This window comes from Corapipo altera, unplaced genomic scaffold, assembly GCF_003945725.1.
Source record: "Corapipo altera isolate COAL_440 unplaced genomic scaffold, ASM394572v1 95, whole genome shotgun sequence".
NCBI lineage: Eukaryota > Metazoa > Chordata > Aves > Passeriformes > Pipridae > Corapipo > Corapipo altera.
Window position 1 is genome coordinate 198,021 of NW_020884947.1, and position 288,358 is coordinate 486,378.

Sequence of the window (288,358 nt, forward strand, 5' to 3'; positions counted from 1 at the left end):
AAGTTCACAGACAATGAGAACCACTTGGTGTCTGATGTCCAGCCAAGGTATCTCCCAACAGGATCATTGCCTATGTTTGTAAATTAAATGTGCAAGACATAGAAGGGTTAGTGCCCTGCTCTCCATCTGACCTCTCATGGGCATCGTGTCAGTGCTAATTGCAAATAGCTTTTGTCCCACGAGCAGAGTTTACATTTTGTTTGGTCTTACAGTAATATTATTTTAAGAAAAATCTCAGCTTTCTTGCACTTTCTCTTGTTGTTCACACAGATGAGATCCAGGTTGGCTTTAGGAAGCTGAATTTTTTTAAGATAAGGAGGTTTATTTTGGCTTAATCTCTGTCCCCACTTATCACTTAGTCTGAGCGCAGCATGTTGTTTCTGAAGTGAGACGAACATTTCAGGAATGACATGATGATTGTGCCTTTGGTTGCCTTTTCTTTTCACACTTGGGTGTTTTTGTTTCTCCACCAAGGCAAAGTAACTATTTCTCACATAAATCAACAGATGTAATGCACCCAGGGGAGCTGAAAAAAGCCAGGGCTGTGTCTTCTAGCCCTGGATCAGCTGAAATTCTGTCTGGTGTCAGTGGGAATTGGATGACATGAAAGGATCAGGCATCTAGTGAGAAAAAAAAATACCAGAAAAAATTAAGTCAATGAACCTCCAGGTCAGAGACATCTGAAGACTGGCAGCAAACAAGTATGGTACCTGTCTTTAGGAAGATCCTGAAATCAGGTCTTGGCATCTCCTGTGTTACAAGCTTGTTGTCTGTTTTAGGGTCCAGACTTCACAGTCTGCTGAAGGAGTTTGTGCAAGAACATTTGGCAGCAAATTATCCAATGGCCAGCAGACAACATGGGCACTTTAGAAACAGGTCATGCCAAAAAATATACAATTGCCTTCCTGATTTAGTAGATGCAGTGAATCTAGTGCAGTCATGACGTATTTGGGATTCAGCAGGGCATTTGATATCGCACTGTGCTAGAAACTGGATAAAAATACTAAGTGTTAAAAATACTCTTGCTCAGACTATTTATTATCCAGAGCAGAGAGCTGTTGCAGTTGGTGAGCTCCCCAGGGCACAACAGGGTGCCAAGGAGGTCAGTAGTGGAGGTGACTCTTATTTCATATCTTCAAGACCAGGCCAGTTCCTGGTCGTCTGGGGACTCGCTCCTTCTCTTGGTCCCAGAGAGTATCAGAAGATTCAAGGGCTGTGGGCACCATCTGCGATGCTTCCAGCAGGAGCCAGCTGCCAGGTCCTCCAGACAAGGGAATGTTGAGAGCAGGGGATGGTGAAGGGGGACTCACTAGGGATGTGAGGTGGTGGCACGAACTCCCCTGTGGTGAAAAGCTGGAGTGCTGCAGGTAATAAGCAGCAAAAGGGCAAGGGGAGAGATGGGTCAAAAACTCCAGTTGCAATTAGATTAGAGAATTGAGATGGGATGAAATGGGATAGTCCTCTAGGAAGGGAGAGCGAGGCCATGGGCCACGGGATCCTGTAAAATGCACCGAGGGTGGGTGTGTTCATCAAGCACTGAGGACCTGGTAGAAAACCTTAATTTAACTTTCAGCTTGTGATGCCAAAAGTGGAGGAAGACAGAACCAAACTGCAGTGGAGAGGAGGAAAACTGTGGCAGCAGTGAATGGACAGCAACCCATAAGCAGATCCAGAGAAAAAAAATGAGTTCAAAGGAAGTTTGAAAGTTGTAGTAGATAACAAAATAAATACAAGTTCAGATTGCTGCTTGCAGAAGCCACAGCCCTTAAAGACCCTGTAATGAATATTTGAATCAGTTTTAGCCTGTAAAATCTAAATCTAGGCACAGAGAGGAGCAAAAGAAAAATGCTGCAAGGTTTAAAAGCTGATACATAAGGGGGACTGATATTTGGTGTGCTTGCAGGAAGCAAAAGCTCTTCATATTTTATTACCAATGAGTTCAAGCAATGATGCAACTGTAGGGAGGGACTTATTCTTGGGAGATGACTAGATAACAGCAGTGGTCAGATGCTAGCAAAGCTCATGCCTTGCTGGGAGATGGTTATGTGCTTCAGTTCTCATTTCTACCCACCAAGTATCCCACTTCAGGTCCAAAATCCTCCTTCTGCTGTTGGTGATCCTGATGTAAGTGTGAGCTTAGCCTCGGAAAGCATTTTCCTGCTGTACCTGTAAGGCACAGAGACCTCATGCATGACTGGGCTGCAGGATGCTGGAAGCCAAGCTCCCAACTGCTCATGTGCCAAATCATTGAGGGCACAGACCTGAATTACTTCACAATCTGGACATGTTCTCATATCTCTCCTGATGACAGACTTGTGCAAGGAAATAGCCAGCATATTAGGAATTGTAGGCAGATTATAAACGGGCAGACTAGACTGAAGTCATGTAAATCTTGTAAAATTCTTTGTCTCTGCTTCTGCTTTAGTTAAACTAAGAATGAAATGGTACCTTGGCACTGGCTGATACCAGTGTGTAACATCACCAGACTACTTTCAGAACCATCCTGATCCACTTGAAATTTCAGAACACTATAAAAAGACATTTTGAGGCTAAACTCATTTTCAGAGCTCATTGCAGCCAAATAATTAAATATTGCTACACTTGCAGCCACAGGTCTGTCAGGTCCCATGCTCTGTGGTGTCTGAAATGTAGTGGCTATTTCCCTTTCTTGGAGGAGGAGATGATTTCATCCTTTCATACTGTTTCCTATAGCAACATCATTATATGCCAGCTTTTTGGTGGGGTCTGCTGTGCACCTAATTCATGCAGCTCACACTAGTACTGCTGATGACAATCCCCGACATATATCTTCCCTGAAGCTGTGCTTGCTTAACCAGTATTTAGTGAAGTCGTTGTTTCTAATTTGTCTCTCTAATATGTTCATAATTAGCTCCTTTTGAACTCATCATCCTGCACACCTACTTCTGCAAAATAATCCTGGTAGGTGGAGAAATGCTACTGTTGAAATCAAGCAAGCTGTGTTGGTGCAAGTGAGGTCAGAGTCGGGCATGATGCAGCAGTGCTGGAAATTGCTTTACTTTCAGGAGCTATGTTTTAAAACTTACATTATAAACTGTGCTGCTGAAAATCAAGAGGATTTGTCAGTTAATTCTTTTGCATCAAGTCTAGGCTTGCACATTCAGAGCAGTTATTTCTCCACGGAGAGCTCTTTCCAAAATCACATATATCTATGGAGTTTTGTGTCTTCATTTTTCTGCAGCAAAGGGTGGGTTGGGAACATCCAGTTCCCCATATTCATGATCCAGATGAGTAATTGGCAGTGTCTCTAAACATGTGTCCTCATGCATTTATGGATATTTATGATCTTCCTTGTTAGAGAGATGAACATGTTTTGTCTCTGAGGTCCCCACTGAGTCTACTTTCTTTTTCGCTTTCCTGCGGGTTTGCTCGTCACCTACAGGTGGTTCATAGCTGCACAGCTGGCCAAATGGGTTATAAGGGTATCTCAATGTCTCATTGAAAAGATATGCTGAAGTGTTATTTCTCCTGGAGGCAAGAACAGCAGGCTTGGCAGACCAGAGCTGTGTTTGGCAGCTCCTCTACCGTGATCCTCACAAACCCTGCCCTGGGCTTGGGGCTCCTTTCTGCAGGTACTGCTGTTACACCACAACAACCGGGTTGCCCCAGTATCTCCAGATCTCACTCCTTGAAGGCATAATAAAAAAGCTTTTCTTACGTGCTGGAGGGAAGCAGGACTCCCGGAGAGGGAGTCCACAGCCTTTAACCAGAAGATGGCACAATGTAACTGCTGTATGAACCTGGACAAGCAGGAGCTCTCTCTAAATAAGAGAGTGGAGAGTTGCTAAGAGGAGAGCTAAACAGCCAGACAATTTCAAAGGGGCATATGGTGGCTCTCAGGTGATGGTTTCTGCATTACTGGTCACTCATCTCTCTTCTGGGGTCTTCGTGTGCTTCAGCAAATGTATCCAAGCCAGCACATGCACTCCCCTCTTCCCTCTCCCCATGTGTTTGTGTGCCTGTATGGGTGAGGATATTGGCTGCATGATTTCCATGGGGTTACATCCCCTTCCAGCTTGCCTGGAGTCTGGCAGCCGTTCTGGACAGCCAGCAGCCCACCTGCTTAAAGATCCTCTGGGCCCCCGGCGTATCTCAAACTCTCCAGCAGATGCATGAGAGACCCCAAGAGCTGATGTACCAGGGACCCTGGGCTGTCATCACTGGCTCAAGCCATGGTCCCCCCACTGGTGTGGAGCACACCTGGGCTTGCTGGCAGCATCCAGAGGTCCCAGGTGCTCCAGGGCTGCATTCCTCTCCTCTCCTTCCTCTGAGCTTTGGGGAATTTCTGCCCACATTCCCATGACTCCTGTGGACTCTCAGCCTTGCTGTGGCCTCTACACCTTGTAACAGAACTGCCTGCCTTATTTTTGTACTGAAAGGGTGGGCAATGAGCTTCAGGAGTCAGGGAATGGCTCGGAAAGGGCAACCTTGCTGAAAGGTGGTGAAGGAGAACCAGGTGTCTCCATGGCCACAGATAACTCACTTACTCTTGAGAGGTCCCATGACTGATGTCACCTTGCTCTTGGAAAGGCTGAAAGCCTAAAGCTCCTTTTACAAATGGGAAACTGAGGCTCACAACAAAACATGGGACTGGGCATGTAAATAGTAATGCAGCTGGGACCTGCAGTTCTCCCCTGCTCCTTGAACAGCCTTGTCTGTGGCTGTAGGAAAGCGTGTGGCAAACACAGCTACCCCCTGTTGTGCCTCTGACCAAATTCTTGGGCACATTGTATTGCTTGAGCAGTTGGGACATGTAAAGCCCTCTGAGAGTCTTGAATGAACAGGCCTGTAGGAGTGCGAACTGTTGTGGTGCTGAGGATGGATTATTTTAAAGGCAGGGCCCAATTAATGAAGTTGATGATGATGGTATGACAGGCAGTAGCTTAACAACAGATCCTGGAGACAGAGCTACACCGGCATGAATGAGTGAGCAAAAACCAGGTACATCTATAACATCCTTGTCCTTTTAGCTCAGTACTGATATCAAGATCATACACTGGATATCACATAAAGAGATGTGTCTCAGAGGTTTTGTGTCTGTCTCCAAGGACAGAGCTGATTCTCAAGGTTTCTTTGATTGCCATTGACATTTTTCATTTCACTTTTGCACCCTAGTCAAACACAAACCCTTTGCCTGTCTGGGGAGATACAAGGAAACTGTGGTGGCACGGAAAGCTTAAAGAGAAAAATTAAAAAATTACTTGCTTGCATTTTTTCTTGTGTTGGGGAAATTTGCTCTTTGGTGCACTTGATAATATTTGCATTAAATTATCCTCCTCTAAACAGAAATTGTTGGGACTAATTTAGGTTTCAGGGCATAAATCCAACCTTAGAAGACTATAATAACATGACAGCTCTTTGCCATTGAATTACATGTTAAGTATCTTACAGTGGAACTGTAATTACATGCTCACTCCAAGCATTGACAAGTAAACAGGATTATAACAGTCTCTGGAACCAATGTTTGCATGAATACTTCAAGAGAAAAGAGATACTTGAGGATACATATGGGGTTTATTTTCTGGCTGAAAGCATATCATTGTTATTTATTATTCACACACTACTGCTGTACATGGCAGAACAGAGGCTGTGCAGTACTTACCAGCTAAGAGGGAGACATGGATAAAAAAAGAATAAACAAAAATAAGTGCTGGCATTTTCAATGTTTGCTTTAGCTGGAAGGGAAGGGAGGGATAATCAGACATTGACAGAAATTGAGGTAGCTCTGGAATGCACTGGGAACACAATGGAGACGTGCCTGCACAGAGCCATGCAGGCCTTCCAATGATCATCAATACCCATCTTAGCAGGTCTGGAAGACTGTGTGGAGCATCTTACGTGTTTTTTCCTTTTGCTCCCTAACACTCCTGGGTCTCAGAGGGTTTAATCACATGTAAGATCTTGCCAATAACTTTTGATATGGCCCTGGAAATCACGTAATTCAGTTCACGTGGTATCAGAGGTAGGGAGCAAAGTGGTGACGTTCTAGTTCTGATGGAGTTCAGATGGATGTCTCTGCACCACCAGAAGGGTTTAGCAGCAGGGGAATAAACCTCCCCTCTGGTACTCACCCAGAACTGAGGCTTGACAACATTTATTTCTCCCTTTCTCTTTTATCTCAATGCTGGGGTGAGGAAGTGGAATGATTAGCTAAGGATGGTTCCTATAGCCCAGACAAACCTGGTCTAGGCTATCTTCAGGACAAACTGGGACTAGGAGATAAATTCCTGGCAAAGCTGAGAAGTGCTTCCAAAGCTTCCCTAAATATGATACTAACTGAAGTGAGTTGACGAGAACATGTCAGGACAATGGGAGGGGAAGAGGAAGATGCTGTGAGTGCCACGGGCTCATGTAGGTATTTGGATCAGGCTCCAGAAACACAAGCAGCACATGTCTCACGGTGTGTCTATGAGACTGTCTCTGACAGGCTGAACAACAGCTCCAGGCCCAAATCCTCCTGAGCTTTGGAAAAGACTTGGACTCGGAGATGAAATCCGTGTCTGTGGCTCATCTCTGATGAGTATTTTGTTAACCTTGGCCAAAGTGCTCATGTTTGCTCTTTGTGCAAACTCCCCTTGTTAGGGGACTATGGTGTCAGCCGCTTGCCCTACACCTACCCCTACTTCTTCATTAAGAGACACTTTCACACCATGTGTCCTGCACTCTGTGGTGGCATCTGGGGCTTCATGCAGGCATTCTCACTTCCAGCTCACGAGAGTGATGGCATGACTTGCTGTAAATCAGGAGCCTGCATGCAATTGACATTTGAACTGGTAGTGAGAGGAAAAGGGCTGGTATCTGGCTTATCCATGCTCTTTGCTGCAGCTTGGGTATGTCCTTGGTGGCAAACCCTCCTCCAGTGAAAGCCCTTCAGCCACCTTGCTTTGGGACCACGAGGTCCCTCTTGCAGTATGTGTGCTGCAGGCAAATCTGTTCTCACATCTTACATTGCTCTTGTTTGAAATGGGATTTGTCCATAATGAAAAACTAATGTTTATTAGGTGACTGGGAGTCTGGGTTTCAGAGCTGCAGCTAAGTGGGAGAGCTCAGCCAACTGACTTGAATTTGGCTGATGCATCTTGCATCTCCTGTCAGTATAGGTGTTCCCAGATCAGTGGAGGGGAGGCTTCACTGACATTTACTTTATGAATGCTAGTAAAATGCTTAGAGAAGCATGAGTGACCAGATCAGTGTCTATCAGTAGAGCAACCAAATAGCTTCTTACACAAACCTAAGAACTGACTGGGCTATTGGCTATACTGGTGTCCTTATGCATCCAAAGATAACCCCAGGTCTATGGAGAGAACACACATGTAAGGCTGAAGACATTCCAACATTATACACGTGGTATTTCAGTTGGCAGCTCCAAGCATCTTAACTTCCTTTTGTCTTTACCAGTTTTCCCAGAATAAGGAGTTGTTGATTTGGCTGCCTTTTCACACCTCAGATTGTTTTAAGAAAATCTTGGTTGGGAAAACAGAGCTAAACTTCTAAAGGATGTGGTTTATTCCTAGAAAAATTTGAGCTATGCCAGCATTCAAGTTTGTGTTTAACTCTGAAGCAATTTGGCATCTAGTTTTGTCAGGGCTATAATACTGTGTTGTCCAACCTGCCCAAGCCAAAGGTTCACTGTTCTGATGCGTAGGACTCCAGTGACTCCTCTTAGAAAACCAGTCTGAGACTCAGCTGCGCCCTGGATGGATTTCTGCTGAATCACACCTGCAAACTGTTCTCCAGCACAGCCACGATGTGCCTTCCTGCACAGTGCAATGGGGTCTTTCCTTCCAATTAAATCCAGAAGATTGATGTGAAGAGTGGTACCAAAGGGTCCTCAAAGTGATGGAAGCAACACAGCACCTCCTTCAAGAACCTGCACTCTCTTCCTTACAGGATTGTGCCCGTGTAAAATATGAGTTACATTGTTATCTCCTAATCCTTATTCCCTTGTTAGTAGAGGAGAGGCAATACATCCATAAAGCTGAAGCAACATATAACAATATTGTGTATTGTCAAAACTCTTTGTTAAAGCTCTGTCACTGAAGTCACTGTAGAAATGATGAAGAGAACTTCATTTTTGGCTCCGAGATTCACCGTCCTATATTCCCAGGGGAAGAACTCTCACACCTCTAAAGCGCAGAGAATTTCCTCTGCAGCTGATGGGAAACAAATGTCTCCGAGTAACTCACAATGTCCTTTTTCTGATGCCACTGCATGAAAATGAGAATGTCAGCTCAGAAATGCAACTCCACGTATAAGCAGTATGACAAAATTTTAAAAAGGATTTTTAAATCTTTTCCCCTGCTCTCTGCAGGCCAGCCCAGGAATGGGGACAGACCAGGGTACACCATGGATTATACAGGAATGAACATAACCAGAATCAGCCCCTGGTTTACAAACAAATATTTTTTCTTGTTTTGGTCCCAGAAGGGTGAGTGCCCTGTTTCTCTTGCAGGTACAAATCCTGAGGTACAAATCCCGAGGTACAAATCCCTGGTGAGCAAGGGGAGGAAACACAGTGAGCTTTGTATCATCAGCTTCTCAAATTTTTGCTGGGGGTAAAACAGCCTTTGAAGGGAGACAAATCAATTGACTTTACAGCTGGGCTGATTGATGACGGCAGTTCACCATTCCCAAAGTTGGAATCTGCATGCTGAGGCTGCCAGAGAGTGTTGAATCCTCCCAGCCCTCTCCTGTCTTAGGACATCATGCTGCTGGCTCAGACAGAAGCTACTGACTACTCATATAGGATCCCCTGTGCTAGGGGATTACTGCCTTCAAACATCAAACATGCTCCTGGCTTTGCTGGAGCAGGATAAAAGGAAGAGAGGAGGTGAAGCTGAGGACGCAACCCGCCAGTCCAGGTTGAACTGCAGGGCTGGCAGTGAGGAAAAAAATAATATTTCTGCTGCTAAACAAATTTGGTCTGGAATCAGTGAAGAACTAACTGGAGCCAACCTGGCTTTCTCTACACTCTTCTTAGAAAACCTGTGCAGATAATTCAGAAATTTGATTTCTTCCCCAGCACTTGCCTGGCTGTTACAGAGATCTTGCCTCTTTATTATTATTATTATTTTTTTGGGTACTGTTTCTAGTGTGGATTTGCAGAGACCCCCAGAGCATCCTCTGCTCCCTTCTGGGTTTTGTTGGTTCTTGTTCTGGCAGAGACAAACATCCATGTTCAGATTTCAGTGAGGGCATTATTTTCTCTTTGATTTAGCACGACCAGGAGTTATTCCATTATACCCAGACTTGTCTATTTACTCTTTAAAGCATGTTCCTTTTATTTACTCCTCCAGAGCTGCCTGTTTAATCCAATCTCTTTTCCACTGAATTACACTAGCACAATAACACAGGCCAAACAGGTTCAGCCTGGGTCACGGGTGGCAGAGTAAGAGGCTATATTCTTGCCAGATAATAACTTTAGTATTAAAAAAAAATTAGTATTTACTGAGACTGGTGAGATTTATAGCTAGAAAGGGAGTTTCTAGTCCCAGTATTTGTAACGGTTTTGAAGCACCTATCCCTGTAAAAAAGGAGCAAATGACCTGAAAATGAGAGTGGAGTCCAGCTCGTTTTTGCAGGAAGCCTGAGGTTTGACAAAAGCTTTGGCAAACGAGCAATGCCTGGTCAGACAGATGTGGGGCCTTGTGGAGAAGGCAGGCTCCACATTCCCACCAAAGCTCCACACTCAAACCCTGGGATGACATTACTCTGTTTGAACTCACAGTGGTGTATAACATGGATAAAAGCACCTGGGTGAGCAGACCCTGGAGTTCAGAGCCAGCACTGCTGCGGAGGCTGCGCCTTTTGTATCCCAGCATCTCTCTTCCCTCTGGCTTTGGGTTACAAACCGTGTGACAGCTGAGGATACCCTCTTATGTATTTATGGTACCTTTCTGCTCTTTTACTATTGCATTACATCTGCCTTGCCACGCAAGATTTTTATGTTCTTCATTATTCTTTTTGAGTAGCAGATTTTTTTGTTCCTCATTATTAATGCTGTACCTTAATAGCTCTCTTAAGAAAACAGACACCTGCACTTTACAGAAACATGAGAAGATAAGTTCTCTGGCCCGTGGAGGTTAAGTTCTTATTTATTTCTATCATATATGATTTACTATCCAGCCATTTCTCTCGTGAGATACGGTGTCACCTTCTAGCTGCCCTGTATATATCTGCTGCTCACCAGGACAGCAGCCAGTCTACTCTGCTCCTGTTATTTTGGAAACCTGGAGCTGTGAGTTTCATGAAGGCTGTGTTAAGTAAGCAACAGATTTATCTTTGTCGAAAGATAAAAGTGTTTGGCAGCAAATGTTGGCGGGTCCTTGCATATTTCCAGGGCTCCTTAGCCTGCTCTCTGCTGTTCCCTTCAGTGGGGATGGCTAAAGGGGTAGCTACCCAACCCAAGGGGCTGTCTTGCATCCCCCTAGCCTGAGCAGACCTGGTGTGGTTAATACTGAACACTCCCCGTGCCTGGGGTGGGTGGGACAGGTGTTCCACCATGTAGTCTCTGGTGGGTCATATCATGGTGGATTTTGTATCCATCTTCCTTGAGGTGTGGGCACGCTGGCAGCACTCCTCAGGTCCACCAAGATTTTTCCCCGTGGTGTGAGTGTCCTCCCCCCCAGACTTGCCCTGCACCTGCAGGATAAGCCCATTAGCACAGCACCAGGACAAGGAGAGTCTGATGAGCATCTGAGCAGCTGAAGGGCTGAGAAGTCCCCACTGAGCTCAGGGGATGCCTCTCTGAAGATGCCTCCCTCATTGCAGCCCTCATGCCCTGTACCATGGTTTCCCCCACAGGCAGCTCATGCCCTGCGAGGAATAATGCCAAGGCTGAGCCGTTGTGGTGTTGCAGTTGCATGGCTGAGAGCCATCCACAAGCCAGCACCCTGCCCTCAGCATTTGCTTCAGGAATAATGCATCTCTAAGAGGAATGTCCTACAGTGAAAGCATTGAGGAGATGGTGCATATTCCCTGAAAACCCTATTGCTGTACCAGAGCTGCCTGACCTGGCTGGATCCGCACTTCAGGGAATCAAGGAGATTTTCTCAGGCAAACCCTGGGCAAAATCAAGCTCCTGCCAGTCCAGACAGGATGGAGCAAGGTACTCACTGGGGAGAGGGCATCACAGCTCTCCCACCCCATTTCTCAGCAAGCATCCCATTCCAGCCTCTCCTATTGTTTCTATTTGCATACAGATAGAGATTTCCTATGAGGATCGTTTCCGTATGGTTTTTACGCATGAGAGTAAACAAGACATAGCTGTCGACTATATAGTTACCATATTTTTGGTGTTGTTCCCATCCAGAAAATGCAGCTGCATTATATTCCTGATAAAGTGGAACTAAAGTTTGGCTTCAGCAAGAAATGTTAATAAGTGAAAGACATTTCAAACAACACTGATTGAGGCAAAGTGTCAGTCCCTCTTTCCCCCCCTCCCCTTCCCTCCAAGGGCTTTATCTTTATTTTTTCGCAGAGTTGCAAAAACTCTGACGCCTGACCTGGAAATCAGCAAATTTCTGCTCCTGGTTACACTTGTATGAATCTGAAATGGCTTTATTGGTTTCAGGGGGTTTGTCTGGGCCAGCACCCTGGTCACTGAGAGCAGGGGCTGTGCTACTGCTTTATTACAGGTTCGTCCTTCAGATAATTTGGTTTCTCTTTGTTATCAAGGTCCAGCCAGAAAGGGGAAGGTTGTGCTCATACCACCTAAACTTAGTCAGTGCCCCTGACATGATGCATGTGGCTCTTGCCTAATCTCCTATTGCTGACAATTAAAACACAAACATATAGTCATATTTTTGGATGAAACTGTACAAACATTTCAAAACAGTTTATGCATGCAGATTTGTATGTTATCAGAGAGCACCACACACGCACATGGAATTTATGGAAAATGATGAGAGATTTGAAAGGAAATAGTTGGGGAAGTTGTCTTATTTTTTTGAACATAAATCCCGAAACAGTTTCCTTTAACATTCCTCACGTCTGTCCAGCAATTAATACCTGACATTTCTGTTTTTCACTCTGTCTGTTGATCTTGGGCATTTATTTTTTTTTTGTTATTTATTGCAACTCTCCTTTCACGTTTGCTACATCTACTTGCTAAACACAGCATCAATGTGTTCAGACGAACTTCCTTGCACAGTATGATGATGTGAAGGAGCAGTGAGAGGAGATTTAGGTCTCCGAAACTGTGGTCTCCTCCCGAGATGAGATATTTAGATTCAGAGTCTTCAGCTCAGCCTACCTGTACTGAATAGTGGCTGCATGTAAGAGTCTGTTGATCAGGTTTTTTTTCTCACTTACAATGATTCCAATGGCTCCAGTGGGATTATTCTTGTACTAGCCAGATGTAAAAGGAAAGCAAAATCAAATCCTTCATACATCAGTGTCAGACTGACTCCAAGAAACCAGTGTTGAGTGATATAAAGGATAAGGGGCCTGAGGAAGGATGTGTTTATGGAGAACATTTGGAAACTTTAACTACTTGTAGTTTGAGTAACTGCTGAGTTAGGGAACTGCCTGCAAATATTAAAGAGTGGAAAAAAGTAGGGAGTGATGCAAAGGGATACGAAAAAGAGGAATGAGATACAATTAAAGAATGCAAGAATACAGCTCTTTTAACCAAATGGCAACCTATTCTTCCATAATCTTTTTGTACCATATTACATATTCCTAATCCAAACAGCTGAGCACATTCCAGGAGTGTAGAAATGGTGCCCTGAGAGTCAGATTAGGTTTATTCCTGTGATAGCAGTCACAGTGGTGTAGTTATTGGGTGGAAGGGAAGCAGATTTTGCTGGGAAATGTAGTATCTTAGGTCTACTGAGAGAAGTCAGGCAAAAAGCAGGTGAGATCTGGGCCTTGTGGGTCCAAAACCTTTTCTGTGTTCTTCTGTCTGGATTGCTTGATCTAAACCCCTTCCTTGTTCCTACCTTTCCTGCAAGGAAGGAGAATTTTGTGTGGATTGTAGTGTTTTATTATACTACAACCTTCTTATACACACTTTTGGAGCAGAGAAGGCTGTTTGAAGCTGTCACCCAGGGACTGCTGGTCTGTACTTCCCGGTGCTGATTTGGGATGCCCGGTTTCTCCTGTGTAAGCAAACTTCCCCTTTGAGAGGAGCGTTCAGCTTAGCCTGGAGTGAGGAGTTTTCTTCTGCTGTCATCCATCTTGGAAACACGAACTAAGCTGCTGAGTAGTGTGTCCTAGTCACGGAGACCTTGAAATTCATTTGGCAGCCCCTGGGAAGGCAGCGTGAGTGACTCGTGCTGCCAACAGGATGCATCCTCCTGGGCTGGGATGGGCTGGGCTTGGCTGGCTGGCATTCCCTGAGCACTGCCTGGGCCCTGATCAGGGCTGTTACGTTTCCCCAGTGCCAGGGAGCGCTGACACAGCGTGCCTAACCTGGCCAAGACAGATAGGGTCTCCCTGCCAACTGGGGATGGTGGAAATGATTTCCTGCAGATGCCATCATGTGCAAATTTAGCAACAGTGAGAAATCCAAGCACATTCTCCAGGCACAGTGTGCTGGGCAGCATGTGTGACCAGTCCTTGGTGAAAGGGCTGGGAACTCTCTCCTGGTGGTACTTCAGACCAAGACAGAGACCACAAGGTACCAGAGGGATCACTTGTGCCTCTAAAAACCTTGAAAGCCCTGATGCAAGGGCCATTGGGAATTGGGACCTCACAGCATTCTGCACAGGACCCAAGGTTTGGATTATAGGACATTTAAACCTGTTACCATCCTTTCTTCTCTGTTGGACAATGGCATTTGTGTTTCATATATAAGAGTGAACTGTATGCGTATGAGGAATCATTTGTTTCTTTGCAACACTGCTTAGGGCAAAGCACACTCTGAGGTAATAAATGTATATGTGGGGAGAAGAGATGGTATCTTTTTATTAAGAAGAAAATACAGATTTCAGGACTGTATCACCCTGTTTGATCTTTCCATCTTCCTGTAGATCCCCTCCGAATATTACCTCAGGTTATAACTGAGTCTGAGTTACCACATATAGGGAATATAGTGATTCCACTCTCACAAAACACTGCTTTCTCTGAAAAACACCCTTTCAGTTTCAACTGTAGACCCAAACAGAGCACAGTGACTCTGCTGTTGTGCAAATGGAAAAGTGTCTGTTGTGCTCCTTGTCTGCCCAGCTGTGACATTTTCTATGCCGTCTTGTCACATGCCAAATACTTTATCAGAACTGATCTACCCGGGGAAACCTGCCCTCTGCCACATCAATCACGTTACTTACCTTTCCCTGCATCTGGAGCAATCCCCTTTTCCAGGCATCCCTAGAGGAATGCTCAGGTTGACACCACGTGGTTGCTCTGCCCTGGGTAACCAGAGGAGGGCTGCAAAAACAGGGTGGCAGGTGGAAGGAATGTGCTAATCCTGGCCATGCCCTTCCATCACCTTCACGTGCTCCGTCAGCTGCACGGAGCCACCCAGTCCCGCACACCCTCCGCCCCGGTGGCATGTCCTTGTGGATCTGTGCCATGGGACCTCGTGCTCCTGCAAGGCACTGTTGCCAACCCAGGTCGCTTGGATGACCAGAGCTCCCCTGGGGTGCTGGGTGTGATGGGAAATTCAACCGCATGGCTGCCACCAACAGTTTGAAAAAAATCACTGAAAGAGGTTAGGAATTACAGTCTGGAGGTGTTGTGTCTCCCAGGTCATCTGTAGGGGGGGGAAAAAAAAAGCAAAACAATCAAGATAGAAGGGAGAAAACGGGGGGAAATGGAGTTCTGTGATGATGGAGGTGAGCAGTTCCTGGGAGAAAAGAGGTAAGAAAGCTGGAAAAAGTCCAATTTGTGGTTTTGGAGACATGAGAAAAGTCGTTCTGGGGATGGATGTTCACTAGACCATCACAACTATGTGAAATCTGAAAAGCCACGCTCTGGAAACGGGGCTTTGGGGACAACTGGGATACAAATGGACTGTTAGGCTGCTTCTCAGGCCATGTGGAGACATGTATTTCGTTGCTTAGCATTCGTTTTTGTTTGTCAGCTCCAGAAAGCTGTTTTCCCACAGCCTTGTCTCAGGATCGTGGGGTGCATGAGCAAACTGGGGCTGTTGACTTTCAGACTACTCAATCATCCTGCAAATTACAGCCAGCCCAGAAAAAACACAGCTCTGCATGTTTCCTTATTTAGGTAGAACTGTTGGGAAAACAGCATGAGATTTTGTTTCTGATAAAGTAGGAGCTGTTTCAGGAATATTAATTATTTTTCTTGTATCAGTGTTTTACATTTATTCATCCACTACAGCATTGGGAATGAGATGGATGAAGTCTACAGAATAGTTTCAGACTTTCTGTCAGGCACTCGAGCCTATGAAAAAAAAATTAAAAGAAATTGTGCTGACATTTTGGAGTCAGTAGGGTTTATTTTCTGGTTATTTTAGCCTGGGGTATGGAAGCTGTGGGCTCTATTCCCTGCCCCATGTAATCTTTTTGCAACATCACTTGGAGTCAGGTTCTTAAAAAGTTTCTGAATGCCTGAAGACAGAGGTTTAGGGACATCTGAAGGTGTTCAGTCACCTGAGTAATTTTGATCATTTTGTGTACCACTTCTGTAATCCTCCATCTCCCAGAACTTCACACTGGTGAAAGGCTGCAGAAAAGATTTTGCTGCTTTATAGTTGTATTGGGAGGAGAAAGAGTCTGGGAGATGTTGGAGTCTACAAAGGCACATGTGATTTTCAGTAAGGAAGTGAGGATGTAAGGAGTGGGTCCATCAGAAGGTTTTTATCTGCTGTGTCCAACCTGAGCTGGATGCTCGGTGCTGGGCTTGGGCACAGCCTGGGTTGGAAGAAGGTCTCTTCTTCTTGACTGGAGCTGATTCAGGCTCAGAGGGAGTTCACCCAAGTCTCTAGACAGTCTGAAACAAGACAGTGATGGTGTACCTGGGAATTAAACCTCGATCTTGGTGCATGACTCAGAAAAACAAGATGAGGAGTAGGAGCTCAGTCAGGTCCCTCTAACCTGGTGGGAAACCTGCCTGCGAGCTGGTGTCCCACATCTGAGCCATAGCTGAGGCTGCTTTAGACCTTGATCTGCAGGGGAACAGAGGTCGTGGAAATAATTTTAGGACTGGGTCACCTGTGTGGTGATGTCCTTGGGACAAAGACCTTGAATCCTTTGTGGTGAAATAGCAGGGAAATGTTACAAAGAGGTGTTTCACACATCATCCCCCAAGATTTAGGCTGGAGTTGGGCTCTCATCCTGGTGCAAGTTGGGGTGATTTTATCAGAAGGCATGGCATGAACATGACCACATAGGCTAAGCCCTGAAGGTTTCCCTCAGTCAGCACTGTCTTTGAAGTCAATGAGGCTGAAGTTATTGCCTGATAGAAGGAGTAGTCCGTCTGGGATTTCTCAGTTGAATTAACTTTAATGATAAAAATGTTGATATAAATATGCAAAATATAAAAACAGTATTGTCAGCCACTTTGTTTCTGGCTTGGGGGGTTTATATGTTTAGTCTTGGATGTTTTTTCATATTGATTTTGTGTATCAAGATTTAATGCTATCAGGAACCACTGAGTAAAAATATTTAGTAATAACAATAATAATTGAGGGTGTGATTTGATAATCCTAACAAAATAGATAAGATGGATGTTCAAATTACTTCTTGGCTTGGGTTTAGGGGTTGTCCTGGTGCCTATCACATTCAATTAGTATTGAGACAGCTCCATTTTCAAGGAGGTCTTCATTCTGGAGCATATCAAGTAAGAGATCTAAGAAACAATAACATCAACAGTAACGATGCTTCTCTCAATATACAAAAAGTTTAGCTATTGAGACCACTTTTTCTCTTGTCGTTTGTTTAGTCTGTTTAGTGAATTCTGCCAGGTTGGTTTTGATCCTGCGCGAGAGTGATTTGCTGTAAGAGCGGATGCATCAGCCAAGCCCTGTTTGAAAGTAAATAATAAATAATTGTAACAGTTAATATAAGAAACTGACATCGCCACAGTTTATTTTCCTGTTGGCTTAGTTTAGTTTAGGCCAGTTTCTTTCTGGCATCATTTGCATCCAAGCCGAGAGATCAAAACGGCGCAGCCGCCCCCCCAACTCTCCCTCGCTGCCTTCGCGGTGGGTTCCCACGGCCGGGGCTCTCTCCTGGCCGTGGGGAGAGGGGTGCTTTGTCAGGGGCGGGTTCTGGGGTGCGGAGAGGGGGGTGCTGTGGGGCTGGAGGTCTCCACCGCCGCTGGGCTCACGGGAGCTCCAGGGTGTGCGGGGAGGGGGATGCTCTGGGGCGCAGAGAGGCAGCGGGGTGGCACAGCATCGCGGGGGCTCCCAGAGGCCGGAGGGGCGGCGGTGGTGGGGTGCGGAGCGTTGCGGGGCTCCGCTGCAGAGGGGGCTGCGAGGCGCTCCCACTCACTCCCGGCGCTCAAGCAGCCGCCGGTGCCGCCCCGGCCGCTCCCGCAAAGGGTTAAGGGGAGCGGGGCCAGCGGAGGGCGGGGGCTGCCGGGGGCTCCCGGGGATTGGTGCGAAGTTTGGAGCGGGGCGGCCCCGCGCCGCCCTCCGCGGCGGCTCGGCCCCCACCGCCACAAAGCCCTGCAGGGAAAGTTGCTTTATCGCCGGTTTCTCTCGCCCCGGTTTTACCCCCCCTCCCCTCCCGTCCCTTCCCCTCCCCTTCCCCAGCCCCTTACCCCTCCTCCCCTCGCTCCTTAAACGGGATTCCGGCTGGGCGAGCCGCAGGACGGCATCACCGGGCATCCCGCGGCGCGGAGCCACGGCGGCTCTGGCAGGTCCCCGCTGTCCCTCCCCGCACACACACACACACTCAGCCCAGCCCGGAAAGCAGGGAAAAAAAAAAAAATTACAAGGTTTCCCCCCTTTCCCCGAGCTCCTCGCTCCGTGACTCTCGAGTGGAAAAAAACGCCCCCGGGGCGAAGGGCGGCGGGGGGGGGGTGGTGTCGGTAGAAAGCCGGTGAAGGGGCAGAGCCGCTCCGTGGGGAGGGCAGCCCCAGGCAGCCCCCGCCCGCCCGGGGAGGGGGGGATGAGGTAGAGGCCGGCGGCGGAGCGCCCGCCGGGCGCCGTGGCCGCGGAGGGCATGAGGCGGCGAGCGGCGGGGATGGGCTCCAGCACCAGAGCGCGGTGTTAGAGCCCCGGCAGCACCCGAGGTAAGTGCCCCCCGCGCCGACACCCCCGCCCGGGACACCCCGCGGGGTCCCGGGAGACACAAACGCACAGCTGGGAGCCGCCGAGGGCTGGGGGGGCAGCACCAGGTGGCATCGCGCCGGGTGTCCCCCCCCACTCCGTGCGTCCCTCCCTCCCTCCCGACCCCAGTTCCCGGCTGCGAATATCCCGTTAGCGGCCGCCGCGGGGCTGAACCGCGCTGCGCCCCCGGGGCTGCCTCGGGGGAGCCCCCCATGCCCCCTCCCCGTGTCCCGGTCCCCGCCGCAAAAACGGGGAAGCGAAGGGCGAAGCGGCCGCGTTTGCTTTGCTGGATGCTGTACGCGGGTTGTTGTGTGTCCTGGGGGCACGGGGTGTTTAAACCGGGGAGTTTTACAAGGGTGAGGAATCCAGACAGTGTTTAGAGAGTGAGAGTTTTAGGAGGAGAACAGGGTGTAATTAATGTAAACCTGATCTACACCGGGTGTGCGTATCACAGGGAAGGCATCTTCAAGAATCTGAGTAATTAAGAGTGGTTTTGCTTTGGGAAGCACCTCTGGAGCCCACGGAAACAAGTGGGTCTGGGGGGGGGGGGGGGGGGGGGGGGGGGAAGAAGAGGAAAGGAGGAATCAGTGCTGTGCAGAGAAGTCTCGGAGTGGAGGAAGGCGCGTACCCAGAGCGGAGCCTGGCTGAGGGGCACTGGAGCAGCAACACAAAGTTTTCTGGGCTGCTGATGGGAGAGGTAACATTCCTCCTCTCCCTTCCCCAAGTTCCTTCACAAATTGTTAACCTGAAATCTTGTTTTATGGCCACTTGCTAGTGTTTTGTTTGCCTTCCAGACTGGTTCTGTACACGATACGAAAGAATTATGCATTAACTGTAAACTTAGAGGAGCTTACTGACCTCAGTGGGTTCTTGATTTATATCAGGCTAGAGCAGAGAGGAGGGCAAAGTTGTACTTGCTGAGCACCAAGGAATGAATTACAAGTACGTTGCACTTTCATTTGCTGTTTCTGCTCACAAGTCTTCGCAACAGGATTTAAAACTCTGCAAAGTTGAGAGTTGTTTGGGGTTTCCCCCACAGTAATTATTTTGCTCTCCTTTTCCCTGCCTCCAGGTCTGAGAGGACAGTAGCCTGTACGATACGGTGGGATCTGGTTTTCAAGATGGAATTGCAGCTCGCGCTCCTTTTCGCAGGGATAATTGCATTTTCGGACTCGGCGAGAGGTAAGGAGACCGCGCTGGGTGCAAACACTTTGTGACTCACACCCTTCCCTCTGCTCAGCTGGGCTCCTGCTCCGCAAACGGTGCCCTCGGAGGGACCCTGTAGGGCAGTTGCTGTTGGCACAGGCTTGTTACTTATCTGCTCAGGGGTTCAGGCTCGTGCCCACGTGTGGTGCCTCCTCACCTGCGTGGTTTCAGGGCCATCCTTTTGGATGGAGCGCGGTCACTCCGGCTTTTGCTCAGGTCTCTGAGGCGCAGGTGAACTTTCAGGGGCTTTTGTTGTGCCTCTGTAAAAGTACACAGACAATTTTGAAGAAAAGCATCTGCATTCCTCTGTGGATCAGAAATACCTCTCCCCTCCTGTAATCCCTCCAGACCCTGCCCTATGTATTCCTACTTACAAACTAAACAAACACATCCATTAACTTGCTCGGTGACAGACAAATGACAGTTCCCAACAGCGAGAGCGTATTTTAACGCTGAGGCTCCAGCAGTTGATCAGATTTCAATAAACAGGTTTCCTTACCAGAGGCAAATTGAAATACATTGACCTGGGAGTGATGGGGGTAGGAAAAAAGAAGTGTCAGTATGGGAAGGTGCTTTGAGCAAAGCTCTGGGGTCAGAGTGCAAGGAACAGTGGCTTTTCCTCCACTCTCACCTGTGTTGTACCTTGGTGGGTGCTGTCCTTGGAAAGCCTGAATGGGAATTCATGCTTTCAGCTTCCCCACCTCTGGTCACAATGTAAGGGGCTGCACTGTTCCAGAAAAATGGGAGTATGACTTTAGGATGCAGATTGCTTCAGCTGCAATTCCCAACAGTATCAGAGTTTCATGAACTGTTGTAAGACCTTTAAATCACCCAACGTGATGAAGTTGTGAATTAAAAGGTTTAAACTTGTCCTTCACTTGGGCCGTAACTCACCAAAAATAAACCTTGAGGGTAGGGTGGGAAAGAAGAGGGGGAACATTATTCTGAAAACCCAAGGTTTGGTTAGTGCACTGTGCTTTTTTTTTTTTCTTCTTGGCATTGGCTCCCAGGCAAATATTTTATGGAGGCAAAAGCACTATAAAATGATTTGGCTGGAAGCTGGATGAAAAAGAAAACAGTATATAGGCTGTAAGTTCTACAAGTCTGAGTTCCCGGCAAGGTTTACAATGGAGACTCAGTTTAAGTTGTAGGCGATGGGCAGCAGCGTATGAATTGGGATGACCTCATGGATGTATGTTTTTGCAATGGACCTGAGAAGTTGGTGGAGTTCCGGAAAAGATCTGAAGTGGGCAGGAGAAGACAAAAAGATTTTTGTCTCTGTTGTGAACTGAGTGTCGGCTGCTTTACTGGGTGACCCTGTTTAAATTTGGTTTGCACTTGTCTTGCTCGTACTTTTGTTGCCCCTGGAAAGTGAAGTGCTGTGGGCTGTTGTCGTGTGAAAAAGTGACAGAAAATTAACCATGGTAATTTCAGACCATCGTAATTTTTCCTATGGAAAGGTCTTTTTAATAAAACTTTGATAGGATCATATTGGTACTTAGGTTATTTGAACCCTTTTCAGAGCTGGAAAAACCCATCCTGTAAGTGTATGGAGAGATGGTTCTGGTTGTTTAAAATTATCTAGAAACAGAGTTTAAAAAACAGGGCCAAACCCATGAAAAATGTCATTCATTCATGTGCTGATTTCAAGATTTACTGCTGTAAAAATATAGACAGTGTCCTGACATTTAAATCCTACTTTGGACGTCCTTAAGGTTGAGAACATTTTTGGTATTGGAGGACGTAGATGGAAGATGAAATTTGTATATGAGCAGAGATGAGGCACTCTCCAGAACTTTGAAACATTATTCTGTCCTGACAAATATCTCCAATTATTAGGCATTTACATTGGGATAATTTCAGATTCTCTGAAAAATGTGCCAGACTGTTAACGTGCCTAGAGATTTTTTCTGAACATCTCATACAACGGGTTTGGCCACTGGAGATGTGTAAGTGTTACCTGTTTCAGTCACTCAGGTTTTATAGACAGTTCCTCAGCCAAATCTCAGCCTGAGGTCATGAGGCTCTTCTCTGGAGGAAGAAGGGCTCTTTGTTTTGGCCAAACGGCATTTAATATCTGTATCCTGATTGCAAATTAGTCGTGTGTGGCCCAAAGTGTGCCAACACCTCCTGATCCGAGGCATTGGAAGTTAAATAGGTGCTCGCTGGCTTGTGATCAAGTGAGGGAAGCGGCTGAGGAGGCTCTCTGGGAAAGTGGTGGTCCTTCTTTTCTACTCATATTAGGCAAAAGTAGGTTATGCTAGAGTTAGGATGTTAATTTGGAGCCGACTGATGTCGTGCCCGTGCTCGGGGAAGGGCTGTGCCATAGTGCATCTGCACAAGGGGGCAGAGTTAAGTTGCCCACGCACTCCGGCTTTGATATTTCCTGACAGTTGAATACTCAGCTGCAATCTTGCATTAAATGTTACGTTGTATTATTTTTAAATCTTTATTTAGGTGATGCCTTTTAAGGCAAAGGGCCCCACAGGGATGATTGATTGGGCTAATGTAGCAATTATTTTTTTCCACCTCCACTAGCAAAAGGAGGTGTTTTTCCAGGTTGGGATCTTTGCCTACTGGCTCTGTCCCTTCTTGTGACCCAATGTGTCTCATTGGTGAGGTAGAAGATGCTGCAAAAAAGGGGGATATCTTAGCAAACCAAGATAAGAAAGCTCTTAAGAAAACAGCAATACCTTTGAAGTATCCAGGCAAAGCAGAGGACAGGTCTGATTTTAGAGGTCCAAGTGCAGAACTGGCTGTGTTTGGAGGGATGAAGGATGGGCTAACTCTGTATAAGTTTGAACCAATGCTTTTGGGGTCAAAACTTAAAGAGTCTGGTTACGGGCTTGTCTACACCTGCAAATGCATTGGAATAACTCTTTCAAAAAAGTTAATGTGGAATAACTTCCTTAGTGACCAATCTTATTCCAGGCTAAGGATCTCCTAGAGGCAGCCTGTACCAAAAAGTCTTTCTCAGGAGCTATTTTGGTAGCTTGCTTTCCCTTGTGGATGAAGACTAGAACGTCTGTGTGCACAAAACCCACTCTTTGAGAACAAAATCCGTGCTGTGGTTTTTTAGAGGGTTTGTGCCTCCCGGCTGACAGCCAAGGTGTGAGGCAGCAGCTTCAGCCTGGTTTCCAGCCACACAGGATAATGTCAGCCCTGAACCTGGGATAACAGCGCAGGTCCAGTGGCTCGTCCCTCATCTCACTCCATTCCTGTTCTCTCCAAGCAGCCCCATACTGGGCATAAAAGTCCTCAGTGTCCAGCCCCAGCCCTCCTCTGCAGGGACGAATTCCATCTTGGGTCACTAACCTTTAGAGACTATGTCCTGCAGCAGTGGAGCTCCTGCCACTCCACACCTCCTGTTGGACACAGGTAATATAATCTGATATTTTCCTGCTTATGTTATCTTAGTGACAGACAACGCAGTATTTGTTCTGAATCTGTCAAGTTGCCATCATATTCACGTTGGTGACCGTATATGGTAACATTGGGATGTGTTTGGCTTGGTCCCGTGGCTTAAACAAGATTTTGTATGGTATGTTTAGAAGGTTTTGGTAAGAGCAGTAACCACCCTCCTGTTAGCGAGTAAACTGATATTCTGCTGGAAACTAATTAGTTTGGATGTTGATTTCATTTTCGGTGCATTGCGTAGGGAGGGGAAGAACGGGACCTTAATTGCTTTCTGTTCTGGCACTTCTCTGTGCGACCTTGGCTTGCAAACCTGCTTGGTGCCTGCTTTACGGGGAATTTGCTGATGGGATCGCCTCAAAATCTGATGGCTTCACGCAGAAATAATGTTATGTGCCATTTTTGTTTCTCTTAATATTGAAGAAAAGGGAGTAGGATGTTGGAAGTGTTTTTTATTTCTTGGGAGTTGAATTCTTCATTGTGATGAACAGAATTCCCATTCTGTAACTTTGAGGTTTATAAGAGTGAATAGTAGTAAAATTAGGAAAGATAAATAACGATAATATGAGAGAGATGGTTGTTGGCTTCTGTTTTACTCCTTTACTTGTTGAGTGGTTGCTACCAGATAATGATTAGGTAATTTCTCACTTCTGAAGGAGAAGCATGTTCAGATCTAACAGCCCAATTCAGATTTTATGTAAGACACAGCACATCTTCTGGTGAAGTTTGGGGTATTTTTTGGATCATTCTTTTGGGGAACTTCCTCATGAATAATCTGCCAGCATGACTTGTACCTAGAGTCAACACAACGATCTAAGAAAATCCTGGTTATTTTTTTAAATGCTGGTTCCTCCCTTCTTCTGAGGCTGTTGACCGCTTTAAAATGTGGCTGAGTTTAAACTTAAAATGTAGTGTGCGTCATACTGGAAAATTAGGGTTGATTTTATTTGTTTTTAATTAGGAATATTAAAAAACTCAGCAAATTGCTCAGATACATTTAGATTTTCCTTAAGGTTTTTATAACTCTGTTTTCCAGAGTCCATATGTTTCTTTGACCTTCACTAAAAGACGCAAGCAGCAAATTAAAACATGTCTTTTTTGGGTTGAACTTGTACACAGCAGAGGCTGGACTCCAAGCCTGACTCTTAGCCACAGAAGAAACTTTCATATGCTATGATATGGTTCTTGAGATATTATACAACCATGGTTCTTCCAGGAAAAAAAAAGTCATTCAAAATAAAAAAAAAGTAGAAGTGACACTTGCTAGCAAATAAGAACCCCTTTTTCAAGATTTGGGACCATTGGTGCTAATTTATTAACTGAAGATGAAGTTTGTCTTTAGACATGAATTAGCTGATAGAGCTGATCCTTTCCAATGGCCTGTCTGATAATTCCTTTTTGAGCGTCTGTCTCACCGTGAGCAACGCTGGTACATCTGGGTGCAGAACAATCCTTATGGAATAGTGTGAATACAGTGGAGTCTGGATGTGCCTTTTTGGATTAATTACTGGAAGAGATAAAAACTTCCACTGAAAGGGGAAAATAATAATACAAAAGTCCTCTTGTGCCTAGTTTAAATAACAAAAAACTCCAACAACCTTTAGGCATAGCTTTATTTGTTCAGTGGGAGTAGAACCAGAGCAGCTGATTTTCGTAAGACGTGAAGCTCCTACTTGTGTCTGCAGTGACTTGTAAAATCATGCTGAGCTAAAGATCTGTGCAAATGTAACCCAGCATTACAGGGGTTGGTGGAAATGTTCTTTTCTCCCCTTTCTTTCATTAACCTGCTCATTTTGTCTTGTTTCAAGGAATTTGTCTTACATCTGAACTCTTCCTATGTTTTCTGATGGGCTGCTCGAGCTGAAATGCATTTGATCTTGTTTTGAACATTTAATTTGGATTTCTGTTCCTTATCTTGTTCTCTGTAATCAGCCTTGACTTGGAGTTTTCTGTAATAATAACAACCCCGTACATGTTTAGCTGCGTTGACCTGTTCTAATCTTTTGCACCAAGGTGGAACATTTTTAGTCATATAAGGGACTTTTTCGAGAGTGGAACCAGTGTGGTTGCAGACGTTGCAGAGACCACAGTCTAATGCAAGCCTACTGAATTTGCCGCTCATTCATAGCAACTGTGGTACTATGGTAAAACAAAAATATTTCCAAAAGCAAGCTTGAATAATCTGATCCTGCTGTCCCGATGTCGTATGAGATAGGCAGATGCAGCCCATGCCAGTTTTAACACGTTAGGACCTGATTCAGAGCCAGTGAGTGTTGGTGCTGTGACTCCTACTCACTCTCATGGGCTTTGGATCCATCTCTGAAGGATAGCTTACCCAGAGTATCCGTGATATCTACCTCCATATGGATCCCTCATGTATGACAGCAGAGGAGATGTGGGCTAAGTGTGGCAGTTTAGATCCTACCATCCGCCTGCTTGACTGGAGAGCTTGGAACTCACTTTTTTTAATTCTAGAAGCATGTTGCTGCTGCCACTGTGAGCTCTGGCTGGTGGGTGGAGCGTGCACTGCTGGGGCTGAGAACAATTTGGAAATTCATTGCTTACACTTTGGGCTGCCGCAGAGAGATTTATCCCCAAAGGAAGGGTGCTGTTCTGTGGGCAGTGTTCTGGGTGTGGAGGGGTTGAAGACTGGCCTGTGTGTTATTAAATAAGTTAATGTGTGCCACCGAATCCATTCACAGCTCTGATTTTTATTTCTTTTTCCCCCCACTTCCCAGTCAAATAAACACAGGCTGCATGAAGTTTGGTTGGTTGCCCTGATTGCACAGTCTCCCCATTGTATCGCAGTAGAAACACAGCATCCTGCAGTGCTGTGAACAACCTAACATTTTATTTCATCCCAACCACTCCAATTTTCATGAAGAATTTCAGCCAATAACTCCAGGCTACTTCTTCTATTAAGTGTTCAAACTTAATTTTGAGTTTCACTAAGGGAAGGAGAAAAATGTAAATTGGGAACAGAGACTTCTTGGAGCAGGTTAATGTTTCTCAGGGTGGCTACACCTCTATTCTCAGCCTCTCTCCAAGTGGCTTCTAGCTTGATGTGACCCAAGAAATTTCTTCTGATGTCTGGTAGATTTATTTCATAAAAGATTTACACAATTTTGTGCATCCAGTCAAGAGAGTAATTCAAGAGATGTCATACCTTAGATGCCACTTAAGTGGTATTGACTTTGGTGGGAGTTTTAGGAACCATCAGTATTTGTGCGTGTTAGATAAAAACAGCAGACAAATATGGAAATGCAGACTTAAATTATGCAATAGGCTTTGTTTTTTTTAAATTCGTATTCTCCTTGCTGAGTTTGCTCCACATGCCCCATGAATTGATGAGAGTAAGAGTTAGGTACTAGTTTTGTGCAGTGGCACAACATCTTTGTGGTACCTGTGGGCTTGCTAGTTCTGCCCAGAACAGGGGCAGAAAGAAAAAGCTGGAGGAGGACATGGAGGGAAATGTAAACATTAGCCAACCTTCAAGAGTAAATTTAGGCCAGATTAGTTAATGTACTGCTGCTTTTGAGGCCTGGTGATCCTTGAGAGAGGATCTTGAGTGGGCAGTGTGTGGCTCTAAAGAGGAGGTTGGGATTCAGCTTTCTGAAATCTGTGTTATAGTTATGTTTTTTTCCTGTGTCCTCCCAGGTGCCCCCACATACAGGTGTGAGACTTGATTGGCTTTTGACCAACGTGTGATTCTGAGTAAAAACGTTCTAATGTAAAAGGGTTGCTTTCATTGTGCTAACTACTATTTTATTATTGCTTTGTATGGATTTAAATATTCCTTTTTCTAGGCAGAGGTGGATGGGGTGAGGCTAAATCGACCACAAAGGAGAGAGAAGGGAAAGCTATTCAGCCCCACCAGCCTCTCAAAGCTGCACAAACCAAGGTACTGGAGTTAGGCTGCTGCAGATGCTGGAGCACTGTAACCTGGTTTCTTTCCCTCCTTCTCCTTCTTTAATAGGTTTGTGGGAGTTGGAGTAATAGAGGAAGCTGTTTTTCTAGGTGGCTGTTCTCAGATCTGTTAACACAGATCTGTAACAGATCTGTAACTGCTGGTTAAGCAATGACAAATGTCAGACGAGTTACAGGTGTACGAACGGCATGTCAAGGATGGAAGAGTTAATGAATAACAGGATGAACCTCTGAACATTGTGGAATATCTCCCCAGGGATACTGCAGACTCTCTGTGTAAGGAAGAATAGTTGGTTGTCATTGACCAGTCGATGTAAAACTGGTGGCTATAACTCCTTCAGAGTGTGGATGTGCTTCTGAGAGAGGGTACTCTGAGCCACCTTGCTCACCCTCTGGGTGAATCCAAATCTTTCCTGTTCTTCTGCAGACTAACACTGTATTTTGGTGGAAATAACACTGTCTCTTTATCCAGACAAGTAATATTAGGAAGTGTTTAATGTATATTTTTGGGCAGTTTAAAATGGGAAACTGGAGAAGAGTTGCCAGCTCCTCCAGCATACGGAGATCAGGCTCCGTGCTCTGATAAGTCATTTCATATTTTAATGTTCAGGGTTGCATTACAAAGGTGATAGTCCCCTTAGGTTCAGTGGGTTGTGGCTGAGTAGGTGTGAGTAGGATTTAAATATGTAATCCTACCAGAGAGCAGAAACTAGAGCCTCGTAAGACCAGGCTGAGTTTCAGTTCTGCACAGTGTGGCACCACGCCATGGGAGGGTTCATCGTGATCTGCAATAGTTAATATAAAACTAGAATAACAGATCGGAGCTGATGAGTATCTTTCCTCCTCCTGGTATTCCCAACCAATCAGAAATGCAGTATTGCCGGGGTTCATTTTGTTAAGGGCTAATGAGAGTGAAACTTTCAACTTAATCATGTCCAGGACAGGTGTTTACTTTTCCTTGTTTGATTGACAAGGATTGTAAACCTGTTAGGGAGATATTTGCATATGCAGGGAAACTGGCTTTGGACACTCAATTTCTAATTGCTGGATTTGCTATCTGAAGGTGTTTGCCACTGTTCTCAGCACACAGCTATCGCTTCTGGGATACAAAGAGACAGAAAGAAGTACTAGAGGCTAGTCAGAGCATTTTGCTCAGGAGCTGCAGAAACCATAAGGTAGAGGTGGGTCAATGTTTCCTCTAGACCAGAGCAAGGTCCTGCTTGTATCCCTAAGGCACAATGCTTTTCCTGATTCCCTGCTTGCTCAAACAGGGATAGACCAGAGGATTTGAATGACTTAAAACAGTACTTTGTGATGGTGATGTGTCCTTAGAAATTCATTGGAAACACCAGACTAGTCCTTGTATGCAATTGGTAAAGTAGACTCTGGATATTTCATTTGCAGTTAATTTCAGGACTCTTCTCCTGTTGAGAGGAGAATTGCAGATTCACAGGGATGGGAATCTGACTCTTGCTTTACCAGTAATACCAAAGAAGAAAACAGCAAGGTGCTACTCAAAAGTAATCATAGCAATAGACCTGCATATTTTTAATCACTGTGACTATTTATTGAGAGTTTCCAGTAAAGAAAAGAAAATATATGTAAAAAAGAAGCACAAAAAGTGCTGCTTAGCATAGGCCAGTGTTCTTCTACTGTCAGGAGAAAAAGCTTGTCTACTTGAAGGCCACAGTCTAAGTAAGTGGAGTTTCAGGCTTATTTTTCTTTTATCCTAGAAAATCCAATAAATCCAGTAAATTCTTTCAGTGTGGTCTTCCAAGAGTTTTTCAACTTCGTCTGACTCACAGATTATTTGAGTGCCATTATAGACTAGGGGTCAAGCAAGTTAATTCCCAGAACAGTATGCTGCCCTGTTTTCAAACTGTGCTAATCAGGGTTTTGAGTCAAAGCATGGCAGTTTGCTCAGTGAAATTATTTTCCTGTTAGAAAATTACAAATAGGGTCTGACTATTCGTGTTGGCTTCAGTCACCGGAGCACTCACATCACATGCAGAGCAAAGCCCCCTGGGATGTACTCGCCATGGATCAGGGCACTGGTGGGGGCTCATTTTCCAGTTCACTCGGGCAAACAGGACGAAACCTTATAAAAGAAATGAAAGAAATTGTTACAGTTACATTTCTACCTCCAGCAGGTCAGAGGGAGGGCAGTGTGGAGCCCATCTGAGCTGTAACGTGAATGTCCTTCCCCAAAGGAGACATTTAGTGGAGTTATTTGGTTACCTCTCCCCCTCACCTTTTTGTAATTGACTCTTGTTTACTTTTTCCTCCTCCCTTCCCGAAGCTTATTACCACTGTTTAGGCAGAGGAAATGAATTAACATAATTTACTGTTTTTTAGAACGAGACACATTCCCTGCATGTATGTATACACACGCTGGCATTCACCCTCCCAGTGCTGTGCAGAGGAGTGTGTTTACAGAGTCTGGGTCCATTTAGGGAGAACAATACCCTGATTATGGAGGGCAGCCTTTTCTTCCCAGAAACCACAAGGAACCATTCGCTTCAAGCAGCTACTGCCCCCTTGAAGGTACAGTCATCGTGAGCTGCTGGAAGGGGGGGAATAAATCTCTTGTGGACACAAACCAGCAGCATTGTTCTCCAGGGAAGTTGGTTTAGGGTTGGGGGTGAGAAATGGTGTCGGGATAAACCAAATGCCAAGTGCAGGATCTACCAGCGTGCAGAAAGGTGTTGCGACTTGCAGTTTAATTTTCAAATAACAGCTGTGAGACTTTACGGGGAATTATTTGATGCTGCCTGAGCTGGCAAGGGAACTGGGGAGGTTGGGTGGGAAGAAGATGGTAACTGAGTCTCCGTGTGGTTTTGGATGGGCTGAGTTGGGTTGAAAGGTGCTGTTATGTATGAAATGCCGGTCATTTCTAATTGCAGTCATGCACCTGTGCCTGGTAGATAATGCTGGAGCTGTGTCATATGGAGTATTTGCTTCACATGATGTTGAGAAAGGTCAAGCACTTGATTTCTGTCCTTCTAAGTTGGCTCATTAGAGGCACAAATAGGAGCCCCTCCTTCTTTTGCCCAACTGCAGCCACTTGGATCCTGGCAGTAAATCCTTCTCAGGTGTGATTTCATGGCAGCTGAAGATGACTGAACTTGACCCCATCACTTTCCCATCCTTGTCCTGCGCTGCTCCCAGCCTGGAACTCCCTTGTGCCATCATGAGAGCTCTTCTGACCTTGCTGTGGGTGTTTTGGGGAGGAAACTGGGGCAGGAAGCCAACCTGGAAAAAAATGTGATGGTTTAAATTCTTAGGGGAGCATGGGCTGAGCTCGTGGAATATCACGGGGCCTCCATAGGCAGCAAGTCCTTTCCATTCCCACTTATGGTAGGAAGGCTTAGTACTTTGAAGGACTGTATTTATGGGAACATTTATAAAATTACTCATTAGGAGTCTAAAATACAGCTGGGTCCCCACTGCAAAATGTAGCATTGCCTCGGAGCAGTGAATGTGAAGACTGAAAAAATCAGATTTGGATCCTGAGTGCTCCCCTCTGTGGATCTTACTGGAAAAAGATGGTAGAAACATCTAACCCAGAAGATGGTTTAGGCTATTCTGAACAGGCAGTAGTTATTCCTTGTTGGCTTTGGGTCTTGGTTCAGCTCAGTCAGAGGGTAGAGCATCACTGACCTGTCTGCATTGGGAGATTCTGGCTTTCACACTCTATATCATGACAATTTTCTGTTTGTCTCAGTATTCCCTTGAATTTGGGAATGCTCTATAGGGGGAATGGGTATCTTCCTTCCTCTGTCTCTGTTTTTGGCTTCTGAGGGAGAATGATCATTTTGGGGAGCCAGAAAATGGCAAGTTAATGCTGTCAGCATTTGCTGGCCCTCCTAGGGCTGCTGTAAGGAAGGGGCTGCTCCATCAGGAGCACAGCTGGCAGCAAAGGTGGGCTGCAACCAGTGCTACTGGTGACCTGGTGTTCCCTCTGGTCCAGGCACAGTATTGCATTGACCCTGGTATCAAGGTGAATGTGGTATGTCACCGGGAAGTTCCCCCACAACCTTGGCTTTGTATCTACATGGACTTTTGACTACTGACACTGCTTCAGGCAGTTGCAAAAATAAGGCAGAGAAAACAACTTGTGAAAAATACTCCCTGTGGGTGAAAATATTTTTCCAGGGAAAAATATTTTTTCAGTAGGCTAATAGAGGTAATGCTGCAGGGCTGCATGAACAACGCTTTCAGGGGATTTCTGGAAGGGGGCATTTATGTTGGCCTGTGAGACGTGGTGCATGAATTCTGTCCAGGGATGATTGACACATGTCTAACATTTTGAAACATGACCCAGCACCCCAGAGAAACTGTGGCTTTTGCCTCTTGATCCAATTTTTTGTAAAGAGGGGAAGATCCCAGTATGCCTATCAGTATCTACATGGAGACTGCTGGGGTTACTCTGCCTTAGAAGACTAAACTCTGGTACAGGCATGAAAATCAGAACTTGGTACTAAGTAACTATATTTATTGCAAGGAAAAGACTTTTTTTTTTTTTTCTTAAATGTGCTTTAAAATCTGCCAAATCTTCCCATGCCAGTAGATGTCAGAGGGACAACTGCTGTTTCCCATGCTGGCTCATGGACCGCAGTAAGGACAACAGGAATAGGGCAATAAGAACCACTCCAGGGTCCATCCCTACATCTGTGATGGCTTTAAGCTGAGAGTGTGAGGGTGTGCAGTGATCTGGGGAAAATCTGAATCTTGGCAACAGTCTCTGATTCAAAATATCTGGGAAACGCTGAGCTGGGAGGTTGAAAATACAACTTTGGGGTTTCTTTCTCCAAAAGGAAAAACAGCATCAAACTTTCACTGAGACAAGCGTTTGAAAGAAGAAATGTGCAATGCAGAATTAAAAGGGAACTGCTTAGTTATCAGGCACTAATTGACATAACAGCAAAGAGGAATAAGCCTGAATGCATTTTAATGGCCTCTTGATTTGGATCTTTTTGTTTGCATACTTACAGGCACTTTCCCTTTTACCTCTGCAAGTAATGCACATACTCTAAAATGCAAAATAACCCCAACCAGATGAAAAATGCTCCGAAGTAATTGAATAAGTTTTCAGCTATAATTATCCCAGCCTTAAAACTAAGGCAGGACCTTCTGTCTGTGGCGTGTGTTGGAGGTTATTTTGCTACAAGGCAGATATTAAAGCAGAGCTCGAGGAGGACTGCAACATCTGAAATATTTAATATTGCTCTTGGAGAGTAGGTCAACATCTAAGCAGTCGGTTTGGTTGATATGATGAACACAGTGTAAGGCAAAGTTGGTATTATAGTTAGGTTGGGGTTAGTGCCTGGACGTCCTCGTTGTAGCAAAGCCCTGTTGTGTTAAGGGCTGTTAAACCCAGAACAAGCAACAGGCAGCTACAGACTTAAATTCAAGTTACTAACAGGTCTTTGTATAGTGACTTTGTTTTACTCTGACAAAGGCCCCCTCCAAACCAGACCCATTGGTCAGCTGAGTTTTATTTACCCACGTACCCCTGAGAAAGCTGAGATCTCGTATTTGCTGGCAGTGCCCCATGCAACGCAGATGTTGCCCTGATAAAGATTTCTTGCTGCTGCTACAGTACAGACCCACAAGGCCAGTAATCCTGTGCCCAGACCCTGTGTAAGTGCTCAAGGTGAAACAGATGCAAACATAGTGTTCATGCACAGACTGGAGTCTGGCACCGCTCATCCACCGCGGTTCATGTGCATGAATCACAAATCCAGTTGTCCCTTCTCTGACTTCAGGGAAGGGTGGGCATTACACAGTGCTTATTTTTTACATAAATAACCATCAAAAGTCCTGGAATGAAAAAAAAAATTACAGAGATTATTCAAGCATTATTACTATTATTGTCATCATCATCATCAAGGTGTCTTCATCTGTGCTACCAACAAGGTCTGACTGCTTCCAAGTGTTGCTCCGCATCCTACTGGAGCCCACCATAGGTTTCCAACTTCTAGAAAGGTGGAAAGAACAATCAATCTAAAATCTGAGTGAAGGAAAGAGAGTTGAGCAAGGCCAATTTTCACACAGTAACGAAAAAAGAGATTCTTCCAAAAGATTTTGTTTTTCTTTGAAAGGCTCGTGGTGGTTGTTGAAAGGGCATTTCAGTGGAAAAGGGCCAAGCAGCCCTAGGCAAAACCAACACCCTCAATTGAGAAAGATTTTTCAAACAGCAGTACTGTTAAGAAGTAATTAAAGTCAAATAAAACACGAAAAATAATGTATGACACATCCATTTGAATTCATCCCAGTTTGAATCCACTGAAACCCATGTAGCACGACACTGGAGGCACACAAGGGGAAGTATAAACCCAAGAATTTCAATGCACTTTTGCAACTACAGAAGTCTCTGTTCTCAGACACCATTTTTATGAAGTATTTAGGCACATACTTACTTCAAGCACCTGAGGATTGCTTGTATTTAAAGAAATGCTTGCTGAGGACCTTCCATACTTGCAGCTCTCTTTGCTTTGATCCTCTGCCTCCCCTGCTACATTGTCTCGGGCAAAACTTGAAAATAAACCAAAGAAAAGAGGACATTTTGGGGGACCAGCTGTGTCACTTCAGATTTTGTTAGCTGTTGAGGAAGATTTGTGAGGACTCTCTGGGGCAGGAAGGGTCAGGTCAGAGGTAGAAAGCCGGCTCACCCTCTACAAGAGGTAGTTATAATGCCAGGGCAGCTCCCCGGGGAGCATCTGTCTGTCCGTCCTTCCCTCTGGGGTTGACAAGAGGCAGACAGCCTCCCCCCAGCTGTTCCCTCTGTCACATTACAAATGAGACGCTGAAAAGGAGCCCTTGGCCTTGAGACAGCTCTTCTCTTGCTGACTTGTTCTACCCATCAATTAATGTCAAGCAAAGGTGTTTTATAACTCTTTTATAACTTTTTCCAAAGCAGGACCCTCACGCCTTTGCAAAGGGAAAGTCCAACTCCTGTGTGAGGTGGCTGCCAAAATCTATGTGTAGTTAGTTATGTGTGAGAGCAAACAGAACTTTTGCTTTTCGTGAAAGAAATGCTCCTTAACATCCAAATTCTTCCATGGAGAATTTATCAAAAGGAGCAGCTTTGTTAAAGTGAAGATGGGTAAAAAATGTCTTTATCCTTCCCCATCAGGACAGCAGCACTTAACACCAGCATTGGAGATGATCACATGATCCATTTCTGATGAGTTTTGAGACCTGGTAGTAAGGGCTGGTGGCTTTGCCTGGATTCCATCCTAGTTCCATTCCATTCTCATTCCTAATGAGAGCGAGCAGCGTTTTGAGCCATTGTTCACCCCTGTAGCTCTTGGCATGTGCAATGGGTGTGAAATGTGAGGAGTGAATTATGAACAAAGAATTAAAAATTGTACATGGCAGTGTATTTCCTGAGAGGGAACAGCAAGACGATGGTGGAGGCTTTCAGGCCGTCTCTAACCCGCTCACCCCTCTCCTCTTGTACCAACTTCCAGCAATTCGGCTGCGTGTTTTCTTAGGAAGCAACTTCCACCCAAAGTCTACTGAATTTTTCTTAAATGTTGGGTTCTGTCAGAGCTGATAAGGCAGCAGGCAGCCTGCAAAGATAACACAAGGTATCAAGGCTTCTCGGGTTTGTCTTTGGTTGGCTTTTTTAGCAAGTATTTGACAGACACTGAGAGCTGTCTGGAGACTTTGGGTTTAGTGAGTTCCCCCAGCTTTCTCTTTGTCTATGCTACCAAAATGCTTTTAGGGTGATTTGGAAGAGAAAAAAAAAAGAATTCTAATGTAGTTGGGGAATTAGTGTTGTTTACTGAAGGGAGTGGGGAAGGTGGGCAGTGGGGGCTGGACAGTGAGGTTAGCTCTTGTGCCTTGCTGTTTTGATATCTCCACCTGGAATATACTCCCCCCAAACAGAGTTTAAAGGGGATGAGGAGAAACACAGTCTCTGTAAATGCCTGATCACTGGCAAAAATGTGTTATGGTATATGAAAGCTTGTGATTAATTGTCTTTTCAACTCCCCCCTGACTCCCACTCCCCTTTTCTTGCAGTGTTATCCCTGTTTAGGCTGCTGGCTTTTGTTAACCTCTGAGGGAGTGTTTACGCTTGGCTTATGTTAACCAGAAGGGAAAACTTTCCAGTAAAAAATGGATCTATCTGCACATGCTAATGACTTCGTTATGGGGAGCTTGGTGAGCAAGGCAGATGTGGATAGAAAACATAGCCCATACCCTTAGACAAAGATGTTTTCTGTCACCCTGGGAGTGTGAGATTAGTATTCATTTTTATCCTCAGTGAGTCCTTAGTGAAGTAAGGTGTCCCTCTGTACTCACATCTTTGTAGTGACCCTGTGTGTCCCCAGTGTCATAGAATCATGGAGTTGTAGACTGGTTGGGTTGGAAGGTACCTCAAAGATCATCTTGTTCCAATCCCTTGCCCTGGGCAGGAACACCTTCCACTAGGCCAGGTTGCTCAAAGCCCCATCCAGCCTTATCTTGAACACTTCCAGGGATGGGGCATCCACAGCTTCTTTGGAAAACCTCTTCCAATGCCTCACTACCCTCACAGGAAAGAATTTCATCCTAATATCTTGCCCCCTGTCTGATCCGGTTCTGGGTGATTGTACCATGGGCCAGATTGGGTCATAGATCTGGCTGGAAATCCCACCAAAAAAAAAAAATTAGAGCAGAAAGTCATGACACAGCCTTATAGCACTGGATTTTATATACCTGGCAGTTGCTTGTGGCACTCCGGAGGTGTTTTGTACCAAACAGGCTGTTATTCACTGATATTTAATATTCATTGTTTTGTCAGTGATGTTTCATCATGGCTGGAATTACAACACCAAACACCAAGTCCCCTTTTCAAATTTCAATGCAATTTGTGGGCATGCTTTAATTAAGCACCACAGCACTGCTTGGAGGAAGATATTCTATGCCTAAAGTATCATGCAGGCAACCTTATATAGAGCGTCAGGAGTAGTATGGGAACACTGTTTTTGTTACATGCTTCTGCCTAGCAAATCCTTCTTGCTCTTTAATGTAACCTATTGCATATGAAATTAATTTCCAACATGCATTTGCTTACAAAATAGCGTTCTTCGCACCAGAAATCCATAACAGTAGAAGAAACCACTGCCAGATGTCTATATTTATAGAAAACTTGCATGTTCTTTCTAGTGATGACAGAATATTTCAGTGTATTTATGAAGTGCTCATGTTTTTAGAAATACAGAAATCCAGTCAATATCAGTAGAATCTTGCTGTTCTTATTTTAACCAGCAGAACATGTTCCTTTAGTTGATGCTGCACCCAAAAAAAACTAGAAAAAAGCTTTCGCTAGCCCTCTGTCTCACTGGTGGTTTTTGTTTTTTTTTTTTTTTCCCCAGCTTCACAGACCTCATTTTAGAGGGCCATCTCTGGCTTTAAACAAACTTTACTAGAATGTAATGCAACTTTGACTATATACTGCTGCATCAGGCGTTTTTACTTGAGAGATAACTGTTCATAAATCTGAAAGAATAATTTTTACTCTCAGAGTAGTTCATACAACTTTTTTCAGTTTTCAGAGTGAGGTGGTTTTATTTTTGCTTAGATGCCCCTCATTTGGGTTGTTACCACACAGAGGGTCTCACATTTGAATCTGAACTCACTGAGCATTAAATTTGGATCAAGCCAGAGGTGTTGGAGGGTGTAGAAGGCCTGGTATGGCTGGTGTGAAGTGTGAAGCCCATCAGAAATAGTGTCCTAAAGACAGTTTAGTTGTGTACCAAACTGTTTGTGTAAACAGCTAAATTGAGCCAGTAGATGCCAGGGTTTTTGCTTATATTCCTGATGTAGACATTGGAGAGTTTTCAGAACTAAAATTTGCAGAGATCTCCACAAATCTCGGTGGGAAGGTGCTGTTGGAAGCCAGGGCTGCATACCTATCAGTACATAAATTGCAGGAATTTAGATAGGTGCCCTCACATATTAGGGTAACAAATGAGGAGCTGTACAGAAACGTAAGCGAGAGGGGCTCCTTGTGGGATTTACCATTGGAACACAATTGCTAATCTGTGCCATCTACAAATCAAATTAATTGGGTTTGCTCAGGCTGTTGCTCACACGATTACTAAGCACAGTAGCTTGAAGGCAACGAGGGTTTGGCCTCCCAATCTCTAATGCGTATTTGTGTTTTTTTTTTACAGCAAATGCCTTTGATATATGTAAGTTATATTTCCGTGCATTACAAATGATAGATTCCTCCCCCATATCCTGTGACAGCCTTCCCTGGAGACAGACAGTCTGTGTTGTTTTAGCAAGATGAAGAAAGATTAACGGGAAAGGTTTTGCTGGTGTTTGCAAAGACTTTTAGCAAAAGGGGAAGGTTTGGATTGAGGATTTAGTGAGAATGAAAAAGCGTTTCTGAAAACTACTGCCTGCCTGCGGGGCTCCCCTCACTACCTCCCCTCTCACACTGCCTTCTGCCTGTAAGGAGCACCAGGACAGGCCAGAGGGACCCATGCATGTGCTCCTGCTCAGGTAGGACTAATCCCATTGCATCTGCAGGTCTGCACATTATTTTCCGATCCAGCTGTGCTGGTGCATTGAGTCTATGGGTGGACAAGGAGCCTCTGCCCCACTGAGGAATGTGAGAAGGTGGGTGCATGTGAGGAAGGTGCTCCAGGGGACCTCTTGGCCCTCTCCATGGGGCTCACCCCACCAGGCATGGGAATGCTGTCCTGTGTCATGAAGCTGAGGCACCGCGAGGGGTGTTCAGCTCGTAGATGAAGTGATTTATGTGTCAGTGTCTGAGCTGCCCTCAAGGCTGATGGAGATGTTAGTAAGTAGGGCATTGAGCCAGTATTGACCATCTCTCTGCAGACTGTAATGGGAGTTAGACATCTAAATTTAGGTGGGTCCTGGCCACACTTAACTTCCTGGGATAGCTAGTGGTGATGCTGCTGTGGTCACTTCTCATATGTATCTGCATGCAGTGCCAGTGGTTAAAGCCTCCAGATGAATCACAGGCAAGTCCCCACTGAGGTTTTTTTCCCCTGAGTTTGAGCCTAAATGAGCTGTAGCTCACTCCATAGCTACCTAATATCATGAGCCACTCTTACCCAGAGCCCCCAGCTCCTCCCTGCCGGGTGATGCTGCCTGAGGATACAACACAGTTAAACATCCAAGGACATTCCCATGGTATGTTTTGGTCATTGTCAGCAAAGTAGCTGCGTCTGGGAGCTTCACACACAGGCTCGTTGCTCCCGAGTGTGTAATATTATATGTATTTAAGGGGAGAGGTGGTTTTCCTCCCTCCTGGTGATCAGTTTATACCCCAGAGTGGGAAGGCTTAGTAGCCCTTAGGGCTTTCTCACTGCCATGCAGGAATTAGCATCTCAAGCAAAAGGGGCTCAGAGGTCTGACTTGCAACCTTGTGTGGTGTTTTCATTGTGAAGCACAGACAGGATGTACAGTAAATTAGGTTCAGGCAGTTCTGCTTGCTGAAAACAAAATCATTTCACAGTGACCCTGAAAACAACATTTGTTTTAGAGTCCTAGCAGAGAGATTGTAGCTGGATCCAGGAGGAGGAGTTGTGGGTGGTGGATCAGGAGCTGGAAGCAAAACTTTCTGAGTTACTGCTGCAGATCCTGCCCTTGCAGACAAGGCTGGTGACGCACGCAGAGGACTTGGTGGCCTTCGCCAGGGCAGGATACAGGGTTGATACAGCAGCTCCTGCTCCGTGTGAACCGGAAAAGATGGACATGGTGGCTCAGAGCCTCACAGGGAGCATCAAATCACAGTTGGAAAAAGCCACCAACAGAAAGTGTTCTGTGCAGAGCCCTGATAGTCCCTTTGGTAGTGGGAAGGAGGGAAGCGCATCCAGCCCCTGCTATGCCACGGGAGCAGGATTTATCCCAGTGTTTACCTGCATGGGATTGAGATGCGTCGTGCTTTAGAACACCTTTTCCTCCTGTAAAGAGAGATGTGCTGTGTGTGTCTGAACTTAAAGGTGAAGGAAGCCTAGTGGGATCTGTTTTTGAGCATGTCCTGGTGTAAATCGGGAACGGCTTCTTTGAAATGGAAAAGGAAAGGCTAATTTAAAGCCAATAAATGTGAATTCACCCTGAGGCTTCAGTGAGAGTTAGAAGGATTAATATGTGAGCCAGCCCATTTCCTTACACAGGCAAAGCTTTTCCTTATGGCATGAAGTTCAGCTCATTGCAGAAGGCTCAGGTACCACCAAACCCTTGTCTTAAGGGCCTGCATAGAAGGCCAAAGGTCTATAGACATTATGCTACCTGTCTGTCTGCACACAGAGAAGTGCCATGGTAAATTAATCCATTACCCAGGATTGTTGATATAACACCTTTCTTCTACCTCTGAAAGAAGCTTCCTTCTAGATCTTAAATCTTTGTTGTCTTCAGCTCCCTCGGTGTAATTGGGGATTTGGGGATTTAGAGGATAGAGCCAACATCACTGCTGCTTTCCTGCATTTTTGGAATGCAAGGAAAGAGACTGGGAGTGGAATGGTTCTTGTATGTGCAGTTTATTGGTGTGTCTTTGGTAGAATTTTATGGCTTTGTTAAAAGATGTTGAGCTATATGATTTATTAGCACTGCCATGGAGACTGTATTAATGATTATTTCACATTCCATGAGATCTTAGTGGGTCCTGCCCATGGTAAGGTCAGAACGAAGGGGCATTTGACATAGTACTGCTTTACTTACAATAACAACTGATAACGAGCCTAGAAAATAAGCAAGTCCCTTTGACTTCAGCGTGCGTTATCTCGCAGCAGATATCAACACAGCCTTCCAGAGAGAACTGTTGACCCTTTGCTGCATGTTGTCAGATCTGTAAGAACCGCCATGGCAGATCTGCATGCACATACGCACTTGGAAGTGCTTTTACTTGCTTAGGAGCAGCCACCCCAACATTAGAAATTATTCCTGGCAAATGCAGTACCATCTGCTAACCATGTGGGGTCGTTGGGTTTGGTTGGGAATGGGCAGGCCCAGCTGGCATGAAAGACAGCTTGTAAACTTTTGCTTTTCTTTTTCAGGGTATCCTCTAGTAAAAAGTCAACATGGCCCGCTTGATGCCTTCCCAAGTGGTGGGTCAAGTCCCCAGTCCGGGTCTGGTTAGTCTCAGATTCATACCTGAAGTAGTTTGTGATTCGTTGACTATCTTTGGTGCATGTTCAGAGTTCTTGAAAAAACATGGGCGATTTTTGACTGCAACTTTTGCATTGCTGCAAACCCGCAGCTGAAAAGCTGAAGCTTTAAGAAAATCAGTGATTGTTACAAGTCTCTTAATAAAAAACCCAGCATCTGTTGGGCAGAGAATTCCATTTTGGGTAATGGCCATCCAGCATTGTAGGCCAGTTCCCTTGTGGATTTGGTGAGGCTGTCTCGAAGCAACAGGCCATCCGTGGGTCAGCCTTGCCCTTGCAGCATCTGTACTGGTGGAGATAAGACAACAATCACACCCTCTGCAAGCCCTCCCTGCTTCCAAAGCGGATTTTACAATGTTTTTTTTAATTTTTCACAGGCTACTGCTGGCCAAGCGGAGACATTCCTTGTCTGTTATTCATGGGCAGAAATGCTTGATTAGGGCTCCTCTTCCTGGAAACATCAATGAAGTTGATGCCCTGGATCCTCTTCCGCAGATAAGATTAAGAGTGTGGAAGTCGGCACGCTTCTGGCAGTGGTTTTTACTGGCTCAGGGTGGTAATTGCAGAGAGGCTGTTTTGGGCGATGAGAAATTTTTCAAAAGTTTTCCTGTATTACTTCTTAAGCACCGTTTGCTGGTGGGTGCTGGGGGTCAGAGAACTCACCTAATTGAGATGGATTTTTCTTTCTCCACGTTGTTTCTTTGGCTGGCAGTGGCCACGAGGGTTGCTGCTGCGAAGGGAATGAGTCACTTGTTTGTTTGAGGCAGTGAAGAAAGGTTCTGCGTGTTGCCACTGATATTAAACACGAAACTGTGATGCCGGTGGTTTCCTTTTCTCTTGCTTTCAGGGTATTTGGTTTTCATATCAGGGAGGTCAGGAATTCATGTCTGCTGCCTTGGAGGAGGAAGGGTTTGGGTAGTCTTTAGCTCTTTCTGGCTGCCCATCCCAAACTGCTGTCATCGAAGCACTGTAGAGCCTGTCAGCTGGGGATATTTTCAGTTGCTGTTTTTGTGGGGAACCTGCCTGAGCTTTCAACCTCGTGGATCTATTTTACTTCACTTATTTTTATTAAAGTCAGTGACCAGTGCAACCTGGAAGGCAGCCAGGCTTTATATCATGGCATTACAATTTGAAGGATGCGAAGATCAGTGAGTAGCATTAGAGTGGCTGGTCTGTCCTGCCTGGCACAGAGCTGGGAGCTTCATCTACAGAGTCTCTTAATGGGGGCACAAACTTGTGTTTGATTAAATCCATTCTACCACTCTCTCTGTGATTATTTCCCTGCGGGCAAGTAAAGGATAGAGGTGAGACTCCAATATCTGGTAGTCTCCTTTCAACAAGCAGGAAACCTGATTTCCCATTTTTTTTCTTAGCAAATCCCACTGACTTTACCCCAGTGAGTTTTTTCTCTTTAGGGTCTCTTGCTTACCAAAATGCTGAAGTGATTTGCCTAGTCTGTAGTGATTCGCCTGTTCAGTAAGACTGGTCCATCAGAAAGCTGCTTTTCCTACCCCACAGTGATGTGACAGACTGAATTCTCCTCTCCTTCACTCCCCACAGGTAAATTTTCTTCAGAGTAGTCACCTGGGGACATATGTGTGCATATTTAAAATAAGATAAAAACCCCAACCAGTGTCTTGAAAGTGCTTCTGTTGGGTGCTGGTTCTACTAAAAGCTGGAACAGCAGATTTCACTCTCCAGGAAAGCTCGATGCCCCAAGGGGCACCTCTCCACCTGACATCAGCAGCACCCCAACGTTCCCCCCATTGTTTTTACTTTTGCTGGGTCTGTAATTAAAAAAGCAAAACCATCCCATCCTCACCCCCACAGAGACCATATGTAGAAGTGACATTTGTATGGTTGATGCAAATACAGAAAATGTGTCTGAAAATAGATTGCAAGTGATGTAAAAGCCATGCTTGTCAAAGAGAAACGCCAACCCAGTTTACCCTCATGGTTCTGGAAGGGATTTTGTCTTGTGCAGAATGTGTTTCCCCCTTGGCCCCCTCCTTTCCCCCCTGGGAGCTGTAAGTCCGCTTTTGTTAGGCCAGTGTCTCAGAGCTAAATCCTGGAAACGTAATTTATTCAAAGTGTTCCGCACACATGTAAATGGGCAAAACTTATTGACAGCTGGGTTAAAGTATCTCTTTCTTCTGTGTAACAAGGCACTTTCGCTGGATCTTTCAGCCGCTGGCTTTGTTCCTCAGACTGGTGAAAAGAGCTTAAGGGGGAGAAACAGGCAGGCAGGGAAAATGCCTCTGGTGTGTGCTGTGTGTCTGCACAGTCACGAATTTGCATGGGTACAGCACAGCAGCGCTTCTCCCCACGCCTGCATCCTCACCACATCGGAGGGTGTACAATGGCACACAAATCTGGGCATATACTTGATATGTAAGAAGAGCTGTGAGCATACATGGGCACACTGTCTGTGTCCATGGTCCTTTGAAAGGCTCCAAATGACCGTGTGTCTACCTTTAACTGTGGGAAATGACAGTCCCAAAAGGATCTTGGTATATTAAATTCCAAGCACACAGCAAATTTAGCTGAACTTTCTGCTGCTTAAGCAGTACTCTTTCCTCCTCCATACAAGGCCTTGAATTAGCTAATTAAAATCTAGTGGAGAGAGGGAACAGTCTGCAATGGAGTGAACTCACAAGATTTCTGAGGTCATTACTGGTACAGAGTTCCCTCACTCTGTCCCATGAAAAGATTTTTAAGTATTCATTGGAAATCTCCCATGGATTTAACTTCTTCCTTTGTTTTCCTTTGCAGTAAAAGCTTGATTGAAAGTGGCTGTGGCAGCAGTAATGCCTGGCTGAGTTTGGAGAAAACAAGCTCTAGGCCCATTTAGACATTTAATTTGAAAGCAGCTTCCATTATCTCCTGTTAGGGGCTGTGGTTAGTAAGGAGCAGGGTGAATGCACGTGTGTGTTCATCCATTATGACTTCTTTATCAATTTTATCTTTTTAATCACTAGTTTTTAGGAAGAGGCGGAATTATTTTTTTTTATATAGGTAATCAATATCTGATAAAGCTGAATCCAGTTTTCTTGGGATAAACTTTGATGGAGGTTCCTAACAGTATTAAGTTGATTCCAGAGTTAAGATACAATGTATTCTATTCTATCCATCCAACTTTTAGAATTTCTTTGGTATCCCATGAAAGAAAACTGAAGAAAATTTGGGATTTTTTCTTCTCTCTTAGATTTTTTTTTTTTTTTTGGAGACACATTTTTTTAAAATTAAAATTACATGCTGGAATATAAGGTATCGATTAGTGTAGCCTGATTGAAGCTACATCATGTTTTATCTAGTGTCTTGTTTTCTGAGCCTCAGTTAACACAGATGAGGCTTTGAGGAGAGGAGTGGTTCTACCCAGGCCCCAGCAGTGCAGCCCCACTGACTTCAGTGGGACTGGAGGAAGGTTTTGAGTTTAGTCTTAGCAAAAATGAAGGAGATCAGTACATGATGTGGATAACTTATTTATGTAAGGACATGGCTGGAAATGTTTTGCCTTAACCCCAGAGCAGGCAGGGCACATGGAGGCAGTACTGGCTTCTACAGTGTATCTTGAGCAGGGAATTGCATGATGGAAATTCTGCCTTAGCAAGTCATGCCTGAAGCATGCTCTTTGTGTTGGGACAAAGAACTACTTGTCTGCAGAGGCTGTTTTATATAAAAATGGTATTTTCGGGGGAGTTTCATTTTGGAGGCCCTCCTTTCCCCCTGTTGCTGGTTCCCTGCTGCCAGCTCACACTTCCCTGCCTGCACTGGACCTGTTGGACTCATAACATGACTAAAAACTAGTGCAACAAAACATCTTCCAATGATTTAGTGATCGGAGTCTTCCTTCTTACCCCATCAGTACCTAGGGAGTGACTGCACTCTGAGGAGAGGAAGGAGTCAGTTTGAATTTTGCTTTAGCGTTGCTTTGGACTTAGATCTCTCCAAGTTCATAGGGGAATCCAAATGCTTTCCCAGTGCTGGTAGGAGTTACTTGGTTTCATCTTTGCAATTTGAGCCTAAGTTTGGAAGAGCCCAGGTTTAGGTATTTGAATTCTTCATGGAAGTGAGAGGTCTGATGCTGTGGTGCCTTGCACTTTCTATTTTTGTTGGGCTAATGATAGGGAAATGCCACTTGCTCTTCAGATTGATTAGAACAAAACAGCTCCTAAAAATACCCTTTTTGTAAAGGTTTTCCCTGTCTGCTGGAGAGGTGTCGGGAAGGTTCTCTGCTGGAACAAGAGCTAAACTAGAAGCAAATTGAAGTGTGTGGAGAAATACAGTCAGTTTGCACTCCCACAGTCTATCTGTTCTGGATCCCTTTCCCCCATCCACGGCGTGGGGCTGGCCCAGTTCTAGTTCCTTTTCCATCTGAAGAACCATTGCGACACTTTGAGGGATGGGGAAAGGGAAACTCCAGGGTCTTCTCAGGGTTTTTTTCAGGCCCTGAGCCTGGAGGGGAGAGGTGCTCCCCCCTCCCCCCCGCACGTGGCCCCATGGCCGGCAGGGAGACAGGACACCGAGAGGAGGCAAGAGGGAGTTTATTGTGGGGGATGTTACATTTATAGGGTTTAGGAGGATTCACAGAGTAACCAATTAGAAGTCTCAAGGGGTTTACAGGAACACCCAATCACAGGAAGAGGTTAACAAAGGCTAATGGGAAAACACCTCAGGACACCTTCCCAGGACATTCCTGCATGGATAACACTGGGGGGTGCTGGGAAGAAGAAGCATGTGTTTGCAAAGACACCACCAAAAGCCATTTTAAAACCTGTTTAAACCACAGTTTTCCATATAATGCAGGTTTAATGCTACAATCTAAGGCTGTGGGAAAGAGTAAGATGAAACCCATGGCAATTTCAGTCCACAACTGTAGGTTTTCCTCTTGTGTTATCCTTGCCTTGACCAAATAAGGTGGAGTTTGGACCTTGTTCACCAGTCACAAAAAGTTTCCTCAAATTGGATCTTTGAATGAGTAAGGATTTCAGTGTACTGCGTGAAGCAGGGAGCATTAAGAAGGGACAGCAGGTGGGAAGGGCCTCTGAACACTCTGGGATGGATTTTATTCCTATGCCATGATGGGCAAGAAGGTGAATGACTATTGTCCTGTGAGTCTCTTTGGACTCTTCCAAGAGTAAGATTCCTGGGCTGACCAACCAATGTGCTCTCAGGATTAATTTTAAATTAGCCAAACCCAAATTACTTAGTGAACCCTCATTCTTTAGAGGATGTTGATGTTGTCAAGCTTGGACAGGGCCTCCCTGTGGCTGTCCTGACTTCCGACAACTTTATGACTGTGGCCGTGAAATTAACCATTTAACCATGTCATGACTTTTTATTTTATTTAATCTTCCAAAAATGCTATTTATACAAAAGCACTAGGAGTGCTGGGGTTTCTGATACAGCATTTCTCTGGCTCATTTTCTGCCCAGCTGTTGTCCACTCCAGCCCGTCTCCTGGCTGGGCAGTGATGTGGCCTTCAGCTGTACAGAGGTCACACCTGCACATCTGCAGTGACCACCTCAGCTCCTCAGAGAGCTGGGGCCAACCAGAGCTGTGACCGCCTGGTTTCTGGCTTCCTTCATACCCAGTGTTCGCCCAGCTGCTATCACAGGCATCAGCAGCTTTATCTCCGGACCTGGTGTCTGATGGGGCCGTCATGGGGCAGAAGCACCTACTGGAAAATTATTTATACTAATTAGGTGGCTTGAAGGTTTCTTATGGAACAGTAGGAGGCAAGACACAGAGGTCAGTTGTCTTTATTCTCCAAAAAGCCATCATCACCTGATAAAGATTCAACTGCCTTAGGTTTTGAAGAGGATGTTTCATGCTGCTTCAGCCAAAGCAGGGAGTGAAGACTTCAATCTAATGACCTTTGTTCTCTAAAGAGCGTGTCAAGTTTTGGCTGTGCTGCTGGCCTTGACTTTTAATTGTTGAAGAGGATGTGAGATCAGCCCTGAGCCTTTGTGCTGCAGCTTACCCGGTGAGAGAGGGGAAGTGCTGTGCTTCTCTGCGCACCGCTGCCACAATTTAATTTGAAAAAAACATAATCAGCCTCCCCTTCCCCCCAAATAATGAGCTACCTCTTATCAGCAAAAATTAAAACAAAAGAAGAAAAAGATGAATGTTAGGGATGGGAAACCTGATGATATCAGTAGCTGTGTTTTCATGCAGATTGTTACTGCATGATGCAAGTGGGTTCTGCCCTTACTTTAGCTTGTCTTTAGCATTAATTTCATCCCCATATGATGGACCAAACCCCTGTTCCCTTTCTGACATGTGCTTGTGAGGTATCTGAATTTGGCCTGAGAAGGTGGCCTAATCCCCCCTTATGTCTCGGAACCAGTTCTCACCACATTGTGATCCAGCTGAAGCTGATGGAGAGAAAGGACACAATGGGAAGGGTTTTTGAAGGGCCAGCACTATTTGGGGAAAAGGACCTTGTTCTGTTGGTAGATCAGTAGTTCTGAGATGTGTTTCTCTGCCTTGCTGCCTGCCCTTCATGTGTTGCTCTGGTGGGGGAGAGAAACCCGTGGTGGTTTGCAGTCTTCCTTAGGAGGATGTCTATAAATGAGGTGCCCTGTGGGCCATGTAAGGCCATCCACTATTCCTCTATGCCCCTTCAGTGTGCCATCCCCTGGTTACCAGGCATCCTCCTCTTGTCCCTGGTGCTTGCAAGGAGGTCCTTAAAAGGTGCTCCATGCTCTGCTGTCTTTTCTAGACAGCACAAATGATTTATGTGCTTTTGTGCCTCTTTGGCCCTATTGCTTGCTATAAAAGTGCTAGGACATGACTAAAAATTTCTGTGCTTCTCTGCATAAAAGAGCCAGGCCTAGGAGAAGCTTTCTCCTTTATCCCTCAGCATGGTAGCCTTTACTTCTGGTGGTGGGCTGACCTCGCCAAGGATAGTCCCCAAAGTGTTGACTAGTTACTATCTTGGTTTCAGGGTTGCTGAGATACGTCCTGCGGGGAACAGCACTCAGGAACTGTCTTTTTTCTTGACAAATGTCTCCTTACAACCTTGCTGCTCACATGGGTTATGTGATTTCCAAGCTGGCTGGGAGCCTAGAAGTGAACTCATAGGCCTCAAGGAGCAATAAGTGCTGTGGTGTTTTAACCAGCCCAGCCAAAGTCTGTGTGCACATGTTTGTGTATGTGCATGTGTGAAAGCACTTTCCAGCAGACCATCTATCTGGAATGATAACCTAGCTCCATTCAATAGTGATGTCTGCTGCAATTCTCTGGTCCCATGAAGAAACCCAAGCAAAAAAAAAGAAAATTCCTCTGGAAAATAGCCTGTTTTAAACTGCACATGTCACCTGTAGGTCTTTGTGAGTAGAACAAGTCTCTCTCAAAATGTAGTTTTATGTGACAAACAAAGGAACTGCTGGGAAAGCTGAGGTCTGAGCTGGTAGCTTTGCATCAGTGAGGTGTGTCCCAGGTAAAAAAATCTGCCTCTGAAATCAGCTGTTCTCATTACTCTTCCAGGAACTGCAAGGGTCTTGCAAGGGGGTTTGAGAGCAATGAATATGCTTGTGATGGGTTTGGAAGTTCTCTAAGCAAAGCCTCTAATGTGTGTGTTGGAAACAGAGTCACTTCCTTTATATTTGCATTGTGCTCTCCTGTAACTGGCTCTGCAGATGCTGGGCTGGCTCCTTTAAGAAAGCAAGGAACTTGCAAAGGTGTTGAATGGTTCTAGTAGGAGCTGAAAGGAACTGTGAGTGCTTCACAAGCCCATGAGGAGTGAAAAGTCTGTCTTATGGTACCAAAGCATTTTTGTAGCTGCCAAGAACAAGACAGGAGAGAAAAGCAAGTTTATGCCTTTGCATTCTCCAAAGCTGTCTTAGAGCTTCAAATCCTAGGACTGATGAAGTCTGATTTGGGGCCCTCCTTATTTTACAGCCTGTGCACTTGTTACTCTGTTGCGGCCTGAAGAGCCTGTCAAACAGAGTCTTTGCTGAGTGTGCTGGGCTGTGGGCTAGGAAGCCTGATGTGGGACTTGTTTTCAGTGCCTGCACTATGATGAAATAAAGAGTGTATCTCTATACTTGTGGTACATGGAGCTGAAGGGAACTAGCTTCAAAGTGTGGACAGCTGCATTGTGGAAATCTGGCCTGTTATTTGCTTTCCCAAACACAGATAACTGGTACATGGGCACTCTTACCTAAGGCTCTGTTACTCTGCAAGAACATAGGCATCCCATAGGTTCAGTGTCCTATATGCCAGCTCCACATGGATGGCCTGGTGTGTCTTGTGCTGCTCTGGATATCTTATGTCCAGAGTGACTCAAACCCTGAAGGCAAGGGAGCTGTCTCCCATCTGTACCTCTGTCTGCCACTGATTTATCCTGCTATGGTGGCAGTTCCCTTCATAACTATTGTGGGCCTTGGAATATTGCCTTCTTTTATGACCTTTTGAAAAATCAAATAAATTGGATTAGGTTAAAAATCTCCCATTTCATATTTTTAAGTATTTTTTAGTCCTAAAGCAAGATGTTTTTCCAGAAAACATTTGGATGCTCATTAGATTACATTCAACAACACCAAAGCCTGGAGGACAAGAAGGCAGTATTGAGAAAGCCAGTTCAGTTAAAACTGGACTAGTGAGTTGTGGACTGATGGAAAGTAATAGCACTCAGCTGTGACTTCAGTGCTGTGCATCCATAGCCATGATCTCTACCCACCTCCTCAATGCGATAGTTGAATAATCCTGTGAAAAGCGTGGAAAATGTTGTTGTGAAATAGACCTCCAGAACTACCCATTTACCAGGCCTGGCCTGCCCTGACAAGCCCTTGAGCTGTCGAAACTTTTCTCTCTCAGCTTCCTGACAGAGGGTGCACACCATTTCCCAAAGAGACTTCTGCCAGTGCCAGGAAAGGAGACAGTGTTGCTTTGCTCAGAGTTGTCCTTGTGCTTTTTCCTCCCTCTTGTTACTGAGATAAGGAGTCCGTGAAAGACTGTGCAAAGCACCATGTCGGTTTAATCAGTGTACGAGGGAGAAACTCGATATGCTCTGTTAGTGTAGTCACAGTCCAAGCATGAAATTAAGTGGAGGTGGGGGTGGATGCGATGGAGAGAAATACTGTCCATCTCCCAGGCATGTAGCTGAGAGTCCACAGGAAGGGGGAATTGAGTGAGTGCCCTTGCAGAAAGCCTCTTGGAGCCTGGCAGACCGGGACTGTGTTGTCTTGTAATTATTGCACATAATAACCCAAAGTGGGTCACGCAGCAGTTTTGTGTGACGGTATTAAATGGCACTTTGGGAGGGTGTGCGTGCTGATTACAGCTGGTGAGGAATGCCATCGCTTTAAGAGGGGTGAAAAAAGAAGTGAGAACGAAAAGATTTTCTTTGTGCCTTGAGGGATGAGAGGATAGTGTTTTCCCCATCACTCCAGAGATCAGTGGAGAGTTACAAGTGCTCAATCCAAACATCAGAGCTGGAGGCTGCATGTTGACATGGGATTTAATACAACCTCTCTGCTTAAATTCTTCTTGAAGCCATGGGGCTGTGTGTTGGTTTTTCCTAGCCTGAATTACTGAGAAGCAGTGCTGTGCACTACCAAATATTATCTATCCTTCACCCTGGAGCTGGCAGTGTTTAAAACTAGTACTTTCAGCCTTCACCAGCTGGTACCACTACTGAGGAGGGATCCCACCTGCTTGCTGCCCTGACCGCCTACCAGCCCTGCTCTACCCCTCCCATAGTGCTGCTGGAAGCAGTTGTAACAAACTGACCTGACTTAACAGTCGACTTCAGCCACAGCAGTGATTTAGGCCAGCATAAGTTGTGCAGCTACAGGCCTGATTTCCTCTCATGGCTGTCTCGCATGGATGCAGGATGAGGCTTGATGAGTTAACAGTCTGGGAGCTCAGCACTTTCCTACCAAGTGCTGATACACTAACACAGTCCTCTTTGCCTAGTTCGAGGGAATTCACCAAGAAGTTGGAACAGATTAATCCCTGCAGAGCCTCAGGATAGATGACTACAAGCTTTACACAGAAGAAAGAGAGCTCCAGGCTACTGTTGTGGTCTTCCTCTCTTGATGCCATGATGCACATGAGCCACAGGATTTTCAGTTGGTATTGTCTATTAAACTGAAGTGTCTTTAAGTCTGTGGAAGTAAAAGGAAAAATTATTTAGAGGAGAATTTGATTCAGGACCTCTCTTGCAATTGGAGGAGAAGGCTTTCTTGAGACACTAATTTTGCCATCAAGTCTTGACTTTTTGCATTTTCTGCAGTGATTTTAGTGTGCTCTTTATACCTAAAAATTGAAAATGTAGTAAATTGAATTGCTGCTGACAATACACAACTTTTACTAGATGTTACAGATATGACAGTTGTTTCTGATAGGACACTTATACGGGAACCTGCAAACAAGACTGTCACAACGGCCTGCCACACTGCCCTGATCTCTGCTGTTTAATTGTCCTCCCTGTGTTTGCATACTGAAGAAAGCACTTTCCATCTTGTTTAGAGTGAACAAATTAAGGAGAATAGAAAACGCCTCGCAGAGGTAGTTTGCACACTTGTCCCTGCTTTACAAATCCAAGGCAGAGGGAAGAGCTTTCACTAAACTAAGCAGCAAGGGAAAGAGAATATGACCTACCCGATAGTGGCAGCATTGTAGGTCGGTGTATATTTGCAGATATGGAGCCAATTCCCCAAAACTGGGCACCTAAATTTCAGAGATAAGTGAAGACAAGGATGCTCTGGTGAAAGAGGCTTCTCCTGGATGCTGGAGAATTTGATGTTCTCACAGCTGCTGCTGTAGCTGTGTAGCATCATTGAGGAAATCATGTCATGGCTCTTTTGTTTCTTAGTTATTCTTGTTAGTTGTCGGAGTGCTCCAGTCCAGCCTTGGTTGGACAGCTTACTCCTGCTGTGGGAAGGAGTTTCTGTAAGCTGCATGAAATCATGGGGCTGCTGCACTCATTCTGATTTGATCAAGTAGACCCTCTGCTTTGCCGTCTGCCTCTAGTTTGAAGCCAGGCAGGTTGGAAAGGTTCTTACAGGACCTTTGGATGCAGCCCTCACTGCTGCTTTTCCCATTCTACCGTGCTGTCTCCCAACTACCGTGCTGTCTCCCAACAGCCGTGCGGTGGGCCAGTCCCTATCACTGGGACATCAGCCCAGAGTGGCTGCAGGCGGGATCGGCCGAGATATTTTGCTCTGAAGCAACGATCCTTGTGTTCACCCAGGCTGGTGATCTCTGCCATTCTCTAGCCTGGTCCCCCGAATTCCCCACTGCCTCCCCTGCCCAGGCCCTTTGCATGCAGCGTGTTGTGAGCTCCAGGGCTGTGCAGAGTGGTCTCCCTGCCAGACGCGCGGGCGTCCTGCCAGCTGCCCCGCTCCCTTGGGCTGACAAAGGCTGGGGCTGCTGCGGGAGGAAGCGTGTGCAGATCCCAAGGGGAAAAGGAGAGCGAGCACTTTGTATCACTTGACAGGAAGGCCTCTGCTTGACAAAAGAGCACTGCTGACAGGCTCCAAAAAGCAGCCCAGGGCTTATATTTCCTGAGCCAGCAGGACATCCCCAGCCTTAGCACAGAGGAGTTAAATAGATGGGAGTGAGAGCGGGATCCTCGGGTGCTTGCGGGATCACGGCATGTGTGTTACTGACCTGTGCGTGGCTCTTGCTTCCCAAAAGGTGAATTTGCCACCCATCCCTTCCAGCCCCTGGTTTCCTTGCAGCAGCTGGGGCACCGAGGATGCCGGCACTTTGGGAACCTCTTCCCAGATTTTTCACATCCCCCTCTGCTCCCCCCACTCCAAGGCTCGCACAGCAGTGAAATAATCTGTGACATTCAGACAGCGGGAAGGGGAAGCTGATGCAAAATAAAATAACAGCATCAGGAAGCGGCACCGTGCTCTTTCCCGCTCCCAGCTGGGAAATGACAACACTTCATTCAGCTGCTCAAAGCCCGGCGCCGGTTCAGCCCTTGCCGAGCAAGGCTGGCTAATAACTTCCCCGGCTGCCCCGCTCAGCACTGCCTGCCCAGTGGGCTCAGGGGTACTGGGAAGATGAGACAGGCGAGATGCCAGCAAAGAGTCGCTTTAACAGCGGGCGCTGCACAATAACACCTGGCAAAACAGTTGCTTGCATTTATAGCTTCTGTGAAGACCCTGGAGGGTGTTTCTTTTACATTTTAATTCCTGCTAGTTACATTTTGCAGGATTCCCGGAGCTCCCCACCCCCTCCCCCTCCTTTTATGGTGGCTGTTAGTTTTACAGATGTATTGCAACCCAAGGTTTCACAACCCAAATCCAGTGTGTAATGTGTCAAAGCGAGACCACTGGAGGCAAGCTGACCGCTTGGACAGGTGGAGTGTGAGTTTAGAGAGAAGTTTCTCTCCTTCCCCTTCCCCTTACAAACCAACCCCTGAGTCCAAGGCACTGCCTCAGTAGATGGGTGTCTGAGCACAGGAGGTTGGTCCTGCATTTTATGTGCGGTTTCTCTTTATTGTGCAGGAAAGTTGATGGAGCCTTCTTTTGTACTCTGCCCCAACCAACAGCCAACAAACAGTTGAACCACAGCTCCCAAGCAGGGGCTGCATTTTGTTCCTGAGGTAATGCAATCATAGAAGGAGAGACACTTAGTTTTGTGGATGCTCAGGTTTGTTAGCACCAATCTGACAGTGTGAGACAGATGTGAAAGGGAGTGTGTGAGAAAGTGGGGGTATCATCTAACTGTAGGCATCTAATTTGAGTATCTAAGTGTGGTGTCTACTCTTTTAGCCACACAGGAGGGTAAAGATAGGCAGTGGAAATACCTCCAGATATTTGAACTTACAGGACAGCCTCTGGAGGGAAACAGTGCTGAAAATGCCATTGCTTTAATGGTTGGAACTGGGCTGGACAGTGCACCAGGGAAGAGCTCATGTGCTGATGAAACATAAGGTCTCCTCAGTCATTACCCAGCCCTGCTGATCTGAACCTAAAGTGTTTCTTTGCCTTCCCTAACAGCAACAAATCCTTCAAAAGCAACCTCAATTTTCCCTTCTCTTGTTCTTCCTCCCTTTTTAAAACATTAGGGCAGAAAAAAAAATCAACCTAACACATCAGACCCAATGATGGCACCAGCCAAGCACCTTAACATTGACAGTGAGATCCACAGACTTTAAATCCTCAAAAGCAGATTATATTCTTTGTTTATGCACAACTGGAATGTAAAAACAAGTAAGGCAAAGCCTTTTAGGGCTGGAGTCCTAAACCACAGATCTGCTGTGGATTTAATGCCTGTTCTCCTCATCTGAATCTGAGGGATACAAAAGAGTCGGCACCTGGTGATAGGCTTGAGGGTCATGGAGATTTTCTGTCCCTTGTTTGGGGTGCCCACAGTTTCAGCTGTGCTGAGACTGGCTCTGGCTTTCCATGAGCCCTTTGCAATCTTGTGGTTCCTTTCTTATGCTGGCCCCTAAAAACTGCTTTCAGAAATTGCAAGGCAGAAATGGTCACAGTAAATACACGAGCCACATGTGTGTCTGTGCTGTTTGGGGTGGGCAGCCTTGCTGCTGACCTCCAAACCAGCCATCTCCAAACCCTGTTCCAGCCTGGGTTGAAGCTGGCAGAGCTTCTCTATGGTCCTTGTGCTGCTGGGTGGGCACTGGTGGGAGATGGAGGAGGTCATGTGAGCGACTGTTCTCAATACTGCTCTTGGAGGATGGTGTGGATGAGGTTGCTGTTTGACGGGGTTATTTAAAGATGATGGGTACTGATTGGAAACAAAATACTGTCCACTAAGGACTCACCAAGATGGCTTTTTAGCCTAGAATGAGGCTTGTCTTCTAGGGATCCTGGATGAGATTTTCCATGAACTTTGACCATGCAACTCTCAGGGTTAGAATACAATTCCTGTTCTTTTTTATTCAGATGTCTTCCACAGCAGCCACTATTTTTTTAGCATGCACTGACAACTTTTCGGGGGTAACAAAGTTGGTGCAGCCTCACAAATTGTTTCTCCAGCTTCCAGCCCCTCTCTTTGTGTACTGTGACTTGATGGCATTTCTCAAGACCTTTGTCACCTCATTGCTGTGCTGCCATTGCTGTGTGGCTGCTGCTCCACATCAATCAGGATTTCAAAATCTCTGAAATTGTACATGAAACCAAATATCCACCTTCTGCCAAACTCTGGATGGAGGAGGCTTTCAGTACTGTGGGCTGGGCAGCTGTGGGCCTTTGAGGGGAGAGGCTTGCTAAAGGGACACAAATCAGGGAGCCAAGTGGTTTCTGTTGTCCTGTTCACCTTGGTATGGGCTCCACATTCAGCCCAGGTCAATGAGCTGTGTCTGCAGATAAAGAGCTATTCTGGTAAAGTGCACCAAGAGAGGATGTGTAAATGCAGTAATTTGCATGAAATATGCAATATATTCCCGTGACTGAGCCTTCTCTCCCCTGTGGTTGGAGCTTCTAAACTGTTTTAGGAAGTGATCCTCCTTAAATTAAAAAATAATACAAAGCCACCAGTAAATAAATGGACTGGTCTGACCTGGAGGAGGCAGGAGCTCTGCTGGGGGGGCACCTGGCACAGTGCAGGGGACAGGGACACCGCCTGCCTGCTGATGGCTCCAGCCTGTTAATCTGAAACCGCCGTGTGCCAATCTTGGGACAGTTTTTAAATAGCAAGTCAAGAGGGAAACCACGTTTGTCTGGGTCTGAGGAGGGAGCCAAGCTGAGATAGCGCCACTTGCCAGAGTGTCTGGGCAGCGTGGATGGAAAGGGCTCCCACTTCCCGGTATCCCAGCCCCCGCATGGGTTTTGGCTTCAAAGGTGACTTTTTTCAGATAAATGTCTGCTGATGTGGAGGTTGGGAGAGGAAAAACTGGCAGCTGAGGCAGAGAAGGGCTTGTGCTTTGTTCTGGTGGCTCAGGTCGTGGTGCAGACCTGCTGCAATGGGTGCCATGAGGAGCTGGGTGGGCTGGGGCAGTGGGTAGGGCGTCACACGGCAGATGGAACACACGTGGTGGATGTAACACTACATGGTGGGTAGGGCTGGTTTATTTATTGAAATGACATGCCCTGTGTTTGTGGGCAGGGCCAGTGCTGGTGAGTGAGGGGATTGCAGCAGTGGGTGATAGAAGGAAGAGCGAGGAAAGTCCTCGTGACAATGGGATCCAGCTCCAGGGCTGTGAGCAACAAGGGCACCAAGGTTTTTGGGGGACAAGGGATGAAAGTGTGGTCAAATAGGAGCAAGATTTCTGAACCACAGCAGTTACAGCCTTGTTTTCTGATGTTTCTGGCCAGGACCAGCTCTTATCAGGTGTCCTACGCTTTCATTTAGAGGTTGTTTATGGGATTTGTCCCATTTCTTCAGCAGAAGTTGCACTAATGAATGAGACCTCAGAGCTAAAGTGGCTCCCTGGGGCCAAGGGAGTGGGATCAGTCCCCGCTCCTGAAAAAAATGCAGGAGGGACCCTTGAAAGTTGTCTCCAAGGTGGGAGGAGACCATGATGAACCCATCATCCCAGCCTCCTGCAGTCCTCAAAATTGCTTTTGCTTAACCTACTTAGTGGCCATTTTCACCACGTGGATGTTCTCTTTGTTCTTCCAAGGACTAACTGGGACATGGAAGCAAGGCTAAGGTGGGAGCTGGAGACTGGTATCTGTCTCAAACTGAAGGGGTGCAGTGGTGGAGTTACTGTCCCTGGAGGTGTTTAGGGAAAGACTGGATGTGGCACTTAGGACTGTGGTGTTCAATCATAATTTGGACTTGATGATCTCAGAGGTCTTTTCCAACCTAATTGATTCTGTAGTGGGTCTGCTGTGTGGCTGGGGCATCTGCATGCCCTGCTGCTGGCTGCATCCTACCAGATGTGAGCTGTATCATGTGAAGTATTTCCACTTCCTTGTACCTGTTTGGACCAAGCAGATCAGAGGAACACCTTCGGCCAAGAGTGCTCTCCTCATTTATTAGAGCCTTGACAAGTTAAATAGAGGTAGAGATTAAATATGAATGGGACTTACGTTGGAAAGCTCAACCTTAGAGACTTTAAAGAAAAGGGAGTTAAAGTAACAGGAAAGTCTGACTAATAGGAGGAAAATCTGAGGTAGGTGCTCTTGTTGTCCCACTTCCCTTGTGGAGCAGAAATGCTGAGATAGGGCACCTGAAAGGTGCCTGGCAGATATGGCATCTCCCTGTTCAGGGTGGAGCTGCTGTCACAAATAAGCATCATCATTTTAAATTTTCTTATAAATTTGTCCTTCTGAAAAAGAAAACATTAAAAGCTGTACATTTTTGCAGCTTATATGCAATGCAGTTAGTGAAACCTTTCCATGTGCTGACAGATTTCATCTGTCTGTCTGTCTTTAGTTATTAATTGCTCAGGATTTAAACACGAGTTTCTCATTCATTATCTTTATTTTTCATCAATACTTGTCTGATGGTATGAATAGCTATCAAATTGAGCTAAGTATTACCAATTCATGGCAGATTTGTGTATTATTTGCATGAAAACAGCATTATTACTGCCTGTTTAAATTAGAGTGACTGTGCAGTGTTGTTAAGGACAAGATCAGAATGAGTCCAACTTTGTGTCAGTGTAACAGCAAAACTTGTACTACAGGCTATTTTTTGCCATCGCATAGGAAGGGACTGTTTTTTTGGTAATTGATGGTCTTTTTTGTTTCTTTTTCTAAAGCATTTACTGAAAATCTGAATGCCATTTTAAGGGTGTTTCTTTAGCAAGGAAGTGAGTGATAAATAGAAGGCAAAGTTCTTCATACCAAGGAAGCACTGCAAATCCACACCACGTCTGCTGACTTCAGCAGAGTCACGCCAGGTTTACACCACACTCACATTGCAGCTGGGCTCCTGTTGTGCATACTTAGAGAAAGTTAAGTCCCCAGTAGAGGTAATGGGGATATTTTTGGGAAATGAAGCTTTCCTGAAATTGTTTTTGTACTTTTGTTGAGACCAACATAGAAAGAAGAAGATGTAAATAGGAATCTCTCAAGAAAGGCCAAGACAAAGGAAGAGCAATGCAGCGTGGTGCTCCTCATCTTCAATTCAGGTTGTTGGCTCAGGATATGGAACTCCCTGATCAAATCTCTGATCTGAAATGAAATGTACTTTTAAAAGAGGGAGAGTGAGAGAAACTTGACCCTATGTCTCTGACAGGTGGTAAACTGTAACCTCATTCCTGAGTAAAAGCTGAAATAAGAGTAAAATCAGAAAAGCAAGAGAAGGAAGGGACTTCATATTTAGCCGTAGCTGGTGCAGTGTTTTTGTTCATTGCTTGCTATGCTTGTGGAGATACACAGCTTTCCCTCTGATGACCTTTGTGACAGCCTTCATCACTTGGACAGCTTTCATAGTCACCTTTTACTTGAAGGTACAATAGCTATTGGGCAGTCTCAGTAACTGAGTTTATTCATGTGTTGTAAAGCCAGAGTGTTTGCATACTCTCCATAGATTCTGTGAGAACTTTACAGAATCAGAGAATAGCTGAGGTGGGAAGGGACCTCAGGAGACCCTGTAGTCCAAATGCCCTGCTCACAAAACGGGCAACTGAAGAGGCCATGACCAGTCTGGTTTTTAATACCTCCAAGGTGGAGATATCTCCAGTCTGTCCTGGTGCATGGTTCCTCCCCAGCTGTTGGATCTTGCATATTCCATTGTTGGATTCTATGAGGCTTCAGTTTCCCCATTTCTCCAACCTGTTGAGGTCCCTCTGAATGGCAACATGACCATCTGGTACAACAGTCACTGCTCCCAGTTTTGTATCCTCTGCAAACTTGTTGAGGTTTCACTCGGTCCTATTCTACAGTTCATTGATGAAGATTTTAAACAGTACCAGCCCCACTATTGACCCCTGGGTAGTGACTGGCCTCCAGTTGGACTTCATGCTTCTGATCACAGCCTGTTATGTCTGGCAGTTCAGTTGATTTTCACCTTGCTGTCCATTTCTCTAGTCCATACTTAATCAATTTATCAATGAGGATGTTGGGGAGACAATACCACAGGGCTTGGTCTATTGATCATCCACTGTACTGATCAGGTTGTTCATGTGCTTGCTTGGCATTCACTGAAATGAACCATTAAAACAAAAAAAAAAAGCAATAAAAAAAAAAGGCAACATAAAGCTTCTTGAGAGCTGATAATGCTTCCTCTCCCCTGTTGGTTTTTCTGTGGAGATTTTAAGCATGGGGAGGCAGGGGCTGTATCTCTCTCTAGAGCACTGAGAGTCTGTTTGGAGAGATGGAACAGGCAGGAAAGAGGGAAGAGCCCAGGGCTCATTGACAGGTAGCATGTGGCTATTTTTGTGGGTGGGAAACCTTTCCAGACCTGATAGTTTGGAACCTGGATGTGCTTCTGAGAGATAGCCAGCCATTTCTAGAAGTAACCTTTTGCACCACTGCTGTTGAAGTCTCCATACTAACATCCTAACCCTGCTGGAGTGCAGCCTTTTCATTTCTTGGTTGTGACAGCAAGCTTTATTTTCCCTTTTTTTTTTTTCCTCCCCTAGTCAGTCCATTGAGTCCCTCTTAGAACAAGCTGTCCTGCTGGGGTGTTGCAGGGCAATTAGATATTAGGTGTCAGGAGCAGATAATGGGCAAACACATATCAGGGAGGATGGCACTTAGCTAATCACTGGCTCTCTTTTATCTTACAGGCTATTTTAGGGAAAAACAACAACAATGCAAGAAAGCTCCCACTGCAGTGTCTGTGGTTGAGGTTGGCTGCTGTTACTTGGGGGTTGTGTCGGCATTTCCATTCTGACTTTACGTGGTGCTTTCCCAGTGGCCTTGTTTTCACAGCTGCCCCATGACCAGGCAGGAGCCGAGTGGCAAAGGAACATAGCCACAACTCTGGCAAGACCTCATTGTCAGCACATCTGTCTTCTGCTGGATCACTTTTGTGTTGTCTTGTTGGTTTCCTTGGGAAAAGCAAGAACCTAAGTGTGGAGATGTATGATGAGAAAGGGAGATGAGCTTTTAGGATAATTAACATCATCCATGAAACTGCCACATTTTATATGCCTGTTACATCAGAAGCCTTTAGGGATGAAGTTGCATCCTTAGGCATTTTAGTGTGTTTAACACTTGATTCTCTGCATCTCCAAAATCTACCTAGTTTGGGTGTCTTACATCATCTTTCTGGGATCTCTTTCAGCAGCAGAGGAAAAAAAAAAAGTGTATTGAACAAAGTGTAGGATGGCAGACCTTACACACACAGATTATTTTTCAAACATTCTTTGCCTGAAACTAATTACCTCATACTAATGAGCCCTTTCTAAGTGGTGAATTGCTGGGGAGGCAGCTGTGTGGATGTTGTCAGTCAGGCTGCAAAGTCTAGCTCCTGGTGAAATGAGAGCTTAGTTGAGCCTCTCCAGTGAACATGAGGGTTGTTACTCCAAGGACTTGCCCTGGGTACCCCAGCTGGTTGAAACAGCGGAGGAAAAACAGGAGAAGCTGTATATGTGTGACAGTTTGGAGAAAAAACTTTAAAGAGAAATGGAAACTCCATCTTCCTGCTTGCTGCTGTCCCATGCAAAAGAAAGAAATCCTGCCATGTAACTCCTGAATTGCAGGAATTCCTGGAGTCCCAGCAAACCCTGTCTAATCTCTCCCAGTCCCTCACGTATCGCCTCTGAATGTTTTCAATGAGTTCCCAGACCTCGTGCTTTCTTGCTCCTGATAACTAGCCATTGCTGAGATGCCAGAACCACTGCATTGCATAGTTCAGCTATCAACAAAAATATAGTGAGATAAAGGGGATGGTTAAAACAAGGGTGGCTGTGGCAATGCAGATGTCAGAGATACTCAAATGGCTTTCCCAGAGAAGTTCTTCAAATGGGTCAAGTTACTTTGGGAAAATAGTATCTAGCCCTTTTGACAGTGTGAACATCCATAAGAACATCATGCAAACATTTCTTCCTGTTGAAGAGTCAGGCAGCCATCAAATATGCCCTTAGTGCTTCAGAGTCTTGGCAAGACAATGACACCTCCACTGTGACTTTCTGAAGATGGCCTCTTGAGTGCTGAGCATGTTTGGGAAGCTCAGAGTTGTAATTGAAGATGAAAAGCTGGCCTGAATGATGGGCAGTAACTTCTCTTGAGAATTAAGCCCATAAAAAAATGAAATTAGATAGAGGGGCTGAAGGATTTATTGAAATGACCGAGCGACTGTAGGATCACAGGTGCCAAAGAGGAAGAATAGAGCTATTGGGTCTTCCTGTCAGGTCAGGACTGTTCCCTGTAGTGTCTAGTCTAGCAACCTGTTCGGTTGTTTCGAGTGATTGTTTCCATTGCTTCCCTTCTGAGACCCTTGTGTTTCCTGATAGGAAAATTAAGTAACAATGAAACCTAACTGCCAGGCTAAATTTTTCTTCTGTCTAATTGCTGGCTATTATTCTTATTCATTTCACTGGAAATACACACTCAGAGAGAAGGGATCCCATGGGGTCCCTTAGGTGGCGTGCCATTGTCTGTGGTATTTTCACCAGCGCGTCACTGGAGAGTATATCTTGGCATTTCTGTGTTTGTGTCTGTCCATGTCCAGTGGGTGTGATAATTTGGTAGCCGAGACACTTTATACAGCTTGGTGTGAAGAATGATACTGAGTAGGTTTTGCATTGGGGTCTATGGCCTGTGAAGTTGAATAACGTAGGAGTGGAGGTCTTCATGTTGAAACCGATTTCTGGGAACCAGGATGAGCAGAATCTCTTCCTGACTTTGCTGCTAACTTGGGCAAATATCTTTAACTCCTGAGTGAAATAAGGGTTTGTTCCTCCTAATCCCCATCAAAGGGATACTCAGTCTTTTGGTAGCCTAAATGACAATGTGTAAGGCACTACAGTGTGCAAATGTGCTCTCGGCATGTGGAAAGTGCAGGGCAGAGTGTGTCCATTTAGTTTCTAATAAAAGACATTTGCGTTTGAGAATGTATGCAGAGCTCTGTTGACCACTAAGCAGTGGTGGCTTGATCATATTTGGGAGTTTGTAGCTGCTATGGGCAAGGTCCAGGGAATGATGGGAGCATCTTGTGCCAAAGAAACTCTGGAGAAGTGCAAAAGACAATAATTACACTAGTCCAGGATTTTAGCCACAGGTCTCTGGCTCAGAATGCGTCTTGTATGCTTTTGTGCTGAGTAGGGGAGGAAGAAGGAGGAAAGAAGAGACTGCAGCCACCTCCTCCAGCCGAGGGGATGCTGTGCTTCACCATTTATGGAGGGGGATTGGCTTCAGCTGTGAAGGCAGCTGCCAGTCTGCCCCTCCTGACCGTTATTTAATGCTTGTTAAATGAACACAACCTTTAGTTTTGGTTCAGCATTTCACTTGATAGCTCTCTGTGCAGCCACTGGGGCTGGGAAAAGGGAGGGAAGAGGAATCCCAAGAGCAGAAGCAAGACAGAAAAGAATAGTAAAGGAAGGGAAAAATATAAGGACATTGTTTCTAACAGCACTTAGTGGCCTAGATTTTCCTTTCACAGCTATTTCAAAAGTCTGCTTTATTGTAGATCCATTCAGCTTTTATTGGTATATAGTACACTGTGTGGTAGCAGCCACTGTTGTCTGCTCAGCTCTTAACATGATACTCTGCCAGATGGCAAGAATATAAACCTGTGTTTGTACTCTGGGATTGATCAAAGTTTTTTTGCTGTTGTCATCCCTGTAAGATTGTCACAGATGTAAGGCTACTGCACCCTGGCTCTCATCCCCGCAACCTTCCCGTGTATAAATTCGGTACAGTGCCCCTTTTCATAGCAGTATAATGCCTGCATTCCTTAAATCCCAAGAATAGCCCTGTGCAGGGGAGGATGCACTGCAAGGTATCACCAGTTTTTCAGACAAGGCTTGTGCAGGGGTGAGCATAGGGAGTGGAGTTGGCTGGGAGGAGGGTAGATCTCTAGTAGATGTAAATCAGCAACCCAGTTTGAGTAGCTAGGCTGATTTACTCCAGTGGAGAACCCAGCTTGGGATCTCAGCAGGAATCCCCCAAAGGGAAGGCATTTGGAAATGATTAAAATAATACAAAAGGCAAAGATTGTTCAGTGGTTTTGGATGAACAAAACCTTGGAGAGGAGAGAAGCTGTTTTGGAAAGGGATGTGGAGATGCAGGGAGGTGACACAAGGGTCCTGCTCTCTGCAGACAGTTTACTCACGGCAATTTAATTAATCTTTGATTCATATTTACTTTCTCATCTGCTTATTCCCACCCTTCTGTGGCTTGCACTCCCTCCTCTGACACCCTTTCTCTTGGTGAGGGCTTGCATGTGCCAACAAGCTTCTGCAAAGAGCCCTAGCAATTTTGGATGGCTGAACCATGGGCAGCTCCTTTCCCTGAAGTAGGAGAGGCATGGTGTCCTGATCAACCTCCCTGGTTGCTGTAGGGAGACCACTTATATTACAGCATAAAAATCCAGGGATATGGTCTTTGCTCAAAGATGGTCTTTGCTCCAAGAGAAGGAGAGTGTCCTGTGGCCAAAGCTTACATGTCCACACTGGACAGAGGGAAGCAGGTGAGAAAAGAGAGCATCATGAGCAATTTTCTTCCCTCTGTCCTCTAAGGAAAAGACTTGTAATTGGGAGTATCAGGGAGAGAAAAAATGATGTCCAGAGGTCTGCAGGGCTGCAGAGAGGGCAGTAGGCCCTAGGTTGGAAATTAAAGGGATCTGCAGAATTTAATCAGATGCCAGTACCCAGTCTGTGGTAGTAGAGGTCTGGAAACAGTGCTCCAGCCTGTTACTTTAGATGGTTTTTATAAGACTGCACTGTTGTAATCCCACCTCACACAGACGGACCAGAGCCTTTTTGTGTGGCAAGGGGAGATGAGCCCCTTCAACATGTTGCTGTGTATGAATTGCCTCTGGGAAGCTTGGGCTGATGGATGTTGGAAAAATGGCAAAAGCGGCTAGTTTTGTCCTTCTGTCATTTTCTTTCTTTTTTTTTTTTTTTTTTAAAGTTTGGGTTTCTCTCACGTTGATGGGGATGAGGGGAGAAGAGAAGAAGCCTGATTTGGGATGATTTATGGCTTCAGGAGTGGCTAATTTTTTGGCAAACCTTGCAGGAAGAGCCCCCAGAGCATGCCAGCTGTAATCGGCCAAGCTTTCGAGAGATACACTGAGAGAGATAATGTTTTATTTATCCTTGAACAAACAGGCTGATGGAAAATGTGCATGTCCCAGACAAGGGAATTCTCCCTCCTCCCTCTGCCCCCTCACCACAGTCCAGGCTCCCTGGGAGCAGCTGGGCTCTCTTACTCCTGCAGTCCCCAACAGCTTCAAATTCACTTCCCTCAGCGCCTTCAAAGGAGGTTTTGATAAATGCATTACAGTTTACAGCCAGCCAGGCTCTAATTGCCAGGAGGATTATGATAAGCTTTTTTCTTGTTGTTTCAAAACAATCTGGAGGACAGCATGCCCTCCCTGTGCAGACACCCCCCCGGCTCGACCACAGCTGGGCAGAGGGGAGGCAGCAAGGTGCCAAATTCACCCTGATTATTGCACTATGCTGGGGGTTATTTGGTTACAGTCCAGCCCGAGTGTTGTGGGCTGACACTTGCTGCAGACCTGCTGGTGACCTGCGCTCGATGGGAGACTTGTGCCAAGGCAGCTTCTCCGTCGGCCGCCAAGCGTCCTGGCACCTCCGGGGGCTCGGGAGTCCCGGCAACAGACCTGCCTCGTGGGCCAGTGAAGTGGAAACTCAAGAGGTCTGTCAGCCCCTGGGAGCGATTTTCTTTCTCCAGCCATGTGGTTATTTTGCATGTACAGTGGGTTGTTGGCTTTTTTTTTTTTTCATTTAAAGGACATTCCTGCTTCTTTGCTGCTAAGTTTAATAACCATGGTCTGGTTAAAAAATAATGCAGGGAAAAAAGCAGAGCTGCCTTAGTTTGTGATCTAAAAATAGGGAAACCTACACCAATAAATTGAGAGGATTTAGAAGCATAACCATAAAGCCAAGAAAAGTTTGCCAGGAGCTATTGAGTGACACAGATTCCAACTCCCTGCTTCTTCTAGTTTTCTTCTTTTAAAGGTGAACTGAGCAGGTTTAGATTACTATTTTGCTGCTTTTGACTACAAATGTAGTTCAGGGAATCCCACTGTGACAGTTATCAATACAACTTCCTTTGCCATTTTTATTGTTTCTATTTGTAACATATTTCAAATGCTTTACCATCAGCAGAGAAAATGCTTTGTAATCCCTATTTAACCCTTAAATATCCCAATGTAGGATTGTTGTACTTGAGATCTGTTCTAGTAGAGGAATTCAAGGACTTGTAACCTCAAAGAGAGAAAGACTGTTTTTGTTGTTACTGTTCTTGTTTGATGCTTAACAAACCATTGTTTAAATCTTTCTGAATCAGTCACCTTCCTGACTGATCTGAGAGAAATTCCTCTTGACTTTGCCATCACCACTGTGTGGATGAGTTTCCCAGGTGTGAAACAAGGATAATGATGCTTCACAGAAATATTTCAACTGGAAAATGCCAGGTTGCCTGTAATCAGCTTGCTCTGGAGAGATGTGGCATCCAGCTCTGCTCTTTGAGTGGTGAATGGATTGGAGACCCTGAGATGGAGTCTTCCAGCCTCTAAACACCATGTTATGCTCTTGTGCCAAAACTGTTAGTGATACCCTTTAGCAAGATTTACCCTGTGGACCCTTTTGGAAGAACTCTGCTAGGAAAGTTCCTGGAGGCTGAGCTTTTTAGCATGGTGCTGCATGGTTTCCTGGTCAGTGACTGACCAGCTCACTTTATTGGTTCCCATCTGTTCATGCTCACTGATAAATTTCCAGCATGGCTGAGAAATGTACTTTCAGACAAGATGAGTTCCACTTAATTTCTCTGAGTGGTTGGCATGAGCCAATGAAGCTTTGTTCAAACTCAGCATCAACTTTTCATCAGTTTTGTCAGTAGATTCATTCAGTTTTCTGAATCTACAGCAGATTCTCAGTTAGTTGACATCTTTGATTAAGAAATGTTGCATTTTACCCAGTTTTCTTGGCTACTCAGACGCCTTTGATTGCTCAGGGCTTCAAGATTTGCTGTAAAGCCCTGTATAGTGCTGAGATGGTATTCTTGGGCTTGAACTCACCTCAGATGACACTGTGCTGGTTTCACTAACGCTGTGTATCAGACAGCTTGCTGTCCAGGAGAGCCTAATTTGCCTTTTTTTTTCTAGACAGTGTCTTAGAGTCAGCTGGAATCTGTTTCTCGGATACCTTGACTATGAACAGAGCTGTCCAGAAAGCCAAAGGCAGCCTGACAGACAAACAAGGAAATATTCAGAGAACTTTGAAGGTGATGAAAAGCAAAGTTATTCTAGATAAGCTCTGGAACATACTGCCATGAGATAATACCAGGGGCACGTGCTGGTTGGGATTAAAAAATATGTCGATATGTTGATAATGGGAATGTCTGCTCTCGTATTACCCAGTTTTTCTTTTTTAAGGGATGTTAATCCTGATGCTTTAAAGGCACATACTGAATACTGAGGATTACAGTTATTTAAGGAGTGCTATGCAGTCAGTGACTTCCTAGTGCAAGTGGGCCATGCTTTAGCCCACAGCACCCTTCAGAATCAGTGCCTAGATGATAACCTAGCTGGCAAGACCTTCAAATTGGGAGGATGTGAGACAATACCTACATGTCTGATTTGTCAAGCATCCTCCCACTCCCCAAGAGTGAGTGAGCTTTCATTAGTGTGCCCCTGCCAAACACCTTAGGAAGCATGACCCCATGATAGGATCATTAAGGTTGTAAAAGACCTCTATCTGTTAATCCAGCACTGGATGACCACTAAACCATGTCCCCAAGTGCCACATCCATACACCTTTTGAATGCTTCCAGGGATGGTGATTCCACCACTTCCCTGGGAAGCCTATTTCAATAATGTTGTACAGGCCGCTGACCCGGGGACCAAACCTAAAGTCCTAAGTGTGAGAGTCAGGCACCTCCTGTATCAGGGAGGAACTGTGATGGCTTATGAAATGCTGTGGTTGGTGGTAGTGAGGGTCTAAGCCATGATGTGTTGGAATGAACACACCATCAGCTTTGAAAACACCTTTCTAGCCCCCATGTCTGTGGCTGGGTGCTTTTGGGATGCATAACTTGAATTTAGGCAGAAGAGAAAACAGATTCTGCTATCTTAGATATAAGCTACTGCCCTTCTTAACCACACTGTGTGGGCAAAACCACCACTGTCTGCATGGCTGAAGTACCTGGATATTTCCAGTGTGCTGAAAATGAAGATAAAACAGATGAAATAGAAGTATGGCTTGGCTGGATATTTAGATGAGTGTTTCAATCTGAATTGGAAACATGACCTCTGGATAGGTATGTACTACATACTTCAAAACTGGATCAGAGATGTCAGAAGAAGGTTTTCTATTGATTTAAAGGGATTTGCCTCTGTATTCTGACCCACAATAGTCTCCCTAGAGCTCATCTTGCTACTTTCTGTGACATTCGGAACAATCCCATTTGTTTTTAACTCCTCCTCCCTGTCCCAATCACCCCAACACTCAACAGTTTATTTAGCAGATGTTGGCCCAAACTTTCAAGCAAGGGTAAACAGAGCTAAGGTCAATCTGAGAAACACAGTACTCCAGGAGAGCTGCTGCTTTTCAGTGCTGCTGGCGAGCCTGCATCCTACTGGAATAGGAGGGAATCTGAAAAGACCTGGATAGGATTAATCCCTGTGAGGATAGCAGGGTGTATGTATTTAAAAAAAAATTAAAAAAAAAATCACACAGAACAAAAGTGTAGAACCTTAACATGAACTGGGTGAAACTATACCCTTCTTATATTTCCTCCCTTTGAAGACCTTGCATTGTGTATTCACAGCCATTACCATATGAATCAATGATTAAAAAAACCCAAACCAAATATCTTGATAAGAATCCAACTTTGCTTTACTGGGCCATCCTATAGGGTAACCAGAGCGAGCTCCTTTCACTCCAGCCATTGTTGGCAACACAGATTATGTTCTTCAAAGACTGTCTGTCTCGTTCAAACACAAGGTCCATATCTTGACTGAACATTAACGTTACTTGATAGGCCCTATGTCCACCTCTACCTTGCCCTTCCTGGTGAACCAGGCTTTATAGCAGAGTCACAACACGAGCAGAGGGAATAAAGAGCCTTTGTGCTCCTCCTGAGTCCATCCCCTGAAGCTGATCAGGCACTGGGATTGATTACCAGGCAGGTAAAGACCTGATAACCTACTAAATCTGTATGAAGACCCCTTTCTGACGACTTCTTCCACTGATTTGCATTTCAGGCCTCCATCTCATTTTAGAAATGATTTTATCTGACTTTCACTATAGTGCAAACTGGAGGAAGTTCACATGAGAAGAGGTAGCAGGGAGAACATAAGCTTGAAGGCCATTCCTGTAGTACCATACAAATAGAAATCAAGGACATAATCTGCTATTTAATGTGCTGCAATGATTAGTTCAACTCCTCTGCTCCACAAGTACTAGGAATTAGCATTCACTTACCATCACATTACCAAATTAAATAAATTTACAAATACATAAAACTAAATCAAACAAGTTATTAAGGTTGCAAAACAAAAAATTGAAGAAAATGTCCCTTTCTGCCTTAATTCAGCTCATGTGTGAATATGCCAAATCATAGAATTTCTAATTAGATATTCTCCTATTATTTTTCTCTCATAAGGATGTAGTTATATGTCCCATGCATTGAGAAGTCTTAGCCAAAACGACTCTGTGGCATAATTATGAGCAATTAAACTTTTGTCTTCATCAGTTTCAGCAACCTGTTCATTCTCACCACAACCACAGGGACTTGTGGTAGTTATTATGTATATGGGAGTTCCATATGTAACTCCTCAATTTCTTTTGTTTGGGATAGCAATAGCCCTTGAAGAAATTTTGTATAGGAAGGGTGGGGTTTTTTAAAAATACTTTTTAAAAATGCCAGTTCTTTTTTATGGACTTGTGGAAGTCCTAACAAATAGTGATGAAGTTTGTTCAGCGCCTCTTGTCTCTCTGCAAGGTTGGTACGTGGCGGCTCCTAGAAATGGGTATGGTTTGTGCAAAGGGCTGTGAAAGTGGGCCTGTCCTCTGTGCTGTTTGTGCCCGTGTCTGCTGGAGGATGCTTGCCAAAATACGTGAAATAGCTCTAGGAAATTTTCTCCTGCCTTCTGTATTTGGGAAGTGACCCAACAGGCCCTAAAGCTCTTACTGCTGCGTTACAGGAACTGTGAGGAGAGGTGGAGCCTTTCTCGCCTAAACCCAGCAATTATAAACAACCCACTTAGCCAAAACATAAAAGATGGTGTAAATGGAAGTATGCCTTCCCTTAGGGTTTTCCATCAGAGGGTCTGTTTCCCTGACATCCAGCCCTGGGGAACAGCCTGCTCTTTTGTGAGCGATTCCTACGGGAGGTCTGAGGAATTTTGAAGCTGTCAGGCTGTAATACCCTGGGTTTAGCTTTTTCGAGAAAGCACACTGTTTTCCAGAGAGTGAAGCCAGATTGCTGGTTTAAAGCTGCTACATTTCACCAAAAGAATGCTGATTATTTCACAGTCATGCGAGCGCCTGACCGGTAAAACGTGTGGGCAGTCTGTCCACTTTTTTTTTTTTCCTGTTTTTTCACCGATTTGGCTTCTTAATACAATGCCTGAAGATCTTTTGAAAGGGCCAGAAAAATCTGCTGACGGCTCACGCAGCTGATCTGACCCAGAGCGCCTGCTTGGCTGAGCAGAAAGATGACACTGCAGCAAAAATGTTACTTTAAGGGAAAAGAAAACAGGCACAATGCTCCTGCCATTGTTCCCAGTCTCTGTTCTGGTGCCAAGCTCTGCACTTAGGAAAACACAGAGGTACCAGGTTTTAACCTTTCGCCTGCTTCCCGCAGGTGTTATCTTTTGCTCTGAATAGGCAGGATGAGGTCCACAAATCTCATTCAAGCCTCTAGCAGCCCCACTGGCTATGAAAAGACAACTTTTAGTGGGTTTTGTAGGGAGGAGCTTAACAAGGTTTTCAGCAAAAAGAGCCATTTGCTCAATTTTATTCTTTCTAGGTTTCAGCGTAATATCGGGTGAAGCCATTGGTGCCTTCTCTCCCAGCACTGAAAATTAGTGGAGGTGATTTAGCATTGGGATATCCAGCCTATGATGAATAGGTGCCATGGAGCACGCAGGTCTCTCTGTGATTTAACTGTATTTTGTCACTGACAAAGGAGCAAAAAAAAAAAAAATCTGAAATGGCTTTGGTGAGACTCCCATTTAAATAGTTATTGTTTTGAGTGAAAATGGTTTGTGGAAGGAGAGCAAAGTGCTCTGACTTCAAAGCTTGTCATTGTAAAGAAATCTGATGGTGAGTGGTCACGCATACCTGAACGTCACTCCTACTGCAGCAAAGCCAAAAGTGCTGGCAAGCAGCCTGGTCCTGGTCCCATTACAGGCAGGCTGAGAGATCCTTAGCTGGTGTAAATCACAATAGCTGTGTATGATTTAGAGATTTCTTTTTTAAAAAGTTATTGACTGCGCTGGGGGCTGGATCGAGCCCCTTACAAGCCCATGGGAGCTTCTTAAAACCTTCTGATCCTTTTATTTGTTTAAATCTTAGAGAAATCCTTTGAGCCCAAGAAAATTTGCTACAAGTACGAACAGGACTCGCTGTGTTTTTTTCAGTTTTCCAGGCTGCCTTGCCATCCTGTTGCACTTAACAGGACACTGATAACTGCCCAGGTGGGGTGGTTTTGCCCCCTGTATCTGCTGCGAGAAACTGAAACTGCTGCTTTCCTGCATTCCTGTAGCTCAGCTGGGTGCTGTCCTGGGCTGCTGGGACAGAGTGATCAGAGTTCAGCAATGTGTCTCCCTGTAATATCTGAGCAGCTTGAAATATGCAGACCACAGATTGTTTTTTTCCTCCCCAGTAGATACACAAGATACACACGCAAGGTAACAGGCATGCACACTCCCACCCTGCGGATCAGGTAGCTCCATCCTGCAAGGATGATGCATTTTGCAAGGATAATGCAGCAGTGATGACAAATGGGTGCCTCTAAGTATTTAGTGGGTGCCTGGAAGGCAGATAGATTATCTCAGAAGCACCTCAAGCTAATCCTGCTCAAGAAAACCAGTTTTTCTTAGCCTCTAATCTACCTGCTGAAACATTTGGTGTGCCTTATTTTGGAAGAAGTGGGAAGTAAGATGACATGCAAACTGGCAGTTCAGGGCTGGAGATTGTTTGTTTGTCATTGGGTGTGGAAAAATTGGAAGACATTTAATATTCATTGCCCAGTAGTAATTTTTGGAGTGAATATCCTCCTGTGCACTTGGAAGAGATGGGTGTTGATGAAAATTCACTGCCACAAGCCCTGCTTGGTGCCTTTGTCAGCGAGGGCACTGTGTATTATTCTGCAGTGGTCTTGCTTTATAAGAAGTTTGAAATTATTCAAACTTTGCTTCTTGGCCTCTGTTTTGAGCATAGTGTCAAACAAGAGTGTTGGAAGTGATGTGCACACAACTGGGAAGATGCTACAGGAGGAACTGTTATTGTCGCTGCCCGAAGGATGGCAGATCTATCTTCTGTTGCTTTTCTGAGATGAAAAACCAAAACTACTGTTCTGCACTGGAACAAACCCAAAATGTTTCACTTTATTTTCTCCCTCAGGATGGAATGTCAACAAAATGTCCCTTTTGGATTGAAAATCTTGACCTTTTCTGTTCCTCCTGACCACTGCACAAGTTCACTGAAACACGCAGTTACTTATCCCTACTTCTTCAGGAACAATTACCCGAGGCCATCCTGGCAATAGGAGGTTCAGCTATGCCTGTGCTGTGTTGCTTGAATCCCAGTGACCTCTCTTCTGATGACAGCAATGCCTTCCCTCGTGAAGCTGTAGCTCAATTTTGCCAGGATTCTCCCTGTTTGCAGATCAACCCATTAAGTGTCACGTAACCCCCCCATCTGCAAATCACAGTTTAACTAAACATCAAGCTATTCCCCCCCTTCCACTAAAATAAATCTTCTAGGTACTGTAGCTGGCACGTTCAGGGTTGTTTTTGTCATTGCTGGTTTTGTTGTCAGGTCATGCTAACCTGACCATAGATGTATATTTTAGTTGAAGGAAACATGGGACCGATTCTTCAGCTGAGGTTCATGGCTGAGCTACAATTGCATAGCTGCACCAATTTACTTTAAACAAGCTTCTGTGAGTTTTTTAAAGTGCCCTGATCCCTGAGGAAACAGTTTCAAGAAAAAAAAAAAAAGCTTGGACCAACCTATTGAGGTGGGGGGAATGGAAATGAAGAGGGGAAAAAAGGCATAACCTGTGCTCTCATAGGACTCTCTGGTAATGATGTTACCTAGGACTGTTCTGGTGCTTTGCCCTGCTGAAAATTTAACCACCGTATTTAAAAAATTAAAAAAGAAAAAGAGAAAAAGAGATAAATTCCACCATCTCCATTATATAGATGGGGAAATGAGGCAGAGAAAGATGAAAGGACTTTGGCCTATTCAGCCCACCAGGAAAAAAAACCAACATCCAGGTCAGCCAAGTCTCCGTCTTTACACTTTGGTCCTTAGGCCTTGGCTTTCTAACTGCCTTGCACCTGTGTAAATAGGGAGGCAGGTGCAAAGTCCCGGTGTGCTGTGGTAGCCGTCCGTCAGGAAGGCAAGTACGCGCAGAGGTGTCGTCCGAGGGTGGTTGAACAATGTCAGTACGTCCTTCCCCACCTCTGCTGCCTGCCCCAGACAGTGTGGCTTGTGTCCTCCCCGAGCAGGAGGCATTGCCCTTGCAGTGTGAAAGCTTGTAGTCAGCACAAGAGATTTCATGCTCTGTCTCTTGAAATCCAATATGAAGCAGTTGCCTTCTCTCCATCCCACAGGCTCATTACACAGCTCTGTGTGTGGCCTCTCCCCATAATTAACCTGAGGGGGTTACTTTCCTTTTCTAATTTGTAGGAAGTGGCTCATGACATCTGTTGCAGCCCTGAGGCTCCTTCCTGCAAACCTTTAGCTGGTTCTCACTGAAAGAAAAGGCAAGACAAAGAGGTGTAACAATTAACCGACTTGAGTCCTGGCTTTGAAAATAGCATCTTTCAATTGCTCAATAAAAACCTACTGAGAGCAGAGGAGGCTGAATATTTCTTTTTAAAAGGAACCATGGACTTAAACCTTGTGACCACATATCTTCATTCCTCTTCTTGTTAACACTTCAGGGAAAAACAACCAACAAAACAACCAACTTAGGAAGAGTTTTGAAGTGTTTTGCTTTGTTTATTCTGTTTGTTTCATGGTACAAAGTTATAGTAGCCTTCTTCCTGTCTCACCCCTTCTCCTTTGGAGATTTGTATTTTGCAGTTGGGTGGTGTTATGGCAATGCAAAAACCAAGAGACAGGAAGGTGGGTCAACCTATTCTGTGGGAGGGAAATCATCGAGGTGGGTGGGAAGCTGGTTCTCACTGGACAAGCTAGTTTGAGGTGACACTCTCCCAGTCTCACTTCTTGGAGCTCTTTATCATTATTGTAAAGTCAGTATTCCTCAGGGCAAAAAGAGAGAAAAGCTGTACAGGTGCATCTGTGTGTGCACTAGAGCTGTGAGAGAATATGTAAGTGCTATTGTTACTGATTTATTACATGGCTTGAAATGAGACTTTTGTGATCTAGGCTGTGGCTGTTCTGGGAAACATAAATTTCCATCCTGAACCTAAGAAGTTTTTTATAGTATATCAATTTTTATATGCTTTCATCCCTAATTTGTACTGTTCTTTAAATTGGCATCTTCTGACTGAAATGCAGGCAGCTGGAAAATGGTTGTGCTGTAATCCCATCCAACCTCTTGCATAATGCACTTCACAAACTCTCACATGGTCCTTTCTGCAGCGTTTCTGTTGGGCACAGAACATTGGTTGTATGTAGATAAAAAAACCTTTTAGAAAGCTGTCTACTTTGTGTTTGCAGCAGGCAGTTGTAGCGTGAGTCAGGGAGCTCTGACCTCCGCCAAGGCTTGTGATACCTTAACAGCAGTTGTGTATGTGTGTACTGCCGTAACAGCAACTGAATGAAAAAGGCTTTGAAGTTCCTGGCTGGCTGAGGAGCAAAAGTCCCTTCGTCTTTCAGCACCAGTCGCACTTGCCAGGCCATCCGGCGCTACTGAAAATCCCCTTCCCTGCTCTTGATTGTGAACATAATGAAGATGACTGATAATCAAAGTGCTGTTTGCCTCCTGCTCTACGTGAACAATGGAAGGAACCTGGTTGGTCCTGCTGAGATTCCTACCCATGTAAGGGCTTTTTAGGCTGGTGATTATTACTGTGGACTTTTACAGGAAAGGAATCCCTTCCTACCTGCACTGAACTGCTGTCATGTGAGGGCTTGCAGGTGACTAATGCCTGAAGTTCTGAATTTTGTGAAGCACTGCATGCCAGCTTGGTCAAATTATGGCCCTTCCTTGGGAGCAGTTTCACATCCAAGAACAGAGACTCTGCAGAGCTGAGGGCAACGTCTCCTGCAAAATCCAAAATCTGGTGTGATGAATCCAGGCCTAAAAAACCCTGTTGTCTCTTCACTGTTAGCTGATAGGGGTGAACTGTGTCCTGCCACATACAAGCCATTGGTTACCTCTTGGGAATGGACCTGTGCCCCCACCCTGCTCCATGTGCGTTGGGGTAATAGCAGCAATGTCACCACGTGGCCCTTGGCTCCCCTGAATAAGGCCGTAACTGTACCTAGAGTACAACATAGATCAGGGAAGAAACATTTCTCTGCACAACACTGCACAACTACAAGGGCCCTTTTTAGTTTTAACACCGTGTATTTGAAAGGTCTGCTTGGCAAAGCGCTGAATGGCCCCATGATCTGTATGAAGGAGAAACATATTTGGCAGGAAATATATGGCTCTGTTAATAAATAACAAGGATTATGTGAATGCTCTGTAGGGGGCTACAGGAGAGCCAGGCAGTGTGGACACAGACTTGAGGGTTCTGTTCCAAGAGAAGGGGGGCTTTTGTGTGGCATGGTGATAAAGGAGTTTATCAAAATGTATAAGGTCTTGGTTAAAAGCTGATGGGTGTGAGGATTGCTGAGCTGACTCTGAAGGAGAATGGTACAAATACACACATCACTTGGAGCCATGGGAGCCTGGGCTCTGCAGATCCATGTGCAAAAGGGCTCATAGAGGGAGGTGGATTGCTGCCATATCCCTCAGCACATTGTACTTTATCAGAAAATTGTTCCATGAGTTCCTCCAGAAGTGCTACTTCCTTATGTTTTGAGAGGGGAGGAGAGGGTGGGGATGGGAGGGTCAGGAAGCAGTAAAATGTGACCTGTGACAGCTTTAACCACTAAAGCCATGACCTGCCCAAGTGCCCGTTTGTTGATCTTGGATTCACACTGCAGTGGCCATGTCAGTGTAGCTGGCCTCTTGCTAGAGGAGTTGCACTTGGGATTGCCTAGGAATTGTTCAGAGTTGCTCTTCTGACATTACCTTGTTGTGTCCCTACTGCAAAACCCTTCTTCCATTGCCCCTCTCATTCAATCTCAGGTTACTTTCCAGGCACTAGAATAATCTCATGATGCAGTGGTGAGATAGAGAGAAGGATTTAGATTTAGACTTAACTTAAATCTGTACAGACATTTCAGTGTGTTACCTTGTCCTGATCCATGAAGTCTGCTAAGTGGTTATAATTCTATTAATTGAATACCAGTTTAACAGGCAGGCATCCTCTGCTGCTTGCTGAGGACCATCCCCTCCACAGAAGGAACAGAGGCTCAAAATTATTACAGAAAACCTCTGATTTCATCCTAGCCAAGTCTTGCAGCAGACCATAAAGCTGTAAAGTTGCCCTTCCCAGAACCATGACTCAGTCTCCAGTACTCAAGAGGATATTAAGGTATTTTAAAATTCCCATTTAGGCACTTGTTGCTTGTTTTCTGGCTGAGGGTTCAAATTCTCAAGCTTTCCACAAGCTTGTCACCACAACAGCTAAAAAATTCCTTAAGGTTCATCCTTTTGTGTTATCCCATGACTCTAAAGCTTGGGTCTACATGAAAACATACTAATTATCATTAACTCAGGATGAAAACAGCACAGTTGGCATCTTGGACAGTTTTACATGAGCCTTAACATTACAAGCCTGGTTCTGCTCTTGTAAACTATGGGCTACAAGTGGTGCCTTCTTGTTCAGATGACTTTTTTCAGGAATTTTTTAAAGACAGCACAACTGAGAAAGGATGAGGTCGCTCCTCCTCCTCGTCAGCAATACAAGCATGTAAGCACTGATTGCAGATTTTTCTTTAATTGGGTGAGATGGTTTGGAGAGAGCCAGCTGTTCTTCTCCTCCCCAGAGAAGCTTTTGGGCTGACACAACCCAGCAGCAGGGAAAGTGGATAGACGTGGGAGGGAGGTGGTAAGGGAGAGCAGGCGTCGGGTCTCACGCCTTCCCCAAAGCAAATTACGTGTCTGTCACTGTCAGGTCCTGAAGGGATGGCTCAGAAGGCAGTTGACATAGGTTAAGCACTGCAAGAGCAGCAGAAGTACCAAATGTGACAGCCATTTGCATGAGTTCAACCCAGTGTCACTGTGGAGGCTGTTTCCTTGTCCCTCATTGCACCTGTACCACACCTCTCAAGGCCTGATGGTGGTAGTGAATGGACCTTTATCACCCTGCAGTCAGAGCTTGGCTGTGCAATAACCACAGGGCTTGGCCCTGGCTGATTCCTTGGTGGTTGGTAATGAAACTCAGGGAATTCCAGACGCTAGTGCTTCTTCATCTCCCTCTGCTTTTATCTGAGTGACTGAAGCAATCTGTGCAGAGGGATGGACGATCTTGAAGGCCATGCCGATAGCTCGCTGCGCAGGGCGGCCTCCCAGGTGCTTGCAGAGAGGAGGTCACTTTGCAATGGCTTCACTTTCCCTGGCAGGGAATTGAGGGATAAGGACGTACCAGAGGGAAGGGGTGTGTTACTGATGCGTTTGTCTGTCGCTGCATGTGAGTGAAATGATAAGGTGCATCTGGCACAAGGTCTCAGTGCATTTCTTCCTCGCCGGCTGACAGGGTGAGCTGGTGTGCTGCCCTGCGTTATGGCTCATTGGCTCCGTGCGTGAAAGAATTCAATTAATTTCATCTCTCACTGACATTGCCATGTAGGGGAGGGGATTACTTTTGTTTTTTAAAGTCTGATGTGCATGAAATCTTATGTATTCCGTGTTTAAGAAGAGTGACTAGTGACTGTGCCAATGCACAGCTGCGGACGTGCTGTGGAATAACATAACACCCGTGAACTGCTGCAAGACATGGAAGTTTAGGATGCTCCTATATCACCCTTGGGTCTAGCTGAGAATTTTTGGAGGTAACACTTCTGGGGTGCAAGATGCCAGCTCATAGTAACTCAGATTTTGAGGGAATGGTTAATTTTGGTCATTTATCAGGTTCATTTAAAAAATGCTAACACATTACTGTTATCATCTGTTTCACAACTGTGCCTGGGGGACTTTATCTTGGATCAGAAATAGGCTAATTGTTGTACAAATAAATAATGGTAGGAATAAAATTGTCTCCCAGGGAGGTTGTGATTGCCGTTTATTTTTTTCAAATGAAAAGCAACATATTCTGATTTGGCATAGTTTGGGTTTTATCTGTGATTTAGGTCACTTTTACCAAAAAGCTTGAAAAGATTAAAAATTAATAGCAACTGCCAGGATTGAAATGAAACACTCCCAAACTACTGATAGAACATTTGACCAGATAGGACAATGTTCATAGATTAATATTTTGAGAAAACACCAAGGTTCTTACTTTTTGTTGGTTTTTTTGTGACCCATCTTTGAAACAGGATTTTCCTTTAGACATTTCATAAAAATATCTGAGGGCTGGAAAACCATTTCCCACTCACTTTCTTCACGGCTGCTACAATTAGACTATGGCAGGGGGGTGTCAGGGTGTAGGAGTTTCTCCCTGTGGTTTTTCTAACCCTACTCTGAGCAGCCGAGATAGATGATCCAATACTAAAAACAGCTGAGTCCAGTATTGCATTAGAGCACTGCTCTTGCTGCTACTGACTGAACTGCACTTTTTTTTTTTTTTTGGAATTATGGGACCAGTTTTTACAGTGCAGACAAGGCCATAATTATTCTCTGAATGTGGGGTGGGTGATGTCATGCTGTTGCAGAAAGTAGGCTCTGCATGTGCTAAAATAGCCATGTATTTCAGGACAGAGAGAGAGAGCCCTCGTGGTTGTGGAGTAACATCATGCATTTCATTAATACAGTGCAATCCCAGTTCTACTTCCATGAAATATGTGGCAATATTCACCCATGGCGTTTTTTGTATGTGGGGTGATGTCATGTCCTGACCTGCAGAGCCTGTGATAAAATGCAGCATTTCTACATGTAGGTCATCTGTGGTGTTCATGTGTGCATGTACATACACACGCAGAGGAGCCAATTATAAGCTGCTAAGTTTCGCAATAATATTTTTTTTATTTATAAAAAAATAGATTTTAAATAATTTTGAGTATCTTCAGTCATTTGTTGCATTATTTAAATATCCCCTTTCACCTCTGCCCTTTCCACCTTGCCTCTGTTCCCAGCAACAGTCACCACTTTTTTCTACAGCATGGATGGCTCACTGGGCATTTTCAGAGTCAGAGAACTTTAGTGGGGGCATCAGCAGGAGCACTCGGGCTGTGCAGGCAGCAGTGGTGCTATTGCTGCATGGATGTATCAGCAAAGGTGTATCAGCACCAACAACAGCCAGAACGCAATGTACTGTCCTAAAGGCACTAGGGGAAGGTGAACTCTCTGCAAGGCTTGGTTTCTTACCTTGAACACCAGCCAGAGGTTCTCCAAGGCACGCATTTTGGCTGCTAATCTGTACAGAAGCCCTTACCACCACACCTCCGTGGGTGCCGTATCTTGCAGATGTGTGGTTTTTCTGCACAGCCCTGCACTGCAGTTCAAAGGCTGGCATTGCAAAGGTTCACCATCCACCAGGTTTTGGAGCTGGGCGTGTTTCTAACGTCCCAGGCTTGCAGGATGACACAGGCTTACTCACCACAAACAACATGTTCACACAAGAACGGAGGGACGGAGTCACTTGTGTATGAAATCCTGAGTCCCGTGGGTTATGTGGGCTGCTTTGCCTTAAGGTTGCCGCACAGAGTTTCTTATAGGTCAGACTTCTGCCCTTTAGTACAATCTGGCTCGTGCTCAGAAAAAATGAAAATAGAGGGTTTCTTGTTCCAAAACAGCAGCAGAACTGGTGGCCTCAGTCCAATGCACCTCCCAAACCACCCCACCAGAGTTGGCACCTACTTTCCTTACCTGTTTAGCCCTGACATATCCTGCAGCCGCCTCCTGCACTGCCATGTGGGTCTGGAGTTCTGCTGTCCTGTGTGTTGTGGAACCCTGAGCAGGACAGGGCTGACCTCTCTGCATTCTCCTCCTCTGTCATACCTGAGGACAGGTTCCCTGTCACTGCAGGGAAATGCACAATCTCTGTATAGATGTGCTTTTCCCTCTGCTGTCAGTGATGTGAGTTCTGTGAGTACTGAAACCACCCTAAAATACATATAAATAGGAGAATAGACTTAGCTCTTGGCAGTTCATAGAGCCACTGGAAGTTTTCTCCTTTACAGAACGTGCAACTTCTTCCTTCTTGTTTGCTCATCTCTTAAATCTGAGTATTTTCTTTTTGCTCATTCCATTCCCCTCCAGGGGGATAAATGCTGCCTGAAGGTTGTAGGGCCACAGAATTAGCCCCTTTCTCCTGATTATCTGCCTGAGGGGCTTCATTTAAACCACAGAAAATTAGGTGTGTGAACAACTGCTGACTAGAAAAAGAAAGATTCATAATCCAGTCCGGGGAGGGAGGGTGGAGAAGCAAATAAATAAATGAATAAATAAAAAGGCAGCTTCACATTACTCTAAAAGTCACTCCAAAGAAATCCCTTTCACTTGTACAATGATTTCTTCTCCTGGGACACCTCTTCCAAATAGCTGTCCTCTTCCTTTAAGTGGTTACATATTGAGAATGTGATATCCTGCCAGAAGAGCCTTGATTGCTCTACTTTGGGCTAAATGAACTGGAAAAAAAGAAAGAAGCTTTTTAAGATTGACGCTTTTTGCTAATTGTTCTGCAGAAATGCTTCTGCTAGTGCTAGTCTGTGTGCTAGGTAAACAGCTCTCATGGCACAGGTGTATTTCTTTCACCCTTCTGTACTGGGGGGCTGTTTGCAGTAATAATGTCAGGGCTGCTTCTCTTCACCATACCTGGACAGGTTTAAAGCATGTGTACATGTGGCATGTAGGGACATGGCTTAGTGGTGGACTTGGCAGCGCTAGTTTAATGGTTAGACTTGATGATCTCAAAAGGTCTTTTCCAACCTAAATGATTCTATGATTCTTCACAGATGTCTCATTATGAACACATCCAGAGGCTGAACTCTTCATGCTGAGCTGTTCCAGTCCTTGCTGTAACAACTAGAGTTGCAGCTGACACTTGGTGCATGCCTACATGACTTCATGCCATGTCTCCATGTCCCTAACTTCTTAAAATAATGAATTTTCCCTGTTTTACCATGATCTACCACGCTGCTGCTCCACAAATCAGTAGTTTAATTTTCTTTCTTTCACAAAAGCTTCTCACTGGAAATATTTTGGCCACGTATTAACGTAATACTCTGAGGCCTGCTGAGCTCTTCATGCATGGCCAAGGTTTCACAGGAGGGAGCATGTCCTGGAGTGAGGAAGCATCCCCTGGTTGCCACAGTAGAGCACTGGGGTTCAAAACTGGATTCCTGATGTTGCCACCACAGACTCACAGGGCAGCCTTGGGCAAGACTCTCACTCTCTCCATGCTGGGCTGCATTACTTTTGCAATGCAGCTGATGTGAAATGGGCAGAGATCCAGCAGGGATCAAGGTAGCAGTCGATCTGTGATGTAGATGGACTTGTTTTTTCCCTCCCTACAGTGTGTGTGAGACTGCCAGACAAAGCTTCTTGAAGCCTTTAATTCATAATGTATCCTATGTCATCCTTATGTGAACAGGCAGCTATGGAAAGTATTATTAGTCCTGGTTCTTATATTTCTGAAGGGAATAGTGAGCAAGAACATCTTCTGGACAATTCCCATTAAGGTTATTGCATTTCTGAAGGGAATACTGAGCAAGAGCATCTTCTAGAGAATTTCCCATGCACAACTGAAGGGGAAGGAATGAAACTGTTCATCATCAAGATGGCATTTCTCTTTCTGCCCTAAATTCTGGTTTTTTGGATAGTTTAAAAGAAATCCTTTATTGTTTTGCCTTAACTTCTATATTTAAAACACCAGATTCCTATACCTCCTCTGTGCTGAATGTGCTCCAGTCCAAACAATCTCCATTCTGCTTCCCTAAATTCCCTTCTATAGTTTCAGCTGAATGTGAAATTCTTTTCTGCTTCTCTGTCTAAATTACCATGTGCCATTCCTCGGGGCTGTGGGACAGCTCATGTGTTCCTCCCTGGAAGTGGCAGCATCTCGGTAGTGTGTGAAGCAGGGTCTGTGTAATCCTTTGGGATCTTTCAGGATAAAAAGCTACTCTATAAATACTATATCATTTTCATTGTCAGTCTGGATTCAGGAGTGAAATGATCCCACTTAGTTAAAGCAGGATGAAGTGTCTATTTTCATATTTGTTTAATTGAACCACTCAGCGTGTCTGATAGTAATGGCTTTATTTGAAGCATGTGGTTCTTATGAGCTGTTAAAATACCAATAGCATTTGGATTAGTCTTTTTGCCAAGAAAGCCAGGTCAATTCTTCAGGAAAATAAAAAAACTAAAGCAAACTTTATTTTAACAGTGTCTTGAATTTCACTTTAGGTTCCATAAATATTTGTCAGTGTTCCTTTTGTAAGACCCATGCGAGCCCTTGGCAAGACACTGGGTCTATCTCTACAACATGGAATATAAATAAATTCCCCAAACCATGCTGGAGAATTGGAGGTAACTTTAACCCATGCAAGAGACCTGAAGCCAAGTGAAGGGTTGATCGTGGTTCTTGAATTACTATTTGTATAGAGGAGAGGGAATAGGGGAAAAAAAAAGGAAAAACATCAAGAGAGGAAAATCTAAACATGAGTAGAAGGTATGTGGGAACCCACACCATCCTGTGCAGAAAGGTGGAGGTCATTTACCAAGGCAATGACAGAAATGTGACTTCTGCTTGGATTCCAGTTACTGTCTGCTCCTAATGCTTCCAGAAAAGTTAGCAATATTCTCTCATGCCCTGGAGGATAAGGGAGGAAATTTTACATTCTTGATGAGGAATGGTAATGCCATCTACTTCAGAGGATCAGGACAAGAAAGCATTGGGGAGCCACCCTATGTACCCCCTTCCACCAGTTTCCTGTGAATACCTTTGATATTCCCAAGAACTTGGTTTACTTCTGTGGTTTTCAAGATATATCTAAGCGAAGAAAATAAAAAAAAAAAAGCCTGTGATGATTTCAAAGGCTTGCCTATAGTTAAGTACTTAACCAGAGGTTTAGGGTGCAGGGCTTTTGATTTAAGAGCAAGCCCTGTTCTGTGCAGTGGAGGGGGGAAATAGCTGAAATTTTATCCTATCCCTGACCACAGATTGAGATTACCAAAGCTGTGCAAAAGCAGGGAGTCGGAATGAAGGAGGTATATTGAAGGAAGCGGGACCTTGGCTTCTAGCAATGCGCTCTGGTTGCTGGATCAACTCCAATAAAAATTTAAATTCAGACAAGCTGAATGCCTTATTTGTCTGGTTAAGGGGGAGGAAGGTGCGGATGGGTGAAAGTTTTTCCTCTACCTCTGAACGTTAAAATAATGGTAGTAGGATGTGAAAAGTACATATCCCTAAAGAATGTACTATTGTAATATCAGATAGTTAGCAACTGGGTTTTTCTTTCTTCTTTATGTGCATAAGCTGGAAAATTGCAAAGCATGGACAAACAGAGATATGAGATGGGTTTGCTGGAGGAGAACCCCTTTTATAGTGAGGTGGGAGCCTATCTGTCCATAGAGTTAGAATATCTGACAAAATGCTGGACAACTTTGATCTCCCTTTAAATAAATGGGATTTGAGTGTTGCTCACACTTCATAAGATCAGTGTCTCTTTGCATGGGGAATTTTCAGCAGTGATCAATGATCTCCATACCAGTCCTCAGTTGTCTGCAAGTCCTAAAAGAAAAGTATAAAAGAACCATTAACCCTATGTTTTCTGCTTTCACAGACAGCTGTCTGGGGCTGTGTAACAGTTGATATTTTAGAGCTTTCTATTCCTGCCACACTGTTCATACCTATGGTTTTGGAAACAATGACTGAGGTTCACAAGCAGTTCCTTAATCTGGCTACTATGGATGTTAAGGAAAAAAATCAGGTAACAAATTCCATCTGCAAAACTACTTCTGGTTTTGTGACTGGGCATTATACGCAGTCAGCATAGTCAGATCATTTTTTATTTAAAAATACCCTCCCTCCATCACCAAAACAGGAAGCATCTTTCCAGGAATGCTTGAGAAAGAGTTTGACTTTTATGTGACTCAGATAACTGGAGAAAGTATTAAAACTAGCAAAGGTTTAGCCAGACAGAAATACTTATCATACTCAATAGATGTACGAGCTTTCCCTTCTTTCTTTCTAATGTGAGACCGGTTTCTCCTCCATGTATGTGTTTGCATCTGTCAATGGGTACCTGACCAATTAGGAGACCATAAACTGTTTGAAATGTGGAGTGTGTCCCTTGGGAGCTGCTGCCCAAGGTCACATCCTGATCCAGTCCTGGATGCACCACAGTTTGCCCTGGTCTGTCCAAGGTTCTGTGTTTCACGCCTGTTATGGATGCCAGTGTGCACAAATTAGGTCAGTTCAAGGCATCCAGAGTGTTGCAAACTCATCACCTACCTTTGCACCTTTTGTCGTATTCTTAAGTTGCTAACATTTTCTTCCCAGGGTAAGTATCTTTTAAGAAATGATGGAGTTTCAGTTATCCTTTGGAGCTTCATAAAACTTGTTTAAAAAAACCTTTGCAGCCCATTTCTTAATCCTATTCCATTATATGGCTCATACCAACAGTATGGGTTGACAGCTGGCTCTTTACTTTTCTGCACAATGTCCAAAAAAAGTGCAGGAGGGCCAGAGCCACAGCTACTGTACCCCGGCAGGGTGCATACAGGCATTTCTCCACCTGCATCCAGAGTTGCATTACTTGCTGCATTGCTGTGTAGAATTTACAGGACCTGAGCACCAGCTCCCAGCTAATGAAGAAGGAGAGGAGGGATGCTCACTTCATTCCTGCACTGGGGGCTAGAGTTTGCACAGCTTCATTGTATTGCACAGGGTTTTCCTGCCCTGCAGCTTGACTTGCTCCGTGACAAATTATTCCTTAATTGCTGGATGGCAGAAGAAAAGCTTTACAGCCCTGAGGTTATTCCTAACAAATCAGGTTACAGAAGCCTTGAAAATTATATTGAGCAGAAAAAAGCACCATGAGGTTTCTTTGGGTGCTTGGGCTGTGTTAAGCTTTACCAAAGCAGTGTGCTAATGAAGCTTGTTAAAATGCAATTATATGTTAATGCTGTGGATGCAGAAATGAGGATAATCAGCAGAGAGGTGCTAGTGAGGCTGTTGTGATTAGCATGATCTGTGTGTGTCACTGCTGTGCTCAGGGCCTTCACCCCACTGTGCAAAGTGTTTGGACACAGCAAGAAGGCTGTACCCAAAGAGCTACCTGGGGGTGTGAGATGAAGGTTGATGGCAGGAAGAAAGAGAGATAGGTGGAGCAAAGCAGCATAGAATCACAGAATCAGAAAATTATTTGGGTTGGAAGGAACCTCAAAGGCCATTTAGTTCCAATGCCCCTGCCATGGACAGGGACACCTTCCACTAGACCAGGTTGCTCCAAGCCCTGTCCAACTTGGCCTTGAAGACAGGACGGGGCATCCACAGCTTCTCTGAGCAACCTGTTGCAGTGCATCCCTACCCTCTGAGCAAAGAATTTCTTCCTAACATCTAATCTAAATCTCTCCTCTTTTAGTTTAAAGCTTTTTGATGGTGCTGTCCATGAGGACCTGCAGAGGTACCAGGCTTAGCTGCTCACGGTGGGTACCCAGTGCAGGAAAGCTTTAAGGGGGCATGTGCAGGGAGAGAGCTGAGTGCCTCAGCCAATGCCAAGGGGAAGCTGCTCCCACACGAGGCAGGCAGCCTGGCAGAAAGCACTTACATTTTCTTTGAAAAATGTAAAAAGTGAGGAGAGAGCCTAGATTCTGGTACAGCTGGAAGAGGGTGGACCTCTGGTAGGGAAGAGGTGATAGAACAGTAAGTGGGAAGAGGCCAGGAGGAGCCTTGACAAGTGAAGAAGCAGCTGTTTGGTGTGGCAGGGAAAGGGAGAGGTAGATGCAAAGAGAAGTGTAGGTGGCCAGACCAGTGCCTGGAAAAAGATTAATATGGATGAGGCAAGAGTGTGTTTCGCCAAGGCTGGAGCAGAGGAGTCATGATGAAATATAATGGGAGTCTGGATGCAAACTGCAAGTGAGTGGATGGACAGTCAGGGCTGGGCTTATCAGTGAGCTGCAGAAAGACTCTGGCTCAAGGTCTGAGCCAGGATGGGAAGATCTAGAGGGAGAGCAGAGTAAAACATAACACTTGGGCTGTGGGCCTGAGCGAAAGGCGGGACAGTAGTGGTGTCCGCAACAATTAAGGAAGGAGGTGGGAAGGGGGAGGAAGATTAAGAGCTCTGAGCTTGAGCTGACAGCTCAACATCCAGGAGATGTCAGGGAGACAGACAAGGTTTTCGTCTGGACAGAGAGAGACAGGCCTGGATGATCGGATCAGACAACTGAGGGGACTGATTTATGTGAGAAGATTAAAAGAGCTGCTTGTTAAATACGTATGTAGCTCAGCTAAGTGACACCTGAGGGGGCAATAACTGTCTGCAAGTGTATGAAGGGATAGGATACTGGAGCCAGGAGGAGGGGGAGGGAACAGTTTAGGAGTGTAGATGAGGATTTTGACTAGAGGCAGTGGAATAAAGTGGAGCAAAGCCGGCTATATTGTCTTGTTAGGAAAGATATCTCCCCTGCAAAACAGTGAAGATTCTTTGGTGAGTCTTGGGACTTGCATATCCATCTAGGTCTTCATCTGCACCCCTGTGATTGCAGGGGGCCTGGCAATCTGATGTGTGTCTTCACAGCACCCCAAGAAGGAAGGTGTCCCCAACTTTGTGCAGTTGTGGCACTTTGGTACCTTGTGTGGCCCTTGCTGTCTGACTATCAAGGACCTAAGAGACTGTCTTAATCTTTCCTTTTATTTGTCTCTGTTTTCAAGATGGGAACAAGACTTAATGGGATTCCTCGAACCCACAGTTTGTGTGGTTTCTCCACGTGCTCTGTACATATTTTTACCTTATAAAGTTTTACTCCTCTTTGAAGCCAAGGGAAGAAGCACCAGCTATTAATTTGTCTCTCATTCCTACATGAGCTCCTCCCATCAGTGCAAGAGAGCAAGCCTGGGAGGGAACCACTGGAAATGGCATGCTCAGATGGGAAGTTAGGGCTGAAGCAATTTTACCCTAAGCCTGGACAGCAGTGGGAATAAGGTGCGTGTGTACACTGTGTTGCTGTGGGAATGATGTTACTGGTTCCTGTCTGGTCACAGCTGTAGTAACTGTTGGTTTGGTTGTGAGTTGTATGTTTTGTTTTCCTAAAGCAAATAACAGACTGGTCTAATTCAGACCAAATGGCTCCATTTCTGCCCCAGCAGTGCCACTCTGGGTTCCATCAGCTGAGAATCTCAAAGCACGTATGCAATGCTTTTCAAAAAATGTCTCATTTTCTCATCTGGTGAAATAAAGGTGATCTGAGGTCAAAGCATGTGGGAGATGGAGGAATAGTGTTATCATCTATTTTGAATCACAGTCCTCTACTGGGCTCATCTATGGGCTCCACAATCCAGTGCCTTGATGTTGTCCATAGTCTTTTTGGGTATTTCAGAGGGAGATGCAGGGCATCTGCAGGAGGCACCTCCAGAACCTGCTGGCTGTTGAGAGACTTGGTTTCCTAACACTGGTTACAGACTTCTGCATGTCCTGGGTTTCTATTTTTCTAAGCAACACTGACCAGAACATGAGAGGGTTTTTCTAGGAAACTTTTGCGGAAGTACCAAAAAAAAAATAAAAGAAATCAGCATAAAGTGGATCCCAACTTTTTTCATTTGATTGACTAATGGAGGTTCTGCTGTTCTGCTGTGATATCAGATGGGGGTTATATCTTCAGATAAATCTTTCAAAGAAAGAGCTCTATTTCCAAAGTTAAATACCACCTGTCTCCTGTTTGAGAGCTCTTTCCATACCTGTCTGTGTCTGGGGTCTTTACATTGGTTTCCTAAAGAGATGAGATTCATGTGGTGACATTTTTTGAGGGTTGATCCATCTCCATCCTTTCCAATAGCTTTTAAGCCTATAAGCCAATTTCACACACATTGTTTGAGAAGGAGTGATATGAGAGATACTGAGTTCAAAATTTTTGGAAGTGAGAAGTCATGTAGAAGGGAGGGATTGTAATAGGGCTGCAAAAAAAAAAAAAAAAAAAAATCCCACTGCCACCATGCGTGGGGCAAAGGCCATGGCTTCAGCCTCTTCTAAATACCTGGATGAATTTTCTAAATAGAGAGACAATTAATGCAGAAGCAACAAACAAGCAAATAAATAAATGAATAACCATCAGCTTCTTACCCCCTAATAGACCCTGGGAAATAAAGCTAAAGAATGCAAGGCCATTGAAAACTAAGCTTTGCTAATAAATGGTCTGTCATTGCACACTGCCCCATCCCCAGTGTGGGCTTGTACAGGTGGCAGTGGGAGACTGCAGGAAGAGGTGAATTGCTGTTGCACCTCTTTCTGTGTGTTAGGTGCTCAGAGTGTCATCCTTTACCAGTGCCAAACCAAGTACCTCAACCTCACTGCGCATTGGCAATAAAAATAGGTGGCACTCAAATAATGCAGAACCAGAATTGTCTTTTCCAGCTTTTCATGCAGACTTTAGCCACATTTTAATGGTGTAACACTTCAGCAGAGACCAGAGGTCTCTGACCTGTGAAGGTTTCTTTTTCCCTTCAAGGAGTTTGTGTTTGACCTCAGCAGTCACTGTTACAAGTAGAACTCCCTGCTCTGACTTTCACTTCTGTTTCAGCAGGACCGAAATCTGTGGGGCCTTTCTGAATATTTCCCTCCTCACCCAATATTACTGAAAATGAGCCTGAAGTGTTGACAGACAGCGGCACTCTCAGTGTGTAGGAATCCAACATAAACAGACTTGCTGGTTGTGTACTTGGACATGTTAAACGAGGTCCCTCCTTTGATCTTCCTTGCACTATCCTAAAGCCCAGCAAGCAAAGGCTAAGTAAACAGACCTTTGATTTCAGGGCTGTTTGGAGCAGAGGTCTTGTAAAACTTTTATCAATGGCAGAACTGAGCTACTGAAGTCCCTCTTGGACTGTAGGTGCTGCAAGAGTAGCAGTGTGGTTTTATTGACCCAAACATCCCTTTTTCTCCCTCCTTCCCATAATGACAAACATCTGGGAATATGAGCCAGCTCCCTGTTGATTGTACTGTGCCAGTTTTTCTAGGAGAGACACCTGCTTATAATCTCCTCTAGGGTGAATGGAGCATAAGCTATTTTAGATCCTACAGTTATTGGATCTCACAACCAGTGTAACTTTTTGTAAATGCATGTCATAAAGATGCTCAAATAAATAACATGGGACACTGCTGTGGGAAACAGTCACATTACTAATCCTGCATGTTCAATACTTCTGGGTCAAACCCCAGAAAACCAGTAGTCTGGCTTAAATAGCATGAATGTTACAACAAATTGGATTTTATTTATTTGCTTCCTGTTTTTAGAGCATTTAGTGATTCCCCACGATCACAAAGGTCACAAATTTCCTTTCATGTTCAAATAAACAGGAGAGTCTCCTTCAGGATTATGCCCTCAGAAAAGAGACAGTAAGAAAAAAGCACCTAATATCATAAGATTTGAAAAATAGAATTATGAATGCTGTCAAATTCCCCTCAATGGATGAAACACAGGAGTCAGATTGGCCTCTACTTTGTTTTAAATTAGTATTTTTCTCTGTCTTCTGATGAATTACATGAAGGATGCTTTCGCTTCCTTTCTACTCACTGTAGGAAAGTGACATGAGAGTGAGATCCTGGCAAGGTATTTTATTTTTTATAAGTGTTATCAGTTTTTCATTGTTTTCAACACCAAGAACTGCTGTAGTTAGCAATAATGGAGGCTGTTCCCAGGGGACCAGAGCTGTGGATCCTATGGATGAAGGCACTTCAGGCAAAGCTTGACTGAGCTCAGGACCAAAATCTGGAGAGTTTTGCTCAGTCTTACCAATGATTATTGCTTCATATAAAGATAAATGCCAAATGACAAATTCATTGACCAGCTGTTCCGTGCCAACAGTTCTCCTGCTGTACCTTCTGGAGGTAAAGCTGAGATTGCTGGCTGAGTTTGAACTCCTACCAGTAAATTGTGAGTCTGAGTGCATCTAGTTCCTCTTGTCTTCTGCCCTCTCGCTTTTAAAGCATAGCCTTAAATGATGACCTTTTGTACGTTGCCTTTTCTGCCTACTCACCAACTGATCCTCTACTGTCTGTAAAACAATACAGCACTGTTCTCTCTTCGGAAGTGAATTTTGTCTTTTGTCAAATAATCACATCCACTATTAGATAAAAAGCGTTTTTAACAGCCCCTTATTTGTTGCTATTTGATGGCAGTTCTTTGATCCCTGAAGGGGTGTGCAGTGCTGTTTGTGATATACAGCAAATTGATTTTACACATTTCCATCTTTTATCGATGAGTCTTCCAATGGGGTTTCACTGTAATCAGATTGGAGAATACCATGGCACAGCCATTGGGAAGGGATTGGAATTTACATGCAATAAAGATTAGGGGATTAGTGACTGATTAGGAGCGTGCTGATTTCTCCAGCCTCAGGTACAGCCTGTGTGTCTGCTTTTTTCTGACCTTGGGTTTTGACCTCTTGACTCCTCTCTTGGAAAGGCCAGTGAGCAGCACAGAGTGATTTCTGACATGACTTCCCTCAAGAACAAGTTCAGATCACTGCAACAGTAAAACCTCCTATTTCCATGAGCGGAGAAGCTCAGAAACGTTTATGCAAGTGGACAAGTTACTCAGATGTGCATCAACCAGGACAGGCTGAGCAGACAGACTGTGGCAATGGTTTAGTCTGCAGTCAGGAATTCCTGCTGACAGCTGATGCTCTGTGTGTGTGCTGGTACCCACACGTGCGCGGAGGGATGTGCAGCAGCTCTGTAATCACGCAACGAGACAACATTTCTCCATGCACGGCTTTTCCTGGAGAGCTGCTGTGCTCTCCAGATTTCTCCCCCTGTGCACACTTGCAGGAGGGTAGCTGGGGCTGTACATTACCAGACACTGAGGTAATAGGATTGCACATTAATTGATATTCCAGTGTAGCTCTATCTACCTGATGGATATGATGTTACATACCAGTGCGTAGCCCGCCAGTGGAATGGCGTCATTTGAAATCGTGGAGCAGTTGGTATCAGCAGAACTCCCGTAGGCTCTGTAGCTGCTGAGGTTTGGGCAGCTCGAATAAAGCAACAGGCTGTGCTACAAACAGGGTATTGGTAGTTTGCTTGTGTATCAAATAATAATTAGCACCATCATGATGTACTCATGCAGATGTATAGAGATCAAAGACAGGCAATAATGGGATCTTCAGCAAAGGAGAAATATTTCCAAATCCTTTGAATAGCTTGGGGAGTTTAAATTGGTTTATATTTTAGATATTTATTTTCAATGCTATTGGCAGAATAGACCCACTGTTAGGTGCTGGTTTGGGAATATCACTCATCCTGAGACATGCCACACTGGTGTGCAGTAGAGGTACAGCAGGAATACCTTCTTCCGTATGAAGTGAAGCAGCTTTTGAGCATCAAGGGGTGCAGCAAAGCTTTGGACATAGCAGATTAAATGCACTGGTTCTATCTGATTTCAGTAGCTGAACAGTCCTAGAACTTTACAGCAAAGCCTCTGGCAATCCCAGGTGGTGCAATGGGACATAGTAAGTCTAAGAGAACAACAAGTCTTCACTCTCTCCTGACAGTAAAACTAATAAAGCCACATAAGAGTGCACTATTGTTGTTGTGAGCAAACCATCATGTAGAAGAGGAGGAGCAGAGGAAGTGGATCTGTTTGAAGCTGTCCCAGGTGCAGGCAGGCTGCAGAAACCTGCATTACCCCTTGTCCAAGGCACCAGCTCAGCCTTCGGACTGTGCCAGAGACAAAACAAGTTTCACAACCAGAAGGTCACTTGTGCACAGACTTTTGCAGGCATCATTGCATGTTTTAATGCTGTGCTATGGCATTCGGAGTCCATCCATTTGAAGAAAGTGTTACTACTTTCCTTTGGGTATGGCCTAGAGCTGTTTCCTATGCAAGATCTGACAATATTGTGCAGGTGTGAGGGTTTCATGCATTAAGAAGTCCTGTCTCCTGCCAATACACACAGGTATCTTTTGTTTTTACATCAGGTAATGTGTGCTTCAGTGTCTGGGGAGCAGGAACCAGATGTGAATGCTATAAGAATTCAGTGATGGTTTCCCTGATTTTATATGCAGGAGACATGGTGTCTCTTGAGTTTAAATGTAAGTTTTCACTGACTCAGCCTTGTAAAAACTTTATTTTAAAGTGCATTTAGGGCTTTTCCCTTCCTGGAAGAGATGTACAGGTGTGTCCAAGTTAGCCTGTCAAATGGCACAACAGGAAAAAATCTTTAAAGTGAAATATTTAGTGCTGAGGAGGTGATGTTCACACTAAAGGCATTTTGGGAGTTTATTCTGGATCAGCTCCAGTCTGGTCATGTAGATTGAATGGTCATTAATGGAAATGCAAGAGCACAGCTTCTGCTGTTGTTTTACCAGGGACCCAGCTAGCAATTAATTGCTGACTGTCTGCATTAGCAGCTGATGGGCTTTGGTAAGATTGGATCTGTAAAGCAAAGTGTTTGGTGTTAAGGACCTGGCACCCCCATTTCAGAGGACTATTTCACTTCATAATAGCTTTTGTTTGGTCCTGTGAACTAAATACTCATCTGAACTGGAACGCCCCTTGCAGCTCAATTTCATACAAAAGCCACTCAGTCCATGTGCATCAAAACAGCTTCATGATGTGAAGCAAAGTATAATTGGTGGGGAAGATCAAAAAATTCATCTTAAAGAACACCGCTGGTCCAAATTAATTAAGACACTGATGTGGGCAAATTTAAGGTAGACCTTTATGACGACAGTTAATTTGGAGAGAACTGGAAAGAGCCAGCTTCCATCACACTTACCATGAATTGGAGGTTTTGGTAGGGCAATAGTAAATGGTTTCAGGCAGAACTTTAAAATGCTGCTGTCTTAGAAGGGGCCTCACTGCATTTTTCTTTTGGAGCAAGACAAGTTATATATATATGTGTGTGTGTGTGTGTACCTATATATATATGCATATGCGTATATGTATGTTAGTTTATTTCTGCTCAAATTCAAAACTGTTTTCACATTTTAGGGATACAGCAACCAATTAAAAAAAATTACTATTGCTTAATCAAGACACTTTTAAAATCACACCTTTTTAGTTTGCATGTGTTTCATTTTGATTTGGCAAAATTATTACACAAAAGGTTTCTCAAGCTGAAAGGGGAAGTGTTAAAAAAAAACCCCACCAGGTAGAGTCTTAGTTCTTGGCAAAAATGTAATTTTCTGATAGAAAAACATTTATGACACTCCATACCAAGCCTGCTCTGCAGCCATTCAGCTAGAAATGCCTTCTGTTCTAGAGGAGCCTCCAAAAATACCTTCAGTTCTTAAATACCACAATGTTTATCTCTTTGTGGTCATCCTCAAACAGTTGTTACCACGCTTTTGTGGTGGCCAAACTTAGAAGCCCCCAGTGACAAGGCCAGGGCCAAGGGAGGGCTGAGAGCAGCTTCCCCATGCAGGGCACTGATGATTTCCCAACAGCAGAAGGCTTATGGATATTTTGGACGTGTCTTGTGTTCGAAAGTGAGTGTTCAAGATGTTGTTTTTTTTCTGAACCCTTAGTGCACTTAATCACACCTTTTCCATACTGGGTATTGGCAAAGGCCAGTAGGAACCAGCATTGGATGGAAGAGTTTAAAGTCTTCTCCAGTTTCATCCCTTAGAGAAAAATCTGTTCAAAAATATTTTTAAGCGTATTTTGAAGAAATCTGAATCCTTGGATACAAATGAGAATGCTCCTGTCTCAGTGTACAGCTGAAGTTGCCACTGTGGACCAGCAGGAAGGCAAACCAACTGTTTAAAGGTCTTCGTTCACATTGTTCCTGCATATGGCACGGAGTCAACCATCGTGGTTTCTGTTTTCCTGCAGACATAAACAATGACACTTACAATTTCCTGCCTGCACAGTGCTCACACAAGCATCTGTCTGTAAGGGAAATGGCTAATTACTTATTAAACCTTGCACAGTGCTTAGGCTGGGTTAAATATTGACAACCAAAGTTCAAGGGGAATCTGTGTCACCAAACGTGAACTTGGGCGTCTTGTTTTCTAGGAGCTGTTCAAATAAAATGGATAGGTGACAAAATACTGCATGCAGGCAGGAGGGAAAAGAAGGGGACAAAAATTGGAGCAGGTTGGCTCAGACTAAATGCCTGTCTTTGGAGCTCTGGGGTTTGGAGTGTGATTGCAATCGATGGCTCGAAGGGGAGTTCTGATACACAAGAAGTGCATTAAACTGAGATTTGCAGAGTGTCTGGTTTCTTTTACTGAAAGTCTTGGAGATGGTAAGCAATTTGGCTGGGAAATCCACTGGGGTTGTGAAGCAGGATTTGCATGATTGGGAAGCAGTTGGAAGTGCATAGTACAATCATATTTATGTTAAAATTATGGTAGATTCACCCCAGAAGGTAATTCAGGGCTGCCTGACTGGATTGTTTCCCAGACATTATGGGAAGCAAACAAATGCCTTATGTTGGCAGGAATGATCCCTGTGTGACCGTGGTGGAGATGCTCGGGGGTTTGGGGTAGTTTTGGAGAGAGCAGGTTGGGGTTATGGGGCAGGATTTTCAGTTGGGTTCTGGAGTCTCTTCCCCTCCCTCAAGCCAGAGGATTTCTAACTTTCTTCCAGAATTAGGCAGCTTGTTCTTCCTGGAAGCAGGAGGCTAAAAAAAAAAAAATTTAGAACCTTGAAAACATATTTTAAGGCCATTTCTTTTGAAAAAAAATGGTCTTCAAATTAGGAATGCCATTATTCAAATGGGCTTGCCTTCTTGAATGGGAATGGAAAAGGTAGACTGTGTGGGTACGTGTGCCAACACACCTTCATTGTACTTTTCTCTAAAGAAAGTCTTCTGGTTACCCGTTGAACTGCATACCTGAACTGCACCATCAGGATAATTTTAGCCTTAGAGCAGAAATGTTAGTCCTCTTTTTTGGCTCACGCTAAGCCCACTGGCAGCACTTAAGAAACAATAAATAATATCTTTTCTTCCACACTAGAGGAGAAACCTTCTAGCATATGAAGTCTGTTTCTTCAAAAGTAATTTGAAGTAATCCTAACTCTCCTTTGCGTTTGCTACCTCAAAACCTAAGGAATAATGTTACTCTTTTTTGCTGCTGAAAAAATGTTCGGCAACAATTGAAACTGAATGTCACCCATACACATTTAATTTAATAAGATGGTAATTTCATGTTAAATAAATACCAACTGATTATTGAAAACATATGCTCAAAGGATTTAAAAACCATGTAAGAGATATGTATCTCATCTGCTGTTGTTGAACTGCAATAAATCTATGCAATAATCAAGTGCCAATTGTTTAACATACAATAACTATTTTATTAAATGTTAGTGAAATGTGTATACAGGGCACTTAATTAAATGGAACATGTTCCCAAATATTCTATTTTTCTTAGTTTTGGAACATCTAGAGTAGGAAATTTACTGGCAGCCTTCACCCAAGGGGCTAGTTATTACTCATGTAAAAATATGGCAAGCACTTCTTGTGCTATCAATAAATATCCATTTCATCAGGAAAGCAGCTCCTACCACAGAGGTAGGGAAGAAAGAGAAAATATGGCACTTCACTTGCTGTAAAATGGATCCACAAGGCTGTTTTCTCCATCAGTTTGTCTGGCTCAGCCACGCAGCCCAAGACTAGAGATTGCTCCTGCAAACAGTCCACTGCTTCAAAATCTAAGCCCGACCAGCCGTCGGGGCTGGTCAGCAAATACTTGTGGTGTTTTTGTGTTCCTCGCTAGGAGTCTTTGTTCTACAGAGATGCTGTTGGTTTTTTCTTTAATCTTTTGATTGTTTTTGATAAGCATTGTTTTTGTCTGTGGGCGCCTATGTTTTCAAGCCAAGCAGGACCCATTAGCTCATCTAATCTCATCTCCTCATGTCACATACCAAAGCATTTGGACCAGTTACCCCTACGCTGACCCCTACTTCACTTGGCTAATGCATACCTTTTGCAAATGCAGACTGTTTTGTTTTGAAAATATGAAAAGAGGTTGGATTCACCAGTCCTTTGAACTGCTTATTCCATTAGTTAATGGGATACATGGGCAACACATTCATCCTTTTATCTCTCTCAAAAAGCATTTTTATCAGTTCTGCTCTCCATGTAATGGCTTCCAACTGTGCAGAGAGCCAAGAATTCCCCTCTTTCAGGAACACCTACTCATGTGCCATCCTTGCTTTCTAAGCCCTTCCCTGTGGGATTTGCTCCTTAGTAGTGTTTGTCCAGCCCTTAGCGTAGAGAGGCCTCCATCCATTGATCCATCATTACAGCTGGAATGCCAATATAAATAATGGTAATAATAATGTGCAGGGAGTGTGAGTGTATAATCCTCAAGTTGGTCTTGAAGAGAGGGTTAAACTGTTGTAGAAAGGGTTAAACCCCCACTGTAAGTGGGAGTTGTCCAGCCCAGCTTTGTAGTAATGAATACCCCAGTTAGGTAAGTCTGGCTGCATGTTTCAAGCATGGTTTTTAGGTGGTCCTTTCCAGCTATGTTTGTTTTGAAGCATGGGAAAGGTGAAAGAAGTCAACTTTGCTGTGTACCACCCTTGCACTAAGGACTTTGGAGGTTCGGGTTTTAAAGTGATGAGTGTGGTGAAGGCCAAATGTTGCCTCAAGTGTTGGTGTAAGAGATTATGTTCACACTAAACGAGCACTTTGGTTGGTGATGCTTGTCCACTTCCTTCATCTCACTATTGTAATGAAAGATTTCTCTGCTTGGCTATATTTTCCTTGTAGGACACACACTGCCTGTGGTACCTCAGCCCCTGATGCTAATTCCATGCATGTGTTGATGGGTTGTTTGGGTGCTTCTTGGTAAATGGCTTTGCTAATTTGCTAACACAGCACTTCAAAAGAAATCTTATCGACATGGAAAGTGAATGTGTTTGGTATTAAATAATAAAATATACATAACCCATGGGGCTCTTAAAACTTATTTAACTTCTTTATAAACTTTACAATACAGTATGTGGATATTATAAATTACTTTCCATTCCAAGAAACTGTCCGAGCTTGTTGACCTTCCTTGGAATTTCCTCTTTGTAATTATGTTTAATGTGTTAATAAAGTTCACTTTGAACTGTATGATGGCAAATGGTCTCATAGGACGTGGGTCAGTGCTGGTGCGTTCACCATATGTGAAGCCTGACGTTAGTGTGCAGTTTAGTTGAAGGAATAGCAAGGCAAAGTCCAAACAATTGTAGAAGCAGTATCTCCTCCCCAGGTTAGCACTAAAAAGGGGTTCATGGAAAGTTAGGAATGTGGAGTGGGAAATCATTTAGCTTTCACTGCTAGGTGTTACTAAATTATAGTGCTAGGTTTGAGTCACTATCAAAACACCATATATCTAGAGGGTTTTCACACAGAGCTGTAAATCATGTTTACTACATGTATGAGTTGAACGAGTGCATGAACTTTGCAATGCAGTCCAGGAAAATATAATTATATGTGTGTGTGTTTTTGACTGTGAGAAATATGGACAGGAAGCTCCAGGCTATTCCACTGTTGTGCCTTAAATACACTTCTAGAAATTGTTTTTGCTGCTTCCCGGAAATAGCTATTTGCTAAAGCAAAAAGGCTTTCTTGGTTTTTACATAACTCCTCTTGGCAAGAAATGGCAACCACCATCCCTTCCAAGGCACTGGGGAAGAGAGCAGGAATGCTAGTAAAGCGGTGTCAGCAGCAGGGCAGCAAGTGGGACTTTTCTGTGGTGTAGGATAGTGGATATAAATTGAAAATTGCCCAGCTGTTCAGTAAGACAGGTGTGGGATCTGTCTTTTATATAATGGAACAGAATGGAGATTCCAGTTGCTTGTATTCGTAAATGAGGCAAATAAATCTGCACACATGTCTCCATGTATATGAGCAGAAATATTTAAAACAAATGAAGTGATCATGGCATTTCCTTGTTAATGTTTGACTGAGTTTGTATGATCTTGAGCAGAAAACTTGGCGTCTGGCTGGGCTTGTTGGTTTCTTTCTGGGTGTGTTTATATGTGTTTGCAGATGGGGAAAGTACAAGCAAGAAAATAACTTGGTGGAAAATGTAGGTTCTGGTTTGTTTAAATTATATTTTAAGCCTGATTGCACCCTGGCCCTTGGAACTCCAGGCACGATCCCTTCTAGTAACTAAAATGATTTGAATGTTATGGGGCAAAGTTATATTTAGTTTGTGTTTGGAGAAAGAATAACAACCAAGCACGGGGGGGGGGGAGGCAGCTGCATTCTCGTCACTTCTTCCCAAGTCACATCCGCGGATGTCAAACCCCACCCTTCCCCCTCAGCCAAAGTATTAAGGAATGATTCCCTCATTGGGTTGAGGACAAGGGGGACTGAAGAAAACCTGCCCCCACTGGGCTTGTGTCGAAGTGGGGCTTAACTTACTGTAAGAGCTCCTTCTGTTCGCACAGGCTGCAGAGCCAGCTGCGCCCTCTCCTCCGTGGTGAGGCTTAAAAGCAGTACCCTGTGGCTATAGAGCTGCCTTTGCCTGGTGAAAAACTGCAAGAGTGGAAGCAAGGAATGGTGACTGTTTTCTCTCCTTGCCATTCCCCCCTCCCTCCCTGACTATGAAAATGTATGTGTCAGTAATTTGGATGAAATATCTATCTAGGGCCTTGTTTTTGTCCCCTTCCCCCACATCCTATGGAAAAATGCTGGAAGAAGTAATTTCTATGTCCAAGAGCATCACAGATTGCAGATTCTCAGCACTTAAAAAGGCTGATGTTTTCAAGAATTGCTGCCTAAAGGTTAAGAAATGAGGGGGAGCACGACGTAGGGACTCCTTCCCCACGATTTACATCCAGGACCAGAGAGCACTGCTTTCTGCTACTCTGTCTTGAAAGGATCCAGTCTGGAGCTTTGGCCCACAGCTGCAAGCACATGGCAATTCACAGGATCCCCACCCCAGCCAGAGAGATGGTATATATTAGCATTAATTTTGCATTGGTAAATATACAAAGTCACCATCTTAACAATCTGATTTAACAAAATGTTTTCAGGTTTCAGAATGATCCCATATGCTGTTGCTCTCCAGTTCTTGTGGCATTGCCTTGCCCACAAAGAAGGCAAGGGCAGCGCTATAGGAAGCAACCAGGCGGTATTGCTCTCAAAATACATTAGATCTTTTCTGCTCACGCACAACACAAAGCTGCAGTCTAGGACAGCAGAGGTCATAACAGTGGCTGCTCAAGGAGTAATTTCATCTGTCTTTTACTGCTGCGTTAGAGCAGAGAGGGATGGGAAGTCAGCAGCAGCCAGGGTTCAGTCTGTTTTTACCTCACTGGCAGCTGTAGGTGAAGCAGCAGGTGCTTTCCTGGGATTCTGCCTCTCTAAGCAGCTGTAGAAATGTATCCAGCCAGTGGCCCCGGGCTGTGCCCTGGGCTCTGCTCTCTCACTGTCGCGCTCAGCTGTGAGCACACACAGTGAGTGCCCCAGCCCTGCAGGATCAGACACCAGGGACACTCCCAAATCAGCGCCTTGGGAGAGCTAACTGGGCACTCTGCTCTCCTGGCCACCCCCTGGCATATTATGGGTCAGTTCTGGAAGGTGGGGATCTCCCGTCAGTATTAGTGCTGCACGTGGGAAAGTGGGAGCTCAGCATGTTTTTACTACACCTTTTTTACTCTGTTCATATAGCAAAAGATGGAACTGGCATAGAGAAACCCTGGACATTAATCTCCAAGAGAACCCGAGCGGTGCTGGGCAGCTCAGTGTATGGATTCAGAGGGGGAAGATGTTGTTGCCTGGATAGTGTGATACCTCATGCAAGGCAGCTCTGTGTAGCACCCGCTGCCCAGGGGATACTGGAGAAGGGCCTTTCTGCAAAACACACTTCCCCCTCTCCCCTGCCTCCCCTACAAAAACAGACAGCACAGAGTGGCAAGATGTGCCAAAGTGTGTCTTGACTGGAAAAGCATTCATTCATCACTGCTGCAGTCCTGAGACAGGGCTCTACAGATATGTAGTGAAATAAGACCCAATGAATGCCTGTATATGAGAAAGAGAGACAGAGATCTGTTATGATATTGTTTTATTCTTGCTGTAGCCCAGCTTCAGGAGGTCCAGCTACCATTGGCTTGCCGGGGCCTTTGAAACCTCTGGCACATGTGAAGGTGCTGATTCCAGACAGTACTGCTTGAGCAGAAAGTTATTAATGCAAAGATGATAGGTAATAAAATGGGAGTATTTACAACACTAAATGAGCAGAAGCAAGGCTTTAGCATCTTTATCCTGGGGCTGTACCCTACTGAGAAGTGCATGCTGTATCTGGCAAAATTCGCAGCAGAAAGAACAGTGGGGGGAGACTTTTATTTATCTTACCAATAAAGTTGCTGAAGAAGCTAATGAAGGGCTGCGCTAGTGTTTTTCTTTTCAGGCAGAAAGGCTCTAAGAAACGCACCCTTTTCTAAATGTCATAAAGGTCTGCGAATAGATCCTGTGACAGAGAGTGATCCAACAATTCCTCAGAACGAAAGGTCAATCAAAGGAAAATGGCATTTAGGAGGACCAAGCTTACTGCTGACCCAAACATGTGACAGATCCAGAGGCAACTCTGGTGCCATCAGGAGTGCTGCTCGTGCAGCCTGACCCAGAGAAGCACATGACGTGACTGGGAAACTATCTGATTCCTCCAGGTCTCAGAATTCATCAGGAGTCAACCTGAATGTCGGAAGGAAAGGGATTTTGAAGGAGCTGCAGCAGGTTTCCAAGCTGTGAGGAGGGTGCTCTTTCTCACTGTCCCTGCTTGCCCTGCACCAAACATTTTTCCCCAGCACTAATTATAGATCTGTTTTTGTCATTTGAATATGCATGGAGTAGTATCCTGGCTCACAAGCATATTGCAGTGAAGCTACTCTTAAAATTTGACGTGGCTTGGTAGGGCTCTGGGTCAGAAAGGACGTCTTCAAGGGCCAACCCAGAATTTCAACAAATCTGTGGACATTTCAGCTCCAGTGCACTGAGCAAGACACTGCACCCTGTAGGGAAATGTAGCTGTGTTTGGAGCTGGATCCTCACCGAATGTTGGTGAATTCTGCTTTATCCAAGCAAATACACACGGCCCCTCCTGATGGGTGGATTTCCACTTTAAAATATTCAGCAGTGTGACTTGTGTCAGACCAGCATTTGAAGGATCTTAGGATTATCTCTCCAACCACAGAGTTGGTTGGAGGTCTCCCAAGGTGAAGAACATTAACAGTGTGGTTTGGAGTGCTTCGAAAGACCTGGAAAGGCAGGATTGGATTTCTCATGGTTGTTTTGCCAGTTCCCTTGGAGTCTGGGAAGACACCATTGGCTCAGATGATGTCCCACAGGGCCCTGCAGAAGATGTGCAGGGGTGGGTGTTCTCTTTGCCAGGGACTGACTTTTTCAGAAAAAGTACTCTGCAGATCCCCACTTCTGGGTCATCAGAAGTTCATCAGAATCTGTGTGTTTCTAAGACCCATTGATTTAACCAGACTCTTAATTAAACTAATTAATGAGTTTCAATCTAGTTCACAACTCTTTTCTCAGCTTGAACAGCATTTCTGTTTAGCAGCAAAGCTGTGAAGTTCATGGGTGCGATTCAACATGAGTAACTGCGACAGCAGCTCTGCAGTCATTCATGAGCTGTACTGTATGTACTGCCTTAGTCATCCTGGGGAAAAATCAGGCAGACTTTGGAATAATAGAAATTAGTCATGAGGAAGTGCAAATATGAGCTCTGTAGCTTATCCCCTGTGGGTCCAATCCTGCAAAAAACTAGAAACAGGAGTAAAATATGAGGGAACAGTTCCAAATCCCACAAACATCTTGTGGGTTTTGGGTGCAACTCAGCATCAGCAATCCTTAGCAAAACATTTTGTCCTTATGCAAGAACAGGACACTTATTATCACACCCATTAATAGACTATTCTGGGAAGAGCATTGCTATTGCAGTCTGTGTGGGGAACTTGTGCAATTAATAAAACAGCAGAAAAGGCAGATGCAGGAAAAAGGCTCTCTGTTTCAACTTTTCAGAGCCTTAGGAAGAAATTCTGGTTGGAATTCAGCTATGGGACCATCCCACTGTTGGAATCTTTATCACTTCTCTTTTCTGAGTGTTGGCCTGTCCAAGTGCATCCTGTTATCATGTGGCAGTGTGTTCACTCTGTGGTCATTCCAGGGACACTCTGCTTTGCATGAAATTATCACCTTTCACAAAGAGCAAATATTTGCCAGGCAGGTCAAACGAGCAGGGTTACTAAGGCCATTTATAAAAATATCCTCTTTTGGACTATAAGCAATGTTAACACGTCAGGCTAAACTGGATCTTTGAGTGAAGCACTACCCACTGAATGCTCTGTGTCCAACAACTGCAGGCTTATGTGTCTCAGATAAAGCCCATCTGGTGACTATTAAAGGGAATTACTGTACATACAACATGAAAGGATTATAACATTTGGAGGGGGGGCAGTGTTTTGTTTTAAGTACCAGTCCTGTTACTAATTTTACCTTCAGGATAGGTGTTAAATTTGAAACAACTACAATTTTTTTGCCAAATACAGCGGAACAGTTTGTGTATTGGACTCCTTCGTGTGATAGGAAAATGCTGGAAATTTTGGAAAAGCAAGAGAGCCTGAGAATCAGGCTTCCTTGGGTGGTTAACTTGAGCTGCTGCTGATGGCAAGGCTGCAGCTTCAGGTCTTGCACAAACCAGTATCTCTCTTGTATCCCTCTGTAATTGCCTGCATTTTTAGCCTTGGTTGTAAGTGATTTTCGGTTAGCACCTCTTACTATATCTCTGTACAGCAGCCAGTGGCCTGATGGATGACTTGTCTTTGAATCAGTTCTGTATCACTGGCAAAAGTCATGACAGCTCTTCCTCTCTCTGTTCTTTCTTAGGCCCCCCAAGGATTGCCGATAAAGTGATTCACCGCCAGTCCGTGAGGCTGGGGAGGACCATCAAGCTCCTGTGCCCGGTGGAAGGCGACCCCCCTCCCCTCACCATGTGGATGAAGGATGGACGGACTATCCACAGCGGCTGGACAAGGTTCCGGATCCTTCAGCAAGGGCTGAAAATCAAGGAGGTGGAAAGCGAAGATGCGGGAACCTACATTTGCAAAGCCACCAATGGCTTCGGCAGTACCAACGTGAACTACACCCTGATTGTAATTGGTGAGTAGAGCTGGAGAAAAGCCAGGCCTCACCTGCTGTGGGGTGAGCAAGTGAGCTGACGGCTGCGTAGCTGTCAGTGCAGATTTACTTTGCTAATCATTTACTGACCTCCACTCTTAACTGGCCCTTTCCAGTGTTTGAGGACTGCCAGAGCTGGCTGTGTTGCTGCACATCTTCTGCTGCAGCCGGCTGCAGGCAGATAAGATTGTGCAGTGCCAAAGGTTACAAATAAGCAGAAATGATGCAATAGTCACTAGGGCCCAGATCACAATGAATTCCACACAGGAAAGGCTGTGCGATAAGGAGAGGTCACACTGATCTTTATGTTTGCTGTTGGAACAGGATAGTTCTCAAAACAAATGTTGAGGCACCCGTATAAAAATGCACAGCGGGGAGATCCATGTACTGAGCTTTTGCGAAGCATGGTGTCTTCAGGAATAATAATATTTGGGTTGAAACAAAGCTCAGAGCTGGCATGTAACCCAGGGATGCTCAGCTCCTGAGAAATCCTCTTGATGGAGGCAGGATTAAAAAAGCTTCAGGTGCTGTCTCAGTGAGCATGGGTTCACTGGCAATGCTTTTGGCCGTCTTCAAAGGGCTTGCTTGGCCCAGCGGTGAGATTTTGGGGTTGCTTGCTGGACTGAGCATTCCTGAAGACTCCCAAAGACACTTTTCAGGGTAATCAGAGATTCCTCTGCTGAAGGTGCCACAAAAATAGGTTCACTGATCCTTGTCTGTGAGAAGGGAAAGAGCTGGGCGAAAATCAGCATGCTAGAGGATGCTTAGGGAGCAGTGGGGAGGGTTACAAAGCAGGGCGTGAGATCAGGTGTCTTGCTCACCCTATTGCATGATCAGCACTCCAAGTATCTGGTCTACAAAGTTCTGTTTCTGTGAGACAGTGGAAATGAGGACAGAGTTCAGGGCCATTTCCAGCTGCCTACTGGTTAGCACTTGGCCTGTTTTTTTTCTATTTCTTTTTCTTCACCTCTGCAGAAGTAGGGTTGCTGTGGATTCAGAGCATGTAGCAAACACTTGATGCTGCTTGATGAAGGATTATCACCCGATAACAAGGTGATTCTTGGAGAATGCACTTTACTGCACAGCCAGTATGGGAAAGAAACCAGAATGTAAATATCTAGGAATGAGATGCCTAGATGAGGGAAACCCTCTGGTGATATGACTCCTGCAGCATCGGTGGGATAGAGCTGCAAAAGTCATCTTATTGTTTACATAGTTTGAGGATTTTATTTTCCTTGTTCACCTTTTTCTTGGCCACATTCATCCATTTCTTTATGCTACACTGAACAAAAATGGTGAAGTGGAAATAGTCATACAGGGTCACGTCTATACAGACTCCTTTTGGATGTGCTTTCCAGACTTTTTGGTGGGGAGAGAGGAATCGTATAGGAGCCTGTTTCAGTCCAGCTTGTGCTTTTTGCAGTATGTGGAGGTTGCCAAAGTCTTTGATCTTCTGTGTCATGCTGTATCTTCTATGAAGCTCAGGGGCCAAGCCAGATCCCATTATTCCAAGGCAGAGGCATCAAGACATCTGTGAATCAAAGAAGGCTCTGTCTTATTCCTGGTAGCACAACCAAAGCAAATGAAAGGGAAAAGCCAGGAGGAACAGGGTAAAAGTTGGACTAGAATTCAGGAAAGATTGAGACAAAAACTCCAATTCAGTTGCTTAGGGAAATTGGATTATCAAATTTAATTGTATTAAGAACAATAGTGTTCATTATATTTGGCACTGAAAAACCCTGGGCACAAACACTAGTTATTTAGAGCCTCATCAGGCAGCTGTGGAAGGAAATGGCAAACTCCCACTGGCCTCTGTGGGTGTGAGATTGAGCCCTATGCAAACAAATATTGATCACCAAGTGCCAAGAGAAGGATAACTTTAACCTAAAAGTGTGGCAGACATATGGGCTGAGGTATCGTTCATATCCATGCATCCCTGTTGTAAAAACCAGTACTTCCTAGACTCTTTTGCACCTTCCTTCCTTGTCTCACAGTGTGCCATTGTGCATTCTTCTTGCTCAGACCATTTTTGATGGATTGCTTACATCCCTCATCTCCAGTGGTACTGTTGTGTTCATGTGGTATTTCAAACCAATTGCTTTTCGCTAGAACAGTTTCCCCTGAAAACAAATGTTCCCCTTGTGTCTTTCTTGTCAAGCTCTGCAAGTAAACACAAGGTATCACTGACTTATTCTTTCAAAGGACCCAGACATTTAATGCACTGACCAGATGCTTGTGTTCATCTTGGTGAAAATGCTTTTGGCTGAGAGAAAATCAATCCCTTGTTGATTTTTGAGAAGGAGGCAGTGTTTTAAAACCAACTGCATGTCAATTTTGACAATGAAGATCAAATTGATGGAGCTTTTTTGTTTGTGCTCCAGAAAGCACAAACTTCATTAGGCAGAGTGGCTTTTTGAACCATATGGCCTCTCTATTCTCCCACTTCTTCAAAGGAGAAAAAACCTTCTTATTCCAGCTTTACTGCTAACAGCAAACACGTAAAACCACACAGGTGTCAGACATGGGCAAGGTGGTTAAGATATTAAATCTAGAATAGCATTAAAGGATTCATTAAACATTGGGACTTGAAAAAATAAAATTCATATTGACATGAAAACATTCTGGAAATTTAATCAATAATATCTGGAAAATATACAGTAGCTTGTTGAAAGATTTTGGAGTTATGCTGTATGCTTTTAAGTGAGCTATGCCACACCACTGGCAAGTAAGGAATTGTCACCCCTGTGCTATATACATGTGGGCTGCAGCAGGATAAGGTGACGGTTTACCCAAGATCCTACAGAGAGGTGAGACTAAATTCACCAGTCTTCAGCCTCTCTGCCTGCATTCAGTGCTGTGTAACTCTTATTAATCTTAACTCTTATTAACATCTGTATTCCATTATGGTAAGGAAACCCAAAAAATATTGGGACATTTTACAAAAGTGGCAGTGGATCCACCAACATTGTTGAGGGGGGGGCAGACATGGCAGAGGTGAGCTCCATGGTTGGACTCTGTGAGATGTAATAATTTAGGTAGAAGCCTGTTTGGATGTTGCTTTGAGGCTTTCAGGACAGATCTTGCTTGCAACCAGCCAGCTGAGTACACGAGCAGAGCAGACTTAGGTCTGCCTCTGCATGTCTGGTAGACGTGCCTACTCATTGCCTGGCTGGAGAACTTCTCAGTCTGCAAGTGCGGGTGAGACGGATTGCAGTGATTTTACAGATGGTAACTAGGACAAAGAGAGACCAGGTGATTAGGCCAAGACCACATAAAATATGAGCTGTGGCTCTGAGTTGTGTCTAAACCTCTTAAATCTCACCATAAAAGACTATTCCTCCTTCATAACACTTACTAAAGCCTTTTCTTCCTAATTTAGCATCTTCCTACTGCTCTGTTGGAAGGGAGTCTTCTCTTATATTATGTTTTTGATCTTCCTTCTCAGACATAGGTTTTGCCAACCCAGATGGTAGCAATTGGTTTCTGCCCTGCTTATTTCCCCATCTTCTCAGGCTGCAGGGCCTGGATCCCAAAGATCCAAGGAATCCTGCTCTAATACACCCCTGCATGAAATGCAAGCCAGTAAAAGCAGATTACCAGTATAAGTCAAAACTACAATTTCCTCTCTTAGCTATCCTTAATAGTTTTTGTGGCTCACCACAAGATTTGGGATGCCAATAACACTGCAGGCAGACATACAAATGCTGGAAGAGTAACTTTAATCAGTATTAAATCACATTGCAGTTATTAAGTACAATGGTTCCTTATTTTAGGGAATTATGTGTAACTCATCAAAACGAATGTGCTGTACCTTCCCAAAAAATTATATGTACAATGATGGCCATGAATATCTTATTGTTAAGGGGTTTTTCTGCAGCTGAATCAATTCAGAAGAGCTGATTTATAACCTAAAGGTGTGAAAAGTAACATCATTTCGTTTATGCTTGGTTGAAACCTGCGGTTTCTTTACTGCAGAATTAAAAAATTCCTTGCCAGAGCGTTCTAAAAGGAAACCTAAGGCCAAAGAGGAAGAAACAAAGTGTTGAATAGCTGCTCCTTATTTGAAAACTATCCACCTTGTGTGCTGAATGGAGGCATGTTCTGCAGGAAAAAAAATAGCAGGTGGTGGTGTAACTGAAGCCTCTGTCGAGCTGTGGCCAGCTTGGAGAAACTGTGAGGTTGCACACATGGAGCCATCATGCACTCCAGCCGTCAGGCCCTCCCTGGGAAATCTTAGCCCAAATGGGTGAGATTTTCCTGACTTATAAATAACTTAGAAAACAAAGTATTCTAACATGGAAGTGGTCGAGAACGTCCATGACCGTCTCCTTCCGCAATAATAAACAGTATCCCTAGTTCCAGAGGTCTGGACATTCTCTGAAGGGAAAATTGTTGGTGAACAGCTGTAGGAAGGACTATAGGTAAATATTTATGCTGTAGCACAATGACCTCTTTCAGTAATGCACAACACAGAGGACTTTTCACTTGCAGAAGTGTTATGGGCCAAATCCTGCAAGGTGTGCCAGCATTACAACATGCAGGGCTATTGCTACAGGTGCTGCTGGTAAATACTTCATCTTGCATCAGTTGCTCAACCAAGTGATGAAAGATCAAACTGTCTCTGTTTTCACATCTACATCCATGACTCTTATTACCTTCTGTAGCACAAAAAAAAACCAAAACAACAAACCAGCAACAAGAGCAGGGTTTGGGATTGTCTCTGCACTGTAGCCTTCTTGCTTCACTTGGTGTTTGTAAACTGCCAAGGACACATCTCGCTTGGGTGCATCTCAGCACGAAAAATAAATGTAAAATAATGTGTAAATAATGAAAAAATGAAAAATAACGTATAAATCCAAGGAACAGCTTCTTCAGTATTTCTTTTTCTTGCCCTGTATCTCTGACTGCTGCAGTTGTTTATTCTCTTCTTCTTGTGTTTTTGGAGGAAGATTTTGGTAAAGAATCTGTCATCTGTCCAGTTCATCTCTCTCTCTGGTGCCTGGCTCCTTGAGTGACCCTCTATTTGGGCTGTAGAGTAGCAAAGTCTTGATGCAGAGAGCAGGAGGAAGAGTGCATCTCGTTGTCCTAAACCTCTGATGGGCTGTTCAGAATTTGAACGACATCTCAAACTAATTTGCTTTTTAATGTCTGCTGTCTGTCTATTGCAATAGATTGCTTTGCGAATCTGCCCTGACATCAGATGATTTATCTTTAAAGTAGCTTTTTCCTGCTGAGCCAGCTGCTATTTTATGCTTTTTTACAACTTGTCCAAAGACAACTCTCTTTGATAACAGGCATGTGTGAAAAATTTGCATTAAAATAACCATTTTTTTTAAACAGTCAGCATAAGTATCCTGAAAAAAAAAATCATGGCCGTGTCTGAATGGATATTTATTCTAATGTCCTTTTTTCTGCTCATAGTAGTAGAAAATACTGTGTGAAAAAAATTCAAGTACAGTAAAATATGGTTTGCATTACACTTCTCCAATGAAGTCATCAATCCGTGTCTCAGAACTCATTTACAGTGCAAAAGCTGAGAAAACATTTCTAGCACAGTCAGGTGCCACCAGCCATCTTGGAAAAGCATGACAAATTCATTTATGTTTGGGTTTTGGCCTCTTAATAAACTCTGGGGACCAGAGAGGGATGTGCTCAGCAAGATGTGAATCAATGTTGAGTCAGCAAAGTGTGCACCAAGGGTCTGCTAATGCTAAGCAAAAACTGAAATGAGTCAACACTTAAAAAAAAGAACTAAAAGGTGCAGTTTTTACATTTGAGAATAAGGTGGTAGAGCTTGTGCTGGTCATGGTATGGAGTTAGCAAAATGTCTTAAGTGCATTTACCTCAACGCAAAGTGCAAAGGGCAGTCCATCCAGTGTGGGACCATTAACACAATCATAAGACACATAATCATGACTAATGATGATTAGTCAGTTGTTATATGGAAATGAAGAGTTCCTTGTGACAATAAACAGTAACAAAGTTCTCGTGTTTAATTTGTTAAGGCCCCAATCCAGCAGCTGGATCTACGTTGGTGGCCTCCTGTGCACATGCAGCGTGATTAACACCAGATGAGGATCTGGCCATAGTCACTGGTGCTTAGTAATGGTTATGTTGCTAATTAAAGCTCAGATTGGTTTGGGCCTTTGGGAGCTGAGCAGAAAAGGGGAGCCTACCCAAGGCCTACCCAGGGCAATCATTGCACAAGGACTCCTTGTCAGCTTGTGGTGTGGTGCCACTGGGTCACCCTCTGTGGAGGTGCAGATATGGTTTTGGTTCATAACAAGACCTGTCTTAGTGGTGTTGCCAAGTGAGGGTCCTGTGTGTCAGTCTGTGGGAAGAGACTGGCACTGGGCATGAGAGTCAGTGAAATGCTTGGTACATAAAATGTATTTTTATGTCTTGGTGCAAACTCATAGCTAAAAACTCTTCACTTGGAAATGAAGCTCCTTTTCCACTGGAAGTGACTCATGGTTGATTAATGATGCCCTCACCCAAGCAAGGGCTCTTTCTTCCAAGTGTTTATTAGCGTAGGCATAAAGACACACACCCTGACCAAGCTTGATGTTGCTCAGGGACAGCACAAGCATGTTAAAAGAAATCTAAATGCAACCAGGCATTCCTACCCCCTGAATTTCAGGGATGCTTAATTTCCTCCTTATTTGGAGGATCTCACTCCAAGTCCAACAGACTCCTTGTCCCTATATAATACAGCATGTTGAGTCCTGTAAAATGTCCACTGTCCTGGGAGAGGAAAGGAAGAAAAAGAAATACACCAAAATGAAAAGGTGGCTATTGCTGGATTGCTGCAGAGAAACAATTTCAATGGTTTTCATAATTTTGATGGGTGTTACACAAGACTGATGTCACAACAGCTCATAACAATTTTGTTCTTGAAAAGATTTCTCTATAAAAAGGTGATGATGTGAGTGCCAGTATTAACTGTAACTATCCTAAAAATGACTGATCAAAAATGTAACACTGAGTGGTTTGACTGATGGTCTTGGTGAATGGGTGTAAAAACCTGGAAAATATCACAACTGGGCAGCAGTCTTGTTTCTTCCAAGTCCAGATCTATAATGTAACTCAGTGCTAATGCTGTATAATGTCCACAGTTTTTACAAGATCTTTGTTAGGTTTTATTAGTTTCATTTGATTTTATAACAAACTTTACAATATGCTTATCAATACATCATTTTCTGGCTAACAAAAGCCTCACTGTTTCGGGTAGATCTCTGTTTTCCCTTCGTGAAGCTGTAACATAGAAGCCAAGTTAAGAAGGTGACAACACCTGTTCACAATTTAAAGGAAATGAAAAGATTTTTTTCCATGGATGTAAGCATGAAATTCATACATATGTGTATGGATATATAATTTCCCCCCGTACTCCATCCTGTGGCAGACTGCAGCAAACCAGAGCTGCAGCCAGTGTAAATTCGAGGCATGCAGGACATATGGATGCATTTAGCCCACAATCCTTTGCAGATGCTTTGGAGTGTGTAGTGGCTGCTACACCCATGCAAATAGAGAGCTGCAGCTCCGTTTGCTGCACGAATATTGTTTGGGAATGAAAGCAACACACAATACCAGGCAGGCTGACATTAAAACTGTGTTTGATCTGAGAAATTTATGGCTTCCTTCTGTTAAACGATATTAATAGAATTAGCCTCTGATCCCAACGAGTTTGTGGTGTACATGCCGGCTTTTTCTCGTCAGCTTGTCTGAGGCTAAAAACGTGTTTTGCCTCTGACTTTATTAATCAGAGCTGTCTTTGTTACAGCCAATGGGCAGAATTATCCTGTTGACAGTGCAATGCTGATGTGCACAGCCAACAATTTGCCCACATCTGTGTATCCATAATGCTTAGAAATGGCTGCATTTGTGAGTAAAGCCAAGACAGTCCCTAGTCCAAGCAGGTAATACGTACGTGTGTGGAAGGCAGGCTTGCAGAAGATGATGTAGATTCCCAGTCAAGGTCTACTGTGACTGCAGAATAGTAGTTAAGAGTCTTTTACTAGCACCCCAAGTATTGAGAAGCCATCAAGCTAATTGCAGACTTGGGCATAAGCAGTTTTGAAATATCTACCATCTTGCCAACCATCCAAGATGACTATCTTCTCCAAGTAGCAGGATCTTTCTGTTGACTTTCCTACAACTACTGCTGTCCTCCCCCGCTCCTGACAGTTTTTCCTTGGAAGTTGTGCTCCATCCCTCTGCTTCTTGCTACAGGCTGAGGATGAAGGATTTAGCATGGCCTCATTGGACTCAGAGGACCACTGAAGCTGGGTTGAGTTCCATGGGCACAGTGTCTCCAGGAGGTCTGTGCCAGAGCACTGTGCCCCATTTGCTGGTCACAGCTCTGCTGTCCTCAGTTTGCCCAGTAAATACCACAGATGGTGGGGTTTTAGCCAAATTTTAGTCCCTTTGGTATCAGTTAACTCAGAAATACACAAAAGGCACACTTGTAAATTAAGGCACAGTGAAGAATATTTATTGTGGAGAGAGCAGCGCCAAGTTGGACTAGTTTATAAGGTGTAGCTTGAATGTTGATTTTGGAGACTGCTTCTTTATGTGTAAGTGCACGTACACAGCACCAATTGCTCATGTGCTTCTTCTTGATCCATATATGTGGGTATGTCACATGTTAAAATGTATGGTTGTTGAGGAGGTGTATTTTTACATTCCTGTAGGGTCTGCTTCTCTACCTTTCCTGTGCTGTCTTTGGCATCCACATTAAGAAAAAAGATGAAAAAAAGGAAAATAAAACCCAACAAAACTTCTGAAAATTAGTGTATAAACCTATTTTTAAATCCAATTTATTATTGTTTGATGAGAGGAAGAACATATTCTGTGTTGTGCTTGATGAATAATATCATTGTGCTAGAATGCTTTGATTCTTCTTTCTTTATAATAATGTGGGTTTCATAGTCAGAAGGCCTGAGTGTTTACATTATACAATTTTTGGCAATAAAATAGGAAAAGGAGAGAAAAAAAAAATACTAATCCCAGGAGTTCTGAAACCTACACTCCTTCTTAAACGTACCCTGCTAAAGACATTAAGTCCCTTGCAAACATCCATCTATCAGCAGTTGAGAGTTTGTAAAAGGCGTACTTTGTTCTGAACTCCCTGCCCTACTGATTATGCACAGTTCTTTTATTTTGTGAATAGGATGACGACCCCTTAGCCTGGTAATGATGACAGATTTATGTATTTTAACACCCAGACGGTGCTGTATTTGTTAAGGGCTGCCAGACTCCAGCAGTGCTGCAACCGTAGTTTATTTTCATTGTCAGTTTGTGCTGCTTTTTAAGGTGTTCTGCAGCCACTGGAAGCAGTGCCGCTGCTGCTTTCAGAGGTTGAGATGTCAGGATGTTAAGAGCATAAGCCACCATCCTTGGACTGTTTCCACCCATAAAATGTCAGTTTTACACTGGTCGCGCTGGGGGCGTGGAACCTGCTCCTCGCACTGAAGCCAAGGGAAAGAGGGGAGAAATAAGCAGTAAAAGGAATCAGATAACACAGAATTTATCCCTTCACTTTCTACTCCCATGATGTATTTTGCAGCTCTCAAGTTGGTGTTTTAAAGAGAACCCTCTTTTAACGTGCGACCAAAGCAGAGAACATAAACATACCTTGCAAGTGTAGCTGTTAAAGTGCTGTAATGGGTCAGCACATCTGTCCTCTGCACAATGCATCTGTCTGTGATTTCTTCTGGGTTGTTTTAAATTACTGCAAGTGGCAAAACAATACGGAGACAAACAGTAAGAACAATGCTGTTATTTAATAACAAACTAAATTATTAACAGGCCTGTACAGAAAATATTTCATGTAAATTAAAGGGAAACAAATTATTTTATTTTCCATTGCAATGATCCAGTGCAACAAAGGCAGTTGATGTCTTTCTTCTTTTCTTCTTTTCTTTGATCTTGCTACAGAAATGTTTGTTCCTGTGTGTGTATATTAATTTCTTACAGACACATTACAAAGGTTATAGGGCAAAAATGCAAAATATGGACTTTTTTTGGTCTCCTCATGCCAACCAAGCCACTAAATCTGAGTTTGTCACACAATTGAAATTATACATAGGACTTTTACTACTTTTTTTTTTTTTTTTTTACTTCCAAGTCATTGTTTCCCTGAAAAATGTTGTCAAATCAGTTGAACTATTGAGTTGAGTCAGTTTTCTGCTTGGTTGTCAACAAAGGGCTTTGAAATATTTGGGATTGAATCCTCCGTTGCAAAACTGTTTTGACTTGGAAAAAGCATCACCACCAAATCATTTGTTGAGTTTCCTTCAGTCCAGCATTAGATGTTTCTCTTCTTAAAGAGAAGCCATGTGAGTTGGCATGTTGGTTTTGTGGTTTTTTTTTTTCAAACTAGAATAACTTATGGTGACCTTTCCACTGAAGTAGACAAGGATCTTCATCTTACCTTTGTTGAATGTGCAGCTGGCAGGAGAGGGAAGAGCTGGTGACAGTCCTCCTTGATCACTGGCAGGGAACTGGGGGAGTTGGACCCACTTCAGATGTGGGCTGGGATTCACGGCTAACAATCCCAGGAATCTCATGGAAGAGAAGGATGGCGCCTCCCCACAGCCCAGCCCAGTGTTTGTGCTCTGTTTGCAGTGTCTCCTGACAACTACAAGCCCACTTCAGCTTCTCCTGGTAGCTCTGGCGTGTGCTTTGGCAGGAGAAACTCCAACCCAGGAGAAAGTTGTGGGAACTGGACATACAGAGGGTTGTGTCAGCCAAGGTCTCTTGTGAGCTGCTTTGTTTTGAGTGTGGTTTTGTTAATCCCTTTCCTTCAAGGAGGCTTGGAAGATGCAGTAGCTGTTACTTCTGGGAAGTGAATAGTGTTGAATTTTAAGAAGCTGGTCTGTATCTTTGGCTTGAAATGGTAGCAAGGTGCTGGGTGTGCTTCTCCCACCCTGACAGACATGCTCCTGACATGCAAACCATGTCCTGCTCACATTAGTGGACTGATTGGGTTTGTCTGTAAGAACTCCCTCACCCTATTTCCTGTGGGATGGTTTTCAGAGCCTCTAGGGAGGTGTCTGAGAAACTCTAATCACGACCATTGTAAAAACACGTCTATGTGACCTTCAAAAAAATGAAGTGGTTCACTGGGTGCTCTGTCCTTGGATACTTATGGAGAATTTTGTGGTAACCCCTTGAGACCTTGCCATGATAAACAGACAAAAGGGCAACAGCTTTCAGGGCTAGATTGGTGGAATTGCATCAGAAAGGAATTTGGCCACTCAACATCCTCAGTACTGTCAGCACTCATCCGTATTTCAGATCCCTTTGCCAGGAATGATTTGGATATGTTTTACCCTTGTTCTAGGCAAAAACCGGGTCATGGACATACTCAACTATAAATTAAACTGTTAAACCTTAAATACAGAAATTATGCCTTATATGTGGTTATTGCTATTCGTTTGTTTGACCTGTGTTAGCTTTTCTTAGGAATTTTTGGCCCTGCTTGTGTTCAAAGCTCCACACTTAACAGGAGGAAAGGCTGCATGCTGGACTGACTGCTCACAAGTGACGTTTTTGCCACCCTTTAGCATCTGCAGCAAGGGAGGAAATACTGCAGATCCTGTGACAACGTCTCTGTTCTTCCAAGGCCATGTTGGCATATCCTGAGGAGGAAACTCTTTAAAAGTTTCCCTAGATTCTTCCTATCTGGTACTTGGAGAAAGCACTCTTTTGTGTTTTGGGCAAAATCTGTTCATCCTCACTCATATGCTATGGACCACAGAAGTAGTTTCAGATGTGAGGAATAAAAGTCAACAAGTTGTCTGCATGTCATTCCTGTTCTTTCACTGCAGCCTTTTTTTAAGAGTATTTTATTGCTTTTCTTATTGACAGCTACATCCCTGGAGCACCATACCAGCTTTTTTGACTCTTAGCACAGGGAGCATGTTTGCTGTGGGGGAATAACCAGTTTGTTTATTACCTTATGGAGTTCTGATTTGCCTTTTTATGTTTCAGATGTGTCATGGACACCTGGTACCACCCCAGCACTCTGCAGGATGTGCAATGATTATGATTTAACTTTTGGGGAGCACATTGCTTTTGGGCATTGCTTAGTTATGATCCAATGAACTTGGAAGGTATTTTCAAGACTACTTACTTCATCCTGCCTGGTTTTGGGGATTTTCTATTGTAATGCAGTGGGGTTTCTTCTCCAGCCTCAAATGCTAAACCACTACTAAAGTGAGATGATACAGCCAGTTCTTTCTTGATACCTTGGTCTCTGCTCAGAGTGTAAAGTAGTGGGTGGATTTTTAGCCACTACTTTTCTCAGACCTGTCTTCAAACGTGGCATGACTCAGGCCACGAGTGAAATGCTTTTCATGTTCTCAGTGAGGGAAAATGTAGATCCCGCTTAGAGGGCTGTAGTGTTAAAGGAGGATGGTAAACTGAAGTTACAGCACTTTATCTCTGAGACCATTAAAGATGGAGGATGAAGGGGAGTTTTTCAAAAGCAGTCAGCCGAGGCTGAGTCAACTGCTTCTGAACAATTCCCATGAACTTCCATGGGTTGAGTATTGCCCCTGCTGAAAGCTTTTGAAACCTTACCTAACCATCCAGTGACACTTCTTGAAAAATGTGTGCACTAAGCACACATTCCTGGGAAAATGTAAGTAGGGTTCACATGTGTTGAATACTGAGGTGCTTTCTCAGAAGCAGGTGTTTTGAAAAGAAATTGAGAAAATGGGTTTCTAAAGCAATTTTAATGAGCTATGGTGTCTACCCTGGTCAGCAGAACAGAATACTTAGGCTGAAGCTATGTTTTAGCATAGTTTTCTCTCCTGTTAGCAAGGCCTGACTGATAAGTTGGCTGTGGCAATAAGCAATCCCCTGATACTGGTCCAACACATTCAGCTGATGTGTGGAGTCATGTTGAGCACAAAACCATTGCAACGTTTGCTGGTGTCTGACTCAGAGCTTGTACAATGATTTGGGATTCAGAATAAGGAAAGCCATTTCTGTACCTCCTCTGGATATGAGCTGTAACTGCTGTACCAGTTAAATAAAAACTAATAGGAATACGGAAGCTGAGGACTGAGAGAGTCCCAAGGTTGCAGTAATCAATTTTTTGTCCCCACTTAATGAAAATTTGAGGTTCAAATATCAGGAACACTGTTGCTGGATGTAGTCCATGCACGCAGTTGCCATTGGTTCTGGTGGGAAATTGGTGGAGTTAGTCAGAAGGAATGTATGTGAATGATGAACAGGGTTCCCCACCCATGTTGCAAGGCTGCATCCCGATACCTGCCCTCCTTAGCTTTAGGGCTGCTAAAATTCATTGGACTCATCTGAAGGGAATGGTCTATCTTGCAGTTCTACAGGGAGGAAATGAAGGACAGAAGGAGCAAAAGGAGAAAAACATTGGGGGAGGGATTTTTTTTTTTTTTTTTAAATCTTTCCTTTTCCACTGCAGACACATTAAGTACTTAACATTTTAAGAGCATCTTCTGACTTCGAAAAGCTGGCAGAGATGGGATTCAGTATGAGTCTGCCAGATTGATTTACAAATCGGCCTTACGAACCCCTGCTGCTTAAACATACCAGAATGCGACAATTAAAGCCAACATCTGGAATTCATTGGTGGAGCTGATCCTAGATAAACATTAAATGAATGTCCATTTCCTTAGCATTGGATTTCCTCTGGCTACCATAGCTTAAGCAGTGTCATCCTATCAGATAGAGCTGATGATGATAGCAGAGCAAATGTCAAAGTCATGAGCCAGATCAATTTGTTCCATCTTTTAGCACTGAAACTAGGACTAGAGCTGGGCTGAAGACACCCACTATTTTTTATCACTAGACTGTGGGAATGGGTTCCTCATCTCATTAACCTGAATTAAACTGGTTGTGTGACTCCATTTCTCTCCTATGAAGACAGAATACTGATTTGTTACGTTAATCTCACTTGGGGAACTTTGTCTCACTACTTTATCCTCTCTCTATTTCCCACAATCCTTTCAAGGTTACTGGAATCTCCTTCCACTCTACAAATCCAGGGAGGGATTTTGTTTGTTCATTTGTTAGAAACAGAGAAAATCAGCTAATGAATTTGGGACTAACTCCCAAATTAGTTGCAAGTTACATAAGTGGAAGCCATTCACAACAAACACTCATATGTCTTCCTTTCCAGCAGATCTCTTCCTTGAGACTTGGCTGAAGGGGTGAGTGGTGAGTGCTGTCCACATCCATGGTGGGTGAGATTGAAAACCCTGGGGTTTTATCTCAGGGCCAAGAAGAGCTTTCTTATCTTGGCAAGAATCGTATTTCTTTGTGCAATCTGAACTAAGTGTCATCCTGGGGGAAGTAAAAAGCACCTTTTGGCTTAAACTCATGGTCATTTGGCCCCGTAGTCTCTGACCTCCTTGGTCATTAGGGAAGCAAAAAATGTGATGGTCTCTGGATGGCTTTATTTGCATAACCATTGTGTCCCCCCTCTGAAACTGCTCAGTCCTGGATCACTGAAGTGAAGCTGGGGAGAGGTGTTTCCATGTGGCCAAAAACTCTGGACGCAAACAACCCTAGGAGGCCTTCAGAACCTTCAGCAAAGGCACATGAAAACACATTTGCTCAGTTCTGTGCTCATGACATCATTCTTGCTTCTGATCTCAAACTGGATCAGGTATCTTTAGAAACTTTTTGAGAATGCAGGGCATTTACCAAAGTGCCTATGTGAGGCCTGAGGTTTTGTCCACAAGCAAACAGACTTGGATTTTGCAGAAAGCTCTTTGAAGAAGTCACTTTCTGCTTTGTACCACACAGGAGCTATGTTGGATGAAGTAAACACATTGTTGGTGCAGGGGTCTTCCTTCCAGCCTTGAGGTGATCTTTAAAGTCTCTGGTAGTGCTGCCCCTCTGAACCTCTGGGTTGCCTCTGCTGGGCTCCCCTTCTGTGGGGCTCAGCTTCTGCTTGAAGCACAGTCTCCCTCCCCCGTGGAACTCTAGTATTCAGCTTCTTCCCACTTTCATCAGTCTGATGATCAATAGGTCCTCCTTCCCACCTCTTGCCTAGTCATTCAGCTTTATAAAACCATCGGCTCAACACCTTGGTTTCCTTGAGCAAAATTGCACGAATCTTTCAGTTTCCTTCCCTGCTGTGTTTTCACACTGTGCCTCCCCACACTTTGTGGAGAAGCTGAATACATGTGGAGATCTTCTTGGCCTGGGACGTAGCTCCTGTGAGCTTTCGGAAGGCATTTGGGTTTCTGATCTCTCATCTCCAGCTCAGCAAGGAGCAACACAGCCATGAGGGCTGTGCTTGACATACCTCAGAGCGCTCAGTGTCACAGCAATACCTCAAGGGCCAGTGCATTTCAGCAACGGATCATGGATAGGTTTCCTGGATCATCCTACTGAATCAGCAGGACCTTCTACACAGAGCAGGCGCCTTCTCTCCCTTGAACGCCCCCAGCCCGGCTTAGCCGGAGGGGCCGGTGACCCCACGCATGGCGCAGAGCAGGCTCAGCACAGCGGTGTGGACCCCTTGCACTTTGCATTCTGATCGTATAGAGTTGCCTGCTCGGGGTAGGCTCGAAGAGGGAGAATTATTTTTCCTTGCTGGTTGGCCCTTTTCCCCTTGTGGCTCTGCAGGCGTTAATCTGGAAGTTGAAACCGTAACGTGAAAGAGCTCCTCAGAGAGGAAAGATTCAGGTAAGTTTACGGTTACGTTATTTTGCTTCGCTGGTGACTTCTGCCTGGTGGGTTTTCCAAAGCAGCTGATAAATATTTTTCTCGCTGTTATGGTGCCGACAGTAGCCTGGAGTCCCAGTTTCTTCCTACAGAAGACCTACCTTTGAGGTCTATAAAATGTATATAGTACACTTTCTGATTTTTATTAGCCTAGTAAAAGAGATCATATTTTGTGTGCTTCTGTATCTCTGGAACGTATGGCTGGGGAATTATTTTGCAGAGCAACAAGCTCAGTGCTGTGGTGGAAAATACTGATTTATCTGAGCTGTGAAAGCAGTAGACCAAGCAGATAATGCAAATCCTTGAAAAGCTTCAGACATGCACAGCCATTTTAGAATATCCCACAAGGGGGCTATGGGTTACGTTGTCATTTAGCTTTTAGTCGTTGCTAATTAGTTCCACCTAAATACTGATTTCCCCAGCCCATCCTCGTCTCTCAATTATAACACCCCGAAGAGTGAATTTTCTTTTACTCTTCCTGTGTTTGAAAACAGTTTTATGGCAACTGTTCTGCTTTTGGGCGTGCAGTGAATCTAAATACCTTTAAAAATATAAGGATTTTTAAAAAACACGTGCTTCCAGGCCCAACTGTGAATGGGGAGAGTAGGGCACAGCAGAAAGCAAGACCCAGACTCTGTACAGATGAAGTTGATCAAGGACTGGTGGAGCAACAGAGGTAAAAAAATGAAAGGGGAGTTTCTAAACCTTGTGCTGAATGTTGGTAGAATAAGTGGCCTCTTTTGCTCCCTATTAGTTTCTTCTCTGCATTTTTTTTCTTATCTGGGCAGCTAAAAAAGGAAACAAAGTATTGTTCAGTGAAGCGTGTGTTGTTTGATAGCCTCTGTTTCTATGTAAATAGGAATTTGTATGAAGACTGGGTACAAGTGCTGCTTGGGACAGAGAAGTGGAACAGGGACTGGAAGGCACATGTAACTTCTCCCTGCAAGATTAGCCATGACTTTTACCTTGATAGTAAGGAAAATGGCTTTCTTCCAATGAAGGAGAAAAAAAAAAAAGGTAGAAATGCATATGAGGAAGGAATAAGAGTTTTTTTCCATTGCTTAGCCTAGGCTGGAATATTTTTAGGTGTACACATTTTGCCCAAGACCTTTGTTGGCTAGTAGAAAGCCTCCAAAATGACCTTATGTCAATACACCGACAGACATGGGAGTGGAAGGGATTGGTATAATGTCACCTGGGTGGGATGTTAGGGGGCCTCCTGCTCTTTCTTCTGGGAAAACTATGGCATCTGCACAGCCTAGACACAACCTAGAACTTACCTCTGTTGTTTTGTACCTCTAGCGGTGAAGGGCAGCTGAACATAGAGGTGAGGAGGCTTTGCATCTATGTTACCTCTGCACAGTCCCAGAGGTGCTGTCAGAGGGAGATGCCACATCCTCCTGGCCTCCTCCTTCCGTGCAAAACCCAACTAAATAGCTGGGGCTTCACCACAAACATAGGTGAGTCCCTCTAACCACCTCATGGAAGAAATAACCAAATTCTTTGACCTTTTGTTCAGTAAAGGGAAGGAAGGTAAATCTGAGGTGACTCTGTTGCCTTCTGCATTATTTTTCTGACCTAAAAATAACACTGTGGCCCTTGCGGTTGCCATTAGGGTTATTTAGTGCGACAACCCTTTTTTTTTTTTCCCCCTTCCCTTTCCAGAACACTAGTGCTGCTGAGCAGAAGAACTGCCCCATTGTGCGAGCCCAAAGGAAACACTGCATAGAAAATGTGAGGAATTTTTAGGCCATGATATGTTTGGACTAGGAAGCAGGGGACTCGGAGGAATGCAGAGTATGGTTCCAAAAATATTCCCTGCAACAGCGCTCTTGGTCAGTAACAGTTATTTTTGTTGGCCCGCCAGCCCCCTCGAGCAGAGGTGATGTCATTCCCCGGCTCGGTGGAGGTGGAAATACAGAGGGTGCCCTGTGGTTTTGCAGGGCTGAGAGCGGACAGCTGAACCGAATGCCTTCTCCTGTCTCAAATGCTCTTTCTGTTGTGGAAAAAAAAAAAAAATTAAAGGCAGCATATTGTAGGGGATGGTGAGGATAAAATAATTAACAGTGCTGTGGAAACATTTTTGGTAATCGTAGTCTCTTTCTTCCATGTGATCTTCCTTTCCCCTAGATCTACTTTTCTACTCTCAGTGATCTATGTGCTTTGGGGTGCTTTGTGGGTTGAGTTTATGATGTTTACGCTGCTTTTGTTATTAAAAGTGATCAAATCATAACACGTAGTGCTCTCAGTGTACTGAGCATCTCTGGCTGAGACACAGGTGTGTGAGTGTCTTCACAGTGATTACAGAAAACTAATAATATACCATAGAACACCTCTGGAGAAGAAAGTCAGCTTTTTTTTTCTGTAATAAACAGGATGGAGAAGTAAAATATTGAGACCTTTTTCCATGCAGGTGACTCTCAATGTTCCTTGTGGTCTCAGTGATGATGATTTGATTTTGACATGTGAGAGAGAGGCCAAGAAATAGAGAAATTGCAATTTTAAGGAGAAGTTTATCTAGGCTGATAAGCTTGTAAAAGTTGTGTGCATCCATGTATTGGATCAACCCAACAAGATGTAACTTCACCTCAGTCCTCTCTAACTTGAATTACATTCAGCGCAGCCACCTAAGCCAAATTTCCACTTTTCCCCAGAGACAGGGGTAGCACAGCATACTGGACGTGAGGCAAGGAGTTAAGAAACCGTGATTTTAGTCCTGGTTCTGGCATTTAACCACTGGGTGCCACTGGTTTTTGCTTTCTACCCGGGTCTTATGGCACTTGTATACTCCTAGAAGGACAATATTCATCTTTGAGGGGCTCTAATTTTTGTTATGGCATCTGGATTTCATTGCATGGCAAATAGTAGCCACACCGACGCTTCTTCACCAGCCCTTGTGGAAGTGATATGACATGAAGGGCAGCATATTGGAGCTGTTTTGGATCATGGGAGTGGTCCAAACCTCTCTTGTTCGGATCTTTAGTTCATGATGTGTCACGGGGAAAGGAAGAACTTGTAAAAAACCCACAGTGTTGCCTTTCCTCAGCTAAGCATCTTCAGGCTGCAGAGGAAAGAAAACTGTACAAAACCAACCCAAAACATATGAATGCAAAGGTTTCCTAACATTGAAACTTAACATTTGGGTTGATAAAATCCATGCAACGCTGACAGTTATACAGTGGCAGGAAATTGTTAAAGGTGTCAGGTTTTCCATTTTAATTCTGGGAACACTGTGGCAGTAGATTTCCTTGAAAATGCTGCTGAAAAGGTCCCACTTTCTAAATTGAAAAGATTTACAATTTACCTTTTTCTGTTAACCTCTTGTTCCTCAAAAGGTTAAGTAAGGGAAATTCCTCTTTTTAACACTGGTAGCTATTTGACAAGGTTTCCTTAGCACTGGGTAACACCGGATTTCTCAGAAAATGAGCCAACATAAGAGTAAAAGAAACATTTACTTGCAAGTTTTCTACAGAGGTCTTAGAAAACTGCTTGTGTCATACAATTCATATATCCCATTTAATTTTCACTATTGCTTAATGTACCAGAATAGAATAGCACAGACTAGAACAGATTGTTTCAGTTGGAAGAGACCTACAACGATGATTTAGTCCAACTGTTCATCAGTTCAGGGATGACCAAGTTAAAGCTTGCTGTAAAGGGCATTGTACAAATGTCTCAAACACTGACAGGCTCAGAGCATCAACCACCACTCCAGAAAGCCTGTTCCAGTGTTCGACCACCCTCTGGGTAAAAAAATGCTTCCTAATGTCGAGTCTAAACCTCCCCTGGTGCAACTTTGGTCTATTCCCACACATCCTGGCACTGGATACCAGGGAGAAAAAGCTTAACACTTCCCTTTCAACTTCCCCTCCTCAGGAAGCAGGAGAGAGAGATGAGTTGCCCCTCAGCCTCTTTTTCTCCAAACTGGAGTCGTAGAATCATTTAGGTTGAAGAAAACGTCTAGGAGTATTGAGTCCAAACATTAATCCATCACTGCCAAGTCCAACACTAAACCATGTCCCCAGGTGCCACATCTGCACATCTTTTAAATACCTCCAGGGATAGTGACTCAAATCCTTCCTTGGGCAGCCTGTTCCAGTGCTTGACAACCCTTGTGGTGAAGAAATTTTTCCCAATATCCAATCTAAACCTCCCCTAACACAACTTGAGGCCATTTCCTCTTGTACTATTGCTTGTTGCTTGGGAGGAAAGACTAACCACCACCTCAGTATAGCCTCCTTTTAGGTAGTTGTAGAGAGTGGTAAGTTCTCCCCTGACCCTCCTTTTCTCCAGGCTGAACACCTCCAGATCCCCCAGCTGTTCCTCACAGGTCTTGTTCTTTAGACCCTTCACCAGCTTGACAAACTAGAGCAAGCAGACAAACCCAAAGTCCTCCTCGTAGGACGTTCTTCCAGCCTTTTCACCAGCTTTGTTGCCCTTGTCTGAATACATTTGAACACCTCAACGTATTTCTTAAATTGTGGGGCCCAGAACTGCACACATGACTCGAGATGGGGTGACAGCAACACCAAATACAGCAGGATCATCACCTCTTTTGACCAACTGAGTATACCGTGTCTTGCAGTTTATGACTTGCACAGGTGTCTTGTCTCTTCGAGGTGTTACACAATTTCGAGTTAATTAATACTCAAATAACCCATGTAGGAATCAACTAAGGACATTTTTGATGGCAAGATGGAGCTTGGGATATCAGCACAGTCAATTCATGCAGGAAAAAACTACTTTGCTTCAGGGAAGGCGGATACCTTTGGAATTACTGCTGAAATCTGGATAATTGTAAAGGAGTGTGGGGTCTGGTAGATTCTGTGCTGGCATGAAGCATCAGGCTCACTTTTTAATGAGGTCGTCTTTCCTCAAGCTTTGCTGGAAAAAATATGGAGCTTTGCTGAGTTGCTAAGTGTTGAACTTGGAGTGTGGGAGAAGGAAAGGATGCTCCAATATATTTGGAGGTGTTATCCCAGGCTGTTGGTGAGTGAAGTCTGGGGCAGTGATGGAGCACTGGGACAAGGAGATGGGAGCTAATTTGGATTAAAACTAGAGCATCTCTGGGGAGGACTGAACAGGTGATGTCTCTCTAGAAAGAAAAAGTCAGTGAAGCTCTTGGAGGATCTGAAAAGGTTCTCCCAGGGCTAATGCAAGTTTCATGATGTCCCTCCATAATAGCTAAATAATCAACTGTGTCTTCCCTGCATGGATTTAGTTGGGACAGGTTAAAAAAATTAGTTGTGTTTGGGGTTTTGTCAGAACTTCTTGGGTTATCTGTGAAGCAGCTATGGAAGGCTGTGAGGAGACTATGGGCTGGGGAATATGTCAGGGTTAATCGACCAGTCAGTCCCTTGATTAGCTCTGCTCTGGCAGCTGCCCAATAGCCAGCTTCCAGTATAAATAATCTTTCAGCTCTGGGGTTGATATTTCCAAAGCTTAAAATATGAAGGCCATACTGTGCTCTTTCTCAATATCATGACCTTAATAGGTTTCCAGTAAGAGCTGTAAAAATTGTCCCCACACCCGCTCTGCTTTGTGACTTGAAAACATCTGTGCAACAGTGCATGGCTCACTGTCCTGGGCAGGAATGAATGAAGCCCAGTGCCTAATTGCAGAAGGAAGATCTTTGATGTGCTCCAGATTAAAGACATCAGATGCTCTCCCTAATTAGTCACTGAAGTAGATTTGTGGTTCTGAATCAAATTGTATCAGAAGCATTAATGGTCATGGCTAATGATTTTTAGAATAGAATAGACTATTTTGATTGGAAGGGACCTACAGTGACCATCTAGTCCAAGTGCCTGACCAATTCAGGACTGACCAAAAGTTAAATGTTAAGAGCATTGTCAAATGCCTCTTGAAATATTGGCAGGCTTGGGACATCGATCACCTTTCTGGGAAACCTGTCCCAGTCTGCGACCACCCTCTCAGTAAGGAAATGCTCCTTAATGTCCAGGCTAAGCCTTCTCTCTGAACCACTTTTGTTTCTGTTCTTCAGATAGTCGGATAAACTGCTCTGACTGGGTGTACTGGCCTGTTGGGACACATATTGAAGGAGATAAACAGGGCAAAGGAAGAAGGTTGAAGGTCCTAGGTGCTTTGTTTTAGGGAACTCCGAGGGCAGGTTATGGATACCTTATGCTGAAACACCATCAGAGGTTTATTGATACATACTTCTGTGGTACCCATAATTCCCAAATACCATGAAAATTGAAACAAGGTTGTATAGATGCTCCCTGACTGGAGCATCAGGGGAAGATAAGAGACCTTTGGACTTAAGGGGTCCTGATGATGAAGATGGTGTAATAGGGAATGGGGACTGCTGATTATTTCCTGGAGGGGAAAGTCCTCTTTTGTCTCCTAGAGCCTTGCCATGCTATCGATATGAAACAGGGTTATTGAAACAGGGTGTTCCCATAGTCACTTCCTCACACTGGCATTGCAACACCCTCCCCCAGTGAAATTCCTGCCCTTACTTCAGTCATTAGCAGAGTCCCAGTTTTCAGCCAGCTGTTTCCCCATGGATTGCTCTGCAGGGCAGATCATTTGCTGCCAGGACCCTCTAAAGAAGATTTCTCTGTCTGGATTGTACTGTGAGGCAAAGCGGGCAGTGAACACTGGATTCATTTTCTGTGTTATTGTTAGAGTGAGCTCTTTATAACCATTCAATTTTCTTTTAAATAAATCCCATTTGGAAAAACAAATCCTGCCCATAAAAGCAGCTCTCTGTGCTGGGTTAGTTTTCAGCATACCATGCACAGCTGTATATTTGGGTTTATGTCTCCAGGCTAAATTCTCATTCCTGTGCGCAACCAGAGCATTCGTGCTGGAGAAATGGCAAAACTGTTTCTTGGGACTCTTGGGCTTTCATTGGCATTAGGGAAGATGGAAGAGAATAAGTTAGGAAGGTGAATAAGCCAGACAATTTGTCCCAGGGAGTCTTGTGTGAAGGATTAGAAAGGGACCAAGTTCATGTCCATAGAGTCTAAGGCGGTAGAGATCCCTAAGCCAGCTTTTCCCCAGTCTCCCAGGCCTTGAATGTGTTCCTGCTAGTGTGGCTCCCAGGTTTGAACCTATTTGTCCTCATCCTGTCTTCTTCCTTCATGCTGTTCCAAGTCCCTTGTGCATCATGGAGATAAAGCATCACCTCTGACCATGTACAGAAGGGAGGAGGGGCATCTAACCTGAGTGGCCTCCATCCAGAGCAGAAGGGTGATTTTTCTCTGGCCATGTCTTTTCTGTGCCCACAGAAGATGCTGGGAGGGCTGAATAGGGCTGACAGATGCCCTTGATCTTCCAACCTGGGCCATTCTATGATTCATGCTTTCCAAAAATGTGCAGCTTACTGTTTTAGCTTCCCCACTTCACTCAGACCATCTCTTTAAATTCCTTTTTCTCTTTTTTTTTTTCCCCTACAAGAGGAAGATGAGAAGAAGCAATTGTCCCACAATTGTTGCCAATTCCTTGCTGGCTGACACTTAAATATAAGGAAAAGTCAGCAAAATATAGAATCTGTGAAGGGGGATAAAGATCTCAAAAGAAACCATGGGAATGTTTGAAACAAAAGTGCTGTTATTCATCATGGGCTTCAGTTTAGCAACTCCAATGTGTAAGGCACTGCAGGCCTCCACTGCTGGGACACAGAGTGGGAAATTTCAGCTGGAAAGAGCCATCTGAAGATATAGTTCTGAAGGAGTGTGAGGCACCCTGTTCCTTCCCGTCCTCATTACATCTGGAATTATTTCACACAGTTATTTATGCTACAACAATGGAGCTATTAATGCTACAACAATAATACTTTGCAGTTCTTTAATGAGGTTTCAAAGAACGTCATTAAATGCAGAGTCACAGTTAAATCACTTAAGACTGTTTTAAAGTATTTTTCTTCTAATTCTATGTTTAATTCTTGAGACAGAGCAGTTTATTTCTGCTTGTTTCTTTACTAGATGTTAAAGAATTCAAAGACCTAATTCTGGATATTGTCTTTGCAGAGAGCTTGGGGCTTTTTTTTCAATGAGCTTTGAGTGATGGAAGGAAGCCTGGTTTAACACTTTAGCCAGAGCACAGGATGAAATATTTTAAAGCAATTTTTGCTTGCTCTGGGGCTGTTGAGGAGGTGGAGCAGGATTTTTGGACACTGAAAAGAAATCATAGTGCTTTGTATAATGCTGAGCAAATTGTAGTGGGACTTCCTAGTCCACAGCACACGAAATTGGCCAAAGGCTCCCGTTCCTGCATTGCTTTTGACCTCCTGTTATCCTTGTGTAAAACAATGCAACAGTCATGGGAGAAAAGTTCTTCAGTTCCTGTGGATCTTCACAGCTTGCAAAAGGTTTATCACTTGCATGGCTTCTGCTAAAACAATTTCTTTGCAAAAAAAAAAAAAAGAAATTGAAAAAGTAGTCCTTTTATTTCAAGTGGCATATCTCAGGCTCAGGCAAAAGCAGCTGAGCTCAGGTTTTCATTAGGATTCTCTTCTGTTTTAGGAATTAAGTGAAATGTGGGTTCTGATAATCGGAAAGATTGGGACTGAATCAAAAGATGTAAAGGGAGAGAGAGGAGTGATTTTCAGACTTGTGTCTGCAGCATCGCTGGGAGCCCATGGCTCAGGCTTGCCTTTGGGTCAGCCCCTCAGCAGCATTTCCTCAGCAATTCACGTCACACCAGCAACACTTTGCTTTTCCTCCAGTAGATGTTTTACAAGCTGAGTTCACGTCCTTGGGGAAAAATAACAAGTGCGTATGATTAGGAAGGTGATTTGATAGGACTGAAAAGGAAAATAGCTCAAGTTTTTAAATGGAGGTAAATATTTAGTGCTTATGTCAGTTGTACACAGCATTTGATTTCCTTAGTGCTTTGGTTCTCCTCCCTCCCTCTCCACTTACCTCTCTCTGTCACTTACAGTTTGGGATGACATGGGACAACCATTTTAGAGGTTTATGAAGCGGAGGCTTTTGCAGACCTTTAATTTGAAGTGTGGTGGTGTGATGGCCAGAAGTACATTGATAAAAAGCAGGATACTGCCTTGTGCAGCCCCTTGGGCTTCAGTCTAGCCTGAGTTGTCCATTTGCTTGAGAATGTGCCAAGGCTGAATTTGATTCTCCAGTTTTGAAATCTGCTTTCTGTCTGCGGTAAAAAACCTCGCATGTGTTTTTCGGATCCAAGATTTACACCATGGGAGAAAAGGGCTTATGGAATTATATTCTCCATGTCCTCTCATGCCTCTCCCGTGGTGGCCAGTGGCAAACGAAACACCAGCAGATTATTGCATCCATTGGGTGAAAGGGCAGGTTATGTGATAGACCTTTAGTGAGAGGTTGAGATTGAGATTGAGAAAAGGGTATCTGCCAGGATAGAAGGTACAGTGGTGCATCACAGTCCCCTGACGTGCCACATTCTGCAGGGCAGAGCAGGAGCTGGAGACAGCCCCCAGCAGCATCTCAGAGTGGTTTCAGACAGAAACTGAAATAGGAGCAGCCCAACAGAAATTCAGAGTTGCTGTCAGCTCCCATCTTGCTGTCCTGGATATTGAGGCAGCAACATCTATCTGGCAGGTCCCAGGAGACTACTGCCCATTCCCAACTATGAACTCTGCCTTTTGTCTTTTTTTCTTTTTATAATTACTGTTTCATCCCCCTCAGCCTATTTTTTTTTCTGTCCCAAGCAACTTTACATAGGTTGGGGTTATTCCTTATTTATATGAGAGTGCTCAGAGGTGCAAATTGAAAGCAAAGCCATGTTGTGCTGGTCATTTTTTCTCTTACATGTAGTAACAAATAGACCTCACCCCTATGATCTTACAGAGTAAGTCAAACACATAGACAAATGATGAGTGACAGGCCTTGTCCCATTTTACTGAGTGAGGGAACTTGCCTGAAGTCCCAAAGGAAGTTTATACAGGAACTAGGAACTAAGTATCTGTGTTACAAGTCCAGGTGCCATAATCAGAAGTCTGTCCTTCTTTTCCAAAACTTATTAAGAGATATGATTTTTCTCCAGAGAGCTTGATTTTTTTTATTATTATTATTTCCTGATGTAGAACCTAAATATTTTGATTTTGAATTTCATTCTGCTACTTTGAGGTAGACACACTGTGAAAAATTCAGTATCCCCTTTTGATCTGGCTTTCTAATATTTACTATGCACATATCTGATAGAGGACAGTGACTGTCATGTTTGCTCCAGCACACAGATGTAAGGTCTGCTGGTGCATCAGAAAACTTCTCTTACACACACGGAAGGTATTGTGTGTTAAAGTTTGCCAATCAGACAAGCTTATAAAGTGTATTAAAGCAATCTATAATGTCTCAGTGTGAACAGGAGAATACATGGGATGAGGCTACCTCCACAGACATACTCCGTCTTTTTACAATTTAGAATGTTCTTTTGTGTAACCTAAACCCTGACTAAAGTGGATATTCTCCACTTTAATTTGTATTTTGTTTTGGTGGGATTTTTTTTTGGTCCAAATTTATTTTACTTGCATAGTCAATGTCATATTGAACAGAGTGCATAATGTCTGCAAGGTCTTTCTGACCCAGCTCGAAGGAGGGGCCGAAAAGCTGAGATCTGTGAGGAATCAGTGTAGGGCGATGTGCCCTCCTGGGAGGGCTGTGCCCCATACTCTCCATGGAGGCTTTTAGCTTTGCAGCAAGAAGGAATTCATATTCTGAAAGCTTGCAAAATGTTTTTCTGTCCTTCTTCCTACACTCTCATGACTTGCCCCGCATATAAAGCTCAGTTTTCCTCTGCACAGTATCTTGTGTGACGCTTTACCTGGTGGGACTCAAATGTTTGTAAATAGGGCTCTATATCCACTTTGGGTAAATGACTGCACAGTCTTCAAGAAAGTGAGGAATGACAGTCGTTTTCTCTGATTAGAAAATATTCTAGAGTAATGCCTCTGTGATTCAAACCAAAGTGAGATTTTAGGTAGGCAGTGTACAGTAATTACACAAATTGGAATTTTGGCTAGTACAAACATCTTTGCTTTTTTGAAAACTGCAGTGAGATTTTTAACGATGATGGATGATCAGCGCACTGGTTTTATATTTTGCCCAAGAGGGATGAATCATAGATGTAAGAGCTGGAAAAGTCTTACAGAAAGAGGTTATCTAATCATCCCCAAGAAGACAGGATCATATTAATTTGTGATGGTTAAAGACACTTGAAGAACACTTCAGTAGTAGTGTCTTAGCTGTTGTGTTCACATGCTTCTTTCCTTGAGCTTTCAGGTTTTCCTTCAGTTCCATGACATTTCTGCAAAACAAGAAAACTCAACCTTTCTCATGACAGATGCTAAGCAGTGCTTAAATCACATAAGCCAGGTTCTGCCCACAAGTTTTTGGTAACTACCAACCAACGAAGAATTTCATAGTTTGAGCATTTTTCAAAGATAACAAGCACTGGATCAGTCATTTGCACAGTGCCAGGAAAATACTGTGTTGGTTTTTACTAGTCACAAAGCTGGCATTTTCTCTGCAGTCTTTTTATGATGGTTTAATTTAAGTTTAGGAGGTAGTTCTGTCGTCTCTCTCCTTTAAAAAATGTATGTGTATGGAAATAACTGAAAGTTAAGCAAATGATTAAAAAATGACATCCTTTTCTAGGTAGGACTAAGCCTGATTTAAAGAAAACTTTTTTGACAAGATCTTCTAAATATAGCCTTTAAACTAGCTCCTCTGGAAAGTGATGGCAGCTCAGGCTTTTTAAGTTTTGCCTGAAAATAAGTGTCTACAGAAAGCATCTCCAGGATTTTAAGAAATATTTAGAAAGCCATCAAACCGATATCATCCTTTATTTTCAGAGTTTCTGAAACTGTTTCCTTTTATACCATTTGGATTAAGGGCACTTAAATTGCATCAGACTAGGGGCTGTGTTGACAATTTGCCAGGCGCTTGAGAGCCACATGTAATTTTAAAAATATGAAGAAAATTGCAGCTGGTGCCTATTTGGAATATGGCAGGTTGTTTCACTTAACCATACAGGACTGTTACTATGCCCACAGAGGGACACATATTTTGACAGAGCTGTGGTTATGCCAGGCTGTCCTGGGTGTCCTAAAAACACTCTTCCTGTGTCCTGTTTTGTAAGTGGGGATTTCTGAGTAATTTCTGAGCAGAAGACGTTGCATCATGGGATGGTGTTAGGAAAGTTGTCTTCACAGCTGCAGCTGGTGAACTTCATTCTTGGCAGAGTGGGCAGCACCGTGTGCTGGGTGCTCACCCGGAAGACCTGTGTTGGTTTGCCTCTGAAAAGAGTATTTTGCCTGAAGAATATCTGCAGCAGCTCAGAGCCTCAGAATACATGGAATGGAAAGCAGCAGAGACTTCAACAACCAAATTTTACAACCAACTCTTTTAAAAAAAAGTAAAGATAGTTAAGTAGTTTACAGGTAGAGAGATAAGCTTGTCCTTGACTTTCCAGAGGGCATGAGCCGAGACACAGGTAAACATATTGAAAAGTCACTCGCTTGGGTTTCTGTGAAATACCTGAGATCACTTAATATGTTTTTTAAATCAATAATCATTATTCAGAAGGGCAAATTATGTTGAACCTTGTGCTGACAAGTATGTTTGCTAACACAGGGTTTTTCTGCTGTGCAGATAGGGCTGAAGTATTTTGTTCCAGGTAGCCAGAGGAGAGAACTGTGCATGTCCCCTACTAAAAGCGAAACTGTAGGCTGTGCTTATCACTCATGTGGCCAGGCAGGTGCCAGGAAGGATGACTGATACCATTGCATCTTATGGTTAGTTACCTAACAACAAAATAATAAATAACAACTCAAAACCTGCAAGGCAGACACAAGACTTGTTTGCATAACCATGTCACCTTGTGCTTTGTGCTCTTGGTCTGTTTTCTCGTGGCCTGAATGGAGTCTCTGAGAAATAGCTACAGAATAAATAATAAATACAAAACCAGCAGTCATTTCAAAGGCTGTGATCCTATATTGTTAAAATTCACAGGTTACATGAAAGAAATTCAGGAAAGAACAAGAAAAACTGTTACTTCTCTGGAATTCATATTATTCTGTTTTCTGGCCGAATCCAGTAGACCTTACTAAAAGGATAGAGGCCTTTTGTCCTATTTCTGAGACCTTACAACAATTTCAATGGCTGTCTTGTGCATATTTCTCACATTGCCAGAATAGAAGCCAGCAATTTTTTTTTTTCTTGAGCTTTTCACAAGGATCTCTCACGTTATTTTTGTGTGTGTGTTTGCAGTCAGGCACATTGCTAGTACTGGGGCTTTCCTCGGGCAATTAACACTCTTCTTCATCAAGGTCTGGAGTCAGTGGTTTGGCCTTCCCTGTTCACAGAATATTCTGAATTGGAAGGGACCCACGAGGATCATCGAGTCCAATTCTTAGGCCCATATGGGGATTAAACCCAAAAGCTTGGCATTATTAGCACCATGCTCTAACCAACTGAACTAATCTGAGGGTTGTAGTTGTCTGAAAATCTGAAGCTGTGTTAACTAGGATTTTTTCATTTCCGATGAAGAGTATAGGCAATGTGTCATGCCATGTGGCAGGCCGGTGGTCAGTGTAGATGTGTCTGGGAGCTCTTTTGACCTTCTGTTACAACATCTAAATGTAGAGGTTATGTAGGAAAGGCCAGTCTCATCCCACAGACTTCTCTGTGGTTGCCTCAAGAGAGGAACCTTTAAGCTCCTGTGGGTGAGCATTTGTCTGTCTGTGGAGCAGCAAAGTGAGGCCACTGCTGTCTGCTGCAAAATGCAGTAGCTGCCTTTGCAATTTATAAAGAAACTTGATCAGGAGCAATATTTGTGGCTTAAAAGGGCTGAAGACAAGTTGGAGATTTCACTGAAAGCTGGAGAAGTGGGAGTCTGACTGCCCACATGGTTTCTTCACCAAAACAACCTTCTAATAATAGTGATACCATCCAAGGCTGTGGCCAGAGAGCCAAATGAATGTTCTTGTGATGCATTACCTGGGCATCATTTTCTTTGTGTGAATCTGTGTTTCGACTTTCTTGCAGAGAAAATGAAACCTAAGAATCAATTTTACTAGCAATGGTAGGATTTTGTCCATATGATAATTTTCTGTACTTGTTTGAGCAAGGAATGGTCTGGCAATAAAGCTGTGCAAGTATAATGTTTCTAGTGTAGATGAGGCATCAGTAAAGAGGCTGTGCTGAAGACAGGCTGGATTATGTTTGCTAAGTGGATGGAGCCCATCAGGGAGATCACTCCTCCCTTTAGAAGCCTATCCCTGTGCACAGCCCTGTCCTGTCTTGCAAATACTTTTCAGATGTCTTTCAAACATGGACTGTTTTTAAAAGGAAGAAAGGTCAGGCATTTCTATTACTGTGTCCACCCTTGTTATGTGGATGTCAGCGTGAAGATTTGATTTAAAGGAAACTTAAATCGACTTTTGCTGAGTCGATGTCCCACACCTGGACTTTGAGTCTCCGTTTTTACTGTCCCTCCATTCCTTTTGTCCTGCACTGTCCCCTTCAGTCCCTTGAGTTTACTCATTACTAATTACTGATCAACAAAGAGATGGATGAAAGAATCACAAGGCCTTGTTATCAATTTGCACTCACTTTAATTAAATGCACTCATCACACACTCCTGAAGTCTTAATGAGGCAGCGGAAATCAGTAAGTGACAGAGTGAAGTCCTAATGCACTGTGCAGTAATTACAGACAGTGGGAATATCTTTGAGATCCTCTGAACTGCACAGGAAACCCAGAAATGTTGTAACTTCAGAAATGGAACTGGATGTGACATCCTCTGCTGGGGAAAATATGATGCCTTCCGATCAACGATAAATGAAGAAGATTTGTGAAACATTGTTAAACTATGTTCTGTGGTTTAGTGCTGAAACATGCCACGTCTTGTTTGCTAACTGGGTTTTTGGTTGTATTTTTTTTCCTTTCTCCTTTTTGAGAAGAGTCCCACTGTGTGCCAGGGCTAAGTCTGATTTCACCAACCTTTTGGGAATACACAATGCATAGTTCAGCCTCTTTGGTACAGCACATATGAAAATACAGGACTAATGCACTGGCTCCCTTCCACACCACTAGGAGTTTTCAAAGTAGACTGAAGCATAGGCAAAGATCATGTTGGTGGCATGAACAGGGCTCCTTGCCATTCAGCACAACTTTTCAGAAGGTAGATTAACCAACCAGCGCCTGAACATGTTTTCAACACAGGGAGAATGCACCAGGGGGACTGTAAACATTCACATTTGTTCCTCTTCAAAGAGATGGTTCTGCTCTCATTACTTCCCCTCTCTTCTCCACCCGGATCCAGCCCTACCCTATTTAGACTCATGATTTACTGAGCTTCCTTGAACTCTGACCTGTGTCAATAGGACCATGATGTAAACCTCTTCCTGTGGCTACAAAGCTGTGACCTGTAGGAGCAGGTGGGGGACGAGAATGGGGCTGGGGGTGAGAGTCGTGTCATCTGCACGACCCTATTTTTGGCCCAGAGTGAAGATGACAGTTCCTCGCTCCCCAGGGCAGCAAGAGCCAAAACCTATAGAAGTCAGGAGAAGCCTTTCTGTTGACTTGAATGGTCTTTGGATGGGGACATATGTTTCCTGTGCAAACTGGAAGATAGCCCTCATAAACCCCACCAAGTGAAAGAGAAGGAGTCCCCCCCAGGCACACGGAGGTCCTGCTCGGTGGGTGATCTTTCTTTGCGAGTGAAAGCAGATATGCGACTCCTTGTGTAAGACGTGCTGCACAACAAAAGAGAAGCTGGCATTGTGAAAGCCAGGCAGGAAACTATCTGGCTCCAGACACGTAGGCGCAGCCCAGCGCCTAGCCCAGGAGAGCAAGATTTTGTTGTGTTTTGTTGTTCTGGTCGGTGCAGCTGCCAGTGTCAAACTTCAGTCCATCTGGGAGGATGCAATGCTCTTCTCTAGGAAGCAGGAGTGGAAGGCAAGTGAGTGCAGGGAGATGTTTTTGTGAGACTCATGAAGGTTATTGGGAAGGAGTCAAGTATCAATAAGTGGTTATGGAGTTCCTTCCAACCTGAGCTGTGGAAATGCCAGCAATGCTGCTCACTTTTCCATAGTGTTTAGTTTGAAATAAGGTTTCAGCCTGGCTGCAGGACCACTGTGACTATCACTAACCATTTTATATTATTTATTTTTGAAGATGAATATTAAAATTGTTTTGGGTGCTCTAGGTGCTTACTACTCCACCTGGGAACAGCTAATTTCCTGCAGGACAGCATCTGTTCCTGATACGTTTGTAACATGATTTTCTCCAAGAGCCATTCGCAGAGCCAGTACTACAAATATGAAATGAGGTCTCTGACTGAAAAACTTGGATAACATGCTTGTTGTGAGACACTCGGCTGCTGTGTTATTTTTCCCTAAGAAATCTTCCTGGTGACAGCAAGACAGTGGAAAATTGAATTTTGTTCTTTCTACTGTCCTCAACTTCTGCTGAGCTCCTCCAGCTTAAGACTGCAAGTATTGGATTTGCTTGGATTTCACTGGAATTCTAAATAATTGACGAAAATTTCTTGTCCTCCCCCTCTCCAGCCTGCTAAAATGGTTTGGTGTTTCAGTAGGCTGAATGATTTTAGAGAGAGGGATGCAGACAGTGGGGACAAGACAGAGGTTTTTCTGAGGTACCGTCACAATGTGATTCACAAATGTGAATCAACATTTCAGTGATCAGCCTCTATCATGAACTCTGACATCAGCTTTCTTGGAAAGTGACAAAGGAATTCAAGACAGTTTTTTAGAGTAAAGCGAGGACTTCATAGCTCTTTGAATACAATTTCAGTTTGTCTCAGATGGTGTGTGAAGGTTTAGGTCAGCACTTGTGTTCTGTGCTCAGACAGCTGATGGTATTTGCTGTCCTACCCAGATGAAAGCTGAGGCAGAGGACTGAGTCTGAATGCACTTGTATTTTCATATCAGTAAGGTGGTAGTGAATCTACAGCTAAATTCAAGCAACCTAAAATCCCAGGCTTTTGTTGAACAATGCAGATGTGATTATCGTTTAATGAGCTGTGGAAGCTGAAATGGCATTCTCATAGAATCATGAAATCATGGAATGGTTTTCATTGGAAGGGACCTTAAAGACCATTTCATTCCAACCTCCTCCATGAGCAGGGACACCTTCCACTAGGCCAAGTTACTCCAAGACCCATCCAACCTGGCCTTGAACACTTTGAGGAATGGGGCATCCACAACTTCTCTGGACAGCCTGTTCCAGTGCCTCACCACCCTCACACTCATTTCCATGTTTAATTTGCCATTTGGACAGAGGCTGAGTGTTTATTTACTGTGATAAAGAGGTGGCAGGGATAGACTTGGCAACTCTGCTCTCTTTGGTTGTGAGCTTTTACGCAAAAAGAGAGCATAACCAGAGTTATCCTCTTGGAGCTTCCAATACTGTAAGCCATAAGACACTGTGTATGCAGAGGGTGCAAAGCAAGTAGAAGTGTCCAATGCCTGTCAGTGTTCAGATTACATGTCCCTGTGGACTTTAACGTCAATAAAACCTCCCAGCAGAAGTGTGTGGAAGGCATTAGAGAACTGGGACTTGGAAATGATTATAGACACGAGCAGTCACGTGGAAGGCAGCAGAAAAGAAGCAGAAAAGGCACATAGTAATCTAATGTGAAAAGCCAGAGGCATTTCAGCTGGGTGCACAAGTGAGACTTGTTCACCCTTGCTTGGTTAAAACCTTCATCAGGTTTGGCAGTATGGCAGAAAGACAGGGGTTTGCACATGATTCTAGGGAAGAACAACTGTTTTGGACAAAGGATGCTGGAATCTCTAGTGACCTAGAGAGGACACTGTGGATAGCATTATATTGGCATGCTCAGCATGTAATAATGATTCCTTGGAGTCCTACATCTTGTTTGTTGGGTGGGGTTTTTCCCCTCTTTCTGCCTATCTCTTTAGTGTATATGAACCACAGCTGTTGACGAGGAAAATATGCAGTTGCTCTGCAGCAGCAGGAAGGAAAAATAAATCATCCTCCCCCCCCCCGCCCCTTCTGTTACTATTGACTTACCAGTGACTGTGCTAAGGTTAAAAACACACAGAGCTGCACGTGTAAATGACAAGGAATTTGCTCTGAACTGTAGCATGCTGCCACTCATGACAGATAAATTCTCTCTTATTTCTAATTGTATTCCCCTTGCAGGCAGCTCAGCTTTATGGTAGAATGGATATGATGGTTATTTCAGCAAAGTTGCTCGTGTTTTGTGCCAACACAGTGTTTGGAGAGCATGGTTCTAATGTGAGTTTAGCTACAAGAGGGTGAGAACTGGACATTGGAATGATCATCTGGAGCAGAGCTCTGGAGGGGTTGATTGTCCCTGTGTGCAGCTGAAGGGGGAAATTTGCTTCTCGAGATGTTTAATGATGTAGTACTTTTTATGCCAGAGCACTCCCTCTGCCCCTCCTGGTTCTCCCAGCAGACATAGCTGCACATACTCCCCAAACAAACTTGACACATAGTAAAATTTGCCCCATAAGGCATGCATATTTTTGTGAATAGATCAGGAGTGACCAAGGGCACAATTTCAGTTTGTCATGGACAGATTTTCCTCTGGTTTTTACTGTAGATGCTTCTTCTCATTAGTGGAGTTACATTCATTTACACTAGCTGACAGTGTAGCCCTGTATTTTACATGACTTTTGGGATGTATATATTTTTCTTTTTTGAAGTCTTCTGCCCTCAGGCTCCCATTCTGCCTGGTAAATGAATGTTTCAGAAAGACATCCAAGGCAATCTCTGTAGCCTGCAGTGAAAACAAGACTGACTGTATTCATTCCTGCTTGTCACTGTCTAAAATATGTCTTCCTGATTAAGTTAGTGGACAAGAGCTAGTCACACACAGCAATATGATACAAAGAATATAAAGATGCATACTCTGCTCTCCATGACCTTTCTTCCTTCATGACCAAATTTTTTAGGGTTTTTTGTTGGTTTTGAATACCTTCTGTCTTGAGAACTTCTCTTCCTTTGGCTGATCCTTCTGACTTCTCTGTGAACAGATCAGACACAAGCAAGGACAGAATTCCAGTGCATCTTGCACAGACAGCACATATTTCTGGTTTGCTGTAACTGTTTATATCAGAGGAAGCACACAGAGGACATGTATAAAATCTGGATACAGCATAGTAAATGTTGTTCAGCAAATTTTATTTCATTAGCCTACACTGCCTTTTATTTGCCCGTTAAGCCTTTAAAATCAAATAGCTTCACAGATTTCAAACCATCCCGTCTCCACTCTCCAGCTGGAAGATTGAAAGTGGATTATGGGATAATCTCAAATGTCATCACAATTGCTACCTATGCTGCCTTAACTCCTTTTGTTTGAAAAATAGTGAAAGATTAGATTTTGTTTATTTGGTTTTCTCTCTCTCTTTTTTTTTTTTTCTTTTAAGAAGATAGTGTTAAACATTTCTGCCTTCAGAGATTAATGAAAAATGTCAGGTCTAGGAATCCATGAAAGATTTGCTGTAAAAAACAGTTGACTTCTTTGGTCCCATATTATAACTCTACATCCATTTATGTGTCTGGGAAAAGGTTGGAAAATTCTTTACTTCAGGGCATGAATGAAATGTAAAGAATTGTACTGTTGCAAATGCTCCTTTGCCATTTGCTGACTTCCACCACCAGCCACTGCCTTATATTTTGCCTGGTTCACCAAGACTGCAGAGACAACAATTTTCTATGTTGCTTAGGTAGTATTGTCTTTTAAGGAAGCTTAACTCACTTCTCAACCTTTTTTCTGACTATTGGAAAGTGTTGAATACTTTAACATTTACAAGTGTTTTCTCCTGCTCTCTCTTTTTTTTTTGTCTCACTGTTATACTCTTTCTTAAATTCATTCTTCCCATATAATTTTTGAGCCATGGCATGGAGTCTGGACCTGGATGCTATCTCAGATACTATTGTGCATACCCCCTTCTGTGTAGTATTCTTTTTGTGTCCAAATAATGCATTAGCTGTTTTTGCCACAGATTTTGCCTGAGAATTCCAAGTTGAGCTGGTTATCCTACAGTCTCTGCTTTTGAAGTCTGAGTCTCACAACCTGAAGCTTTGCACTCTTGCAACCTCACATACATGTTCCCTGCATCACCCTGCTGAATGGTTACCTGTTCAGTGAGAGATGCAGTTTATGCTCTAACAGTCATCTCTTTCCTCAAGAAATAATGCATTCTCCACAGTTTGCTTTTACTTCTCTCTTTTCTGTGTTACCACTGATGGTTTTTCCTTCCCCAGACAGCAACAGGCTTATCCTGAACTGGAAATGGATTTTTAACTGCTGCTTTATTGATTTTGGCTTGATGAGTCTCTGGTGTTTCACTCCTTTAACTTGACTTCTTTGCAGGCTGTGTTTTTTAAAGACTAATGACATTCTTTGTCATCAATCTTCTCTTCTCCCTGTTTTTCAGGAAACCTATATATATGTGTGTGTGTGTGTGTGTGTGTGTGTGTGTGTGTGTGTATAAATGCTTTATCTTAATGTTTCAGTATTATTTTCACACATCATTTCAGCCAGGACAGTTTTTTGCCCCTAGGAAGGTCAGGCAGCATGGGGTGCCCAGGTAAATACTCCAAGTAATCCCTGGAAAGATTATTTTCTTAAAAACAAACAAATCTCCCAAAAAACTAAACCCACACATGTTATGATTAGAAGTCTAAGGAGCAGTCATTGTCTTTGCTAATGGCAGTGGATGGTCTGCCAAGTAGATGCTCTGTGAAAAATCATCAGGATTGTCACATCCTTAGCTCATTGGGCTGAGCTTGCTGTAGGTAAAGGTTATAAGCCTCTTTTCCTCCTTCACATGGTCTGGAAATGTTTAGTTTGTCCTGCATTACCTAGTGCAGTATGACACAGCCACTGCAATCCCTAAAGCTTTCCAGACACTTCTTTCTCTTTGGAGGACAGCAGATGTTTAATTGAGGAACTCCTATGGAGAGTGTTACTGCTGACAACGTCCTGATCACCCACCAGTTACTCAACACACATCTTCTTCTGCATCTTGCTTTCTGTTGCCTCGTCAGCTGTAGAAACTGGGATCTCAAGCTAAATGTGAAAGCCCCTTTAGGTTGTTCATTCATGAAATGTGATTTAGTTTGTCTGGGTTTTACTGGAAACTAGGATACCAGTCAAGCTAACAAGGTACATTTGTTTTGTTTTTTACAAGAATACAAATTTCAGTGTTAATTCACCTCCTCAAGTTTGTTAAATGATTGACCAGTATACCTTCTCCTTTCCTTCCCCTTTCCTTCATGCTGTGGTGGTGAGTGAGCAGTTAGTTGCACAGGGTGAGAGAGCACAAACAAGTCTGAAAAACATCATAGTGCACACTTATTATTTTCTCTGAAGTTCAACTTCATTGAAGACGTGCATCAAAATTTCAGACCCTTTGCATGTTACAAAGCTGTGGAGATGGAGTTAACTTCCCCATAAATTTGTTTTCTCATCTAAAGCAAAACAGTAGCTTGAGTGCACCTGTGTATGGCATCCCTGGTTTTGATGCAGTGAAGAAACACAAGTGCCTAATCTTCTCTAATGAGGAAGCTGACCAAGGTGTGCCTCTGGTTTTATTCAATGTGCTGTGCAGAAAGGATGAAAGGGACCGTAGAAGAGGAGAGTTTTGCTGGAATCATGGTCCAGTTGTTAGGCCAGTGGGGCATGCTGTATTTTCCATTTCTCACACTGCCAGCAGGCATATGAGTAATCGTGTGGTAAGGGAAAGAAAGGAAGGCACCAAAAAGAGTGCAGAGGGTGAATGTGTCAAGCTTTAATGAACGCCGTGCTCCAGCCCAGGTGCTTGTTTCCAGCAAAGTGTCTGTATGTCACTTATTATTTAGAGTCGCCAACACTTGCTCAAGGTGCCAGAAAATAAAAACAGACGCTGACACGTAGCGGGCACAGAATGAGGTTGGGGCAGCGCAGATGGGAGGTTGAATTTCACGCTCCGGCGTTCGTTAACATGGCGCGAGGGGGATCGGTTTCAGAGAGGCCGACTGGGCCGCTCTCCAAATGAGGCGTTCCACATGATTTCACATCAAACAGTCACTGGAGTGACACATTTGTTGTTTCCACTTGTGTGATAACGCAGCAATGTGCTGGTGCATTCATTGAGGATTTATTGATCGGGCCATTTTCCTAATGTGTTTTAAGCTGCGGTATTACGGGTTCTGGATGGCGCGTTACCATGTTTCACTGGCTTGGGGAGGCACTCAGCAGCCATTCGTCCTGATCAGTTACTGTCAAATACTTTCCCCCAGGCCCAGAAAATAACTTCTCTTGCCTGGAGGAGTAGGTGTGTGCTGTGAGAATGAAGCCCAGCATAAAATATATCCCTTATTCACTTGCCTGTGAATTGCTCGCCACAAGAGAAGACCTGTTTGGTGGTGTATGGTTGAAATACAAGAAGTCAATGAGTCTTCTCTTCTGGGTGTTTTCATAGTAAATTTGGCATTTGAGCCATGTTTGGTAAAGTTTTGCCAGGGGTAGTAAGCCTTGCCAGCTTTTTTTGTGATCCAAGGACAAGTTCTTTATCTGGCAATGCAAGAAACTTCATGAATGTAAAACTGACTTATGGCTTGGAGGTGAAAGAAATATGCCACGATAAACCTAAAAAGCTGTCACAAAGCAAGGCAATGGGAGTATATTTTTTCTAGTATTTAATTATATTGGCAAGAAGGTAACATCTAAGAGCCCCAGTGCAAACTAGGACCTGGTGTACGGTGAACAGAAAGATAGTTGCTGCTTCAACCAACAAAGTTTATGAAACTTATTTGGAAACTTTTCCTGGCAACATTTTCTAATGGAAAAATGGAATTTCCATAACATTACAAATATATTAATTCAGAAAACCTCTAATTATACTAAGAATATTGGGAAAATCCCGACAAAATTAAGAGTGTATGTGATTCAAATTATGTTGTTTTACTGAATCTGACTCAACTGACTTAGTTTTGAGTCAGTTGAATAAGGTATTAAGTTGCTTCCAACTTAATACAGCGAGCACCTTCTGCCAGTTATACGGCACTCTTACATTCTTTACCATGGGCTATTTTTGTAATACAATACCTGTGTCTCTTGTTTGATCCATTGCAAGAATCAGTCATCTGCAGACCTATTAGAAGATGAAGTATTGTCAGGAGGTGCAGCTCCCATAAGGCAATGTGGAGAAGTGTCTAATGTCAACATAGTGAGAAATCACAGAATGATGGAATCATTTAGGTTGGAAAGGACCTCTAAGGTCATCAAGTCCAACCCTTTACCGAGAACTGCCAATTCCACCACTAAACCATGTCATTAAGTGCCACATCCACACATCTTTAAATACCTCCAGGGATGGAGGCTGCCCAGAGAAGTGGTTGAGTCAAAACACTTCCCTGGGAAGCCTGTTCCAATGCTTGATAACACTTTCCTTGAAGAACATTTTCCCAATATCTGATCTAAACCTCACCTGACACAACTTCAGGCCATTCCCTCTTGTCCTGTCAGTTGTTACTTGGGAGAAGAGACCAATCTGCACCTCCTTTCAGATTGTAGAGAGCAAGAAGGTCTCCCCTGAGCATCTTTTCTCCAGGCTAAACACCCCCAGCTCCCTCAACTACTCCTCATCAGACTTGCATTCTGGACCCTCCCCGAGCTCCGTTGCCCTTCTCTGGAGACACTCCAGCACCTCAATGTCCTTCTTGTAGAGAGGGGCCCAAAACTGAACACAGGATTCAAGGTATGGCCTCACCAGTACCAAGTACAGGGAGACAATCAGTTCCCTAGGCCTGCTGGACAATGAAGCGTTTCAGGCTCTTTGAATGCATCAAAATGAAGTGTTGAACTTTTGAGAATATTAGGATGTTTTGTTTTGATTTGGCAACATGAAAATGAAACAGTTTGATGTTTTGGTCCATTAGACAAATGTTAAGAGGTGTCAACATTTTAGATGCAGAATAGAAAACAAATGTCAAAATTCTGCATATTTCTATACTCTTTGGGGATTTGTTCAATTCTCAAAGCTGTCTCAAAAGCTCCGTGGTATTACTTTTTCATACTTTCAACCTATATCTTCGTAATGTCACGAGGCTCTAGCCTTACAGTCATTTATTTCAAGATATTTTGTATATTTCTTCCTTAAATTTTTCCATTTTCGTTGTTTAGTTCAGTTAACTGAAAGGTTTGCATAGTTCTTGCATGAAATATAACACACAAGTACTGATATTCTAGAAAACCATTTAGCCTGAAGGAAGGACTCTAAGACCAGCTAAAATTTATGCTTAGTTCAGAGGAGGAAGGGGTCCCTCTCTCGCTGCTGAAGTGTATCCCCTTGATGTGTTACTGGAGACTGGCATAAATTCTGTTGGATCCATGTGTTTTCCCAGCCTGAGATTGTTTAGATCCTGACTTTGGCCTTGGGCTGATCTTTGAATAGATCTGTAATGCACGGAAAGGGCAGTATAATATATTTATTTGTGTTACGTATATAAGGACCGTTGTAATTTTCTGAGTTTAAGTCAACTCTCTTTGGAGAAGAGGGAATAACGTCTTTAAGACATAAAACAGAAATTTCTTAGGTAAATACCTGGAGATTTGAAAGACTCTGCAGTGTTTATAAGTGATAACACTGCTGTGATCAAACAGTTGTGGTTTTGTGTTTAAACAATCCCCTTTCTTTGTGATCTTGTGCTGTGGGTGTGGCACTGAAAAGAGGGATTTGATAGTAAAATCCATCTCCAAAGGGAGACTTGTCTTCTAAGGCAAGGCTTGTAAGCAGAGCAAGTAGGGGCAGTGATTAGAATCTACTCACACTCCTTTGATGGCGGAGAGGGGTAGTGTTACACCAGGGGAGCACACGCAAATTACTTGTGCAGCAGATGAGAGAAACCTCATCCTTTCTATCAGCAAAGAAGACAAATATTTAATTTGTGTCTCCTGATAAGTGGTTCTTTCTCTATTATTATTGTGGAAGCAACAAAGTTACTACATTTTCTTTTGATGTAAAAGTACCATTATAATTGGGGGTTTCATTTTGCAGATTTCTTTTGCATTCATTGCAAAGAGCACCAGCTTTAAAAGGAACTGTGCCAGCTCTGCTGTGTTACAGTCTTGAGTTCTCTGCAGTGAGTGAAGTGACCACATTTCATGCCTTCATCCGCTGAATGGCTAGAGGTAGATCCAGCACCCTTGTGCACCACAGCCTTGTCCCTTTTCGGCCTCTTTAGTTGGAGTGTGGACTCGGAGGCCATGGAAAAGGGAGCCCTCGGCCATCACCAATGGGTCGCATCCTGCCTGCAGGGCAGACCCTCGTCAGGCGTCTGTCTGTCTGCCGCTAAAGATGACTCCTATCCAAAGGGGAGAAGCCAAGCCAAGGCAAAAGTGCTGGCATCACCAGCGGAGAGCATCTGCCAGGCCTGGCTGCAGCTGTGTGTTGGAAAAGCCTCGTCTGCATGTGGGATGGCACCCGTTCAGCAGATGACGGCCAGCACTTGGCTGGGCCCCACCAGCCCTGACCTTTGTGGCAGGTGGGAGGGAAGGCCAGTGTTTACCTTGGCCAGTCTTGCCAGGGTTTATTCCTCATAGAAATGGAAATAAACTCCAACTACTCCTTTCCCACAGCTCCCAGTGTGCACTGGTGGGGTACACTGCATGGCATTGTTGGCAGGATCTGATGCACTAGCTGTCCCCCATGGCTGCGACTGGTGACAGGTCTTGCTGCTCTTGTCACCAGTCTTCTTAGAAAAAGCCTTAGTGTGGGGTAGCCTGTGTGTTTTATTTATTGCCCAGTGAAGTCTTACTTGGCTGACAAACACCATGTGAAAATGGTGTTTGTCAGCCAAGCTTCTGGAGCACCTGTACTGAGGGAAAATGGTTTTGTTTGCGTGTTATATATATACAATGAAAACATTTTTTATATATGTATATATATATACATATATATATGTATATATATATACATACACATACACCATTATTTTTATGTATATATATATATATATCACAGTATCACAGAATATACTGAGTTGGAAGGGACCCACAAGGATCATCAAGTCCAAATTTTGGCTATATGTATATTTATATATATGTATATATACTGCATTAAATACTGCTGAACTAGACAGTTGTTTCACCTCCTTATAGTTGCCCTCTACAACTCCCCATCTACCTTGATGGGGACTGGGCTTCCTTCATGACTGTGGAGCAGTACTTATGGGAGAAGATTCCCTTTATCACACTTCTTAAAAAATAATTTTGTGAAGATAATTTCTCATAAACAGGGGTTATGCTGAGGCAAAGGTGCAATTCTAATATATATATATGTACATATTTTATAGTAAAACTACAAGGTCATTTGGAGCTTTAAATTTTCAAGAGAGACTGGAAATCCTGTACTTCTTTGATTGGAAGATGTTGGAATAGAAAGAGGTCAACATGTGGTTGAACTGACAACTGTAACCTCAAATCTGAACTATTGTAAAATACTTATTTTGATTTAACATTCGGCCCACTTATTAGTTTCTCTTTGCTCCAGGTTGAAATCTATATCAGTAAACCTTATATATGTTCAAGTGACAGATTTTCCCCTTCACTCTTAGAAGACAAAGGTCATAAGGAACATTTTTCTTATGATCATAAGCCAGGTCCTGATCTTGTTTCCACAGCTAAATATCTGGAATAACATAATGTGTTTAATAGATTTGCTTCAGATCTTTGGCCATGTGAGTGATACCATGAAGGACTCTCCCATCTCATCTAGTGCACATTGCACTGACCCGCTGAGTCAAATTACAGGCTCATCAAGGAAAATGTGCTTTCAAAAATGCATGTGCAAACACACACTGTTCAACACGATGGATGTGGCATGTGGGTTGCTGCAGTTTATTGTCAGAATGTTTCATTAGTTAAAACCAATGCAGAAGATGCTTGGACATCACCCAGTAAAGAAACTGTATCCCTCTGCAGAAGGGGCTTTGAGTCCTTGGGAGGACTGTGGTGATAAATATATACATATATGCACATTTGCCCATCCTAATACAGTAGCTCTCCTCCCAGGCTTTCGTCAAACTTTTGCTCTGTAAAATACCTCTAGTGGCACAAGGGAAAGGCCATACCCATTGAAGTGGGAGGCCAGTTCCTTTACTCTCTTTAGTTCAAGCTTAGGTGTGTTGTCTGTCACCTTGTAGTTAGAGATAGACTGATAAACTGGTGGCTGCTGGTAGTTAATAGGAATTTAATTGAGAACCATTTAGCATGAGGGTGACCTTGTGAATGAAATTCTGAATGAAATAGTTTGTTAGACACTTAGCACACACTAAAGAGTGCTGCAGTGCTCTCTACTCTCTCTCACTGTGCTGCAGCCACTATTCCAAGCAGTCAGCAGTACAGATGACCATCCCTCAAATCCTGTACATAATTTTATCAACACTTTAGGAAAAAAGTGTTGAACCCTTGTGTCAAGAAACCAGAGGGATACATGGAAAGTTCAGCACACTGCACACCAGGCTCTCTGAAAGGGCAGAGAAGGTCTATGAGACCTGTCAGAGATGCTTCAGTTCTACCTGGTCAGAGTTTACAAGTGATCTTTAAAAAAAAAAAAATTGCAAACATAAGCAGCCAATCTGTTTTTAATTTTTCCTTCTAGGACATACATAGACCATGGTGGTTTTCTTCATTCCCAATCCTTTGTAAACCCATTACAAGACAGTTACCTTCATCAGTTTTTACCTGGGCTCTGAAGCCGGAATCTCAGATAGTACGTTTTGACTCAGATCTGCTGGTGCCAGCACAGCTGCACTGATTCACAACAGTAACATGATCTAGTTACTTTTTCTAGTAACACATTCACAAAACCTTTCTATCTGCTTTCTCCAACACTGGCAGGGCAGAGTACACACAGGCAGATTAAATCTCCATGAAGCCTGGACCCTTCCCATTTCAAGGATACCTACATTTTGATGACTGTCACTACGGGTTTTTACTCTATCCTCAAATCCATAATCCCAAGCAAAGCTCTCCAGACAGGCAGTTATTAGCAATTTCTAATCTTCTGCATCACCATCTGCTGCTCTGCTCTTAGTTCACTGCTGTGTGAGCCTGGGGACCCAGCTATAATGTGCCCTTGCTGATACTTAACAAATGCTAAGAGGAATAGTTTACTGTATTGCATTTTCCACTCTGTTTCTTCCCCTTCTTGGCTCTATTCTTTTGTCTTGTTTTCACATTATTGGGCATGGTGTCTGGTTTCTAGTAGCATGTTAGTAATGTAGGAAAAATGAACATAATTGCAAAAATACCACACAAAAGACTCATATGTCGCTTTTATTGCTTAATCCGCTTGCTGGGAATAATTGAATGGGATTCCTTTTGTTTTGTATCTGCTTGATTTTCTAAGTAGAAGTCCCCTCCTCCCATGCCTGACCCTGCAAGTACTGATGGGCAGACAAGCTTGGAGAAATAAGAATCAAATCCAGCCCTTTGAAACTGAACCTGCTCCAGAGAGTCAGAAATGCGTGGTTGAAAGTACTACTGCTTGTCACTTCTCACATCCTAGGTGCTTTGCAGACATTGGCAAAGATTCACCCAGACTGTGTTGTGAATCCAGCTGCAAGTTGGTGATGATAAGATCTATGCTACCAGACTAACATGAATATCAGGGGGCTCTGCCACTGGAATAGGGAGATCCTCTCCTAAGACAACCATAATTCAATGTTGTCATAGAGGGAAATACCCTTAGAAAAGACCTCTTCTGTCAAAAATACATTTTCCTAATTCTGTATAGCTGTTACTAGTTCAGTTTAAAGCCTCATTGGTCCAACTGTGTGTCATCACCCTTGTTTTAGATAAATGTGGTTGTTCAAGGTGGGCTCAGAGCCACAAAGCTTCTATTCACATCAGAGGGTTTCCGCTTCTCTCTCCTCTGCAGTACATGGTGATGTGAAATTGCTTTATGAAGCTTTGAAGGTGTTACTGGTCTTCTTTGTACTGTCCTCAATTGCCTCTGCATTTTTTTTTTTTTATCTATGCAGAGCACAGACAGGAGTATACTTGTAGGAGAGGAGAGCAGGAGCAAGAGCTGCTGGGAATCCTGCAGGGAAAAATGCATCTATGTGTTGCCAGACAGGCTCTGGGCTGCTGGTGACTTATCCAAAGTTCTGGGTACCTACTCAGGGGCCTGTTAGGAAACTGCAGTTACTATTGCTGGGATGGTTTGTAATAGGAAAGGAAGCACTGAATGTGTGATGCCCCAGAGCCATGCTTCAGGTCTTATTTGACCTGCTTATTGATGTAAACTAATCTGTTGTGAGCATTTGGTCCTAATTGATTAACAGCTGGTCATTTAATCAACACAATGATTTTATTTTCCCCTTTAAAAATATAAAATAACTGGATAATAAATCTACTGAAATATGGATTCAAACTCCAGCATTTCTTTATTGTGGAAGCAGAAGAGAAGCCTTTGTCCCAAGGCTCTGTGCTGGAATCGTTTTGGGAGTTTTTCTTTCTCCCTGCCCTTCTAAGTCAAATCCAATAACTACATATTGTCTTGCAAACAAATTGAAGTCTGCCTTTTCTCTTGGTTCAGGTGCAGAAAAGAAGCAGTATCCATTACCACAGAAAGTCCAGAAAAGCATTTCTATATGCTAAATACCTCTCTCTGTTTGTTAAATATAATTGTATGTTGACGTAAGTGGTGCCATTGCAAAAGGGCTAGTGTGTCTCATTTGTTAGGAGTGGGAGGTTGTTTTATCATGTGAGCAGCAGTGGTGAGACAGAGGGATGTCGCACACAACAAGGGGCCCATGCATTATAAAGCACATTGACATACCATGGGGCTTATGTAAAAAGTCACCAAAATGTTGACAGGATGAGGATAGGGCATTGAAGAAAGAGATTTAAAGACCTTCAGCTGTAAACCTTATCAACAGGAAGATTGAGAGGTGACTTAATTGCAGTGTGCAAGTATTTCATGGGCTGAAGATACAGGATATTTAACAGCTCTTTAATTTCGGAAAAGAAAGGCATCAGCCGATAGCAGAGCTGAAAGGTGAGTCTGGACAAAAGCAAGGCAGAATCTAGCCAGGCAGTGGAGGTGGAAAGCCTCTGGGACAAACTGCTGAGGGAAAGGATGGATTTTCCATTTTTTGATGTCTTCAGCTTATTTCTGGAAGCTTTCCTGGAAAATGCTTTTGCCAAATACAGCAGCACTGACTAGATGGGAGTTCAGATTAGATGTTCAAACAGTCCCTACTTGTTTAAAGCCTATACATCTTCTTGTCACACAGGAGTGTGAAACATAGCTCTGGAGGGAGGCTTGGCAGACCTGGTACATTCCCAGGTCTAATACTGATGTGTTGTGTAAACCTGCAGAAAACAACCTTGAATGGTCATCTAAAAACACATCCAAGACAAAATATTCATACTACATTTGGAACATCAAACACTAAAGTAAGTGGCCTGGTTTCGTCGTTGCTTAGCAGAAGTGAGAGCTGAAAACACTTTGCCTCTTTATTATCCTGGAATAAGGATAATTATTTACATACCAAAGTAAAATTTGGATGCTTAAGGATTTTATACACAACTAGACAGCATATCTTCCTGTTTCTGTATGGAACTGGCAATATTTGAGCTCGTGCCCTGCATTGTGAAGTAATAAATTGTACAAGTCAAGCCTACTATTTCATTTTGGAAGGGAACTGATAACTCTTCCTTGCAGTGAGTTGTTGTCCATACAAAACTCGGTACAGGCTGTGGCAGCTTTATTGTGCAGCCATGCAACATTCCTACCAGTAATATATGTGTGTGTAGAGAGAGGGCGGGCAGGCAGTAATTGTTTCACTGACAGAAAAGATATAGACAGATGCACAGAAGCATTCTGGAACAAAAATGGGGCTGCATCCACTGAAACAACAGATGCTGCCTTGTGAAAATATTTTTTCCATTATGGCTCCAATGTCATCTCCCACTTATCTCTCACAGAAGTGAAGGACCTCATTTCAAGGGTACCTATTCTTGCCAGTGGCATTCCTCCTGCCTCGCAGCCTCAAAAAAGGGAATGGGTTTTTAACAGGCATCATGGTGGGGGGACCATTTGTCTGCGATTAGGCCCTAGAAAGGAAAGAAACTTTTGTCCGAGTGAAAGGGAAGCTTGTAGTTCATTAAGCGGTGGAGGGATTAGCCATGTCGAGAGCTCTGCTCTGAAAGAGCACTGGAGAGGGCCCGGGGAGGGGAGGGCTCCCTGTAAGAACTTTCTTCCTTTTCTCTTCTATTCTGTGGGTCTTTAATGGCTTCCCCGTGGTGGGGCATGGCGTAAGTAGGGGATCCTGGTCTTATTAGTGGGCTTTGGGTCCCCCACCTCCCTCCAACACAGCATCTCTTTATCATTCTGCCAGTTCATTACAAGCCCCAGCCAAGACTTCATTGGCTTGGGACTAAGCTAAAGAGAGAGAAAGAAAAGGATGGTGGGGGGGGGGGGGAAGAGGACGCAAAGCAATTAATTTGGGAGCATTCAGGCCTGAGAATGTAGGCCACTCCAGAAGAAACAGTCCCCCCAAAGAAAAGAGAAAATACGAACCTTTAACAATGTTTTCTTTCAAGGTTTTGGCTACTGTTGCATAAAACCCTCCGGAGCTTTGATATTTTTCCACTTCTAATTTGCTCACACCGAGAAGTTTCTCCATAGAAATGTTTCCCTTCGTTAGGAGCTTTCAGACTTGGCCTTGATTTCCAAATGCCTCTGCTTTGGAGGCAGAAAGGGTTTTGTTTTTTAGGTATCAATAGTGTCCCTTGGGGCCAAAATGTGAAGCTTTTGTGCAGGTAAATTCTCTCTGTCCTTGCTGAGAACCTCGAATAGGTATCGTCCACTACAACAGGCAAGTCCAGGCTCCATGATTTGCCTCCTGCTGTTCCTGTGGAAAATTCCTTTTTCAATCAAAACAGTTCTTGTTCTTTCAGGTGGATACGATCAAATGCAGAATTACTGCGGGTCTCACTGGCACAGAGAGCCATCTGGGGAGCCCGCTTTGCTTCCCTTGCTTGGAAATTCTGGAAAAGATATTGTGACATAAATTGTTAAACATTGATTCTGGAGTGGAAACCCATCTTTCCAGGGTCTGAGCTCACCACTCATTCCTCGTCTGGATTGAGATCTTGGGAATAAGGATATTGCCATGGGACTGGCAGCAGAACAGTTTTTCTGGAACCAGCTTCAAGCACAGATGCTCTCAGAGCTATTTCCTCTGGAGCAGTGGGAGTTTTGGTGGGCCTGGAGGTCCGGTCTTGCTGCCTCACATTGCCAGCCTGCATACATAAGGGCATCCAAATAATTTAGCTTAATGAAAGAGCCACAAATGAGTAATACAAAAAAATACCTCCAACTAAGAGCAAAAAAAAAAAAAAAAAAACAAGTTAAAATTTGCAATTGTTTCTTTTCACCTGTGTGTACCCTCCTGTGATTTCCTAGCCAGTAAAGGCACACCAGGGGATTTACACCTGACCATTAGGCAGTTTAGGCACTTTTTTAAAATATTTGAATAGGTGGAGGTGGGTTGAGAATGAGGGAGTCTGACTGAGATGAGACTGTGTTGCATCTCCTGTAAACCCAGCCATGTGTTTCTCTGGGCTTGCATTTCTTTGCATTCACCACATCACTGAAATACTCAGCATATGCTGCATTTCCTCTTAAGGTGAGCCACAGCTGAACCACTCACATGACAGTTTGATTAAAGAAGTCTGGTCTCATTTTTTGCTGTGTTGTCTCCTCCTTTGGAGTGCCAGTGTGTTTGCTGTAGTCTGTTTGGCTTCTCAGACCCATCTGCCCATTTACTCCTGATCTTACATGTTGTAGAAGAACAGTGTTCACAAATCAGTGCAGGAGCTCTCTGTTACTGGGAGAAATCATAATTCAAATATTTATTTTAGAAAGGTCCCACGGTAACACCCTGACATTTGATTGCAGACAAATGTAAAGGTGTGTCTGAGTCGGGAGGGATGCAAACAGAGGGTGGGAAAGGGCACCTGTAACTATGTTTGCATGGCTTAAAATCTGTGAAATGGAATGAATCTGGGGTGATCATGATATCATTAGACTTCTAATGAGGAAGGTGAGAGAAAGCCTGGAAAGGTCGGAAGACACCACTGGCATCCCATTCTGTCAAACACAAACAGCTCTTAGTCATAAATGGCAGGATGCAGAAAGACACAGTTACCTTAAGAAAAGATTGAGATGAATTAACTTTGCTGCTACTTCATGCTGCCTTTCATGCTCTGCTACAGTGCTTCTAGGGTGTCCTGGCCTGCTCAGAACACCCCTGGGAAATCACCTTTTCCAGTGCTGCGAAGGGCATGACCTGTGGTTAGAAATGTGGGTGCCAAATTCTTTGCTCAAGTGTTTGTGCATTTGTTTAGCAACTGAGTCGCCTATTTCTGTCAGAGGGCAGGATTCAGGCATGTAAACTAAATGCATTATCAGGAATGCTATCTTCACTAGTTTTCTTCATTTCCCTTTTTTGCTTCCTTTTTGGCCAAGGTTAATTCAGAGCTCTTATGAGGTTTCACTGGAATGACTGGAGAATGTTTCCCAATATTTTCCAAACTGTTTTCCAGCAAAGGCAGTCGGTACAAGGCACTATAAACACCAGCACAAGGTACTGGCAATCAGCAGCCCTGACTTCCAGTATCTTAGCACAGGGTGAGCCATAAAACAGGGGATGGTGGGTAAATTGGGAATAAAATTGTGGTGGGTAAGAGCTACAGGCAACATCTGCCTTTCCCATCAGTGGAAAGGCAGAGCAGTTGCACTTTTTATTTTTAGCAACTTTATTTGCAAACATGTGATATTCCACTGAATAAGAGGTGGTCAGTTAAATGGATGTTTTGGCAAGTTACTTTCCTCCTGGACTCCAGTCTCAATGGAGTGAGGCTGAGCCCACATCCCATCCTGGGGTGTGCCTCCCGCACAGTTCACAGACACATGTTTTGATTCATGGCCTGTAGGGAGAAAAGTGGGGGCTTAATTATGGATGGAGCTAATCAGTTAAATAGAATGAAAACCCACTCGGGTTTTTAGCACAGAACTCATGCTGCAATTTTTCAGTGACTTCAACCCAAATCCTCCCATTTCTCCCCTTCCCACCCCCATTTGTGTATTCATCAGTATTTCTGGGGGTTGGTCTTGTTCAAAAGCAAAAATGCTGAGCGGTAATAAAAATCAAGGTTAATGTACCATAATATTGAGTCAAGTGACTTGTAAAAATTCTTCCTTTAGTTTCTCTTAGTTCACAGACATGAGGTTCAGAACTTTTTCCAGCAAGATTTGCTATTGCAACATACTCTTATTATGACAGCTTTTATTTTTAGAAATGTTGAGTATCTCTTTGGAAACTATTTATAGGTTTGCTGCTCAAGTATGCTGGAGCTTTTTATTTTTGTTTAATTATTGCACACATAGTTTTCCTTTAATGTTGTTTTTATTTCATGACACAGAATATATGTATTTTTTGAGTGTAGCTCAAACATACAAGCCTTTCTTTTGCTGATGTAAATATTGAAAAAGTTTGGGGCCAGAATTCAGTGCTTCTCAAGTGAGTTTAGATTCAGCTAAGGCATGATTTAGCTGTGGTAGTTATTTGGGATAAATTCACATGGGTAGACCCCCAGATTATTTTGTCAAATGCCTTGGGTGAGTACTTAATTGTCAGGTTTTATGCAAACTATAAAGAAGCAGATAGTTTAAGTGTTAAAGCTGACTCCCTGCAGAGAGGGATGCTTTGCTCCATCCTTTCTCTGATCATCTGTCCTCATCCTTCTGTTCTTTTGGGTGAATCTTCTCCATGCATCCCAACTGCTGAATGGCAAAGCAGGGCAAATCACCTTGTCTATTTTTTGGTTACTTATTGCCTGGAAAGAAACTTCCATTGTTTTTTCAAATTATGCAATTACTCTCTTTTTCCTTCACTAAAATTTCAATGTTTACAAGGCTCATTGCCACACTTCAGAGGCCAGTTTAGGAAAATACCAGCATGCCTGTGATTTTCTGAGGACTCCACAGTGGAAAAACTGGATAGACTTGTGTCCAAGTCAGAATGACAAGGGCTGAAATGTATGGAAACATTTTAATCTAGTATGTTAATGGTTCTTTTCCTGTCTCGGAAATGTCCATTCTCTATTCTGGCAAAAGAAATTAAATGCAAAAAAAAAAGTTATGAATAACATCTAATCAAAAAGCCATCCCTGGTTTTAGGTCTTAGAGCAGAAATTAACCACGACAGCTGCTCCTGGAAGGTATTTGTCCATGCTATTATACAGAATTCTGAAAAATGCCATTTTTTCCTCGTAGACTGTTATCAGGAACAGTTATGTGTTTTGCCTAAAGACTATTACTTCCATTGTTTTTGAACTTTACACCAGACATAGCCTATCACAAAAATAATCACTTGTCTTATGACAAAACAAACCATTCCATTTCTTTCTTTTTTCCAAGGCATCTCATTATCAACTTTGGAAGGAAGTTGAATTTATAAAAAGATAAGTCATGTAAATAAGCTGGAAGAAATCTAATCAAAGTTCTTTGTCTTCTTTGGCAAGCACAACTCCATTAAACCGTGATTCTCCTTTGAAGCTTCAATTACCTGACTTACCAGAGCTGGAGCAGGGGAGAAATGGCTAATATTTCTGAACAATGTGCATCTGTGTATGTAAAGGGAAGTTACTACCTTTTGGGGGAGGAAAAAAAAAGTCTGAGCAAGTTTACAGATTGCATTTTTATTGTTTTGGCCAGCTGCTTGGAATCACAGGATGAAATTTATCCCTGATGTGTCCCCCCTGTAAGCAAGTGGAGGAGCAGGACCAATAAATTCTGTCTCTCGAATAACTCCAGAGGTGCACGTGCCCCATTTCCTTTCTCACATACACGTGGGTGCCACTCACACTTGCAACCCACTCGTGTGTTTGTGGCCCCAAATGCTGTTTTTACTGAGTGCACACTCAGAAATCAGAAATATTGTTCCCACGTGAGCTCTCCCCAGCCTGTATTGCACAGGACTCTCTTGTTGGTGTTTTTTGCCACCATGTTTATGTCAATTTTTTCCATTGAAAAGGAAAATGTCAGATTCCTCTCACTGTTTTTTGAATATGCATCCACAACTGTCTTCAGTGTTGACAGATGCAATTAGACCAGATACCATGGGGAGCAGCATCCACCTAGCCATGGTGGTGTGAAAGTCTGCCTGTCTTATCATATTGTTAGGCAGAGTAAATCAGAATAAGTGAGGAATCTTGGGTATTTGAGTAAAATCACCTCTGCTGGGCTCTGTACTGCTGCAACTAAATTCCCTGGAGATCTTTCTCTACACTCAGCCAGGGTCCAGGAATTGCCAGAGAGAAGCACAGGACTTACAAGGCACTAAGACCTGCCTGCCTTTTCCCAAATGACATAGAGACTCACTTTTTTATTCTTTAGGCAAGCATTCAGCTGATGCACCAGTGAGCTGTATACATGCAGTTTGCCATGAATTTCTTACAAATTATTTTAATCCTTCTGAAAACCCCCCATCATTCCGGGTTGTATAAATAACCTAAAAAATGAGGGCAAAAAACATGGATTTTCTGTTCTTTGTTGGAATGCTACTCTGGTGTAACTGAGAGGGAACTTGACCTGCTGTATCCGTTTTTTGCAGAGTTCAAACCGTAATTCCAGGCCAGATTCTAATCTGTGCTTCTTGCTCATATTTCACTGAAGCTCTCAAAAAATACACATGCTGTGGGCTGCAGTGCAGCGTTGCAGGCAGCGAGTTACTATTATCTGGCCTGAAGGGCCTTCTGGAAATAAATAAAAAAAAAGAGATAGCGATCAGATTGCTGAAGTGAACAACTGACGGGCATTTTAAGTCTTTAATTTGTTTTCATTTGCTTGGAAAAGCAGGCCACGTTTGCCTTTAGAGCAAAAGGCAGTTATTGATAGTGCTACTTAAGTGAGCAAAATAAAATGCTTGCAATGACAGTTATCAAAGGTTAGGTCCCTGGAGATAAAAAGCTTTTGTGTCCATGTGTACTCCAAACCAAATCTTTCTGTGGGCCTACATAAAGTATACAACAATGTGCTTCCCTTCTGAACTTTTTTGGGACATGGCATGGAAAGACTGTAGCAGTCTTCATGAAGTCAAATCCCAGATGGGTATTGGTTTCAAAGGGAACGATGACTAGCCAGTATGCTAAATATTTTAATTCAGTAAAGCCTCCTGTTCTCCTTGATGTTTGCTAAAGTTACGTTCAGCAGCTGTAGAGGAGAATGTGCACAAGAAACCGAAGGAGAATCCTGTGTCCTCTCCTCTTGCCTAACCAATAAATTTTAGCACTGAGTAGGCAGGCACAAGCCCTCCTCACCTTGGCCCGTGGGGTTGGGAGATGAGCAGCGAGGGGTTTAGATGGAAGCGGAGCCGCGAGCAGCTGGACCAGGTGCCACTGGTGCTGTGAAATGTCCCTTTAAAGGCTATTAACATAGTGAAGGCTTTTGAAGGCTGCTGAACTGTTTGTAGCATAATCCTTCCGCTTTTCTCCCGGAGCACTCTGCATGTTGTGCTAACAGACACTTGTGCAGATGGAGCCCACCACACACATAACTCCAGAGAGAAAATTTGCAATAGGTGCTTTATCTGCAGACAGTGGCAGATAATTACTGTTTGAGCTTTAAGTCTGATACAGGCAGGCAGGCAGGCAGGTCTGATATGTCTGATTTCAGATAGATTTGAATGTTCCCAGACTCCAGGGTTATCTTCTTGAAAGATAAGAAATTATTAATAGTAAAGGCTAGGGATTTTTGGGGGGAAAGTTTGTCTTGAAATTCTTCACCTTGCCAATACTTTCTGCCATATCAGAGAATAATCCTTTCTGCAGTATTAAAAAGTTGTTCCTGAACAATTTTTAGAAAAAGGGACTGCTTTTGTAGGAAGCCAATGCAGTAGCCTTTCTTCAGAGCAACTGCACTGGCTTTTGGATTCTTTTGCTAGTTTTTTGGCTTCTGTTGAATTTTTCTAATCTTCCTTTGCTTGTACTGTAAATTAGAGCATTTAGACCTGCTAGATTATCCCAGAGGATTTAAGGCAAGTCTTTGTGCAGTTAATTTCCCACTGATGCCCCACTTCTCTCTGAGTATTTGCTTGGCTCTGAGCTTGGCTAGACTGGAGTGAAGGAGGCAGGTACCAGCTTCTCATTCTGAGTATGCAACAATTGAGGCATAAGAAGAAAGCTCTATTCTGTCCTGCTATTTGTGAGCCTGGCTTTGCTGCTGAAAAGGTTCTCAGCTGTGATTTTACACTACAGGTGTCTGTAAGTTGTGAGGCATTTAGCTCCTTTTCCTTTCCTTTTCACAGGGCAAAGCTCATGTGTCACAATGCACTGCACTGTGGCTGGTTAAATCAGCTCCTTCTTAATGACAATTTTAGTATTTGATCAGTTTGTTTCTTTTAATTTATTACCAGTTGTGTTTTCCTTGCTCAGAAGCAGTAATGTATGACATAAAAGCCAGGTCTCCCCTCCCTCTCTGACTGCACTTGTCAGCTTGTCACTTGTGTTCACTCATAGCTGCTGCCGTTTTAATAACCAGTTCCTGCTCTTAGATCTTCAGGATGTGTGATAAAAAAATCCAGCACCTGGGACCCGCAGTGGAGTGCAGTGATTTTGCTGGAAAAGGCAGCCCTTCAACTTCTCTTTCATCTTAGAGGAATGGCAAAGGTGGGAGGTGTTACACTAAGTGTCCAGTCTCTCTCCTTGCGTGGAGTAAGGCTGTCTAAACAACTGAATTCTCACTAGCCTGCTCAGTTACAATCTGACAGGATTTCATCTGTTCCTGGGGAAGCTTGTCTCCTTGTCCCTCTTGCAGGATCGTCACCCTTTTATCAGCTGAATTGTTAGTGCTGGAGTGGCTTCACACTGTCCACCATTCCCACGGGATATTTGTTGCTGAACACAAAGCACTTGTCACTTCTCCGGCTCTGGAAGGCAGGAAGGGTTGGATAGATTCCTGAGAAATATGCTTTGTGGCCATGGCAAAGAGGAGGATGAGTGACTTGTTTTAAGAATCACAAGCACAGAGAAGCACTTAGGGCCAGGTGGTGTTTCTCTTACATCTCTTTCCCAGTAACGTAGGAAGGTGCTTATGTACTGTCTGATTTGGTGGATGATGCTGGAAGCTCGTCCTTTGGTTAAATGACAGAAGCACAGACCTATGTCTGCTTATCTACTATGTGCAGACAAGCAATAACATATTTGGAAAAAATAGATTCCTTTTGAAGCAATAGTTGTAAAAACCATGTTCCCTAAGTTCTAACCACAAATTGCCTGTGGGCCCATTGTCTGTATGTACAGATCAGGATTTATCATAAGGCCTACTACTTGTTAAGCTCAAAAAAAAACAAACCCAAGGTGTAGATCAAATCAGGTATGAAAGAACTCGCACAAATAACCTACATAACATATGTTGTCCTAAGGCAACATGTTACTAAACAGATGGGTTTGCACCTTTCAGTGCTGCTCTTTGCATTGCAACTGCTAACTGGGTATTTCACCTTCCCATCCAGTAATACCCCTGTGCAGAAAAGGTGTGATTTAGATTTGGTTTCAGGCAGAAACTTTGAAGAATGAATGTGGTAATTTGTATTGTTCCTTTTATTGGGACCTTCTACAGCTTATGCTTTCCATGGCCTTTTTTTGTTTTGGGTGGGGGATTGATTCAGTCTTGATATAATCCCTTAATATATGATGGAGAACACTTTAGCCTTTTAGGGAGATGCCATTGGAGACCAGTTTCAAGTTAGTGGGTCTTTCAGTGTTGTTCGCATGCATCCTTGAACATTAATATTCTTTGAAGCCAATGAAACATTTTAATTGGCTTTAGTGTCCTTTGATCAGGCCTGTGATGGTTGTGTAAGGCTGCTGTCATGCTGTACAAGTTGTTAAAAGGATTTTGTATTTAGCCTTTCCTCTAAAGGAGTGTTAATGTTGCTCTTAGTTCTAGCTCTTGAAGGGGTCCTGTTGCAGAACTGGTTGTGGACGGTTGTGCAATCCTTGCCCCATTAATAGGTAATTTTAGTACCAACAGAAAAGGCAGAATTAATATTAAAGTGGCTAAAAATTTGAGGCAGTACCAGGGTAAATAGGTTGCTCATTTTTATTCAGGGGCATTGAGGAAAGCTGAGGAGCAATCAGTTCCTCTATGCCTTATACTTAGGCCTTATCCTTCTACCAGTTGTTCGTGAACACATGAGCTATTTCCATTTCAGACCAGTGGAAGCAGTATGTGTGTCTGACAGCAGAGTCTGGCCTTTCATATAAGAATCAATTTGCCCATCGCTGTGGAGCAACCACAGAGAAACTGTTTAACAGTACAAAACCCACATTGTGTATGAGATTAGGACAGGAAATATGGGATTGCAAGTTGAAACTGCATGGCAAATTTAAGTGAGTTATACACACTAAACCAACATGCTTCTCTCTCTGCATCAATGCTCGTACCAGACAAGCTCACAACTGGGCTGTATTTATCCTCATATTACTCCCAGTTGGTGGGAACTCATTGCTCCTGGATTCAAAGATGAGGTCCTGGGCCATCGGCAGGGAAGGTCACCTCTCCAGTGGTAGAGAAGAGCCTGGAGCCTGGATAGTGCTGTGCTGTCTGCTCCACTTTTCTCCTTTGAAGGTGAGGAAGGGAAAGGGGCTTTGATAGCTTTGAGATAACATCTCCTGGAAGCCTCTTCTGAGTTGTTCCCTGAACAACAGTCATATGGTGTATTTACCTATGGAGATGGGCATGTGTTCCCCAGCTTTACTGTCTCCAGATTAACTATTTAACTTTTTTTTTTTTAAATCAGTAGCCAAAAATGCTTTCTCACTTTTTTCTTTTTAAAAACGACTAATGGGAAAAAAACAAAATTTGCTTTCAGAGGATATTTTTTTTTTATAAGATTAACCCATTGTTTATAAAGCAGAAAATGTAATCTTTTCCACTGAGCAAGCAAAACCACAATTACTGTAATGAATATTGGGTAATTAACCCTTCTTCTGTGGAGAAGATAACACATAAGACTCACTGCACTACTTTCCCTGTGGAATAAAGTAGCAGTGGTATTAATCCAAGGCAAACACTGAAGTTTTACAATTGGTTGTATTATTATTGCAGTTGTAGCATTTTTATAGCCAGAGCAGAAGGCTTCTGAAATTAAGGTGATATTTAATCTTCTTAAGACTGCTGGGCACCAACTAACTGCTCATGCTATAGAAAGGAGACAGCTGCCTTCTGCTCTGCTTTATAGAGAATTAATGCCACACCTCGGTTTCTGGGAATTTTCCAATGCAGTTTTCATTTGGAATAGCTGGTCACTTGAGTAACACGTAGCTTAGAAATAAAATAGAAGCAATTTTCTGCTTAATTAGAAACATAATCCCAAATTCTGCCAGCTTCAGCCTGGCAATTCAATGAAAAGGTTTCAGTATGGGATTGAATGTCATGTTTTGAAGCCAGTTCTGCATCTCTGCTGTGCTGACAGTGTGGTTGCATTGCCTCTTGCTTGGGAAGGGGCAACGTAGTCCATCACCTTCCAGTTTCTGTGGAGGTCCATCCTGGCTGCAGGCTGGGCGGTTGACCTCGACCAGGCTATCCTTAGGGATCAAATTAACTTTGTGTAGACTGGGCCAGGATGATGTGGGCAAGTTTGAACAGAGGCAATGGAAATCTACCCTCTGAGCTGAACAAACTGGGTTGTGCAGGAAGACTGGCTCCCTCTGTTACAAGTGTGAAATGCTGGTATATTATGATTACAACAACCAGAAGTCAAATTATTAAGATTCATGCAGAGGCTGGGATAGTTTTCCAACAGTATAATTTTGTGAATGCTCAAAGAGCAAAGCCAGCACAGTCAACCCTTGTTTTCCTGCTGTGTTGTCTCAAAGAGGACTTGCCAAATCCCCCTTACTTGCCTCCTCCTACATGGGACTCCAGTGCAGAACGTGGGAGTCAGCTGGTGCTGTGCTGATGTCAGGGCATACAGGTAGTGGGGTCTCTAGCCCTCAGAAACATGAGACAGCAGGAGTTTCCTAAAAAAACAGTGACTAATCTCCACCCAGTTGTGGTTGGTTTGTAAGTACACAGGGGTGTGTAATCAGACTTCCTTGCAACAGGCTGGTGATTGTTCAGTGAGATTTTGGGCCATGCTGATACAGGAAAGTCCTGATTGTCTTGAATATTCAGAGATCCAGTAGCTTCCACAGGGAAATGCAGTAACTCAAGCCTATTTTTTCTTATAGAAACACTAGCCTTAGATGTGATCCAAAACTGTGTGCTTTTCCTGCATTCTGAGTTTATCTTATTTTTTCAAGCAGAATTAGATCTGCTGTTTTTTCTCCTCTGGATTTTCATAGTTACTAGATTTCCTACATCATATTGTTTAGCAAGAGGATTATTTTTTTCCAGCTTGTGGATCCCTGGCATTTCCATACAGACAAAACTATATCAAATCACTGCAAAAGCGCAGTTATGACCGGCTGACTTGTCCTCAGATATCTTCCCTGGGTCTTTCACAAGGAGTCATGGATATGCAGACCTGCGCCACATTGACTCATCTCATTGCTTCTTCTCTTCAGAATTCTGGTTTTATTCAAAATGTTCCTCTCCTTGGCTGCTCCTTCTTCCTTTCAGTGAATCTTCTTCAGAGCAACCCCTCTCTGGCGTTCCTCCCATCCCACTGCTGTGAGGCTGCCTTTATTCCTGGTCGAATTACCGAAACCTTTCCCTCCTCCCGTGGTATTCAGGAGTCCCAGGGCAGGGTTTACCCCAGGCTTCCCATTGCGTAGGCCTCTGTACTGCTGCCAGACGATACTCACAGTGTATGCTGCGGGTGATTCTCCCGGCCTCTGCAATGAATTATTTTATTGCTGCCAGCTTGTCAGAGAAATCAACTTGAAAGCTGAGCCAGAGAGCGGCCCTGGGAGTGACTGATTCAAAGTGGAAGCAAGGCACTGTCGAGCAAAAATAAATAGGGGAATGCATCAGCTGGGTAAAAGGGGCACTGTTTTATAGTAGAATTTCAAAAGAACCAGTTAGGCTTCAACAGGGAGACGGGTCTTACGCATAAAGCTCGTAAACATACAAATCATGATACTATGATTAAACATTGCTGTTTCACAGGTTTCGGGTTTTAAGGGTATAATTTTTTGTTTAACTGCCATCCTTGTAAAGATTTGGCCTGGTGAGGGACATTTTTCCCTTCCCAGTTACCTCGCAAGGAATTTGCATTCCTGCTCTGTGCCTGCACTTTGGTGTGCGTGCTGCCACTGAAAAGGCTGTGAGCCATAAATAAAAGAACAATATGACCACAAGCACCCCCTGCAGAGGAAGAAGAAAGACATGGGTAAAATAATATGCCAGAGAAAATTGTAGCCCAGATAATTTATCCACCCCTAATTATTTCTGGGCCAGAATGAGGTATTTCAGATAGTAAGAAAGCAACTCTTTTTTTTTCCCTTTAGTGATTTTGAACCATTGGCCTGTTAGAATTTGATTCAATTTTTAGTTGACTTTTTGTCAAGAAGAAAATCACCAAGGGTTGTTCACAAGCACAACTGTGTATACATTTCTGAAGCAGAAAGACTATTTCTTCGTGCATTTCTGATACTTTCAGTCATTCAGACTCCTATGTCTTGAAAGAAAACACATCTCAGGTGTCACATTAATCTGGTTGGTATGAGATTATGGCTTGCAAATTGCTGATTTTGGATATGGATGGCTGGTCCATTTAAACGGCTTCAGCATAAATAGTAATAATAGACTTACAGTGGCGCAGTCTTTCAGAAGACGAGACAAAAAGCTGTGCTTGTTAAAACAAAAGATGCCCCAGAAGCAGGAAATTTAATATTATTAATGAAAACAGGAGGAATTATTAGGAATGTTTTCACACGACAGAGTTCCTCATTCAGGATGTGTTTCCGTGGGGACTTCACCAAGGGGTCTTGCTGAATCCTTTTCCCTGAGTGAGTCTGAGTGCTGTGAACATTCCTCCGCTATAACCTATGATGTATTTGTAACATTTGCATGTAATCTGTCAGGCAGGGCCTCTGCTATAGAGCGTGGGAGTTTCGGGCCTGTGGGATTTGTGAGGCTGCAGATGCAGAAGTGGAAGTCAGTCAGAATTGTGGCATGGAGAGGGGTTTCCCCAGTGTTGGAAGAAGGGGGAGTGTTGGAGATAGCCCTGAGTGTGCTGCAATCCGACTGTGCACAGGCTATTCTCACAAGGTTTCCGTTTTCAAGGTTTGGATGTGTTTTGGCATCGGAGTTCTCCTTTTAAGCCGATCGTCTGCAATTTTTCAAGGTTCACCCACAAGTCATAATTACCCAAGGGGATAACAGCACATGGATGCAATGAAATGCATTCATAAAAGTGCTTGTTTTTGCATTGATGGGTCTCTAACTGCTTGTTATCTCTGAGCATGATTTAGAGGGACATAAATGTAGCATCTCAGCCTTACACATTCATAACCTCTTCCATCGAAAAATCTCAAAGCATTTTACGCACAGATGTAACCAGATAATATGTCCTGTTGTCTGTGTGGCATCTCCAACATCAGTTATCATCATTCTAAACCATATGCCAGAGTCTAGAGTATTCCCTGAAATATTTTACATGGGAGGAATCATGTAAATAGAATATCTGGCAATCTATGAATGGCTCACAGGATTTCAATCAACTGCACAGTTTTAAAATTGGCATTTAAATCCCTCTCACATCTGTTGTTTAAAATAGCCAACAGCGTGTGGAATACATTCAGTGTGCAATATTCATATGAGTATGTTAATAATAATATACATTATCACAGTAAAAAATGAGGTGTGTAACGGCAGTGCTCGTTAGAGTAAATATTTAGAGGTTTTGGAGAAAGCACTGCTTACTAGTAAAAAAATAAATACTTCTTCTCCACAGATAATACTGAGATGTTCTCTGTATCTTGAATACAGGACTTAAATGTTCCTAGTTGCCCCCTTGGTGCACACTGTGACTTCCAGTGCTCTCCAAGAGCAGTCCATATGGGGTAACTTGCATAGGAAGCTAATAAACTGCACCTGCTTTAGCTTCTAAATATCAGAGGGTGAAATACCTCACGGAAGATGTTGTTTATGGGTCACCTAGGCGAGGTCCTAGGTGACAGCTAACTCTGGTTAGGTGTTAGCTAGCTCTGGTTCACTGACAAGCACTGAATTCCAACTGCAGCCCTAGTCTGTCTCCTCAGTGCATTTCCCTGTCTGCAAACCAGTATTACTCCTGCAGACTCTCTGTCCCTCTTTCTTCATCTCAGTGAAACCTTTGAGGTTCAAGGTATGAAGTGCACTAGCATGGAATGTGTTGTGTCTCTAACTGTAGAGAGTTCTGAGTATTGGGGAAAGTTGTACCCTCACTTTCAAAAATATGCAGTGACTCTGCCAGTGAGCACTCAAAATCTGTTGAATTCTACCTAAAATAAGCTTGGATTTCATATATTTTGCAGTGACCTTTAAAGGCTCCTTCCAACCCAGGCTGTTCAATGATTTTGTGATTGTATGTTTTCTTAGGTAGTTTCTGTGTCTTTCTGGTCCTTTCTGGTCCTTTCTGGTCCTTTCTGGTCCTATGATGGTGGTTGTTCTTATGCACTGCTGGTCATGTGCTAGGACAGGCATAAAAAGAAAATGCAAAAAACCACGAAGGAATTAAATTCCATCCCACAGGAATGACTGTACTACACTAGTCATTGTTTTGAAGCATGTTTTAGAAATTTGTAATGACAGCATTGGGATTATATAGTTAATTGTGGAGCAACCATTTTTACAATTTGTGTTTCACCCCACATGGAAAGCTATGATTTACTCCAAGTAATTAGGTTAGGTTTAATTTTGGCGAGACATAGGCCCGTATTATCCTGTGTAATATACTGTAATCCTCACGTTAGGTAGGGTGCCAAGTATTCCGTTTGTTTTGGGAGCCAACAAAATTGCCACTTGTCCAGGGTTGTTCTTGGACAGAATTGTAAAAGTGGTAACATTTTGCTACTTTAACCAGTTTATTATTAGTCTGACAGTGACCCAGAGATGTATGTATTGAACATTATGCAGAAGGTATATGGCACTTCTCTAATAAAATTATACGGGGGCAATGTTGCAAGTTTTAATACCAGACACCAAGGCTATTTTCTCTCTTTCATGACCAGACCCCAAAATCTCAATTTCTTTCGCTTCTTGTCATGCTGTAAAATATAGTGGTCAGAGAGATTACACCACTGCCTAATACTGCTATTACACAGCTGTATATCAGTTTGCTTATAACAGATGAATCTAAGTTAAAAAAGCTAAAATTTGTTTTTTCTCTCTAAAAAGAGAGAGTTTTTTCTCTCTCTAAAAAGAGGTTTTGTTTTTCATTCTTTCAAGTGTCTTTTCTGGACTTTCTGATTTAGTGGTTTACCTGTCCTTTAGAAAGTCCATTTATCAAAAGATATTTGGGTGTTGGTGACTGATGAGGAGCTGACTGCTGCCAATGACATATTACAATCCATGTTTATTACATATATGGACTGCTAAAATAGTTCTCTTCTGAAATCTGAGAGGAAGGATTCCCTAACAACATTTTGTGCCTCACTGAATATAATGAGCATCTTAGACACTGAGATTTTTAGATGTTCTGCAATGTCCAGTTAAAAGCTATCATCATCTGTTAATTTCTTAGCACTCTGTCTTAGCACTATTGCCTTTTTTTTCTTGAAGTCAAAGTTAAAACATAATAGACTAATGATGTATCCTGGGGAGGTGAGATTTTTCGCCTCAAACAAGCACACATGGGACACGCTTTTCCCATTAAAGATGTTGAGCAGCAGTCCTCTCTGTGAGTTTGCTTCATTTGTAATTGTCATAGGATGTTTCATTTTCTTCCATTGGAGTTATTTTTACTTTTCTACCAGAAGACTGTGAAATATGTAAGCCCACAGAGAATGTTTCAATAGTTTTCCTACTGGTGTGGAAGAAACAGCTGGATCCACATTCCTGGCTGTAAAGCCTGATATTGCAATTCCCACTTCATCATGATGGATTGGGTAATTCCACACTAAGGAATTATCTCAGTGTTTGGATGCGACAGTACTGTACAATTGATTATTTTTGTTTGATTATAAATGCCATCCAAATATAATACCTGTGCTCAGTCACTGACATGTATGACCTCTCTTTCCTTCTAGCTGCTCTGGAAATTTCTTTGTGCTGGCTATTCTGACCATGTGAATTTTCAGGGAGATAGAACATGTATCAATGATGTTTCTACACTTTTGGTGAAGAAAATAATAAACATTGATCAGTGCTACTGGGAAGGGGAGCGATAGACGTATAACTTTATAGGAAACAGCAGCTGTATAGTAGTTAGAAGGCTGAGAGCCAAGTCTTATCCATTTATCCTCGTCTCTGCTGTAATCTTCTTCTTATCATTAACCTTGTGTTAGTCCTTTTGGTGGCATGCCTCCCTCCCCTAGCCCTAAGCAATTTAGGGCTGTTGAAGATGGAATTTTGTTCTTGGGTGGAGTGTTCACACTACCTTGCTTTTGGCATCCAATGTGTGTGGCCATCATCTCTTCTGCAGTCAAGGAAGAGAGGTAGATGTCAACCTGACCTTCTTTTCATTCTTACTCTGAACTTGGGCACTAGAGTTAGGTTTCTAAAGTAAGGACTATTTAAGCTTATTTGTCAGATAACACTTAAAGTCACAGAATCCTTCCCAATGTTTATAAACTTTCTGTAAGTAACTAATGATTCATTATTATAAATAATAAATGCAAATGAAATTTTTGTTATTCAGATAAGCTGATTTGTGTTATAAATAAACCTTTTCTTCTCAACTCTGTAAAAATACAAGACCTCCATCATTCCCCCACCAGGTCAAAATGGGTGGATGCTAAAAATATGGTTTTTGAGGAACCTTAATACATGACATCCACTCTGTGCCTGCACTACTCAGGCAGTAGACTCTTTAAACAGGATCTATCTTTACTGCTATCTGTGAACAATGTCTAATATAGTGGGACCTTGTCTCTAAGACAGGGTATCGTAGTAAAAAATACTGGGAAATATTATCAGTTTGTTCTGGGTCTGGAACAGCTGGTTGGTAATTGCTGCCTTTTTGGGGCTGCTATTTCATGCTCAGAAAGTGCTGGGGACAAGGCAGAAGCCTAACCACTCGTCTTGTTCTCTGATTTCTTCTCCCTTTCATCCTCTCCAATAGCAGATCAAGACTGTTACCGTAGACTGGTGCCTGTGGTACAGAGCTCTCAGGGCTGCTGTCTGTGTGTGCTGGGGCATGCTGATAAAAAAAGGAACCTCAACAACAACAACAAAGAAGGAAGAGTTGTTTTCTTGCCCCCTGTGGAATGGAGACCTGAAGTCAGGCGGGAGGTCCTGGTGTCTGGAGGAGTCAGCGCGGCGGAAGGGCTGTGATTGCCTTTGTAATGTAATTGTTATAATGGCAGGCCAGGGAATTGCAGTGGTGGACTGAAAAGCTCCAGCTGTTTCTCCTTGTGGTTCTTTGTGTGGTTACAGCAGGAGCTGGAGCATCCCTATGAGCAGATGGAGCCACGACTGAGGATGTGTCTCAGATGACTTTGTGAGCTCTGTGGGTAGGGGCAGACCACAAAAAGCAAGGCAAGAGCTAAACCTTCAGAAAGGCTTCTCCTTCCACACCATTATGGAAAGTGTTTGGGGAAGGAGGGGAAGAAAGTTATAAACCAGATGCAGATCTGAACCAGATACAGAGTCATGGGCACAAAAAAAGGGAAGAGAGAGATGAACGTTTTATGCACAGGTCTCATTCTACATGGACTCAGAAGACCTCCAGAATTCCTCTGCATAGATGTAGCCAATAGAGAATTCTTCATGGTCTTCAAAGTCTTCTATTTCATTAACACTCTTTTCTGTTGTGCTTTTTCTTTCTTATCAATCTTCCTGTATTCACAGTAACATTAAAGGAGTTACTAAAACTCTCTTTGAGAACTACATGAGCCAACTTTAGCAAATGGATTTATGAAATCTATAGTTCAGCCATGGTTAGACCATTATAATTTTATATGTTCCAAAGTCTGAGGCTGGAAAGCTACCTGGCAGGAAAGGACCTGAGGGTGTTGTTTGAGAGCCAGCTGAACATGAGCCAGCAGTGTGCCCAGGTGGCCAAGAAGGCCAGTGGGATCCTGGCCTGTGTCAGGAATAGTGTGGCCAGCGGGACAAGGGCAGTGGTCGTCCCCCTGTACTCGAATCCTGTGTTCAGTTCTGGGCCCCTCACTACAAGAAAGACATTGAGGTACTGGAGCGTGTCCAGAGAAGGGCAATGGAGCTGGGGAAGGGTCTGGAGCACAAGCCTGATGAGGAGTGGCTGAGGGAGCTGGGGGTTTTTAGCCTGGAGAAAAGGATGCTCAGGGGAGACCTTCTCCCTGTCTACAATTACCTCAAAGGAGATAGTATCCAGGTAGGGGGTGGTCTCTTCTCTCAAGTAACAAGTGGTAGGATGAGAGGAAATGGCCTCAAGTTGCACCAGGGGAGGTTTAGATTGGATATTAGGAAAAACTTCTTCATGGAAATGTTTCTCAGGCATTTCAACAGGCTGCCCAGGGAAGTGGTTGAGTCACCATCCCTGGAGCTGTTTAAAAGACATAGATATAGCCCTCAAGGACGTGGTTTAGAGGGAGTTGGCAGTGTTAGGTTTATAGTTGAACTCAGTGATTCTATGATTCTATGAAACAGGACTTCTTTCTCTTCTTCTGCATGACTATTCCATAGTCCAAAGATGAAGCTTTCACACATCTTCAATTTAAATGCTTTTATTTTGTATCTCATTTTTTGTGTGTTAATTCCTTTATATGCTTAAAATACCCCTTTTCTGAAGTTCCATCTCTCCACCTTACACATTTACCTCTTTAAGTAAATATGTGATCTCCTTCCATACCAAAGTTTTTAAATCAAGCCCAAGCAAAAAACCACAGCATCCTTCAGGGGTCTGCAACAGTACAGAACAGGGATACATTAATGTTGTTCTCCCAGCAGAGAATGAAGTATTAAGAAGGAATTGGTGGTAAAAGAGTTAGTTCAGGTGCTGGTAGCAGCTTATGCACAGCAGTGCTAGATTCTCTCTGGACTGCTAAAACTTTACATAGATGTAGGAGTGGTTTGTGTGTTAAGGCTAGATTGGTACCAACCAGTAAAATAAACTGGCTCTGAAATGTCTATGCTGCTCTTTTTCTCATTCTCTGGAAGGGAGTTACGTCTTCCTTGGTCTTAAAGCAGTCATTTCTGTGTGTTGAGATGTGGGATGCAGCAATAACCATCAGTTTAGAGCTTTGTCATCTGCAGGTGATAGAATGGGCCTGTACGTCATCATAACTTAAAGATGTGAGTTACTGATCCAGCTATGGACAGAAGTCTCGTTTCTTCATTACCCAGCCAGGGCTTTTGTCTGTAGACTGTGGAGACTCTTCAGTGTTTCAGGAGGCAGATGGGCTGCAAATATTTCTTTTGCAAAGCATCTTGCTTACCAAGAGTTTCCCAGTGCTTGACCTGAACTGAAATCCATGAAAATTTTTGCATAGAAATTCTCATGAAAATGGCCTGAACTGAAAATACCAAAAAAGCCACCAATACGAATTTCTTTTTATTTTTGTTGTCAGGAAATTCCAGTATCAATACCTCTGGTTATTTTTGGCCCAACTGGAGTCAAAGTCAATAAACAGTAAAGTCTTCAGTGCCTGTCACAGAGGGAAAATCTCTGTCAGTAACCTGTTACTTTCTGTTGGTTTTTATTGTGGGGATTTTTTGGTTTTAAGTGGTTTTGTTGTTTGCTGGTTTTTTTTTTTCAGAGAGAGAGAACCCTCCTCTGGGTGGTTTTCTGCTTTTTCATCCTGAGGGGTTTTGTCTGACTGGGCCCAAGGGGAGGGGTTTCCTCCATGAGGTTGTTTTTCTTATCTCCAAATATTCCTGATACCTTTGCTTTTACTGAGCCCTTCCAAATAAATGCTGAGCACATTTCCTGTCTTTTTATAACACCTGCACTGTTAATACAGTAGGTGACACTGTTACTATAGTAGGCAGGTGAAGGAGTAGTGAGCATGAGATGAAGGGTTAATGGAAGATCTGTGAAAAACATTCAAAATAGTACTTTCTAAGATTTACACCAGGTTTGCATTAGTGAGATGAGTTCCTTGGAGTTTTGTCCTGTCTGCCTCTAGCAGAAAGAAGAGCTCAGAGAGGAGGTTTGCTAAATTAGATCTCAATGATGGGAGAAAATTCAGAATTAGTCAAAATGAAGACTTTGCATGTTAATCTTCATTATTTCAAATCGCCTTTGGGATTCATCTATGAATCACCAGTCCCAAGGGTCCTGAAGCCATAATTCAGACCTTGCAAAAACCACAAAACAAGCTGAAAAATCACAAAAATCTCAAAAAATAGTGGTTTTTTCTTTCCTTTTCCTCCAAGTTTTTAGAGTGTATTTTTAGAGAGTTCTTCTTCAGAATCAGATATGTTAAGAGTTGTTATTCAATAACAAAAAAGCCTAGATTCTAAAGTAGTCGCTTCAAGGTCAAGATCATGATCAAGGACTTCCAGAAACATCCCAAATATCACAACATGAACAATAAACCCCCATCAGCTGGCGGTGGCAGCTGTCAGATGGGAATCATGCTAGCCAGTGGGGCTGTTTTCCTGGCCATTGGGGGTTAACATCAGCTGAAATTCTAGTGAAACCTGGAGTGTTAATCCACCTTAAGGAGATCTGGGGAAAGCAAGTGCCTTAATCCCCATAAACCCAGAGGTGAAGTTGTTGCTGCCGTCCTCCACATACCCCTCATGGACCATTCATCTGGGCAGCAGATGAACCAACAAGCATAGCAGAAGAGTCCCTAAAACAAAATACTGAATGATCTTTACCTTGTGTTTTCCTTTAAATTCCAGCCGGTATTACAGGAAAACCTGAATGTATCTGAGATAAACTGCAGAGACCTACTTTTTCAGATAGTACATGCTTTTGCATGTGTTTATCTGCTACCTACTGCACCATCAAGGCTAGTGAAAAATAGGTACAATCACCTCCTCTTCAAAGTTCGTGGTCCAAGTTTTATTGGTTAGATCAACAGAAAAAATTCTAGTTTAACTCCTAGGTATGCCCAAGACCTGCCTTCCACAAGCAACTTGTGTTTTGCCACTCCCTAGACATCTGCAGCAGTGAGGGACATTGGGGAGCAAATACGATGTGCAGATATGATGCGAAAGTCAGCTCTTAAAGCTGGAGTTCAGAGAGATCTCTTTCATTCATCCATGGGAGAAGGCCTCATTATAATTGTTCAAGCCTGACTGGATTACATCACTTTCCCCCTCATTTCACTCCCTCCCCACTTGCCTCCCTCCTTTTATTTACACCCCTTGTTCAGTGCAGTGTTGAGCCAGGGCTGCCTTAATGATCGATGCTGATTGCTTCATTCCCCATTGCCCCCCCATCACCTCCCCCAGTGCTTTGAAGTGTGCTCAGGTCTCAGGCTCCAGTTCAGAGGTCACTTTGTTTATTTATGCAAAGCTGGCTCATCTGTGAAATGGGGCTTTCAAGGCCTCTGACATCAAAGACTCCAAAGCTGGTCCCATCAAGTCAGAGCAGGGACGGGCCTTGCATTATAACAAATTAAAGCAACTTTGTGAATCATAGAGAAATATGATGGCTAAATTTTTGCTTCACAAACTGGACTGTTTTCTTGACTTGTGGTTGGACTCAGCACATGGTATTGGCCTGAAAACCAGTCATGGTTAAAACACGAAGCCTTCATAAAGAGTCTGTGGGTAAATAAAATTTGATCCTGACTCAGTAACAGTCTGAATATTTCCCATCAGTTTCTCTCAAGCTGGACTGTTATGCAGAATTTTCCATTTGTTTTAACTTTCAAGAGGGAATGGAACAATTCTGCTATGGTAATAAACAGTAACTATACCCCACTGATGTGGCAGTCTTGTCCCATAGGATCCTCAATGGGCTTTGTCAGTTGATGGAGTTATATACAGAAATCCCTTCTCTGCAGAAATCCAGCCTGCTTTGGGACAGGGGATAGACCAAAAAAACACATGGCAGGCAATATGCATAGAACATCGTGGTTTCTGGGGTCAGAAAGGGTAATTTGTCCCATGACATCAGCATTGATAATCATGACCTCATACACTCAGACGTATCCAGTCTCATACAAATCCGTGACTGTCCCTTTCAGCTCCACCACACACATCCCCAACATCAGCAGCATCTCAGTCCTGTGGCATCTCAGACCTAAAAGCCAGCTTGGAATGAGATCCTGAAGCAAGAGAGAGGCAATGTCTGGGGATGATGCCAGTGGGGTGACACTCCTGAACAATGGGCTGATGCCTCTGTGTCCATCCTGGCTCTGTCTTGTATTGCCATGTGCTGTATTTGGGGGCGGGAAGGGGTTACACGAGTTTCTCCCATATCTCCAAGTCTATCACCTGACGTGATATTGGAGCCTTGCCCTTCAGGTTTCTTGACCAGCCAGCGTGCTTTGTAGCACCATGGAGCCAAACTGTACAGTGAGGACACCTAAACCATGTGTATGTTTTCTTAGCATCAGATACTCGTGACATAAAATTAGTCAGTGATTGCTTTTCAAGGCAGGTTTTCCACTTCATCTTCCAACTGGCTGCTATCCTAAGCCTGTGATACTGTCCAAGAAGTCCAGTATAGGATGACCTTCCAATATAGGTCACAGAAATGAGAGCTTGTAGGAAACTTCAGCAGTTCATCCTTCTTAGCACTGCCTTTCACAGTAATGTGCTGGCAGCAAAGTGGGCAGTGCTACATGGCTGGTCCCTACTGCCCTTAGACTGTAGGCTGATTTTTTTGTATGTACTTATCACCCCAACCTGCCCAACTCTGGGGGGGGAGGTGACAAGAGCATGATCAAGTAAGTGGCTTATTAGGTAATTCTCAAATATAGCTAAGACTCGTGATTTCTGCTACTATCTTATTCTTTTGTATACTGGTCATATGTGACTTGTTTTTTAAGTTCCTCTCTCTGTCTAATAAGAATATTACCAGGCCAATTGCATTTGTGAAACTCAGGGTGAAATGCAAACAGCAGGTCTTCAGATCTGACACTATTAACCAGGCTTCTAAAGGTTTGGGCTGCACCAGATGCTTCTGAATTTGCAGGATATTTGGCTTTGTTGTCAGTGTCACAGATCCCTCCACAGAAGAGAGCAAAGTGTATTTGTGCTACAGAAAGATACACTTCCTTCCCAGCACAGGGGTTAGAACAACTGTAAAAGTGTTTCTCTATCCTAGGAAGCCACTGAGTATTAAAACTGGAAAAATAAGAAAGTTCTTCAAAACAGGGAGAGATATATTCTTTCCATGCAGCCACAGTACTGACTTTGGATAAGACAGGTGGAAGCCAAATATTGATGATATCTGACTTAGACAGGGGTCTCTCATCCTCAGGGTATTCCTGAAATATCTGTCTCCTGAAGTGCTGCTCTACTTTATGTGATATTAAGGTCTTTTTTGGCTCTCTGAGACCACAGGTCAGAGCTTAAGACACACACCCAAGGTACAAGAATGGAGATTCAAATCCCTCTCTGAATTCAGCAGAAGAGGGACCTGACCCTGGGTCACTCACATCACAGGTTAACACTTCATCATTATATTACTGGCTACTCTGCTGCCTCACTCACGCTTTTAAATTCAACTGGAGATTCACACACTTCAGGGAATCTTCCCAAAATGAGTTTCACCCAATTTCTGGATCTCATGAATCAACTCTTTTTGGTACAGTTCTCAAGTGTGAGTTTTTTCAGATACAGTCATGCTGAAGATAGAGACTGCTGTAACATCTCTCACCCCTTGTGTGGCTCTGGGGATGGGAAGGAGCAGGAACTCTTGCTCTGCAAGAGTTTCCGTGTTTATGATGTTTCCCCACCTCAAGACTTCTGCTATTGTTGTTAACGTTTCCACATTCCTAGCACACATGAAACAAGTTCCAATGTATCTAAACCAATGTGCCTAAATGCATGCAGTTATTTATTTCAGTGTTGCTCTTCCATCAAATTAACTATTCCATCGGCTCAGCACGATGGCATTAGTTATCCTGATCTCTTTCACCCAAAATGTTTTTTTCTGGGTTTGGTAGGTTACTCCACAGGTTTGTGTTTTGGTAGGTTAAAAACTGAAGAAGCATCTTCAAAGGATTCAAACAGATTCTGAGCAATTTTCCTTACATCAAAAGCTTGGCAGCATGTCAAGAGGTGTGGAGACCACCAGTCAGTCCGTGTGTGTCAGCAGGAGGAGTGCACATGGGCTGACATACTGTAGCATGAGGCAGCAGGCAAGGGAGATATACTGCCCTTTGTACATCAAGCTGAGCAGGATTAAGATACAATTGACAGAACATTGCCACTTAAATGCCGTAACCACTTTTAAGATATTCAGCAGTTAACAATGGACAGGAATCCTACATCTCTCTGCAGTTTTTCTTTGTTCTCCATTGCCCAATACATTTGCCTAATTGTGCAGAGGGATTTAATAAGTTCTCTCTCATGAAATCTCAAATGAAATCCAAGATTTCATTTGTAGCACTACTGATATTTATGGGAAAAATTATGCAAGTGCCAGGAGAAAATTGATGTATTTTGACTGAAGGGAGACAATCTTTCATATGCAACCCATCACATATAATGGAGCTGCTTCAGGGAGCTGCTGCCCCAAAAGTTTTCTTTTCCCCTCAGAGTGACAACTGTACATACCTCCAGGGAAAACTGCCCTGAAGTAACCAAAAGGAGAAGAGAAAAATCTGTCAGGTCGAGAGGGGACAAACCCATATGGCATTGCAGCCTCTCTGCTCAAGGGACAGAGGCAAAAGAGAGCAGAGCATCTGTTGGCATATAATGCCCCTTGCTGAAGAGATGGGATGAGTTTCCAAAATAACAGAACCTGAGGTGAGGATGGGGTTAAACACACATTCCTGTCTCACAAAGACACAAGTTGACACACTAAACACTGTTTAAGAGCAACTCAGCTTCTAAAGCAACTGTCAAGAGCAGTTTTATTATTTATACCTTCTGGGGGGGGCATGCTCATCTATAAACTCAGGTAAGTCCTCTCTGTCACAAACACTACAGAAAGAATTTTCTTCTTTTTCACTCATGAGACTGTTTTTTAATGTGGTTTAGGAGTTGGATATTTAGAGGGATTCATTCCTTAGATCAGATGTTTCCATCTCTCTTTTTTTTTTTTTTTACACCATTGTGTTCCTCATAGAGGTGAACTTTTTCCCAGTCTTCATCTGACCTGTCTCTGAAAATCGAGTTTTACCCACTTCAGTGCACTTCGGGTAGGACCTGCAGAGCTCTTGATCAAGATCACCACCTCCAGCTACTGTATGGGGCTGTGCCACCTGTAGAGCACAGAAATAACCTTAGAAGAGCCATATTTTGCTGCACCATCACTTGTAGGTGCCCAAAGTCCCTCAGGTGGCCCTTCCTCCTGGTGTGATTCATTGCTATAAGAGGTTGCTTGGAGCTGAGAACTTGTGCAGTAGAGGTTGAGCTGTTACTGGAGGAGGAAAAAGACTTCACATCTGGGCACTCCAGAGGTGTGAGGCCACCAACATCACCCAGGTTGCAGAAGGAAGTTCAGGGTACTCTCCTTCTCCCTTGGCCCTCACTCAGGGAGACCTTCCAGGTGACCATATCACAGTGGCAATTTGAGGTAGAGACTGCTGGAAACAAGGGGGTTTTACCTTGTGATTTCTATTTCTCCTAGCAGATCAGGGTACAAAGTCAAAATTTTAGTGCTGCTCTGTGGTAGTGGTATAGACAACTAGAGTGATAAGGGACAAAGTGGTGTGTTGATGCATGCAGGTGGATGAGGTGGTCTCAGTTAGAAAAAAATACCCATAAACAGCTTTTCAATTCAATATTCTTTTCACCAGCCATAACTTTACATTCAGCATCCCCTGAGAACTCATTTAACCCCAGAACTGCTTACTTTTCTGATTTTGCATGGAAGATGAAAGGTGAATTAGTGGCTGTAATTCCACTGCTTGTGCTCTGTATGACTGACTGATCATATAGGTCTTCCCCCACCTCCAAGGTTTACTTATCTTTAATTTTGATTTATACCACTATTTGCATAGAAGGTACAACAGATCAGCTCCTCCTAGGGAACAGCAACCTGTAAAAATAAACAAAGAGGCTTTTCTGAGATATTAATGCAAACATTGATTAATCTCCCATTGCTTTAGTAACCTGCTGAAAAGCTCATAAAGCACTAAACTAAACTGTTCATTAAACTGGCCAGGCTGTGCATGCCTGATGTGTGTTGAGTGTGTTTCAGCTGCATGGTGCCTCCAGGAGGAAATGCAAACTCTTGTACTGTTGCACTGCAGGAGACCTTCCTAACATCTTCCCTCTCCTTTCCTTTACAGATGATGCCAGCTCAGGAAAGGATAGCCAGGTACCTGAAGGCTCCAACGGAGAATATGAAGATCATTCTGGGAAGCAATGGGGTAAGGAGCAGTGTATGTTTTTTGGTTTTCCTCAGTTCTTGGTTCGTTGCTGTTCACGTGGCACATTTCTCAGTCGCTGAAGGAGAGGAAAGGCAGAGCAATTGGAGGGAGTTCACCCTACATATGGTCAAATAATAAACAGAGTGTCAGCTGAACATGTTGGTGTGGATGGATTGCATCCAAGGGTCCTGCAAAATGCAGCCTGTGGTCGGCCCTAGGGCCCCCTGCCATATAGCCCAGCATGGTTCTCCCTTGTATTTGTTTTTCTGGGCAGGGACTTTCTTTTGCATGTGCAGCTATTATAGCTTTCATAGACTCCCTATAAAAAGCATATTGACTTTTACAGCAGTATTTCCAAAAGTCTTCAGTGCCAACATAACACTGCTCCCACTGAGGGCAAATGGGAGGTCTGACTTCACTTCAGGAGAATTAGCACTAGGCCAAGCTGAGTATTTTTTAAAATCTCCCTTTCTTTTACACACCTGCCTGAACTTTTCTAAGCCCTGGACTGTTCAGGCATAAGATTTTGTTGCTGTTGCAGAGCTTTGGGGAACTGCTAAAATCTGACTTGGAAAGAATCACTGCAAGACTTGCAGGTCCAACGTTTGGTCCAGGCACTCCTTGAAGGACAATAAGTTGTCAGGCTGATGCCAAACAGCTTTTGACCATTACTGACAGGAGTGTGATGTGAGTTTATGAGCTCGGTGGATGAAGAACAGCATTTCTATTTTGCTCATACAGTACATCCTTCTCCTTAATATAGAGATGGCTTTGTACCACATTTGTGGCCAAGGAGAAACCTCATAGCAGTGGTAGGGGTGGAACCTGACAGGCTTTTGCCATGAGTCCCCACCACTTAAGATGAGGCCAGTTTTCTTCAGGAGCTGGCAAACAAGTGCTGTGGTGTAGTCCAGGCTACACCTGAATTACAGATTCGTCTGAGACTGAGCTTGCTCAGTGAGAGGAAGATAACCTTCACTCACTCCGAAAAAGGATGACGACATTCTAGAGTTAGAGAAGGGGTGTCATAGGTAAACTACAGGTCAGGAGTACTTCAAGGAGGGATTCAGCAGCTACTAAGAAAAGCTGCCATCTCTCTACTCTTCATTACCATGGTGGAGACAGGAGCAGACGGGGCAGATGTGCTGCTGGTAGAGCTGCTGGGTGATGGATCAATACAACAATAATATTATGAAAGAAGATGTAAGCCCTACTAAAAGGATTATGCATTGACAATGTCATATCATAGTGTCACTCTGTGCTGCCCTGGCCCAGTCCTTCTTTGTGCTGCAGAGTGTTCCTGAACCTCTCCTTTTTTCCCCTTTCCCTCCCTCCTCTCTCCTCTCCCCAAGCAGAGAAGTGCCTGGGGCAGGCACACACCCACCAAAGCCCTTTCTGTCCAGCAGTGTTCACCAGCAAATTGCTGGTGGGAGCTGGTGTGAAGGGAGCGTGGATTTGTGTCTGCATGTCTCTGGAGGGTGATGGGTGAAGAAGCAGTTTGTGTTGTCATAGTCCTGGGCCCTGGAGAAGTGTGAGAGGAGAAGCATGATAAAAAAAGGTCCACTTTGCTTGCCATGTACCACCATGGTATCACTGGGGAGAGGTCCTGTCCCCATCAAGAGCAAGGAACTGATGTGAGGAAAGATAGATACCCCCATCTACATCTTTCCACAACTGACTGAGCACTTACCCAAAAGACTTGGAAGTATTTCAATACTTGGTCACATCATGATGCTTTTTTTGTAAGTATCATTAAAGCTGAAAGTCGTAGTGACTGTTAATACATGGAAGTAATTGTAGTGGATCACAGCAGACAACATGTTTCAGATAACCACCACACTTCCTATGAGCAACACCTGACAGGAGCCTCTGGGACTGATCCATGCCCCACAGGGAGATGAGACCACAGAATTCCATCACAGATCTTCATGCTGACAGGCTTCAATTTCATTTAATTTTTGTTAGCTTGAATAAATCTTCATGGCAAACAACATTTCAGCCAGGAACCCATGCACAACACTGTCTCTTTGTCCCCATCCACTTGTGTTTTCCCTTGCTCTTGAGTATGACATAATTTACACTGTACAAATGTGTGGTTCATGTTTATGAAGCAAATGCCAAATGATGAAGAGGAGAACAAGCGTGTGAAGTATAAATAACACAGAGGCACTTTGTAATGGCCTTTGCTGGCACTCCAACAAGCAAAATGTCTGTAAACAGCACAGATTTGGGGACAGACATTTACTAGAACATACTCAAAAGAGATTTTTTTTTTCTGCCTGTCTCTCACATTGCTGCTTCTCCTCTTTCTCCTTTGTGCTTGCTGGGTCTCTTTTACTCTCTTATGTGTGTGTCTCTCTCTCTCTTTCTCCTTTTTTGTTAACTGGCTTTTCTAAAGTTGTCCAATTCAGGCTTTTGTCAAGGAAACATTCAGAACTGTGTAAATGGGATCTGGTTGCAGCATATTGCACATAGCCTGGAGTAGCTCTTGAGACCACATAGTCACTTAACCTTTCCTGAACAGGAGATGAAAAAAAGGCAGAAAGAGCCTAAGAAGTGTAGCTTTACCTGTAGTTTGGTGTGTATTTGTGCGACCGTGTACAAGGAGTGAATGCAAATCTCCAGACAGATTCATGGGAGTCACAGTGGGAGGAAAATCAGAATTGTTGAAGCCCGGCTTTTTTGGGTGGAAAGAGAGTTTCTGTCTTACAGTGCCCTTACTGAGCAGGGACACCACGAAGTCCCTCTGAGAGCTCAGAATCACTGCCTTGAGTCTTCAGTCTGCTGGGAAAGTGTGACTGTCCTGGCTCCAGCCTGCTCTTTGATATGTTAGTCCCAGCCCAGGAATCCCATCTTCCCCTACCTGGACCTGGAGTTGCTGATCTTGGAGTAAATTACTGCCATATTAGAGGATAACTGCAAATGAACCCATTTCACAGCTGATTCCTGACCTTTCCATGCACCTTGCAGACATTTACTCAATTTCCACAATGACAGCCCTTATCAGCACGTCTCCCTCGGCTCAGACTCAGACTTCGGAATGTCATGCCCCACAGCCTGCAGCTCTGACAGGGTTCATTGTCAGGGAGGGTGATTGTTTTTGCTGGGAGTGGGCCTCCTACAGCAGACCCCAAAGGGAACACCCAGCAATTTAGGCACCACGACCTGTGGAGTGGGTTAGTATGTCACACTTGTTGCTCAGCTGTCACGGCAAAGGCTTCCAGTGCCGGAGTTACTCCGGTTCATTGGATTACACATGAAAGACTCCGTATGGAGAGTAAAGCATTTCTGAGCAAGAGTTTGGAATAACATGAAGTGGCTGGGACCCAAAATGACAGCCAAGGGGGGCGAGGGAAGGCTGTGGAGACAGATGGTTTCCCCTGCGGAAAAGGATTCTGCAGAGAGGGGTATGCCAAAGGGTGTCCTCTTCCAAGAGGCAGGGATGTTGGCCCAGGCTGCAGGGGGGTGAAGACTAAGGGATATGTTCAAAGGGCAATGGCTGCCATTCCCCAGTGCTTGGAGACAGGAAGCTGAAGACCAGCCTCCTCCATTCAGGAAAGCCCCACTACAGTGCACATCCTGGAGCTTCTGGCCCTCAGCCCCTGGCAGCAGGGCTGGCTGGCTGGTAGAGAGTCCCACCATCCTGTAGCTGAACTCCCCGATACCTGAAGCACGACTTTCTCAGCTTGTTTTGGTGTGTTACATGCTACTGAGGTTATGGCTTTCCAGTTGCTATTCGTGAAGGCCAGTGGCTGCCCAAGGAAGTGGTGGAATCACCATCACTGGAAGTGTGCAAAAAAGCATGTAGGTATGCTTCTTGGGGACATGGTTTAGTGGTGGAGCTGGCAGTGTTAGATAAATGGTTGTACTCGATGATCTTAGAAGTCTTTTCCAACTTTAGTGATTTTATGATGAGCATAATTCAACCCTGTGTGCCAGAAAGCTGGCCACTCATTACCTATTTCTCATATTTCCCAAGAAAAGAATCAGGGAATACCAGGAGCATGCGAAAGTGCAGGGTGACTGTCCTTTGGGGCTGAGGAGTAACACCACAGTAATCAAGAAGTAGGGTTCAAAAGCAGAGGTAAAAACCTGTTGTGTAAATTCTGAACACACTTGGAGGAGAAACTGGTTTTGCCAAAATAAAAAAAAAAGAGGACAGGTGAAATTGGCAGGAACATTTTGGATGCAGGGGAGAGTGTCAAGTGGGTGTCAGAAGTGGTATTAATCTCAGCAGGAGCCTGCAACTAGAAGTGCCCCTGGACTGGCATTGTGTAGTTAAAGTAATTGTGAGAAATTTGTAATTTCTTTTGGATTTTTCATTAAGGTTCAGATTTTACAGGTAGGGACCTTGCATTTCCCTAATGTTCTTGTCACTGCTGTTGGAAATACAGGTGATTTCTTTGCTAAGACAAGATGAGTAGCTTATCCCATAGTTCTGTCCACCAGCAGCTATTGCTTCAGATTCTCCATTTTTGGGATGGACTGGCATTGAATACCTTCTAATAACAAACTCAAGGGGTTTTTACTATGTCTTTGCATTTCTTTGTTTGTTTCTTTGGGCCTTTCAACATGAATGCTTTGTAAATTGAAGTTGAATGAACTGCACACATTCAAGTTCAGATCAATGTACAGAAGTCTGACACACTTCTGAGACTTCTCTATGTATTGAAAGGATGTTGACTCTTCTTAAGTCCCTTTAAAGCCAGTGAGAACTAAGGGGCAAAACATCTTTGGAGAATGAAGCTTCATGTGACAAGCAAAAAATTGAGAAAATGGTCAGCCTGACGGGAATCTGAACTTTTTCCTTTGGTCTTGACTAAGGACTTGCCTCTGTGGCGTGAAGTATGGTAACAATTACAGTGTGATTATGGAGCCACATTTTGCCTACAGCTGAAACAGTGTGATTTTGGTATTATTCTGTGAGGTGGTCTGGTGCAGTTGCCTTACAGACGCAGAAATTCCGGGGTTGTGCTATGCAGAAGGCCGATACAGAGGCCATATCAGTCCAGTAGACTTTCAAATGCATCAGGCTGGGTAGTGTCTCCTTTCCAAGGAAATTGGTTTGAGCTGATATGAGGGAGAGTGATGCACTCATGTGTATGGGGCTGCCAGGTGCCTCTCAAGCAAATTTGTCCACAACACTTGACAACATTATCCTTTTCTACGTGTTCTTTGCTCACCACAGTCAATTTTTCATGCCTCTTGCAGCCCGGCCCAGGTTCACACAGCCTGCCAAGATGAGACGGAGGGTGATCGCCCGTCCTGTCGGCAGCTCCATCCGCCTCAAGTGCGTGGCCAGCGGGAACCCGAGGCCTGACATCACGTGGCTGAAGGACAATAAGCCCCTCACTCCCCAAGAGATTGGGGAGAACAAGAAGAAGAAGTGGACGTTGAACCTGAAGAACCTGAAGCCGGAGGACAGTGGGAAATACACCTGCCGGGTGTTTAACAAAGTTGGAGAAATCAATGCAACGTACAAAGTTGAAGTGATCCGTAAGTGCAGCTTCTGGGTTGGAAAGGCAGGGAGGGACCTTTGAGAAGGGGCTGGCTGGGTGAAAAGAGCATGATGGCAAGTGTACAGTGCTGGTGGCTGGACACAGAAATGGGGAAGTGTTAAAAACATCAGCAGAGACAAAGAAAGTATTACTGAAACTCTAGAATTAACCTAGCCCCTGGGCAAGACAGAGGAGCAACAGCACAATTTAGTAGCTGAAATGAGGATGGGTGCTTGGGAAATAGTCATCTCTAAGGGCACCTGCATGGTAAAACTTTACCATTGCCCAGTTCAATCTTATTCTACCAAGAGGGTCAATTCAAGGACAGACTGAGAACTATCTGAGAAAGCCTTTCAAGTACCGTAGAGGAGGAGTGAAAATATTTAGGATAGCCCAGATTAATCTGTCAGAATGGGTGAAACCAATCAATTGAAAATTTAATCTAGAAGTCTCCAAAGGGAATTAGCAGAAATCTTATGTCTAGAGTGATTAGCTAGACAAGGCTTTAGATTCTAAAAAACATTTGGCCATCTGAAGGTCCAGGTGGGTACAAATCAGATATTTAAAAAAAAAAAACACAAACAAACCTGAAAAATTCCCATTAGGGTCCTGTCTGTATCTTTAGATGCCCACATAGCTTTAAAGATTCAATCCTTAGAAGATGAGCTGTGGGGGATTACCCTGCATTGTGATGAGGTAAATTGTTCTTCTTACTATTTAGCTATTCTGATGCTTGCTCTCTAATCTCCTGTTTCCCCTATTATTACCAAAGATAATTATACTCAAATCCTACCTAAGTTTAACAGAGAAGAGCTCTTATTCTTAAATCATTGTGCTTTGTCTATGACATCATCATAAGTTGTCATGGAAATGATTACAGAGCAGCCAACTCAAGAAAGAGGAGAAGATGAGCTGAGTGGAGGGAAGATTGAATAGCCTTCATTAATGAGGAGCAGGGGCATGGAGTGCTATTTCCAGCCACTTTGAAAGCATGTTGTTTGTCTGTGCATACATTTTAGCATGAGAAAGTTTATCCCAGTATGATTGTTCTCAAAGGTAAAGATCTGTTCTCTGATAAGTCCTTTCTCTAGAATCACAGGAATTAAAAGCACATGTGGGAAGCTCTGTTGGGCTCTGAAGGCACAAACCTGCTGGACATCTGGGATTGATAAAGATGCAGCTGTGTGGAGACAGTAAAAACATGTGTTTACACTAAAACCAGGAGCAGAGGCAGGGAAATGAATCAAGCCCCATCCTAATGGCAGCTGTGGCATTTTCACTTCATCAAAACCAGACAGCACCAGGAACAAACCCCTTTCTGTGTCCCTGTTTATCTTGGTTTTTATCAACTTAAAGATGTATGTAACCTTTGTTTTCATTAGCTTTTGCTGGCCGGGAGTGAAAACAGTAACCAAAGCTGGAACCAGAGTCAAGGAGATAAGGGCATTAAGCAGTTTTCAGACATCTTTCTATTTTTAACATCATTCTGTGAAACATTACAGGTTTTATTCAATTTCCTTCTTTTTTTTTCCCCTTGAGCCTCTGCTCCTAAGTCCTGCTTATCTGAATCTCAGTCTCCCCAGCTGTGATTGCTGCTCGTAGTCCCAAGGCAAGGCCTACAGAGACCACTATGGTATTTTTGTTTCCCAAGCACATCTTTATAGCCCTCATTATTGAACGTATCCTGAGTTTTTGAAAAAGGGTACATTGTTCCTTCCTCTCACCCCAAAGCCAGTGCTGGTGGGAGCTGTTTTGTTACATGCTCAAACCAACAGTGTTTGCCATCAAAAGGAGATGATGATTGCCAGCAGTTACCACCCACTGTGATACCATAATTTCTCTCTGTGCCTAGGATAGAGGTTTGAAGTACCTCCTTGTCTGGAAACTGTGACTGATTTATCTGATTCTAACACTAAAAAAAATCCGAACATTCCTCAGAATGAGGCATATATTTTTCTTTTTGCTTTATGTGGTGTTGACACAACCTAAGGCTTACGGTCATGCTGGAAAGGGTGTTCTTGTGAACCTCTTCTGTTTGATTTCCTTTCCTACCATCTTGTTTTCTTCCTCACCTGAGACTTGAGGTAAAAAAACATTGTGAGAAAGGAAAGATTTTGTTATTGGCTAGAAAATCAAATGTCTTCTGAGCTATTCCTCCATAAAAATTTTCTCCATAGTGAGTGTGGTGATGATTAGATTGAAGAAAGAAATACCCTACCCCTCACTGTCTCTGAACTGGGGGCAACCACAGTGGCTATGGTGTGATGTCTTAATAGATAAGTACTTGTAAATAATCTGGTAAAAACGTGAGGTTGTGTCTGAGAAGACATAAAGTTCTGTGTTATTCACCTTTAAGTTGCACCCTGCTGGACGTGGTGGTAAGACACAGCATCACAGAATCACAGATAGGAGAGTTGTTCAGCGTACAGAAGAGAGGGATGAAGAAAATCTTCCAAAAAAAGGGGGCTCAAAGGGAGATCATACTTTTCTCCAGGTCTGATTGTGGGTAGAAAAGTAACTTCCTTGTTAGAAACAGTAAGATTCAGGTTGAGCATGAAAACAGACTTGCTAAGCCTCAGACAATGGAAGAGTTGTCTGGAGAGACTAGAGAGCATCTACCATTGGAGGCTTTGGCAGAGACTGGGCAAATTTGTATCCGTGGAGGTTTGCAGCAGTCTCAGCCTACCTTGGGGCAGGGAGTTGGACTACACTATCGTTTTGCATCCTTCCTACACCTTTTTCCTATGTTTCTGCAGTTGCAAGTTACTGAGATTGACAAAAACCTTTTCCCCTGTGTTTCCGTGCAGAGAGGACGAGGTCCAAGCCCATCCTGACAGGGACACACCCTGTCAACACAACAGTGGACTACGGTGGGACCACATCCTTCCAGTGCAAAGTCCGCAGCGACGTCAAACCCGTCATCCAGTGGCTGAAAAGGGTGGAATATGGCACAGAGAGCAAGTACAACTCCACCATCGATGTCGGGGGGCAGAAGTTCGTTGTGCTGCCCACGGGGGAGGTCTGGTCCCGCCCAGATGGTTCCTACCTGAACAAACTGATGATTACTCGAGCCAAGGAGGAGGATGCAGGGATGTACATTTGCCTGGGGGCAAACACCATGGGCTACAGCTTTCGCAGCGCTTTTCTCACAGTCCTGCCAGGTGAGTTTTCACTTTTTTGCCCCCATTTGTACCAACAGTCTGCCTCATGGTATTAATTATACAACTACTGATGCCCATGTGGCTCCCTGACCCTCTGTGATGCTATGCTGATTTAGGCTTGTTCAGTTCTGGTAAGAAAACATGGGGGACTAAATCAGCCCTGATTTAAAACATTCCCTGCTGAAATCCTGTTGAAGATGTTTCCTTTTCTCCCTTCATGGGAAATGATCACAGAAGCACAGAATAGGTGAGATTGGAAGGGACCACAATGGGTCATCTGGTCCAACCTCCCTGCTCAAGCAGGGTCATCCCAAAGCATGTTGCACAGGATTATGTCCAGAAGGTTCTAGAATATCTCCAGTGAGGGACATTCCACAACTTCTCTAGGCAACCTGTTCCAGTACCCACAAAGTAAAGTTCTTCCTCATATTAAGGCTGACCTTCCCATGCATCAGTTTCTGCTCATTGTCTCTTGTCCTACTGCTGGGCACTAAACAGAGCCTGGCTTCATCCTCTTGGCATCCTCCCTTCAGATACTGATGGACGTTGATGAGGTCCCCTCTCAGTTGTCTGGGTGGAATAAAATGAATTATCTGCTCCTATATGGAAGAGGAGCTGAGAACGGATGCTGCAGTTTCAGACGCTACATTACTTCAGGTTTGGGTGCAGGACAGGAGAGGGGAACTGAATAACAGCACAGTTTGCAAACCCATTCCCTTACATTTCTCCTTTCTTTTGCCCTTATTTATATTGCTTTTGCTGGTAAAAGGAAACAATTATACAGGCTCATAAAATGAGAGAAGAATAAAAACTGTTCTGATCACAAGGAAATGAAAAGAATGAGTGTGAAAACCAGAATGATTGATTAGTTGAATTCTTACCCAATGGTCCCCTGGGGTCCCTGTGAGAAACTCACAGCTGCTGCCTTCTCTCCCCAGACCTCAGAGCTGGTGGCCACATCCGGCTGAGACTGCGTTTGAGACACACCATCTTTGCTTGGCCGTTTTCTCCTTTGCCTCTTGACTGTGCAATTCTACCCTGATAATTTTTTTTTATTGAAAAGAGCGTTTTTTTCTGCCTCATCTTGCCTTGTGAATCTTGCTTTGGATCCACCAGTTTTATGACAAAAATAAATCGTACTGCTTTTTCTTCCCTTTGTCACCACAAAGCCAACACAGCTAAGAGAGTGCAGGAGCTGGAGCCAATATAAGAACATTTTAGCTCCCAGGTGTAATGGAGTGTCTCCAGTCAAGACACCAGTGAGAGACAGCGATCATGAACTGGTTTTCTCCCTAGGTAGTGGGGGAAATGCTCATGAATCCTGTAACTAAGGCAGCATGGCCTCTTCTACTCCCTGATTGCCAAAGCTCTGCGTCTCAGCAGCCTTCGAGGGTCACTGGCTTGAACTTAGATACTGACAGCAAGTTGCCAAGTAGGAGAATGCTCTTGGCACTGTCCTCTGCATCACTTGGATTTAGGACTAAACTCTAACTGAAAAGCTGATCAATCCCAAGGAAAAGGCTGCATGGGTGGGATATAACTCAAAGCCTCTGGGACTTTCTGAACTATAGGAGACTGATCCAGCTCCCACTGAAATCAGTGGAAGAATATCCATTGATTTAAATGGGACTGTAATGAGCCCTAATGCCAGAGCCAGCGCCTGCAGGCCTGTTGTTATTGGCAAGAATGGAGAAGGAGAGCCCAGCTTGCCCTAAGAGGCAAAGATGTGGTTGTAAGGCCATGAGTTAAAAACATAATTTTTCTTGTTAATCTACCAGTTTTGACATAGACAGCTCTGAGGAACAGCATGGATGAATATCAAAACACTTTCATTTCAGCCTAGCAAAGGATTTCTGCCAACCAACATGAAGACTATTGTTTTCATGGTCAGCTGACGGATCAGTTCTATGATCCTGTCATGCTTTTCGCAGGAGGGTGGACCAGATGACCTCCAGACTCCCCTCCCAGCCTAAATTATTCTGTAATTTCCAGTGTTAGTGAATCAAAGTTTTGTCTATGGAGGTCAACAGTATAGGTCCTTCTAACTTCAAAAAGACCACATGGTATATATTTAACATTTCAGTCCAGCCGTAGGATTATTTGTCAAAGAGAGAAAAAGACATTAGTGTCATAAAAGATGTTTGGCTTGAAATTTAAGTGATATATGTTTGAATATAACATATTGAGCGATTTAGATAGCCTGTGGTTTTTGAAATTCTTGAGTGTCTCCCTGCAAGCTGAATTCTGTGCCTAGGTATGTTTCCAGGCTTTGGAATTCCCAGCTGGTAGCTATCTATACAAGGATTTTCATAGCTAGAATCCTACCCCAGGGCTCCTTTTGGGTATGTAAATCAAGAGATCAGGGTGAGAAACCAGAGTGGCTACTCAGGGATGTACAGGCTGCTAACAGCAGAGAGGGGTGAAGAGGAGGTAGGTGTGAAAGATGATGTCTGAAGCATCTTGTCTCCTCCACAGTAGCTGAATTTATTGCCTTTGAAAAGCTGACAGCAGCTCTAAACAGACTGGTGGAGGTAGTGCCCATTTGGTGTAGGGAGCTGTGGACACACTTTAATGCTGTGTGAACTTTCAGCTCTCCATGGCTTGGGCACCAGTGAGGGGACACAGCTCACCCACGTTTTCCCCATCCTTCAGACTTCCTCCCAGCCACACAAGAAACTCAAGAAGACACCTCTAAAACCCAACATCCATGCTCCCTGCCATGGCAGAGCATTGCTGAGTAGCTCCAGTATTGCTAGACAGTGTTACTAAAAAGTGTCTAAAGCCCAGTAGACAGAGCTACACCTGGCAGAGGCAGGTGGGCAATGTGCTGTGTCTCTGCACAACCCCATCATGCTTCCTGGGCTGCCGACATGGAGATATTACTGACATGTCCTGTGTTGTGTCCTCCAATCTGGGCAGCAAAGCTCACTCCATGACAGAGTGAGAGTGTTAGGAAACTGTCTCGGGCTGGCTGTAGTGCATCCATTAAAGCTTGGATAAGAAAGTTAAAAAATCCTCCAAAGGCTCCCCTCCTGACCCCTAAACCAGAGAAAATGAGTTGCTTGTCCTTCCAGGAGCACTGAAAAGCAAAGCAGTTACCAAACATCATGTGCTGGCTTGATTTCTCCCTCGTTCCTTGGTCTGGCAGGGTTGCCAGACAGCCTGTACAACAGCCAGCCCAAGTGTGACATCTGTTTTGAATCCACTTTGCCTGCATTTAATTAACTCTTTCTGTCTCTCTCCTGCCATAATGTCCAGATCCCAAGCCTCCGAGTGCACCTGTGCCCCCTTCCTCGGCCAGCAGCCTGCCCTGGCCTGTGATCATCGGCATCCCCGCCGGAGCTGTCTTCATCTTTGGGACGATCCTCCTGTGGCTTTGCCAGTCCAAGAAGAAACCCTGCTCCCCTCCAGCTGCTGCCCCCGTGCACCGGCCGCAGCCCCGGGACAGGATCTGTGTCTCCCAGGTCCCGGACAAAGACTGCATCTCCTCCATAAACTATGAGGAATATGTGGCCCAGCAGCAGCATTTGCTGTCCCAAGGGCCTGCGCTCGCCCCAGCCATGGCATCCAAAATGTACCCAAAGATTTACACGGACATCCACACCCACACCCACTCACACGTGGAAGGCAAAGTCCACCAGCACCAACACATCCAGTACCAGTGCTAAGAGCTGGCCCTGTACAGTAGCTCGTTTTTGGGCTTTCCCTCGTGGTACCTCAGAAGAGACTGCTCCAAGTCAGCTCTCACTGCCAGCAACAGGCAAAGCAGACAGAAAAGATTTTATATATAATTTTAAATATATATATACATATATATATAATTGTATATGCGTGTGTGTATGTGTGTATATATATATGTGTATATATCTATATCTATCTATATAAATATATATATAATAGAGAAAGACAGAGAAAAGAGTTTTGTTTTTTTTTTAATTATTGCAATCAGGATGTAGCTGAGGAATAATGAAGGATCTCCAAATCACAGCAGAGAGGCAGCCATCTCCAACAGCGAAGCCTTCCTGGATATTTTAATCAAGGTGGCAACAAGTGAGACAGGACAGAGGGATGTGAACCACCACCTCCTTCCTTGTGTTACTAAGAGGAGCAAGTAGAGCAAGAGGTGTGTGTGGTACTTTTCTGGATGCACAATGCTGTTCCTGTGCCAGCTACACATCACTTGTTTTGGTGGGAAGCCCCCCAGACCTGTCCTGCTCTGAATGACCCAAGCTCTCAAGTACTTGAGGTTTAGAGCCAAAGCACCAGGAGACATGACCAATTCATCTCTTCCAGGGGGCAAAAATAACACAAGAGGGTCTGGAAAAAACAATTTCCATTCACAAGGTGAAATGCTGAATGCTTCTCAGTCACAGTCAGCACAACCAGCTAACCAAACTGGTTGGTTCAATTTCTGCAAGGTGAAGACATCTTGTTTCCCATGGGATGTTCTGCAGATCAAGCCACAAGAGCGCCACTCCCCTGGTCCTAGGACTCAGTGCCACTGCCAGGAAAAAGGAGAGAAGGAATGAGGAACATTGTACAGAACACCTTTATATTTATATTTAAGAAATAATAATAAATAATAATAATAATAATAATTGAACTGCTGATGGCGAAGAAAGCAAAACACACTGTCCTTCTCTGATGGCTTACGACGACAAGCTACTGGATTTTCTACATCAATGCAAAATACATGAAAGCATTAGAAAAAAGTATAAGAAACAAAGAGAATGAAATAATAATCTTGTAGGAAAAAATGCATTTGAGAAATACTCACCTAGGTTGTGTGTGGTTGCCCCCTCCCCTCAGATATCATTTTGGAAATGATAAAACTTCATTGCAGTTCAATAGTAAAAACAGAAAGAAGAGAAAATAAATAAGGACCATATTAAATACCTATATGGACTGGGAATGAATCCAATTGCAAAATATAAAACCTTTGTAATTCTATATAGAGTTTAAACAGAAGTCATGTATATTTAATTTATTTTGTTAAACAAGAAAAAAAATGTATGATATTTTCCTCGAAACAGGCATTTCTATACGTATTTTTGATCAAAGAAAATAAAGATTTTTTTTTTTTTCCAGGTTCTGTAGATACCATGCTCAGAGTATGTTCAATGTAACTTGTGACCAACTGTGCTTCTCCTAACCTGGTGGTCACCTGTCTCTATGCCTTTGTACACTAACCATGTGTAATCTCCTGTCACCTCAGGTTACTGCTGGTGCCATCCTTTCCATCAGAAACTGACCTTTTTCCCTGCTTATGTTCTGACTGTGAGGGTCTGCAATGACCAGTTCACTACTCATGGACCCCATTCATCTTCAGTAGCAGAGCTCTGTGCTCACACTATGCATTTTTGGGGGAGTTGGGGAGGAGGTTTCATTAGCTTTTTAAGCACAAATCTGCAGCGGGTCTTAACTTCTTAAAAGAAAATCTTGTAAATCAAAACATAATAATTTGTGAGGCTGTAAAAGAAACCTTGGCCTCAGAGTGCGTGCCTGGAAGGGGAAATTATGGAATGCAGGTGAAACAATTTGTAACTGCAGGAGGCAGTGGAGGCTGAACTGGGAGCAATGAGAAGAACTGGAGCTTCTCCCCTCCAGTGGGGCTTGAACCTTCATTCTTCTGCACACCAACAAGAGGCACCCAACTCCTCAGTGTCCAAAATTTTCTTTAGAGAAGGCAGCTTCAGCAATGCTGCAACTGTTTGCTCTTCTCTTGACCTTCATTTAAAGTTTGCTGGTAAAAAAAAAAACAAACCTGAAAATTTGAAAATGAGAGTTTTTAAGTTTGAAATTACTTCCTTCTCAAGCCTGTTCTGTGAAAGAGATCCCCACCAAACCAGCTGTTCTGTTTTACAGTGAAACACTTTATTTAATCTGAAACAAAGCAGTGCTTTAGGCTTTGCTTTTCTCTGAACATTTCTGAAGGTATTTGCTCTGTGTTGACCTGCAGTGATTTTTCTGGTGGTTTGTTTGAATCACCAGCAAACCAAACAGTTCCCTGTTTGCTCAGCCGCAGTGCTGTGAGATGGGGCCCCGATTCAGTGAAATACATCAGCTCCTGCTTTTCTTCATCAATACATGCTGCTCCAAAAGGTCCCTTTTTTGCTTTAGTAGTGGGATATCCATGTAATAACCTCTACAGGAAGACCATTCCTCACCATAGTGTTCCTACAGAGGTTATAATAAAGCAACCCATCGCTAACCATTGTTTCTTTTTCAGCAGGAGGGTTCAGTTAAACTTTGTTAACACAAATTGATGAGGTCCCTAAAAGCTAAATTTAGGTTAAGGGTACCTTCATATGCATCCTCTCAGCTTCAGGGAAACTTAAATTTGAGGACTGAGGACTCTGTTTGGATATAAGGCATGATTTAGTCAGGAGTTTTTAATGGCTCTAGTATACTGAGTAATTTCATTAAAAAAAGAAAAAGGCTTTATGCACTAAGTGCATCACCTCTATTTCAAGAAGACAGTAAGTGTATGAGAGATACTAAGGGCTACATCTCATATGTAATACCTGTGGGAAGCTCCTTACTGCACCATGGTACATCCCAAGCCACTGCACATTCCAGCAACATTAAAGGCATGGCAAAGGGCAGGATTCCCCTGTAAGGCTGTGGCCCTTCTCTGCTCTCTAGGCCAGTGCTGCAGCAAGAGGACACTTCTAACGCATGCTGTGTTAGTGGTACTGATACCAGCTTCAAAGGTGGAGGTGAACATTGGGCTTGTATGGTTCAGCTGAGCAAACCCTGAGAGATTATCTTACAGCGCTTTTTCAAATGGCAGCTATATCTCTGACCCTCAGAGAGAGGGTTAGTGGGTTAAAAGAGGCAGTCCTGCATTTCCCACACAGCACAGTCTTCCAGGCTGTGTGTAGCACTCTCCACCAGTGCCTTCTGCCCTTTGTGATCCAGCTCCATAGTCTTTTATCATCAAAAACTCCACATTTTACCTCATGGCTCAAGTGGAAGGAGTGGTTTCTTCCTGCCCCTTAAAGCTCCTGCATTAGAGATAAATCTCTAGTGATGCTGGCAGAGCTCTCCAAAAGCAAGGCTGCAGTGAACTACCCAGTGTGGATGAACCATCAGCCCAGCACAGCTGCAGCTCCCAACCACAGCACCAAGAAGGCAGCTCTGGTTTTGGACGTGCCATGAGAGATGCTGTGAAGGTCTTGATTTACAGAAAGCATGGGGATTTCATCCTGCCTTGGGTATCTGCTCCCTCATGAGCATCTCCTGTTGTGCACCAAAACTGGTGTGAAATTTCCCCCCAGGAAAATATCATCATATGCCCTGTTTAAGAGGGGCTGTAGGTATTGTCTGGGCCTTTTGCTGGCTTGCTGTGCCTGGGGGGGTTCATGTTTTTGAGGAATTATTTTGCCTCCACAGGGTACCTGTAAGGGCTCTTTTGAGTCACTCTGTCCCGTACCCTACTGCATGCCATTGATTTTTAGGGCTTGACTGTGCCTTGCATATATTGCAAAGTCTTCCTTAGTTCAAATAAATTCAACCAGGTTGTGCTTGTGTACGAATTTTTTTTTTCAGTGAAAAAAGATTTGGATGCATCTTCAGTCCTGAATAGAGGGTGTTTAAGGACCCTATTTTGAACACAAAAGTTTTTATTTCATGTATTTGTATACATATACATATAGGCATATAGATGTACATGCCAGGCTGTGATACAGAAGGCAGTTGTACTTTTAACCCCATGGAGCTTCAAAGATCAAAGGAATTTTAGGCTTAAAACTCACTATCTTTGTTAATTTTATTTGCATTAGAGATCAAACATGGCCTTACCTGCCAGTCTGTGTGTGGCTTTTTTAAACTTTATATGGACAATATTTCTATGGTCGGCCCCTTTCAAACTGAAAACTTATCAGACATTGAAAATAAAAAGTGTTAAAGTGTTCTGTGATTTTCAGTTGGTGACAAATATTGTAACTGAACACATCAAAAGGAGACAGAATGGCACAGCATATCTGCGTCTGTGGCTTTGTAATAAAAGTTACAGAAGAAATGGAATAAAAGCCTGAAATTGTGTTAATAGATGTTTGAGTTCTGCAAACCTGCTGTGTTTGGAAGGAAAGGATGTCTCCCTGTGCTTGTGAGTGTGTGTGTGTATGTAATAGCACACATCACGAATATGTGCTGGCAGGGCAAAACAGACAATATTACAAAATTACCTTGGTACCACAGCTTGGTCTGATATTTTGTGTAGGTTCTGTGAAACTAGCAGAGGTATTATTTCTTAAATGGTTGGAAAAGGTTTCTGGTTTTTAGTGAAAAGGGGCAATTTTTGATCTCTTCACTTCTAGAGCCAAATGCTGTAGCTGCACCAGGAGCCAAGATGCAATTAGCACGATGAAATTTTGGGGTACCTGGAGTGGGGCAGCAATTTCAAGGTCAAGCCCAGCACTTCCCACCTTTCGAGTCAAACCTGTGAGTGTCTCACCACTCACACTAGAGACAGCAAATGTCGAAACTGTGACATGTGAAGTTCAGGAAAGCTGACCCTCACACAAACTTCATCTTGACCTGACCTGGACCTCTGACCCAAAGAGCCCTGTGCAGAAATTGCACACTTGGGGTGGGAAAGAGAAAATATTTCTCTGTTGACTCCATTTCTGTGGCTATCCAAAACTCTTCAGATTTTTGAAATACTGGAATAAAGATCTGGGGAAGATGTATCAGTGAGTTAAACCTAGGAGGTGGTCAAATATTAGTGGGGAATTTATCATGGCTTTCCTATCTGGGCAACACCTCTGCCTACATGAGGTATGTTGAGCATGCCCAGGACTCCAAATCATCCAAATTCAATGATTAACATGGACCCATTTAGCTTGGAAAAGACTCCCAAGGTCATTGAATTATTCCCCATGCAGAGCTTATTCCAGCTCGTGCAGATGCCAGTGGGAAAAAATCCCTGCAATGTCCACTGGGAAATCAATGGGACATATGAAGTCATTGCAAGGTTTTTACATCTTTGTGCTGGCTGGCTCATTGGCAGGGAAAGATGTGACAAGAGTCAATGGTCTGAGTGTGAAGCCAGACACATATAAATGGGAAATGCACACATTTTGGAAGGAGTGACCAAAGGAAGACATAGACAATGCATTTCTCAAAATCTTCAAAACAAGGCTGGGTGCTTTGCGGACAGTGTGTTTGCTTGAATTGAAGATTTTGGGAATGCGATTAGGATAAAGGGATACCTCTAGCCTAGATGAGGTCATCTGGTAGGCCCTTCTGGCCCTAAAGAAATGCAGTTGAGATGCAGAGAAAAGGAGACACAAGAGTGTGTCCCTGCTCCTGGCGAGCGCCGTAGCTGCACCGCAGACCTTACGGCACCATTGGACACACGGCTGCCTTGTTCAGGCTGCACACCCAGCTCCACTTGCCACCAGACTGTATGATCTCAGCACTTCCCTGCTTATTGCTGCAGTGATGGCATTATTTACACAAACTGGGGCTCTGCATCAACATTTACTGCTGCTTTGTGTAAACAGCGGCGCAGCCCCGTGTGTACTCACACCCCTCCTCTCTGTGATCAGCATTGCAGAAAATCTCACTGTAGTGCCTACAGTTAGTGCCATGGAGGATTTACATGGGAATTTGAATGTAATGACCTGCTCAGTTGCACAAACTCGTTATTGGTGTGAGTATCTCCTATTCCCTTTTTGCCATGTGTGGGAGCCAGCCAGGATCCTGTCATTGCCCTCCCCCGAGGGTGGACACAGATCCCTCCTCACATTCAGACATGAGGGGTTGTATGTTGGGTTGTACAGGTTGGCCAAAGTAACCCTGCAGGTTTCCTATGTCCATGGCATCCCAGTGGGTGATAGCCCACAGAGGGAGCAGTTGTGTGCCTTTCTCTGCTTGTGGGTTGATGGGTGTGGTGAGGGTGTGAGCAGCATAGTAACAAAAATGCCAGACTTTAGGGGATGGGTTTCACCTGTTGATCTCAGCAATGATTTCACAGAGGAAGAGATGAGGCATGAAGAGACTGGCCGGGGTTATAGTCTGTAATTAAAGTGTACTGGGATGGATCATGGTCTGTCATTCTACTTACCTTATGAGGAACAGCTGAGGGAACGGAGTTGCTTAGTCTGGAGAAGAGGAGGCTCATGGGGACCTCATTGCTTTATACAACTACCTGAAAGGAGGTTGTAGTGAGGGGGGATTGGTCTCAAGTCAAAGGATGAGAGGAAATGGCATTAAACTCCACCAGTGGCAGTTCAGACTAGATCTGTGAAAAAAAATAATTCACTGAAAGAGCAGTTAGGCATTGGAATAAGTTGAGGGAGGTGGTGTAGTCACTGTCTCTGGAAATGTTCAAGAATTATCTGGATGTGGCACTTGGGTTTAGAAGTGATTGTGGTGGTGTTTGGTTGACAGTTGGACAAGATGATCTTGAAGGTCTCTTCCAACCTTGACGATCCTGTAACTGCACCAGGATCAGAGAGCACCAGGACACAGAACCAAAACAGTTAGTTAAATTATATAAGACCACCGATCAAGCATATCCTTTGAACATCCTCCAGTTACTTATTACCCTTTAAATCTTTAAATCTCTAAATCTCAGGATAGATATAAGGAAGAAATTCTTTTACAATGAGGGTGGTGAAACCTGGCACAGGTTGCCCAGAGAGGTGGTAGATGCCCCATCCCTGTAAACATTCAATCCCAGGTTGGATGGGTCTCTAAGCGACCTGATCTAGTTGAAGATGTCCCTCCTAATTGCAGGGAATGAGACTAGAAGACCTTTAGAGGTCCCTTCCAACCCAAACCATTCTTTGCTTCTCTGATCCAAATGTGCTGGGATGGGTTAAGGTCAGTCATCCAACTGTGCTGGGACGCATCCAGGCCACCTGCCAGATCAGTTCTGTGTTCTGGACCTAGCAGAAGGTGCTAATAATTAGGAGACTGTAGGTGTTGCAGACTTTCCCTTCACCTTATCTTACCAGAAAGCATTTCTTGGCCCAAGATTCTCATCTTTTAAAAGTTTACTACAAACATAAAAGAAAAACAACAAATGCCAGCACCAGAAGTGTGAATTATTGTAATAAAAAATAGGAAGTAATGACTGATAAAACCACGTTTAAAATGCTGGTGCTATATTGACTGTTAAGTGGCACATATATGTTGTCCAGAGTAGAACCCAGAGGAAAGAGGATGCCCATTGTAAATTTTTGTTTAGTCAAGGCACTTTGCTTACCAGCTTCAGGTCCCTGAGAGCAATACACAGAGTTGTGACCTTTATTTGTCCTTATTTTAGCTTATACACTTTTTCTTTCTTTTCTCTTTTCCTTTCTGCCAGTCTGCTGTAATTAGGATTTAACATATCCTCCAATATACATGGACATCAGCAAAGCACAATGAATATTCTTTGTTTCCCATTTTCACTAACCACATCCAGTCCAAAGTGCTATTTCTATCTGAGCTTGTCTATGCTCAAGTGAAAGGAGTAATAAATAACACTTTAGACCAGACTTCAAAATGCCTTTTTTCTTTTGATCTGAGTAATTAAAGTCAAACTGCTGTTCCTGAGCGTTTTCTGATGGAATTACACAAGTTACACAGCCCTTCATTTGTATCTTATTAAGCATTATGTTTTATTGATGCTGTTCAAACAATTAGCACCTAAATATGCCCCATATTCTCATAAAGAGGCAGTAGCAGTGTTAATGCTAATGCCCTGGTTAACAGTTTGTTTCCATCCAGAGTCTACCATCATTCTCGAATGCCATTTAATATCAATCAGGTCTTGTCTTTACTGATGCCTTTCTGAAGTTGTTGTCTTCTGCAGTCGTTTAACTGTGAAGCCAACTGAGGGTAAGTCAAACAATAACGTTAAGTAAAAATGGCATTTCTCTTAACAGAGGAATTTTTTAAGTTCATTGCAAGTTTTGGTATAAAAAGGCCAGCGCTTCATGGTGATCGGTCATTTTGACGTTTTTATGGTGTTTTTATTACCCCTGGCTCATTTCCATACTAAAGAGAACATTTGTAACAATACTTGCTCACTCTGTTATGATTAGGATTGCGCTTTGTTCGGCTGTTGCTGCGCTCACTAATGCTCTTGGCACACGTCCTCCCAGACCCTGCGGTGTATTTATTCAAAAGGAAGGAAAAAGAAGTGTCTACTAAAACAATAAACTACTACTGCTTGCGTTAACGTGGCCATAACTTCCTTGTTCTGGAGACAATCAGTTAGAAAAGCTGTTAGGTAAACTTGCTCCTTCATTACTGAATAAATAAATATTCATGAAGCTTACAGCCACCTTTTCCTGTGCTTTATTATAGGGTTGAGAATGGTGAAGGATTTTAAAGCTAATGATTTAATCAAAAAGATAAAGATGGAGGTCCAGATGATGAAACCATGTGGGAGCTGGGGTCTGAAATATTGTTGAGGACCTGGGTAAGGGTTTAAGGTGAATTTTGATGAGTTATTTCAATATTAATGTTATGCTGCATGTAAGGACAAGTTCAACCCAGTATTAATATTAATGTTATTAATATTGAAAATTGAAAATACTAATATATTCACTAATGCTGTCTAAGACAGGAGACAAATGTGAAAAAAAGGAACTGTGAATGGTAGGGAGGAGCAATTAAAAAAGAGAAGGAGCAGTATCATGTCACCAGAGGTTTCCAGGATAAAGTCATTACTTTGGTCACTCCACGTGTGTTGGAGCCCAGGAGGCAGCTGGAGCAGCTTTGGGAGACTTCCTCAGACGCAGGACAAACCACAGCAGTCAATGCCCACTGTGTAACATGCAAGTTCCTTTGAGCACATCTATGCAGATCATCTTTCATTCAAAGTGTGTTCTTGTCTTGCCTGCCTTTCAAAGAAAAATATGAATGTTTTAAGGCCTAGATTCATATTTCTTAAGCAAGTTAGCCAAATTAGGGACTGAGTAATCATGAGCTTCCTTAAATAGGGAAGAGGAACTGGCACTTCTTGATGGTGGTTTGGTTCCTGGGTGGAGAGAAAGACCCCCAATGTTGTTTCCTGTTCCTCTAAAAACAAGATAAGCTGAATTTTTTATCCAGCTACCATCAAACAAAAGTATGAACCTGGTGAAATACACCACCAGAAAAATAAAGAAATAAGAGAAAATAGGTGAAGTGTCTATCTACATTACATTTGCCCAAATCTAGTAGAGAGACCTCAGCAAATAGTAGTTACTTTCCTTATGCTGCTGTGTTCTGCAGCATCCCTCTGGGCCTGGGAGGCTGGTGGTCTCCTGAACTCTCCCTGCCCACAGGAATAGAAAACAAAAGGAGATGATGAGAGGGGAGAGGCTTGCAGGGTGGGATTGCTTGCTGGTACAAGACCCGGCTTTCATCGCTCGGCTCCAGCTGCTGTGTACTGGCCCCAGCTCTGGGCTGCCAGGGGAACCTGAGCTGCCCTCTGCCATGGTTCAGTAAGAGCAAAGAGCTCTCCCACTTGACATCAGAAGAGGCGTTTTGATGTTTATCTGAAACTCCCTTCCAAGTGTGCGTGTGATGGAGGCTGCGTGTAAGGGCAGGTTCAACCCTCTATCACAGAGAGGTGATAAAACACTTTCCTCTCATTTTGGTTCTTAAGGCCTAATACTCCCATATGCCAGAAAAGATTTGTAAGGGGCCATAAAGTCAGTACAGCTCTGTTTGCACTTGCTTTTTGGTTCTTTGACAGTGCTGCTGGGGCCTCTGTGCAAACATGACTCTACAGTCAGCATTTAAAGTGCTGGTGCAATTTCCCATCTTTGTTGGAACTAGGACCTAGAAATCAAGAGGCAGAAAATCACATGGGCAAATCAAGGGCAAAGTAGTACTTAAAAATAACCTTGATGCCTTTTTTAATTTTACAGAAACCAATAAAGGGAGTTTACAGAGACAAAACATATTACTGCTGTATTCAATGATAAAGTTATAATTTTATGATGGTTAATATATGTGTCACCACTACTGGTCAGTAGGGAAAGTAATTTTATTGTTTCTAACCCTCTTGGATATTTGAGCGGTCCCATGGTAGTATTTTTAATACTGTGTGTTATTGTCCCTCGGTTATTTCACAGAATTTGGAACTCAGAAGCTAGACTTTTTTTTTTTTTTTTAAACATAGCAGATTAAATGTTTAGCATTAGAGATGTATTTTGGTCTTTGCCTCTGGCAATGCCTGTGCAGTATATAAGGAGGACTAGTCAATAATTCTCATTTTTCCAAGGCAAAATACAAAAACTGGAAGCACCCAAAATCCATCAGTCTACATGGGACCACAGCCTGGAGTGCTCTTCTGTACAACCCTTCTCTCAAAATTCAGTCAGTGTTTTCTTTTAAGACACACCCAGAAGATTTGCCACCCTTTAATGTGACAATCACGTGGCTGTAATGCTCACTCAAGGTGTGGGAGAAGGACTGCATATTGCAGTCTTTGCAAATTTTCCAGCCAAAGTCCTGTAAACTGGCCCAAATCTTGACTTAGGCATCCTGAAGCTTGCTCTTGCATGCGGATAAAAACAAGAGTTGTGGACCAGGCAGGGAAAGGAGACAAGTGACTTTCAAAGTCCAGGGTGAAGCTGTTCAGATGACACTACAGCCACGTTGGTTCCCCCTGAACCCTCAGCAGATACGTGTGGGGTGGCTTTGGGGATGAGAGGGGCACTATTAGCCTGGGGCAGGCTGTCACCTCTCAGCCATGCATCTCTGAACAGGAATGACGGCTGTGCTGTAGGGCTGGAGGAGATGGGCTGGAAATGGCTTCATCTAACATATGTAACACAGGCATGCTGGGGACAGAGCAAGTTGCCAGGACCCATATTTGGAAGTCTTTCATGGCCATCATCTGCCATCATCTCAAGCCAAGAATCATAAGCATTATAACAAGGAGATATACTTGAGCACAGAGGATTACAGTTTTCTCAAGGATTGTTGTCATAAACCCCATAGTGGGTAGAGCTTAACATAGTTTATGATAATAACCGAGTATCACATTGCCCATAGCATCAAAAAATGACAGCAAAATTCAGCAGCAGGTGGGCAGCTTTAATTATATAGGCTCCAAAGGGAATAAACACTGGGATGGTTTTTACTGTCTGTCTGGTATGAGTCAGTCCACAATGACCCTACTGGTGCGATTTGGCGAGAATAAAGAGTCTATCCCATATTTAACCATGCAAAGTGTCTTTTTCTTTTTTCCCCCCCCTCTCCCTGTGAGAACAGAGAAAATGGGATTTGTAGGAGGAACTGGGGGATGTATTACTGTCAGTGATTTGCACATATCAGGGCTGAAACATCAGACAGAGGAAGTACTCGAACAGCTGGGACTGCAACAGATGTTCTCCAGACAGCTCTGCCTCATGAAGATGTAGTACAGTAATAGGTCATGTTACAGAAACAGAAAATTAAAAAGGGGGATTTTACATGCATGAGCACTGGCTCCCCAGGCCCAGTGGTATGAGTGACACTGAACAGGGAAAGGCAGCTGGGACCCTTCTGAAGAGATCATTGTGTCCCTTGCCACCACAGCCTGCTTTTCCAGCATAAAGATATCTCTAACAGAAATATCAGGACTCCCAGTAGATCAACACAGGAGGGGTGAGTGCAAAATCCCCTTGCCATTCCCGCAATTTAAGGGCAGATTCTCAATTTCTTGGTATCTCTGCCTCATGGCTGTTCACCTCTTCCACTGCGTCTCTTCCTGTAGATCACTGGACAAGGAGTTTCCTGTATAGTGACCTGGAAATGAGAATGGCTGCAGGAACTTCACCTGAAATTTCCCTAGATGTTCAGCTTTAGTCCTCAGACAGGATCAGAAGAACCTGTCATGGTAAAACCAGGGGATGATCTCCCAGCCAGAGCTCCAGCGCAGCCTCAACCAGTCAAACACACCAAACCAAGGCCTCTCAGAGAAGGTCCCAGAGCGTGGCCAGGACAGTCACTACCTTTGCTCTTGTGGTGGCTGCTGTTTGAATGCTACTGATTTCATCTAGGGAGAAAGAGGTGATTTCAGGTGATTTTTGAGACCACTAAATCTTCCTCTCTTTCAGATTAAGCGAGTGTCCTAACCACCAGGTCATAAGGTTTCTTGAGAGCTACCCAGTCTTTGCCTTGAAGCTGAGCTGTTTTACAGCCAGGAATGCAACTGTGATGAGGTCAGATGGCAAACTAGAAGCATAGAGAGCAATATCTTGTACTACTATTATGTTTTTTTTCCAAACTGGGCATCTATTATGTCCACAATGAGCAACATCAGAAGAAAAGAAACTGGCTTTCTTCACTGTTTCCCATTGGGTGCATAGTGTAAGTTGTTGCCTTCCTATCTGGTTGCTCTATTTTAATATGTCCCCACAGTTTTCCTCATTTACTTATTTTTATTACAAAATTGAATATTGCCCTCTTACATCCTGAACCTCCACTTCTCAGCACTTTCAATATGTTTTAATTTCTTATGTGTTTTACAGGTGTCTTATTCAGCCTTGCCACTATGATGCTCTAAAAAAGCTCCAACAGTAAATGGAAATGGACTCAATGGGCTATTAAATATATTTAAGTAAACACATTAAGCAAGCATTAAGAAAAGTGAGCACTCCTAACTCGATGAAATGAGACTGTGAGCACCCAAGGGCCTCATAACGGCAGTTTCATTACAAACAGACTCCTGTACACATACTCACATGTTCCAGCTCCCTCTCCTAATATGAGAAAAGTGTGATCTGTCATGTCTTTGCATGATATCACTGCTCTGCTGGTATTCAAGTAATTACAATGCACCATGAAGTATTCGGGACCAAAGACATTGTGATCCCAAGTGGAGGGGCATTGTTTTGCTGTTTCTCTCCAAATTCATCAAGTTCCCATAGCAACCCAGAGCCCATCAAATAATTAAATATCATATTTGCAAACACATGTGGCAGCCACTGGGGATTTCTTAAAATATTCTTATCTTCTTGACCACTCATTTCTGAGAATAATTTCCTTCAGCCTTTAGCACACCTCATGCTGTAGTTCATTCTACAGCAGTACCCTGTACTCCTGTACAGATACTGCTGGGAGGTTTAGCAGCCACTCTGACACTGCAAAAGCCACCAGTATCAGGTCATCTCTTGCTGAGAAATGACATATACTAATCTAACAGGGCAATTCAGAGGTATTCCCCTGCCTAATAGTTATTTCTCAAAGTCTTTATTGAGGGTTTACAAATAGAAACCACATGTACAAAATTCAAGGAATGATTTGTGAGAAAAGAAGAGAGGAACTGGGATTTCTTTTTAAACGTGTTTTCTATATTACATTTATAATTACTAATTGCTTCCTCACTTGGGACTACAGGCTATTATTTTAAGCCAGAACATCAGTGCCATGTAGAGATAAATTGATTGCAAATCTCTGATTTTCTTATTTCTGAATGGAGATTACTTGGAAAACCTGGATATTATCCTTACCAGAGAGATTAGGGAAAGGTTGCCATTCCAAGTTGACTTGTATTTCTGGTCCAGACTAGTCCTCAGTTGCCATCTCTTTCTGTCCGTGGTCTCCTCTTAGCCTTTCACACTTCCCTGGCCCTTTGGGATTGTCCTTGCAACAGGGCCCAGAAAAGTTCCCTCTCTGAAAAGAAAAGGGTGTAGAGCTGAAAAGGCAAGTGGGATTTTAGAGATGCTTTTACAAATATTGTCTTACTGCTCATAGTACTACTTGCTGAAGTCTTACCCGACCTGTCCTGGTCATTCAACATTCTTCATTGCTGTAATTTTGGCTGATTATGGATATCAGTCATGGCATTTCTGTGAGCGTCACCTGCCTTCAGTGAACTGGATGGCACTTTACATGGCATTGAGTCCTCCTCTACCAATGTCATGACTTTTGGAGCACAGCCTCAAGCTGTCTAGTCATATCTGCTACCTGGAGAAGTTTCCCCTGTTTACTGTCCTGACAGATGTGGGGACAATCAGCCTGGGCTCCGTTTTGCCTCAACTGCTCTTTCTGGGATGGTGAGTGGTGTGATCTCTTGGCAATGTGTCCTTTGCTCCCAAATATCACTTTCTTTCTGACTGAAAGCTTGGGACAGGCAATAAGAAGCAAAAATGTAGTAGTCTGAGTGCAAAAAGAAGTTTATGAGGGACAAGAAATTACTAAAGTAACCATATATTTTCATGGTAAATCCTGAAGAGAGGCTGACATTGGTTTTGCAAAAGCTTTTGAGGATGGCAGTCTTGTCCACACTTTCAAGACCTCATGACCCTTTGTAAACTCATCAGTCATGTCCATAACGAAGCTGAAGGTTTGGGTGTCCAGTAGCCTTTGCTAAGCACCTCCCAACATCACAGAAGACGAGAAGACAACCAGCAAGGCACTCAGGGCTGCTCATCCTACTTTTTTTTCTGCTGAAATCAATGTTTTCTCCTCTTTTCTACTACTGCAGTAGAACATGACACAGAAACCAATAGGAACCCACATGTTGAATGTATTTATGCTGAATTTCTGGATAATTTACTGCTGCAGAGATGATGCAGCCCAGAGTTCAAACCATAGAAAAAAAAAGGTGTGAATAGGAATGGGGGGGGAGCATAGGGAAGCACTTGAATCTCCCCTCTAGGAGGCTTTTCTAAAACATCCACTTTGATGTGGTCTGGGATACTTCAACTCGAAAATTTGCAGACGAGGGAGACACAAGAAGCTGTTTCAGGAATTGAGAGGCCTTTTTAGGGTGCAGTTCAAGAAATACATGGCCAAGGCCAGGGACAGTGGGAGAAGTCAAAAGGAACCATAAGAACATTAAAAGGAGGGGAAGTTGGGGGTCAATTGCTACAATTTAATATAACTGCACGCTTCTCTTCGACCACCATAGGAGCTACAGTTTTCATGCTTAATACTAAGCAGGAGAGTTACAAAAAACCAAATTAATTTAGAAGAAGAGGATGAAGCTGAATTGAGAATGAGAGAAAGGGTCAATCATTTGGCTTAATCTACCCTATGATTTTCATTATACACTCTATGACCATTTTTCAATTGAGAGAGAAATATTTTCTCTCCATTTGTTAGTGGAAAGAAACCTTCACCAGGGCTGGTTTGCTGTGAGAAACACTCTGCCTGGGGAACTTAGCCCCCACAAGTGAATAGAAAACTTGTTCCCTGTCCTCTGAGAGGTTTCAGAGCTTTTGTTTTTCCCCTCCTGTAATAAAAAAGAAGAACGAGTAAAACTCTGCATGCCAAACTTTCCCCCTCCAATTTCAGATTTGTTCCACTGCAACTTTTAATCTGAAGCATATGATCTCAGTTTATTTCAATTCAATATCTAAAGACAATGAAAAACTTTTGAAAAGTTTAAGTACACTGTAATTTCAAAGGTAGTTTAGAATCAAAAGAAATTCTTCATTTAAGCAAAAAAAAAAAAAAAGGAGAGAGAGAGTGTTATGGCAAGTTGAAAATGTTCCTGCAAGCAGGTTGGCTTCTGACAAACCAGTTTCCAGGAAATGTGGCTTTTCTTGTGCCAGTTTCCTGTGCTGCTTGGGAGATCCTCATCTCTGTAGCCCTGTGCCTGAGACATTGCCCTCAGAAGCAAGCCACACTGAGCTTTCTTGATTCAAAATCTGTCCACTTACACGGGCTGGACAAGGTGACCTGACCAGCAGCAAGAGGGACTTTTTGCTTTGCTAGGCGATGAGTTAACATATGTGACCTGCTGGGCAGCTTTTGCAGGGACTTCATGCTCTTCCTCCCACCCCCTCCACCCCCACTTCTTTTTCTTTTAAAGCTTTGTTTGGGAACTGGAATAAACAGTCTAACATCTAAAGGTAGAAGTATAGGAACCACAAACTCCCTGTCACAACCTGGAGCAACAGGCAGTCTGGCATATCCAAAATATAAAGCATTAGGTATTCTGGAGACTGGGAGAGGATCCAAGCCCAAGTTAACAGGGTATTCAGATTAGAATAAAAGAGGTTTTATTTGAGGAGTTATAAATTCATTGAAATATGTTCCATGTATAGAAGGAACAAGAGGTCACACAAGTGGCCAGTTTGGCTTACACAAGGCACCAAGGGCAAAGTGCTGGCAGAACACATGCTGGACAATGCCAAAGAAATCAAATGTAGTTTGCTTCAGCTTAGGGAGGCCAAGGGACCAATAGCACAAAGATATTCAATTATAACTTGGTCAGTCCCCTGATGACAGCATGTTTCTGGAGCTGGAGCTGAAGCTTTTCCATCCAAAATAGCGTTCATTGTGTACAAACCCAGTGGCTCACCACGTAAAGCTGCCTCCCCCCACTCTGAGCTGGGTTTGAGGTTTTCTTCAGGCTGTGGATGGGAGAAGCATGTGAGGAATGAAGGGCGTATTCCACAGGCTATTGCAGAGACCCTGTTCCCCTCTCCCTGCAATCCTCACCACACCAAAAGCCCATCCCCTCTGCATGAAAAGCCCTTAATAATTATACCACAAAATGTAATGATCCAACTCTAAGATGGTCTTCTGGAGTGGATGTGGAGATTGAAGGGGCTCCCTCATGTCCGAAATGAGTAGGCTGCTACTGTTTGGGGCACGAGAGCTCTGCACAAGATACTTCAATTCTAGTATTCTTTAAAAGAAGGGAGAGGAATTACTGACCTGATTCACTTCTCAGATTTAACAAAAAACCTCCAGATGTTAATCCCACATGAAATTTATCTTCCCCAGGATTTTACTTTTTTTTTATAGAGTCAGAGTCATGCTCAGGGCACTGGGCTTTGTGAACCACCTTCTTCGGGAATTGCCTCATCAGGATTTAGGAACAGGGTCCAGTACTGATCCTTAAACCCTTCCAGTGAATCTAGTACCATACATATGGGCATGTAGTCTTTGGCAGTAATTAACAGAGCGCCACAGAGTTTGGTTTTCCTATCTCTGCAAGTTAAATAACAACACCAGGTAAATCCTGTCAGAATTAGGCTCTCTGTTGGTTTAATCCCTCTGGATTGCTCTTTCTAAATATTCATGTTACCTGAGATTTTGTTTCAAACTTAATAATCAGCTCTGCTATAGCCCAGTAAGCAAAAAAACCAGATTTTGATTTGCCCAGTGCTTAGAAAACAAAATGATTTTGAGTGTTTGGAAGGCACTTTGCCCATGGCAGTGCATAAGCATGCTAGTGTGGGGTTTTGTGCATGTAGGAATAAATCACTTTTGTTATCCTTTCTGAAAAGTTAATCTGAAACACAGTTTCCTGCGCAAAAATTGAAGAGAGACTTATCACCCATGTAACTGTAGCTGTAACTCTGTAGGTTATCTGACTATATCTGTGGTTAAGTTGGAGTGTATTTTCAGATAAATGTCTCATTTGATACTGTTTTTCTCCTTTTATCAGTCTGCTGTACTTCCAGTTTCACTGATAGCAGTCACTATTAATAGATACGTTATTAAGTCACTACTTGGTAGTTCTAGTTTATGGTTAATTGAGAGAGGCATATCTGAGACATGTGGAGCATTTTGTTCAGCTTCAGGCTCTACAACCTAAGTAATATGTACTCCAGAGACAGGAGATCCAAAACACAGGAGAGAAAATAGATGAAAAAATCATAGATGGGAGGTTTTAAAGAGACCTGAAATAGGTGACTCAGGCTTTGAACTGAGCTACTGTAGACACTCATTGCTAGACAGCTTTTTTTGTTGTCTTTAAGGGAAATTGATAGAATCATAGAGTTTTTAAGGTTGGAAAAGACCTCTAAGGTCATTGAGTCCAACCAATAACCTAATACTACCAAGTCCAGCAGTAAACCATGTCCCCAGGTGACACATCCACATGGGTTTTGAACACTTCTAGGGATGGTGACTCCACCACTACCCTGAGCAGCCTTGACTATCCTTTCCAAGTTTTTACTAATATCTAATCTAAACCTCCCCTGGCATAATTGAGGCCAATTTTCTTGCTGATTTACACTTTATTCAAATTAGACCTTAATAGTCTGTACCTTAATATGGTATTTAAGGATTGAAGGCAAAGAAATAATTAAAACCTTTCTGGATTTCTCCTCCAAGCCTTTTCTGTGATTAAAAGTGTGTAGGGATGAGGTTTAGCACTTTGGGCTGTAACCAAATCAGTTCTAGCTTAGTTCAGAGCGTTGGAAAACTGACAAGTAACAAAAGCTTCATCTGAAACCTCTGACACACCAAACAGAGAGAGCTCTCCCAAATTTGTGCAATACATTAGTAGATGTCTTAGTACACCATATACAAACCTGATAAGAATAATTTCTGTTTCTTCCCCAGGCATTTCTACAATAATTCTTTTAAGTGTTTTTTAGCAAAATAGAGCTAAATGCCACCTCTTCTCCCTTAACTTCCCAGACCTCACCCAACCAACACAACACCACCTTTTTCAATCTTTCTCCTGAAGGACCTTGTCTTCTGAAGCCAGCTGTTGCTGAATTTTGTTTAAATGGGATCCTGGGCTACTTGGCAGTGTTTTCTATACTGGTGGTCACCATCAGTCCCCACGGATCTATCCTGAACCCATGGCAAGGAGGAATTTACACTGCCAAGGCCCACTTGCTTGTTGTCCGTCCCTTTGTCTTGTGGATGAGCTCTGCTGTGAAATGCTCCAGACCCACCAACATGTGCTTCTCATCAGCAGCAGGGGAAGCTGGAGCTCTCAGGGTCACACTGGATGAGGTAACTGTTTTAATCAACAAATCCCTAAACACAGGAGAGATGCAGCTGCCTGGCGGATACAGTTCTCCAGCCAGCTTGTGGGAGAACAGCAATTAGCTTGCTGAAATGCTAATGAAGAGGCAAAATTGCTGAAGCAATACACAGAGCAAGGCATAAAGAAACTGGTGCTGAGGAGCCAGGGGGATGGGGAAGGGGAACCTGCATCCATCATGGCCAGTCAGCTCGGGGTGGTGAGGAGTCCACAAATTCAGATCAGAGCCAGACAGGGAGAGGAGCAGCAGGACTGACCAAGAGCTTCTCCATTTGGATGTAGAACCTTGATGCTGGCCCATCCAGTGCTTTGTCATGGGCTATTAACACAGTTCTTACATATATGAGTGTTTTGGCTTATTAAAATGTACCAAGAGGATGTTTTTTACTGCTAATTAATCTCTCCTCACTCCTCATGTCTCACTTCACTCTCTCCTTTACGATTCCCCATGGGCCTCTGACTCTGGAAATCTCATTACCACAAACATCATCTCCTGCTCCCTTCAAAGCTCACATCATTACAGACCCCAACTGTTCTTGTAAGGAAAGCAATGCCTCCATATGAACCTTCTCCTGGGCCTTCCCAAGCATTTTAAGCTGTTCAATTATTTGTCCATCAATTACATGAATTAGGCATAGCAGTGAAATCAGGACCCACTGTCTGAGGTGCAAATGAGACAAATAAACCCCAGTCCTCTCCCCAGCGAATTCACAATCCACCTGCATGTGCAACATGGGCCCTCCAGGGCCTCTTGTCAGAAAAATATCCTTAAAATGCTATAAAAATTAACTACTCATTGAAAGAAAAGTGAGCTTAAGCAGCACAGAAACACATGGGAGGGTGTTAGCTTGGAAGTGCATGAAGAGTTTCTGTCACTTCAGTTTGTTTGTAGGGTTGTTTTTTTTTCATTCCAGCAAGTTCTAAAATCTGTGAAGATGACGTGCAATTGAGAAAACATTACTGAGCATCTGGTTGTTGACTAGATATTGCAGGGGTCATCCTGCAGTATCCCCAGAATACCCTCTGGGAGATGTGTTGCATTGTCTAAGTACAAGGACTGAGTCAATGAACCTCTTTTTACAGACATATATATTGTAACTCACTGGAAACCTGGTATAACTTCCCAAAACTGGAGTCCTGGGGCAAATTAGATTGTCTTCCCTCTACTCCTGGCAAACTGCTCAGTGCTGGTGATAACCATCACAGGCAGAGGGGATATTTTAGCATCCCACTTGTCCTCTCACTGCCACTAGTGGGTTGCCCATATCCCACCCTTTGTCCTGGTGCTGTGCTTCAGTCCCTGTGTAGGTGCTGAACTTGTGAGCTTTGATCAGGGCTTCCCCTGCGTAGTTTCAACTTTTAAATTCAGTGACCGTGTACCAACCACCTAAAAATCCTCTCTCCTCCTTCTCCCCCACAGTGTGTCCTGAGGTCCGTGTTCAAAATCAAAAAGATCCAAGCTTTGGCTTGAATGAGCAGCCACAAGTTCATCCCTGCTTAATTCAGTGAGGCTCCAGCAGTGATGAATTCTGACCTTTACATGAAATCCACGGCAGAGCAAGCAAGGGTGCCTCTGTGTTCTAATCTAAATTTTACACTTGAAAGATATACATACATTTTAAACCTACCTTTTCAACCCTTGCAGCTGAACCATTCAGCTGCTGTGTTGCCATTGAGAATTCAGGCGAAAAGTTTGAAAGAGGGAGAAGGAGCTGCTCTGCATCATTAAGGAAGGCAGAGGTATGGGACAAGAGTGTGTGACCTCTGAGAGAAACAACCTGCGCTGAATTCATCAAACAGCAAAATGTTGCCAGGAACGAGGAGGATTAAAACCCTTAAACTGCACTTGAAACCACATATGCCTAGAAGTAGAGAAATTCCTTCCTAACTTGTTTTGTCCCTACATAATTAGTCTTCAAATATGCTTTCTGGAGGGAGCACATTTGTCCCAATCTAAAGAAACAAATGGAATGATGTAACTGGTTTCTTTCAGTTCCCACTTCAATGCAACTTCACAATACCCTTGGACTTCAGGGGATTAAGTTCCTGTCTTGGATGTGGTCCAGTTACTGGTCATTGCTATTTGTCGATTATCCCAGCATTCCAGAAAACATTTTATCCCCTTCATTAACTCACAATTGACCAATCACATAAATTAGGTTATAGACTAGTGGACATGTCTACAAAGAAAGGAGAGATTCAAAGAAAGGATGAATAAAGAACAGGTTGAATTTGATTTTGTTTTAAGATCTCTATTCTTGAAATTGCAAATAATGACCCCTGCAAAAAAAAAAAAAAAAGAACATTAATTCAACCTACCACTCTTTTGCTTACGTATTGAAAAGATGCAAAAAAAATCATTGATTGTCTAAAAGAAGCCCCCACCTTTTTAAAGATACATGGCTCATTTCCATCATCTTATTCAAAAGCAGATCATTTACAGATGTTACTTCTCTGAATGTGTGAATACGTTGATGTGTAACTGTGTGTCTGTGGTGGGCTCACTGTGTCACCAGTGCATGCGTGTGGTGTTCTGAGGAGAGATCAGCACTGTGGACACACTGAAGTCCAGTTGTACTCAGGCATCACTGCATGAGTACAGTTAAGTAAGTTGTGAGAAGTCTTGACATTGGTTTCACTAAGAGCAAGACAGAGTCCTGTATGAAATCATCCTGCCACCTTTATGGGTCATATGCTGAGGAGAGCTCTGCTGCTGTAACCTCTCCTCCTTGAACCCAAGGACCCTCAAGTCTCCTACAGGGTAACAGTAAGGGCTACAGTTTTTCATCCTTCCCTTGCCGTATCTCCGCTTTTTTTGCCCACACTGCAACTCTGGAGCCAGAGGAGAGTGATGCAATTCCTTGTGCCTCTTGTTTGTGTTTGGAATACATGTTTTCCTCGGTTTGACTTGGGGGAGAATGTTTCCAAGAATGTAACTGGATGAGTTTTAAATTGTACACTTCGGCATGGGCCGTTCTCTGAGCTCTTGCATACCTGTGACCAACGTGTCTGTGGGCAGGACCAGTAAATGCTGCCTGATGATGGGTGACTGCCACGGCCACATCCCCTCCATGCAAGGACTGGGTTGCTGTGGGCTTCTGGAGGAGAGGCAAAATATGTGGTTCCCTCTTCTGATGTCTGTGGAGTGTGATTTTCTGTAATAAAGTGTACATGTTATTTTTGTGTACAAAAACTGCTCTACCTAAGGGATTTGGACCCTACAAGAAGGCAGACATTCTTGTTGCAGTATTTGCTTCTTTAAGGAAGAGAAATTTAAGCTAAATGATCGCAGCAGGACCTATTTTCTTTTCTCCTGAGAGAGATAGAAATTATCATGACCCTGCATGGTAATAAGGGTGAAAGTAAAGGGATCCATAAGAATCATCACTTCCAACTCCCTGCTCCTCTCAGGACTGCCTATAACTAAATCATATGGCTAAAAGCAGAGACAATGTAGAGAGCCCTTCTTCCTCTACAGTCTCTGGATCACTGGGAATTGCTGATTCCTGATCTATGCCCAGAAGTTGTCTGTGGCAATGCCAGTCCCAGACAAAACCACATCAGTGGCTGTTCTAGCAATGCGCAGTAAAGACAACTGAACTCTAAAGTGTAGAAGTACTCCTTGGGCCAGTTTCTGCTGGAGTCAAAGGCACTTCACTCCCATGATCTAGTGTCTGTATCCACATAACACTGACCTGGGCTCTTCCTCATTAAGCTCAAAATATCTTCTTTCCTGCTGGTAACCACTCTCCCAGAGGAAAACTGGAAGACCACTTAAGGTAGGTCCACCCCATGACGTAGAGCACTCTAATCATGCAAACAGCTCTTCCTGACAGCACTATTCAATGTTTTTTTAGGTGCCAAAGACACTGATATACACCTGCAAACTCTAGTTCTACCTGCCTCTGCAAACCTCTGCAGAGGAGCTGGTTATGGGTGATGAAGCTGACACTGTCAACCTCATCATATCTGGATGCTCCACCTCCTGGACCACCACTCTCACTCCTGCATGGCTCTTGGGGGCCATGGCTCTGGTTCATCCACCACCTGAAGAAACAGATCCAACGTTCATATCACCCCCGTGTCTGACTACAGTGCCAGGGGATCTGGCAGGCCTTGGTTATGCAAAAGATCCTGAGTAGTGATCCATTTCTTTGACAGGGGCCGAAGCGGAAAATCTGTGACCCAAAGGCCATGAAGATTCCCAAGGGTGGCATGGACACCACAACTCTGACTAAATTTTAGTGGAGAAGCATTATTGCTCTTGGAGTAATGTAAAACTGAATGGTGGGATGTAGGAGATGATAGTGTCATCCTCCTCCCTGGTCCAGTAGAGAGGGGCAAAAAACTCTCTAGTATTGGCAGCTCCAAAGCCCATAGACATCTCACATTGCCTTGGACACACTCCCAGGTAGGGTCACCTGTCAGAAGTCTTTGTGGGATCATGACCCTTTTCTTCTTGGACCTACCGCCCAAGGATGAGGAAAGGAGAGAAAGTAGAGATCCTGCATGCTCACTTTCCTCATTTTATTATTTGGCTTTTTCTAAGGGTTGGGGAAAACAGTTTTTGTGATGTAGAAGCACCACTGATTTACACAGTGGCATAAAAACATCAGTGTGACAAAATTTATATCATTAGAGGGTTTTGAGATATGCCAGGGAAAATTTCAAACTAATATAATGAAGAGGCTATTTAGGGTCTAAATTTAAAACAGCTGTTCTGACATCAGTAGGATTTCAGTCCATGTCCTCAATATTAGGGGACAAAGCCCAGATTTATGCTTTGTAATTCCTCATCCTATTGGGACAGGAAAAGATGGAAGTCAGCCTGAATTAAGTGTAGAGCTTCTAAGGAATCAGGTGGTCCCTTGCTTGAAATTCATTGAACTTAGTGCGTAGGCTGTGATTTAAAATCCCAAATACCATTTGGCATCCATCTGGTGTCTAGCTGGTGCCTAAATAAGAGCAGTTTCTTACCCTTTACTTTTAAACAATCTTCCTGGCAAAAGGACAACAGCACATTGTGCCACTATTGCATTTACACCAACTTTTCACTAAGTGCTGATTTATGTTTATTTAATCACTATTACTGGTTTATGTGTTATGCCTCATTTCTTTAAACAGTATGATTCCACACCCACCCCCCAAAAAAAATAAAAATCTGAGTAAAGGATTTATGATGGAAAATTCATAAAAGGTCCCTTTTGTTCCACCTAATTGAATTTCACCTCTCGTTACCATTACCTTATTCCTGTTCACAGCACAGAGAATGAAAAGCTTTGGCAAATCTTTGGATGAGTACGTCCAAGAAGTTAGAAATCTTGGCCTTTCTTCTGGAAGGTATTGTGTAAGGCAGACATCCTGGACATATCCCTGTGTTTTCCCCCTTCCCTTCTGCATCATCCCTGTAGTCAGCCTGAAGCTGTAGTATAGCTGCATTCAAGTATTCTGTAGGGTAGAGCTTCTCAAACCTACATTAACTTAAAAAGTGTTACTAGATCTGTTTGGCATTTAAATCTTTAAGAAATAGTTCAGAAAACACTGGCAGTCCTTAGCCTTTGATTCTCTGGGTCTTTGGTTCAAGAGTGATTTCAACCCCAGCAATTACCTGGCAACATCACATTGCAGCTTTGTATCATGCCTTTCCTGTCTCATGTCACTATAAAGAGCAGGAGTTCAGTGACTTCACTCAGAGCTGAATTTCCATGATTTTCTGCCCAAAAAGGACCAGTTTTCTTTATGTTTTTGTTTCTAACCGTGCTCAAGTACCATCTATTCTTAACAATGAAATGATCTTCATTTGGTAATGTACTAGCCAGTCTACATATAAACTTTCTTCTGGAAAGAACATGCTGTTGGAGAGGTCAAAGGCCTTCGTTTGCCAACAGAAATATAATTTAACAAGTAGGAGTAGCGTTTTGAAAAAGAAGCATCTGTGTTCTCAACTTAACTTCACAAAATGAACAGGAAACTCCCTGTGGTCCTAAGTGCAAAACTGAGATCCTCCAGACCTGGCTCAGCTGCTGTCTGTGCGTGCTGCTGAAGCCTCAGAACATGATTTGCATGGGGACTTGGGCCTTCAGGAGCTCAGATGTGTGAAAGACCTCATATTTCACCCCATGGTACAAGTTTCACAGTGGTCCAGACATACAGAGAGGTACCACCACAGGGAAGGAAGGGTTCTTTACATAAATATTTCTTGTGCCTAAGGACACAGAGAGACTGAAGAGCTGGGACAGTAGCTGTTGTGAACTACCTGGAACATATTTTGTGAGAAGTGAAGGATGGTTTGCTGGATACTGATATATATATATATATATACACCAAGTGCAACCTGAGCACATCCAGCTAAACTTTGAACTTGGTGGACATCAACACATCTCACCTACAGCTAAATCCTACCAGACTGCACAGAAGAGGCATTTCTCTAGCTGTTTCATCAGCAAGGTGTGCACCCACTGCTGTTTAGACATCTGTTAGGACTGACCTTTCTCGAAATGCAGTCAGCAGATACAAAACTGAATGAAGATTTTTCTAGGGAGAAGGATTTATGTCATTAACTACTTAAGAGTTGTGAGGTCACTTAAGTGGCTTCTACCCCATCTCACTCATCCAAGTAACACAATGTTAAAATAATTTTCTTGGATTAAAAGCATGGCTTTGTAAGGTATAAATGAGGTTAGGTCCCCTCTGTAGACATTAAACTTGACAAAAGCCTGACTCGTCTCAGAGGTAAGGGCATTCTTATGGATCTAATTAGAGAAAAAACACTATCTGGCAAAAAAGAACCAAAACCTATAATACTTCTGATTATACAATGGCAGCTGGAATAAAATTTTCTCATATGGGAACATGTGAGCTCAACGTGCAAGGAGAAACTAGACTTGTCAGACTTAATTAGAGTGAGAGAAATGGCCTAAGGTCAGAAACTGCACACATTTGTCCACTCCTAGCTTCTGGGGCTGAGCCAGACTCAGAGGTCAGTGGGACAGCACCCTGCACCGCAGTCCCAGAGCCAGGAGTTCACACCAAGGGCTTCTCACTGCTGGTGGTGAGAACACTGCGGACTTCCATCAGAATGTTTTCCCATACTGTTGATGGAACAACAGAGGTTTCACCAGAAAGTCTCAAAGTGCACTCTAAAGAGCTGTCAGTGGTGGGACAGGGGCCAGTGTGTTGCAGAGAAGTGCACACAGGCTGGAGGCTGGTTTGGACAGCGAGGGGGCCATCGCGGGTAATACATCAGATCCCTCCACCTGAAGTGCATAAATAGACGTGATTACATCAGCATCTAAGTGCCTCACAGTGCTCCTCTAAGCTGGAGATTTCCTGTTATTCCCAATTTATGTGGAGGCCTGAGGGACAAGGAGACTATAGGATTTCAGTGGGATCTAGACATTCAGTTACCCTTCCAAGCCCTACCCTTGGGGACATGTACATCATTGTGCAAGAATGGCCTCTGAAGGGCTGCCAACCGCCTGTCCATGAGGTGGTGGAGCCAAAGTGCACTGACTTGCTGCAGTCACTTGGGCACCAGGGCTCACACAAGACTTGGAACTGCTTTGCAGACAGTGTAGAAATAGGTGCAGAATAATGTAGAGTAGATTTACTGGGAGATTAGAATAGGTGAGAGAGTTGTAGCATCCTCAGTGGCACCATGCATTGAACCCAACATGCTCCTTGTCTCCAGAGTCAGGATCTCGGATCTTTGGGGGATCATTTCCCTGACAGCAGATTCCAAGGTGACTTCAAAACAGTTTTCTCTTCCTCAAGCTTTTGCTGAATTAAGTAAATCAACTTGAAACATAATCATGAGGTGGTGGGAAAGGTTTAGACAGAAAGTCTGTCTAAACCTGAAGTGATGCAAATGTGTTTGAGGAGGATTTATCTCGCTGATAAAGCATGAGTGAAGAATTATAGGGGCTTTACTAAAATAAAACTCTTCTTTGTGAGTACAAATAAGCCATTTTATCCAATTCTTGGTAGTCAACTGCAAGACATTATTCTTTTGCCTTCTTCCGTATAATATTTTGTATTTCCCAGGACAGAAGCTGTCCTGAAGAGTGACTAGGGCTTCTATCTCAGGTGAGGTCTGTAAGTGTTACTGCAAATACAAAGGCTGCACGCCCTCTTCAACATCACTGCACGCCCTCTTCAACATCAAGCGAAATATTACTTCTCTTACAGACTCAAGATCTTTGCTTCTGGAAAAAAAATTTTTGAGGCAAGGAAAAAGGGAAATCCCTAAAATTCTTAGTCTTCAAAAGGGGTTGACCCACTTTATGCAAAAGGAAATGGACATCAATGAAAGGAAAATAAGAAAGTCCTTGATTTTGACCTGACACAGTTATTCATGTCATCATGCTTCCCTGTGAAAGGGCACCATGTACCCTACTAAAGATCAGGAAGGATTGTGTCCCTTGGCTCTCTTCTTGAGGCAACTGTACAAGTGGTATCTTGGGCTTAAATGTGAACAATCCTTTGAAATTTGATTTGTCCCCTGGTCCTGTTGCCTGTTATGCAGAGTGGCAGTGGGTGGGACTGTCATGTTGATGTCCCCATTGGTGACCACATGTATTTCGGGAATGCTCTGTAATACAACCTGACTCATTGTTGGCAGCCAGAACTTTCCATGAAGTCCACAGGCTCCTTTTCTTCTTATTGGCTTCCTTACTTATTAGGAGGGTAGTAATGGAACAGGTGTGCCTGGAGTGCAGGGATGTACCACCACACCAATCTGTGCAAGGTTCAGGCAGAGCAGGAGAAGGCACTTCCTGGGGAAGAGATCTCTTGCCACCATATGCAGGCTGTCCTTATTCATCCATCATTGCCTGGTATATTACCCAAGGGCAAAGATCTGACCAACTTCTGAGCAGGCAGGGTGCCATCGTAACAGATGGGCATAAAAGGGGCAGCCAAGAAGCCATGTATGTGCATCCAGTGTGTTTAGGGGTTGGGTTCCCAGCCAGGAACGTCGGAGCAGCTGTCCACCCTCAGTTTACGTGCCTATAGTTTAGGGGGATCTGCCATCACTAATCCAGCTTCAGAGATGGTTTAACTTTCAAAAATTAAAAATAGCATTCACTGCCCCATATGGAGAGTGAGTCTTGACCCATTTGCATCAAGGGTTGGTGTAGGTGAAAGGGAGGGGGATGGTGCTTTAGCATCAAAGAATGGGAGGGTGGGGAACTGTGTTGACCTCCATTTGTCTTTTTGTTGGTGTCTGCTGTGGGATTGTTAGGAATGTCTCCACACACCAGTCAGATATGGTCAGGGTGCCCAAGGCAGGATTTGGCCTCTGCTAGAAGCTCTGTGCTCCCAAGCATCAAAAAGAACTGGATTCTGCTATCCTATTCATCTCAGTCCTAGAGCTCCGTGCTACCCCATGTCAGCAATTGCTAGACCTAGTTGCTCAAAATTGACCTTTTAAAGCTCTAAATGCTCCATAGTTAAAATTTAATCAGATTCTGCCACTGACAGATGCCTCAAACAGACACTTCATCGCTGCAAGAAAGATGTGCTGGTTTGCAGAGATGTGGATGCAGCTCTTCACAGGGATAGAATAAGAGTTTCCCTGACTTTAATTATCAAATTTTCAGCTGAATTTGAAGACTCAGAGATAGAACTAATAAAGGATTTAGACAGAAGAAGGTCAGACAGTTAAGGACCTGCCTTTAATGCTTAACCTCTAGAGACAGATTCTGACCTGTGAGCTGGGGGCTGTGGATTATATACTGCACAGATAACTTAAGAAAGGATGTGGACAAGTCAACATATGGGGGACCATCCTTATTAACACCAAGAAAAGGCTAAATATAGATCTGTGTTTGCAATCTTGCACCTCCTGAAATTCTGGAAAGTGATGACCTAGTAACTAAAGCATCTCAGCTCCATGCTGATCGAAGTATGGGGGTCCTTGCATCTCAATCTGTATGACATATGTATGTGTAAAAAGTTACCAGAGCCCAGGACATAAACTTCTCATTTTTCTTGTAAAAGTTTATTCTTCAGCCAACTGGGATATCAGGGGAAGCTGGATATATCTTTACATCCCAACAGGTTTGAGTGGGAGCTTGCTACTGGACCTCTGCTCAGAGCAGTGGTTGACTTAGTTTGAATTAGTTGCCTGGTAAAAAGGCTGTTGTTGGAAATGTAGTTGATAGTATTAGTCAAAATGTTTAGAGGAAAGCTTTAGAGTTACAGGTGAAACACTCAGTACACCTAAGTTTTGCACATAGGCACACCTCAGACACCTCCATTCTTTTGGAGGCTGGGAGCTCAAATATGCTCTGATCATAACAGGATTTCAACTTTGAAATCTTACTGGGCATCTTAAGGTATCACAGATGTTGGGAAAAAAAAAAAAGATATAACTTACCCAAAGTCCTATTTTTCTAAGTTAAGTTTTGTGACTTGAGATTTAGGGCTGCACAGATAGGTTATCACAGAGTGAACCAGGGAATGGCTTTATTTCACCTCTGACTCTGGGTAAATGTTTGTTCTTACCTGTGACAGTGTGTGAGGTAATCAAGGCAGTTGGGGTTAGCTGTCACACAGGAGCATTCCCACAGTCAGCCATCATGATGTGGCCCATAATCTGTACATCCAGTCTTCTGTTTATAGCCTTGTCCATGGAAACGTGTTGGTGTAGTTGTGGCCTTTACCCTCCAAGGTCACACAGATACAGCTGGAAAGCTTTTCCATTATCTGAAACATCTTATTTTTGCCACCTTTCTCCTCCTCCTAATTTTCCACTTTCTCAGCAGTGTAAATTAACTCTCGTAAAGCATATGAATTTAAAACGCACGTGAGAGATATGCAAAAAAATGTTAAATTGCATAGTGGCATCTTCCAGGGGCCCCTGTGCACTCTGCCGTGCTATGTAGTATTTGCAGCCTACAAGAGACCTGTTGGGATATGCCCTTCCCAGTGTGGTTGTCACAGCCATGAAAACTAGCACACCTAACTGTGGTATGTGAGCTCTCCTAAATCACTGGGTTTTAACTGTGAACAGCATGTGTCTGTATAAATATTTTCCCTGTTTACTGAGAGGAGAGGGCATTTTGAAGTGTTTTGCCTCTCCGCAAAATACTTCTATGCAACACTTCAGCCTTAACTTCTTTGGGGTGCTCTAGTGATAATAGAGAGTATAATTTGCCCTTTCTTGGTTGGTGGCTTTCTTCTAATTCCCCTCTCATAATCCCAGTATATTTCATTCATTAGCTGCAAACACCTTGTGCTGCAATGTAAACCAGGGAGAATAATTTCTGGAAATGCAGAACTGGAAATTACATTATTAACAGCAAGAAAGGGGACATAATGAATAAACATTAATTTTGCAGAGTTATGGCAATATGTTAAATCAGAATAACTATTAAAATATATTGCTATGTGTGATATTTTGTGTATTCAATACTTCTATTCAGATTATTCCAAGGTATACTGGAGATGGACAAGGGTAAGATTTTGGTAGACAGCTAATAACCCAGGAATGCAGAGCTCTAACAATGTAGGATTTATCCAGTCTCCAGATGCTACCTGAATAAAGGAATGGCGTGATTTGGGATAATCATTATGAACCTAAAGACGTGTGAAATTCTTTGTAGAAACAGAACTCATGGAGTTAAAAAACCAAGGCAGTAGTAAAAATGAGTATGATGTAAAAATGAGGAATGTACATGATACAGGTTCATAATTACTGAGGACAACAACCACTAAATGACTTTATGGTTGGACTCAATGATCTTCTAGGCCTTTTCCCACCTTAATGATTCTACGATTCTGTGATATGAACCTTACTTGAAGCAGGGATGGATGGTTACTCTCCTCTTCCTCATATTCAGCTTTCTGCATGAGTCTTGCTACCCCTCTTGCTGGCTGAATGGTTTTCTGCTTTCGTTAATGAAGGCAGAGCACCTTCACCAGAAGCAACTCTGGACCTCACTTTAGTGGGGTGGTTAGGACTACTTTTTGGAGGAATTATGACTGCTTAGTTTGGGACCAGCATGGGAAAAACCAGAGTTATTCTCCATCCAGGCTGGAGCAGGGATGTCTGCAGCACCAGCCTGCCCTGCATCCTCTGGTTCCTGCTGATGATGTGGCCATGCCACTGTCTGCATCCCCTGCCGTTCCCCAGTCTTGGCGTGTGGAGCACTCAGTTTTGGTGTATAAAGAAAAATCCTCTGTCCTAACTAAGCAGAATAGGGCTTTGCTTTCAGAAACTTTCTGGACTTGCCCTATTCCCCAGTCACTATAACTCTCCAGCAAATATTCTGTGAGCCAGTTTTCACACTGCTTCTAGGAACACACAGAATATTCAACCAAAATGTCATGTGTCGTCTGTTTGACCTCTTGGCATTCATTGATGCAAGTTTACCTCATAGCTACTATTTTCCTAATGAATTCTGTTTAGGGTTTGTTTTTTAAGCTTAGATGGAAAATCCCAAATTGTGTCATGACAAGAGTAAACACTCCTACATGTTGAACATGTTCTGTTTTCCATTACTCTGCTGCCAATGTCTGGGGGAGAAAAAAGGCTCACACATACTGAGTGTCGAGGGTATAGGAGAAGTGTGAGGTGACAGCTTGGAGTCTGAAGCTTGTGTGTAGCTGCAATAACTGAGTTGCTATTGTTCCAACCCATCCACAAAGGATCAATAATCAAATGTTAATTGACAAATGCAGCTATCCCTGCCCTGATTAGCTGGTGGAAGGAATGTTTTCCAGTGAAATAACTATAATTAGCTTGTACAGTACTGGACAGAACACAATCAGTTTGAAGAGGTGTGCATCTCTGGACCATGTCACGTGGAGAAGTGGTGGTGCAGCAGAGTTCCCTGGGGTTTTACCATCTGAATCTGAGCTCTGCCTCTTACAAGTCTGAACTCAGAGAAACATTTCAGGGAAATGAAAGAATTATATTTCAGATAGACCTTGGGAAATGGTTTGGATGATGAGGTGCCTGAATTCAGCACAGAGGCTCCGCTGAGATGCTCCAAACTTCATCTCAGCTGCCACTTGACACAGCAGGTGCCTAATTTTCTGTTAGAAAATTTAAGTAAACCTTCCAAGACTTGGCAGAGCTAAGATGCCTGGAGACATGCATGAACCTCAAAGGATTTCCATACCAGCCACTCCTCTCCTTCTCCTGCCTATGCACCAAAGTGTAAGGGATTTTCAGATAATTCAGGGACATTTTGAGACCAGCTGTGTGACTTGTGTGGCCATGCAGAGAACCTCCCTTCCAGCTCATCTGAGGCTGGGCTGTCAGTTCATGCTTTGTTTGCAAGGTCAGATAGCCTTTAGGTAATTGAAGAGATGCACCCTATTGGAGTTCTGTCACTTTCTCTACGCAGTCAAATATCCGTCAGGTCAGGGAAGAAAGAGAGAGATGAGCTGGAGGAGGAATATTGTTTTCAAATCTTGGATTCAGTCTCCGACATTTCAGGGGTGTTTTTTCACCCTGTGGATATATAAGGGAGTTGGAGGAAAGGCAGACCAGACTTGAAGACCTTATAGTAGCAGAGGATTCACAACTGGGTTACTACCTAACTGCACAGCAATGTTTAATTTGCTTTTTTTGTTTTACCTCCCATACTACCAAGATCTCCCTTTACTTTAAAGTGCAAGTTTTAAGCCTTGCAGTCCTTGTCTCAGACACACTCCAGATCCAAGCTAATGTATATAAAATCAGAATACACTTTAAAGGTTGATTTTTTTTAGCAGACTTTCTCTTCAGTTATACTGTTTTTACCACACTGATCTCAGCAAAGAACTCCTCATTTGCTCTGTGGGGAAGGGAGAATACTTTTTTCCTACATGAAGCCAACTGTGAGGTCTGACCAATGAACACATGTTCAAGCATGGTGTGTCCTCAGTGGTTTACTGGGCCTTTCTGAAGAGACAGGTTGACATCTGAGCTCTCACTTGCGAGAAATCTCAGAGCAGTTGAAATAAGTGACAAAAGTTCCATTGATTTTCCAGCAGGAGTGATTTCACTGAAAGCAATTAGACCTCAGTAACAAAAATACAAAACCACCTCAAATGCTAATGTGGCCCAGACGTTCATATTGAAACAAGAATCATCTTGCAGAGATATCTTACTGGGGAGAAATGGAGGCACCTTTGAGAAGGATTCACTCATTGCTTTTATGTGTAGGGAGTTATGGAGAGTGGGGGACTGAGTTAACTCCTTCCATCCCTGCAAAGGGACCTGATTACTCACAAGGTGAGTTATCAGATCCCTCTTTCTCAAGGGAAACTCAAGCACAGCTGCATTTCCCAAAACCACTCACCACTTGAGAAATGTTTGGCTCTGGACTCTGTCCTGAAAGTTTTTACTGACACATCCAAAGATAATCTCAAGTCTGCCAGAAGGGCCTTGGAGCCAAAATATTAACCTTTCATTTTTCATTTCTGTCTCCACAGAGTTTAGTCATGCTTACAGGTAAGAAGCAACTTGCTTCTGCCGAAGTCTACTTTGCCCAAGCGTTTTTGCACGAAGAGAAAAGCCAGCTCCCCACCAGGCTGGTTGCTCAAGGAAAGCAGGAAGGTGGAGAGTAGCTAAGGAGCTTTTTAACACTCCAAGAGCTTTGTCTGTTCCTTCTCTTCACTGAGGGAGCTGATTGGCATCCAAGATATGTTTAATTATGCTCTGCAAAAAGGCAATATTTTAACAACTAAATGGCTTGTTCACCTGAAACCTCACATTTTCCAAGAAAACGTGCCAAGATAAGTTTGAAAATCTACATGCAAACAGATCATGGGATATGTGTGATAATTTCATGATTTTCTATGAAACTTATTGTGAGGATAGCAATATGTTTTTGTGTATTAATGCAGTGACTGATTCATTTTCCAGAAATCCTTACCTTATGGTAGATAAGACAAGTACAGATGTAAAATACAGGGCTTACTTCATCCACAGACAAGTCCAGCTGTTTCTGCATGGAAACCTGCCATAGTTTCACAGTTCATAACAGCAGTGTGTAAAATTTTAGAGCTGAAATTATATTTCTCCCAGATACTGACTGCTATAGGCATTGTCACAAGCTGCATGAGGTTTACAGCTGTGTGACAAGGTGAGCAAGGAGATGCTGACTTCACCTGTCAGTAGAAGGTGACCAGCCTAATACTTCCTGCAAAGCAATCTTGCATCTGTGTCTTGACTCACCTTCACTTTTCCAGTGAAGAAAGCAGATCTTTAACAACAGAGCTTCCACCAGGATGGGTTTTCCACAAATGCGTTAAAGAAAAGAGCATTTAAGAAAGATACTCCTTTGAAAAACAAAGGAAGAGTTCATCAGACTGGATAGATGAGGGTAGTGATTGAACTGGAAAAAAGCTAGCACAGCAGCTGATAATACAAATACAAATAAATGAACATCAATATTGGCACAGAGTCGAAGAAATCAGGGAGTGTGGGATCAGGTGAGAAGAAAGCAACACTTAAAGAGAGCTCCTAACTAACTTGTTGGACTGGTCAGAAGGATACCCACTGGTGGAAAATTAACTAGAGAGGAACTGCAAGCATTGGAATTAAGGAGGTGTGAGCAGGGAGGAAGAGGCAGTTTGAAAGAGGAAAAGAAGTCAGCATTAAGATGAACGGGAACAGAGTTATAGCAAAGTGAAAAACTGCAAATGTAACAGGAGAAATAATGATATGTGGGGTGAAACCACAACCTACAGGGCAGATACACTCCCCTTCGTGGCACAAAACTTGGTTTAAAAGTGTTGTTTTGCACATTACATTATAAGACACCTAAAATGGCAATAGTTTAGGATGGCAGTGAGCCATGTGGTCCATCTACTTGCTGTGTCTGTCCACCATGGGATATGTTTTCCCTCCGAATGCTGGGCTGACTCGCACTTTAATGTGTTTGCAGTTGCACAACTGCTTTGGGATTTCTGTGAAGCAGGCAGACAGTTCTTTTAACCTCTAACCTTTGCCTCTGTTATGAGCTTTTGATGCTGTTGTTTTCTGTGTTTAACTAAGTGAGAATCAGACCCCTTGACCCTGTGGGCTGGAGAACCTTCTCCTGGCTCACCCAGGATCTTAGCTCCATGTAACAATATAAATATCCAAAGGCCAAATTCAGTGCCACTGGAGGCTGTGGAAAGGTTGCCACCAGCTCAGATGGATCTAGATCTCAGAGCCAAAAGTTTCTTTGAACCGAGATGAGGAGGAACTTGCTCTCTGTCCAACTCATGCATACATGCGTTCTGTGATTCCTTTTTCGGTACGTTGTGGAAGAAGAAAGGCCTTTCAATAGGAACATCCACTGGATGTGTATAGCTAGCATGGGACTTATGCTCTTCACAAATTATATGCACTTAAGAACTGAATCACTTAAAGTCAAACAAGTTCCTCTTAAAATGACTCGTGAAGTTCAGGACTGAGCTTGCACTTTCTTGAAGACAAAGGGCCAGAAACAGAAGTCAGCAGGATCCAGAAAGGTTTTTTTCATTTCTAAGGAAAAGGGCAGGCAGAAAATTGAATGACAATACTGCACAGTGAAGGGGGGCCAAGTCAGAGGTCCTGACTCCCATCTCTGCTGAGGCTTAGCCTGCTCAGCCTGGAGCCCACTTGGCCCAGGGGCACCCTCACCAAGCAGTCTGGGGTGCAACTCAGTGGGTCAGAGGAGAGCAAGTAAGGCTTTTTTTTTTGAGGGAACATAGAAAATGGCAGCTTTTTGGGACATGATGAGAAGATCACCTAGTCAGGGAAGTTTGTGCCTGCAGCAGGTTTGCCTTCCTGGAAGCTATGAAGAATAATGCAATCAAGGAAAAAGTGGGGAAAAAGAAAGAAAGCAAGAAGAAACATCCATTGACAAAAGAAAAAAGGCAAAAAAATTTGACTTCCAGTTCTATCGCCTTTTTTTTTTTTTGTACTTTGGCTACTCTTTTCTTTGAGCACCCTGAGCTTCATTAAAAGCCCATTTATTTCACTAGCTTGTGCATCAGGCTAATTATATACTGTGCACAGCACGCTTGGACTTGACAAGCCAGAAGGGACAGCTAGAACTGGATTCATTAAAAACAGTTTTTCATTTTATAGCACTAATAAAAAATAATGATACAGTTCAGTCACAAACTTGCAATAACCAAATTTGTATGGCACAAAATCTGTTCCTCCAAATTTGGCCTTCCTAGTTGAAGCTTCAAAGATTTTTTTGCTGCTGTATTTTCTCTGTCTCTCCAGAGGACATCAGGTCACTGCCTCATCTAAAGGTGTCTGGAATGATTTAGCCAGTAAAATTAAATTATTGTTTTTCTATCAACAGTGATGCCTGGGGTTGGCCAAAATGGCATAAGAGGCTCAGGAACACATTGATTTAAAAATAACATTTAATTCCAATATAATATGGCTCTGAGGCCCCTTTCAGTGAGATACTTTAAAACCATAAATATATGCGGTACTAGCCTCGAAAGAATTTATGTGCTGGAGGCTCTGATCCTACTGATATAAATCTGTGCCTAAATGGAGGACTCTATCTGGTGGAAAGTTCAGTACTGCTAATGATTATTGAGCCAGAAATTGCCCAGTTTAAACCTCTGCTCCCTGGTTAGTTTGTGAAGCTCAAACTCCCATATAAACAGAGTGAAGAAATCTGCTCCTGAACCAGACACCCAACATTATACTTTTACAGCCATTTTTTTTTCCTAACTGCAGCAGTGCCATAAAAAACCCAAGATAGCTCCTTTTAAATAGTTCTTTAGAATCTGGAAGCCCAACTAACAATTTCCAAGTAATAGGACTTTCACTTCTAACAGGATGGAAGAACATGAGAATTCAGAGTATGGCTGAGAAGTGTCATCCCACAACTCTGTAGCCTGGCAGTTTTCCAAAAGCACGCTTTGCTGGCCTGGCATTGTTCCATTTATGTGTGTGGTACCACTTGGATATCACCATGGGAGCAGATTTTGCCTACTACAAGGCTGTTTGATAAATACTGCCCCTAATAGTATTCTGCATATGGTTTGAGCTGATTATGTGAAAGGATGAGCAACATCCTCTATATTGGGTCACTGGGATGAGCAACATCCTCTATACTGGGTCACTGTTGAACACAAGATGCTCTGAATTCATCAGACCCTCAAAATATGAAAGATATACCCCAAAAAACCACAGATGTCTCTAAATTTGCCTATAAATGCTTGAACCTTCATGGAGAAGGTTTACCCAGGCAAGACCAGGGTTCCTTGAGTTCACAGCCATGCAAACACCAAATGGAAAGACCATAATAAAAGTGCCCTGGAGGGAATGTAGACATGCAGGATGTCTGATGGACACAGAACTGCACCACAGATTTGTCTCAGCAGGACCAAGGAGAAATCTGTTTGAAATAAAAAGGTTTCTTAACTTGTTCCATAGCTGGATTTAAGGACAAAATTCAAAAACAGAGTTTGGAAGTGAATTTGAACTGGATATGTATTAGCAGAACACCAAGAGGCCTCGTTCTAAATTCCAGTCATTGGGATTTAAGTCAAAAAGTATTCACGGCACCTTCCCTCTTTGCTTTCCACCAGTTCTTTGACAGAAAGCATTTCTCCTCTTGGGAAGGACTAGCAGCACAATTCCTTCCTGTCCCAAATATTTGTTGGAATGACTTCCCATTTCTGAAACCAAAGGAAAAAAAAATCATTAAAATTTCTAATGAGTCAATATTAACTTTGATGTTAACTTTTGTTAATGAACCTCCCCTATGAGCAACACCCTTTCTTACAAAGGGCAAGCATTCTTATCCTGTGATAAGAAAACAAGTTATTTAATCAATATATTTTCCAGCATACGTGTTCTTTGGCAGAGGCTTTAATTTGCCTCTTCTGAGTGCGTGTCTGTCTCTGTGTGGATATGTGTGTATGTGTAAGCTCTCCTGCCTCAGAAAACAGAGTTGTTGGACATGGATAGGAATGTGTCTGGCATCTCTAGAAGAAAGACTCAGAAGGAAATCAGTATTTGAGCGAGTTTTGCAAGATATCCAGCTCTGACTGTTTTGCGGTTAACTTTCCATTCCAAAATTGCTCATGGTGAGCTGTCCAGACCATGTCTCTTACCAAAGAATTTTGGAATCATGAGAAAACAATGAGTTAGCCGTTAGGAAAGATTAACCTCCCAATCTTAATCCTTCCACCTATCACTTTACATAAAAAGGGCATTCATGTCCAAACCATTGCTAAAGACTCCTATATAAATACCTCTTTTGCCTAATTCCGCTGAAACTGTCACTGCTGCATCAAATAAATGGTGATTTAGTGTGAGATGGCTGCAGTTATTGTTGCAATAGTGTTAGAATTGGCATCCAATATCGGGTACTGCACACTGCATTTATACAGAGAAAGCTTAAAAGCTGAACAGACAAGAGACACAAAGGATTGCAGAGAAAGGAAATATTTTTATACTTCAGGCAATAAAGACTGATATTAATAAGATGATTTACCCATAAATATATAAAGAATTTGAGAATGAATGTGAAATAAACCCAGTTGTGCTAAATCCCACACCATCCCTCCCTATTTCTTTCCAAAGGACATTAGTATTTAATTCATGGTGGAAAGGGCAGGTTGTCCCTTCTGATTTCACTAGTGCATCCACAACCAGAACAAAATGTAAGACTTCGGAAAGACTGAATAAATCGTTTCTCAGAATAAGTCTGCTGGCAATCCCTTGTAATAATAACATTTTAGGCCTAAGAGCAAAAAGGTGCTTAGTGTCTGTCCCTTATTCAGGCATTTTAATTCCTGCTGCTTTCCTAAGCAGGATGTAGACTGTTCAACATATAACCAGGATCGAGGTTTTTAAATTCAGAAATAAAGACTTTTATAAAACTGCATTTTTTTTTTTTTTTTTGCCTACCTGGTACCTGCCTGTAAATGTATGTCCAATTTCTATCCATTCTACACTACCTGACTGGTGACACAAAATTGGCAGTTATGACTTTGCAATCTTCTATTTATATGGTTGCATAAAAAATCTGTGCACGTTAACCTGTGACTGTGAAAGCTGTAGAGACAGCAGCTGAATCCTCATGGAGTGGCAGCCTCAGGCCATCCACACTGTGCTTTGGTAGCTCCAGGTCTGGTGGAGAGACAGCAGCCAACTGTGCTACTGTACTACCTACACATGTCCATCCTGGGGACTCTGTGTGTTGGTCATCTGAATGAAGCTTAAAATTGGCACATTTCAGGCAGGGAAAAAATTGGCAAAAATTGTCCATCTTGCCCAGGTTTGGATTCCATCCCTGCTGCCAGGGCTTTGGAGGGATTTGGGTGGTGCTGAGCCCAGTAACACAGGGGCTAACATTGCATTGAAACCACCATGGAAATGCAGACCTGTGTGATGGTATGGGTAGGACAAGGTAAAGGGACATGTGCTGCATGCCAGTGACTCTGCAAAGGGAGATTTTTGGTGTTAAGGCTCAACAGTTGTAACTAGTCCAGTTGCAGGTTTGCCTCTGGCACCAAGTGCTGCAGTTCTTAAGCCAGCACAAGTGGTCAGCACTGTCCTTGACAAGAAAAACAAGCTCCTAGCAAGAGGATGACAGCTTGCAAGGGTTATGGACAGAGGTGAAAGGACAAGTTTTTGGCATTCTAGGACCTCTTCATTATTGCAGTGCACCAAATGAAAGCCTGTATAAAGAAAGGACCATCTGATTCCTATAGGGACTTTCCTCTACTCAGCACTGGTGAGGTCCCACTTGGCATACTGGGTCCAGTTCTGGGTTCCTCAGTACAAGAGAGGCAGGGACATACTGGAGATAGTCAAGCAAAGGGCCATGAAAATACCTAAGGGACTGAAGTATCCCTCCTGAGGAAGGGCTGAAAGAGTTGGAACTGTTCAGACTGAGGAAGAGAAGGCTCAAGGGGATCTTATCAGTATATATAAATACTTGAAGAGAGGGTGCAAAGAAGGCAGAGTTGGAGTATTTTAAGTGTTATCAGCATCAGAGGCAACAGGCATGAACTGAACCACAGGAGGCTTCATCTGAACATCAGGAAACACTTTTTTGCTGTGAGGGTAACCGAACACTGGCACATGTTGCCCAGGGAGGTTGTGGAGTCTCTATCCTTGGAGATATTCAAAAGCTGCCTGGACACAATCCCGAGTAACCAGTTCCAGGTACCCCTGCTTTAGCAAGGAACTCAGGCAAGATGAATTACTGAGGTCCCATCCAACCTCAATCAGTTTGATTAGCTATGACTGGCTAGCTAAAAGACTTACACGATTTTACAGCTGCCAAGAGTGCTGAAAAAAAATAAATTTTTATAATTCTGCTCCTCATCTTGTGGCTCAGACTAAGGTGAGGTGTTTGAGCAACGCCCTTCCTGGGTGCACAAGCAATTTCTGTGATATAAAGGGTGCTGTTGTAATGCTCTTGCCTCCCCCGGAGGTAAAGGCGAAACAACAACTTTTTTGGTTTTTTAATGGATATTCTAGGCCTCCTGCTTTCCTCTTGCTGTAGTGGTGCCTGTTTTGGGCTGCCATGCTCACTGCAGTGTGTCTGCAGCTGCAGAAATATCTGTTGTGACAGCAGGACGAAGGACGTGTCAGGAAGCACAGGAGATAAATGGCACACCAGTCATGCTAATGCTCTCCCTGATAATGCAGCTGGAGAGCTAAGACCCATTTACCTCATTGCTGGATGAAACAAATCAAAGAAGGCAGCTTGTGTCAACAAAAATTATCCAGATGGGAGTTTATTTTGCCACAACACTCAATGATTTTTTTCTAAAGAATTGGAAGCATTGATTGATATCTTGACTGCTTTGTTGGATTTCTTATTGTATTTGGGTGCAGTGAGCAGTGTTGCTTGGCCAAATGATTTCTAAGGTGGTTGTTGTCTATTGAAAGAATAGGAAGAAAGGCAAAAAAAAAAGTGTTTAATTTTCTGGAGCTATTACCACCATCTGTGCTCCAATTACGTCTGCAAGTCCCTTTCAGTGCAATGCTTAGCCATCCAGGAGGACCATCCTCTTTCCCCAAAGGGCAAAGGATCCTTAAATTTTTCCAGGAGAATGTGACTGTGCCAAAACCAGCGCTGATGTCTGTTAAAAAACCAAAATGGGATCTAGTCAGTTCAAAGCCTTAACACCAGTATTACACTTTATGCTGAGGACCTGTTAAATATTATGGACATCATGCATTAGACCGGGAGCTATATGCACATGCTGATTTTAAATATAGATGACCTATGTTCATGGAATGACTACCATTTCATCTGTTGGCAGTGGTTTGGGTGGAAGTACTATCATCCAAGATAGATGATCTCAAGCCCACAAGCGCTGACTCTCATGCCTAGTGCAGGGCATAAATGGTTTTCCTGAAAGCACTAAGGCTCCTTATCTGCCAAAAGCCAGCTCCAAAAGCCTGGAGCTTCAGTTAGCAGAGATAACCAAGTGTATAAAATTTCCTTATGTAGTTCAGTAGCTGATTTATTTTTATTGCTCTGAATGAACTACACAGTCAGAGGAGATTTATCAGTTGTCTAGTCAGTCCTCTGGGCATAGCCTGGGCTACTGATTCCTTCCAACAGTTCCCGCATCAAAACCAACAACAATAGACAAGGAAGTGTCAGTTATTAAAAGGGCTGAAAACACTTTCCATTGTTAAGTAAAGGATTTCCTTATGATTTCCCATACCAAACAATAAATTTTAAGTTATACAGTGTGTGCCATGACAGTTAGGGACTACTGTGAAGAAGATTAATATTAAGACTGAATGACATCTTCACCATGTCTTCTCATAACTGTCTTGGGGCTATCCCCAGTAGGTGCAAGACTGAGTTTAACTCTTTCCCTTCCCCTTCCTCTTCCATTCTCAACTGGAAGAGATGAAAGGGGAAAGGGGAATACAACATTTTGTGTCCAGATCTGACGGCTGCCACAAGGGACAGCTTTGCTCTCACAGTGAGGAGGGTTTGTCCTCCAGCCATTGGAGCTGTGGCACAGCCCGGTGGGATCAGGCTGTGACCTTTCCCATTTCCCTGGAAGTAAGGAATGCAAATTTGTTCACTGGTTCATAATTACAGTAAGTGTTATTGGGAGGCTTTTTTAATGGGATTTCTTTTTCCTCCTTTTTTCCTCCAGTGGCTGGAAATCGCAAATGGTCTGGAAAAAGAGGATTGTAGGGGAACCCAACTCCCTTGAGCAAGCTGTTGTACACATGTACAGGAAATTGAATGCAGAAATTATTGCATGCAAGGCTGTTAAAGAAGTGACAGGGTTATAAAACAGATCTTTCAACTACCACCCATTATGGATGTTGCAGTTCTAAAGTGTCATGTTTTAACACAAATCTGTTGTCCCAGATTGCATTTGTCTTTTTCCATAAACTAGGAGTCATCAAAGATTTACAGGAATGTAATTTTCTTTCTTGTTATTTTAACTCATTTATCTTCCCTCTGAATTTCAAGAGAAGAAGGAAGAAAGGAGGAGAAGAAGAAGATGAGCAAGAAGAAGAGGAAGAAGAAGAAAACCATAGGTTTGGTAGAATTTATTATGTTGCAATGGTACAACAGCTTCTATTCTTGAGCTGTTGAAATGTCCATAAAAACTCTGAGAGTCTTTTTAAACATATCCTAGCCCTCATGAAATGGGAAGTGTGATGCTGTAGAAATAGAACACAAAATCTTATTATGCTTGATGTATTTTTTACATAAATTCTGCACTCCTGATCTGATATTCCACCATTTGCCACGTAAGATCATAGCACACACTGAAAGTGAGATGGTTTGTTTCTCAATAATTGTGACAATGAAGCAGTTTGATAAGCAGATGTTCAGTTGCTACCAGGAATTTTGATTACAATTCCCTTTCTCTGCCTTTATTTTTCTTCCTGTTTTCAAGGCAACAGATGAAAAGATGTCTCAAGGCCATCTGCAGAATTAGATTTGAGATTACAGTGTAAGTAGGTAGACACGGTACCAGTTAATTTAATTAGTTTTGAAATAGGTAAAAGGAAAACAAGCTCACAGCCCCATCACTGAAATCATATTATAGAGGCATGCTAGTTTGTGCTATCATTTTTCCCCAAAATTCATCTGAATTTTGCTATCAGCAAATCACAAGCTGGCATTCCTGCCTTAACATCAATTCTGATCTAAATCCTTTTTTCTCTTGAAGCCAGACACAAAATATATTTTTAAACACTGCTGTTCATTTTATATCCTGGCTATTAAAGTTTCATCTGGCTGTTCCAGTTCTATTCATTATTCCCTCAGACTCCATAAATGCACAGGACAAATCCCCTAAGTTCTGCCTTTTAGACAGCAAATTCAGTTTGGGTGGCTCTATGCAAACTTTGAAGCTGTGTTGGAGCCAGTCAGTAGGAACTGCAGCTTGTACTTTGTAGAGACTTAGTCTTGATTTTGCAAAGAGCTTTTGTGTAATCAGTCAATTAGAGCTGTGACCAGTGATCCATATCAGCAACTGATAGGAAGTGCAGGATTGGTACGCTTGGAATCCAGTTTTCAGTCTTTCTGGTTAGGTAGCATTTCTCAAACAACACCAATATGGAAGATATTTGGTCAATTCCTTCAATTTCTTGACTACCAACACCTATAGTCAACTCTGTATTAATTATAGAAATTCTGCACATTGTTTCTTTTAATATTTCCACCTATGTTTGCACTATTAGGAAATCCTTCCCCAATAGCATTCTGTAACATAAATGCACTGGTGTAAATAAATGCACTGGTATAACTACTGTCAGTTAATAACAACCAAATCTTTCCACTACAGCTGCAAGTGTATTTGTTTAAACTCTAAAATGTTGTAGTTAGATTGTTTTATCTCTTTGTAGAAGCCTAACTTTTAAAAGAATATTAATCCACAGTAGATTTTATTGTAAGTGGGCACTTATTTAAAAGCCACATATTTAACAAGACACTTTAATAGTTGCTGTTCTACAAGAAAGAATGATAGGGAAAAAACTTAAGAAGTTAGCATTATTTTATCATTTTCCCTTTCAATGACCCCTTTAGATCATGTTTGCTGAGATATTTATTGGTATAAAAGACTCACATGACTAGTGACAATAGATGTTGAATGCAAATACATTCTCCAGTACTTACAATGCCATTAATAAATTTATTTGCAGTGGATAGTGACTGCCATTCCCTTTAAATACCCAAATATGCTGAAAGTCAATTGCAGTTAATTTGATTTAAATATTACTAATTCACCTCTGAGTGTAGTTTTATGTACTCATGAACTTAATAATGGAGGAGCCATCACACTCTGAGCAGTTGTGAGCATGCCAAGGGGAGCCATGCACAAGGCTGAAGCAACTTCTACCTTGCATGAATCCCTTAGAGTAAGAACAGGAAGGAGAGCAGTGTGGGCACAAAGCAGCTGGCTCTGTTTGGCTTGAAACTCAGGGATTGCTGCGTAAAATGTCCGTGTTTAGCTACATTTGCCCACAGACAGTGAGACTCAAGCCAGGGATGCTCATGAGGATGCCTGACTGCTACCCACAGAGATCTGAGGGGGACGGTCACAGCACTGGGGTACATGTCTAACTGGGCTGTTCCTTGTCCTGGTATGGGGGAGACAAATCCTTCATGAAAGTGGCTGTCCAAAAAGAAAATGGCACCAGGAGGAGCAAGAAGGGGGATGAGTCTGAAACTCAGGTGTTTGGAGAAGCCAAATGGGTGAATGAGGCAGAGACTGTTTGGTACTTGGAGAAGGGAAATCTCTGAGGTTCTGCCACTGGGATTATTTCCACCATTTCAGCTGACTACATCAACTGTTCTCCTAGAAGGAAATGGATTCTTGGGTCTCCCCATGAGAACCAGTTCCTGTCACCTCATCCAGCTCCCCATTCCACTGCCAGACAACAACCATCAGACCTGGCTTTGCAGCACCCACCTTACCAGGAAGGTGTCCCTGGGAAGGGAGGTACCCGGGTCTACAGTACCCTCCTCCTCTTCCCCATGGCATCAAGTGCTGTTGAACAAGTTCTGCATCACCTTATGAGGCAGCTGTGCCACAGGTCTGTTCTGCCCCTCTGATAACCAGCGTCACATAACCTGCCTTTGTACCACACCTGGCTTCACCAGCACAGATGTTCTGGGGCACTTCGGGCACTTTGGCATTTTAAGGGAAAACATGTTTAAACATATTTAAGCTAAACCTAAACCCAAAATGAAGGTGAATCAAGCAGCTGGGCTCTTTGCCTGGGAGAATGACATTCAGACCACGCACAAGCCCATGGGTCATATTTTATTTAGGTATGTAGCTCATCCTTTCTCCAGCCCATGGGTACCTTGTGCCAAAGCCAAGTACCTTCACGAATCAAATGAGGTGGACTTCACCACTTTTCTTTAAAGCATGGTTGCAGAAAAGAAAGGTGCTGGTTATCCACTGCTATCTCTCTTCCAAAAATATGACAGAAAATAACCTGACAGTGAGGACCAAAAGTAGCACTTATACCCACAAGATCTTGTTGATATTTGTTTACTCATGCCTAGGGACCTGGTTTGACTTAGGTGGAAAGGGTGTGAGCACGCAAGGACACCTGTCCTGGGCTCACATCCGTCATCTCCTGCTCTCCTGGGGCATGATGGAGCTCAAGTATTTGAACCCTGTGACTCGGTTCTGGTCAAGGGACCCACCAACTGGGGCTTCAGCAGAAAAATGGCACCCTCCTGTGGCAATGGTTTAAAAAAAGAAAATAGCTGTGACTAAATTAAGAGCAGGGCCTAATCCTATCAGCATGTGTTACTCTAATGTACATCCACTAAAGGAGGTTTCACAAGGGATGAAGGTGCCCCTTTGCTTATGCAAAAACATTGGCACTTGAGTGCTGGGGCAATGTAGGGAGTGCACCAAGGCAGAGCCATTGGCAAAAACCCTCCAAGGTCAGGCAGGGAGGCCTGCAGCGAGCTCAGAGGCAACTGTTCAGCTGCACGGAGCCACTCTGGATCCCAGAGTCCGCATCCGGACAGCTTCGAGAGCCTACATCCTTTTTTTGGACTTGGCTCTTTGTCAAAACCATAGGGTACAGTGCCTGCATGGACTTCAAAGGAAGGACACCAAATGTGATTTGGCCCAGGCAGTTATGACCATTTATTGCTAACATCTTTCTCAGATACTGCTGCCAAGGGTTAAAATGTTTACATGCCCCCTGTTTTTAAATGGACCGGGTTGCATGTCAAATGCCAACGAGAGGGACAGCTGGAGTATCTAAACCAAGAGCTTTGATCTTGGTATCTGTAAAAAAGAGGTCATTTGGTCTCCCCAGGAAGCACAGACATTTAGAAGGTCCCTGTACAACTCATGCAAGTATTTTATTAACAGCAATTTCTATTCACATTTAGGTAGGTTGTATTACTACTTATTGAATGCATCTTATATATACATGTATATGCATATATATGTACGAATATCTGCATTTTTGTGTATGTGTGTGTATATATATACACACGCACACACATTCTCATATACACAAATTTGTGTGCTTGTGTGATTATCTGTGTGCTTTCTAATGACCAGTATTTGTATGCAGACATACTAATCCATCTAACTTACTTTCAAACAAATGACAATGATGTGAGCATTATGTTCTACCTTTGAGTGTTTACAGCAACAACCTGAAAAATTTGTCCGTATTCGAATCTTTGAGTAACCCTGCAATTGTAGTGAGGGTATGTGGCGTTTTCAAGAAGATGCAGGCATGAAACACAGACTTCATTGTGCTGTAATCACGTCTGACATTGATTCAGAAGAGAGGAATTCTAAAATACAATATTGCACAGGGGAAATATTTTTATTCTTTAGCGGAGGATTTTGTGGTTAGTTCACAATGCAATTAAAATAGCCACCAGATGTTTATGACTTCAGGCAGCAGTTAACTTTGGTGTCCCTGATCACTGTTCTTTGTTTCTTTGTCGGAATAAATAAGTATTTCTCTTTGCTGGAGGAAAAAACCCTTAATTTTTAAACATACCGGGGGGTGGTGGTATGTCTTTCCATTTGGCAGTGCTTATGTGGTTCTGATGGGCTTCTAAGAAATTATAATCTTGAAGTTAAAATAAAATATCTCTCTGGGATGAAATAAACATATTTACTTAAATGTGAGATGAAACGTACAGTAAGTTGTCATTAAACTGAAGTGATTTGTGAGAAGCAGTATTACAAAAGTCTGTGGCTTTTCCAGAGCATCTAATAAACGTAGAAAGATACTCTTTTTTTCCATTGAATAATAGGATTATTAGTATGCAATTTATTTTTAAAGACACATTTAAAGAGAGCCTGCTGTGCTCCTATTCTGGTAATTTTCCTTAGAGTCTGTTATTCTTATTTGTTTCAGGGCTACTAATTTAAAGGCCACATTATATTCAAATTATCTTCGATTACAAGGCTCAATAAGTGATCACAGTTTGTGTTCTGTCACCCAAAAGGAAGTTAATTAGTTTAGTTGCACAATAACATTTTGAGAAATAAATTATTGGAGCTCTGCAAAACAGATGAAATCTAAAAAAAGAGGTGCAAAAAGTTATAGTGAGTTGCCCAGCACCTTACCTAAAGAAGTTAGAGAGCTCAAGAGAGGGGCAAAAAAACCCCTGAGGTCTCCTAATTTTAAAATGCTCCATTTCACCTAATCAGTCATGTCTGAGATAGTGTGTGGACAAAGTAATTGATAATTTAAGTTTATAAAATTATGAAATACCTCAGACAGCACGGAAATAGACAAGAGAAATTTGCATACATTGGTACGTAGCAGTTTTAAATAGTTAAATGACAGTATGACCTTCAGAAGAAAAAACCTGACATAAAAAAAAAACAAAACAAAACAACAACAAAAAAAAAAACCAACCACATGATGGAAAGAAGAGATAATGAGAAAATAGTAAACTTTGGGTGTGTTGATAAGTTTTTGAAAATCTATGCCAATGCACAGAAACTAGCAGTTTCTCACCTAAACCTGGTGACATGTTAAAGGGGAGTTCTCCAAGGATTTCAAAAACAAATAAGAGAAAGGATTTGCATTTGCTTGGCTCTGCCGAGCCCCGATTACTCAAAGATTCAATGTTCATCCCCTCAGGGCATCCAAACGTGATCCCCAGATCATGGATCCACCCAGATTATCGCTCCTCTTGAAAAAAAAATCTTACAAAATTGCAGCAGGTTCGTTCTGGCTGTTACACACAAACACATCCGACCCACATTTTGGGGTCAGAAGAGAAGTGGTTGGATCCCCCCCAAACTCTCCCCACGCTTCCCCAGGCAGTTGTCGAGGTCTGAAAGCTGCTGCAAAGCATTTCAGCTGGGACAAACAGGCATTTTTTTTTCCCTCTGAGAGGCTGCTGCTCTCCCTATTCCTATCTTTCTGTGTTTCTGATTGTATTTGCTAATGCGGGGAGCGGGCTCTGCCCGTGCTCACCAGCTCCAGCCCCGCGGGGTCTCGAATGCGGGAACTCCACGGCAACAACCACAAACTGACGAACTATGGGATATCAAAGGCTCTGACACCATCCAAAGCCACATTCAGCATTAACTCCTCAGTGTCTCTATTATGGCAATTATTCAAATTGAGGGAGAAAGTGGGTTTTTTTCAATTTAAATTGAAGTACACTGGGGTTTCAGGATATGCAATTTGCAGGGTGCTTGTGCTGTGTTTGCTGGTGGTGTTGTTCCAGCAAATTTTCAGTTCGTCTCTCCTGCCACACTGTGAAGGGGGGGTGAGTGGAAAGGGTTGCAACAGGATAAATAGTTAATCACCCAACAACCAGGAAACTGTATTTTTGTAGTACACTAGTGAGTCACATTTACTCAAACCAGGGCATGACTCCAAAATCGAGACTAGGTCAAGAGCAAGTCACCCTTGCATCCTGCAGCAGGCTGTCCAGGGTAATGGAAGGGCTTATTTTACTGTGTCTCTAATCCTGGAAACTCAGTTTAAACCCTGAATGAGCAATGGTGCTCCCGAACATGCAGGTCTTCAACAGTATTATTTACAAAAAATTGATTTCATTTTTTTTAACCGACTTTTTATGGCTTAATAATACTTTTTGGCAATAGGTTGCAGGTGTAGAAATATATCACAACACAAATTCCTGCCCCAAACTGCTTTTTAGCCTAATGTGTACAAACTTCTGTGTCACCTGCCACTGTTCTCTCTTATCCAACCACCAAACTTTGTGATGTTTTATATTTAACCTGTGATAAGTGTTAGCTAGTATCTAAAATCAGTGTCAATCAGTTTAGCAACATCTTCCAGTCTGTGCTGTGCAAATGTCCCATTATTGTCATTATATCTTTTTCTTCCTTAAACATCCAATGTATGTATCCATATTCCATAGCTAGGAGGAAGTACAATCAATCCCTTATTGCATTTTTTATTAATTTCCAGCATTAATTACTTTTTGTGATCAAGAGAGACTCATGTGACCTGATTCAAAGTATTTGCCTCTGCTGTTTTTCAGTTTGTTATCTTACCCGTGCTGCAAGGAGTTCCTTATTGTTTTATTATGAGAAGTTAAATAGTAATACCTGATTTCACAGCCCAAGCTTGTTCGCTGCTTACTGTATTTTATCATGTCCTTCCTTCTCTCTTACCCCTTTTTGCTCACGCTTTTCAGCCTCACTTCAGCTTTAGGGTCTGGGTCTGGCAGACACTTACCCCCTCAGACATTTCAACTGGGTCAATGGGACTGCTCAGATGTGCAAAGTAACTCAAGTACTTGAGCATTTAGAGAGCAGGACCTGAAGCTGCAGTGATTTCAGTGTACACCAACCAAGTGGGCTCCAGAAAAGCTTTTCTGAGCTACAATGATTTCAAAGTGCTAAAATTTACAAAATGCGAGGCAGATGTGTGCTGATTGGGAAAAACATGTTGGCTACAAGATGAGAAAGCTACGATAACTTCTGACCCTCCTTTTGATGTTCTCCACGCAAAGCTGCACCACCAAAGGGTCGCCTGATGCAAACCAATAAATAAGCAGAGAGGTAGAATGCAATTAGGCAGCATTCAACAATGGTGTGAATAAAGCCTGTTTTCAGTCTGCTGGAAGCTGTAGCAAGGCTGTTTGTGTAACAGCCTCTCTGTTGCCCAGAAACAGCGCATGAGACTGCTGGGTGTCTGCAGAAACTCAGATCTGGATTGTTTGACTTGGATGTGCAGGAAAATTGACTTTTAAATGTTACTTCAGCTTTGAGTCAGTGTTTACCCTTGTACTTTTACAAGCCTTGCCTGGAAATGGGATGTTAATTGTTGTTAATGAGTCTGTCCACCTGAGTAAGCTCTGCAGGGCAGAACTCACAGAACATAATTCCTCCACAATGTCTCCAGAGTCCGCCCTGCTGATCCTGGTGTTTCTTGCATTTAAGAGCAATGGTACCAAATCTGCTCCTTCAGACCTCAGAGCTTTCTTTTCAATCCAAGATAGTAGCCACATTCTACCTCTAGCTCACAGGGCTTCTTGAGCAAAGTACGAAATCAAAATTAATGCACATGGCATTATTCCCCAAATGACTCCAGCTGGCTATCCAAAGTCACCACATGGCTGTATTATGCCATGAGTTTCTTAATCTCATCCTTCACTAGAAGAGCCAAATAACGGGAGGGGCTTTTCATCCAGCAGTAAATGTCGCTGGGGCTTGTCTGCTTTAGGCCAAGAGGGACTAATGAGCTCAGAAGGGCTAACAAGCACAGAGACAGGAGCCCTCATGGAAAATCCCCTGTGAGCAGCTGCTCAGCCAGGGGGGCACTGGCTCCAGAAATCAAAGCTGGCAGGGCATCCCATGAAGAGAAGGGCAGCAATTCAGCCAACCACCCTTATGGTCATCAGTGTCTACAGAGGACACCTGCCTATACTGCCTGTGCCCTGGGAAACAATTCAGCTGGACAACATTGCATTCCCCACCCGGAGATATTCTTTTGGTGTTATTCTAGATCAAATCTTTCACTCTGGGCACAGTGTCCTTATCTGTGTTTCCAAACTCATTTCTTCAAGAAATCAAAGTTTTGCTGATGGTAGTCACGTCTGCCCATGCTTGGTCTCATGGAGCATCATGTTCCCAAGTCTGACATCTTCATCTCACTGGTGGAGCAGTTACTTCAGCTCAGTCATCCTTCAGAGCTGGAGACTGAGATGTCTTTCCATTAACCCTCTGTATCACCTTCACTGTGCTGCTCCCTCCTTTTGGTATGGGATTTATCTTCTTATTCTCTAGCCTTTTCTAGGCTGAGTTAGTCCTCAGCTCCACTGGATGCCGGGACCTCTTTCCAGGCTAAGGGTAGTTTGCAGCCTATTATGACCCAGGAATGTGCTGCTCTTTTTGGCCACAGCCAAATAGACCTCAAATATGAAAAAAATAAAACAGAGGGGGAAAAAAATCCAAACCCTTATGATTTACACTGAAGAAATATCACATTGCATGTTGTTGACACTCCAGTTAAAATCACCTGGCTTATTGCTGTTTCTGCAGGTAGCTCCTGCTCAGAATTTGTTTGTGCATTGCCCAGAAATGGTGACCTCAGACACACACACAGGCTCAAGGTCACTTGGCCTCTTTTTAGCTCATTTGACATGGTCTTGGCAAAATAAAAAGACAGTTGAAAGGCACCTCTACCTCCTGTCACTGTTGCTATTAAAGGAGATGTTCTGTACAGTGTCCAGCCCACATTTTAAAGCTTTTAAAATGTTCTTTGTCATTACGGTGCTACTGTTTGGTTCAAAGCAAATTCAACCAAAGAGCGACTTAAAAATGTAATAGACAAGAGTCCCATTTTTAAAGAAAACATGATAGAGTTGAAAAATAATTGTCACTTTTATAAAGTAGTTTGCTTTTCATAGAGAAAGAATGCGTATTTACTTGCAAAAACAGAGTTGCAGTAGTGGTAATTCCTGTTATTACTTGCACTGAAATTAATGTTTGTCCCCTAAAAAATTCTTATTTAAAACTGCAACTCAAATGTCTGAATACTTTTAAAAAAATTCTGATCGAAATTATCCATGTTATTAACCTCAAAAGAATAGAACTTTTGAATCTTGGATAGTAAAGTTTTTTTCCAGGAAAAAAAAATTATAAGAACCATTGCGATATCTGTTTATGATCAGATTTTATTCCTATAGTAATTATGAGTCTATTACTCCTGTCTTCACAGGGACCAAAATCTAAAAGCAACCCTAAAACCCCAGAACTTATAATATCTGTTCCTGTGAATGGAAATCTTTTCTCTACAGAGGTTTTGTAGATCAGACTGGAATTCTTTTCAACTTAAACTCATTTAACTACCTCATAGTTAAGGAATAGCTTCTCAAATGTGCTTTTTAATGGCACACAGATGTTACGTATTTTATATTTACATTTATATTTATTTATAGTTTTAGGTATTTAGATATGTAAAGTATAAAAGTAATCTTTGGAACAAGCAGTGTAGAAATGGTCACAGTAAAGGTTCACATGTTGAACTATTGAATGGAGTAATTGTTTTGTGTCTTACTTCCATACTAATGTTATTCCTGTGGAAGATAAAAATATTTCATTATTCTTATAAAAGGCGAGCCTAGCCTAGGTGAGTAAAAGTTACATGAAAGTTACAAAATTAAAACCTGAGAAAGGATAATTCTATGTTCACATGATTTTTAATAAGAAGGAAAAAAATTAAAATACACCCAAGTTTTATATAGTCTTATGTTAATTACCAGAAATGTGACATTGTCAGCTGTAGAGTTTATTCCTACTTGTAATAGCTAACAATATTATCTATAATGTATGCAGTATTATACTACGTAAAAATATAATTAAAAATTAGAAATACAGAACAGCTACCTGAAAAATATTATATATATTTATATATATAGTTTTTTCAAAAGTGTATGATTGATCTATTATTTATATTTCTAATATCATAATATTAATATATCAGAATAATATTATTATAATAAAAGATATTATAATACACATATTATAATTATAATATATGTATTATCTATAATATATATACTTTATAAAATATATAAAAATATATACTTTATTAATATAAAGTAACTGTATAATTGCATTTAAATTATATATTTCAATGTATTTTTCAATATTCTTCAATATTCAATACTTATATTTTATAAATATTTTAATATATATTTTTTGTATTGCTAATACCCGCATCAGTATTGGGGAATAGGTTAATTTTTTTTAATGGCTTATGCTTACTATATGCTTCTATGTCTAGATCATAGAGCATTATTTTTTTTTCATAAAATTCTGTAATTCTAGGAAGTAATCTTTATTTTGTGACATAATGCTACATTTAGTGAATATATGTGTTGTTCTCTATGGGCTGGTATAGTCTGATTGTATGTCATGTGGATGTTTCCTGGAATTTGTGTATAAGAAAAATACATTTCCCACAACTGTAGCCTTTTTCAGATTTTTTTTTAATTTATTACAAATTACTTCCACATTATGGAAAAATACACACACATTTTTCTGGTCTTCCATACTGACACCTATAAAGAAAGTTTTAACAGAAGACAAAACAAATCAGAAAAGGTTAATTTAAAAATGAAGAGGATCAATGTTTTTCTTTTACATTCTTTATGTAAGTTTAAAAAAGTCAGAAACTATTTTAAAAATTGTTATAAATGGTGTTTCTACCCCCGGAAAAATGAAACCAATTATACACAGAGCTCTTACTTCCATTTTTTTTTTCTCTATGTTATTTCCTTTTTACATTTTTGTGCAGATCTTCATCAATAAATTCAGTAGCATCACAAGTTTTCCGTTCTGAAAAAGAAAATTCATCCTTCATTCTTAGTAGATTATTTATGATCTGTTGCCTTCTATCCCTCCTTTCTAAGGAGACTCATAAATTCAGCATTTCCAGCTAATAACAAGAATTGAAAATCCTCTGGCTCATCTTTGGAGAGTCCAAAGGCCAGTGATCACCTCAAAAGAAAAATCCTAAAAACTGAAACTTTCAGTAGAAACAAGCAACAAAGCTTTTGGTTAAATAATGGCTTTGCGTCTACCGAGGAAAAGAAACAGTGGATTTGTCCTTCCTCTTTGAGGTCAGTTACAGTCATGGCCGCGTTCGTATTTTATTCCCATTCCCAGTACTCTGGACCACTCTGCCCGGATTTCATCTGATGTCATTTTAAGCTTGACCAGTATAAGGTGAATATCGATGTAAATAAATTCAAGGGCAAAAGCATGGGGCAGTGACATGTCCGCAAAACAAAAAATAAGACTCTACAACAGCTGTGTGGTATCAGTTTTGCTCGATGCTGCAAAGACCTGGGGCATTACGCAAGCTGACAAGAAAAGATTTGATGCATTTGATAGCAGGTGTTTAGGAGGGATCAGTAATGTCAAGTGGCATCACTGTGTCGGGAACATCGAGTTTCAGGAGAGAACAAGAAAGGAGAAGATTGTGGACTTCCTAACAAGGTACTGACTTCAATGGTCCAACCATCTCATAAGCGTGGAGTGAGGCTGGATGATAGGAAAAGGTCTTGTGAGCTGGATTTGCTTCTCTTGGCTTCCCAGCCCATCCTGAAGCACACCAAAAGGTTGGGGAAGACAGTAGAAATCTCCTAGATTTTGACTTAACCTGCCTACTAAGGATGGAAAAGCCTTGGGCCGAGGACTGTTGTTTTACTTCTCCAGGGTGGAGGATGTGGTCAGTACTCACATCCTGGGGGGAGAGGCAAGGAGTGAAAGAGATGATTGGGAGAATGAAAATAAAAGACATTTTTTTTCAAGACACTGCTCTCACATGAATCTCATATTCACATGAATCAAGGATTTCCAAACCAGGCCCCTAGGGTTTTGTAATGTAAACTTAGACCGTGCGGACAAAGTGGGGTTTAACAAACTCTGCAAAGCCAAAATCTACAGCAGTAGGATCAGTCAACTCCAATGAATTCTCACAGATGCAAGAGCATAAAGCTCCTCTGTTGTTCACATTTTCTCTCAAAAACTGCCTTTCTATATGTAGCTGAAGAGCATCTCTGAGTAAAACATAGCCCAAAGAAGATAACTTAAAACAGATGGGAGCAAGAAATACTAAAGTCAGACCATACGGGTAGAGTGGACCTGTTTGAAGCAAGTGTAGCCAAAGTGGGTTACGATGTAGTAATGTGTGAAAGAGGTTGCTCTATTATATGGGCTATCTGTAAGTGGAATTTTTTCGTGATTGAATCAAGAAAAGGAAATGTACTCTATCCAAATGTTAATGAGAACCATACTTCAAAAATATCCATGTTGAGTTCTTGTATCAAATAATGTCAAAAATAACTCACCGTCCAAACCAGAATCTTACCTTTTTGTTATTTATTTTTAGAATTCTTACTGAGGTTTTAAATACTCTCCTTAAATCTGCAGCTGGTGAAGTTTAATTTTTTTTTTTATTTACAGTGTCTTTAAGCTTCAGAAAAAGTAGCTAGTAACTACAATGAACCATTAAGGTAAAACAATCAGATCTCTGTTAGAGGTAGACATATATCTCGGGTTTTGAGCTAGAATGTTTTGCTTTGCTTTTTCATGAACAGTTTAGGATAGCCTTCCAAAAATAGACACAGCTAAAATATAATACTTCCAGTGGTAAAAATGTCATTTCTCTGCAATATTCCATGTTGAACTTTAAAAACCAGCACAGGAACACTAACCAGTGATTCCACAAACAGAATCTACTATAAGATTTATTTTAAAAAAACCTAATACTTACTCCAAGATATTTTCAGTTGAAATAGTGGCTCTAGCACTGAGTAAGAGAAAGTGAAAATATTTTTTCAGGCAGCTAACTGGCCTATCAAACATCCAGCATTCAGAAGATCTCATGACAGAGCAAACACTCACAGGGGTGTGAGGACAGCACCGCATTTCAGCAGGACCACAGCGTGCCAGAGAGACCTGGTTAACAGCAATGACATTTAGTGAATTACTGCAGAAAACTGATAAGGGCATGATCCTTTTTTATGCTGAAGATCATGCATAATGCCTGCTGTGCCTCAGTACCTTTTCATAAATATAGAATGAAAGCTCGTGGCAATATGCTGACAGATGCCATGGAGCAAGTAGTAACTCCCTCCACCCCAGGCGACCGCGTTCCCGCAGCCGGTTGGTACCTGGCAGCTCGTGGTGCAATGATGTGGCTGATCACCCACCCTCCATAGCTCAGGAGGTGATGTAGCAACCGTGCAGGACAGAAAGCTGGATAAAGTGCTGAGTTTTGGACGATGAGATTAACTCTTACTGTGCTGTGGTTGGGCTCTGACAAAAAAACACGCTCTTGTTTAGATAGTGTGCAATCCCATGCTACATGTAACTGTGTGTGCACACAAATATACAGAGAGTGCTACAGAGACAGTGTGCTAAAAAGCTGATTCAGAGAAATTTAAAAAGCAACCTTTGGCATCAGGAGATAATTATTACTAAAACATATCTTCCATGTGTTTCTAGTGAGGGACTATGCCTGAAACAAGAAGAATTGAGAGAAGCTCTTTTCTTACATGGTAAGATAAGATCTTCTTACATAGATCCTGACCCAGGTCATTTGAGGCCTTTTCCACCAAAGACCCTGGAGACAGGACTCTAACCAATGGCAACTAAATAATGGCACGCGATTAACGCAGGGATGGAAACTGGCATGTGGATAATCTTTCAAAGAAAGTACATGGATCCCGTGTTGAAAGATGGGATGGGAAGGGTACCACCTTCCTGTTGTGTGCCAGCCCCAGAGGATTTGAGAGTTTCAAGATCTAACAGATAATTATCTAAAGGACTGTCCAACTGAAGGAAATGTGTTTCTCTTTCAGTGACCTCATGTTCTGGTCACACCAGTGTTTGTCCTTGGCACTTTGGCTAAGTTGGTGTGGCGGGGTTGGGCTGTAAGGTTCACCAGCAGAGCCCCTTGCCAGAGGAGCATGTAACATGGCAGAGAGGTATCACTTCATCACACATCCACCTCCAGGTTTTTCAGTGGGAAGAGCACATACACAGAGGCATCAAGGTTAAATACACTTTTTTCTATACTATTTAATAATGATGGCAGTTGTCTCATATTTAACCTGAATGCCCTGGAGAAAGTTCATGATTATGGCTTGTAGATGATTTCCTAAATATTTTTTCCTTAAGAAAAATTATCTGGATCTTCTCCCTTTTACCCAGGCTGAAGCCTTCTCTCCAAATTCTAGGAAGCAAAAGGCCAAATCATTTTGCTAGTGGAAGTAGCATCATGATCTGGGTATATTCAAGATGTATGTTCAGGGGTGGAGTATGCCAATAAAAAAACAAGTGGTGACTGTTTCCAGTTTTGTAATTTTAGCATGTTGTTCATGTAATTTACTGTTATCCCATTTGAAAATTATGATAAATGTAGTGTTGTGCAATTGTCTCATGCCATAGCCTCTGTTTTTCCTTACCACTCTTCTTCTCCAAACGTTCCTGGGAGGGCAAGGGCAAGAGTACCTCTGGCATTAAGAAAACAATCCTGACTGTGCTTTTACACAGAATGACAGCAGCCCTTTCTGGGAAATGATTACACAGTATTTGTTACAGAAGAGGCAATGCACCATTTTGTTTGGGTTTTTGTGGTATTCCAGATCACAGGATGAATGTAGCGAGGCAGACTAAGTGTAGTGTTAAGTGCTAGAGTTTCAAGATAAGGTGCAATTGTGTAAGTGAGAAAGTCTGAGCATCCTGCCCACAGCCAGCTGTTTCCCTCTGTTTGGGAAGGACTCTCTATGGACCAGGGCATAAGTGCCAATGTCTCAAATCAGTGAATGGCATCGTTCACAGCTAAAGATTTTTGTGGAAGAAGGTTTTGAGGAGGCAAAAAGAACTTTAGAAGAAGAGTGTGGGTCTCCTCTGTGTCTCTGTGCTCATGAACTTGACAGAAGTTATGGAAGAAAAAGACTAGACGAATTATAACATATTTATCTAATATAACTTATGTAACTAATAACTTCTTTGTTAAAATTATACTGTTTTGTCAAAATGAAAATCTTTCTGACAATTCTAACTTGTTTGCAGAGATTATAGGAAACTTTCAAATCTCTTATCTATTGTGATAGAATGAGGAAAAAAAACAGATTGCCAAAAACATTTCAGCTACATTTAAATAGGGACAACTCAGGTGATGGGCAGTAGAGGTAGGGTTTTTTTCCAAGTTGGAATTTCTAAACATATTCTTTTAATTCTGACTGAGAATAGAAACAGAATATGATATATCAGAATTTTCCATGGGATAGAGGCTCCAGTTTTGGCTCCATACTGGGATAGAAATTAAGATGAAAAGTTACAGTAAAACAGAATGTAAACACTTGTAAAGGATAAATCTAGGCACTTCAGGCCTGAAGAGATTTGTTAGTACAAGGGGAAACCATAGAAGTGTTCAGGTCTCTTTCAAGGGTGCATGTCCAAGAGGATGCCACTTTTTCCTCTAGTACTAATTGACCCTGCAGTTGACTCAGAGGGACCATGGTAACGCTTTCTACTGCATTTTCAGAGAGAACCTGTGAACATAAATTCCATGGAATTTACAGAAAACACCTAAAATTATCAGTCCTCATGCATACAATGTGCTCAGGTAATCAAAGAGCTGATCCATTGTAGCTGATGGCATTTCAGTGGTGAAGAAACAAACCTGTGTGTATAAATCATCCAAACAATACCTGGCTTACCACCAAAGGTGGGTGAGGAGGGGACAGGAAGGGTGAGGTTGGCAACATTAGACACCAGGCTAACTTTTGAAGGCCTGAAAGGGGGAGTTCCCTTTGTTCCAAAGAAAAATCTGGCTGATCATGACAGCTCCTACGAATTTACAGTAGGTGAAGGTTCATGGCTCCCTCACACCAACAGGAGTTTTAATCAGGTCTATCAACAGAGAAAACACAGTTATTCCTTTGCACTGTGGGCTCTGTTGGCAGCCAATGGTGGTGTGGCAGTGGTCAGTCAGATGGTTTCTTTGTTGTCCCAACACATAGTGCTTGCTGGTAAAGAAAGCCATGTGGACATCCTCCACAACCAAGTTAACAGAATCACAGAATGGTTTGGGACCTTAAAGACCACCTACTTTAACCCCTCTGCCACAGACAGGGATATCTTCCACCAGATTGCTTTGCTCAAAGCCCCATCCAATCCAACCTTGAACATTTCCAGGGAGATCATTGGAACAAAATACTACTTTCTCATTTGTCCTGACCATTAAAGACTGTCCCAGAGAAGCTTATGGTTTGAGCTTGCAGTTCATCTTCCATGTTCATGTACTGCTGTTTGGCATGTGGTGGGCACAGAAACCTTGCTCTTTCCCTTCTGGCTACCCTAACCACATTGAGTTTTTGCTGCTTAGAAATTAATCACTCTAATCTGTGTTCAAACAAAACCTCTATTTTTCAAGTTTGAAAGATTTGCAGTCTTCTTTGGGACACTCGCCATAGGAGAAGTATACCCCTCTACCTCCAAGCCATTGACAATCTGGAGTCCTTCTTGTGTATGTTTTGGACCTTTTCATTCTGAATCATTCTACTTCTCTCTCCATGAGACATTTTTATTACGGACCTGATCCTCTTCACATTCAAAGCAAAACTCTAGGGAAACCAGTAGTTTCAGATGAGTCTTCACAAAAAAAAGCCATATTATTTTCTGACATAAGTCTTTTTTCATGTTGGTTGTCACTGAAACACTGTCACTGCATAGTTTTCAGTCCATTGTAACTGATGCACTGTGATGAGATGCCCTGTTTATAGCAGGAATAATTTGCACGTCACATGGTTTTGTTCCTTAAACACACACTTCTGCTCAAAATAAAGTCTTCCAGAGTCAAAGCTTCAATGCTCCTAAACTAGTCAGGAGCTTAACTGGTCTCCTTGCTGTTCCCTCCGAATGCCAAACAAACTCTGTGGAACATATATATTCTACAGACAGCAAGTGGGACCTGTACTGTAATTAGCCAGGTCTTTATTGTCTTTCAAACACAGAGAGAAATCAAATCTTGTGTTCAAATCTGTATTGCAAAAACACAAGATGTACCTAAGTCTGTGGTCCCGTGGGAGAAAGGATTGCAAGCCTGCAGGACTGTAAAATACCAGGTTCAAAATAAAGGTTGACTGTCCTGAGGATTCACAGCCTAAATAGTTCAGCACTAGTAGAGGGGGGGTGTTGTTTTTAGTGAAATCCAAGGTGGCAGCATCCTTGGAACGCGGCTCTTGTTTGTACAACGGAGCTTTTACACCCTACGTTTGCACAGCTCAGCTTCTCCCCTTAAGCTTTTAAGACCTCGACCCGCTTTGCAGTGATTTAAAGGGCATCAGTGATTTTACTCACTAAGTGTCTTCTGCCTTGTGAAGCAAATGCCACATGAAGTGTGCAAGCGCCTGTCTGCGACGCGGGTAAGGAACACACCACAGAGGGGGGAGAGGTTTTTGTCAGATGAATGCTGGGCTGGGCACATAACAAGTGGTATGAATTATGCAGGCAGCCAAAGGAGTGCCACGAGAACCGTGCTGCCCAGTCACACCCTCTGCTTATGCCCCTTCCCTTACGGACAGGGCTATTTTGGGAGTGTTTAGGAGAGCTGAAAAATATTTAATTAGGACTACTTTTTTACCATCCTGTTAATAAACAAAGGGGCCTTAATAGTTTTTGTCCATCACGTGCTTTCATTCCGACCAAAAATAGGTTACTCTGTTCATAAGAACATTACAACTGTAAATTCTGATAACTTGAGAGCCAGGAATGAGCATCAATATCTAAAAATGTCCCTTTTCTACAGCACTGAGAGGCGAGGGCTAAATCTGGATATGAAGCTATGGCATTTTTTACTATAAACACATGCTGTCAATGACTGAGTACTTTGATCTGCTAGACCATGAGCCAGAGTAGATTTGTAAGGAAATATTCCAATGACAAAGCACTGGGGAGGGAGGAAGAGACAGGGCTTAACTTGGAGCCTCTATGTTGCCAGATCCAGAAATCAGTGGATAGATTTCAGATGAAGCTAGGAAAGAATGTGCGCTGAACACACTTATCACAGCCTACCTCGGAGATGTGCTTTTTTTGTATTATTCACCCCTCCCAACAATATATTTATTTATTACTGTAAATATATCTATACATGAAAATATGTGCAATGCCCTCCTGCCTGCACTGTCAGTACTGGCATGCAAACAATATCTCAAAGATTTATAAATAAATACATATCTGATTGTGTTTTATCTACTAGATCTCGGAGGGAAACCATCTCTGCCAAGGCTGACACCATCAGCACAGTGGCACAATGGCACCCTCTGTTGCCTTTCATGATTCCTTTGGTGGCTGCTCCCACGTGGATGTATTAACTCCTGAAAACAGCTGTGCATCGTCTTCCCCAAATCTGACCTCTTCCTGCCTAACTTCCTTGTTTGTTTGGAGTTATCCTCTGTTATTTCCCTTCATAATAAAATCCACTTTGCTCTTCGAGTCTGTACTGGGGGTAGGTGGCAAACTGTGGGGTTTAATGAGCTTTAAGAGGAAGCTGGAATAGCCTGGATTCCAATACTCATTTCAAAAATAGCAGCCTTCTATCCCTGTTTTGCCCTCCTTGACACAGCTAATGACATCTTCTTGCAACAGTTGTATTAAACACTGAGCTCAGTCCTGCAAAATAGTGATCATTTCTGGGAGATGCTGTGTGAGACAGGGTACTCGGCACTTCCTGGAAAGTGATTAGTCCTAATGAGATTGGGTTGTCCAACTCTCATGCCACTAATTAAATCACAGCTTTTCTTTTTCTAAGTTACACAAAAGCTTGATTCATGAATTAAAATACATAGTGGATCTGATTGTAAGTCTGATCCTCTGTGTGTTCATAGTTAAACAACTGGTTCCTTTTATGGGGGCAGGGTGAGTTTTCACTCCTAATCATTTTCACTTACATCCATGTGACTACACTTTAATTGCTCATTAATACAGGCAGACTTAATGGGATGACACACAACCACCTTGTTCTTGCCAGACTTCCCTAATGATGACATTTTTGAACTGTAAAGTCACCGGACATTTCTCATACTCAATCAGCTTTTTCTGTTGTCCCATACTCTACCATGTTGCTAAGAATAATAAAATGATCTTGCTGTAAATTTATAATTAAGGACGGATTTTACCATGATGGTATAAGAAGAATTAGACATGTACTCTCCATTGTTACTGATAAGACTGCCTGAAAAAATGATCAAATGCTTTATTTACAAGTGATCACTTAGAAATTATCACTCAATCATCAAATATTGTCAACATCAGCAGATTTTCATAAATAAAATCATTTTTTCTTCAGTAGGTGTTTTTTATATAAAAATTTTCAAACTGAAAGTCTTTAAATCTTTGTATAAAGAGGAGGCAAAGAAAAATTCAGACAGAAAGCAAAAAACTGACATAAAAATCATTTTGGATTTTGCATGTATACAGGAATTTTTCAGAATCTATGCCACATTCACTTGCTTGGATACAAAGAAGATGTTATCAAGAAGTCAAACTGAGTTCTATCCCAGGCCTCATAAAAACAAGCATGTTTGACAGTTGTGGGAAAGAAGGGGGTTCAGTCTGTATCTATTGTTCATGCAGAAATATCCCATTTCAGAAGTTAAATTACTTGTAATGATTCCATGTTAATTTGTTATTTGAGTCCCCTGCAGTTCCACTTTCCCCAGATAGAGCTGGATAATAGGAGATGGTAAGAACATTGCCTAAGCTTTTTTTGCTTAGTGCACATCTCTGCTGAAACAAGTTCTGATTGCTGCTGATCTAGATATTCATTTTATTCTCTTTTAAAATTAAAACTTCTGCGTTCAGAATTCAACAAAAGACAATTTCTTTTCTGATTTTTACTTTAATTTTACTAATAAAACAACATAATATTAAAATGCCAAAGAAAAGTTTCTCTGAAGTAAAACCAAACCTAAAATAGCAGTATTTTAAAAGCAGCACACTTCAATAGGACTGAAATCCTTCCCTCTTCTTATTTTCTTTAACCAAAGTGCTGACAAAATCAATACATTTTCTGGAGTGTTTCATTTTAACCAAATTTGCATGTGCTGGTAGAATAATGGATCCACTAAAGTGATTATAAGTGGCTGAGGCTGAATGCTTTGTTTTTTCTAAGGCCCCTACAAGACTACTGAGACTGACTTAGTCCTTCCTGAATAGAGAAATTATTCCAATAAAGACAGAAAGCCCAAACCAAACAACACTAACATAGTTGTAACTGTCATCCAGAAAGTTGAGAGGTGTCTGGTAAGAACATGTTACACAGCCAGAAGTTAATGGGTACAGCCTACACCAGGCAGTGTATTTGGCATTCTCCACAGCACCATAAGAGGATAGAAATGGACGAAAAGGTGGATTGTCTAGAGACAAAGATCTGACTGGAAGCTGACTGGAAGCTCATGAATGTTGTCCCCATTTTCAAGAAGGGCAAGAAGGAGGAGCCCAGAAACTCCAGGCCTGCCAGTCTCACTTCAGTGCCTGGTAAAGCTATGGAGAAGATTATTCTGGGAGGTATGAAAAACACCTGATGGACAACGTAGTCATTGATCACATCCGGCACTGACTCATGAGAAGAAAGTCCTGCTTATCAAACCTGATTTCCTTTTATGAAAAAAAAAGTTGATCAAGGGCAACCAGTTGAAGTAATCTTCTTGGATTTCACTAAAGCTTTCCATAGTGTCTCTCACAGGATCCTCCTGGTCAAAATGTCCATCACACAGTTGGATAGACGCATCATGTGGTGGGTGAGCAATTGGTTCATGGGTTGGGCACAGAGGGTGATAGTGAATGGGGTGACATCAGACTGTTGACCTGTTACTAGTGGGGTTGCACAAGGCTCCTTCTTAGGCCCTGTGTTTTTCAACATCTTGATAAATGACTTGGACACAGGACTGGAAAAGAAACTGAGCAAGTTTGCAGGTGACGCAAAATTGGGAGGAGCTCTTGTCTCCCACAGAGGCAGGCAGGCCCTACTGCAAGACCTCGACAAATTACAGGACTGGGTAATCACCAACCACATGAATTTCTATGAGGGAAAGTGCCGGATTCTGGATCTGCAATGGGGAAAACCCGGATGTACATAGAGACTGGGGAATGAGATACCGGAAAGCAATGCTGCAGAAAGGGACTTGGGAGTCCTGGTCAGTGGCAGTTGAATAAGCAGTGCCCTGGTAGCCAGGAGGGTCAACTGTGTCCTGGGGGGCATCGGGAAAAGCATCACCAGCAGGTCGAGGGAGGGGATTGTCCCAATCTGCTCTGCACTGGGGCGGCCTCCCCTGGAATCTTGTGTGCTATTTTGGGCACCACAATAGAAGAAAGATATTGAGTTCTTCGAGAGCGTCCAAAGGAGGGCGACGAGGATGGTGAAGGACCTTAAGGAGAAGCTGTAAGAGGAGCAGCTGAGAACATTTAGTCTGTTCAGCCTGGAGAAGAGGAGGCTGAGGGAAGACCTCATTACATTCCACAACTTCCTCCTGAGGGGAAGAGGAGGGGTAGATATTGTTTCTCTTCTCTGTGGTGACCAGCGACAGGACCCAAGGGAATGGCCTGAGGTTGTGTCAGGGGAGGTTTAGGTTAAATATTAGAAAAAGGTTCACAGAATCACAGAATATTCTGAGGGGGAATTCTTCACCCAGAGGGTGGTTGGGCACTGTAAGAGGCTCATCAGGGAAGTCACATCACCAAGCCTGACAGAGTCCAAGAAGCTTTTGGATGATACCCTCAGGCACATAGTGTGACTCTTGGGGACAGTCCCTTGCAGGACTAAGAGTTGAACTCAATGATCTTTGTAGGTCCCTTCAAACTCAGCATATTCTGTGATTCTGTGACTCATGCACGGAAAAGCCAAGCATTTTCTGCAGGATATATCAGCTCCCTGCTCCTGTTTGTGTTAATAACAACAAGCTGATTTCAGTCTGGGTAAGCAGGAAGAGCAAGTTTCTACACTGTGTTGGGATGAAAGAGTGGTCCTGTTTGGGGAAGCTGGATTTGTCTGTGAAGTTCTGTGCTGGAAGAGGAAGAAAGGAAGGGATGGAGTCAGCTGCAAGGGACAAGTCTAAGGGAGGTTGGAGCACAAACAGGTGCGTATTCCTGGTGAAGTCACTGGTCTTCAGATTTTGAGGTATCAGCCCTCACCCAAATATTTGCTCTTACTCTTTTCTTCTCTCTCCCATGTCCCTGCACGCAGACTTTGTTGACTTGAGTCAGCAAAAATGCCAATTTGGACTACTTGTGAGTCTCTTCTGTGGACTCTGTTGCCTAGTTCATCACTGTTCAATTAACGTCTGAGCAGAGATGCTGGTTCCATTCTATCTTTAAAATCTGCACTGGAACAAAAGGTGCCAAACTGTGTACGGACTCTTTTCCAAATGAGTAGACAAGAGGAAAAGAAAACAGTTGGCATCTCTTGAGACGTGGTCCATTTCCACACAAAAACCTGGTACAGTATTCCAGGAAATCAAAACAGGCCACAGAGTGGTGTCTGTCCTTAAAATAAAGACAGATTCGTAGCAGGTGACTCCTGTGTTCCCACTAGTTCACAAATATTTTGTTTAGCTACACAGACTCCCTGGAAGTGGTGAGTGTGTTGGCAGGTCAGAGGACCTGCTGTTGGGTTATATCACTGTTATGAGAGTCCTGCTGCTAAGGAGCTTTGAGTTGTACCCCATGCTGAGAATAGTCTAAATAATCTATGACTCAAAGCATCTCTCATCAGGGATCACTGTGAACACAGGCAATTTCAGCTGACCCAACAAGCTAAACACAAACATGTCAAGATCTCAATAGCACCAGAACATTTGTTTTCAATATCCTGAGTGTGAAATCAGGGCCAATGGGCAACATTTATTTGGTAATAGTTTTGTTTGCCAGATGTTTCTTTCTCTAATTTTTACTGCAGAGCATATGCAAGTATGTGCTGAAAATAAAATGATGATAGGGAAAAACACAGTAGCCAACTCCTGGTTTATTGCAGAGGCATAAACTAAAGTGATTTCCAGGACGAAAGCCATTACTCCAGATTTGCACGGGTGTGAGATGTGAACCCAGCCCATTCTCTCAAGGGAACGTCTTTTGTAAACAAATAAATTAACCTAGGAGCCCTTAAAAATTAAGTTTTGAGAGTGGTAGGGCAAGAGGGAGCATAGACTATAAAGCTCCCCTCTACTTCAGGCTGGAAGTTGTGTCTTCCAGAGGGGAAAAAGCAAAGAGCACCTCACTAGCGACTACCTCAGGTGTTGAGTCTGACCATGATCCTTCTGAAACTGTCACGAGCCCAGAAGGAACCACAACCTGCAGCAGACACCCAAAATGAAGAATACAAAGAGATAAAACTGCAGGTGAGATGAGTCACAGAGCTGCACCATTCAGGACCTTGGCAAGGCTCCTAAACCCTACATCCTCCTCAGCTGTACCTGTAATGCACTGCAGGAGTGCGTTCTTTGATGTAAACCATTCCTTCAACAAGTAAGTTATCTTTTTTGCTATAATATCTCTATGGACAGAAGTAGTTGTCAAGTGTGAAACCGATGGACACAATAAATGTGGAAGCTGAATAATGCCGGGACCAGTGAAAGCTTTCTGACTTTAAATGAGCTGCACTTGATGAGTTCTGTGCCCTCATCAAAGTTGTTTTGAAAAGAAACAGAGCTGACACACTGTTACACTTGCATCAAAGTATCAAATGTTATTTTTTTAGATAATTGGTGCTGTAACATATTCAATAAAGAAACTAGATCAGGAATACTGAGACACAGCTCAAAATGATGATGTGTCTTTCCCCTCAAAGTGTCAATAGAACCAGAACAGGGACAATGCCAGGTTAAAACAGAGCAAATATTTGCAGTGCAATATTTTATTTACCAGAAAAGTCCTCAAGATTCTTATAGATAATTTTGGCTGATAAAGCAATTCTTTAACTGTAAAGTTTTATTTGAGTGCTTTTAGGAGCACTACTGAGTGTGAGTTCAGGAGGACAGACTGAGGTTATTTTTAGAATACTAACACCTAGATACAAACAGAGCATTCATTTTTCAATACATTTTTGTAAATCTTTGTAGATTATTAGATAGTTACTTGTGGGGGAGATTGTATATGGAGGGATTTGTCAATTTTAGAGATGTCCTTAAACCAAAATCTCAGGTCCTGAAGCCTTGTATACAGCTCTCATCTTTTTCATCTTATTGCTCACAGCCCTGGGAGCAGAATTACCGAAAATCTGGAGGGAGTTTGTGTCTAAATTTGCAATGAAAGAAAGGTTCATCCACTGAATATATACTTTTATTTGCTAAAGGAAACCAACTTCAAACCACATCATGTTGAACCTTGGCCATATATACTATAAGATATGACTTCAAATGCAAGAAGGCATGCCAGCTTAATAAAATACCTCTCTTTCCTTCTTTCAAAGAGATTTTCTTTGCTTTCCTAAGGTTCACCCTCTTCACTGCTCAAAGAGTAGGTATTCAGTTGATAAATAGGAGACCTCTTCCAGATAGAGTTCGTCTTGGCTACACTCACACTATCAAAAAATGTAAATATAGTTTGTAAGGGAATCCAAAATTTTTTAGGAATGTTTAAACCTTATAGGAGTGTTAAATTCTTCAGATTGAACAAGTTCTGTCCAGATGGCTTACTTGGGGATATGCATGTTCACCTCACCAGAGGAAACCCAAACTAGAATTCAGGAGGGTTTGTTAGCAAATCCCACACACTGAGCTATCCTTATAAATACCTAAGGAATTAATTTATAGGTTAGCCCAGAGTATGAAGAGAGGAATGCACCGATTTTTCCACAGATGGTTATATGAAAAAATACTTCTCCACAAGTTGTTATTACTTTGAGATAATATAAATTACTCCTGGCTTCTACAAATGGGTTCACTGGCAGAGACAGTCAATCAGGTAGCTTAGCTTAAAGGCCTTGCTCTAGATTTTAGCAGCACTTTAGGACAACAAGCATAAATGCCTCACTAATATTTAGGATGGAATTCCTTGATGTGGCCATGCTATTTCATGCCCATAACTTTTAACCATCTCTTTAAAAACAGACACATAAGAAGTGTGCTAACTGAAGAAGAGTCTACATTACTCCTTAAAAAATCCTAACACAAAAACTCTATCAGAACAAGCTCCTTTCTGTTCATTCCTGATGTTATTTCGAAGCAATGCTGGTCAAATGTGTACAGCCTGTTTTTCTTTTCCTTCAAACTGTTCAGCACAAAAGATGGCACTCAATTCTGTAATTTCCTGGGGCTCCCTGAAGCTCATATTCATGTCTGGTTGCTCATCTGAGCTACTGTATTTATTGTTGACAGTCACAGGGTTTGAAACAAGGCAGGTCTCTGACAAGTCTTATGGAAAGTAGTGGGTGGCAGAGGAGCCACATTTGTAGTTCACAGATTGCTGTACAAATGCAATATATTTTAAGTTTGTAAAAACAGTAAATATAAAATATTTAAATTATTAAATATGACTGTTATGTTTATATTAAAATAGATAATATTTTGCATAGTGAAAGAGGGAAGGAACCTCTTAACCACACTGGAGGTATTGCAGCAGGTTGATCTTTCTGGAAAAGAAGGAAGAATTGCACTTTTCCTGAGAGTAGGAGCCCACCTGTACAGGGGGCTGCCACAGACAGCTCTGGTGCCTTGGATAGGAGAGGAAGGAAAATGGTCTGCAGCATCTGAGTCAATAGAAAGGTCCAGCAGAGTCACAAACTAGACACTTGCAAAAAATATTGAGATTTTAGTCCCCAGAATTCCTGAGCAAGTTCTTCCTTAGTTTTAACTGCTGAGACTCGTTTCAGGGATTTGTGTCCCTGGCTTCCAGGTAAAGCAATATGACCAAACAGAACTGCACCCTGAAAATAATGTGCTCGTGGAAACAGTCCTGGCATATTGGATTGGACCAGCTCTGTGATAGCCATGGTAAGACTTCACAGTTGTACTCCAAACCAGCTGAAAAACCTTCAGTCAAGTTCTTATAGCCAACATCAGCCCTTTGACATGAACCACTGGGCAAAAAGTGTTTGCCCCAAACATTCACTATTTATTGAACATTTCAAAGTCAGCATTTTCTTTGAGTTGTCCCATAAGCAAAGATTTTTTACGTAATCAGTGATATTACGATCGCCCCCTGTGCTAAAGTCTCCTGCAGCTGCCAGAGTGTGCAGTGGTGAAAGTGGTTCCTCACAGGAAACTAGTACAGACTCTGGTATTTACTGACTTTCATGCTTCTGCTAGGCATTGCTATGACTGTATTAATGCCATTTTTGTCATTTAATGCTGTTGCCAACCCACATAATTGTTAAGGGACTACACAGTGCAATTTAGCATAATTAAGACAATTATACATTTAAGCACCATGGGCAGTCAGTAGCCCAAGTTTTTGCCCAGTGTAAAGAAACATAAAGGCTTCATATGCTGTTCTTGGGCACCCCCGGGCTTTTGACTGCTGATGAGCATAAGGATGTTCATGGTGCACTCTACCTTTTTACCAGGGACATGCTGTTGTCAAAGGGAGAGGGGAATCAGAGACTATTTCCATCACTCCATAGGTACACATAGAAGCTTGACCTCCAAGGTTGTTATTTGAGCTAGGCTTGAGATCTCACCAAGGGAAGATACTTAACACGTTTTCTCTGCATTTTACATCCATCTGAAACGTATTTAGCTGACTTTTGAGGTACCTTGCATGTAAAACCTTGAACCACAATTGTAACCTCTCCAGTTTCCCTTATTCACACAGTATTTGATTTGGATGATATATTTTTATAATATTTATTTTTTGGCCCATTTCGAGACTCTCATGTTAATGCCACAAGAACTTCAGTCTCCTGTATAATATTTCAGACATGGAGGGAAAAAATGAAGAAATAAAGAAAAAGAAAAACCAGCCGTCTGGACCCACTTAAACTACATTACAATGAAGCTCAGTAAAGATCTGATCAGCAGTTTTTTTAGCCTGCTCTGATTTAATATGAAATAAATTAGTGGAAAACCTAAAGTCTGAAAGGAAATTTTTTGCCACTGTTTGAAACAGGACATGAAACCTTTAGCATAATATTTACACACATTATGTTAAATACTTTCTGCAAAGGCAAAATTTAGAGCTGTCAGCTTCAGACAGACTGGGAAGGACACTTGTTTACACTTAATAAATCTGATTTTGAGCAGAAAAGGTTTTGTTCTTTTTTTTTTCCTCCTCTTATGTATACACTAGCATTGAAAGAAAATTCTGATTTAAAAGTATGTAAACATACTCATTAAAAAACTGCTGAACACTTAAAGGAGAAGACACAATTTGTATTCTATTTGATAGTGTTTTCATCTTGGCCTTCACAGTTGCTATGATTTACTATCTCTGATGGTCCACAGAGCTTCTGAGATTCTTAAAGCATCACAGCTTTAAGTGATCTCTCTTTACCCCAGTGTAACTTTGTTTGCGATAATTGCTAGTGAACTTGGTCATGGATTTTCTGGCAAAACATTTTACTATTTGGGAAGGAAGGTGTCTGCCAAGAAATATCAAATTGTGAGACGTGACATTTTCACCAGAAAGCACTGGCCAGTTTTCTCGGGGAAGTTTCGGGGTCCAGGATTGAGCTGCTATTCAAAACAACAAGGAGGAGGACTTTTGCAGGAGAACAGGCCATATTCTGCAGCCCAACTCTTTCAGAATGATTTGGAAGACAAAATATAAGTTTCCTGCTCTGCCTGACCCAGAACAAGGACACGGCATTATAATCCCAGAACCTTAAACCCTGGGCTTTCTGCTGGAAGGGGGTGTAAGGCTGGTACAATTTCAGCTCCACGGAGTATGAGAACATTTTTTTGAAAAATCAAGAGAGCTTTCATAAAATAGGAAAACAGTTTCCTACTGAGCTGCCATTAAAATCATGCCCAATCCCTTGAACACACATACTATTTATTAAGGAAGTTACTAAGATGTGCCATAGCTCCCAGGCAGAGGTGAGGAAGAAGTCTTAACTCACAATCTACTTCTTTCATCTGAGATTTATCATCTAGCCAGTCAACTAGGATCATTAGCACATCAAAGATCTCAAAACCTCCCTGATGAAAAAAAGAAAAACTTATTTAAGACCCTGGTATTTCAAAGATCAGCCATGTATTTGTAGATTTAAAGATCTTATGGAAACTTTGCAGTCACCTTCTCTGACGTCTGCATAGTCCAGAGGCTGTACAGCAATTCCTAAATTATTTCCAATAAATTGTGGTTGATGCAGGGCATCTTTCTCGGAAAGATATTTAGTCTGATTTAAAGTCTATAAGCAATGGAGAATCCACCACATTCTCTGGCAAGCTGCTCGTTACAAGTAGGGCAAAACCTCACCAACAGTGGGAGTTTTGTCTGGACTCATATTTAATCTGCACATTAAATGTTCAAAAAAGGTCAAATTATTAAATATTTGCAACAGAAGTGGGTTATAATTTACTCCTTCCAGAAATCAGAAGTCTGCAATGATATGTCAAGTGAAAAACTGGGTAAAGTATTACCAGTTTTAAAAGAACTTTTTGAAGTCTGAGTAGGGTGCACAAATACCCCTACAAGAAGCATGAGTATGTTCATCCAAGGCACATTCCTCTATTGTTTTTGAAGCCTAAAATCTCAGCGCTCAGAGATAGCATCTATTTAAAATACATGAGTAAACCAAGGCATAAAAAGTCTATTCCTTTAACTTTACTCCCAGTACAGGTCTTCTCCTAATGCCAGCAAGAGTCCTAGAAAAAACATCAGCCACACTGATTCCATCAGTCAGAAATTGCTTGTATGGCAGGACTTCCAACAGGAAACTGATTTTATCTCACCATGGCCCCAGTTTTGGCCAATTGCTTTGCTATACTGACAGGCAGAAGTCCTCAGTTAGCCCTATGAAAAGCAGACAGCCATAATGTAAATAGTTTCTGTTTACTCTGAAGTCAGAAAAGTCATTCCAAGAGAACAATAAATGTGTAATCACATGTATTATTTACTTTCTTTGGGAACATTGTTATTCCCAAAACAGGCTGGCTACTTCTCACTTCTCTTGGTCAGTTCCTTTTGCAAATGCATCTCATCAGCTTCAGCTAATTCGTCACTGTGGTTTGACAATAATCACTGACTTTCTTTCTAAAGATAATCTGTGTTTAAAAGTTCTGTTATATAATATGCAATAAGCCAAGAATATCTTGCAACATTTGGAAAGGTAGGACAGTAATGTTCTGCCAGATTCCTCTCAGCATTTAAACATCATTTTTCACATGCCAAAAGTTCCTTCAATTACTAATGACTTGTGAGTTTTAAGATGCATAATTTATATCTGAAAACAATTAGGGGTGGCAGTTTAGAAAAACTTATCTGTGTTTTGGAGATGTTACCACAAAAAATGTCACTGAAAGAAAAAGAAATAAGAGAACTGAAATTCAAAAATGTGTCCTGACCCCTTGGGAAAATGTAAGTGTTAGTTCAGAGCCAGTTTCCTTCAGAGATAATTCTGGATACGAAAGATTTTTCAGAGTAGATGAGTGAGTGAGTCTCTGTGGGTTTGAAGAAGGAAAAGAGAATAGTAAAGGCAAAGAAAGGGTTTGCAGTTTGGTCAAAAAGAACATCATAGAAAAGGGAAAAGACATAAAGCTGAAAATCTGAAACAGAAAAAAATGCAGGGATATCTATAATATTCAAGAGAGAGGAGAGGTGTTAGAGAAGGAGTTCAGAGTCTCAAGCAGGGCATAAAGGGTGGAACCAGAAATATTGGTGAGCTGGAGGCAGAACACCATCCTCCATAATTCACTAGCTATGCAAAAAAAATCTGTTCAGATCAAGCAGAGAACAAGGGTCAAGATTAGAGATTCATCACGACAAGGACCTGCCAGGCCAAAGCAGAAAAAATATGAGTTGTAGTGACAAAGATCCTGTCTGGGGCCAGTGGGCAGGGATGGGTAGCACTTGCTGTTTCAGCCACAGGTCATGCTGACCCCAGGGAGGTGGCACAGAGGGGTCACACTGGTACCAATGACAATGGAAGAGTAGTTGGTACTTGGCTGCATCAGCAGAGACATCCCACTGACCTGGCGGAAAGTCACACCACAGCTTTTCTGTAAAAATCTTTGGGTACCAAGTATCAGCACTCACCTCTCCAAACCCTCAGGTCAGCGTAGAGGTAGAAACTTTATTAGAATTCATGTTTCCATTAGAAAATAAGCCATATATTAGTTCTTTTTATTCTTGTTGGCATGTGGGAAAACACTACTGAGAAAGCGCCTCCTGGTTTCTCTACCTTACAAACAGACATTTACAATTTTATTGAAGGAAAGGTGTTACTGCAAACTTCTAAACTTCTCCAGTTGTGCATTTAAGGGTATTGCTTTTCCCCTGTTGCCTAGCTAAAATGATTTAACTCATTCCTTCTGGTAGCTACATAATTATCCTACATATACTGAACAGAGCAAAACTTCTCGATATGAGGGGAGGGGGGAATGGCATGCAAGGGCCAATCTGACTTCCTCAAATAGTTTTTCCAGGTGAAGTAACATTGCAGAACTCATTTCCCACAAGCTCAATGAGGAAAGACTTGAAGGCTCAGGAAGAAGAAGCCACCTCTGAAGGCTGCAATGCCTCCTCCAGTTCAAATAAAATGAAATATAAAAATGAAAAAAAAACAAACCAGAAAACCTGTATCTGTTTGTAACATACAAAGTGTGCCTGTCACCATTCTGATTAATTAATTTAGTTTTGCAGTTTAGGTTAATTACAGTAAAAGATCCAAATACACTTCATAGAGACTAATAGCTGCAGTTTTGTGACTACTGAATAATTAATTGCTGCTATTTCAGTACCTCCAAGAGGGAAAAGTCAGGCAGATTAAGTCTAAGACACTATCAGCTAACCAACAGGTCTGTATGAAGGCTTGTGATGGAGCCAAATCTCTCTCATTATTCAACTGGAAGATTCAATGGCTCAAAGGTACTATCTTTGGTATATGGATATTTCCAAACCTCTCTGAAGCTTATGGGTTTGGTAGCAGCCTTTTATTCAAGATAAATTGGAGAGCAAAAAAAAGAGGCTCTGTTGTTTTACAAGAGAAATTACTGTCCATATAACTAATCTACATGACACATAGATCTGTCTTTGGTGGTTTGGCTGGGAACTGAACACACACTGTAAACACTGCTTGTGGCATGGCAGACCTATATGTGTCTGCACAAGCAACAGAAACAACTAGTAGAAGGCAGAACACATCACAAAGAGTATCTATAAAATAAAACCATCAAAAAGCAGTAGAATTGCGTAGAGAAGAAACATGGCTTTATGAGTAAAGACACTGACTCCTAGCTCATTGCTGTGGGTCTCTGCCATCATTCTCTATAAGCAAACATGATTGTATTGAAGAAATACAGGTCACCAATTTCTCCTTCCAGTGAAAACAATCTGCACACCAAAAATATTGGCTATGAGGCAGGCAAATATCACCAGAGGAATCAAGTTTCCCAGAAGAGAAAGGATGAGCTGATATCTGCAATCAACCTGGAACAAACAATGGAGGTACTCACAAAGCTCAGCAATGGCCAGAAAATAATTAAAACAAGATCTAAGCAACTGTTGGAGCCTGATCTGAGTCAAGATGCTGTAGCTTCCCAGAAAAGACAGAGAAATATGACCAAGTCTTTGGGGGCAGAATGAAGTGTGCCTGAGCAGATTGAAAAACCCTGCTAACGTAAATAAAATTTTGATCAGCACATGAAAAAGAACTTTGTAAAACTGCACTAAGACAAACTAACAATTTGCGTATCCTTTATTTGACAACAGCCAGTATTAGAATTTTACAGCAGAAGTGTGAAAAAAAACCAACAACTGTAAGGTGATTCTGTGCTCTGCTGTCATAGATTCTGGCACTCAGATGTTGAAGGACTTTCGAGTTGCACCCAGTAATGGGTCGACATAATGCAGAGCAATGAGGTACAATGGATCACAAAGCTTCTCATAAAAATGAGAGACCTTTTCCCACTGGAATGTATTCATGCATTTCAGGTGTCACATGGGCTTAAGGAGCTGAAAAGAAACAATAAGAATAAAAAACACCTGCTTTCTAAACAAATAAAATGTGGACTCAGATTGTCTAAAGAACTTTCACAGAGACACCGCTGGTGGCTCTTTCTATTCCAGCTTGTTTGGGAAGATCAAATGGGGTTGAAGGCATGTGTCAGCTCAGGGTCAGGCTTTTCTGGAGGCATACATACCTCAGCCAATCTCACATCCGAGGCTGGTTGGGGTTTTTATGTGCTAGTCTGAACTGAATCACCCTGAGCATCCCACTTCCAAAGTTGTACACAGCGACTCTGTACACACCTGTAAGTTCATTTGAATCTGGTTGAGATATGAACTGGACAAAGAACAGGTTACAGCTGGATGGGAAGCACAAGAGGAGACCTTAAGCAACAGGAAGAAAGTCCAAGGAGTCTTGTGAAATCTCAGCTTACATGGGCTTGGATTCAGATGAAGACTTACAAAGCATAAAAGACTAACTTAGGGATGCTTTCCTGAACTCAAACACACTTCTTAAATCAGAGAAGAAAGGCCTAAGATACTTCAGGACATAGAAGAAATTGCTGTGGTGCTCCAGTTTTCAAGTCAACAGTCCCTTAGTAGGAGGAGGGTTCACTGTAGAAAGGAGGCTGGAAGATGGTATCTGTGATCCCTGACAGACAGCTTGTTCCCTGGCATGCCTAAAGCACAGGGACTCTAACTTGGCTCATGGTTCTTCTGAGCTAACAGGGAAACAATGAAACTCAGTTTTTATTTTTTTTTTTTTATTTTTTTTAAAGCAAGAGAGAGAAGGAGAGAAAAGAAAATCTGGCAAGCACAGAAAAATCAGAAAACGGACCAGATAGAAGTTATTGTTATGAAATTTCTTTGTTTCATGGCCAAGACCATTATATCTCTGGCTGGCCAGACAAAGCATCATGTGCCTTCAGTAGAAGCTTCTCTTCTACCCAGGGAGCCGGACAGAGGAAAACAAACTTCCAGGAAGGAGCTGCCTTGAGCAGGCACCAGGGGTCAACCCAGCCTGAAGCACTGACACCCTACCCTAGGGAATGGTACAGGATTCCTGTTCATGTTCAGGAATGGGGTACACCCTGTCTGTATTGTGTTGGTATTAAAAATGGAAAATGCCCCAAATGAGGATAAAATACACCAGAACAAGACCTGTAGTGATGTAAAGTAACAACTTTTAACCCTGGGTAAAGAAACTGTCCCATCTGGGAGGCCCATGGGGCAGGTTTAAATGGCTGAGCCTGCCAGTGTCAGGATATTTTTTTTAATCCAAATAACACCACCGAGCATTTTAAAGTCCTTGAGCAGAACTTCTATTTTCACTGCTGCTCCCTGATGGTCAAACAAGTGGCCTGTCAGTAGAAAAGTGAAAGCAAAGAAACGTGAGTTAATTTAAAGGGATATTTGCTATGAAATCCAGTGTGAAGGACAAATCTCCTCTTACAGAAAGAAAACGAAGGTTCTCTGTAAGGTTCAGTTCTATAAATGTTTTTCAACATACAATTTTTCTGCGGAGTTTTTGCTTGCACAGGGTTTTACATACAATCATAGACAAAATGTGATACAGATTTTGGCACTGCCAGGTGAAGTAACAAGTTCTCCTTGGGAAATTTATTTCCCTGCAAGAAATTCTGCTCCCATTCCTTCCTCTTCATGTGTGAACACTGTCCTCACACTGTAAGAACTAGCATGTGTGCTCCCTGAAAGAAATAGGCACACATAGGTACACTAATATTGGAGATGCCCCCAAGCCTTTTAAACTTTGAATTCTAAGAGTTTTGTCTGGTTTATTACACTCTGAGTATCTAGAAATTCCCCACCTACCTCTGCACCAGCAATCTGATCATGTAATAGGAAGGTTCAATAGCAGTTCATCTGGTTACATGCATCAAACCTCCCAAAATAGACTGTGAACAGCATATTCCATTCCTCTGAATAGAAAAAAAAAACCAAAACCACTTGAAAAAGACAGTAAAATATATCACAACACTTTCCAAAGTGCTAGGTAAACTCAGGTCCTTCATAAATTCTCATATGTGGTTCCTGAAAAGAAACACAGAAATGTGGATCTTGAACAAGCCTTCTACATGGTAAAACTGAAAAAAATGCTCATTTCTGCTGAAGAAGATATTTTCAGTTTGTAAAAGGTTTCTTGCACATTCCAACAGTGAACTTTTAGAAGAGGTATTTTGCTTGGTGTGGGCAGAGTTATGGGAAAGAACAGGCCGAATAAAGTTTGGAAGATGGTTCTGAATACCATGGGGTCACCCAGAAAATGTCACAGGACTATTTCAGGTTTCGGCCACAAGAGCCAAGGAATATCATTTCAGAGACTGAAAGAGTTGTACTAGAAAGAAATTAACCAAAGAGAGCAGATTTTGGAGAAACGACCCACACAAAGACTCATTCCACATGCTGAAAAGGTAATCAGGCAAGAAGAAAGTTTGAAAGAGATTTGATCAGATCAGTGGGAGCTAGAATGACCTGGGGGGAAGGGGAGATTAAATCCCATTATAAATATTTAAATCTCTATCTTCCCTAAATTACAGTGGACACATGCTGCAGTGTGGACATGAACAGCCAGGGCCAGAAACACTCTGGTCTCTAAAAGCTGCAGAGTGTATCAAAAAGGCAGTAGGTCAGGAAGCCCTTGTAGTACACCTGGAGAGGTATTAAGGGCATGTTTTGGGAGGGGGACTGGTCTGGCAAGGGCTTGGAACTGCAAGCAACTGACTTCAGTTTCGTTACTACTACATCCAGAGTAATGCTCTCTGCCATTAGGTTGTCATCCTCTTGTCCTAAGGTAAATAATCTTCATGGCCCCCAGCTGGCCTAGCTGTGTAGACCAGAATGCTGCAATGCTTACTAAATTACACTCTTACCTGAAAGGCTGCCAGCACATACAGATAGTAAGGAAAAATTAATCTTGGTGCCCAAAACAGACTACAGTATTAACAGTTACAGATTTGCAGTAAAAGTTTCAGAGGAGTTAAGCCCATATACAGAGAGGGAAGCAAACCCAGAATCCTGCTCTGAGCCCACTACTGTGTTTATTCTGCCTCTCCAAATCATCTCAAGAGCATCCTTCCCCCCATCCACCCCACAGAGACCGTGTGGCTCACTGCTTAAAGCAGAAACGCTGTTTGCAAAAGTTTTTGCATTTCACACTTTAGACCAAGTGTAGAAAGATCATCACTGAGAAACTCATAAACACATGCACATTTGGAACACTGAGTTCTGTACTCACTCACGTTTCAGTCTTGGTGTTGCTTCATTAGAGACTCACTCTCAGTTGCTCCGTCTCAAACTGGTGAAATCAAGCCTTTGTGATGGGAAGAATTTGCAGTGAAACACAGTCTGGGCCCATGGACTACATCTCTAAGCTGAAGACAGTTTGATAGATGGTGCATTGACCACACAGACAGGTTCAAAAGAAATCAGTTTGGAGTTACTGAGAATTTTGAAAGTATTTTTGATCAATGATCTTTGGAAGTCTCAGGAACATTAATTCCATATCCAGTTTGCCAAAATGTCTACCTTAGATACAATTTATGAGCATACATGTCAAGATATATTTAAAATCCTTTGAGACTTCCAAGTACATGAATAACACACGTATCATTACTACCTTTTTTTAACATAGCATCATATAAATCAAGTGAGAGCACCAGGCTTTCTCAGCTAAGGAAAACCACTGCACTTAAAATAACAAAGGTAGTACTTGTTTATTAATGTACAGTGTCCAAAATTCTTATTAAAATCTGTCAAGAACAGTTTAATGCATCATACTCTCAGGAACTGAAATTAACACATACTTACTCAGAGGTTAAATCCACCACTTTGTTGTATCTGTATTTTTCATTTGCAAGCTAAAGGTTAGGAAGTCCCTGTTTGCTCTTTTGAAAAAGTGCAAAAGTATCATGTTGAAAAATGGAAACAGCGTCTGAATGTACCCCCTGTCTTTTCACTCAGGCATTCATCAACTACCTTGTGTCAAGCTACCATGAGCTGTTTATCCACGGGGCATTTAAGGGTGATTATTTATCATATCCTCAAGCACATTAGCATATCCTCAAGATCTGAGAGTGTGTCTTTGAATCAGGAGATTTCGAAATTCCCTGTTAGCCACTTCACTCTTGTTCCTTAGATAACCAGATAACCATCCAAACAACACAATCATAACCTCAGAGTCTATAAGAAGAAGAAAAAAGAGCTTGTTATTTCCTTAGCTGATGATAATATCTTGAATGGTAAGGACCAGTGTGTCACTCTACAAAACCTTAACCTCATTCAAACTGCTTTCCTTGAGGCTAAACAATTGCAGTTGGATCCTGGTGCAATTCTCCATAACAATAATTGTATTTAGTTTTCCTGTCAGGGACACTCATGCAACCTGCCTAGAAGACTCCCTTACTCATTTTGGCAGCATTTAAAGATCAGTTCTGTTGAACAAAACTGTTCATGTGCAGTTTCACTCCTGTTATTTCTTTCTTAAAGGGCAATTTTATATTTTTTACAGGGCAGTGAAAAATATCGATGTGTATGTTTTGTTCTTAGCATCGACAATACACAATTTAGAGAGTGGTTTTCATAAAAAACAAACAAACAAAAACCAAAACCAATTAAAAAAACCACTAAAACCTGCTCCATCTACATATCAAGCCATTTTAAGCAAGCATAGTCAGCGACTTAGTCATGGACAGAAGGAAAGACTACCAAGATGCTCTTTATTGTCCCAGAACAAAGCCCTTCTCTTTCCCCTCTGACCTGGGGAAACCAGAACCCTGCCTTCTTGTGAATCATCATGTTGGTGGCAGTGGGACCACTTGCTCAGCATATGGGTCTTCAGAGATATGCAGGAGACATCCTGAGAGTAGGAACAGCTCATCTCCTGCAGTTCTGCTATGGAATGGCACCACATTCTCCTAAACGAGTATGGACTGTTCCTAGTACATAACAGGAGGCCTCCTCTTTTGATTTGGTACAACAGCCTTTAACTTTGCCGAGGCTCTATCTGCTTCTGGGACAACTCTTTCCAAATATTCAGGCACAACTGCATCCACATCTAACCTGCCCCTAACTGAGGACCCTTCCTCTCCTTACTGCTTCACATGGGGTTTCCTTATCTTCTCTTCCAAGTGCAAAACTCTAACATTTCGTATTCCTCCTCAGACTCTCTGCACTCCCACCTGTGAAACACATGCATTTTGCCTTCTTTCTCTTCCTTATGCTCTTGTACATCCCATGTTACTTGGTTCTCCTACTCTCCTCATTTTCCACATTACTCAGTAACTCAAATCCTTAATTAAGCATGAAAATCTCATTCCAGTCATTGCATAACTGTGGTAGATTAATTAAAAAAGACCAAGGACAGACCAGGATGTTTGTCAGCAGAATAGGCAGAGATGTGAGATAATTAGCAGCTCAGCAATTTCTACTTCCTGCACTTAAACCTCTGTCTTGAGAGTGAAGAAGAGATGCATCGCAGACATTCAAGTAAGGATAAATATTAGTAACAATCACATCCCACTTATGAAGGACATAAATGGTCTTTGTACAAAGCACAACTTGAATAATGTTAGATTCTTTGCTGAATTACTTCTGCACAGTTTTAAGCAGTCTTCCTTTAGCACTTCTTGCCATATTTAGTATCACAGCGAGTTTGCGAAACTCAAAAGGCTCACAGTCAAGTGGGGCTCCTGGGATCTGTGACATCTCAGAACAAGAGATCTAGCAAGAGAAAACACCATTAGAAAGACCCATTCCACCTCCCAAAACCATTAGTCCATCAGGTGAGGCACACTTAGTGACATGTTTACTTTTGACTTAAACTTTACATGAAGCCATGAAACGGTCCAGACTTCAGAGGACTGCCAAGGCAAAAGGGACAGTTCTACACGTGCCATATTTTGCACGTCAAACAATGTTAAGACTGGAAGTTTTATTATTAGAGCTTTACTGAGGAGGATAGCAAGAGAAAGGAAAACTGGATATAGAAGGAGATTGCACAGTTCTTTTGAGTTTGCAAAAGAAATTTGATTTGGCAGAGATGTTGCTCTCTGAGTTGGGGGTTAGTTTCGATAATGGAAAATTTCAGTTTTGAAGGAACAAAAATATGTTAATACACTGTAAGTCTGTAAAGACATTTCACAAGTGAGAACTGGCGACAAGCAAAATGATTCACCTCTATGTGTTACTTGGGGGAGTCTAAAATAGTTTAAAATTATATACCTCTGAGAAACCTTATTTCATCTCAAAAGAAAAACAAATTAACTCCATATATAACATCTAGATCTCCAAACTATTCTATGATTCTATAAATGTTTCTTCTCCTATTTTGGTGTAATCAGAAACCATTGATGAGGGTTTTTTTCATAAATACTGCATAGAAAATGATGGTAGTAACTGCAAAGAGACAGAAAGTTTTAGCTTTCAGTGAACAGATAATTCTAACAAAAGTTTTCTACTTCCTCCAAAGATTTAAGGGCTGTTGGGAAAAAGCAAATAGGAAGAAAGGTGACAGTAAGAATTTTCCAGTTAAGTTTTCCACCAGGTCATCTTCCAGTGGGCACAGGCACTGAGGTCTGCAAGGGAGAGTTCTGCCTAGAGCTGATCACTGTGAAAGACTCCAGAGGTGCATGGAAGCTCCTGTCTTCTCTCACTGGCCTTATGGTCACGTCATCAAAGACTTTTCAGGCTGTATAGAGGGGCATGCCTTGGCTCACAAAAGCATATAGTGCAGTTGCTTTTCAGCTGGTTATTGCCACAGCAGTTGTATTCACACTTCTAGCAGAAGCAAGAAGATTTGAGATAACCTATGAGAAAAACGAAGAGATGGATTTCTCTCTTCTCTGAAGACCGTGGGTAATGCAAGCAAGGTGATGATCATCCCTCATCTTTTGTTCCCTTAACACGTAGACAGAGGTGAAACAAGATTTGAAGGCACTGTGTGGTTGGGGCAGAGAAGGAGATAGAAGACTGCTGTGGATATCCTTGCAATGCCAGATTCCCCTCACACAGACTCCAGGGCAAGTGCAGTAAAAGCCATGACTGTGGCCCATCCTATGGCTGACCACATGGGTGGAAGGTCTGTAAAAATTCCCTTGGGTACTCTTCATTTCCCCCCTTGTGCATTTCCCACAGTGGGGAATGCTGCAGCTCTTCATCTGAGGTAGAGATACCAAACCAAACCATCTGGCTGCTCTGAGGAGATGTTCTCCACAGCCCATCCCTCTCCCTACAGCTATCAGTTATCACCCCAGTGTAGCAGAGTGTCTTTTACATTTCTGTGAACTCACAGTGAGACTGCACTGCTCTTATCCATCTCAAATCACACTTTGACCCATAAGAGTTTGGTTTGCTTTTCAGTATTTTAGGAACATTGCTCTGACATATGAATTATGTTTGTGAAGGAGTAGTAATTCAGATTGTTGCTGGGAATGGGCAAATTCTGTGGAACCAGTTTCAGTAGAAACTAATCCTAAGAAAAGCTTATCTATAAGTTCAGCATTAAACTCTGTACAGGAGGTAGAAAGAGCTGTCGGTCAATTAAATATACTGGAAACTGAAGGGAAATGTGGGGGTGGAAGAAAAATGGAGATATTTTGCTGTTCCCTGACTGTTGCCCCTGGAAAGTCATTCAGTCCTGAATTTCTCCAATGCCATATCCTTTGTAAGGTTTCAAAACCAACATTTAAAATATATTTTTAAGGATAACCATGTCTGAAAGTTAAAGCCCTTTGGGGGAGAATAAAAGAAGGACTTCAAAGTAACAAAATGCTAAACCTGGCAACTTGTTTTTAATGGAAATGAAAACCTGCACGATTTAATACTTTAAAGAGTAATAAGAAGAGAAATGTCACACGTAGAGTTCAATTTCTACCCATGGAATTGTGCCCCTGATTTAACAAATTCCAACTTAAATGCTTCCACCACAACTGAAAAATGTTTTACTGACCTCGGGCTCATTGTACAGCAGAGGTCCAACAGTATAGCTAGGACTGGGATCAAAGAAGTAGTGGTTTTCAAAGCAACCATCCAGCCCAATGTGAGTTAAATCCAACTGGCTAATATTTTGCAGTTCAGCAAGTGTTGAACCTCATTTTTGGTGGACTTTTGCTCAGAATGAGTTTCGACATGTTGCATCAAAAATCTATTTTAGCTTCAGAGAAGTCCCTGTTCTCTCCCTCACTGAGCATCATTGCTGCAGACGATGCTGTAATGACCTGAGTTGTCTTAGATCAAACTTCAGCCTTGCAGGAGGACCAGGCTGAACACTGGTGTTCAGCTACACTCACCCAGATTGACTTCTGGTGCTACAGCTTTCCTTTGGTCACGAGCAACAGCCTTTCTACATGTGAGACTGCATAAAATCATGAAATCAAAGGATTATTCCTAGTTAAATCAAGAGTAACATCTAGTCTACCTCTATAGGTTTTAAAAAAATGCCTTTTTTTATTACTGTCTTCTCACCAATCCAGTTTTCACTTTCTAAAGCACCTGGTTTTAATACTCTGGACATGAAATATAATTCTGAATGCTGCCACCAAACTGATGCATGTCCTAAGACATTGGTCAGGATCTGTCTCATAAGGGAATGCTGCTATTATCACTATGTGCCAGGTTATTTTCAGCTCTTCACAGTGGGAAACCTCTGTGATGAATAATAGAATGTCTGCAAGTTATTACATTTTGACTATTGAACCTACTGGCTCTTGACAGGGATGTTAAGATTATTGTTTATGATGTGCTTTGGAGATGAAAGCCGCACCAAAATGTGATTTATGATTTGACTGTTGAGCCAGCAGGTCTAACTGGTGGGAGCCTTAGACTGCAGTCAGGCATGAGGACTGACCTGCTATGCCCAGCCTCTGGCTGCAGCCTGGCATGGCACTGGTTCTCATTAGTGTGAAATGGCAGAAGAGTGCTGAGGCCCTAAACCAAAAGGTGGGATACTGAGCTGTATACTTCTGGTTTTGCTGGCATGTATGTCAACTGAAATGCAATGTTTGGACAAAGGAAGCCAAATCACAGAGATAAGAACACAGCTCAGAGCACTTGCATGAGTATCTGAGGAGAAGTGTCATAGTGACATAACCTTACACAGCTTAGGCAGACTAAGGGTATTGAAACTTTGACTTGGGTAATGGAAACCCTAGTAATGAACAGCGGGGTGTCACCGATCAATTCAGAGTAAAATCACTGGTGCCATTGTATTTAGGGCTCCAGAAGACTGACATGCAGAGCAGAAAGCAGCCTAGAGCTAACAGGAGGTGTTAAATATGCCCATATGTTTGAATTCCTGCCCTTCCTTGCTTGTTGAGGGTCTGGATGATCTCTGCTGGCTTAGGAATCAAAGTAATGTGCATGACTCCAGGTGAGCACTAAACCGAACATCTCTAAGAAAAAACTCAGCACCAGACCATGGCAGAGCATATGCTATATTGTATGAAATCTAATTTACTCAGTAAACTTATTAAATCACCATTTTCCTCTTGGCAGGAGCTGTCAAGATACAGAATAGCCTGGGTGACAGGGAAAAAGAGATCATGCTATACCTGTCCTGTTGAACTTGTGCTGCAATAAAGCCTGTCAGGCAACAGTTATATGACCGAGAAGAAGATAAGGTCTAAACCCCAGGTCTTCTCCATCCCATCTGAGTGCTCTGCTGTAGACTACTGTCCAAATTCCTAAGTCATTCTCCCAGACATGCATCAACCCACTAATAGCTTTGGTCAAACCATTCACTTGAGATGTGACTTCAGGACTCTTCAGACAGACTAGTGCCAAGACAACCAAACTGATAGACTGAATCAACATACTGCTAACACAGTACTAACAACTTAACACGCTTGGAAAACAAACAGCAAAATAAGTTTGGCTTTCACCAAACTTCCTTTGCCCCAGAGTCATGAGACAAAAGATCCATACACACAGAGTCTTTCCCCTCAAGAAACAGCTTATTAGGGCTTTAAATGAGGAGTAAAAATCTCTCTTATTTGATGAAAGGAATAGAGGAAGGATCAGTCAAATTCCCATCTGGCCTTTACAGACATATCCACTTTTTGCTGCTTGTAACAATTAGCATATCTGTGCCAACGACCATTTGCAAGTCTCTGTCTGTGCTGACTTTGGATATGTCTCAGTTGCAGGCACAGTAAGCTCCACAGGATTTTGCCATTCTGGGTTGCCTAGTTATCCACGTTACCCTCATCCGGAAACCAGGGCAGACAATCAGACATGTCTCTTTTTAGCACATAGTGAGGATGTGGTAAGTGCAGTCTAAGACCCAGAAGCTGGGAAAGGATCCCACATTTTGGGTGTATCCATCAATTTCTGGGTTTTGGTGAAAAGCCTGGTAAAAACTATGAAACTACAATCTAGCAACACTACATACATGATAGCTGTAGATTATGACACCTCTCAAGCTGTTTCCCTCCCTCCTGCAGTGTCCCAGATAACTTAGCCAAGCAGATGTTCACCATTATTCCGAGCCATGGAAAAATGCAAGATTCACAGTAAAAGAAAAAATATGGAACATGGAAGACATCTGAACTATTCTCCGTTTACTTTGTCTTGCAAGTAATGAGGAATTTGTTTCTTCTGAGTCAGAGCTGGAACTGGAACACAGACACCTCACGTTCTGGAGGGACCTCACTATCCACAATCTCGAGGCACTAGGAAAGATGAGGCCTGCATGCCTCCCTCTAAGAAATGACCTGCTTTTCTGTAGAAAAGCATCACATTTCTGTGAAAGAGTCAGAGGAAGAAAGAAGAGATCTTCTGGATGATATTACGCTCATTGTCTTGTTCCAGCACATTATTTTGCCCAGTGACTGAAGGAGGAAAGACAGACTTATCTGCCCTCAAGGTGCAGTGGCTGCTGGCTCCATTGTCTTTCCGGGAATAAAGTTTGTTCTGTAATTATAAGCCCAGTTCCCTCTCAGCCACAAAGCTTTCGATTTCTATAATGTTTCAAGACCCATTTCTATCTAGGATGAAATACACCCCTTGAAGTTTTCCAGGAAAAATGTTGGTGATAAAAATCCACTATTGTCCATTGTTGGCACTGAAGAAAGTCTGTTGGAACATGGCATGTAGCCATTCCCTCCCACCTTTCCTTCCCTGTGGTAGCAGTATCGTTGCTAACCCAAATAATGCATTGTTCCTTGAAGCAGAGAGAATGAAGTTATTCCAAATTGATAAGACTCCTCCCTGACTATTCACTGCTTGGACTCTTTTACCATGAAGATGGTCCCCATCTGACTTGGCTGTTCCTCTTGGAATAACCCCAGATCTTCTCTATACTCCAAGTAGTTTAACCTTTCCCTTCTCTCTGCATCAAATTTAACCACAGAGCACTAAAGAGCCATAGAATCATAGAATATCCTGAGTTGGAAGGGACTCAAAAGGATCACAGTGTCCAGCTCTCAGTCCTGCACAGGACGACCCCAAGAATCACACCATGTGCCTGAAAGTGTTGTCCAAGTGCCTCTTGAACTCTGTCAGGATTGGTGCTGTGACCACTTCCCTGGGGAGCCTGTTCCAGTGCCCAACCAACCTCTGGGTGAAAACCCTTTTTCTAATATCCAATCCAAACCTTCCCTGACACAGCTTCACGCCATTCCCTCGGGTCCTATTGCTGGTCACGCCTGTTTGCAACACGGTTCAAAGACAACACAGCTTCTGGAAATTGCTGCCATTTCAGACTCCCTTGTGAAAGGCAATGGTTACTGCACGCAGCTCCTCCTTTCACTTCAAGCCAAGCCAAGCATTACTGCTCAGCTTGCACTGCTCTTGTGGTAAAGACAATGTCAGGTACTCCCTGACCTGGCTGCCCATCAGCTTTTCCCTGGGACCTAGGGAAGCCAGCTCTGTGGCAGTGTCAATGTCTGGCTCCATCCCTCTGTGCCAGGCCTGCGAACAGTACATTTTGTGCAGCCTCAGGAAATGGCAGTTCTACTGAAGGTCAGGGTTTGTGAAACAGGCACCTTTTTCTTTTCCTTCTTTTCCTTTTTCTGGGGAGTTTCTTTTACTCCTTTCTCCCTCCTCACCCCACACTTTCCCTGGGCCTCTTCCAAGAACAACCCTGGTGCCATTCTCTCCCACCAAAGGCACAAAGAGCTTCTTTTACCAACCCACTGGCTGCTCAGGATACAAAGAAGTTAAACTAACAATGTGGCGATGCAACAGCCCATTACAGGCAGGTCTGGATGAGCCACAGAAATAAAGAGTAGGAAGGGATTTAAGGGGCCACCTTCCCCTCTCCCCCAAGGCAGCACAAGTATTTTCTCTCCCTACATTTTGAAGTGACCTGCTATTTCTCTTCCTTCGGAGTCCAGCAAGGTCTCAGTTTCTCCCCAGGAATGGTATTTATGGCCAGGATTTATCAGTCAGAACAAGTTTGTCCTCTCTTTATGCTTATTAAGAGAATACAACACCTTAAATTGTGGAGTTTAATTCCAAAACAAAATTCCATCTGAAAATGGCATTTTAAGTGCACATTGTACCTTAATATTCCTCTCTGAAAGTGTTTCTAAGATTTGGATTTCCTAATGGCTGAGTTCTGAGCACATTCCAACAGACTGAATGCTGGACACACTGTAAGTGACTGGCACCATTTTTGGGTACCTGCTGTAGTGTGCAGAGATTTAGAAAGGAAGCTTGAAGATCTAGCAAGAAATATGGAATTACTGCATTCAACTGCTTTAAAAAAACAAAACAAAACAAAACAAACAAACAAACAAACAAACAAAAAACAATAACCAAGAAACAACAAAGCAAATGCTAGTTCCACACTTGGGTTTGCACTCAGCCAGGGTTAGATGTGGCATCATCTCAGCATTACTACCATCACCTATCAGAGATTTCTACCCCTTCAGCCAGACATAACAAGGATATCAAGCTGGTTATCCTCATCTTGCACAGAAGTATGAGGGAATTTGTCCACTCATGTCCAGACACATGTTCAAGTCATGCATAGTATTTTGCACTATCACTTGTGCCTTGTTTGCAGACTGTTTTGGCCTTTTACCTATTTTACTCTAACTAGAACGGTATTCTTATTGCTCTAATGAGCAGGGAAAGGTCTTCAACTTCTTTTGGACTAAACATGAACAGGTGATACCATCTCTCCATGTCTCAGAGTACACCATCTGCAGCACCTATAACATTGCCTTTGGTCCCACTGAATAAACAGCCACAGGAGTGTGGCAGGCCAGACACGTGGTAGGACAGCCCCCCAGGGTATGGTGGTATGGTGGCACTAGGACCACAGTCCCCATTGGTGTGAGAGCTTCAGTTCTGGGAGGAAACCCTTGCTGGGCACAGAGGCTGCAGAAATGCCTGATGGTGATGCTCTCTCTCTCCTCCAACACGTGCACAAAGCTCAGGGAGTTCTCCCTTTTATGGGAAGGTGAGGGACTTTCAAGAGTAGTAAAACAACCTGAACCAACACACAGCACACATAAAAATGCCAAAATCAGGTTGTCTTCTGCACCTCAAAATACAGAGGCCACTAGGGGCTTTTCTCTGCTGTGGCATAACATACTCTCACCTGGAGGCCAGCTGAGGGTTTTCTTGCTAACAGACAAATAACATTCCTCAAAATAACCTGTTAAATTAAAGCCTGCTACTGTGATCCAAGTAGGTTTGCAGTCTGCAGCTGCAAAGCTCTTGTTTTGAATCCACCTGTGGCTGCCTCTGGATTCCTTGTCCCTCTCCAGGACAAGTCAGACCTAGTCACCCATGGAACATCACCCTGCCACACACCAGGGAGAAAGAGCTCAATAAAAGGGCACCTCTATTCTGCCCCCGTGCCAACACCATTAACCAAATATCACTCCCCTTATTCCCAATGAGGTCAAAACAATTTTCACATCAAGGTCTGCAAACAAAGGAAGCCCGTCATCTGCAGGGTAAATATTAACAACGCTTGGACTATTTGTAACCTAATTAAATGCTTTTAGGGAATATTTCCTCTGTGTGTGTAAAATCTGGATGCTACTTCTGTTGGGTACAAATTTGTGGGTGTGTTAACTGCTGTAAGATAAAATAAAACAAATTAAAAAAACACCATCACAAAGTAGCAAATTATTTAATATTTTTATTTCAGTGTGGAATAGATTAAACTGCCTGAATGGGCTTAGATCAACCTCATCCACAGTTTCAAAACGCTAGATGGAGATGACTATTGGCTGATAGCACTAAAATTATTAGTAAGTTTTTAGTCTTTTAGGGACGGGACTTAAACAAAAAAATTTGTTTGAATATCTAATTCTTTTTATTTTTTTTCCTTAACCAAAACCATTATTATGAAGTTTTGTGTGATTTGTCCTGGAACAGCTTCAGTCACAGCTCAATTCAAATGGAAACTGAACTGAAAAATGCATTGGTTCATCTCTCTGGGCTTTGCTAAGTAATTTTGTAATAAAGCTGCATGGAAACAGAAGCTCCAGACTTCCACTTTGAAGGAACTTGGAAATTCCAAACATGCTTCTGCCCAAATCAGAGCAAACCCCCAAATATTTTAAGATTCTACATGAGGGAGAAATTATCTCAAAAATTACCTTTTAAGTTTGCCAAAATATTTTTTAAAAAACTTCATCTAATTTCAACTTTTAAAGGCTACTCGTATGCAAAGTAAAAAAATTAAAAATCAAAAGCTGTTTCGAAATGAAAGGATAATGGGCTCAATTTTTAAATGTACAAATGAAAAGTTTTAATTTTTTGGTAACATTTTAATGATTTTTTTCTGATAGGCAAGTAACTCACTATCCTTTATGAAAAGTACTAATTTTGGAATCTTTTTCAACCTAACTTTGCTCCTTCAAAATTTCCCTGACCAATTCTTTTACAATAAAAGGAACATTAATTATGTGAATGTGGAAGGCATTTTCCATTAATAATAACAACACAGTTGAGGACCTATTTCCATCAGGTACAGCATTAGATATGGCACATGGCTCACTTCCAACACAGAATCGGCTTCACAAAGTTAATGGGACCAACAGGACCCTTTTCCATCACAAAATGAGGCAGCATGTGTGAACTGCTTTATTGAGTTGGAACATAAGAACCCAGTCTCAGAAGATCTGATCTGTGATCCTGCCTCGGCCATAAATGTGACAGGTGACTTTTTGTACGCACAGGTGTTACAGAGATGGATGGCATCAAACCAAGCTTAAATCCATGAACAATAAAAAAGATTTGAAATTCATAAGTGTTCCCAAGAGAAGAGATTTGAGTACACCTACACAATGCAAGTACTTCTAGAGACAGAATAGACTCCAGTTCAGTATCCACACACAAGGCATATTAACACCCCTGAGTAGTGTTGTGGTAGTCAAAGCTGCTTGCTGAGTTGTCAATCAAAAGCTAATATTATCCAGAAAATAATAGACCCAAATAATGATCCTGTCCTGAGCCTCAATCAGTCCAGAAATTTTTATTTTCTTTTATTTTTTACAATAAGCTCCTGATTTCAACTTGCAATAAAAATATCTGTAACTTCCAGCGGGTTTACTTGCCTCAGATTGATACAACAAAAGCAGGGGAAGTGAAATCCTGGCATGATCTGTATAAAACTCTCTCTAGCATACATTTTCCATACACAGGCTTATATTACAGAACAGTTAATCAATGGAAACATTGTACTGGCATCTGTGTGTAAAATCTAGACCTTGATGTTGACATCTTTCAAATATTTATAGTGGTTATTGTACCAACACCTTCGTGATCTTTCAGCCAAGTTATACACACGTGCCCATACTTTCAAAGAGTGGTCTCTCAAGCAGTGAGTTTTTTGCTGTGGGCTGCAGTGCATATCAAATTTGAAGTAGGAATATCTTTGTGCAACTTTCCACCCCAAATTCAGGATCGATGTGCATGAATAACACTGATGTTGGCAGCGTTTGGTTGCCAACATCAAAAGTGCAGGTCCTAACTCCACAGAGTATTTCAAGTTACAATGGAGGGACTTTTAAGGACATCTGAGGTTTTAGTGCAATTTAACCAGGTGTTTTCCCTCATCCACACCATGTCAGAGCAATTTCATGCAGCACCCAGACCACAGGGCAACACCTCCAAGCTAGCCCTGCTCCAGGACATCTCTCCACAGTGACACCACAACTTGTCCCAACCATTTCTTGGTGTCATACCAGCACAGATGTACAAGGCACAGCCAATGCTAAGTCTGGATCCATGTGAACCTTCTCCTGCCCTGGAGCTCCCCAGTTTACAGTATTACAGCAGGGACACCTGTCAATTTGGAAACCAGCAGATGCTAAACATAACCTTAAGAGAAGGTGTTGGACGGGGTTTGTCTTCATCACTTGCACGAGGTGCTAGGTGAGCTGCCCGTCTCCAGTGGTGGGGTGGGATGAGAGGGAGGGGAGAAGAATGGCTGACCCTCTGGAGGCATCTCCCTCACACTCTGCCCTACACAGTACACATGAATAACACTTTCAAGCTGAAGACAGAGCCTCTAAAGAGCCAAGGCTACAAACCCACCCAGCCCACCCAGCAGGGACCTGGCTCTGGTTTGTATTTGCACCCCAGACTGATCACAGCCTTTTGCTATTGCCTGGGAGAGATCATGCTCTCTGTCTCAGTTCTCACCCACAAAACACAAAGTTAGCACTCCTCTCCTACCAGTTTGTCCTATCTTTTTTATTTGAAAATCCCACTTCGCAGCTGCACATTTTTGGTCTCTTGCTGGTTGCTTGTGCTACAAGTTGTGTGTTACTCCAAAGCCAGGAAGCTTCCCTTGATCACAGGCTGGAACATGGAAAAAGAGATATTACAGTCCCCTTGACAAGACCTCATTTGTCATTTAGAAGTCTGCTTCAGTTTATTTATTACTTTTTTTTTTTTTTCCAGCACAGGGGAAAGTGAAAAAGGATCCAGCTTTCAGAATTCCTTGTTTGCTTGAAATTGCAAAGTCTAGAAACATCCAGGGCAGACACACGGAAAACTATTTGTGTGACACTGGTCCAACACTTCAAAATACTATGAATATTTAATTAGAATAGGCACTTGCAAAGTGCAGGCACTTCCATGGGTGTTTTTCTTCTGAGCTATAGTTACTCACTATTCATATGCAGGAATCAGATAAGTATCATATTCACTGCACAGCCAATTTTTCTGGTTAGATCTCATAGCCAAAATAACAGCGTATTTAGAAGCTGCAATGGTGTTTTAACAGATTAATAAAAGGCAGCCCTGTGACCCATCTCTAAATATTGGCGCTCAAGCTGTTTGGTTGGAAGCAGTTGCCTTGTATACGTGTACACTTACAAAGATTTTCTGTTTCTGTTGCTAACAGAAAGAAACTACTGTTCTTCTACTGAATAAACAGGTCACTGTGGATTTCTCTCTTCCATTGCCTCAGCCACTACAGAAGTCCTTAGGTCAAGAATTAAGACATGTTGCTTGGGTGTGGGGGTTTCTCTTGACCAGTAAAGAGCTGAAAAATGAAATGTAGCACCTTTACCCAGCGCTGAAGTTAATCTGTAATGCATGAAGGAGTGGGTTACATGATTAAGTCTTCAGAACTTCAGAAAAGTTCTCTTAAGATTTACTTGGTGGCCCTATTGAAACATTAGGCTTTAATAATAATTTAGGTTTTCCTTTGCAATGGCTGAGAGACACCTGCAGCTCCCCCCAAAGGGTATGAACATAGACCCTTAGGTGGATTTGACCACCACATTGGAGTCACCCCCCTGACTTGAAACTGCTGCAGCTACACAGAGGCAGGCAGTAAGTTCACTGTTCATTTTTCATTTGTGGGCTTTGAGAGCAGAGCATTGTTGTATCAGTGTGTCCATACGACATGGACACTTGCTCTCTCGTCCCACAAGTGAGTTCAGTGACGCCTTTGCTCACTGCAGGTCTTCCAGCAGCCACTGGCATAAGTCACTTCCCAAGAATGGCAGGAAGTGGAGAAACCAGCCATTTCTCATGGGAAATTTTCACAAAGGTTAATTGTTCTTCTGTAAAAATATGTCTGGCTTCAACTTGGCCAGGCCTCTGTCCATAAGAGTGGAGGGACCATTAGTCTCAGTACTTTTCTGTGTGAAAGAACGTAGAGACTGAAATTAATTCATCTCTTGACCTTTATTTTCAGTCTTCTTCTGATAACCTAAGAACTTGCTTCATAAATCTCTCATTACAAATTATTTTTTTTGGCTGTGAAAAAAAGTTTGCTGTAATAAAATCTTTTCTATTTTTTTTTCCTTTAACCTCTCTCCCATCTCATAATATCTTTACCAAAATGTGGATAGTACAAACAGACACAGCATTCCAGGATCTGTCTAATTAAAGCATTTAATTGAGGTAAAGCCACATCCCCCACTCAGTCTTGCTGTTATTCTGTTTCCAAGAAGAATCACATCTCTTATAGCACTGTATAGAAACAAACACTTTCATCTTGACATGCCCTTATAAGAGATAAGATTTTACACATGCCAATATGTCCCTATGTGCAATGTTATAGAGATATCATGCCCTGAGAAATTATCAGAAGCAGCACATTTAATCATTTGTAGTTGCAGTTAAATCATCAGTGATGTCTCAGTGACAATGTGAGTAAATGCTTGTCAGCGTTGCCATTATATTTGTCTGTGGTTTGGAATGTTTTGAATTAGATTATGAAGAAAAATGCAGCATTTTTTTTTTACCAGACAGGATGTAAAGGGCTTTGCAATTTTCAGTAATGTTCTAACCCATATTGTGTGTAAGAAGCAGCATAATGTTCCCACACATGGGGTTAGCTCACTGCGATGAGGACAGTTTTATGGCCTTCTTTATTTCTTTGAAATGCAATGCGAAAATGTGAGGATTTTATTTCTGTTATTTAAATGTTGCTTAATCAGCAGCCTGACTCCTGCTTCTGTGGCCTTCTCCTGGGAATTGCTGAGGACTCCAGCAGGCAGGTGCCCAGCTTGTCAGGAAAGCATAGCGATATAAAATATTTAACAATGGCACATTTTCTCCCAACTGTTTGTCAGCCATTCGAATAAAACATTTGATTATACCACAAGCTGCCAAAACATCATTTAAGCAAATTGCTGAGGGGAAGAAGAAGGGGGAGAAGAAGAAGAGTGGAAAGATGCAAGTCATAAAATAGCTGTTGTGGGAAAAGAATGTGACAAAAGTATTTTTTTTTCTTTATTTCTTTAACAATGAACAAACAGTGTCTTATGCCTTTTTATCCACTACTACTATATTAAGATGGAAGAAAAAAATGCTTTCTAAGACTAAAGAGTTAATGTACAATAGGTAAAAAGATGCTCCTTTCATCTTCATATCCTTAACACATTTTGTGTCTTAGCTTACTGTTTTTCCACATATTTAAGTACAGGTCTGTGCACACAGAAACACATTATTGTACAAGATGTAATACCAAACCTTGGGCACATGTTTTCAATATCATATTCACAAAAATTCAGAGCACAGAGATACGTACAAGTCTTGATTGTCGGGGAACTGGGAAAATGTGCCTTACAGAGAAATGTCAGGCACTCACTCTTCTGAAGTCCTCAAAGAGATCAAGGAGGGGGATATGATTTCAGTGGCAAAAAGACTACACTTTTTCTTTAAAGACAGTATATATCAGATATCAAAAGGCTTTTTAACATAGCACAGAATGGCTGAAAAATAAAGACAAAGACATCCCAACAAGAAAAATATGTCACAATTATCTAACAGAGTGGGTGAGTGAGGGAATGGACTGCCAAAGGAAATGATGGGTTCCCATCTCCTGGAGAATCCCCCAGATGTCACAATCCTCACAGAAACAAGACACTTGTCTGTGTGTAGAAGTTACTCAGTGAAATATGATGGTTCTGTCTAGACAAAGTGCAGAGGAGAACCAAATATGTCTCCTTTTCCCCTTAATATACATAAGTGCAAGGTTGATCAATCTACACTTTCCATCCTTGTTCCCCAAAATACCCCAGGAAATCGTCAATGCTGATTACCAAACTCTAATCTGCTGTTTACTATTATTTAATTTTTATTACAGTAGTGCCTACAGTGCAGGACACAACATGATAACCTTTACACAAGAAAATTGCTTCCATTTAAGGGCCTCTGCGTTCACATCCAGGAGAAAAACCCTCTTCAACCATGTTACTTCTCATTGGACCTAATGAGATGCCACAGAGGATCAAGGTGCCTCACAAGCAAATTCCAAGCAGAAATAAGTTTTTAGGAAAGCAGGTAAACGTAAAGAGTAATATAACCATCACACACATTTACACATTTCTGTAAATACAGTTAATGGAAGAATTTGCATGCCATCTTCCTTTTACCCTAAGGACTATTTGCTGTATTTATGTGACCTTGCTCCCCTGCTTTATGTAGAACAGAGGAACTCCAAAGCCTCAGTAACTGTGCTTGTCTTTAGCAGCCTCTCCTTAAAAAACATCAGTTGAGACCAAATATGTGCAGACAGCAAAAGCCTCAGTCTCCACTGAACTCTGCAGCTACTAAAGCCAGCTGAAGATTTACAGGGAAGAGAGTTAAAGGACTGCTAAAAATCCCATTCTTCATATCTGCCACAAAACAGACCCTAATCAGGACATACCTTCCCATAACTCATGTGAGCTACCAAGCTTATTATCACAAGAGACAGCCTGTTATACTGAACTGGTTAGCACTTGCCAGAGCTTGGCTTTGGGGATGCTCATATACTGTTACTCTAGGCCTTCTTCTCTGGTTTTCATTTACAGACTTTTCCCTCTTTCAAATCTGTTACATTTTATTGCCTCTATTTCAAGATTTTAGCAATTTGGATATTCTGAGGCATATTTTTAGCATATTACTTGACTTCATGAAGTAGATACATGTTTCCAACTATGTTTAACAGGAGTGAAGTGCTCCAATTATTAATTTTGTTACAATAGTACAACCTACAAAAGCCTGGCTTTCTAAGCAATGTATTGTAGTTAAAACGTGGTTTTAATACATAGTGAAGTAGATGTAAAACTACACATGGGTCATTAAAATAACTAAAGCCAAAAAAAAATATAAGTAGTCTTTCTCAAGGGTAGAACAATATATATATTTCATCTTGTTTCCAATGTTGATTTTTTTGAAGGAAATTTCCTTGCCTGCTGCGAAGTATGAAGTTCCTGGGTTTTTTAGGTTACCTTTCAGTTAGTCAAATGGCCCTGTCTCTTGCTTTTGTTGTTGTTGCTCCAGGATGCACTAGGTTTTTGTGATGAATTTATGGGTTTGTGGAGAGCATCAGCACTGATGATCACAGACAGCCTCAGGCTGGTGGGATCAAGGCTCTGGAAGCAGCATTGCTGATGCTCCCAGAAGGGAAACATTGGTGTGCAGAAGCCTCTGGGCAAAACTGAAAGCAGTGATATCAAACCAGGTGGTCATGATAGCTCCTTCTAGTTGCAGCTTCAACGAAGCTCAATAAGTCCTGACAAATTGCAAACATTGCTCTGAGGAAAAAATGCAGAGATTTTTGCAATGTCAACTCTGTTTCCAATCACCTTACATACGCCCTTTATCTGAAAAGAAAGATGCTTAAACCTACTGAACAACTTCTCATACTTGAGGTGACTTAATGAAAAAATCCAGTGTGTGAGAGCACAGTCTGCCAGAGGAAGCAAGCTTTTTATATTCAGGTGCAGGGAAGAACAGGGGAAAAAAGAATGCTTGTATTTGGTTGAGAACAGTTGTTCCTGAGTTCATCCCACTTTGTGGATATGCTCAGAGCTACCCACACTTGTTACACAGCCAACACAGAGATGGACTCTTCCAAAAGAGGATTTCCCTACAAAAATGTCTAAATCACACCCGCAGGCATCTTGCTCTGCGCTGTGCACAGAGGATGCTCTGGCAGGTCAGGTGAGGTAAACCAGAGCTAAAATGTGTGAAGTGTGACCCAGATCACCCAGGTAACACAGGGATGCTCCATATCACACCTAGGGCAGAGCTCCGGGAAGGTCTTCTCTGAGTATTCTGCTTTGAATTCCAGTTCTCTTACAGACTTGTTTACTAAAGGGTTAGGATTGTGTCTCACGCTTCATAGCAAATGAACTCCCAGAAAGCAATTACCTTTGGAAAATTGATAGATTTCCATAGGTTTCTCAGGGTGGGAGCCACTAAAGATGACATCTGAGAAGTGAAAACAGGATGACAGGTCACCTGTGAAACCCCATTAGCAGCTCCCTTACAAGCTCCTGTTTTGCTGGTCTGAACCCCTGGCACAGAGATTTTCTAATGATATGAATCACAATGACACGACAAATGAATTAAATCAGCAAAGTCCCATTCCACTTACAAGGCTCAGTTTTCATTATTTCCCATTGCAAAGGAAGTTCGAGACTAAAACATCTGGTCCTGTTGATGGGCTTTCAGCCAAAGCTTCAACGTCTGCCACTGAGCTGAAACAACAGCAGCCTAATCTCAGTATTGTCTTTAGCTCTCTCAAAAACTCTTCCTCCCCAGCAAGACAGCAGAAAGAAATCTTCCCTCAGTGTTTTATTTCAGGCATAGCATGTTAAGTTGCAACCACACACCGACAGCAGATACCTTCCTTCCAGAATCCTGCCACTTCCTAAAGGCAACAAAGGTCCAGACCAAGGGGGTTCACCAGGGATAATCACTCAGTTTTTCTCAAAATATATTTTTCACCAAGTTTTGCAGGAAATGGTACCTTGTTTCTGAACAGCTGGGAAATGATCCCAGGAAATGTGAGAGAGCAGCAAGTATGGAGATCCCAGTAGAAATTAAGGAATTTTGTGTCTGAGATCATGACAAGATTCAGGGAAAATCTAAACTGGATTCTGACATCCAAGTGCCTACACAGTGCCTGAATACAGATAACCTTATAAAGGTATAAAACTTTACACTTCTCCAATGGACCACATGTCACTATTGTGAATCATAACTGATTTTACTACATCAAAGGCCAAAAGTCTTTTATAAAGTAGAGAGATTAACAAATTGGTGGTTTTACGAACAAGATATATTTAGGTCATTTAGTTAGTAAAAATATGAAAAAAAGCTCTAAAATCTTATGGGTTCAATCTAAGGAACTACTGGCTGTTATAGAGAGGAAAAAACTATTGCAATAAGCAGATTATTTTATCTGTGTGCAGTGAGACACCAAAAAAAATTTCTATAGATACATCAGCAACAGAAGAACTAAGAAGGTTCTCCATCCTTTATTGGATGTGGGGGGGAAACATAGTGACACAGGATGAAGAAAAGGCTGAGATACTTACTGCCTTCTTTGCTTCAGTCTTTCATAGTAAGGTCAGTTGTTCTCTGGGAACCCAGAACCCTGGGCTTGAAGACAGGGATGGGGAGCAGAATGACCCCATATAATCCAAGGGAAAATGGTTGGTGATCTGCTACACCAGTGAGACACACGCAAGCCTACGGGACTGAATGGAATCCACCCAAGAGGACCGAGGGAGTTGATGGAAGTGGTCACTGAGCCACTGGAGAGGTCCCAGTTGACTGGAGGTTTGCAAATGTAACACCCAACTACCAGAAGGAGGATCTGGGGAACTACAGGCCTGTCAGTCTGACCTTGGTGCTAGGAAAGGTCATGGAGCAGATCATATTGAGTGCCATCACACAATACATACAGGATAACCAGGGCATCAGGCCCAGTCAGCACAGGTCTGTGAAAGCTAAATCCTGCTTGAATAACCTGATGTTAATCTATGACGAGGTGACCCCTTGGTGGATGAGGGAAAAGCTGTGCATATTGTCTGCCTGGACTTCAGTAAAGCCTTTGACATCATTTCCCACAGCATTCTCCTGGAGAAAAGGTCATGGGGTTGCTGCTCGACTGAGCATGCTGAACATGAGCCAGTAGTGTGCCCAGGGTGCCAAGAAGGCCAGTGGTATCCTGGCCTGTACCAGAAATAGTGTCCAGCAGGACCAGGGCAGTGATCATCCTCCCTGTGCTGGGCACTTGTGAGGCTGCACTTTGAATCCCATGTGCAGTTTTGGGCCCCTCACAACAAGAAAGACATTGAGGTGCTGGAGTGTGTCCAGAGAAGGGCGTTGGAGCTGAGGAAGGGTCTGGAGCACAAGTCTGACTAGAAGCAGCTGAGGGAGCCGGGGCTGTTTAGCCTGAAGAAAAGAAGGCTCAGGGGAGACTTCTCACTCTCTCCAATTCCCTGACAGGAGGTTTTAGTGAGGTGCAGGTCAGTCTCTTCTCTGAAGCAACAAGTGATAGGACAGACAAGAGGAAAAGGCCTCAAGTTGCACCAGGGAAAGTTTAGGTTGAATCTTAGGAAAAACTTCTTCATGGAAAGGATGATCAACAGGCTGCCCAGGGCAGTGGTAGAGTCACCATCCCTGGACATATTTAAAAGATGTGTGGATGTGGTACTTAGGGACATGGTTTAGTGGTGGCCTTGGCAGTTCCAAGTTAGCAGTTGGACTTGATGATCTTAAAAGTCTTTTCCAACCCAAACAATTCTATGATTCGGTGATTCTATTATGTGTAACACTTGCTTCCAGAGCCCTGGGTGCTTCCTGTCACCAGGGATTAAACACTGGACTGCAAGGTATCTTCTGGATTATCTCTTCCTACCTTGAAATAACTGTGTTTCTAGATGGTAATAATGTCTAAAATAGTACATGCACATTGAGAAAGATGGATACAACTACTGTCCTGCAAAGAAGTGGAGAAAAAGGTGAACTGATGTGATTGGTCCCCAGCTCTGCCTGTGGCTTTGCCAGCAGGGTCTGTAGTGACTGACCAGGATCTCTGTGAAAAGTTACAATGGTGCTTCCTTGAGTATTTGGGATTTAAAGGTCTGTGATTGATCTCATAGAGAGGACAAGGTGAAGGAAAGCAACCTGAAGAAGTTAGAAACTACTTCTCATTAATAACACCCAGCTCCCCAGGAATCACACTAATACCCAGGAAAGTGCTGTTTAAGCTCCAGTAGCAATCACTTTTCCATGTCATCCAAATGCTGCAGCACTGAAGGGAATTTGTTTTGTGTCTGAGAAGACAACCGACACTGCAGTTTCATCACAGTTTCCTTTAAACAGCCACTACGGCTCCACTTGCTGAAAAGTATTTCTTACATTAAATATGCCTCAGCAGACGCGTTGTCTCACCCCTTCTGTATTCACAAGCAAGACATTTTTGGGTGAGCTTTCAGCAGTCACTTGAAAATACATTTCTCCCCACTTTCCTTTTTCCCCCTCAGTGGCAAATGAAGCTGAACACCTCCACAGACTGAATTTAGCTTATCCTAAAGCTAGCAAATTCCAGACAACTCATTCCAATTTTATTTCCTTCCTTCCTTCCTTTTTTTTTTTTAATTTTTCATTGCTCAGAGAATATGTAATACACAGAATAGGCCAAAAACACATTAGTAGCTTCTTTGTTTGTCTTTGGACGACAATACTTAATAAGTTAAGCTTAGCATATAGCAAAGCAGTCCCAGATGGCCAGGTTTGCTCTAAATAAGCCACTTTTATGAGGTCAGGATGTCTAAAAGAAACACACTTCATAAAAGGAGAAAATGTGCAAGACAGAAGAAGTCCAGAAAAAGGAAATCTCTCTTACAAAACTACTACTGTTCAGACTCTGTATAAACATGATTATCAAAGACATACTTGGGTTTTGTGGGATTTTTTTTCTCTGGTTTTTTCCAAGTCTAGAAAGGAAATATTTTAGTCAGATATTTATATACATTTCCATTCTCCCAAAAAAGAAAAACCTCAAAGGTTCCGTTCACTGGATGTGAAAACTTATGTGATAAAGAGACATTTGATATCCTTTAGCAATGAGATATACACTTCCTATTAATATATTAGCTACTAAAATTGTATCATTTTTCTAGAGAGAAAGGTCTCAAGGGGGTGCTCATTAGCTTCCTGCTCACAAGCAGGAACACATCTCCTTTAATTCATTCAGACCTCCAACCTAGATTGCAGTGTGGCTTTGTAACATGGAGATTTAATCTCTTTTCCCTTGCCTTTTACTTCCATAAACATCCCAGTCTATTCTGAAACTGCCATTTATAAAACAAACAAGCACACAGGTAAAGGTTTAAAGGGTTGTCCTCATCAGGGCATAGCATAACCAATGAACCATTCTCTGTCACTCAAGTGCTGCCAATATTCAAGAACCAGGCAAAGAATAATAA

The 288,358-nt window shown here is 42.9% G+C and overlaps 1 protein-coding gene across 3 annotated transcripts; it reads left to right on the forward strand.

Annotated features, from left to right (window-relative positions):
- The first annotated feature begins 18,057 nt into the window (after window positions 1–18,057).
- FGFRL1 (fibroblast growth factor receptor like 1) lies at window positions 18,058–189,949 on the forward strand. 3 transcript variants are annotated; one of them, XM_027662689.1, is made up of 7 exons: window positions 18,058–18,183; window positions 19,293–19,402; window positions 101,290–101,562; window positions 174,787–174,867; window positions 180,079–180,363; window positions 183,173–183,526; window positions 186,785–189,949. In XM_027662689.1, exons 2-7 carry the CDS (start codon window positions 19,342–19,344, stop codon window positions 187,192–187,194), a joined length of 1,464 nt encoding a protein of 487 aa, XP_027518490.1. In that variant the 5' UTR covers window positions 18,058–18,183; window positions 19,293–19,341; the 3' UTR covers window positions 187,195–189,949. The 3 variants fall into 3 exon arrangements, with proteins under 3 accessions (XP_027518490.1, XP_027518489.1, XP_027518488.1); XM_027662688.1 differs by lacking the exon at window positions 18,058–18,183 and adding an exon at window positions 18,806–18,917; XM_027662687.1 differs by lacking the exon at window positions 18,058–18,183 and adding an exon at window positions 19,026–19,162.
- The last annotated feature ends 98,409 nt before the right edge of the window (window positions 189,950–288,358 follow it).

What these genes read in the sequence shown, in the direction of transcription:
- FGFRL1 (XM_027662687.1), top strand. An exon ending in GTACAAAGTTGAAGTGATCC is followed by an intron (nt 180,364 to 183,172) that starts GTAAGTGCAGCT and finishes GTTTCCGTGCAG; the next exon opens with AGAGGACGAGGTCCAAGCCC. An exon ending in TTTTCTCACAGTCCTGCCAG is followed by an intron (nt 183,527 to 186,784) that starts GTGAGTTTTCAC and finishes CATAATGTCCAG; the next exon opens with ATCCCAAGCCTCCGAGTGCA.